General features: G+C 44.4%; 3 protein-coding genes across 7 annotated transcripts; all 3 read right to left on the minus strand.

Moving 5' to 3' along the window:
* Nucleotides 1-46116: 46116 nt before the first annotated feature.
* On the minus strand, nt 46117-47859 carry kcne4 (potassium voltage-gated channel, Isk-related family, member 4). The gene is made up of 2 exons (XM_085989455.1): nt 47665-47859; nt 46117-47391 (listed from the first exon to the last, which is right to left on the minus strand). The coding sequence occupies exon 2, from the start codon at nt 47349-47351 to the stop codon at nt 46905-46907; it is 447 nt and encodes a 148-aa protein (XP_085845581.1). The 5' UTR covers nt 47352-47391; nt 47665-47859; the 3' UTR covers nt 46117-46904.
* Nucleotides 47860-61107: 13248 nt separating this feature from the next.
* Nucleotides 61108-206753, minus strand: acsl3a (acyl-CoA synthetase long chain family member 3a). 5 transcript variants are annotated; one of them, XM_085990481.1, is made up of 16 exons: nt 206667-206753; nt 164746-165176; nt 156366-156419; nt 117239-117416; nt 103882-103991; nt 100077-100215; nt 97262-97412; nt 95941-96064; nt 95405-95476; nt 93247-93386; nt 89367-89539; nt 85262-85336; nt 81287-81478; nt 75686-75800; nt 74158-74315; nt 61108-63949 (listed from the first exon to the last, which is right to left on the minus strand). In XM_085990481.1, the coding sequence occupies exons 2-16, from the start codon at nt 165082-165084 to the stop codon at nt 63792-63794; spliced, it is 2178 nt and encodes a 725-aa protein (XP_085846607.1). In that variant the 5' UTR covers nt 165085-165176; nt 206667-206753; the 3' UTR covers nt 61108-63791. The 5 variants fall into 5 exon arrangements, with proteins under 5 accessions (XP_085846607.1, XP_085846605.1, XP_085846606.1 ...); XM_085990479.1 differs by lacking the exon at nt 206667-206753 and adding an exon at nt 201737-202370; XM_085990480.1 differs by lacking the exon at nt 206667-206753 and adding an exon at nt 201697-202370.
* A 17773-nt stretch (nt 206754-224526) lies between these two features.
* On the minus strand, nt 224527-257044 carry LOC147115856 (2-acylglycerol O-acyltransferase 1-like). Its single transcript, XM_085990484.1, has 8 exons — nt 256551-257044; nt 256284-256431; nt 255418-255425; nt 236162-236340; nt 232785-232989; nt 230538-230712; nt 228237-228436; nt 224527-225741 (listed from the first exon to the last, which is right to left on the minus strand). Exons 2-8 carry the CDS (start codon nt 256367-256369, stop codon nt 225587-225589), a joined length of 1008 nt encoding a protein of 335 aa, XP_085846610.1. The 5' UTR covers nt 256370-256431; nt 256551-257044; the 3' UTR covers nt 224527-225586.
* Nucleotides 257045-271641: the final 14597 nt, after the last annotated feature.

Consider the following 271641-nt stretch of genomic DNA (forward strand, 5'->3'; position numbering starts at 1 on the left):
TTCTCCCCTCTGCTCAAGTGGCAATTAATAAAAAGATTAATAGAGGTGCCTCTTGAGAGAGAGAGCAGAGAGAGACAAAGAGAGAGAGAGAGGGGGGTGGGAAGGAGGGAGGCCGCAAAGGCACGGTCGCCACTCAGGATGGTGGGTGGGTGGGTGCCGGCAGGGGTGCACTCTCCGATGGGAAATAAAGCCTCCGGTGGTATTCCTCTGGCAGGGGGAGAAGATGTCTTCACCTGGAAAAGCTGGAGATGCCCAGGCTCAGTCCTATACCAGGTCTTAACGATGTGTAATGGAATTAAAGACTTCACCTAGGCAGCTCCAGCTGTCCCAGGTCAGGCAATAGAAGGGGTGCTTATTAGTGGTGTGTGTGGCCTAGTTTTTAGCAAGAGCCACACACACACACACACACACACACACCCCTTGATGATCCAGCCCTTTTTTCTTCTTTTCTCCCCCCACCTAAAATACAAAGTCTTTGGGAGAGTGCACCAAATAACACCCACCTGTAGATGTTCAAGGATGATGTTGTTCTTCCCTCCTTCCAAACAGTTGGTGTTGGTTGATGTTTCTCTCCCTCCTCTCCCTCTCCTGGAATGGAGGCCAATTTGGGGAGGCAGTGATAGGAAAGGCCTCTCCCCTGGTTGGTGTTGTTGCTGGCCTCCTTTCTCCTTCTCCTCCTCTGTCCTCTCTCTCCAGGCACCTCAGATGTTGTGATGATGGTGGAGGTGGAGGTGGTGGTGGTCTTTCGTTCTCCTCCTCTTCCTGGTCAGGAGACCACCACTTTCCACTCTCCACTCTCCTGGTCTGGCTGCTCCTTCTCCTTGTGTGCTGCTGCACAGCCAGCAATGCTGAGAATGAGGTCTAACCGAGGGTAACTCTTTTCATTTCAACCAAAAAAAAACCAAATTGGACTGTAAACAAAAGTTCAACTAAAACTTAACAAATCAAATTAAAATTTGGTTTTCCGGGTTGATGATGCACTCCAGTCCCCGCGGCGCCCACCTGTCACGGAAATACTCAAGCGCACTGGTGGACACCGCGTGCTCCATCTCCAGGGCCACCCGGGCGCGAACATGGCCGCGGAAGAGAGGCAGGCAATCTGGCTGGACGACCCCCTCGACCGCCCGCTGCCTGGACCAATTGATGGCTCTCTTGGCCAGGCCCAGGAGCATTCCTAAGAGGAGGTCCTCCAACCTGCCCGCTCCCTTCCGCACTGGGTGACCGTAGATCAAGAGCGTGGGACTGAAGTGCAACCAAAAATCGAGGACCAGCCCCTTCAAGTAGTGAAAGAGGGGCTGCAACCTCCCACACTCGATATAAACGTGAAACACGGACTCCTCCAGGTCGCAAAAAATGCAGGCGGCCTGGGAGTCCGTGAACCTATTTAAAACCTTATTGCACGGGACCGCTCCGTGCAACACCCTCCAGGCCAAGTCCCCGATGGAACAAGGGAGGACTCCCGCGTAGAGAGCCATCCATTGGGGACCTCCGCCTCCGCCGGTCGGCAAGACGCCACGCCAAGGCGTGTCCGGACGGCAGACGAAGATGGCAAAGTGGAGAGTGTGCAGGAGCAGCCCGTACAGGAAACCCCTCCGTGCGGAATGAAAAGGCACAGAGGGTATTTCCTCGAGATGGCTCAAGTTGTGAGGCGCCGGTTCCCGAGGGGAGTTTCGGGGCCGGGCGCCGATAAGGAATTCCATCCGAATGGGGGTAAGCTCGGACGGGATCGCCCCACGTGCCTGAGCCGCCTCAATACACCTAGTGGAGTCGGGGCCCAGTGCCACTTTCACCGACTCGATGGCTTCGACCGCGAGCCGGACGTTGGCCCAGGACAGGCACCGCGCCAGCTCCTCTGGCGCCATCCAGCCCGCTCCTCCACCATCGAGCAGGTCCCCGACTCTGGTCACCTTGCCAGGCACAGCCCTGCCCTCCGTCAGCCGCCCGAACCCGCGGTCGTGGAGGTGCGGATTCCTGAGCAGCGGCTTCCGAAGGAGAGCCGCCGCTCCTGACGGGGGAGAGCTCCGCCTGGAAGTGACGTAGTTCCAAACCCATAGCAGTTCCTGATAGAAGACAGGCAGCTCCCGCAGGCCGGCACGCCTGCCGCCCACTTTCACAAACAGGAGCTGCATGTCGTAATTGAGGCCGTGCAGCTGGCGGAAGAAATACTTCGCCCGCGCACACCATCTCGGAGGATTCTCAACGTACAGGTATCTCTGCAGCGTCTGAAGACGGAAAGTCGCAGCCTGGGTGTGAAGGCACACCAGCGCCTGACCGCCCTCCCTAAGCGGGAGACACAGAACCGCGGCAGAGACCCAGTGCTTCCTTTTGTCCCAGAAGAAGTCGATGAGCTTCTTCTGCATCTTGGCGACAAACGCAGGGGGAGGGATCAAAGTGACCAGCTGGTTTTTGACCAGCGCTCGACCCCTGTAGGACAACACTCGGAGCAGTCCTGTCCAGCGTCCTAGGCGAGCGGTGACTTTGGCCTCCAGCTCTTGCTAGTTCGCCGGCCAGGCGTCCTCGGCAGGGCTAAAGTAGACTCCCAAATAGAGGAGGTGCATGGTGCTCCAGGCGAAAGGCCTGAACTCCTCCGGCAGGGAGTCCACCCGCCACTGACCCACCAGGAGTCCGGAACATTTCTCCCAGTTGATCTTGGCGGAGGATGCGTTCGAGTAAATCTGCTGGCATTCCCGCATCCTCCGCAAGTCAGCGGGATCCGTGACCATGAGGAGCACGTCATCGGCGTAAGCCGAGAGGACAACCTCCATGCCCGGCCCTTGCAGAGCCAATCCCGTCAACCTCTTCCGCAAGAGGCGCAGGAAAGGCTCCACGCAAACGGCGTATAACTGACCGGACATGGTGCATCCCTGATGCACCCCCCTCCCGAAGCGAAGGGGCGCCGTCAAGGACCAGTTAACTTTAATCAGACACTCCGTGGCGGCATACAAAAGTCGGATCCGGGCGACAAAATGCGTCCCGAACCCGAATGCGCGCAGAGTCCCGAAGAGATACTCATGATCCACCCTGTCGAACGCTTTCTCCTGATCCAGGAAAAGGAAGGCAATCGACAGACCAGCCCTCTGGGAGTGGTGGACCAGGTCCCGGACCAGATGGATGTTATCGTGGCTGGTCCGGCCCAGGACCATGTAGGACTGGTCGGGGTAGATCATGTGGGCCAGCACGGTGCCAAGGCGAGCAGACATGGCCCTGGCAAAGATTTTATAGTCCGTGCTGAGGAGGGAGACCGGGCGCCAGTTCTTAAGGAGGCGGAGATCGCCCTTCTTAGGCAGCAGGACAATGACCGCCCTGCACCAAGAGAGGGGCATCTCCCCGGTCGCCAAACTTTCCCCCAGGACCCGCGCGTAGTCGCCCCCCAAGACGTCCCAGAACACCCTGTGGAACTCCACGTTCAGCCCGTCCAGCCCCGGGGACTTTCCCATGGAGAGCTGGCGGAGGGCGCCGGTCAGCTCCGCCAGGCTTAGCGGAGCGTCCAGTTTTTCGGCGTCCTCCGGGCTGACCTTCAGCAGGTCCTCCCACAAAACTCTGCGCGCATCCTCGCTGGACGGATCCGGAGAGAACAGAGCCCCGTAATAGGTGCGGGTCTCCGCGCTGATTCCCTCCGGATCCAAGACCAGAGATCCGTCGTTGGCCAGCAGCCCTAAGAGCTGCGTACGGACCCCCCGTCTTTTTTCCAACAAGTAGAAGAAGGGGGAGCCGCGGTCCAGGTCCCGCAGGAGATGGATCCGCGACCTCACGTACGCGCCTCGGGACCCGACGAGCTGCAGGTCCTTCAGCGCGCCCTTCTTCTCTTCGTACACCTTCCGCAGGGCCGGGTCCTCGACGACCTGGCCGAGACGGGACTCCAGGTCGAGCACCTCCTTCTCCAACTGCCTGACCCGGGCCTCCCGCCTCTTGGTCGACCCCTTCGCGTACTCCTGACAGAAGAGACGGACGTGAGCCTTGCCCACGTCCCACCATAGCCTCAAAGAGGGGAAGCCCCCCGGCTTCCTTCTCCAGTCGGCCCAGAAACAACTAAACGAATCCCGGAACCGCGCGTCCTCCAGCAGCAGGTTGTCAAAATGCCAGTACGCGGACCCCCCCCGCGCGTGCAGCGGAGCGAGCACCGCCCACACCAGGTGGTGGTCCGTGCATGGCACCGGCCGCATGGAAGCCGCCGGAACGCAGGAGACGTACGCTCGGGAAATGTAGAGGCGGTTGATTCTGGACCTTCCTCCCGCAGACCTCACGCTAGTGAAGGCACTGGAGTCGGGGTGGAGATTTTGCCAGATGTCCACCAAGTCGAAGGACCCGACCAGGTCCCTCAACTTCTCCATCGCCGCCGGGCTTCGCGGGGGTCCCGAACGGTCCCTCGCCTCGAGGGTGCAGTTAAAATCCCCCCCGAGGATTACGCACTCGCCCGCGTTGACAGAGCCCAAAAGAGCGGACACTTCTTCGAAGAAGCGCACTTGCTGCGCACCGGTCTGAGGGGCGGACACGTTCACTAGATGGAGCGGCACGCCCCCCGGCGAACAGTGACCTGGAGCAAGCGGCCCAGCACGTGCTCCTTGACCCCCAAGATCTCCGGCTGAAAATGCGGGGCCAGCAAGATAGCCACCCCACTGGAATTGTTGGAGAGTTGACTCATGCTGACCCCTCCTTGCCACTCCAGGAGCCACGTGGCTTCGTCTCCCGGAACGGTGTGGGTTTCTTGCACGAAGCACGCCGCATACTTCCTGTCCCGAAGGACCGAGAAGTTATTGAATCTGCGGCGCGCCCCCCTGCTACCGTTGATGTTGAGGCTGGCTATGGTTATCTTCATGTCAGAAGCATAGTGCAACCTCTACCTACACCTAATGGGGGGAGGGAGCGCAGCCGCTGGTCAGACGCCACTTCCTCAGCAGCCCAGTGAGAAACGTTCTGAGCCAATGCAGCTCGAGCGGGTCCACGCCCTCGTCCGCGCCCATGATTTTAACGGCGGCGCGGACGGACACGATGAGCAGCGCCAGCTCCGACCACCTGTCGAGGGCCAGCCAGATCTTATTGTGCCGACCCTGGCACGTGGCCATAAAGCCCCGGAGTTCCCTTACGGGAATGAGGAGAGACTTGGCGAGGGGCACGAGGTCATCCAGCGCCTCGTCGACGATGGAGTCCAAATCGTCCTCCGTGCCCATCACCGAGTCCCCATCCACCTCCAGGGGGTCGTCACCAGCGGCCGACCCGTCCATCGCGCAGTGCACAGCGAATGGCTTGGCCGCACCAGCCGGCCCCGCCTCCGCCTGGATCCCACTCCCAGGATCGGCGGCAGAGGATTCCTCCCTGGGCTCCCCTAGGGGCGCCGGGCCAGAAGACGGTGGCAGGTCAGAGTCCCCCCCCCCGCCCCAGGCGCCAGAATGACCGGAGAAACCGGGGAGAAAACAATTCCCAGCTCCTCCAGTACGTCCGGCAACAGAGACGCAGCCAGGGGGCCATCCTCCTCCCCGCCACCAACCTCCGACCCAGCGGATGGGGTGTTTTGAATTAAAACCTCTACCGGGTCGAGCAGCCCCTGGGAGATGTCCGGGTCGCATTGGGCGAGCTCATTTTCCTCGAGCTCGCCCGACCCAGACCCCAGGCTGCCCGACCTGGCGAGGGGTAACGACACCGATAAAATTTCAATTTCCGCGAGTTGATCCGCGACCCCCCCCACGGGCAGGGTCTCATCCCCATCCCCGGGAGGCACGTGCCGGACAGACCCATCTGCCTCAGCCTCCCGAGGGACAGGCGACCCCTGCCGATCGCTGGTGATGATGACAGCGGGGGTGGGGGGGGCGCAGTACCCGCGGCGGGTGACGGCTCCCCCTGCTCGGAGGGACCTTCCTCCTTTTGGTCCTCCTCCTCTTCCAGGGGGTCGCACCTTCTTTTTAGCACGGAGGGAGCGAGGGAGACCTTCATGTCTGCAGAGGCCTCCTCCTCTGCTCCCTCCAGCAGAGCAGGTTTGTCGGGTTCCTTGGGCCTGAGCCCGGCCGCAGGTATTGGCGTTACCGCTACGGCGGTTGTGGCCACAGGCTCGGGCACGAGGCCCCTCCCACTCGCGTCTGCCCCGATTAACTCCGCGAGGAGCGCGGGTGTAAGGGTCGCAAGGGGCAAGGGCTGGCCCTCCACGGGGGGACCCGCCCTAAGGTGTTTAGTTTTTCGCCGCGCCTTCTTTCCGGCTGGACGCGCTCCCTCCCCTCCACCGGAGGCCTTGGTGGCATCGGCCCCCGACGTCGACCGCGCATCAGATGTTCCCGACGCGCGGGCAGATCTGGGGGAAGAAGCGGCGGCGGCGCCAGCCTCGGCCGCACGAGATGATCCGGCGGCCTTGGAGGCGGGGCAGTTTTTCCTGACGTGCCCCACCTCCTTGCAGGCGTGGCACCGCACACCGTCTGACGTCCAAAAGACGCGATAGGCGGTCCCCTCATGGAGGACGACGAATGCCCCGTCGGTGTCCTCCTCCCGCGCCAGCTGGATAAACAGCTGGCGTCGGAAGGAGAAGACGTGGTGAAGGCTGGCCTCCCGGAAGCCGAGCGGGATGGGTGTAATCCCCGACCTCACCTCCCCGAGTTGGCGTAAGTGGGGGAGGAGGAGCTCACCAGGAACAAAGGGCGGGACATTGGAAATAACGACCCTCTGCGCGGTGGCTCGAGGGGGTCCACTGGCAGGAAGGTCCCGCCCACGGTGAGCCCCTTGGCGACGGCCAGGGACACAGCCCGCTCCAACCCCAGGAAGAACACAGCCTTCCCGTACATTTTTGAGGCCGCTACAATGGCTGAGGGGCCGACAGCCCCAGCCATGGCTTTTACGCAGGCCTCAATCGTCATAGTGGGGTGAGTGTAGCTCTTCACCCCAAGCTTTTTGGTTATCAGTTTAAAAGGTGACGGGGCAGCAGAAGCAGTGGGAGCAGCTGTGGCTGTGGCTGCCACTCCCGCATACGCCCTGGCTGGCCCCGTCACCGGCGAAGATGCAGTCGCCATTATGGGGTGCTTTTATAAAGGGCTACACTCACCCCAAGTCACAGGCCTGAAGGTGTTAATGGCCTCAGGTATTTTTTGGTCCTCTATTGAGCAGAGGGAGCTGTTTAAAATGAAGGCACACCTCTCCCCTTATTGATTGAAATTGGGAGAGGGGCCTTCTCCCCTCTGCTCAATAGGCAATTAATCAATAAAGATGAAATTGATGTGCCTGAGAGAAAGAGGCAGAGAGAGACAAAGAGAGAGAGAGAGGGGGAGCGGGAAGGAGGGAGGCCGCAAAGGGTAGGGTTACCACTCAGGATGGTGGGTGGGTGGGTGTCGGCAGGGGTGCACTCTCTGATGGAAAAATTAAAGTCTTTGAAGGTGGTCTTCTGGCAGGGGGAGAAAGATGTCTTCGCCTGGGAAAGCTGGAGATGCCCCAGGCTCAGTCCTACACCAGGTCTTAACGATGTGTAATGGAATTAAAGACTTCACCTAGGCAGCTCCAGCTGTCCCAGGTCAGGCAATAGAAGGGGTGCTTATTAGTGGTGTGTGTGGCCTAGTTTTTAGCAAGAGCCACACACACACACACACCCACCCCTTGATGATCTGGCCCATTTTTCTTCTTTTCTCCCCCCACCTAAAATACAAAGTCTTTGGGAGAGTGCACCAAATAACACCCACCTGTAGATGTTCAAGGATGATGTTGTTCTTCCCTCCTTCCAAACAGTTGGTGTTGGTTGATGTTTCTCTCCCCTCTCTCCCTCTCCTGGAATGGAGGCCAATTTGGGGAGGCAGAGATAGGAAAGGCCTCTCCCCTGGTTGATGTTATTGCAGGCCTCCTTTCTCCTTCTCCTCCTCTGTCCTCTCTCTCCAGGAACCTCAGTTGTTGTGATGATGGTGGAGGTGGAGGTGGTGGTGGTCTTTCGTTCTCCTCCTCTTCCTGGTCAGGAGACCACCACTTTCCACTCTCCACTCTCCTGGTCTGGCTGCTCCTTCTCCTTGTGTGCTGCTGCACAGCCAGCAATGCTGAGAATGAGGTCTAACCGAGGGTAACTCTTTTGTTTGAACCAAAAAAAAAACAAATTGGACTTTAAACAGAAGTTCAACTAAAACTTAACAAATCAAATTATAATTTGGTTTTCCGGGTTGATGATGCACTCCAGTCCCCGCGGCGCCCACCGGTCGCGGAAATACTCAAGCGCACCGGCGGACACCGCATTCTCCATCTCCAGGGCCACCCGGACGCGAACATGGCCGCGGAAGAGAGGCAGGCAATCCGGCTGGACGACCCCCTCAACCGCCCGCTGCCTGGACCAATTGATGGCTTTTTTAGCCAGGCCCAGGAGCAGGCCCACAAGGAGGTCCCCCAACCTGACCGCTCCCCTCCGCACCGGGTGACAGTAAATCAAGAGCGTGGGACTGAAGTGCAACCAAAAATCGAGGAGCAGCCACTTCAAGTAGTGAAAGAGGGGCTGCAACCTCTCACACTCCATATAAACGTGAAACACAGACTCCTCCAGGCCGCAAAAAATGCAGGCGGCCTGGTAGTCCGTGAACCTACTTAAAACATTATTGCACGGGACCGCTCCGTGCAACACCCTCCACACCAAGTCCCCGATGGAACAAGGGCGGACTCCCGCGTAGAGAGCCCTCCATTGGGGACCTCCGCCTCCGCCGGTCAGCAAGACGCCATGCCAAGGCGTGTCCGGACGGTAGACGAAGATGGCAAAGTGGAGAGTGTGCAGGAGCAGCCCGTACAGGAAAACCCTCCACGCAGAATGAAAAGGCACAGAGGGTATTCCCTCGAGACGGCTCAAGTTGTGAGGCACCGGTTCCCGAGGGGAGTTTTGGGGCCGGGCGCCGATGAGGAATTCCGTCCGAACGGGGGTAAGCTCGGACGGGATCGCCCCACCTGCTTGAGCCGCCTTGATACACCTAGTGGAGTAGGGGCCCAGTGCCACTTTCACCGATTCGATGGCTTCGACCGCGAGCCGGACGTTGGCCCAGGACAGGTGCCGCACGAGCTCCTCCGGCGCCATCCAGCCCGCTCCTCCACCATCGAGCAGGTCCCCGACTCTGGTCACCTTGCCAGGCACAGCCCTGCCCTCCGCCAGCCGCCCGAACCCGCGGTCGTGGAGGTGCGGATTCCTGAGCAGCGGCTCCCGAAGGAGAGCCGCCGCTCCTGACGGGGGAGAGCTCCGCCTGGAAGCGACGTAGTTCCAAACCCATAGTAGTTCCTGGTAGAAAACAAGTAGCTCCCGCAGGCCGGCACGCCTGCCGCCCACTTTCACAAACAGGAGCTGCGTGTCGTAATTGAGGCCGTGCAGCTGGCGGAAGAAATACGTCGCCAGCGCACACCATCTCGGAGGATTCTCGACGTACAGGTATCTCTGCAGCGTCCGAAGACAGAAAGTCGCAGCCTCGGTGCGAAGGAACATGAGCGCCTGACTGCCCTCCCTAAGCGGGAGTCACAGAACCGCGGCAGAGACCCAGTGCTTCCTTTTGTCCCAGAAGAAGTCGATGAGCTTCTCCTGCATCTTGGCGACAAACGCAGGGGGAGGGATCAAAGTGACCAACCGGTACCACAACATGGCGGCCACCAGCTGGTTTATGACCAGCGCTCGACCCCTGTAGGACAACAGTCGGAGCAGTCCTGTCCAGTGTCCTAGGCAAGTGGTGACTTTGGCCTCCAGCTCTTGCCAGTTCGCCGGCCAGGCGTCCTCGGCAGGGCTAAGGTAGACTCCCAAATAGAGGAGGTGCGTGCTGCTCCAGGCGAAAGGCCTGAACTCCTCCGGTAGGGAGTCCACCCACCACTGACTGACCAGGAGTCCGGAACATTTCTCCCAGTTGATCTTGGCGGAGGATGCATCCGAGTAAATCTGCTGGCATTCCCGCATCCTCCGCAAGTCAGCGGGATCCATGACCGTGAGGAGCACGTCACCGGCATAAGCCGAGAGGACCACCTCCACACCCGGCCCTAGCAGAGCCAGTCCCGTCAACCTCTTCCGCAAGAGGCGCAGGAATGGCTCCACGCAAACGGCGTATAACTGACCGGACATGGGGCATCCCTGACGCACCCCCCTCCCGAAGCGAAGGGGCGCCATCAAGGACCCATTAACTTTAATCAGACACTCCGCGGCGGCGTACAGAAGTCGGATCCGGGCGACGAAATGCGTCCCGAACCCGAATGCGCGCAGAGTCCCAAAGAGATACTCGTGATCCACCCTGTCGAACGCCTTCTCCTGATCCAGGGAAAGGAAGGCGAACAACAGACCAGCCCTCTGGGAGTGGTGGACCAGGTCCCAGACCAGATGGATGTTATCGTGGATGGTCCGGCCCGGGACCGTGTAGGACTGGTCGGGGTGGATCATGTGGGCCAGCATGGTGCCAAGGCGAGCAGACATGGCCCTGGCAAAGATTTTATAGTCCGTGCTGAGGAGGGAGACCGGGCACCAATTCTTAAGGAGGCGGAGATCGCCCTTCTTAGGCAGCAGGACAATGCCGCCCTGCGCCAAGAGAGCGGCATCTCCCCGGTCACCAAACTTTCCCCCAGGACCCGCGCGTAGTTGCCCCCCAAGACATCACAGAACGCCCTGTGGAACTCCACGGTCAGCCCGTCCAGCCCCAGGGACTTTCCCCTAGAGAGCTGGCGGAGGGCGCCGGTCGGCTCCGCCAGGCTTAGCGGAGCGTCCCATTTTTCGGCGCCCTCCGGGCTGACCTTCGGCAGGTCCTCCCACAAAACTCTGCGCGCATCCTCGCTGGACGGATCCGGAGAGAACAGAGCCCCGTAGTAGGCGCGGGTCTCGGCGCTGATTCTCTCCAGATCCGAGACCAGAGATCCATCATCGGCCAGCAGCCCCAAGAGCTGCTTATGGACCCCCGGTCTTTTTTCCAGCGAGTAGAAGAAGGGGGAGCCGCGGTCCAGGTCCCGCAGGAGATGGATCCGCGACCTCACGCACGCGCCTCGGGACCCGACGAGCTGCAGGTCCTTCAACACGCCCTTCTTCTCTTCGTACACCTTCCGCAGGGCCGGGTCCTCGACGACCTGACCGAGACGGGACTCCAGGTCGAGCACCTCCTTCTCCAAACGCCTGACCCGGGCCTCCCGCCTCTTGGTCGACCCCTTCGCGTACTCCTGACAGAAGAGACGGACGTGAGCCTTGTTAAAATGCCAGTACACGGACAGCCCCCGCGCGCGCAGCGGAGCGAGCTCCGCCCACACCAGGTGGTGGTCCATGCACGGCACCGGCCGCATGGAAGCCGCCGGAACGCAGGAGACGTACGCCCGGGAAGTGTAGAGGCGGTCGATTCTGGACCTTCCTCCCCCAGACCTCACGCTAGTGAAGGCGCTGGAGTCGGGGTGGAGATTTCGCCAGACATCCACCAAGTTGAAGGACTCGACCAAGTCCCTTAACTTCTCGATCGCCGCCGGGCTTCGCGGGGGACCCGAACGGTCCCTCGCCTCGAGGGTGCAGTTAAAATCCCCCCCGAGGATGACGCACTCGCCCACGTCGACGGAGCCCAAAAGAGCGGACACTTCTGCGAAGAAGCGCACTTGCTGCGCACCGGTCTGAGGGGCGTACACATTCACTAGATGAAGCTGCACGCCCCCCAGGCGAACAGTGACCTGGAGCAAGCGGCCCGGCACGTGCTCCCTGACCCCCAAGATCACCGGCTGAAAATGCGGGGCCAGCAAGATAGCCACCCCGCTGGAATTGTTGGAGAGGTGACTCATGCTGACCCCTCCTTGCCACTCCAGGAGCCACGTGGCTTCATCTCCCAGAACGGTGTGGGTTTCTTGCAGGAAGCACACCGCATACTTCCCGTCCCGAAGGACCGAGAAGTTATTGAATCTGCGGCGCGCCTCCCTGCTGCCGTTGATGTTGAGGCTGGCTATGGTTATCTTCATGTCAGAAGCATAGTGCAACCTCTACCTACACCTAACGGGGGGGAGGAAGCGCAGCCGCTGGTCAGCCGCCACTTCCTCAGCAGCCCAGTGAGTAACGTTCTGATCCGACGCAGCTCGAGCGGGTTCACACCCTCGTCCGCGCCCATGATCTTAACGGCGGCGCAGACGGACACGATGAGCAGCGCCAGCTCCGACCACCTGTTAAGGGCCAGCCGGACCTTATTGCGCCGACCCAGGCACGTGGCCATAAAATCCCGGAGTTCCCTTACGGGAATGAGGGGAGACTCGGCAAGGGGCACGAGGTCATCCATCGCCTCATCGGCGCTGGAGTCCGAATCGCCCTCCGTGCCCATCACCGAGTCCCCATCCTCCTCCAGGGGGTCGTCACCAGCGGCCGACCCATCCGTCGCGCAGTGCGCAGCGAACGGCTCGGCCGCTCCAGCCAGCCCCGCCTCCGCCCGGATCCCACCCCCAGGATCGGCGGCAGAGGATTCCTCCCTGGGCTCCTCTAGGGGCGCTGGGCCAGAAGACGGCGGCGGTTCAGAGCTCCCCTCCGCCCCAGATGCCGGAACGACCGGAGAAACTGGGGAGAGAACAATTCCCAGCTCCTCCAGTACGTCCGGCACCAGAGACGCAGCCAGGGGGCCATCCTCCTCCCCGCCACCAACCTCCGACCCAGCGGATGGGGTGTTTTGAATTAAACCCTCTACCAGGTCGAGCAGCCCCTGGGAGATGTCTGGGTCGAATTGGGCGAGCTCATTTTCCTTGAGCTTGCCTGAGCCAGACCCCAGGCCGCCCGACCCGGCGAGGGGTAACGGCACCGATAAAATGTCAATAGCCGCGGGTTGTTCCGCGACCACCCCCCCACGGGCAGGGTCTCGTCCCCATCCCCGGGAGGCACGTGCCGGACAGACACATCTGCCTCAGCCTCCCGAGGGACAGGCGACCCATGCCGATCGCTGGTGATGACCACAGCGGTGGGGGGGGGCGCAGTATCCGCAGCAGGCGACGACTCCCCCTGCTCGGAGGGACCTTCCTCCTCCCGGTCCTCCTCCTCTTCCAGGGGGTCGCGCCTTCTTTTTAGCATGGAGGGAGCGAGGGAGACCTCCATGTCTGCAGAGGCCTCCTCCTCTGCTCCCTCCGGCGGAGCAGGTTTGTCGGGTTCCTCGGGCCCGAGCCCAGCCGCAGGTATTGGCGTTACCGCTACGGCGGTTGCGGCCACATGCTCGGGCACGAGGCCCCTCCCACTCGCGTCTGCCCCGATTAACTCCGCGAGGAGCGCGGGTGTAAGGGTCGCAAGGGGCAAGGGCTGGCCCTCAACGGGGGGACCTGCCCTAAGGTGTTTAGTTTTTCGCTGCTCCTTCTTTCCGGCCGGACGTGCTCCCTCCCCCCCGCCGTAGGCCTTGGTGGCATCGGCCCCCGACGTTGACCACGCATCAGATGTTCCCGACGCGCGGGCAGCTCCGGGGGGAGGAGCGGCAGCGGCGCCAGCCTTGGCCGCACGAGATGATCCGGCGGCCTTGGAAGCTGGGCAGTTTTTCCGGATGTGCCCCACCTCCTTGCAGGTGTGGCACCGCACACCGTCCGACGTCCAGAAGACACGATAGGTGGTCCCCTCGTGGTGGACGATGAACACCCCGTCGGTGTCCTCCTCCCGTGCCAGCTGGACGAACAGCTGGCGCCGGAAGGAGAAGACGTGGCGAAGGCTGGCTTCCCAGAATCCGAGCGGGATGGGCATGATCCCCGACCTCCCCTCCCCAAGTTGGCGCAAATGTGGGAGGAGGAGCTCACCAGGGACAGAGGGCGGGACATTTGAGGTGACAATTCTCTGCGCGGTGGCCTCGAGAGGATCCACCGGCAGGAAGGTCCCGCCCATGGTGAGCCCCTTGGCGACGGCCAGGGACACCGCCCGCTCCAACCCCAGGAAGAACACAGCCTTCCCGTACATTTTTGAGGCCGCTACGATGGCTGAGGGGCTGATAACCCCAGCCATGGCTTTAACGCAGGCCTCAAAATCATAGTGGGGTGAGTGTAGCTCTTCACCCCAAGCTTTTTTGTCATCAGTCTGAATGGTGACGGGGCAGCAGAAGCAGCGGGAGCAGCTGTGGCTGTGGCTGCCACTCCCGCATACGTCTTGGCTGGCCCCGTCACCGGCGAAGATGCAGTCGCCATTCTGGGGTGGTATTATAAAGGGCTACACTCACCCCAAGTCACAGGCCTGAAGGTGGAAATGGCCTCAGGTATTTTTTGGTCCTCTATTGAGCAGAGGGAGCTGTTTAAAATGAAGGCACACCTCTCCCCCTATTGACTGAGATTGGGAGAGGGGCCTTCTTCCCTCTGCTCAATAGACAATTAATTATTAGAGTGAATTGAGGTGCCTTAGAGAAAGAGGCAGAGAGAGACAAAGAGAGAGAGAGAGGGGGGGGGTGGGAAGGAGGGAGGCCGCAAGGGCAGGGTTGCCACTCAGGATGGTGGGTGGGTGGGTGTTGGCAGGGGTGCATTCTCCTGATGGAAATTCAAAGTCTTTGATGGTGGTGGTCTTCTGGCAGGGGGAGAAGATGTCTTCACCTGGGAAAGCTGGAGATGCCCCAGGCTCAGTCCCACACCAGGTCTTAATGATGTATTATGTGAATTGGGCTTCACCTAGGCAGCTCCAGCTGTCCCAGGCCAGGCAATAGAAGGGGTGCTTATTAGTGGTGTGTGTTGCCTAGTTTTTAGCAAGAGCCACACACACACAGACACCCCTTGATGTTCCGGCCTTGTTTCTTCTTTTTTCTCCCCACCTAAAATACAAAGTCTTTGGGAGAGTGCCCCAAATAACACCCACCTGTAGATATTCTGAAAGATGATATTCCTCCCTCCTTCCGAACAGTTGGTGTTGGTTGATGGTGGTTTCTCTCCCCGCTCTCCCTCTCCTGAAGTGGAGGCCAATTTGGGGAGGCAGTAATGGGAAAGGCCTCTCCCCTGGTTGATGTTGTTGCTGGCCTCCTTTCTCCTTCTCCTCCTCTGTCCTCTCTCTCCAGGCACCTCAGTTGTTGTGATGATGGTGGAGGTGGAGGTGGTGGTGGTCTTTCATTCTCCTCCTCTTCCTGGTCAGGAGACCACCACTTTCCACTCTCCACTCTCCTGGTCTGGCTGCTCCTTTTCCTTGTGTGCTACTGCACAGCCAGCAATGCTGAGAATGAGGTCTAACGGAGGGTAAAGTCAGACTGAAGTACAGAAGCCTGCTAGGGCCTTTTATACAGGGGTGGTCACTGCCGGTACTGCAGTATAAAATCAGTTCTTCTCTTAAAGGTACATACACAACAATTCCCCCCTTTTAGATAAACAGTACACAACATTCATTTAACAACTAAATAATAACTAATTATAATTACAATTTTCTCGGTACTATATAGTACATCAACTGAAATAATCATTTATAAGTTCAGTCTTTGAGGAGGCTTCCTAATCCTGACTGGATAGCGCCTTTCTCGAGTATCCTGTTCTTGCGGTGGAGTCGATTCTGGCTCATTGTCATTGGTTGGTTCGTCAGCTTCCAATACCACTGCTTCTGAGGTAGACGCAATCTGTACTTCGGGCTCATTACCAGGTGCACATGCTCGTGGTATAGGTTTGGCTTGTTCCTGTGACTCTAGAATCTGGTTAGCATGGTGTCTCATGATGCTCTCTCCAACGTCCACTGTGTACATTAGTGGTCCCTGCTGTGTGCATATCGTTCCTGGCTGCCATTTTTCTGTTCGGTAGTCGCGGGCCAAGACTGGTTGCCCTATCTTGAAGCTCCTGGTTGGCTTCTCGTTGATGTGCTGGAATTGCTTATCCTCAACATCTCGTCTTATGTTTGGTTTGAGCAAATCCAGGCGACATCTTAGCCTTCGGTTGAAGAACATTATGGCTGGAGCTTGGTTGGTGACTGCATGTGTCGCATTCCGGTAAGCAAACAAGAAATTATCTACCTTGTGTTGTAGTGGTATGTCGTCGTTATACATCGCCTTTATTGCCTTTTTAAAGGTCTGAACAAACCTCTCAGCCAATCCATTTGTGGCTGGATGATATGGGGCAGATGTGTAATGTTTCACTCCATTATTCCTCAGAAACCTCTGGAAATCCTCGGACACAAACTGTGGCCCATTGCCGGAGCAAATCTGTTCTGGCAAGCCATTCCTGGCGAAGATGGTCCGTAGGACTGCGATAGTTTTCTCCGTGGTGGTGGAGGACATTTTGATGACCTCTGGCCATTTCGAATGGGCACCCACGGCGATTAGAAACATTGAGTCCATAAATGGACCAGCAAAATCAATGTGTACCCGTTGCCATGGAGATGAGGGCCACTCCCATGGGTGTAGAGGGGCCTGTGGTGGTGCATTTTGGACTTTCTGGCATCCCGAGCAGCTCTTGGTCAGGTTCTCGATTTATTTATCGATTCCCGGCCACCACACATAAGCCCTGGCTAGGCTTTTCATTTTTACCCCTCCCAGATGACCTTCATGAAGCTCATTGAGCACTCGGTCTCTCAACTTGGGTGGAATTACCATTCGGGATCCACACATCAAGGTCCCCCGGCACACTGACAGCTGTTCTCTCCTTGGCGAGAATGCTGGCAACAGTGAGTCGCCATGTGCTGGCCATCCCTTCACCGTCAAATCATAGACCCGAGAGAGTGTCGGGTTATTTCGGGTTTCCTTCTCTATACTTGAGTTTGTAACAGGCAGACATTCGACTATGGTCGCATGGAATATCTCAACAGGGTCCACTGCAGGTGCTTCCTCTACCGTAGGCAACGGTAGGCGCGACAGCCCATCAGCGTTTCCATGCTGTTTCGTACCCTTGTACTCTATGTCGTACTGATGTGCCCCTAGAAAAAGTGACCATCTTTGCAGCCGTTGCACCGTCATCACCGGAACACCCTTCTTTGGATTAAAAATGGAGACCAGGGGCTGATGATCAGTCAGTAGGGTGAATTTCTGCCCGTGCAGATAGTGATTGAACTTCTTCACCCCTCACACCAGGCTGAGGGCCTCCCTGTCAGTCTGGGCGTAGTTACGCTCGGCTGTGGTTAACGAGCGTGACGCAAAGGCTATTGGCCTCTCTGAACCATCAAGGAATTTGTGTGACAGCACCGCTCCAATGCCGTAGGGAGACGCATCACATGCCAACCGAATTGGTAGTGTTGGGTTGTAGTGGGCCAATACTTCTTTTGAAGTGATTAGGCATTTACATTTCTGAAAGGCACGCTTACACTCATCACTCCATTTCCATGTTACTCCAGTTTGCAGCAGGGCATTCAGTGGGTGCAGAATTGTAGATAAATTCGGCAAGAACTTATGGTAGTAGTTCACCAGCCTGAGAAACGACCTCAGTTGCGACACATTTTCCGGTGCTGGAGCCTTGACTACAGCCTCAATCTTGTCTGGCGACTTATGCAACCCTTCCTCATCAATCATGTGGCCACAATACGAGATTTGTCTCCTGAAGAACTCACATTTGGGGCGGTTGGCTCGTAGCCCATATTCCTGCAATCTAGTGAGCACCTGCTCCAGGTTGGCAAGGTGTTCACTGTCATTTTCGCCCGTCACCAGGATGTCATCCAAATAACACTGGGTCCCTGGGATCCCTTGCAGGACTTGTTCCATTGCCCTCTGCCAAATAGCTGGGGCTGATGCTACCCCGAATACCAGTCAATTGTACTGGTAAAGGCCTTTGTGAGTGTTTATCGTGAGGTATTTCCTGGATGCTTCTTCCACCTCCATTTGTAGATACGCTTGGGCCAGGTCAATCTTCGTAAAGCGTTTCCCTCCAGATAGTGAGGCGAAAATATCTTCTATCCGTGGAAGTGGATATTGTACTGTGTGCAAGACTGGGTTCACAGTTACCTTGAAGTCCCCACAGATGCGAAACTTCTTCGGCTCCCCAGGCGTGCTGCTCAATGATTTCTTCATTAGAGGAACGATGGGTGTGGCCCACTCGCTCCAATCCACCTTGGACAGCACACCCGAACACTCCAGACTCTCCAGTTCTGCTTCGACGGCTGGGCGGATCGCATACGGCACCGGTCTGGCCTTAAAAATTTTTGGGTTTGCGTTATCCTCGTGTCCTTGTTGGAACACCTCTTTCGCGTCAGTTAGAATTTGTGACAGTCATCCAGGTGTGACGTCATCATCTTTTTTGTCAGTCACAGTTAGCGCCTGAATGGAATGCCAATCCAATTGTATTTTTCGGATCCATTCACATCCCAATAATGGTGGTCTTCCATCTTGTAGTATATATTGATACAGTTTCTGTGTTTCCTTGCCGTTATATTTAACTGGCACCCTTATTTTTCCTCTGGGGTAGACTTTTTGCCCCGTGTATGTCTTCAATACAATGGACGTCTCCTTTAAGGGTATGTGTGAGAATAGCCGCTCATAGTCTCGTTGATTCATGACAGTTAGGGCTGATCCTGTATCCAATTCCATCTTTACTTGAGACCCTGCTATCATGAGGGTGACCCAAATGGTTCGGTGATCCTCCTTTGCGATCACGTTGTGTAACTTTAGACAACTTAGTCTCCTGCTCCCGGAGTCGTTATCACTCTCCTGATCTTCCGAACTACTGTCTGTCATTTTTTTTTACTTTCTTGTACTTTTCCTTAGTAGTTCTTGTAGTGTTGGTTTTCTTTCCCGACATGCAGACTCTTGCTATATGTCCCATTTTCCCGCATTGCCTGCATACTTTGTCCTTAAACCAGCAGTCCTTCTGATCATGGGTTGTTCTGCCGCAGCAATAGCACTTTTCTGCTCCATACGCCATTTCGTTAGCGCTGTATTCTTGTGGTTTCTGTTGTATTTCCACAGCTCCCCGTGCTGCTGCTTCGTAGGATACTGCCACGCTGAAAGCCTGTTCTAGCGTCGGGTCCTTTTCCAAAAGTAGTCGTTTCTGGGTTCCTGCACTCTGGAGCCCGCAGACAAACTTATCCCGTAAAGTGCCTGCCAGTCCTGCTCTGAACTGGCAGTGCTTCGATAACTTGCGTAGTTCCGTAAGATAGTCAGCATTGTTCTCATCTTTGTGCTGGTTTCTTTTATGGAACTTGAATTTTTCTGCTATCAGCAGCGGTGTAGGGTTTAGGTGTTCCTGTAAGATATTAACAATCTCTTCAAAGCTTTTCTCCATTGGTTTAGCTGGGGTAATTAAATTCCGCAATAGTCCGTACGTTCTCGCGCCCATTATATTTAATAATACCGACGCCTTCTTTCCATTGGCCACCTCATTGGCATTGCAGTATACTTCAATTCTTTCCACATACGTGGTCCAGTCTTCTACCTTGTTGTCAAAAGCAGTGATACTGCCACTCTTCGGCATCTTGGGTGATTTAAAATGGCGCCTCCCGCCCTTTTTCTTCTTCCCCAATGGAATAAAATGGCGCCGGTATTATTAAATTTTTCTTCCCAATGGAATAAAATGGCGCCTCCCACGCTTTTCCTTCTTCCCCTTGCTGCCACGCTGCTCCTAGCGTTCTACAGGGTAATGGCGGCGACCCGCGGCTTCGGCGCGTCTCACTTTTCCTTCCCCTCGTTTATTTTCTCTCCGCTGCCCGGTTCTTGAGCACCAACCGCGCCCTGTGCGCTCCACCCTCTCTCTCTCTCTTTCCTCCCGGCGACGCTGCGCGGCCCCTTTTGCAGAGCCGCTCGATCGAGCTCGAGCCCGCCGCAGTCCGGAAGGGTCAGTGCACTACCTGCTACCAGCACGATTTGCTGGAACACCTTGACTGGGGAGCCAAGCCCAGCTCTCCACAGCCTCTCCCGCAATTCTCCGAACACCGATGGATCCTTGGGCGGTTGCCCGTGGTCGACGCCCGTTGCTCTGACTTCGACCTCCAAGAAACTTCTTCTCAGGGGAAAGATCCCCGTGAGGTGATGCAGTACTGCAGGTGAGTTCGAACTTGCTCGTCGCCACTGTAAAGTCTGCGCCTCAATAATACACGGACTGCGGGAGAACAATTAAACAGGTATTTTACTGAACAGAGGGTACTCTTTTATTTGGACCCAAAAAAACCAATTCGACTGTAAATAAACAAAAGTTCAACTAAAGCTTAACAAATCAAATTAAAATTTGGTTTTCCGTGTTGATGATGCACTGAAGTCCCCGCGGCGCCCACCGGTCGCGGAAATACTCAAGCGCACCGGCGGACACCGCGTGCTCCATCTCCAGGGCCACCCGGGCGCGAACATGGCCGCGGAAGAGATGCAGGCAATCCGGCTGGACGACCCCCTCGACCGCCCGCTGCCTGGACCAATTGATGGCTCTTTTAGCCAGGCCCAGGAGCAGGCCCACAAGGAGGTCCTCCAACCTGTCCGCTCCCCTCCGCACCGGGTGACCGTAGATCAAGAGCGTGGGACTGAAGTGCAACCAAAAATCGAGGAGCAGCCCCTTCAAGTAGTGAAAGAGGGGCTGCAACCTCTCACAATCCATATAAACGTGAAACACGGACTCCTCCAGGCCGCAAAAAATGCAGGCGGCCTGGGAGTCCGTGAACCTACTTAAAACCTTATTGCACGGGACTGCTCCGTGCAACACCCTCCAGGCCAAGTCCCCGATGGAACAAGGGAGGACTCCCGCGTAGAGAGCCCTCCATTGGGGACCTCCGCTACCGCCGGTCGGCAAAACGCCACGCCAAGGCGTGTCCGGACGGTAGACGAAGATGGCAAAGTGGAGTGTGTGCAGGAGCAGCCCGTACAGGAAACCCCTCCACGCGGAATGAAAAGGCACGGAGGGTATTTCCTCGAGACGGCTCAAGTTGTGAGGCGCCGGTTCCCGAGGGGAGTTTCGGGGCCGGGCGCCGATGAGGAATTCCCTCCGAACGGGGGTAAGCTCGGACGGGATCGCCCCACGTGCTTGAGCCGCCTCGATACACCTAGTGGAGTCGGGGCCCAGTGCCGCTTTTACCGATTCGATGGTTTCGAACGCGAGCTGGACGTTGGCCCAGGACAGGCGCCGCGCCAGCTCCTCCGGCGCCATCCAGCCCGCTCCTCCGCCATCGAGCAGGTCCCCGACTCTGGTCACCTTGCCAGCCACAGCCCTACCCTCCGCCAGCCGCCCGAACCCGTGTTCGTGGAGGTGCGGATTCCTGAGCAGCGGCTCCCGAAGGAGAGCCGCCGCTCCTGACGGGGGAGAGCTCCGCCTGGAAGCGACGTAGTTCCAAACCCATAGTAGTTCCTGGTAGAAGACAGGCAGCTCCCGCAGGCCGGCACGCCTGCTGCCCACTTTCGCAAACAGGAGCTGCGTGTCGTAATTGAGGCCATGCAGCTGGCGGAAGAAAAACGTCGCCAGCGCACACCATCTCGGAGGATTCTCGACGTACAGGTATCTCTGCAGCGTCTGAAGACGGAAAGTCGCAGCCTGGGTGCGAAGGCACACCAGCGCCTGACCGCCCTCCCTAAGCGGGAGACACAGAACCGCGGCAGAGACCCAGTGCTTCCTTTTGTCCCAGAAGAAGTCGATGAGCTTCTTCTGAATCTTGGCGACAAACGCAGGGGGAGGGATCAAAGTGACCAACCGGTACCACAACATGGCGGCCACCAGCTGGTTTATGACCAGCGCTCGACCCCTGTAGGACAACACTCGGAGCAGTCCTGTCCAGCGTCCTAGGCGAGCGGTGACTTTGGCCTCCAGCTCTTGCCAGTTCGCCGGCCAAGCGTCCTCGGCAGGGCTAAGGTAGACTCCCAAATAGAGGAGGTGCATGGTGCTCCAGGCGAAAGGCCTGAACTCCTCCGGCAGGGAGTCCACCCGCCACTGACCCACCAGGAGTCCGGAACATTTCTCCCAGTTGATCTTGGCGGAGGATGCGTCCGAGTAAATCTGCTGGCATTCCCGCATCCTCCGCAAGTCAGCGGGATCCGTGACCGTGAGGAGCACGTCATCGGCATAAGCCGAGAGGACCACCTCCACGCCCGGCCCTTGCAGAGCCAGTCCCGTCAACCTCTTCCGCAAGAGGCGCAGGAAAGGCTCCACGCAAATGGCATATAACTGACCGGACATGGGGCATCCCTGACGCACCCCCCTCCCGAAGCGAAGGGGCGTCGTCAAGGACCCGTTAACTTTAATCAGACACTCCGCGGCGGCGTACAGAAGTCGGATCCGGGTGACGAAATGCGTCCCGAACCCGAATGCGCGCAGAGTCCCGAAGAGATACTCATGATCCACCCTGTCGAACGCCTTCTCCTGATCCAGGGAAAGGAAGGCGACCGACAGACCAGCCCTCTGGGAGTGGTGGACCAGGTCCCGGACCAGATGGATGTTATCGTGGATGGTCCGGCCCGGGACCGTGTAGGACTGGTCGGGGTGGATCATGTGGGCCAGCACGGTGCCAAGGCGAGCAGACATGGCCCTGGCAAAGATTTTATAGTCCGTGCTGAGGAGCGAGACCGGGCGCCAGTTCTTAAGGAGGCGGAGATCGCCCTTCTTAGGCAGCAGAACAATGACCGCCCTGCGCCAAGAGAGGGGCATCTCCCCGGTCGCCAAACTTTCCCCCAGGACCCGTGCGTAGTCGCCCCCCAAGACATCCCAGAACGCCCTGTGGAACTCCACGGTCAGCCCGTCCAGCCCCGGGGACTTTCCCCTAGAGAGCTGGCGGAGGGCGCCGGTCAGCTCCGCCAGACTTAGCGGAGCGTCCAATTTTTCGGCGCCCTCCGGGCCAACCTTCGTCAGGTCCTCCTACAAAACTCTGCGCGCATCCTCGCTGGACGGATCCGGAGAGAACAGAGCCCCGTAATAGGCGCGGGTCTCCGCGCTGATTCCCTCCGGATCCGAGACCAGAGATCCGTCGTCGGCCAGCAGCCCCAAGAGCTGCTTACGGACCCCCCGTCTTTTTTCCAGCGAGTAGAAGAAGGGGGAGCCGCGGTCCAGGTCCCGCAGGAGCTGGATCCGCGACCTCACGTACGCGCCTCGGGACCCGACGAGCTGCAGGTCCTTCAGCGCGCCCTTCTTCTCTTCGTACACCTTCCGCAGGGCCGGGTCCTCGACGACCTGACCGAGACGGGACTCCAGGTCGAGCACCTCCTTCTCCAACCGCCCGACCCGGGCCTCCCGCCTCTTGGTCGACCCCTTCGCGTACTCCTGACAGAAGAGACGGATGTGAGCCTTGCCCACATCCCACCATAGCCTCAAGGAGGGGAAGCCCCCCTGCTTCCTTCTCCAGTCGGCCCAGAATCGACGAAACGAATCCCGGAACCGTGCGTCCTCCAGCAGCAGGTTGTTAAAATGCCAGTACACGGACCCCCCCCGCGCGCGCAGCGGAGCGAGCTCTGCCCACACCAGGTGGTGGTCCGTGCACGGCACCGGCCGCATGGAAGCTGCCGGAACGCAGGAGACGAACGCCCGGGAAATGTAGAGGCGGTCGATTCTGGACCTTCCTCCCCCAGACCTCACGCTAGTGAAGGCGCTGGAGTCGGGGTGGAGATTTCGCCAGACGTCCACCAAGTCGAAGGACCCAACCAGGTCCCTCAACTTCTCCATCGCCGCCGGGCTTCGCGGGGGACCCGAACGGTCCCTCGCCTCGAGGGTGCAGTTAAAATCCCCCCCGAGGATGACGCACTCGCCCACGTCGATGGAGCCCAAGAGAGCAGACACTTCTTCGAAGAAGCGCACTTGCTGCGCACTGGTCTGAGGGGCGTACACGTTCACTAGATGGAGCGGCACGCCCCCCAGGCGAACAGTGACATGGAGCAAGCGGCCCGGCACGTGCTCCTTGACCCCCAAGATCTCCGGCTGAAAATGCGGGGCCAGCAAGATAGCCACCCCGCTGGAATTGTTGGAGAGGTGACTCATGCTGACCCCTCCTTGCCACTCCAGGAGCCACGTGGCTTCATCTCCCGGAACGGTGTGGGTTTCTTGCAGGAAGCACACCGCATACTTCCCGTCCCGAAGGACCGAGAAGTTATTGAATCTGCGGCGCGCCTCCCTGCTGCCGTTGATGTTGAGGCTGGCTATGGTTATCTTCATGTCAGAAGCATAGTGCAACCTCTACCTACACCTAACGGGGCGAGGAAGCGCAGCCGCTGGTCCGCCGCCACTTCCTCAGCAGCCCAGTGAGAAACGTTGTGAGCCGACGCAGCTCGAGCGGGTTCACACCCTCGTCCGCGCCCAAGATCTTAACGGCGGCGCGGACGGATACGATGAGCATCGCCAGCTCCGACCACCTGTCGAGGGCCAGCCGGACCTTATTGCGCTGACCCAGGCACGTGGCCATAAAATCCCGGAGTTCCCTTACGGAAATGAGGGGAGACTCGGCAAGGGGCACGAGGTCATCCATCGCCACGTCGGCGCTGGAGTCCGAATCGTCCTCCGTGCCCATCACCGAGTCCCCATCCTCCTCCAGGGGGTCGTCACCAGCGGCTGACCCGTCCGCCGCGCAGTGCGAAGCGAACGACTCGGCCGCGCCAGCCAGCCCCGCCTCCGCCCGGATCCCACCCCCAGGATCGGCGGCAGAGGATTTCTCCCTGGGCTCCTCTAGGGGTGCCGGGCCAGAAGACGGTGGCGGTTCAGAGCTCCCCTCCGCCCCAGATGCCGGAACGACCGGAGAAACCGGGGAGAGAACAATTTCCAGCTCCTCCAGTACGTCCGGCACCAGAGACGCAGCCAGGGGGCCATCCTCCTCCCCGCCACCAACCTCCGACCCAGCGGACGGGGGGTTTTGAATTAAAAGCTCTACCAGGACGAGCATCCCCTGGGAGACGTCCGGGTCGCATTGGGCGAGCTCATTAACCTCGAGCTCGCCCGACCCAGCCCCCAGGCTGCCCGACCCGGCGAGGGGTAACGACACCGATAAAAGGTCAACTTCAATTACTGCCGCGGGTTGTTCCGCAACCCCCCCCATGGGCAGGGTCTCATCCCCATCCCCGGGAGGCACGTGCTGGACAGACACATCTGCCTCAGCCTCCCGAGGGACAGGCGACCCCTGCCGATCGTTGGTGATGACGACAGCGCTGGGGGGGCGGGGGGGCGCAGTACCCGCGGCGGGCGACGACTCCCCCTGCTCGGAGGGACCTTCCTCCTCCCGGTCCTCCTCCTCATCCAGGGGGTCGCGCCTTCTTTTTAGCACGGAGGGAGCGAGGGAGACCTCCATGTCTGCAAAGGCCTCCTCCTCGACTCCCTCCGGCGGAGCAGGTTTGTCGGGTTCCTCGGGCCCGAGCCCGGCCGCAGGTATTGGCATTACCGCTGCGGCGGTTGCGGCCACAGGCTCGGGCACGGGGCCCCTCCCGCTCACATCTGCCCTGATCAACTCCGCGAGGAGCGCGGGTGTAAGGGGCTCAAGGGGCAAGGGCTCACCATCCACGGGGGGACCTGCCCTAAGGTGCTTCTTTTTTCCCCGCGCCTTCTTTCCGGCCGGACACGCTCCCTCCCCCCCGCCGGAGGCCTTGGTGGCATCGGCCCCCGACGTCAACCGCGCATCAGACGTACTTGACGCGCGGGCAGATCCGGGGGGAAGGGCGGCGGCGGCGGCGCCAGCCTCGGCCGCACGAGATGATCCGGCGGCCTTGGAGGCAGGGCAGTTCCTCCTGATGTGCCCCACCTCCCTGCAGGCATGGCACCTCACACCGTCCGACGTCCAAAAGGCGCGGTAGGCGGTCCCCTCGTGGAGGACGACGAACGCCCCTTCAGTGTCCTCCTCCCGCGCCAGCTGGATAAACAGCTGGCGCTGGAAGGAGAAGACGTGGCGAAGGCTGGCCTCCCGGAAGCCGAGCGGGATGGGCGTGATCCCCGACCTCACCTCCCCAAGTTGTCGCAAATGGGGAAGGAGGAGCTCACCAGGGACAGAGGGCGGGACGTTGGAAATAATGATCCTCTGCGCGGTGGCCTCGAGAGGATCCACCGGCAGGAAGGTCCCGCCCACGGTTAGACCCTTGGCGACGGCCAGGGACACCGCCCGCTCCGACCCCAGGAAGAACACAGCCTTCCCGTACATTTTTGAGGCCGCTACGATGGCTGAGGGGCTGATAACCCCAGCCATGGCTTTAACGCAGGCCTCAAAATCATAGTGGGGTGAGTGTAGCTCTTCACCCCAAGCTTTTTTGTCATCAGTCTGAATGGTGACGGGGCAGCAGAAGCAGCGGGAGCAGCTGTGGCTGTGGCTGCCACTCCCGCATACGTCTTGGCTGGCCCCGTCACCGGCGAAGATGCAGTCGCCATTCTGGGGTGGTATTATAAAGGGCTACACTCACCCCAAGTCACAGGCCTGAAGGTGGAAATGGCCTCAGGTATTTTTTGGTCCTCTATTGAGCAGAGGGAGCTGTTTAAAATGAAGGCACACCTCTCCCCCTATTGACTGAGATTGGGAGAGGGGCCTTCTTCCCTCTGCTCAATAGACAATTAATTATTAGAGTGAATTGAGGTGCCTTAGAGAAAGAGGCAGAGAGAGACAAAGAGAGAGAGAGAGGGGGGTGGGAAGGAGGGAGGCCGCAAGGGCAGGGTTACCACTCAGGATGGTGGGTGGGTGGGTGTTGGCAGGGGTGCACTCTCCTGATGGAAATTCAAAGTCTTTGATGGTGGTGGTCTTCTGGCAGGGGGAGAAGATGTCTTCACCTGGGAAAGCTGGAGATGCCCCAGGCTCAGTCCCACACCAGGTCTTAATGATGTATTATGTGAATTGGGCTTCACCTAGGCAGCTCCAGCTGTCCCAGGCCAGGCAATAGAAGGGGTGCTTATTAGTGGTGTGTGTTGCCTAGTTTTTAGCAAGAGCCACACACACACACAGACACCCCTTGATGTTCCGGCCTTGTTTCTTCTTTTTTCTCCCCACCTAAAATACAAAGTCTTTGGGAGAGTGCCCCAAATAACACCCACCTGTAGATATTCTGAAAGATGATATTCCTCCCTCCTTCCGAACAGTTGGTGTTGGTTGATGGTGGTTTCTCTCCCCGCTCTCCCTCTCCTGAAGTGGAGGCCAATTTGGGGAGGCAGTAATGGGAAAGGCCTCTCCCCTGGTTGATGTTGTTGCTGGCCTCCTTTCTCCTTCTCCTCCTCTGTCCTCTCTCTCCAGGCACCTCAGTTGTTGTGATGATGGTGGAGGTGGAGGTGGTGGTGGTCTTTCGTTCTCCTCCTCTTCCTGGTCAGGAGACCACCACTTTCCACTCTCCACTCTCCTGGTCTGGCTGCTCCTTTTCCTTGTGTGCTACTGCACAGCCAGCAATGCTGAGAATGAGGTCTAACGGAGGGTAAAGTCAGACTGAAGTACAGAAGCCTGCTAGGGCCTTTTATACAGGGGTGGTCACTGCCGGTACTGCAGTATAAAATCAGTTCTTCTCTTAAAGGTACATACACAACAATTCCCCCCTTTTAGATAAACAGTACACAACATTCATTTAACAACTAAATAATAACTAATTATAATTACAATTTTCTCGGTACTATATAGTACATCAACTGAAATAATCATTTATAAGTTCAGTCTTTGAGGAGGCTTCCTAATCCTGACTGGATAGCGCCTTTCTCGAGTATCCTGTTCTTGCGGTGGAGTCGATTCTGGCTCATTGTCATTGGTTGGTTCGTCAGCTTCCAATACCACTGCTTCTGAGGTAGACGCAATCTGTACTTCGGGCTCATTACCAGGTGCACATGCTCGTGGTATAGGTTTGGCTTGTTCCTGTGACTCTAGAATCTGGTTAGCATGGTGTCTCATGATGCTCTCTCCAACGTCCACTGTGTACATTAGTGGTCCCTGCTGTGTGCATATCGTTCCTGGCTGCCATTTTTCTGTTCGGTAGTCGCGGGCCAAGACTGGTTGCCCTATCTTGAAGCTCCTGGTTGGCTTCTCGTTGATGTGCTGGAATTGCTTATCCTCAACATCTCGTCTTATGTTTGGTTTGAGCAAATCCAGGCGACATCTTAGCCTTCGGTTGAAGAACATTATGGCTGGAGCTTGGTTGGTGACTGCATGTGTCGCATTCCGGTAAGCAAACAAGAAATTATCTACCTTGTGTTGTAGTGGTATGTCGTCGTTATACATCGCCTTTATTGCCTTTTTAAAGGTCTGAACAAACCTCTCAGCCAATCCATTTGTGGCTGGATGATATGGGGCAGATGTGTAATGTTTCACTCCATTATTCCTCAGAAACCTCTGGAAATCCTCGGACACAAACTGTGGCCCATTGTCGGAGCAAATCTATTCTGGCAAGCCATTCCTGGCGAAGATGGTCCGTAGGACTGCGATAGTTTTCTCCGTGGTGGTGGAGGACATTTTGATGACCTCTGGTCATTTCGAATGGGCACCCACGGCGATTAGAAACATTGAGTCCATAAATGGACCAGCAAAATCAATGTGTACCCGTTGCCATGGAGATGAGGGCCACTCCCATGGGTGTAGAGGGGCCTGTGGTGGTGCATTTTGGACTTTCTGGCATCCCGAGCAGCTCTTGGTCAGGTCCTCGATTTATTTATCGATTCCCGGCCACCACACATAAGCCCTGGCTAGGCTTTTCATTTTTACCCCTCCCAGATGACCTTCATGAAGCTCATTGAGCACTCGGTCTCTCAACTTGGGTGGAATTACCATTCGGGATCCACACATCAAGGTCCCCCGGCACACTGACAGCTGTTCTCTCCTTGGCGAGAATGCTGGCAACAGTGAGTCGCCATGTGCTGGCCATCCCTTCACCGTCAAATCATAGACCCGAGAGAGTGTCGGGTTATTTCGGGTTTCCTTCTCTATACTTGAGTTTGTAACAGGCAGACATTCGACTATGGTCGCATGAAATATCTCAACAGGGTCCACTGCAGGTGCTTCCTCTACCGTAGGCAACGGTAGGTGCGACAGCCCATCAGCGTTTCCATGCTGTTTCGTACCCTTGTACTCTATGTCGTACTGATGTGCCCCTAGAAAAAGTGACCATCTTTGCAGCCGTTGCACCGTCATCACCGGAACACCCTTCTTTGGATTAAAAATGGAGACCAGGGGCTGATGATCAGTCAGTAGGGTGAATTTCTGCCCGTGCAGATAGTGATTGAACTTCTTCACCCCTCACACCAGGCTGAGGGCCTCCCTGTCAGTCTGGGCGTAGTTACGCTCGGCTGTGGTTAACGAGCGTGACGCAAAGGCTATTGGCCTCTCTGAACCATCAAGGAATTTGTGTGACAGCACCGCTCCAATGCCGTAGGGAGACGCATCACATGCCAACCGAATTGGTAGTGTTGGGTTGTAGTGGGCCAATACTTCTTTTGAAGTGATTAGGCATTTACATTTCTGAAAGGCACGCTTACACTCATCACTCCATTTCCATGTTACTCCAGTTTGCAGCAGGGCATTCAGTGGGTGCAGAATTGTAGATAAATTCGGCAAGAACTTATGGTAGTAGTTCACCAGCCTGAGAAACGACCTCAGTTGCGACACATTTTCCGGTGCTGGAGCCTTGACTACAGCCTCAATCTTGTCTGGCGACTTATGCAACCCTTCCTCATCAATCATGTGGCCACAATACGAGATTTGTCTCCTGAAGAACTCACATTTGGGGCGGTTGGCTTGTAGCCCATATTCCTGCAATCTCGTGAGCACCTGCTCCAGGTTGGCAAGGTGTTCACTGTCATTTTCGCCCGTCACCAGGATGTCATCCAAATAACACTGGGTCCCTGGGATCCCTTGCAGGACTTGTTCCATTGCCCTCTGCCAAATAGCTGGGGCTGATGCTACCCCGAATACCAGTCAATTGTACTGGTAAAGGCCTTTGTGAGTGTTTATCGTGAGGTATTTTCTGGATGCTTCTTCCACCTCCATTTGTAGATACGCTTGGGCCAGGTCAATCTTCGTAAAGCGTTTCCCTCCAGATAGTGAGGCGAAAATATCTTCTATCCGTGGAAGTGGATATTGTACTGTGTGCAAGACTGGGTTCACAGTTACCTTGAAGTCCCCACAGATGCGAAACTTCTCCGGCTCCCCAGGCGTGCTGCTCAATGATTTCTTCATTAGAGGAACGATGGGTGTGGCCCACTCGCTCCAATCCACCTTGGACAGCACACCCGAACACTCCAGACTCTCCAGTTCTGCTTCGACAGCTGGGCGGATCGCATACGGCACCGGTCTGGCCTTAAAAATTTTTGGGTTTGCGTTATCCTCGTGTCCTTGTTGGAACACCTCTTTCGCGTCAGTTAGAATTTGTGACAGTCATCCAGGTGTGACGTCATCATCTTTTTTGTCAGTCACAGTTAGCGCCTGAATGGAATGCCAATCCAATTGTATTTTTCGGATCCATTCACGTCCCAATAATGGTGGTCTTCCATCTTGTAGTATATATTGATACAGTTTCTGTGTTTCCTTGCCGTTATATTTAACTGGCACCCTTATTTTTCCTCTGGGGTAGACTTTTTGCCCCGTGTATGTCTTCAATACAATGGACGTCTCCTTTAAGGGTATGTGTGAGAATAGCCGCTCATAGTCTCGTTGATTCATGACAGTTAGGGCTGATCCTGTATCCAATTCCATCTTTACTTGAGACCCTGCTATCATGAGGGTGACCCAAATGGTTCGGTGATCCTCCTTTGCGATCACGTTGTGTAACTTTAGACAACTTAGTCTCCTGCTCCCGGAGTCGTTATCACTCTCCTGATCTTCCGAACTACTGTCTGTCATTTTTTTTTACTTTCTTGTACTTTTCCTTAGTAGTTCTTGTAGTGTTGGTTTTCTTTCCCGACATGCAGACTCTTGCTATATGTCCCATTTTCCCGCATTGCCTGCATACTTTGTCCTTAAACCAGCAGTCCTTCTGATCATGGGTTGTTCTGCCGCAGCGATAGCACTTTTCTGCTCCATACGCCATTTCGTTAGCGCTGTATTCTTGTGGTTTCTGTTGTATTTCCGCAGCTCCCCGTGCTGCTGCTTCGTAGGATACTGCCACGCTGAAAGCCTGTTCTAGCGTCGGGTCCTTTTCCAAAAGTAGTCGTTTCTGGGTTCCTGCACTCTGGAGCCCGCAGACAAACTTATCCCGTAAAGTGTCTGCCAGTCCTGCTCTGAACTGGCAGTGCTTCGATAACTTGCGTAGTTCCGTAAGATAGTCAGCATTGTTCTCATCTTTGTGCTGGTTTCTTTTATGGAACTTGAATTTTTCTGCTATCAGCAGCGGTGTAGGGTTTAGGTGTTCCTGTAAGATATTAACAATCTCTTCAAAGCTTTTCTCCATTGGTTTAGCTGGGGTAATTAAATTCCGCAATAGTCCGTACGTTCTCGCGCCCATTAAATTTAATAATACCGACGCCTTCTTTCCATTGGCCACCTCATTGGCATTGCAGTATACTTCAATTCTTTCCACATACGTGGTCCAGTCTTCTACCTTGTTGTCAAAAGCAGTGATACTGCCACTCTTCGGCATCTTGGGTGATTTAAAATGGCGCCTCCTGCCCTTTTTCTTCTTCCCCAATGGAATAAAATGGCGCCGGTATTATTAAATTTTTCTTCCCAATGGAATAAAATGGCGCCTCCCACGCTTTTCCTTCTTCCCCTTGCTGCCACGCTGCTCCTAGCGTTCTACAGGGTAATGGCGGCGACCCGCGGCTTCGGCGCGTCTCACTTTTCCTTCCCCTCGTTTATTTTCTCTCCGCTGCCCGGTTCTTGAGCACCAACCGCGCCCTGTGCGCTCCACCCTCTCTCTCTCTCTTTCCTCCCGGCGATGCTGCGCGGCCCCTTTTGCAGAGCCGCTCGATCGAGCTCGAGCCCGCCGCAGTCCGGAAGGGTCAGTGCACTACCTGCTACCAGCACGATTTGCTGGAACACCTTGACTGGGGAGCCAAGCCCAGCTCTCCACAGCCTCTCCCGCAATTCTCCGAACACCGATGGATCCTTGGGCGGTTGCCCGTGGTCGACGCCCGTTGCTCTGACTTCGACCTCCAAGAAACTTCTTCTCAGGGGAAAGATCCCCGTGAGTTGATGCAGTACTGCAGGTGAGTTCGAACTTGCTCGTCGCCACTGTAAAGTCTGCGCCTCAATAATACACGGACTGCGGGAGAACAATTAAACAGGTATTTTACTGAACAGAGGGTAACGTCAGACTGAAGTACAGAAGCCTGCTCGGGCCTTTTATACAGGGGTGGTCACTGCCGGTACTGCAGTATAAAATCAGTTCTTCTCTTAAAGGTACATACACAACACTTATTTGGCTGGTGATCCCCTTTTTATCTAATTTCTTCAGTAAAATTGTCTTGCTTATCCATGCTTCACCTGGCCTATGAATTGCTCTTGCTCTATTTCGTTCTCATCCATTGGGAAAACCAACATTCTCTTTTCTTCTCTTATCCTGTGACAAAGGATCTTTCTGGATTCATGTCCCCATGTTCATTTTCCCCAATATGTTCCTAGTACACTGGTATCAGCAGGGATGTATACCTCATTCACAAGCCTTTTTTTGTATGCCACCTTAAGTGAGGATTTTATTTGAAGTTTGTGTGAAATGATGAGAATTAGAAAATGCAGTTCTTCTTGCACTGTGATAAGGGAGACCACATTGCTCTCTTGAGTCAGCATAACCAGTTAGTGACTTTGGCACATGCTAAGTCAGAGAAAAGAGAGCAGCAATTTCCTTGAGCTGGTTAGTGTTATATTTGTAGTCTGACTTGTTAGAACACAAAAAGGAAAAATGCAATTCTGTCCAGCTAATGTACTTAGAAGAATCAGTGCTTTCCATTTTACCTATGTTTCTGTGATCAGTCTTAATGAGTTCGGGAAAATTGATGCAGTCTCAATAGCCCCTATTGTGAGCCTGTCAAGTAAACAGAAGAGTAAGTTTCATTTAAGAACAATGTCAGAATTTTTCTTATAAATTCTGAATTGAGCAAGATATTCTTCATATTAAAAAAAAAACAAGTTTTGTTTTTATGTTTTCCTCCAGCTGCTTGCTTATGTTGTGTAGTGGAAATGTTGCACATGTAGCATTTCTAGTGCGACCAAATGAAGAATATGGGGGCTAATTACAGAAAAGTGAATTTCTGTTCAAGAACAATTTAAGTTAAGGTTAGCTCTTTTCTTTGGAAAACATTACTTTCTTTTAAGAAGAGTTGGCCAGACAATTACATGGTGTTATAGATGTAGAGGATGGTAACTGTGAATGCTAAATAATTCCATATAATGATAGTGAGTAGAAATAAAATGTTGGAATTTCCTGCTTGGATGGAATCAGATATTCTTTTATTTAGACTCCATTGTACAGTATTAATGAAAGTAGTACATGGGTTGTATTGCATTTGAAAATAACACTGTACTTCCTCTTCCAGAATGCCTTAATTTATGTATCACCAATCCATTGTGATATTCAATGGCCCAGAATTTGTGGTCAGCGGCGAAGCGATGGCAATCACCGTTGACCTCGATGAAAGCTACCCACAAAGGTCTTGTAATCTCAGTGGCGAAAACTTTAGGTTTTTTGATGTCAAATTCATTGTAGCACTGCCAAAAGGGTATCACCAGTGCAGGGCAGCAGTCATGTCATCAAGCTGCCTAAGCAGACAATCACGTAGAAGAATTCTCACAGACAGCAAACCAAGAAATAAAAAGCACTGATTCAATTCATTTTTAAAACATTTTACAGAGAGCAAAATAAATATTGGGATATACATATGGGATTAAGGTAGAAGATGAAATATCATAAATTTTCCAAAAAAATTACAACTTTTTTAAAAATCTAGTCATTTTCTATCATAATGGAAAAATTTGACATTCCACAAACATAAAATTTGTTTTTCAGGGCCAGAATGGTTCTTCAGCAGTCAATACACTGGTAAAACCCCAGTTACACCTATTCCAACAAGACTTAACTTTTAATGGGGCGTTTAACAGCGCATTAGATCGGAAAAGCTTAAGTTTTCATCAGTTCAATTGATTTCACTGATTGCTGGCTATGGGGAGTCCCACAGCACAGCCTGTGGGGAGGGGGGGTGGGGTAGCAGGGAATGACTGACTGCAACTTCAGGATTTCTGCGGTTATCTGTGCATGTGTAAAATCTGAAGTTACAGTCAGTTTCAGAGGGATAATGATGGCAAACGCTGGCAGTTTGCTGCCATTACCACCACAAAATCCAGGCCATTGTATTTTAAATTATAGGATTGAAATAGCCACATCTAAATAATATATTGCAAGGCAAACTGGATTGTATCACGTATATTCATTTGTCAATAAAATGGAGCCCTGTGGCATGCAGTGGAAGTTTTCAGATAAAAAGCTTCATGTAACCTGACTTGAACATAACAGGGCAGATTATACATTAGTGCCAAGAGACCAGGATATCAGCCAGAAACTGCAGACACCAATACAGCAAGTCAGTCTTCCTATTTACTGTAGCCAATGAAGATAAATTAACAATTTGTATTTTACCTTCCTCTTTGCTTTTTTGATACATTTTCAATTTTCACATATTATTCCGACTCATTTCATGATTCACAGATAAGAGGTCATGTTGATTAATCCCAGTTAGAAAAATCACAGGCCCAGAAGAAAGAAATAATGATGTGAAAAATGCATGCCATTATTAATGTGTAAATTGGTCAGCAACTTGTGGTGAGGCAGAGATACCCCATGAATTATGAATCACCGCAAGCTGCTGGACAATTCCTGCTGCCCTGCCAATAGCATCGCAAAAACAACATCTCGCAGTTAACCAACGTGTGATTTTCATGAAGTTGCTGCATTTGCACATTTATTGCTCATTAAACTTGCCACCGAAAGTTAAGTCTAGTAATTCATAGCTTAAGTACCCTTTTTACAACATGTTAATTGTTATTGACTGCCAATCAACTTCTATGGCCCAGAAAGTTAACAATTAAAGTATGGACTCTCATTCATGCATGTAGTGAATTGTTGTTGGAGATTTTTAAAATGCCAAATTTACATTTTTAAAATGTTTTTCTTACTTTTCCTTTCTGTCTCTTTTCGCTCTCTTGCTTAATCCAATCTGTCTTTTATTCTTGTTATTTCTCTTTCTGTAACTGATTTCGCATTCTAATTCACCCTCCTTCTCAGTCCTTCCTCTGTTTATTTCTCAATCCTTAAATCACATTGGTTAAAGAGATACACCATTGGTCACATTGGCCGCGATTTTGTCAATGGCTGCGGGTTGGGAGCGGATCAGGTGGGTTCTAGCTTCCAGTTCCGCCCCCAACTGCATCCGGCCCACAGACATGATTTTACATTGATTGACTTTGTTAAGCCCGCCTTGCAGGCTTGCCGGCCAATTAAGAGGAAGCCAGTCAGATGACGTCATTTGATGACGCGTCATCTGCCGGTTTTCTTAAAGGGACCACGCACAATTTTTGTTTGACAGCTGATTTCTCAGTGTTTGACAGCATTGAGGTGCTGCAAACACTGACAATCACTGTACAAAGGTGAGCTCTTACACCCAGGCTCTCCAGGGACTCCCTCCTCAGGCTAGAACAGATGGCAGCTGCAGGTGAGGTGACAGAAGCGATCTCTCACTGGTGAAAGAGGTTCTCCCAATGAGGTGGAACTAGACATCGATTTCAAAACTTCTTACCTACAGAGAAGTGTAAATGCATTAAAAATGATTTCCCCACATTTTCTTACCTCAGAAACCCACCAGTGCACCATTGGATCCTTCACACCACTTCTGCAGCTGTCATCAATGCAGAAACATTACAGCAGACTCACAACACGCCACACTTACCTGGTGTGGTGTCCGGACGTCAAGAACCCCAAGTCAGAAGCGGCAAAATTGAAAAAGAGCCTGTTAACTACTATCAAGTGCCTGTTAACAGGCAGGTAAGTGGCTTTAATCCTATTCCTGCCGCAAGGTGTCGGGTCCATGCGCAACTCGGGGACCTGACACTTGGGAAAATTGTTTGGAGGAGGGTTGATGGCGGGATCAGAACCCGCCGTCAATCAAAATGATATTAACCCTTGACCCGCCTCCAAACCTGCCCTCTCAGTGACGATAAAATCGCGGCCATTGTTCACCAAAATCCCAGATGCCCTGTTGTCTTTGCCACACTGTTATCAGCTCGCACTTTCAGCAACTTACAGGTCAAATACATTTTGAGCTGAAAGGTGCAGGAACAAGTCTAATTAACAGAGCACGCCGTGAGATGCCCTGCTCCAGCAAATTCTGGGCCATAATGAAAATAATGAGAAATGCAGATAGGCAAAATATCTGCAGTTATTTACTAAAATGTTCAACTTTTTGGTATTTTCTCACATACAATATGAACATAAACTTTTATGAAATCTTTACATCAAAAACTATTGTAACATGAAAATAACTATTTTGTGAAAAGAACAATTTAGAGCATGCAAGGTTCAAATTCATTTTTCTTTAGTTATATCTCTAGAATGTAGTTTCTCTAATATTCCATCTTACATTTTCTTGTATTGTATCTAAAGTATAATATTGCCATGAAGCTAGTCACAGTGAAATGGCAGAACCCAGTCTAAACAGATCAGCTGACTGCTTGTCACTTAAATGCAAGTCTAGGTTCACTTGCCCTCCAAATAATACCTAGCATTATTCTCTCTGTCATCTCTATAGTGCCTTTAACGTAGTAAAACATGCTAAGGCGCTTCACAGGAACGTTATCAAACAAAATTTGACACTGAGCCACATAAGGAGACATTTGGACAGGTGGCCAAAAGCTTGGTCAAAGAGGTAAGTTTTAAAGGGTGTCTTAAAGGAGGAGAGAGAGGTAGAGAGGTTTAGGGAGGGAATTCCAGAGCTTAGGGCCTAGGCAGCTGAAGGCACAGCCGCCAATGGGGGAGCAATTAAAATCGGGGGAGTGCAGATATCTCGGAGGGTTGTGGGCCTGGAGGAGGTTACAGAGATAGGGAGGGGCGAGGCCATGGAGGGATTTGAAAACAAGGATGAGAATTTTAAAATTGAGGCATCGCTGGACCGGGAGCCAATGTAAGTCAGCGAGCACAGGTGATGGGTGAACGGAACTAGGCGTGAATTAGGGTATGGGCAGCAGAATTTTGGATGAGCTCAATTTATGGAGTGTGGAAGATGGGAGGCCGGCAGGAGAACATTGGAATCGTCAGGTCTGCAGGTAACAAAGGCATGGATGAGGGTTTCAGCAGCAGTTGAGCTGAGGCTGGGTCGGAGATGGGCGATGATACAGAGGTAGAAGTAGGCGGTCTTGATGATGTAACAGATAAGTGGTAAATATTCACTCACCAAATTTAGCACTCAAACTTTAACCAAAGGAAAATAATCCTAAAAGATAACAAATTTTGCCTAAGGTACAAACAAGGAGCTCCCGTCAGTAAGACAGGGAACAACTGCAACAGGCTACAAAGATGGAGCAAGAAAGCAAATAAAGTAATGATGAAAGGTTGGAGATGTAAAGATTAACACACTGACCTTACTTTATTAGTTTGTCTTGTAGCTCAAAGCTGGAAGTAAATCATGCTGTTTAAATTGTTAATGGAATTTTCCAGGGTTGCTTCTGCCCAAGCACATACCGAAGATTTGTTTTGTTCCTTTTTCAAATCTAGTCCCAATTGTTACAGCTATGATATTGGACATGACATACAGACAGTGAAATCAGGGCACTGCCATTTGAATTGGGGCATGGGAGATGTGAAGAGAGTTCCAGGCTATTTCATATTTGCTGACAAGCAAAATGATAGTTACAAGTGACAGCTGTTAACGAGAGTTTAGCAAGCTCAGTGTTTTACCCTTTTTCACTTTTTAACTGAACGGAGACACATTACAGTATTTTAAATGTGCAATGCAAGAGGCTTAAAACCAATTAAATGAAATCATTGGGGTTATTCTCACTACTGTCAGCTAGTACTGTAAGAACCAAGTGCAAAACTATTGAGAACTGACAGAACTGGAAACAGTAGAAGGCACTTGACATCTCAAAGTCTAGGTTCAGTTGCCCCCCAAAATATAATGCCTAGCATTATTCTCTCTGTAGCTCTAACTCCTAATTAATTTAACCCATTTACTCACCCTCAATACATAACATGATGCTGAAGCAAAACCTATTTGTAGTTGTATTGGAGTCAGGTGGTACTGTACATAAATACTTTTAAAAATGCTGTAAAATGATTCATAAGCACAAGTAACAGCATAAATCTGAGGGAAAGCTAAATAATTCTAATTAAGGTAGGCTGTATCTATTAGCTCAGTGCCCTGTGCCATCATGTTTCCTGGCTTGAAAGAAAGATAAGTTTGTAAATAGTTCAGAATTTATGTCATCAGGTATTCTTCTGCATGTGTATAGCTGCCCTGAGCCGTGTGACTGGCTTATTATGACTGGCTTTTTACAACCATGCGTAATAGCACACAGACACCTTTGTTACATAAGTTGCCTGCCAGGAAGTTGTAACAGTTGTGTTGGTGCCTCAACCAGAAACAGAACAACACAAGACCTTTGGGAGAGGAAAACATTATTTTACAAGTTATTACGCTTAAACTCAATTAACTAGTTTTGAAAAAAGAATGTATATCTATTCTTGAGCTAGATCTAATGCAATGATGTTGTTTCAGGTAATTTTTTTTATCATTTGATCATTTGTACCATAGAGTCAAGTAGTGACTTTCTGATCCTGGGCATGCCATCATAGGGAGGCACTGACTGAAAACTGAATCATTCCTCACACTGAGGGTATGAAAAGAATGGGATAGATAGAGGAATGGGAGCTGGTTGCTTCCATGTGTTTCATAGAATCATAGAAATTTACGGCACAGAAGGAGGCCATTTGGCCCATCATGTCTATGCCGGACGAAAAATAACTATCCAGCCTCATCACACTTTCCAGCTCTTGGTCCGTAGCCTTGTAGGTTAGGGCACTTCAAGTGCATATCGAGGTACTTTTTAAATGTGATGACAGTTTCTGCCTCTATCACCCTTTCAGGCAGGGAGTTCCAGACCCGCGGTGAAAAAAGTTCTCCTCAACTGCCCTCTAATCCTTCTAACCTGTTAGAGAATGATGCATGCTAAGGAGGGAGAGGGAATAAAGAGTGAGAGGAAAATCAGAAAAATGTCACTGGAAATGCCAAAATGGAACAACCTAGAAAGAAGCATCAAACCTGTTCAACCATTCTCAGTGTATGGGATATTTAAAAACTGTAGCCTACAATGGAAGTTTGCATTCAGTTTCCCTGAAAGAAAAGAAAGACTTGCATTTATATAGTGCTTTCCACAACCTCAGGATGCCCCAAAGTGCTTTACAGCATATTAAGTACTTTTTGAAGTGTAGTCTCTGTTGTAAGGTAGGAAATGTGACAGCCAATTTGCACACAGCAAGCTCCCACAAACAGCAAATTGATAATGACCTGATAATCTGTTTTAGTGATGTTAGTTGAAGGATAAATTTTGGCCAGGACACTGGGGTGAACTCCCCTGTTCTTCTTTAAAATATTGCCATGGGATCTTTTATGTCCACCCGAAAGAGCAGATGGGGCCTCAGTTTAACGTCTCATCTGAAAGATGGCACCTCTGACTGTGCTGCACTCCCTCAGTGCTGCACTAAAGTGTCAGCCTAGATTTTGTGCTCAAGTCTCTGAAGTGGGAATTGAACCCACAACCTTCATCTTCTTTAACAAGCTTCTAACGGCCAATTTATTACATCAGCTTTCTGGTGCCAGCTGGGAGACATCCTTCACTTGCTAGTTTTCACAAAATGCACTTAATCGTGTTTCAGGAGAAACTAGCTCATAATGCCCATGAAAGACAGGTGGCAGGAAGAAACATTACTGGTATCAAAGAGCTAATGCTGTTGCTAGTAACATCAAGAAAATATTTTCATCATTGCAGACATCAATGGAGCATGTGGCTATTACGGTAACCCATCTCAGAAGAGGCACATTATTTGCACATTAAGCAAGTAGTATCACTTTCATGTATAGAATTTCAAAGGGCTAACTATTGGATCAAGTGTAACATGAGTGACATCTATTGCACCCTGAACTTTGGAGAAAGTAGCAACATAATAAAACTGTATAGCCCTTTCATGCTGTCACATTGCATTCATCCCAAATTGTATGAATTCCCCAGTTCTCCTGAAGATTGTATCTGCGACCGGGTAAATGCATGGCCAGATTGCACCCTGGATGATGTTGCAAAGGTTCCCCCCCACCCCCTGTAACGCTTGAAAAGAGCCAATGGCAAACATATTGCGTATGGCAGTGACTTTGACAGCCATTGGAAGAGAGGTTCAGACTGATGATCTTGGCTGCAGGTTTCTTGCAGCAATTGGCAGAGTTCAGCTACTACAGCCTCTTTATTGAAATCCACTCTTCTCATGCAGTGCTCCTCACTCAGACCTTCATAAAAACTGCGTGGCCTACAGACTCTTTCTTAGAGGTAATATTGAGTGAGCTACATCATCCTAAGGTACTACCTCACGCTCTTTTTCTCCATGCAGTTTTCCTCCTCATCCTCCATTAATATGGCGAACAAAGCAATTTCCCCAGGGAAATCCGTGTTGATCGATAAGAAACCTTAATCTGAGTGGGAACCAAAACTGGCCCTAATAGGTCGTCAATTGGTCAGATGTAAGCCTATCTCTGTATATCACTAAAGCAAAAACAGTTCTCAAAAATACAACTCCTATGTTCAGACACAATCCTAAGTAGCTTCTCCAGACATTAAGCTGCAAACAAGAAGCATTTCCACCAGTATCAGCTTGTGCTGCCGACAGATTCACCTTTTTATCTCAGCAATGGTTGTACAAATTATGGGATTTCCGGCTCCCAACACTATCATTGCGATTTGCATAAATTTAAATGAGCTCCACTTGAAAGGGGGGGCGTGGTAGTGGTGCAGAGAAAACAGCTCCCAAGTTGGACTGGAAATGAGGCAGGAACCCAGCATAAAAGGGTCCCATCCCAATCTGCAGCCCACAAAGTGCTGTTGTGCCATTCTCATGATGATAAAACACTTCTAAATCAGGAGTAAATTCAGGGGCCCTGTTTCATATCAGGGTAAAGCAAACAATACAATGAATGTGTTTGTGTATGAATATTTAGCAAACTTACATACTACGTTTATCAACAACATAACAGAATCCAGACCACAAATGATAGTTAGCTGTTCACATCACTGAAGTCTATCATTACAAAAAAAGTGCACCTAGGAAAAACCTGCCTTTAAAAAATATTGAGCTGAATCTTCCGGGGTGGTAGCAGGCGCGATTGGTGGCAGGTCGGGTGGGAAAGTTTTATTTTACAGTGGGTCAGGAACCCACTGTGAACTCACTCCCACGTGCCTTTCCCAAGGGTGCGTCTGTCATCGTGGAGCCGACCTGACCTGCAGCGGCAAGGGACCCAATTGAAATCATTACAGGCACTTAAAAGCCTTTTTCCCCCTACTTTTTTAATTTCCCTGCATCGCCACGGGATTCACACAGTTCGGGAACCATGTCTGTCAACCTGAGGTGTGAGTTCCGTGGCCATTGCTCCAGCTGATTACTTGACAGCATGGAAAACAAACCAAATTTTAAAAAATGTTGATTATATCCTTTCTCCTGTACTCGAATCTTCTCGCTATGAAGGCCAGCATACCATTTGCCTTCTTAACCGCCTGCTGCACCTGCATGCTTACCTTCAGCGACTGGTGCACAAGGTCACCCAGGTCTCATTGCACTTCCTCTTTTCCCAATCTATTGCCCTTCAGATAATAATCTGTCTTCCTGTTTTTGCCACCAAAGTGGATAACCTCGCATTTATCCACATTATACTGCATCTGCCATGCAGCTGCCCAATCACCCAACCTGTCCAAATCATACTGGAGTTTTGCTGCATCCTCCTCGCAGCACACATGCCCACCCAGCTTTGTGTCATCTGCAAACTTAGAGATATTACATCTAGTTCCCTTGTCTAGATCATTAATATATGTTGTGAATAACTGGGGTCCTAGCACCGATCCCTGCGGTACCCCACTAGTCACTACCTTCCACTCAGAAAAAGACCCATTTATTCCAACTCTTTGCTTCCTGTCTGCCAACCAGTTTTCTATCCAAGTCAGTACCTTACCCCCAATCCCATGTGCTTTAACTTTGCACGCTAGTCTCTTATGCGGGACCTTATCGAAAGCCTTCTGAAAGTCCAAATACACCACATTCACTGGTTCTCCCTTATCTATTCTACCAGTTACATCCTCAAAAAATTCCAGTAGATTAGTCAAGCATGATTTACCTTTTGTAAATCCATGTTGACTTTGTCCGATCCTGTCACTGTTTTCCAAGTGTTCTGCTATTACATCTTTTATAATGGACTCTAGCATTTTCCCCACTACCAATGTCAGGCTTACCGGTCTATAATTCCCTGTTTTTTCTCTGCCACCTTTTTTAAATAGTGGAGTTACATTAGCTACCCTCCAATCCATGGGAACTGTTCCAAAGTCTATAGAATTTTGGAAGATGACCAGCAATGCATCTACTATTTCTAGGGCCACTTCCTTAAGTACCCTAGGATGTAGATTATCAGGCCCTGGGGATTTATCGGCCTTCAATCCCGTCAATTTCCCTAACACCATTTCCCTACAAATACTGATTTCATTCAGTTCCTCCCTCTCATTAGACCCTATGTTCCCCGACATCTCTGGGAGTTTATTTGTGTCCTCCTTTTTGAAGACAGAACCAAAATATGTATTTAATTGGTCTGCCTTGTCTTTGTTCCCCATTATAAATTCCCCTGATTCTGACTGCAAGGGACCTACGCTTGTCTTTACCAATCTTTGTCTCTTCACATATCTATAGAAGCTTTTATGTTCCCTGAAAGCTTAGTCTCATACTCTATTTCCCCCCTCTTAATTAATCCCTTTGTCCTCCTTTGCTGAACTTGCATAAGATTGTAAATCCACCCCTTTACAATTTCATTGAAAATCTGCTTAATTTTATGTCTTATCTATACACACACATCTTTTATTTGTACCAGTTACTGCTACAAAAGTCTATAGATTTGTGACTAAAGCACCAATCACTTCACAATTGATGTACATTTTAAATTATGTGCGTGATCATATTTGCAGATGAAGTCATATTACTTAATGATAATATTATTTAAATATTTCTTTGTCACTCATACAAAACTTTTATTATATTATTGTACAGTAAAGATTCAACGCCCACTATGTAAGATTAAGATTAAAATTTAATGTGGCCAGGGTCCCTTTAAAGAACCTGGCTTAAAACGCATCATGAATGACGTCACCAGACCTGCTCCATCTAATTTGGCTGGGTAATACACTGGGTGGGTTTAATAGGCCCCATTAAGGTATGTTCATTTTCTACAGCAGGATGGAGCTAGCAGCGGGGCCGTGACCCACCATGGACACCGGCTGCACCGGACCCGCCAAGGTAAGGAAAATTCTGGCCATTATTTTTCTATTAAAGTTACTTGCACAATATTTGACCAGATTAACGGGTTTATTTAAAACTCATGTGAAACAAGACTGCAGTGCTTTTCACTCCTGTACATGATTGGATGTTTTCAGCAGCCAATATGATGATCCTGAAACAAAGTGTTTGCAGCAACCTGTTCGAAGAACTCAACTTCCCCCAAACGCATGCTAATCCCCTTTAAAGACCCAAAGGATATGTTTTTTGTTTAGTGCATTGTGGAGTTTTACTTGGAGCTGGTGCACTTGGTCACTACCTTTGTCCCTTCCAACACAGCCATCTCTTCCTGCAGCAGCAGACACATGCGGATCATCAAGCGCTTGTTGGAATGGGCCAGGTGGGAAGCTTCACCCGCAATGCACTTGAAAATATTGTTCATAAATGAGTTCATGATGTTTTTGGCCTTGGAGGAGATGCCAGTGTCAGGGTGAACCTGCTTCCTCACTTTGTAGACATAGATCAAGTAACTCTCCTTCCTCGACCTTCTTCACTTCTTACCTCCCTTTGCTGTGACTTTACTCATGGTTTCCTTGGCCCCTTTCTTGAGTGCTGGTTTCTTTGCCTTGGGATTTTTCAGACACACCAAAAGCTATAATGAAAGTGTGTAAAGTTAAAGAAAGAGGGGGCTGAGATTCCATTTGTCTCCACTCGTTATGTCAGTTCAATCTGGGCGGAATTGGATGAACCAGCACAAAAGATCTGGGAATTTTAAATGTAAGTGAGTTATGCCCAAAAGCAGTTACACTCGTGTTTTCCATGATCTTTTACACTAGTTCAAGATTCAATTCGCCCAGGTCATGCCCCGCCCACTAAACTGGCCACACCCAGAGGTCAAAATTGCGAGCTTCCACCGATTGCTTTGGTTCAGGAAGGCTCTTCAAACTACGCTCATTTTCTTAGGCACACAGGCACCAGTAGGCACGCTATAAAAGTTTTTTCATATCAGAAAATATTTACTTTATTAATAAACTGACTAGTGTACACCAATGAAACTATTAAATGGTTCAGTATAGTTTTTTTAAGTCATTTTAAATCTGGTTACTCACAGGTGGAGGACTGGACACGCTGATTAAAAATGCTTATTTTTGGTGATGTAGCCATTTTCAGCTGTGTTAATAAAACTGTTCCAGGTTACCACTCTTAAATACATCAAGCAATACTTTTTAATGGAAAGAAAAAAAGAAACAATGACATTCTATTGCATTGCCCGAATGCACTGGTTCATGGAAAATAATGGCCCAGAACTTGCGGTCCTGATGACGATGACCTGGCAGCATTCGCCATCATTTCACCTTTGAACCTGACGGCAACTTCAAGATTTAGTGCATGTGCTGCCTAATGCGGAAATCCTGAAGTTGCGGTCTGTCATTGACTGCCCCTCCACAGGCTGCGATGTGGACCCCCAGAGCCAGCAAGCAGTGAAATCACTGATCTGATGAAGACATCCCCTTTTCCAAACAAATCTTCTCTTCTTAGGCAGTCCCTCAGAACCGAGGATGACTTGCTTCCACATTAAGAATGAGTTCTCAGGTGACTGATGAGTCCAATGCGGGACCTACAGTCTCTGTAACAGGTGGGGCAGACGGTGGTTGAAGGGGCGGGTGGGTGGGGTGCTTGGGTTGACGTGCGCTCCTTGCGCTCCTTGTGCTTGGTTTCCGCTTGCTTCCGGCAAAGAGACTCGAGGTGTTCGGCGCCTTCCCGGATGCTTCTCCCCCACTTTGTGCGGTCATGGGCCAGGGATTCCCAGGTGTCAGTGGGGATGTTGCACTTTTTCAAGGAGGCTTTGAGGGTGTCCTTGAAGCGTGTCCTCTGCCCACCTGGGGCTCTCTTGCCATGTCGGAGCTCCGAGTAGAGTGCTTGTGTTGGGAGTCTCGTATTGGGCATGCGGACGATGGGACCCATCCATCGGAGCTGATCGAGGATGTTAGAAACCCCATACAATGTTAGACCCATTCAAATGAGCTTTCACTGGGTTTTTAACACTGATCTGAGTAATAACTATTGCTAAACAAACGTTATGGTCTTGAAAAACTAATTTTAATTTTGCAGAGTTTTTAACATTTTTTAAAGACTCGGTTTTATTTTTTTTTCAGTTTGTTCATCTTTACCTTTTCCCCATGTGAGAGCCCCAATCTTTGTTTTGCTCTCCATTAACATTTTTAAAAAGTTAGAATCAAAGGAGCTTCTTCACTTCCTGATTCTCAGTCTGTGAGAATTCTGCATTGTGATTGGCTGCTTAGACAGCTTGTTGCCGTCATAGCAGCTTGCACTATGGGATTCCCCACTATACTATGTTGATTTCAACAGCATGTCAGAAAAAACTAACTTCTCGCCACAGAGATCGCAAGATTTTTGCAGGAAGCTTACTTCGGGGCCAGCGGCAAAAGCGTTTGCCGTCTTTACCCCTCTGAAACTGACCACAAATTCAGGATTTAATGTATGTGCATCTAAACATGGAAATCCTGAAGTTGCAGTCATTCACTGCTCCAACTCAGTGAAAAAGTGAGGATAAAAGCTGCTTTTTATATCCTGGTTTGCTGTCTGGGAGAATTCTTCAATGTGGTTGGCTGTTTAGACAGCTTGATGATGTCATGGCTGTATCGCTCTAGGAATCCCCTATGCTACATGTGGAGAAACCTCAAGTTTGATCTCTGGGCCAATAAATGTGGATATTCACAGGATTTGTCACGGCACATTGCGTCACACCAAATCGCTCATCCAGGCAACCAGGAACGCGACCCTTGCCTGATCTTCCACATCTTTATCCTGGGAATATCGAGACCAACTGGTTTGCGATTAGTGTATTCCGCAGGGCCACTGAACCTGGAACCTCCTGGGCTTTGCACCAAATGGGGCGGTGCATTTACTCCGAGATCATCGGGAATTCATTACATTTGGCTTTTACATTTTAAATAAACACAGACAAGTGATGGTCTTAAATTCAGATGATTTTAATCCAAATCAGTAATAAATATTTACAAACGTTTGACAGTTCAACCTATTTACATTATGTACAAATTAATTTACAATGAATAGAAGAGTTTATGGAAATTTTGACAGACTCCTATGTCAGTTTCATCTGGAAGGTTTTACAATTTTCAAGTGCTTCCAGGCTGATTGCCAATAAGATTTCGTAGCCGTTTCAAACAGTACTTTGCCGAATCCCCGCCTTAAACTTCACCCTTGAGTACAGCGTGTCCTTCGTCCGTTTTATACAGATGTACTGTTGTTTAGTCCCCGCTAATATATAGAGTATCCTACTTTTTCCTTTATTTTGCAGATAAAAGAGTATCATCTATAGATTACTCATTTAAAAGAAAAGAATCTACTATTTCCTAATCTAAAAATATTAACAAACTGTTAAATAGCAACTCACTGGTTGAGTTACGATGGAATGTGTTAATATGTATATTATACACCTAATATTATTGGTGATGACTGTGCAAATATGTTTGTAGATCTTGACTAATAAGAGTGTCAACGGATGTGCATCTTCCAAACTCTTTGGAAAGGAGATATTTGTACCAAAACACGAACCCACACATCTTTATGTGTGCGTGTGTGCAATGGGATTTGGACCTGAAGTGCTGACTAATTCAGGCAACTGGGTTTGGTCAACATCTGTCCAGTCCAGTCACAATCATGGAGTTTGCTCACCATCTGCCCATCTTACTGTGATTTTAACCATGCATTGCTTTCTGATAATTCCCCCTTTCAATTGTTTTAACAAGGGTTTTCAGTTGGTGGATGAGTGCTGCGCTCACTGCTGCCTGAGATGTCATTGAGCAGGCTTTCAGTTCCATCTACCTCCTCTTCTTCGACGGTAAGTTGGATGTCCTGTGCTGTCTCCGAGCTCACGCTGCTCTCCATGGAGCACATGGCGCAGGACAGAGCGGGCACCACGCTCTCTGGCAAGGCGCTGAACACCAATGGCATGTGCACCGATTTCAGCCTAGCCCACTCCCCTCTGTCATCATACAGGAACAGCGTGTCATCTTTCCGCTCGTGTCTCTTGGATTTGATGTAGCCCAGCACTATTCCCAGGAGGAAGACTCCATAGAAAGACATGACTATTAAAATGTACAGATACCCGTTGTCTTCGGAGTCACTTGCAGTCTTCGCCGTCTGAGTTGGTATTTCAGCGAAGTTGGTCTCGTTTGAATTATCCATCTTTGAGTTCTTAGACTGCTATTCCCTTCAGAGAATGAGGCTGGCACAGAAAGAATTAACAGGCATATCAGTCTAAATCATAAGTTAACGCACTTTAAACTGCATATAATGCTAAAAGCTATTGCAATGCTGAAAATGTCTGAGAGTACATATTTGCATTTTATATTTAAATTAATTAAACTATAACCCGGAATACTAGCAAACATTTATTTTTGCAATTTTGGTGAAAGTGAAGTGCAATAGTCTGTTCAGGAAAGTAATCAAACCTGCGGTATATTTTGTTTTAAAAAAATCACTTAAGGTATTTACTTACCACTGGTTATAAAAGGCGTCTCTAAAACTTCCAACAAATGATGGAGTTAGTTAAGAATTCATGGAGCTCCGTTTAGATCAGTCAGCTGTGCTCGGTAATCTGCCTCCGTTTACTGTCCGTGCAAACTGCAGACCTTTATATAGATTTCACTGTGCACCATCACGTGCTAAGGGAAGTTAACTTTGAGATGCAGATCTGGATCCACTTTACTGTCAGGTTTCGGGTCAGACGAACGCTTGACAAAAGCTGGAAAAAAAATTGGCAGCAAAGCCAACTCTATTTTGTGACGTCTGCTCTGTATGAACCCTGCTCGTAAATGAAGTTCAATAAGACACGAGAGAGAGAGCAAAAGTACTGACAATGAACAAACTTTCAATAGGTTCATTCTTTCCCCATATAACGATACAATGATAGAAAAGAGAGATAACAAGAAGCCGGCCATTGATAATACGACAGTCGTTCAGCTCGAATATTTGTCATAAGATTTTTAATTTCCATAAAATAACAAAATGTGTAAATGACAAATGAGAGAACTTTCACTAAACAGCAAAAGCAGCATGCTATAGACAGAGCTAAGTGATCCCACAATCAACGGATCAGATCAAAGCTCTGCAGTCCTGCCACAACCAGTCATGAATAGTGGTGGACAATTAAACAACTAACGAGAGGAAGAGGCTCCATGAATATCCCCATACTCAATGATGGCAGAGCCCAGCATGCGAGTGCAGAAGACAAGGCTGAAGCATTTGCAACCATCTTCAGCCACAAGTGCCAAGTGGATGATCCATATTGACCTCCTTCTGACCTCCCCACGATCGCAGAAATCAGTCTTCAGCCAATTCGATTCACTTCACGTGATAGCAAGATGCTATCGCTTAGCTCTGTCTATAGCATGCTGCAGATTGGAAAACCGCAAATGTAACGCCCCTATTTAAGAAAGGAGGGAGACAGAAAGCAGGAAACTATAGACCAGTTAGCCTAACATGTCATTGGGAAAATGTTGGAGTCCATTATTAAGGAAGTAGTAGCAGGACATTTAGAAAATCATAATACAGTCAAGCAGAGTCAGCATGGTTTTATGAAAGGGAAATCATGTTTGACAAATTTGCTGGAGTTATTTGAGGATGTAATGAACAGGGTGGATAAAAGGGAACCAGTAGATATAGTATATTTGGATTTCCAGAAGGCATTCGATAAGGTGCCACATAAAAGGTTACTGCACAAGATAAGAGCTCACGGGGTTGGGGGTAACATATTAACATGGATAGAGGATTGGCTAGCTAACAGAAAGCAGAGAGTTGGGATAAATGGGTCATTTTCCGGTTGGCAAACTGTAACTAGTGGGGTGCCACAGGGATCAGTGCTGGGGCCTCAACTATTTACAATCTATATTAATGACTTGGATGAAGGGCCCAAGTGTAATGTATCCAAATTTGCTGATGGCACAAAGATAGGTGAGAAAGCAAGTTGAAAAGGACACAAAGAATCTGCAAAGGTCTATAGACAGGTTAAGTGAATGGGCAAAAATTTGGCAGATGGAGTATAATGTGGGAAAATGTGAGGTTATCCACTTTGGTAGGAAAAATAAAAAAGCAAATTATTATTTAAATGGAGATTACAAAATGCTGCAGTACAAAGGGATCAGGGGGTCCTTGTACATGAAACACAAAAAGTTAGCATGCAGGTACAGCAACTAATTAGAAAGGCAAATGGAATGTTGGCCTTTATTGCAAGGGGGCTGGAGTATAAAAGTAGGGAAGTCCTGCTATAACTGTACAGAGTATTGGTGAGACTACACCTGGAGTACTGCATACAGTTTTGGTCTCCTTATTTAAGGAGGGATATACTTGCATTGGAGGCAGTTCAGAGAAGGCTCACTAAGTTGATTCCTGGGATGAAGGGGTTGTCTTAAGAAGAATGGTTGAGCAGGTTGGGCCCATACTCATTGGAGTTTAGAAGAATGAGAGGGGATCTTATTGAAACATATAAGATGCTGAGGGGGCTCGAGAAGGTAGATGCAGAGAGGATGTTTCCCCACATGGGGGAATCTAGAACTCGGGGCCATAGTTTCAGAATAAGGGGTCACCCATTTAAAACGGAGATGAGGAGGAATTTCTTCTCTCAGAGGGTCGTGAATCTTTGGAATTCTCCACCCCAGAGAGCTGTGGAGGTGGAGTCATTGAATATATTTAAGGTGGAGATAGACAGATTTTTGAATGATAAGGGAGTCAAGGGTTATAGGGAGCGGGCAGGGAAGTGGGGTTGAGGCCAAGATCAGATTAGCCATGATCTTATTGAATGGCGGAGCAGGCTCGAGGGGCCAGTGCTATCAAACAGCACTTACTCACCAATAACCTGCTCACCAATGCTCAGTATGGGTTCTGCCAGGACCACTCGGCTCCAGACCTCATTACAGCCTTGGTCCAAACATGGACAAAAGAGCAAATTCCAGAGGTGAAGTGACAGTGACTGCCCTTGACATCAAGGCAGCATTTGACCGAGTGTGGCATCAAGGAGCCCTAGCAAAATTGAAGTCAATGGGAATCAGGGGGAAAACTCTCCACTGGCTGGAGTCATACCTAGCACAAAGGGAGGTGGTTGTGGTTGTTGGAGGTCAATCATCTCAGCCCCAGGACATTGCTGCAGGAGTTCCTTGGGGCAGTTTCCTAGGCCCAACCATTTTCAGCTACTTCATCAATTACCGTCATTCCATCAGAAGTGGGAATGTTCGCTGATGATTGTACAGTTCCATTCGCAACTCCCCAGATAATGAAGCAGTCCATGCCCGCATACAGCAAGGCCTGGATGACATTCAGGCTTGGGCTGATAAGTGGCAAGTAACATTTGTGCCACACAAGTGCCAGGCAATAACTATCTCCAACAAGAGAGAGTCTAACCACCGCCCCTTGACATTCAACTGCATTACTATCATCGAATCCTCCACCTTTTTTATTCTTGGGGTCACAATTGACCAGAAACTTAACTGGATCAGCCATATAAATACTGTGGCTTCAAGAGCAGGTCAGAGGCTGGATATTCTGCAGCAAGTGTCTCACCTCCTGACTCCCCAAAGCCTTTCCACCAGCTACAAGGCACAAGTCAGGAGTGTGATGGAATACTCTTCACTTGCCTGGATGAGTGCAGCTCCAACAAGACTCAAGAAGTTCAACACCATCCAGGACAAAGCTTGTTTGATCAACACCCCATCCACCACCTTAAACATTCACTCCCTCCACCACCATCGCACCGTGGCTGCAGTGTGTACCATCTACAAGATGCACTGCAGCAACTCGCCAAGGCTTCTTTGACAGCACCTCCCAAACCTGCAAAATCTACCACCTAGAAGGACAAGGGCAGTAGGGGTATGGGAGCACCATCACCTGCAAGTTCCCCTCCAAGTTACACACCATCCTGACTTAGAAATATATCGCGGTTCCTTCCTTCATCGTCGCTAGGTCAAAATTCTGGAACTCCCTCCCTAACAGCACTGTGGGAGTACCTTCACCACAAGGACTGCAGCAGTTCAAAAAGGCACTCGCCACTACCCTCTCAAGGGAAATCAGGGATGGGCAATAAATGCTGGCCTTGCCAGTGACACCCACATCCCAGGAACAAATAAAAAAAGAACTTGTGCACAATCTTAATGTTTATTTCGTTTAAAAAAAAAATTACATTGTTTTATATATGGGTGCAGTTGTACACTTCAAAGAGCACACATTGACATGATGAGACTGTCGACAGGTTTGTCTATCGGTTTGGTAGTTTCACATCTTCCAGTATCAGGCTCCTGGCCATGTGAGGCTCGTTAATGCCCCTTCAGTGCAGTAGGCTGAGATCAATGCAACTAAAGCCAAGGGCGCCGATTAAAATCTGCAGCATTTACATCAGTGTGCTCTGGCTGTTTTTTTACGATGGGCAGAAAATCATCATTAGAAAATCTCCCAGTGTAGTTCTATTATCCAACGGTCAAACATAGTCATAAGGACCTTCTACCTACTAATTGTTTCTCCACCCCACCCCCATATAAAGATCTAAAGATGTTCATATCGCGCGAGTTTCCACAGAAATGTGCAACAAATGTTGTGATAATGCCACGGGCGCCACCCTAAAATGTGTTCAGTTAACAGCGCCGTGAGAGGCAATGGGAGGCTGCTAGAAACTGCATTCCAATTGCGTTCAAATGTCAAGTCGTTCTGGAAACAATTTTTATTATATTGTTCGGGTCCTGTTATTAATTCGGAGAGTGCTGCTTGTAAACTAAATCTTGGTCCAGAAACACGCAAGTAAATAAACTTAAACATCTCATTTGCACCGTATGCATCCGACGTGTGGAGCTACACATTTCAGTTAAAAGTTGTGCGTGTGTTGGGGAGGAGGGGAATGGGAGCGGCTTTTGGCTGATAATCTCGCTTCTTTAACACTGGAATTAACTGTTTGTGGTCAAAATCCAACAAAGTTGACGCTGCCGTAATCGAAAATCATAGATTGAACAGAAAATACACCGAGTCAAAATAAAATTATTTGAAAGAAAAGCAAGGTTGCCATTTATAAGTTTTAAGTTTCTATCCGTTTTCAAACTTCTACAGAAATTGCAGTTATTGTATACAGTTGCAAGGTTGTTGACCATTGTATTAATCTTTGGAATGGATTATCATCGTATGCATATTGCACACACTAGTCCATCACCTGGAGAACATCTTCCCTCTTTTATCTGTCTTTGTGTTGCTGTTTGTCTCCCTTTCGCCTTTTCTGCTTCTGCTTCTCTCTCCCTAACTTGTCTTTTTGCTTCTCTGTCTTTTCCCGTTTCCTTTTGGGTGGGAGATATGTCATGGTGTGGTGAGAACATAAGAAGTAGGAGCAGGAGTAGGCCATACTGCCCCTCGGGCCTGCTCCGCCATTCAATAGGATCATGGCTGATCCGAATCTAGACTCACATCCACTTCCCTGCCCTCTCCCCGTAACCCCTAATTCCCTTATCTGCTAGGAAACTGTCTATCTCCGTTTTAAATTTATTTAATGTTGCAGCTTCCACAGCTCTCTGGGGTAGCAAATTCCATAGATTTACTACCCTCTGAGTGAAGAAGTTTCTCCTCATCTCAGTTTTGAAAGGGCAGCCCCTTATTCTAAGATTATGCCCCCTAGTTCTAGTCTCACCCATCAGTGGAAACATCCTCCCCGCATCCACCCGATCAAACCCCCTCACAATCTTATATGTTTCAATAAGATCGCCTCTCATTCTTCTGAACTCCAATGAGTAGAGTCCCAACCTACTCAACCTTTCCTCATACGCCAACCCCCTCATCTCCGGAATCAACCGAGTGAACCTTCTCTGAACCGCCTCGAGAGCAAGTATATCTTTTCTTAAATATGGAAACCAAAACTGCACGCAGTATTCCAGGTGTGGCCTCACCAATACCCTGTATAACTGCAGCAAGACTTCCCTGTTTTTATACTCCATCCCCCTTGCAATAAAAGCCAAGATTCCATTGGCCTTCCTGATCACCTGCTGCACCTGCATACTAACTTTTTGTGTTTCATGCACCAGGACCCCCAGATCCCTTTGTACTGTAGCACTTTGCAGTTTCTCTCCATTTAGATAATAACTTGCTCTTTGATTTTTTCTGCCAAAGTGCATAACCTCACACTTTTCAACATTATATTGCATCTGCCAAATCTCTGCCCACTCACTTAGCCTGTCTATTATACTTTTGCAGGTTTTTTATGTCATCCTCACTCATTGCTTTCCCTCCCATCTTTGTATCGTCGGCAAACTTGGATATGTTGCACTCGGTCCCTTCCTCCAAATCGTTAATATAGATTGTAAAGAGTTGGGGTCCCAGCACTGACCCCTGCGGAACACCACTAGTTACTGATTGCCAGCCCGAGAATGAACCATTTATCCCAACTCTTTGTTTTCTGTTAGATAGCCAATCTTCCACCCATGCCAGTATATTACCCCCAATCCCGTGATTTCTTATCTTGATCAGTGAGGAAAGGAGCCACCAACAGCTGCAAATAGCATGGGGGGCTTATGGGGAAAATATAGCCTTCGGCAGCTCCCTTTCCAGCCCCTCTCCTAATCACCTATGCTTCCCCTCCCCCGCTCATCACGCTCAAACCCGTTCACCTTCCCACTACCACTTTGTGCGGTTGCCAACTCTGGTTGCACCTATTCCTGGAGGTTGGATCACATGACATTGCCCGCAGTTTGCAAACGTTGCTGCAGCGAGAAGCCTGCCTGTCTGGTTGAGCTGGTGTGGGCAGCTCTGTGTGCTCCAGCGTTCTGAGATTGGTGTGGTTGTTCATAAACCTTTCAGAACATAGAGTCATAGTCATAGAGTCATAACGGCACAGAAGGAGGCCATTTGGCCCATTGAATCCATGGCGGCTCTCTGTAGAGCAATCCAGTCAGTCCCATTCCCCGCTCTATCCCCGTAGCCCTGCAAGTTTATTTCTCTCAAGTGCCTATCCAGTCTCCCCTTGAAAACATTGCGTGTCTCTGTTTCCACCACTTCCGTCGGCAGCGAATTCCAGGTCATCACCACTCGCTGCGTAAAAAAGTTTTTCCTCACATCCCCCCTGTATCTCTTGCCAAAACCTTAAATCTGTGTCCCCTAGTCCTTGTACCATCAACTAGTGGGAACAGCCTTTCCCCGTCTAGCCTATCCAAACCCATCATAATCTTGTACACCTCTATCAAATCACCCCTCAACCTCTTTTGCTCTAATGAAAACAAATCCAGCTTCTCTAACCTGTCCTTGTAGCTAAGATCCCCCATCCCCGAACCATTCTGGTGTGCAGACAAGTGCAAAGGGAATGCACAGGAGGCTTCAGCCTGTCTCCCTGACCGCACCCTGGGAGAGTGGTCCAGCTGGAGAAGCTGATAGAGACCGCGAGGGGTGGGGCATGGAAGGATTTGAACACCAGAATGAGAATGTTAAGTTTAAGGTGTTGGGGGACTGGGAGTCAAGTTATGTCAGCGTGCACATGGGTGAGTGGGATTTAGAGCAGGATGGGATATGGGCGGCAATGTTTTGGGTGATCTGAAGTTTATGGAGACTGGGAGGCTTGTCAGGAGAGCACTGGAATAGTTAAGTCCGGTTGTCACAAAGGCATGGATGAGGGGATAATGCTCAGGATTGGGAACTCTGGCTGACTTTCCCCAAAACGATAGGGAGTATAAATGAAATAATACGGATAGATTGAAAAGTAATATAGAAATAAAGTATGTGATACTGCAAAAGATGGCAGGTAACAATCTGTAGAATCCATTGAACTTATAAGTTGGACCCAACAGTTACTGTATCAGATATATGTGAACAATACGAGATTGCAATTCAACTTTATAAGCGTTTTTCTAATTAACTTTAATATTTTACGCTAATTTACAGCCAATGGACAGAATTAACACGAATACACACTTTTGTTATTATCCCCCTCTCTCGTGTGGAGGGGGAAAGTAAATATACTGGGGTCGATTTTCCTTAAGCTGTCGGGAAGGAGGCGGGACTACGACTTTCAGGTTTTAGTCCCGCCTACATCGACGTCCGGCCAATCGACGCGATTTTCCCTTGATTGACCTTGTTGAGCCCGCCCAGCGGGTTCAGCAGGCCAATTAAGGGCCACCCGGCAACAGGTGATGTCACAGACTGAAATTTCATCTGTCAAGAGTTCTTGACAGATGAAATATCAGTGTTTCACAGCTGTTTGAAGCTGTCAAACACTGACAGTCTGACTTCTAACCTGAGTCCTTCTACGCAGACTCAGTTAGAACTGTCACCGGCACTGAAAGCTGTCACTTTTGACAGATCGCAGCCATTTTGCTTTCATTGGGCTGAGTGATGGACTCCCGAAACCTAGAGGATGAAAGGCTGTTAAGGTAAGTACAGGTAATTTAAACTTCTTTACACACTTTAGACACACCAAACACACTTACCTTTGCACTCATGCACCCATCACTCACCTGAACACCGACATCGGGACCCCACCAAGTCCTTCAGGCCCGCCTGCTCTAACCTGGCGTGGTTTGGAGCGGTCTGGAATCCCACAGGACACCCCTCAAAATAGGGATTAGGCTAAAAACTACCTGTTTACTGGCAGTTAATTGGCACTAATCCCTTCCCGCCTCCGGTCGGTGGGTCCCAGTGCTGGGCGGGTACCCGCCTCCTGTGAAACTTACTGGAGGCGGGTTTTGGGCGGGATGGTGTCGGGACCCCTGAATTCGGGATTCCCCCCCCCGGCGCCTGACGGCTCCAGGAAAATCTACCCCACTGAGTCGGGTTCTGTTGAAATAAACATCTAACTGAGTTGCAGGCATCCTTGCAAAAGTACAGGCAGTTTACAAAACTGAGCTTGGTCAGAGGGACTTTGGAACTGTTGATTGGTGGACACTGCTGCCAATGTTCTCCAGGTTTCAAGGATGTGTAAGGCTGGTCGGTTTTTTTTTCTAATAAGGTAAAACGAAGTCCCTGACGCACGTCTTTCTATTGTCTTGGAGCACAATACATTCCCCTATACAGCACTTTGCCAGACAACACATCACCTCTCACTGAACACCATGCGGAGAGTGTCTGCGGCCAGAGGGTGATTGCGCACTATCACATTCCCGCTTCCCAAAGACATGACTGTCTGGATTTACGAGAATCGTGAACAGTCATTTCCCCGAGCCCTACAGGGGCCGGGCCCCTCTCACCTCTGACAATCTTGGTGTACTTGTCACTTTGTTTGAAACACAGGAGATGGACTCCAGATGAACAGTTCACGCTGCAGGAAGACAGGCTGCACTCACTTCTTAAGAAACAGATGTAGATTGAAGCTCACATGCCTCGTACACACAAATGTGTCGGTGCCAAATAATCTCGAGGTCATCTCACCTCTCCAGCTTTACGGGGTTTAAGGATGACTACAACCGAAGAACATCTCATTTTTTCAATCTTAATTTTAAAGTTTAAAAAGACAAATACATCTTCTGATTAAGCCTCTGTGAAGCACCTTGGGAGATTTTTCTATGTTAAAGGTGCTATATAAATACAGGTCGTTGTTTCATGCTGACATTATCCTTGTATTATAGATGCACCCTTAAATTTAGTTGGCAGATGGAACTTGATGTAAACAGGTAATAAGTTACTAGTTTAGATATCATTTCTATTTCCCTACTTCCTTCCATTTTGTAAGTTCTCTTTCTCCCTGTTAAAGATTTCCTTCTGCTTCTCTTCCCACCAACCAGCTGGTGAACTGGTTCAAAGTACAGGAAGCAAATGTACCTTTCCAGCCATTTCGAGTGTTATATTTAAAGTGGATGTAACGACCATAAACATCGTAGACACCTACCTATGCTGTTCTAGAAGCAATTTTCGGCTGCAGAAAGAAAAATGCACACGGTAATTAAAACTTCTCTTCCCCTCCTTTTTCTGTTCACATTTCCCTTCCTCTTTTGCTTCTGAAGATGTTGACTCCTTGCTGGGATGTGACTATGGGTTCTGGGTGGCTTCTACTACTTCACCCAAGTGACTCTTCATGTGTGAGCAGAGACAATGAATGGCAGCAGGCTTTTTTGGCTGTGGAGGGAAGCATTACAACTGACCCAAATCATGTCCTCACCTGCTTGCACACATCTGCACTTCCAGCAAGGATCTCTGGGTAACAACTTGCAATTATATAGCACTATTAACATATCAAAAACATGTCCCAGGGTGTTTCACAGAGGCCAAAGGACAAAGAGGGGTAAGCAAAAGCTCGATTTTAAGGAGGGTCTTAAAGAAAGGGAGGTGAAGAGGCATAGAATTAATTTAAACATAGAAACATAGAGATAGGAACAGGAGTAGGCCATTCGGCCCTTCGAGCCTGCTCCGCCATTCAATGAGATCATGGCTGATCTTCATCTGAGATCTTAGCTGATCTTACCAGTTCAGTACCCCGTCCCCGCCTTTTCTCCGTAACCCTTAATCCCCTTAGCCTTCAGAAATATATCCAATTCTCTCTTGAAAATATTTATTGAATTAGCCTTCACAGCCCTCTGTGGCAGGGAATTCCACAGGCTCACCACTCTTTGAGTGAAGAAATTCTTCCTCATCTCTGTTTTAAATGATTTGCCCGCTATTTTTAGACTGTGGCCCCTGGTTCTGTGCTCCCCTGCCATTGGAAACATTCTCTCTGAATTCAGCCTGTCCAGGCCTGCCATAATTTTATATGTTTCGATGAGATCCCCTCTCAATCTTCTAAACTCCAGTGAGTACAAGCCCAAACTATTCAATCTCTCCTCGTAGGTCATTCCCGCCATTCCAGGTATCAGCCTGGTGAATCGCCGCTGCACTCTTTCCATGGCAAGAACATCCTTCCGCAGATGGGGCGACCAAAACTGTACACAATACTCCAGATGCGGTCTCACCAGCACCTTGTACAGCTGTAGTAAGGTATCCCTATTCCTATACTCGAACCCCCTTGATATGAAGGCCAACATACCATTTGCCTTCTTAATCGCCTGTTGCACCTGCATGCTCTCCTTCAGTGACTGGTGCACAAGAACACCCAGGTCCCTCTGCACTTCCCCATCTCCCAATCTATTGCCATTTAGATAATAATCTACCCTCCTGTTTTTACCCCCAAAGTGGATAACCTCGCATTTATCCACATTATAGTGCATCTGCCACGTATCCGCCCATTCCCCCAACCTGTCCAAATCGCACTGTAGCCTCCTGACATCCTCATCAGAGCCCACCCCTCCTCCTAGTTTAGTGTCGTCAGCGAATTTGGAAATATTGCATCCAATTCCCTGATCCAGATCATTTATATATATTGTGAACAGCTGGGGTCCCAGGACAGATCCTTGCGGCACCCCGCTGGTCACTGCCTGCCACTCCGAAAACGAGCCGTTTATTCCAACTCTCTGTTTTCTATCTGCCAGCCAGTTCTCTATCCACGTTAATACTTTGCCCCCAATCCCATGAGCCTTAATTTTGCATGATAATCTTTTGTGTGGAACCTTATCGAAGGCTTTCTGGAAGTCAAGGTACACCACATCCACTGGCTCTCCCCCATCTATTTTACCAGTTACTTCCTCAAAAAATTCCAGCAGATTAGTCAAACACGATTTACCCTTTGTAAATCCATGTTGACTCTGTCCGATCCTTTAGGGAGGGAATTCCAGAGCATAGCACTTAGGCTCTTGAAGACACTGCTGCCAATAATGGGGAGGAGAGAGGGAATACAGAAGATGTCAGAGTTGGAAGGGTGGCAAGTTTGGGCGGGGGTTTATAAGGCTGGAGGAGGTTACAGAGATATGGATGAGGTCATGAAGGATTTAAGCACATGGATGAGAATTTTTAATTTGAGGCCTTGGGGGACTAGGAAGCACTGTCGGCCAGTGAGGGGAAGAATGATCAGTAGTTGGTGTGGGATAGGGTACGGGAAGCAGAGTATTAGGTGAGCTGAATTTTATGGAGGGTGGAGGATGGGAGGTTGGCCAGGAGAGCACTGGAATAGTTGAGTCCAGAGGTCACAAAGGCAAGGATAAGGGAAAGGAATAATTATACAGCTTGTTTCATGACCTCAGGACATCCCATAGTGCTTTACAGTACTTTTTGAAATGTATTCACTGTTGTAATGTAGGGAAACATGGCAGTCAATTTGCACACAAGATTGCACAAACCAATGCAATAATGATGACAGCACCTCCGACAGTGCAGCACTCCCTCAGTACTGTACTGAAGTCAGCTCAGATTATGTGCTCACATCGCTGGAATGAGACTTGAACCCATGCCCTTCCGATTCAGAGGCAAGAGTGCTACCACTTAGCCAAAGCCAACATATAATGCTCAAGAGTAAATCATAATTAACCTTAATTGACTTTCCCCTCCAAAACCCAGGAGTGCAGAGGCCTATTATACTGTTGCTACCATCTGAGCACCATTGGCTGAGACCAGTTAACTCATTACAGTGATGGTCTTAAACCTGGGATTTTCTGGTCTCAGCTCAGCTGTTACTCGCTACCTTACTCCAGGGAGCTAACTCAGAAGCCAGTCTTGTAATTAAATTCTGTTAATTTGGTTATTTTGTCTGGAAAACTCCTCCAGGTGTCAGCGGATAGCAATGGGGTTCTGGAATATCTAAATGATCCATACCTCCTATCTTGTACTGCTGCGTAGTCTGTATAATCCTTCAGTTCTACCACAGGTGCTTTTAGATGCTATAAATGGGACTTGGTGCAGGATGGCATATGAGCAAAAGAATCTTGGATAAACTGGATTTTATGGAGTAAAGGCTGATGAGAGTTTTAAGGTAGTCAAATATTGGTGTGACAAAGGCAGGTATGAGGGTTTCAGTGATGGATGGGCTGAGGCAGGGCAGCATTGTAAAGATGGAAGCAAGCAGTCTTTGTGACGGAGATGATATAGGTTTGAAAGCTCCCCCTCCTTTAACCCCACCATTGGTGTCATAGCCTTCAACCACTTGGGTCCTAACCTCTGGAGATCCTTGGCTAAATCTTTGTGCATTCACTTTTATAAAGCTTCTCAAAATCCATGTGTTCAACCAAGCTTTTGTTCACCCCTAACCCTAACAATTCCTCATTTAGCTCAGCATCTATACTGCTGTAACCCACCTTGGGACATTTTTTGTTAAAGGCACTATATAAATGCAAGCCTTTGTTGATGTATAATGGCAGCATTACAGTAAAGCACTTTCACTTTTCATCTATACTACGGCTGTATCATCAGAACACAAGGTCCATTTAATATAGTTAAGTACACCATGGAGTACGTGATGTCAGCGGCATGGGAAGGGAGTTTATGGCAGGTGCTAAAGACAATACCATTGGTCTTCCCGGGGTTGAAGAAGGTAAGGCACATCCAAGGCTGCATTTCATATAAGCAGGCAGATAGCGCGGAGGCAGTCAATGGGCCAAGAAAGGTAGAGTGTCAGTGACATACATGTCAAAGCTGATCCTATGCTTGAGGAGGATGTTGCCAAGCGGCAGCATCTACCAGAGGAAGAGGATGGGGCCAAGAATAGATTCTTTGGAGGGGGGGGGGGGGGGGGTACTCGAGAAGTGATAAGTGTGGGGGTGGGAAGAAAAGCCATTGCTATATTTGCATAGATAGGAATTAAACCATGCGATGGCATTGTTGGGGCCTTTAGAACATGGCATAATTAGTAGAAGATGATGAAGGGTCTCTCCTTTGCATCAACAGTGCTTCTCTTTAGTTTTCCATATGTATTGGCATTCTGTATCTAAATTTCAATGGCAGGCCTGCATATTCTGGGCACTTGAATTATGGAAATATATCACAACCCGAAGAGCTCTTATAAATATAGACTCTCAGTAGCGGTGATTTATTTTAAAATGCAAGCTATTTAATGCTCAAACAGTTGCAGGTCTAGAATTACATCATAATAAAGTCAGAATTTCACCAACACACAAAAATTAGGGGAATACTTAAACAAAAATGGAAATCACAAATTACAGTTTTATTTTGCAACTGAAAACATATCCAAATACAAATAAATAATTGAATACATTTTGTAATGGCGGTTCATACAGATCTTCGCAGGAGGTCCAAAGAAAATTCCAGACTTTTGCTTTAAAATTCATTACATTAAATATTGAATTAAGATTACTGTACAGTTGACTATTCAAAAGAAACTTTCACCAAATTTACAGTCCTATAGGTATTTACAGATAGAAATGGACCATTAAATACCAACAAGATTTAATGTAGATGCCACACCAGAATTCCTTAAAATAAACAGTAGTCAAAATACATAGAGTAGAGCAAACTTTTACCATCCAAGTCAGTTTTATACACGTGTATGCACCTTTCTTGTATGTACATTTTAACCTTCCTTTCCCCTTCATCACAAGCTGACATTTAGAAAGTTTTTCTAATAGCCATGCACAAAACATAACAAATGCTCAAATTATTCACATGAAACGAACAAGTTCAAATGCATCCCCGCAGAATCAGACACCATGAAAATGAGTAACTTACAACTGTGTTTGCCATTACTGAGCTACTGAACCAATGCCCTCAGGACATGAAGTAACAACTTGGATTTACTTTCAAAAGCTGTTGTCATCCCCCTCTCAAAGTATCAGTGTGAACATGATTGCTTCTGTTGTTTAAAAACGTTCACAAATTATTTTCACAAATCAATTTACATGCATACCAAATACTAACCATTTTACTATTACAAGTACTAATAGTATATTTGGTGCAAACATACTTGTCAGTTATGAAGTTATAACTGATTTGCTAGTAGTAGAAAATTAACTGAAGAAAGCAGTATTCTTGGCAGTAAACAATATCTGAGAACCAAGAGGACAACCATCAGCGATCAGCTGAAGGGTTTCAATTTGTGCATTATTTTCAATATTCTGTCTTTCTGAAAATGTATTTTCCACTGTAAAAGTAGCTGTCTATACCATATCTGTAAACTTTAAAGAAATTTTAGAGCTGGTATTAGGTTTATCGTTTGTACAGGTCAAAAGCACTAAAATGGTGCATTCTGGAAAAAAGGTACAATACATCCCAGATATTTCATTAACCACTGTCTAATGTACATTGATAAATGTGCATGTTTTAGCATGTCCATTTTTAAAGCTGTAATATCCCATAGTTCTGCAATCAAAAGATAAAGGTGAAATGCTCAGGAAAAACAAGCATCTTTTCTGGCTGTTTCCCATAATGTATGAGCTTGCCTAAGCAATCCCCTGAATTCCACTTTTATCCCTTTGGCTCTTGCCAATCACAAAACAAAGGCCCGGAGCAAAGCAGAGTGTAGAAATCAGAACACAAATTTCTATTTTGAATATTCTGGATAGTGGAAGGAAGACCATTTGGAACGCTTCAGTAACTTGGAGGGAACATTAGCTTGACCTATGGTGCAAACATTTCCTTACAAATCAATGACAATCACACTGCAACAACTGTTTTTTGAATCTGTTCGTATAATATGGATTTTTTACACCCTCAATTGACAATATGAATTTCTAAACAATGCAGTTCCATTGTTGTGTTTTGTTACATTCAGACACACAAGCTTGGCTAAGGTGCAAAACTATCAGCCATTTCAGAAACCGTTCAACAGCAGTCTTACACATACAGCAGTTTTCTGCTTATTTCTTCATTAACTCTACCACCAATCTACTAATAGAACAAATACAATGCACAAAAAGATAAAAACAGGTTTAAATGTATGTGATTTATAAACTTTCTTCCATGTGTGATATACCTCAGTGCTAATTAAGTTTTTCCTCAAGACCATTTTATCCCCATTCTTTCCTGAAGACATTGACTACTTGCAGGGCTATGATTCCACAAGTGCTCGACAAATCCTGGTTTCTTACCCAAGTGGCCACAATCCATGTGTGAAACTTGGCAGAGAGTGTAGACAGGCTGTTTGAACAGGGATAGGGGGCATCATAGACAAGCTCAATCCTGTCCTCAGCCGACATCCACATATGAACATTTTCAGGGTTACTAGATAGCCATCAGGGGCTGCAGCCATGGTCGATTTTTCATTCCCAATTTAAGTGCCCGCACCACTACTCTGGATGAGATCAATTAACTCATCACAGGCCGGGGATTGAACCGGGGACCTTGCTGGTCTTTATGGCTCAACTAATCACTGGATAAATTGGTTGAACCATTAGAGAAGACACCTGCCAATGAAATTCAAACCTCTTGGATTGAACAAGCCCTGCACAGATCAAAACATGACTAATTTAAACATTGCACAAATGTATAATAAATAAACTACTGTTTCCACAATCGTGTGACAACAGCACTGTGTATTAGAGGCTCATGACATCATGTAGTTATGTATAATTAATTTGTTCTTCTAGTTCATTTGTTGAATAACATTTATTTATAAATAAAAACCAAAAAGAAACAAGTTACTTTTGCTTCAAATGGTTTAGTAATCCTGACCTGGATAAATGTTAATACCTACAATTAAAGAATATTCAGTTTCTGGTACAGGGTAACTTTGTTTTATACTGTGATGCTTTCGTTCAGATTAATTAATCCTATGGTATTAGATTTGAAAAACATTGCTGTATGTTTTGGTCTCAGTTGTAATTATGGTTCGAGTTCATTCCTATTTAAATGGGGCGGGGTAGAATGCAGGTATTATTTTCCTCCGTACATTCGTTCAATGTCCGCTTGGTAGTGGGTCTTGAGTTCCTTCCGTTTCAATTTGAAGGCATCAGTGACCAGGCCCATCTCCGGAGTCCAGGGCTCAGGACTCAGTCGAACTTTCAATGGAATTTCAAACTTCTCCAATCTTGCTGCAAACACAAACAAAACAAGCAGTTAATATATAAGAAAAGGAATGGATATAGATTTGAATGCATTTATTAGTTACATAGAATAACGTAGGAATTCCAACACAGAAACAGGAGCCGCTTGACCCAACTGGCCCGTGTTGGTATTTATCCTCCATGTGAGTGGTCCCAATTCCATGTGCCCACTTGTTTTTTTTGTTCCCATATCCCTTTAATCCTCTTTTTTTCAACCACCTATCTAACCTATCCTTAAATGTTGGCACTGGTAGTGCATTCCACAGCCTCACAACACTTTGTGTGAAGTTAGAATACAGTTTATACATTTAATCAACCTTCAGTTGTGCCTTACAAAAAAACCAATTTATGCTTTCCACCATATATCATTTCCCAATCAAGATGAGAACATCTCTTGCTCCCAGGCGGTTGCCATTTTTCAGCTAAGAAGTGATCAGAGTAAGACAGTTTGACTCAAACTCAGACTTCCCCATCAAGATATCATTAATAATCAGAGACAAGAGAGATCACTAATTGCCATGGATCTTATAAAATTCCACTTTTTGCAAAACAATCACAACTTTCAGAAATCAGATTTGCAGTACTCAAGATACAGGGATTACATTTTATTTACTTTCAACAGTACTATTCATCAAGAAACACCCATTCGAAGCACTCATTGACTAAATGGCTTTCAAAGTAAACTTCATGGACAGGATAAATATTGAAAGTTAACTGTGCTGCAGGCCTGGAGTGATACCAGAAAACAAAATCAATAAACATCTTTCACATTCCCACAAGTAGCATTTAAGTTTTAAACATTAAAGAAAATATATATACTAACAAAATGACTGCCAGCATACACAAAATGGCATCTGTAGTAAGAATTTATAAAGTAAGCAGCTTTTTTTTTTTCATCTTTGCTATTTTCAGGCCGAGATTTTCCTCTGTGGTGGGCCTTCCACTGGAAGTGTACTGGAGCAGAACACCCAACTACTAGTGTGGCACCTCTCAATTTTGCAGGGTCAGGCTGATGAAAAATATTCACAGTAAGCCCCCAGCACTATTAATCTTCCTTTTTGGAAGCCCACCTCTGGGTCATGGAGCGAAGAAAACACTTGCAACCAGTGATGCCCACAGAAGAAAATATATATAATTTAAACTTTTCACGTCAGCTACTACATTACACCAAAAATCATGAACCCCCCTTTTCAATGTTTTATAATAGTTGCCACAATATGCAAAGTAACTAGATACTAGTTACCTGCCTTTACTTTGCAATGATTAGTCAACTTGAAGCCTGAAAATGTTAATTTGTCATTCTTTTACTTCTGACTCAAAGGCGTATTTACCACTTGAAAGTGGGATATTTTTTATATTTTTATGAAACATGAGAAGCCATAATTTGCTGCAGCAGGGCATCTAACTACTTGAGAGAGAAAAAAAAGACAAAGAGGAAAAAAATTACTAAGTTTTTTTTTAAGTTGACATTTTTAAAATCTCCACCAATTAATACCTGAAGGAATGAAACTCCACACTTGTAATTGTTAATTTTCAGTGCCAGAGGGGTTCATCGGCAGTAATTAATACTTATCACGTCATGGAAAGGGTACTTAGACTGAAATGGACAAGACTTCAACTTTCTGTGGTGAGTTTAGTTCATATCTATCGGGACAAGTACAACAACTTCAGGCCGTTCAATGCATTTCAATGGTGAGGCAGACAGCGAGATGCCGTTTCCGCAAAGCTAACTGTGGACAGCAATTTTTGGATATTTGAGTTTAACCGCGCACCTGCCCCTCGCATGAAGTTGCTGTAGCATTTGTGCATAAATAATGGCGAGGGCCATTAGCCTCACCATTATTTTGACAGTAAATTATGACCCAGAAATTGTAAATTTAAAAACGTAGTGATACGTCTGTTAAGTCTGTGTGTTATATTGAGAATTACTACACAGACCACAAGAGTAAACTTTAACAGGTCTTTACTAGTCGAAGGTCAGGGCGGAACTGCCCAATAAATCATTACACAGCACTTATATACCGGTGTGGTCACCACCGGTATTACAGTATACAGCAGCCAAGATAAAGTACAGGTAGACTACCCTTTATCCGGACTTCCGAAAACCGAAACCCTCTAAAAACCGAAGGTTTTTTCGGTCAGCGTAAGTCGTGCGCACGACATGACCAGAGTGGCGCACGACTTACAGGCCTAGCCGGATAAGGGATAGTGTAGCATTTTTCCACACTTCTGAGAACCGAAATCGCTCAGCGTAAGTGTACCAGCCTTTTTCCTTACAAATAAACTATACTACAGTATTTATCCCTGTAACTACAGTATTTATAGTCGTTATTTATCCCACCCTTTCGGATAAGGGATATTGTATCCTTTATCCGCACCCCCGAAAACCGAATTACCTCTGAAAACCGAAGTGTTTTCGCGCACCTTCTGAAATCCGAAATTTTCCTAAAACCGAAACACGGCTGGTCCTGAGGTTTTCGGATAAAGGATAGTCTACCTGTAGTGCAACTCTTAAAATGGTTCTCTTAAAGGTGGAACGGTTACATACACCACAATCCTCCCTTTTTAGCTTAATATATATTCCCCATTAACATAAAATAACATATATACACAACTTCATGTACAACAGTTCACAGATTCAGTCTCTCTGGAGGCTTCCTGACTCGGTCCGGATAACGCCTCGGTGGTGTAGTAGTTTTCGGTGGTGTAGTAGGTTCTTTTGGCAAGGTCGATTCGGCTTGAATGCCAGTGTCGGGTTCACCTGATTCCAGTATCACCGGATCGGAGGTAGATACTATGGGTATCTCTGCTTCATCATTAGGCGTATAGAGTTGTGGAGTAGGTTGTCCCTTTTCGGATGACTCTATGATCTGGTCAACATGGCGCCTTATTATGCTTTCACCAATGTCCACGGTATACATCAGCGGTCCTAGTCGTGTGCAAATAGTTCCAGGCTGCCATTTCTCGGTACGGTAGTCCCGTGCCAAAACTTGTTGACTTATCTGGAAGGTTCTAGTTGGCCTTTCACTCATGCCTTGAAATTGCCGGTTCTCCACGTCCCTTCTGATGTTTGGCTTGATCAAATCCAGCCGGCATCTTAGTCTTCTATTGAAAAACATCATGGCGGGAGTTTGGTTTGTAACCGCATGTGTTGCATTCCTGTACGCCAACAAGAAGTTATCTACCTTATGTTGTAGATTTATGTCTTCATTACCCATGGCCTTTATGGCCTTCTTGAAGGCCTGGACAAACCTTTCAGCTAATCCATTGGTGGCGGGATGGTATGGGGCGGACGTGTAGTGCTTAACCCCATTGTTTTTTAAGAACTTCCTGAATTCTTCAGACACAAATTGCGGTCCATTATCAGAACAGATCTGTTCCGGCAGCCCATTCCTGGCAAATATGGTCCTTAATACTGTGATGGTTTTTTCCGTGGTGGTGGAGGACATCTTTATTACCTCCGGCCACTTGGAGTGTGCATCCACCACGATTAAGAACATTGAGTCCATAAATGGACCAGCAAAGTCGATATGTACCCTTTGCCATGGAGATGAGGGCCACTCCCATGGATGTAGAGGGGCTTGTGGTGGGGCGTTTTGGACCTTCTGGCATCCTAGACAGCTCTTGGTCATTTCTTCGATGTCTCCATCGATACCTGGCCACCACACAAACGCTCTGGCTAGGTTCTTCATTTTTACTCCACCCAGATGCCCCTCGTGAAGCTCCTTTAGCACTTTATGCTGGAGTTTGGGTGGAATCACCACTCTGGATCCACACATCAAAGTTCCTCGGCACACCGACAGCTGCTCTCTTCTTTGCGAGAATGCTGGCAACAGTGGTTCGGCATGTGCTGGCCATCCCTTCACCGTTAAATCGTAGACTCGTGAGAGAGTCGGGTCATTTCTCGTTTCCTTTTCGATGGTAGAATTTGTTACTGGTAGACATTCCACTATGGTTGAGTGGAACATCTCCACTGGGTCCACTGTAGGCGCCTCTTCTACCGTTGGCAGCGGTAGGCGCGATAAACCGTCAGCATTCCCAAGCTGTTTTGATCCTTTGTATTCTATGTCATATTGGTGTGCCCCTAGGAAAAGGGACCACCTCTGTAGCCTTTGCGCTGTCATAATGGAAACGCCCTTTTTAGGGTTGAATATGGATACCAACGGCTGGTGGTCTGTCAGCAGTGTAAACTTCTGGCCCTGCAGGTAATGGTTAAACTTCTTTACTCCCCACACCAGGCTGAGAGCCTCCCCATCTATCTGAGCATAGTTGCGCTCAGCGGAGGTCAATGATCTGGATGCAAATGCGACTGGCCTTTCCGAGCCATTTGGCAACTTGTGTGAGAGTACTGCTCCAATACCATAAGGAGAAGCATCACAAGCTAAACGGATAGGTAGCGTTGGGTTGAAGTGAGCCAACACTTCCTCTGAGGTGATCAATGCCTTGCTTTTGCGAAAGGCCTTCTTACAGTCCTCGCTCCACTTCCATGGTACTTCTTTCTGCAAAAGAGCATTCAGCGGGTGCAGCACCGTGGATAGATTTGGCAGAAACTTATGGTAATAGTTAATCAACCCTAGGAACGACCTCAACTGGGATACATTTTCCGGAGCGGGAGCCTTCACAACAGCTTCGATCTTGTCAGGTGACTTGTGCAGCCCCTCCTGGTCAATGACATGACCACAGTACGAGATCCGTTTCTGAAAGAACTCACATTTCTGGCGATTAACTCGAAGGCCATATTCCTTCAACCTGGTGAGCACCAGTTTCAAATTTGCAAGGTGTTCCTCATCGTCATCTCCTGTAATCAGGATATCGTCCAAGTAACATTGAGTGCTTGGAATTCCCTGTAATACCTGCTCCATGGCCCTCTGCCAAATTGCTGGAGCCGAAGCCACTCCAAAAACCAGTCTATTATATCGATACAAGCCTCTGTATCAGCAGATTTTGAGCTGGAAGTAAATGGTGTATTTAGCTTGAGGCAATGGCTGCCACATCCCTGAGATGAAAACGATTAGTCCCGCCCCCACACACACACACACACACCGATTGGCCAACCATCAGGGGACTGTACTGTAGGATTGGTCAATCGTGACGGCACAGGATTGGTCGAACCTTGACGTCAGTCAATCAATGCTAAGTAGCAGATAATGAGTTTAATTTTGAAGGTTTTTTGCATAAGTCGCGAACAATTTTCGTCCGGCCGAAAAATAAATACGCTTACGACCGTCCCGGAACCGTAAGCTTTCTTCGGAGGTAACGCACGCGTAGGTACGCTCTATAACTTTCGAGCGCATAGCCGGACAGACGCACACCCGAGGACAGACAGACAGATAGACAGACAGACACACAGATTTGTTTATATATATATATATATAATATATATATATATATATAGATATAGATTAGTAACGACAAACTAAAAAAACACATTTATTGTTCTGTGGAGATAGAAGGCATGAGGGAACATTTCAAGGAAGAGGTTAGTGCATTGTTACACAGTTTCTAGTTGCTGCCTCCAGTGAACCATTCTGGGGTATGAGAACCAGTTGGCTGGGGAATGGTGCCATTCCACAATGGGCCTTTAATAAAATACCGTTAACAGCCTAATTAGCAATCACTGCCAGTTTGAGGTAGTTATTCCAGATTTTACAGCATTTCAGCAATTAAAGCTTAAAAAAATTCCAATAGGACTAATTTGAAGAAATGACTTGCATTATATTGCATTAAGAGGACACCCCAAAGCACTTTACATCCAATGAATTAGTTTTGAAGTGCACTCACTTTTGCTATATAGACAAACATATCAGTTAAGTCCACAAAGATATGAAATAATTGATCAGCTAATCTGTTTTTGGTACTGTTGGTTGAGGGAAGAATATTGGCCAGAACATGAAGAACTCCCTGCTCTTCAGATAATTTAACATTTCATCCAAAAGAGGGCACCGCTGACAATGCAGCATCAATACCTCACTGATGTATTAGTCCAGATTATATGCTCAAATCTCCAGTGGGCCTAGAGCCCACAGCCACCTGACTCCGAGGGAAAAGTGCCATCAACTGAGCCAAATTAACACTCTCTTTGAACATGTACAGTGTTATCTACAATTGTGTTACCAAATAATGCAGTATTTTTTTTTTTCATTTTATGGGATGTGGGCATCGCTGGCAAGGCCAGCATTTATTGCCCATCCCTAAATCTTTGTATCACTGAATCTTATTGTTCCTGTGTTAGTTTATGAGGAAATTATTCCCTAAAATCTGTAAGATAGTCAACAATTTTTTTTACTATGTTCTGACATATCCATGAGTGGTGGATCATTAATTTGTAAGATTTTGAATCTTCAAGTACTTCTGGAATACGCTCTATGGAAATGCATTGGTCAAGATTTGATTGTGTGTGGAGGTGCTGAGTCAATTATTTATTGTGGACAGAACCCATATTTTAAAATAATTCAGACCTTCATTTCCCCATTCTCTCCAAATGAACATTCATATGCAAGTTCAGCATATTTTTCCCCAATTCAATTTGCCATATTTTCTAGGCACTGAAACCATTTGACATGTTCATATGATGGAAAATGTGATGTGCTTATTTTGAAAGCTCTAAAGTGCTTTTAGTAACCTATGGGTAAAAATCACAGCTTCCTTTTCCAATGGTTCACTTATCAATTACCCATATTATGAGTCAACTAACTACAATTGTGCTCTGATGTTGATAAACTTTTCTTTTTGTTACTGACAGAGTGGGGGAAGGGTGTAGCAGAACTAGATTTTTACTACCTGACAAGCTTTTGAAGTGCAACTTCACAGTCCAGTAGTTAGTTATGTGCAGCATACTACATTTAGTAGTGTGCAGAGCAAAATTAGAAAGGCATATTTGATGGACTACAAATCTCCAACTGAATACTGGCTTTTCCCTACAAGAATGCTTTGTGGCAACAAACCTAGTAGCAAATGTCATATCCAATGGCATTTTCTGGATCATGGGGTATACAAAGCACCTCAACTTCAATCTTAGAAAAGTTTGCATTTTTCCACCTCCTGTGGTCTCTACGTGAGATTGCCAACTGAATGTCAATTGGTACTAAACACCTCAGTATGCCGTAATTCACCCCAATGTTTGAATAAATGGCATAACGGCACAGAAAGAGGCCATTCGGCCCATTGAGTCCGTGCCGACTCTCTATAGAGCAATACAGTCAGTCCCATTCCCCCGCTCTATCCCTGTAGCCCTGCAAGTTTATTTCCCAGAAGTGCCTATCCAGTCTCCCCTTGAAAACATTGAGTGTCTCCGCTTCCACCACTTCAGTCGGCAGTGAATTCCAGGTCATCACCACTCGCTGCGTAAAAAAGTTTTTTCTCACATCCCCCCTGCATCTCTTGCCCAAAACCTTAAATCTGTGTCCCCTAGTCCTTGTACCATCAACTAGTGGGAACAGCCTTTCCCCATCCAGCCTATCTAAACCCGTCATAATCTTGTACACCTCTATCAAATCACCCCTCAACCGCCTTTGCTCTAATGAAAACAAATCCAGCTTCTCCAACCTGTCCTTGTAGCCAAGATCCCCCATTCCCAGAACCATTCTGGTAAATCTCCTCTGCACCTTTTCAAGGACATTCACATCCCTCCTAAAGTGTGGTGACCAGAACTGGACGCAATACTCCAGTTGTGGCCTAACCAGCGCTTTATAAAGGTTCAGCATAACTTCTCTACTTTTGTACTCAATACCTCTATTTATGAAACCCAAGATCTGTATGCTTTGTTAACCACTCTCTCAATGTGTCCTGCCACCTTCAGAGACCTATGCACATTAACTCCCAGGTTCCTCTGTCCCTGCACATTCTTTAAAACTGTGCCATTAAGTGTATATTGCCTCTCCCTGTTCCTTCTGCCAAAATGCATCACCTCACACTTCTCTGTATTAAATTCCATCTGCCACTTGTCTGCCCATTCTGCTAGCCTTTCTATGTCCTGTTGCAGTCGATTGGTATCGTCATCACTGTTTGCCACACCCCCAAGTTTGGTGTCATCAGCAAATTTAGAAATTCTACTCTGTATTCCAATATCCAGGTCATTTAGCAGTGGCCCTAGCACTGACCCTTGGGGAACACCACTGTCTACCATTCTCCAGTCTGAAGAACAGCCATTTACCACAACTCGCTGTTTTCTGTCCTTAAGCCAATTCCTTATCCAAGCTGCCACTAACCCACCTATTCCATGAGGCTTGATTTTGTTAACCAGCCTTCTATGTGGTACTTTATCAAACGCCTTCCGAAAATCCATGTAGACAACATCCATTACATTTCCTTCATCAATCCTCTCTGTTACCTCATCAAAAAATTCAATTAGATTAGTCAAACACGATCAGCCTTTTACAAATCCGTGTTGGCTCTCCTTAATTAGCTTAAACCTCTCCAAGTGCCCGCTAATTTTTTCCTTGATTATTGTTTCTAAAACTTTACCCACCACTGATGTTAAACTGACCAGCCTGTAGTTACAGGAAACTTTCAATTTACTGGCACCTAAATAACCGGAAATCTTGGTTAACCGGCAAAATTCAGGAGTAGGTTCAGGTAAGTTTTACTTCATATTCTACTTGCCTTCCTCGATCTGTTGCTGTGCAAGGGTGTGGCTGCAGCTGTTGCTAAGCTAGAGACGCTTGGAACTTGTGGCCATTGTTCTGAACCTGTTGCTAAGCAACAGGGTTTGTTGCTTTATACGGAGCTCTCAGCTCTCTGTATCTTTTACTATAGCTTTCGGTTATCCGGAATTTTTGATGAACCGGCACCACGTCGGTGCCGGATAAAAAAAAGTTTCCTGTACTAGGATTGTCCTTACACCTTTTCTTGAACAATGGTGTCACATTTGCCACTTTCCAATCCTCAGGCACCTCTTCCGCATCTAGGGAAGATTGGAAAATTATGGCAAGCCCTTCCGCTATCTCCTCCCCCAATTCCCTTAGCAACCTGGGATGCAAGCCATCTGGACCAGGCGACTTGTCCACTCTATGCATACCCAGCCTTTCTAGTACATCCTATCAATTTTCACCCGTTCCATTGCTTCTACCAATATTTTTTGTCAGCATCCACCTCCTTAGTAAACATCGATACAAAGTACTCATTGAGTATTCTAGCCTTACCCTGTGCCTCTAAGCATATATCACCTTCTTTGTCTCTAATAGGCCCCACCCTGCCTCTTACTGTTTACATGCCGGTAGAAGATTTTTGGGTTCCCTTTTATATTAACCGCCATTCTACTCTCATATTCTCTCTTTGCCAATCTTATTTTCATCTTCACATGCCCTCTCAACTTATTGTATTTGGTCTGGCTCTCCCTTGAAGAATTCACCTGACATGCATCATACACCCTCTTTTTCTGTTTCATCATCTTCTCTATCTCCCTAGTCATCCAAGGAGCCCTTGCTTTGGTTCCCTTACCCTTCTCTCTTGTTGGAATGTAACTAGCCTGTACTTGGAACATCTCCTCCTTAAAGATCACCCATTGTTCCGTTACAGTTTTTCCTGTCAGTCTTTGGTTCCATTTTACCCCGGCTAGATCCTTTCGCATCCCATTGAAGTTAGCCCTATTCCAGTTTAGAAGTTCCACTCTAGATTGTTCCTTGCTCCTCTCCATTGCTAATCTAAATCTTATGATACGATGATCACTTTTACTGATGTGCTTTGTATTTTAAAAAAAATCAAGTTGAAGACAACTATATGAATACCATATCACCATTCGTGTCTTCTGGAACTAGCCCACTCACTTAAATATTGTTTCACATTGTTGTCAGTTTCACACGCTGCTGTTTCTTGAAGTTTCTATTATCTTGAAAACTCTCTACATATGGTTCATCTTGAGTTAATGACCAAGAGCATTTGCTATTATCTAGTTGCCCTTACTGGTTTTGCCATCGCTTGTTTTTATCCCATATGTCTATTTTCTCCTCCATCTCTGTAGGAAAACATCAGAGTTCTGTTTGACAGAAGTCCCTGACAGATTGGCCGAGATCCTGAGCCCATTGAATGACAGACCTGAACCCACATCTACTACTTTTGAACTATAAGGGCCATATCAGTTGAAGCTGTAGATAGCCCTTTAATCAAATCAGCCATTTTGTAACATTATCTTTGTTTATTAAAGATTACATTTGGATTCGAGTCTCCAATGGAGCAATCGGTTTTTTATTCAAGCTCACCTATTGCAGCAGCATCAGTAATTTCTCTCAGCACCTCTTTCTCCATTTCTGGGTGGTTGCAAATCTCAGTCCAGCTTCCTGCTATACCCTTCTGTTGCGCCAGAGCTATTAGTTGCTTCTGATTGGGCACCACAAAACAGATGACATAAGACTGGTCACTGAAAAACAAAAACAAAATAAATCCGTTAGTCATGCTGCAGTTGATAAACCTTTAAAATAAACAAATTTAAATTAAATTTGAACAAACTTTACATAAAATTTATCATTCAAAAAAAAAATGGATCTCACATTACCAGTAGTTTCTGAACATATTTTACACCACACACCTAAGAGAGGTGAAGATATTTTTCAACATTTCCAGAAGTGTAATTGATACTCTAATGGTGTAGTATGAATGGAAAGTGTTAAAAAAGATCTAAGGAAGGCAATTACATTAAAATAAAATTGAAGTAACACATTACCCCATAATGTGTTGTATCAGGGCATCTAACAGCATCTGCCGTTAGTTAGACTTGCCCTTGCACATTTAGGTTTTTTAAATTTTTGTGTGGCATGTTGCTGAAAGTGTGAGCCGATAGCGTCACAGTGAGGGAAACAGGGCATCTGGGACCCGAGTGAACAGAGCAAGCAACTGTATCTCCTTAACCAATCAGATTGAAGGATTGTGAAATAAACAGCACAAGGACTGAGAAGGAAGTGCACGTGTGGGTGAATTTAATGCCAAATCAGGTAAGAAGAGAAATAGAGGGAAAGAAAGACTGTATTAAGAGATAGAGGAAAAAAAAGACAGAAGTAAATAAAAAATGTAATTAAAAAAAAACTCCAACAATTAAAACATGAAGAATGAGACTTCACTCTTGAAATAGTTAATTTTCAATATCAGAGGGGTTGACTGGCAGTAATTAACACATTGCATCGTTAAAAGGGTACTTAAGACTTGAAATAACTTTCTGTGGCACATTTAGTTAATATCTACTGCACAAGTACAGCAACTTCACACTGTTGAATGCATTTCAATGGTGAAGCAGATGAGGAGATGGTGTTTTCACGAAGTTGAAACATCTGGGACAGCAACTTTAGGATTTCCGCATTTAACCTCATATCTGCCCTCGCCTGAAGTTGCTGTATCATTTGCCTCAATGTTATTTTGAAAGCAAATTATGGTCCAATATTGCCAGAGTTATGGAGATATGGGGCAGAATTCCTCGATTTTATGCCAAGAAAATGCTCAGTTCCTGCGTGCTAAATAGAGGAAAAAGGGACAGAGATCCGCAATGCTCCCTTAGTACTGCCCTGGGGTTTCCCGCGAGAGGAGCAAGGAACACTTGCACCTGGAGGAAAGTTGGCCCCATTAAATCATCTTTCAGTGAGACAAATAAATAGAATCAACTCACCAAAATCTGGCATCCACATAATTAGCTTAAATTTATTTTCTAAACCTATATTCGAAGATCATTTGGGGGAAAACCGCAATCTCAGCATGCTGAGAATTTTACACAGTAAGCAGTGCATTTTGCATAGTTCTTACCTGCTTGCATAGGCACAGATATTATCTATTATTGGGCTGTTCTTCAAAGCAGACTCCACCTTTCCCAGGGCAACATATTCCCCAGCCTGCAGCTTCACGAGATCTTTCTTACGATCTACAAAATATATCATTGCAGTTATAATAGCAATTCTTGAAGTAGAAACATTCTGCAACAAAAGTTCATTAACACAATCTTGATCAACATCTGGTTTTACCCAAATCCAACCTGTATAAAACAACTGGATCTTCTCTGAGAATATTTTAATTTAAAGCTTGAAATATAAAAAGCTTGAAAACTTTTGGCTTTAAATTGCTCACTCCCTTTAAAATGGTTTATTTAAATATGTTAGCACAATGTTAGCAACTCGCCAAAGGCTTTTTCGGCAGCACCTCCCAAACCTATGACCTCTACCTAGAAGGACAAGGGCAAGGCACATGGGAACACCATTACCTCGAAGTTCCCGTCCAAGTCACACACTATCTGGACTAGGAAATATATCGGCGTTCCTTCATCGTCGCTGGGTCAAAATCCTGGAACTCAATCCCCAACAGCACTGTGGGAGTACCTTCACCACACACCTTCTCAAGGGCAATTAGGGATGGGCAATAAATGCTAGAAGTGATTATTTGCATGATGTTTTTTTGACTCCCACTGCGCATCTGTTTGGTACTACGCAAGCGCATTTGATCCGGTCACGCATGCACAGTACAAAATATGCGGAAGCCGGAAGTGGGGCCGAACCACGTTGCTGAGCCTGGAGCTGCTGCCATTGCTGCTCGAGCCTGAGCCTGCTACTAGCGCTTTTGGGTTATCTTTCAAAAATTAATGACTATACTAAAGTAGTCTTCAGGACTTTTGCCTAGAATATCGTTATTATCCACACAAACATTTTTTCAGCCTTGAGAAAGAGAGGAGATTGGGAAGGGGGGGGGGGGGGGCAGGAAGAGGGAGGGGAGCGAGAGAGAGGGGAGAGAGAGGGGGGGGGGGGAAGAGGGAGGGAGGGAGGGAGGGAGGGAGAGAGAGAGAGAGAGAGAGAGAGAGGTGAGAGGGGGAGGAAGTCAGGAACTTGGGGCGGGGGGAGGGGTGTAATGAGCACGGAGGGCACAGTGGGGATGGGGAAGAACATGATCCAGGTCTAAAGGCAGGGTGGATGAGAGCAAGAACGTGATCCAGATAATAAGACGGATCTTGTTCTTCCAACCCCACCCCCGTTATGCCCGCACCACGTTCTCCCTCTCCTCCCCCTAGAGCCGATTGATTTCTCTGATAGCTGTCACTATTCATTTCATACCCAATAAATCCGTGACCCACGTACAATGCCCCATCTATTGGGGGGGGGGGGGGGGGGGAAGGGGGTAGGTCAGGAACTTGTTGGGAGGAGGTGGTCAAGAACCCCAGAGGGTCGGGAAGGGAGGTCAGAAACTTGGGTGGTGGGGGCAGGAACTTGTTTGGGAGGTGGGAGAAAGTCTTAACCTGCGAGGGTGAGCCCTGTCTGTTTCAAGTGAGCTCTTCTGTTTGGAGTAGGCAGTCAGAATGGCTCAAATTACACTTTGCAAAGTAACTGAATACGTAGCCAGGGAGGATCTAATGACACATTCCAGAGAAACTGCTGGGTGTGTCTTGTCCTCCAAGCGGGCCAATCAGCAATCAGGTCTCGTCATCCAAGGGGACCAATCAGAACTTGTGTTGCGAATAGACATGTCCATAAATGCTGGCCTTGCCAGCGACACCCACATCCCGTGAATGAATTAAAAAAATTAATATATCAGAAATTGATGAAAGGTAATTATTTTGCTTGCCATTAAATTAATGAATTTCATCACATTTGGCACTTTGATCTGCAGTGTGGTGTAATAGCAAATTTTGAGTCGGCATTGTTAGTATGCCATTGATATAGAAGTTGTCTGAATGTATTTTTTTAAATTCAGAATAAAGGGAGTGGTGAAGGATACATATAGGACTTTTAGACAGAGTGGTTCTGTGTAAGTTCTCAGGACAAAGTTTTGAACAGCTCAGCAGAATCGCTGATCCCTCATCTCTTGCTGCAAGGTGTTGAGCTAGCCAATCATCTGCTGCTTTCTCTCCTTCCCCTTGGTTTTCCTCGTCCAATGTGGGCTGCTGTTGCTGCTGGTCATACAGTCCGACACACAGTTCTGGATGAGCAGAAATTTTCTCCAATTAAATATTGGGAAGACCAAAGCCATTGTCTTCGGTCGCCGCCACAAACTCTGTTCCCTAGCCACTGACTTCATTCCTCTCCCGAACATCTGTCTGCGGCTGAACCACAACCTTGGTGTCATATTTGACCCTGAAATGAGCTTCCGAACACATATCCACAACATAACAAAGACCGCCTTTTTCCACCTCCGTAACATCACCCGTCTCCGCCCTTGCCTCAGCTCATCCGCGGCTGAAACTCTCAGCCATGCCTTTGTTACCTCTAGACTTGACTATTCCAATGCACTCCTGGCTGGCCTCCCACATTCTACCCTACGTAAACGTGAGATCATACAAAACTCTGCTGCCCGTGTCCTAACTCGCACCAAGTCCCGTTCGCCCATCACGCCTGTGCTCGCTGACCTACATTGGCTCCCGGTTAAGCAGCGCCTTGATTTCAAAATTCTCATCCTTGTTTTCAAATCTCTCCAGTCTCGCCCCTCCCTATCTCTAATTTCCTCCAGACCCACAACCCCGCCCCCAGGAGATATCCAATTCTGCCCTTTTGGGCATCCTGGATTATAAATCGCTCAACCTTTGGTGGCCGTGCCTAAGCTCAGGAAATCCCTGCCTAAACCTCCCCGCCTCGCTACCTCTTTCCTCCTTTAAGACACTCCTTAAAACCTACCTCTTTGACCAAGCTTTTGGTCACCTGCCCTAATTTCTCGTTATGTGTCAAATTTTTTCATCTTATAATACTCCTGTGAAGCACCTTGGGACGTTTTACTATGTTAAAGGCACTATATAAATACAAGTTGTTGTTGCTTTCTGCCTTTTCCAACTACAGGCCTCTATAATGCGGTATTCAATTCAGCATAGTGCAGCAATAGAGGACACTCTCCTGGGGGCATATTGTAGAGAGCCTCTCGACCGGTCAAGACACCTGAATCTCTGCTTCAGAATTCTTATGGAGTGTCCTATAATGATCCTGGTGCCCCCCACACCCACGCCAGCTTTGGTTGTATCTGTGTTGCTCGGGCCTGATGGGGTTGCATAGGGGTGTCATTAGCCACATCTGTAGGAGTTATCTCGTCCCCAACAGCCATCTTGTCATGTTCCTCACAGGATCGAATATTGGAATGATGGTAACCTCTCAGGAAAAAATGCATTGTGGCAGCTCCCTGGGTATCTTGCAGAGACCAGCATGATGGTGTTCCTGTGATCTGCTGCTAGTTGTATATCTATTTACATAGCTTTCTCGCTCATGTTCTGGTGCCACTGTGTGCAGTTAATGATGCCCTGCACATGAGGGAAGCTGGGCACTGCTGCAAAGTCCCAAGCTCTCTCCTGTTGATTGCGGAGATCAATGAGGAAGGTGGTGTACTGCTCTGCCTGGCAAGCAGAGCATCCACGACCTGCTTAATGCAGCTGTGTACTACAGACTAGGATATACGGTTGATGTCCCCTGTAGCAGCCCAAAAGTATCCAGTAGCAAAGAAATTCAGGGCTGTGGCACTGGGAAAACATGACCCCCTTGTCCAGCAGGCAGCGGCACCTGTTGCAGGAAGCTCCAGCCATCTGCAACAGCCTGCCGGGAGAAGCGTACTCTTCTCCTGCAGATAGGTCCAAGACGGTAACTCTTGGTCTGTACACCAAGTGTGCTGGGTATGGTCACCTGTGAGCAACCCCCTCACCTGTTGTCTTCGGAGGCCCAGCTGCTGCTAGTGGTGGTGATTGTGGAGGCTGCTAATCCTTCTCCGAGCTTTCCTCCATCAGAATAAAGTAGCGATGATTGCACCCATTATAAGCTTAGTAATAAGAAATCTTACTCCGGGTGTAAGGCCAAAAAAAAGTGTGAAAGTAAGTGTCATAGAAGTCGATGGAACGGAAAGTCAGTGCGGTGTATAACAGGCGGCTGATCCGATATTGTCTGTTATACACCCCCGCCAAAGTTAAAAGTTCTGCCCTGCATCAAGGACTGGTGTTGTAAGCAGAATATGCATTTGTGAATTCAAAGCACTCAGTTTTCTGGTCATTAAAAACTGATCTTGAACATTTTTTAATACTGTAACAGATGCTGGCTGAAGAAAAGGTTACCACGTTGCAAGAGCATGATTCTTTGAATGTACTAACCTCATTGTTACTAGTGAACCTAAGTATCTTAGGAGAAATAGCTCTAGTAACATCCTTAACATTATTTCAATATTTCTTGGCTAGCTTCTTCATTTTCAGAGACTGAGTGGGCTTGGGAACAGAACTGATTTAAGTACTTTGGAAACATTAGCATTAGCCAGGAGGAATTGGTTAATCTCTTTGCAACACTGGAGACTTTTTTTCCTCGGAACTTCCCTGGAGGTGTTGGCATAAGTTGCAGGAGGCAAATATGTGGTCAAACGGAATGCAGGCAGAAGGGTCGTGCCTGGCAGTCATAGGAATGGCCTTTCTGCATGTCATGCTTATGAGATGTGCTTCTCTCTTGTTTCAAATTCAAATATTGGAATTAAAATGTCAATGGAATTCTTTAAAACACATTCCTTATCTCTCAGATCCAAGACATATATAGCACTAGAAAAGTTTAGGTTAACAAGTGATTGATTCAAATGACAGGAGACAATGGACTGAATATGCTAGGTTGGGTTGGGACAAGATGGGAAGTCAAGTGGGTCCTGGTTGAAAGGTCAAGTTCTATGCCTCCTGTGACCTTTCACTTGATGCCTTATATAACCCCTGGTCTGTACAGAAAACAGGGGGGGAAATGGCTTTCTACTGAAAGGGAGTACAATATATAAATACTGCTAACAATGGGTAGCGTACACACTTCCAGTAAAGCATAATATTTTTCACTAAAACCATTTTATGGTAAAAGTTTAAGTTTAATAGAGAAGGATAATGAATTAGGAAATTTGGATAACAAATCAAGATTGAATTAACTACATTTTCATAAAATGTTTGCAGCAGATGCAAATTGCCCATTACGCTTTGAGACTGTGTGTTCAAGTAAAACAGCTGCTCCAGATGTTTGCTGACTGATTGTTTAGTAACATAGACACAGCACAGAAAGAAAGTTTGACTAATTCCTGGGGGCAAATCTGAGAAGTTAAACATATGGCAATGCTTTAGTAGGAGCACTTCAATTTCTCATAAGGGCACAAGGATTTATACTAGTCAAATTTAGCATTTTTAGTTGTTGAAAAACACATTTTCCCAAGATTATATTGACTTGTAATTGGCAGAAATCCAAAGGAAAAAAACAGACTTTAAGGGCATCCATAAAAAATACCTTTTAAACAGAGCTTAAAAATAACCTTTTCACATATAAGCTTCTTTAATTTAACCCATCAATAAAATTATGGGCCACTGTAACTCAGTAGTTTTATCTTCAACAGAAACATGATGACTGAAGTTTACATGCTATATTATCTATGAGCTCTTCAGACACTAACCAATGACTTTAAGGCATCCATCATCTTGAAATTCGCCTATATCTCCAGTACAAAACCATGCCTGTCCATCCTTATCCACAAAATAATCTTCAAGTGTTTTGGATTTATTCTTGAAGTATCCTAGGGTAACATTTGGGCCGCCAATAATAATTTCTCCTCTAGCATGTGGCTTGTCATAAACTGTATATCCACCTGGTCAATGAAAAAAAGTGTACAGACTTTACTCTCAAAAAATGCATGCAAATTCTAGGCAATTTACTCTGAAGTCTTTAATAATAAATCTAATATATGTCACTTTGGTCCCTCTGTATTACATAATCATGCCAGGTCTTACAATATCCAACACAGCTGATAATTTTATTTCATGCCATATTACAGAGGCGAATAATGGGAGCAAAAATATATTAGCCCGATTTTAACCCAACATGCCTGGCGAGAACGCCAGATTTACCTCCTACCGGAGCTTTGAGTGTTATATTGGACAAGATGTAAATTGGGCGTCCAACCCAAACACGCCCCATTCTCGCTGGGTGAGTTAGGTTAACATTGGGGCTAGAATATTTTGCTGCAGTCAGACAGACAGAAACCAACAGAACCCATTCATACGGAGGAGGATATTACTGGTACAAACCAGGTCACATTTAGGAAATAGTAACAGATACAACTACTGTCTTACTTTATTACTGCCATTCTTTTGATCAAATCCAGGGATCCTTTTTGCAAATACACTGACGAGTTTAATAAGTTTAGGAATAAATTCAAGTCTATACAAGGTACCCACTGACAGGCACTCATTTTGGAGAACTGCATACATACAAGATCTGGCATTTTAAAATCTATCAAGGTTACCCTTTTCTTATTTCCAGTCAGAAAAATGGAAGATGTGGAATTTTAATAAAACAGATGCAAAGTTGGGATATGAACAAAATTATTACAATTAAAACATTTGGTATCAGCTTCTCACTGAAGGCCATTAAAATTACTGATGGATACATTCTCAGCCTAGGCTATCTTGTCTTTCCAGACAGTTGTAGACATAAACTGCACCTGGACATACAACTGCAAACAACTTCCTGCTGCTGAAAACTTAATTCAAGCTGCTTGGAATTGGTCATATGCTGCAAGATGTGAAGCAATATTACAGTTTTTTTTCAAATAAGTAGAATTGGAATGGAAGTGATGCTAGAAGAAGATAGATTGCAATAGATGCACGAAATGTGTAAAACATTTTAAATTAAACTGATTAATCATGCAATGTGCACATTTGTTCCATCCAAGTTCATATGGCATTATATTTTGAGACTGGGGGGCAGTTTTCATAAGATGCTCTAGGTCAGCTTCTCTCCTTCCCCAACTTCCCTTCTTGGCACCCATGTTAACTGATATCATTAAAAGTTCCCTCCCTTCAGGTACTGTTCCCCTCCGCTTCAAATCTGCCGTCACCACTCCCCTCCTCAAAAAATCCACCCTTGACCCCTCTGTCCTAGAAAACTACTGCCCCATCTCCAACCTCTCTTTCTTCTCCAAAGTCCTTGAATGTGTTGTCACCTCCCAAATCCGTGCCTATTTTCCCCATAATTCCATGTTTGAACACCTCCAATCAGGTTTCCACCCCGCTGCAGCACTAAAATGGCCCTCATCAAATGGCATCCTGTGACTGTGATCATGGTAAACTATCGCTCAACATCCTTCTCAACCTGTCTGCTTTAATACGGTTGATCACACCATCCTCCTCCAACGCCTCTCCCTCTGTTGTCGAGCTGGGTGGGACTGCCCTCACTTGCTTCCATTCCTATCTATCTAGTTGTAGTTAGCGAATCACCTACAATGGCTTCTCTTCCTGCTCCTGCGCGATTACCTCTATAGTCCCCATGGGTCTATATCAAAGGTCCTCTACCAACCTGCCCCCACCACACAGTACTGGCCCCCGATTATCAAAATCCATGACGAGGCCTTGGACAACGTGAACCACTTTCCATATATCGGGAGCCTACTGTCAACAAGGGCAGACGTCGATGACAAAGTCCAACACCACCTTCAGTGTGCCAGTGCAGCCTTCGGTCGCCTGAGAGAGAGTGTGTTTGAAGACCAGGACCTCAAACCCAGCACCAAGCTCATGGTCTACAGAGCAGTAGTGATACCCGCTCTCCTGTATGCCTCAGAGACATGGACCATGTACAGCAGGCACCTCAAAGCACTGGAGAGGTACCACCAACGCTGCCTCCGCAAGATCCTGCAAATCCATTGGCAGGATAGGCGCACCAACATCAGTGTTCTTGCTCAGGCCAACATCCCCAGCATCGAAGCTTTGAAAACGTTCGATCAGCTCCGATGGACGGGTCACATCGTCCGCATGCCCGATATGAGACTCCCAAAACAAGCGCTCTACTCGGAGCTCCGACACGACAAGAGAGCCCCAGGTGGGCAGAGGAAACGCTTCAAGGACACCCTCAAAGCCTCCTTGAAAAAGTGCAACATCCCCACCGACACCTGGGAATCCCTGGCCCAAGACTGCACCAAGTGGAGGAGAAGCATCCGGGAAGGCGCCACATACCTCGAGTCTCTTCGCCGGAAGCAAGCGGAAGCCAAGTGCAAGCAGCGCACGTCAACCCAAGCACCCCACCCACCCGCCCCTTCAACAACTGTCTGCCCCACCTGTGACAGAGACTGCAGGTCCCGCATTGGACTCAGTCACCTGAGAACTCATTTTTAATGTGGAAGCAAGCCATCCTCGGTTCCGAGGGACTGCCTAAGAAGAAGAGATCCGTGGCCGCCTCCTATTTTTCTACTTCACACTGCCCCTCAGCAACAATCATCAGAAAACACAATGTCAGGTTCCACATGTACGTTGATGACATCCAGCTCTACCTCACCACCTCTCTCAACCCCGCTGCTGGCTCTGATTTGTCACTCTGCTTGCCAGACATCCAGTATTGGATGAACAGAAATTTTCATAAATTAAGTATTGAGAAGACCGAAGCCACTATCTTCGGTCCCCACCACAAACACTGTTCCCTAGCCACTGGCTCCATTCCACTCCCTGGCCACTGTCTGAGGCTGAACCAGATTGTTTGTAACCTTGGCATCCTATTTGACCCTGAATTCCGCTTCTGACCCGATATCCCCTCCATCATCAAGACCACCTACTTCCATCACTGTAACATCGCCTGTCTCCGCCCTGCCTCAGCTCACCTGCTCCTATGCTTTTGTTACCTCTAGACTCGACAATTCAATGCTTTCCTGGCCAGCCTCCCACCTTGCACTTTCTGTAAACTTGACCTCATCAAAAACTCTGCTGCCCATATCCTAACTTGCACCAAGTCCTGGTCACACAGCACCCCTGCGCTCGCTGACCTACACTGGCTCCGAGTCTGGCAACGCCTTGATTTTAAAATCATCATTGTTTTCAACTCCCTCCATAGCATCGCCCCATCCACTCTCTGTAACCTCCTCCAGCCTTACAACCCTCCGAGATCTATGCGCTCCTCCAATTCTGGTCTCTTGCCTATCTCTGATTTTCTTCACTCCACCATTGGGGGAACGTGCCTTCGGCCGCCTTGGCCCCAAGCTCTGGAATTCCCTCCCTAAACCTCTCTACCTCATTTAAGTCGTTCCTTAAACGTACCTCTTTGACTAAGCTTTTGGTCACCTGTCCTAATAGCTCCTGATGTCATTCATTGGCAAATTTTGTTTGATAAATCGCTCTTGTGAAGTGCTTTGGGATGTTTTACTACATTAAAAGGTGCTACATAAATGCACATTCTTGTTATTGTTGTGTAGTAAAACATTATAATGCATAGCTGGAAGCAACTATAAATTAGTAGAGCTGTAAATATTACGATTCTTTCATGGAAGATTGTGCCATAATTAGACCCAAGATCAACTTAACAAATGTAACAAACCAAAATTAGATTTTATTTCTTACTGGACTGTATCAGCTGTATCCCTTCATTTGAAACAAGTAGCTTTGCTCACCTTCTTCCCAGTTTTTTAGAGTAATCTCACAGCAGGGCAGTGGAGCTCCCACGCGGCCAGTGGTGTAGTCAAACACTAAAATCAACAAAAGTTACTCGAGTGAAATCTTCTTTTAAAAATTGAAAAGACTAGATATTACAATACAGCTTTAAGACAATTAAATATAGACACGTTTGGCATGGTAACCAAATATCTATGAGGAACCTCTAACATATTAATGTGGCTCAGTCTGTATGTCCTCCCAATCTTCCTCCCCAATATTCTAAACTGTTGATGCAAGGGTCAGCCAAGGTAAAAAAAAACTACAAGGTGACTATAATGTCTTCATCAATATATGCTGTACAATCTTCAAGGTTTTACAACCTAATTTTTTGCTTAAAACCTATCCAAGTACATTAATAATTTTTTGCACGTCTAGATTCACATTGCAGATAGTTTTGATGTAAATGGTTATGACATTGGAATGAATTATTTCAAAGGTAAATGAACTACCAGCTTCTATGGTTAAATTTTTTTTAGATGAAAAGCTGCTTGTTGAATGTTTCGTGCTTGGGTTTAAAACTTTCACCTAGCTGATGTGATATTTATACAAAATGTGAACAAATTACTGCCAGGTTCCTGATGGAAGCAAACATTTTTAACAATGTCCAATTTGTTGCTTACATGAAGAATTTGCGAGGATAGTTCACAGTATAGTGATTAAATGTAAATTATACAAATTCTGAGTCAAAGAATAAATGACAAAACTTCATTCCTTTTTGGAATATTTAATCTTCATGTTGCGTTCTACTTTTCTGAAGTGTGTTCCTACAAAGCTATAACAGAAAACACATTTGTTCAACTTTTGGATACAGCATGCAGCCTTGCATAATTACTGATATTTCATTACCATTAACAACAAGAATGAAAACAGAATTGAGATTGTTTGGTTCCCACAGTAATACAGTTCCACTTACATCTCAAAAACTGTGACACTATTGCTCTTGGCATTAAATGTTTTGCCAAAATAAAAAGGAATACTTTAAAATACCACAGAACTGCAATGAAAAATACTGAACGAATGTTTTAATGGAAACACCCCTTTAGTGAACAAAATATATTGTTTATCCAGATGTTCCTAATTATGCAAATGTCATCAGCGTGAATAGACTAAATTCTTGCTCGAATAAAGGTTTTTCTTTAAATGCTCTCATTAACAGGTTTCTACTTTTGTAGTCATGAGAATCTTTGTGGGAATTGACAGACCATCAGACTGTATTGTAGGGAGCATGAGAGAGAGCAGCACACTGATCAGCTGTTCAGGGGAGTGGAAAAACCCTTTATATACAGTTCTCTTTATATATAGTTTCTTTTAAAATATTTTACTGAATTATATTCTTGAGCTGATGAAAAATTTGGAGAGAGAATGTAAGGAGAATTTTGTGTAAAAAAGGAATCGGAAGGCAGTAGCGGCACTTAAGAGATTACTGGAAGAAAATAACAAGAATACCAGGATTAGTGACAGAAGTACACTGATCAACTGTTCAGAGGAATAAAGACGATTCTTCTATATGACTCTCAAGATAGCTAACAGAAGGCTTGAAAAGAAGATCCCTATACAAGCGGCTCCTCCAGACAGCTGATCAATGTGCTCCTCGTTCCAGTGAAATCTTTTATTTTTTAATCGTTTATGGGATGTGGGCGTCGCTGGCAAGACCAGCATTTATTGCCCATCCCTAGTTGCCCTCGAGAAGGTGGTGATGAGCCGCCTTCTTGAACCGCTGCAATCCATGTGGTGAAGGTACTCCCACAGTGCTGTTAGGTAGGGAGTTCCAGGATTTTGACCCAGCTACGATGAAGGATCGGCGATATACTTCTAAGTCAGGATGGTGTGTGACTTGGAGGGGAACTTGGAGGTGGTGGTGTTCCCATGCGCCTGCTGCCCTTGTCCTTCTAGGTGGAAGAGGTCGCGGGTTTGCGAGGTGCTGCCGAAGAAGCCTTGGCGAGTTGCTGCAGTGCATCTTGTAGATGGTACACAGTGCAGCCACGGCACGCCGGTGGTGGAGGGAGTGAATGTTTAAGGTGGTGGATGGGATGCCAATCAAGCGGGCTGCTTTGTCCTGGATGGTATCGAGCTTCTTGAGCGTTGTTGGAGCTGCACTCATCCAGGCAAGTGGAGAGTATTCCATCACACTCCTGACTTGTGCCTTGTAGATGATGGAAAGGCTTTGGGGAGTCAGGAGGAGAGACACTCGCCGCAGAATATCTAGCCTCTGACCTGCTCTTGTTGCCACAGTATTTATGTGGCTGGTCCAGCTAAGTTTCTGGTCAATGGTGACCCCCAGGATGTTGATGGTAGGGGATACGATGATGGTAATGCCGTTGAATGTCAAGGAGTGGTGGTTAGACTCCCGCTTGTTGGAGATAGTCATTGCCTGACACTTCTGTGGCGTGAATGTTACCTGCCACTTATCAGCCCAAGCTTGAACGTCGTCCAGGTCTTGTTGCATGTGTGCATAGACTGCTTCATTATCTGAGGAGTTGTGAATGGCACTGAATCACTGTGCAGTCATCAGCAAACATCCCCATTTCTGACCTTATGTTGGAGGGAAGGTCATTGATGAAGCAGCTGAAGATGGTTGGGCCAAGGACACTGCCTTGAGGAACTCCTGCAACAATGTCCTGGGGCTGTGATGATTGACCTTCAACCACCACAACCATCTTCCTTTGTGCCAGGTATGACTCCAGCCAGCGGAGAGTTTCCCCCCTGATTCCCATTGACTTCAGTTTTACTAGGGCTCCTTGATGCCACACTCGGTCTTGGGCTTATACTCACTGGAGTTTAGAAGATTGAGAGTGGATCTCATCGAAACCTATAAAATTCTGTCAGGCCTGGACAGACTAGATGCAGGAAGGATGTTTCTGATGGCCGGGGAGTCCAGAACCAGGGGTCATAGTCTAAGGATAAGGGGCAAGCCATTTAGGACTGAAATGAGGAGGAATTTCTTCACCCAGAGAGTGGTGAACCTGTAGAATTCTCTGCCACAGAGGGCGGTGGAGGCCAGTTCATTAAGTATATTCAAGAAAGAGTTGGATATATTTCTTAAGGCTAAAGGGATCAAGGGATATGGGGAGAAGGCAGGGACAGGGTACTGAATTTGGATGATCAGCCATGATCTCATTGAATGGCAGAGCAGGCTCGAGGGGCCAAATGGCCTACTCCTGCTCCTATCTTCTATGTTTCTATGTTGATGTTAAGGGCAGTCACTCTCACCTCACCTCCGGAATTCAGCTCCTTTGTCCATGTTTGGACCAAGGCTGTGGTGAGGTCAGGAGCAGAGTGGTCTTGGCAGAACCCAAACTGGACATCAGTGAGCAAGTTATTGGTGAGTAAGTGTCTCTTGATATCTACTAATTCCCATTATCCACCGGGATAATCATTTTGTGAAATCGCTAAGAAACATATAAAGTCACGTGAGCTGCAAAGTCAATAATATTTTACACGCCATTTCTTTTTCTCTGCTGTTATTAGTGGAAATCCAACTAGATTATTAGCAATCTGCATGCATAAAATTAGATTTTCCAAGAATTAATTGCCATAATTAATCTGGAATAAATTAATTTGAATTTACAAAAGAGCCGACCTTAAGCAAAATGTCTGCATACCAATTCCAAAAAAGAATGTCAACAGATTAAATATGCATTTTTGTCACTCAGATATGCAAATATACTGAGTGTGCAAAAACAATGTCAAGATGATTTCATACTTATCGCCTTCAGTAATGTTTTACTTTATGTAGCGTGGCAAAGTATCATACTACACCAAACATATTAGCTACCGATGGATTGTTTATAGTTTTTACTAGCTTATCACTGCTTAGAGACAAATGTGAATCAACCATTAATGCCATAAATTGACATGCACCAAATATATTTGTCTTTGAATACAGAGAAAGATTTAACAAAGCAAAAGGCTTTTGTTTTCTTTCAACAGAAGATGCTTCTCTAGCTACCTTTTTCCAATTGAGCTTTGTTTTTAAGGTTTGAAAACACACATCCTAGATATGCTAAACACAAAACAGACAGCTGAAAGCAAAAAAAAAAAAATTCCCAGAAAATGACTAACCATCACTAATAGTCCCTGCTCCACAAGTCTCCGTTAATCCATATCCTTGTCCAACAGGGCAGCAGAAGCAGATGTTCATGAAAGTTTGTGTGGATGGTGACAACGGAGCACCCCCACACAGAATGAGCCGAGTGTTTCCTCCTAGTAATAAACGTATTTTCCGGAAGATCAACCTACGTAAGAAGAAAATAAAAATGCAAGAATTTATTTTTTCAATATCTGCTCGTCAATTTCAGGTTCAAAATTGTCAACCAACCAACAGCCAATCCCTATACAATTCAAATGATTTAGAAGCAATAATAAAATGGAATGGACTGGATGAAACAACTTTACTAGCAATAATAGGGAAACTACAACAATAGCAACTTGTACTGATATAGCACCTTTATTGTGGTGAAGCATCCCAGATGGGGAACAGATTCAAGAGTGTGGGAACGGGGGGGGGGGGGGAGCAGAAGGTGTTGTTGGTGAGTAGGCTTTAAGGATGATTTTGAAAGTGGGGGACAGATATAGCAAAATATAGGGGCTTAGGGAAGGCATTTTACTAGAGACTCTACTACCAATGGTAAAGCAGAGGATGGGGAAAACTCAGAGGAAATGGGCAGTAATGTAGGGCAGGAAGAAGCTACAAAGATAGGGATGAGCAAAGATGAAGATAAGGATATTGGAGTTGATGCACTGGGAGATGGATGGACAAAGGTAGTCAGCAAGGACCAGTGAATGAGAGAGAATCTGTAATGAGTTGGGAATTTATGTAGGGTGGAGCTCAGGAAGCAACTGAGAAAGGAATTGGAAGTGTCAAGTCTGGAGGTGATAGACACGGATCAGTATTTCAGTGGCATTGGGGTGACGTAGGGGCAGAGTTGAGATGTTTTGAAGGTGGAAGTAGGTAGTCTTAGACTAAATGCAAGCTTTGAAGCTCAGTTCAGAGTTGAGCAGAACACTAAGGGGTCGATTTTCAGTGTGCCGTGGAGTCGGGATTGGAGGCATGTGGGGGGTTAAATTCCCGAATTCAGGGGTCCCGACACCATCCCGCCTCCATGTAAGTTTCAAAGGAGGCGGGTACCCGCCCCGCACTGGGACCCGCCGACCCGAGGCGGGAAGGGATTAGTGCCAATTAACTGCCTGTTAACAGGTAGTTTTTAGCCTAATCCCTATTTTGAAGGTTGTCATGTGGGATTCCTGACGGCTCCAAACCACGCCAAGTTAGTTAGAGTCGTCGGGCCGTCGGGTTGAAGGACATGGAGGGGTCGAGATGTCAGTGTTCAGGTGAGTGATGGGTGCATGAGTGCAAAGGTAAGTGTGTTTGGTGTGTCTAAAGTGTGTAAAGATGTTTAAATTACCTGTACTTATTTACAGCCTTCCTTCCTCTAGGTTTCGGGAGTCCATCATTCAGCCGACACAGAAAGCAGAATGGCTGCGATCTGTCAAAAGTGACAGCCTGCAACTTTCAGTGCCGGTGAGATTTCCAACTGAGTCTGTATAGAAGGACTCAGTTAGAAGTAAGACTGTCAGTGTTTGACAGCTTCAAACAGCTGTGAAACACTGATATTTCATCTGTCAGCACGTCTTGACAGATGAAATTTCAGTTTGTGACGTCACCTGTTGCCAGGGGGCCCTTAATTGGCCTGCTGAACCCACTGGGCGGGCTCAACAAGGTCAGTCAAGTTAAAATCGCGTGGATTGGCCGCATCTCGATGGAGGCGGGACTACAACCTGAAAGTTGTAGTCCCGCCTCCTTCCCGACTTCTGAATGAAAATCCAGCCCTAAGCTTGTGCACCATTGGGTTACATTTGACAGAACAGCAGAGAGTAGAAAGATGGTACTGGGGCTAGGGGACTGAATTTGTCCTGGGGGGGGGGGGGGAGGCAAACAGGATGGCTTTGGTCTTGTCAATGTTGAACTGCAAAAGAATTCTGGCTCATTCGTAACATAATTTTATTGAAGATTTCAAAGCAAAGCATTGTGTTCTAAGTTACCATTGAAGTGAAACTGTAAATCAAATGACTGCACTCATTTATATGAAAATCTATTTTAAGTGTATAGCAACAAGGGTATTGTCACAGTTCAGACTTCTTTGGCCATTCTCATGAAAAGACTTGGACATAAGCAATTTTAATGTGCGTTTTGGGCAGAAGCTCGCCAGAAATGGAGTAGCTCCCCCAGATAGCCCCATTCAGGAATAGCCATCCATATGCAGATGAAAAGTGATTTAAATGTAGGTTGGGCAGTTATTTTGCACAGATCACAAACAATGGCCAATTTATTAGCAATGTCTGAACATTCAAAAAGACAGCCAGCACTTTGATGTTGACAAATAGTTTTGATCTCAGAATCAAGACAGACACCAGAAAATCAGCCAGGCAGCAGCAGCCTCAAGAAATGTACTCTGCCTTGGTCAGGGAGAGTGTGTGTTTTTAAGTAAAGGGCCCACTCAAATGGCCTAGCATATGCTTGTTCTTTATTTTTGAAATACTAAGTGAATAGATTGTACCAGGTGTCTCATACTCCGTGTTCTGTATGTTTTGCTTACTGTGCAATAAGGCAGCTTCTGAATTGGACTGAACATTCTCTCACTTAGTTAACTGTTAGCCCAGTCCACCTATGGAGAACCTGAAGGAGGATGTGTGCGTAAGACATGAAGATCAAGTCCTTGTCAATTTCCAGGGCCCTGCTGTGCACTAGCAGATACAAGGCAGCGCCAGTCATCTCCTGTATGAAACAGAGACAACCAGACTGCTTAAGGGAGCAGCTGACAGCACTGAATCGGAGTAGATATCTGCAGCATACCTGAATTCCTAACACTATTTTATTTGAAGTCCATGTTATTCATGTATTTTTAAAGAAATGAACCCCTTTCTCACCTTTGTAAGAAGTCAATGCAACATCTTGATCACTATTGCAACATGGTAATTGTATATGCTGTATTAACAGTCTAACATTTCCAGTGTTTTATTATTGTAAATACAAACAATATTTTTGCTAAATAAAGTACATAACATACTTTGTAGACTTTTGTTAAAGTAGAAGGAAATTCTTTCTGTTCCAAGTGTGCTTTTATATAAAGTAGGCATAAAGGTATATACAGTAATACTTGGTACTAAATATTTTTCAATGTTGTTTAAGGCCTCATGGAGATTGGCATTTTATACCTCTGCTTCACTCCAAAGCTGCTCTGGTAATGTAGGTTATATTTACAGTGGCTTCACTGATTTTAATGGAATATAAACTTCAGAATGGGCTGGCTGCTAATCTATATCTAGCTTGATTTAGAGCTGCCCAATCCGGTAGTAAAAAAAAACACTTCCACATAGCAACTGCTGCTTACTCAGCCTAAGGATGTTCCAGGTAGTTCTGAATCCACCACCAGGAGGATCTGAAGTGCGGGCTCTTAAAGTTAACAGAGGTAAACCCATATCATTTGAGTAACTCAGGAGGGAAACAGAATCATCAAATGTCAGTCTCCACTGAGGCAGAAAACATCTTGGCAAGTCAAGGAAATTGTGTGTTATTATATATCTTCAGACTTTAAGGAATATAGATGGGCGGGAAGGAATGACTATGAAAATGTATTTTCACCAGTCTTTATTTCTCATTTAAGTGCGTGAATCAATAGTGGAAAACCAATCGCACACTTAAGACTGCTTTGTATTTTAAAGAGTAAAAAAATCATTTTGAAGGAAATTTATAAAACTAATAACTACTGTTACTTTGACAGTAAGCAATTTTTTAAAGTTTTGAGACTTGGATTTTTAAAAAAACCATTTCCCCCCCAAATATAATGTCAATGAGACATAATCATTTTTACACATTAATTGTATACCTTCATACACTTGTTACTATAATGTAATTTAGCAGACTTGATTATCTATATCCTACCAATCACAGATAGGTGTGCTGTAACCTATCGACATCTGTTCCATTTTGTAGTTGTAGGCAACAACAAAGAGAGTCCGCTGTATACTACTCATGTCTTCTATTTTGGTTACGATATTCTTATAAATTCGATCCATAATTTCCTGTTGGCACATACAATGAAAAACAGTGACTTTATACCTTTTTATCTTTTTTGTAAGTTGTTCATTATATATTTTGATCTTTAGTATTTGACAAAACTGATTTTTTTTGGTAGAGATTGGTTCAGAATTCTTTAATTCAGCCAGAAGACATAAGGGCCAAGGCTTTCCCAGTCCCCTTCCATCTGCTTTTCAGCAGATCTGGGTGGACAGGATCTTGATTTAGAGCTGCCCAATCCGGTAGTAAAAATAAAACACTTCCATAGCAACTGCTGCTTACTCAGCCCAACAAGGATGTTCCAGGTAGTTCTGAATCTACCGCTCTCCCACATCCCCAGCTTCTTTTGCCCTTTTTCCAAGAGGGTAGACTTCGCACAGCTGCAAATCAGCCATGCTATACGCCCTGTTAGAACGCGGGACACCAGACTGCCTGTCTGACCCTGGCATCGGATTCAACAGTTGGCAGGGGCCTCAGAGGTTTCTTTGCAAAGGAACCTGTGCAATCACTCTGAGTGTGGTGGTGCACAGGCACCAGAACAGCAAGAAAAATTTCTTAAGAGGAATTTTTCAAGCAACTCAGAAGCTGCCTCTTCCTCTTAATTAAATAGCCTGTTACAACAAGGTTCACGCTCCAATCTGCTGCGACTGTCCAGCACAGATGGGATAGCCAACCTCCAGCATGCTAATGACCCAACGGCTAGAAATACCCCTGATGCAGACTGGCTTTTTATGGTAGATGGAATTCCAGCCCTTTTGGAGATGAGCTCCAATTGGAAAGGCTAGGCCATGGAGTTTTTAAAAACCCAGCTACTGTCAAAATCTATCTTTGAGCCTAATTTGATAGAAATGTTGCAAATACAATGCAGTCTGGTTTTCTAAATGAAAGCCTGGAACAAATCACATTCAACCAAGCACATACTGTATAATTTACTCAATTAAGGGTATGGCTGCTCATGCATTTTGAATCTGGTTGACAGCAAACCAACTAATCACCCCAAGAACTGTTCTCGGGGGTATTTAATAAGCTGAAGCTGTTCAACAAACTGAGCTGAGTCGAGTAGGTTAGAACCTTCTGAGAAGATAGGTTAGCCTAGTTAGCTCCCACAATTAGGAACTGGAAGAGAAAAATCCATATTAAAGTTAACTACAAATGAATAGCTTAACATAAATTGCAACCTTTTATTATTTTTTGTTCAAGGAAGTGATTATGTAATACCGAAGCTAAATTAAAAACAATTGCTGTTATATATTCACTCGCACATCTTTTGTTCAATAAAATTAAAAACAAGGTCTGATATTGTGATGTTTTATTGCTTTTTCAAGAAGAAAGTTCTTGTGGAGGTATCCAGTAGCCATTGTTGCTCCAGCACTATCTCCCAGCACCTGCTTTCCTGAGTTTGGCTTACTTTGTTCCCGCGCCTGGCAATAACATGTTCAGCTGGCAGGGCCCCCACACTGCTATTCTCTGCCTAAAATTCTCTGCCTTGCCAGCTCTCTCCGCACCTTCAAAAGCTTGCTCAAAACGAATCTCTGACCACCTTCATTAACTCTTCTCCCAATTTCTCATGTCTAATTAGCCACTCTGTGAAACACACCAACATTGCACTGTAACTCGAGTATGGGCCTGACCGGACACATGAATAAAGTGGAGACACTCCCTGGAAGATGCAGTCTCGCACTGCTTGGGTTTAACACCACATTCCAGTGCAGTGTCAAATTTGTTCCAAAAATGCATGGGGTTATCCTTGTACCCACGGGCACTCTTAAACATTAAAGTGTGGATACTGTGCAGAGCTCTGTCCTGAAGAGAACTGCAGTTCTACCCAGGCAGTATAAACAATATACTTCCCGACTAGAACTGATAGCGCAGTATTAATGCACTTTTAGAATTAAGCATAGAATTAAGCATTGTGCACTCGGGCAGTGCTTATAATGAAAACTCAACAAATATTATAAATATTTCTTGCAATGATTGGCTCTAGTACTTAACCCAACATGTCCAAATGTTAACAAAAACTTACCGGTACAGCTGCCAATAGTGTTGGTTTAAGTACGGTTGTATCACCTTTGCTTCCTTTCTTGATTTTGGCAGACTACAAAACAACAAAGAACTGTTACTTTATATAATAAAATAAACCAAATGCAAGTCTCCTCCTTCAAGAATACAATTCAAATGTGCTTTTTACCACTTGATTCAGAGGAGTATATTTTCACATTTAAAAATGCATGTTTAAGAATAAGTGTTTAGTCTTCAGTAATACACATTTTACAGAGTTAAAATATTAAAGCACCCCTCAAATTGAACACACAATGCTATTTCTCAAAGTATAAGTGAAAATTCAGCTATGTTTATGGAAGCAGAAATGTCAAGAGGCAAAAAAAGGGCTGCAAATCTATATTATTGTACGTAAACTAATTGGTAGGCTGTTTATGAAAAGGAAAACAAACAGACAGAGAAAACACATTGTTTAAAATGCAGATAGGTCTGTTAAATATTTTACCACCATGACCATTCTAAATGTGATTTTAAAAATGAATCTATTTGATTAACCTGTACCTGGTCTGCTAAAGTCTGAGGGGAGGAGTAGCCAATACAACAGCCGCAAGCCATACAAAGCGTTTCCGCACTCAGCTCCAGGACATGTGCTAGGGGTAGGTAACCAATGTAGGTGTCCTTTGGTCTTTAAAATAAATATAAAATCCAGATATGTATATTTTCAACAACTACACCAAGAATGGATCTTAGAAAAACAGTTACATTTAACAGAATTTGACACTTAATATCTTGGCTCAGTGGTAACACACTTGCCTCTCAGTCAGAAGGTTGCGAGTTCAAGCCCCACTGTAGAGACTAGAGCACATAATCTAGGCCAACACTTCAGTGCAGTGCGGAGGGAATGTTGCATGGTCAGAGGTGCTGATTTTCAGGCGAGATGTTAAACTGAGACCCCGTCCGACCTCTCCGGTGGACAGAACAAATCCCATGGCACTATTCCAAGAGGAGCGGGGGAGTTTTCCCGATGTCCTGGCCAATATTTATCCCTCAACCACCATCACTAAAACAGATTATCTGCACATTTGTCTCATCGCAGTTTGTGGGACCTTGTGGTGTACAATTTGGCTGCCACATTTACCTACATTACAACTGTGACTACACTTCAAAAGTACTTAATTGCCTGTAAAGTGCTTTGAGATATCCTGAAGTTGTGAAAGGAGCTATGTAAATGCAAGTTATTTTTCTTTCTTTCTAAAAAGAATAATTCCTTGCAATAAACAATCCTGTTTTCTTTTTAATAGCATTATATTTCAATAATAAAGACTACTTCTTTTAGCTCATCCATGAAGATTAGGCTTCTACCCTCAGTATTTGATTGTGGTTGAAGCAATGCAACTCGAGAGTGAGGATCTGGCCTGACTCTGGAGGGAAGAGATGCGAGATCCCCCGGGAGGATTTAGATTTACACCACTTGAATTTGACACCGCATGGAGTACTACTCAAATCAAGAATTTGCAGTTAATCTGATCTACTCTTCAGTCAAAAGCATTTAGATTGGAGCTATAAGAAACCTTTCTTGGTTAACCAAATGTGGAAGTACTAGAGCACATAGGATCCCAACGAGATAAAGATGTGGTGGGGTTATTTTATATCGACAGTACTTTCTAGGCTTTTCTTTCCTTTCTAGTGCCCAAGTTTCACCTGTGTAAATCTGTCTCCTATTACACTACTAAAGTCAATTAAAAGCCTAGGTCACACCACTGTACAAGTTGTACCCTAATAAAAAGTTAAAAATGCATGATGGTTATTTATATACATTTCACAATACTTTTCCAATGCAGGTCAATATAAACTTCCCTATTGGATCAGTAGTCATACATACCCCAAATCAGGAACTCTAGAACACATCCCTGCTATTCCAGCAATGAGGTTGCTGTGCGAGATCATCACTCCCTTTGGCAGACCTGTAGACCCGCTTGTGTACATAATTACTGCGATATCTAAAGATGTAGGTTTGGTCCGAACTCTATTCACTATGGTGGAAGAAATAACCAGTTCTTTAATTTATGAAAATAAGGATTTAAAAGGTGAATATACTGCAAGTAGTTTGTCCTGTTATTGGAGATACATCTTACATAACAAGCATTCTGCTTACTTTACTGATCACCATCTCACAGTGCCAAACACAGCTCATTCAGCAATTACTCTTGCTCACAAGTTTGCTTGTAGACAACTGGCAGTGTAGTGACAGGGACAGATAGAAATACTGTTAAGATGTTATTTTCAGACACTTTCACAACTTTGAAACCATCCATTTCCCCATGAAAATAATTACCCGTTTAAAGATTGCTTTAATAAAAATGAGAGGACACTCTCCTAAATGATACTTGCTGTTATTGACCAATTGCAGTGGACTAAATTTCATTTGAAGCTAAAAAAACTGGAGCACTGTTCAAAAAGCTGTAGTCAAATTGGACAATAAAGACCACAAGTGAAATCAAATCTCATTATTCTATATATGTAAAAGGAGGGGTTACTGATTAGGCTTTTAGCACTTCCATAAATGTGACATTGGTTATTTTTGTATTCATGAAAATGAGCAACGTCAGGCTAGGGAACAGAATACTTTTTTCCACTTTGCACAGCGAGTGTCAGCGTAGGCACCCCGGACTGATATTGCATGGTCAGATGTATGGTAAAGTTCTGTCAACTCTGCTTCAATGAGTCTTAGCCAACCTTGGAAGAACACCAGCCATCTTTATGTCCTGAGTGAGATTGCCAACTTAGATCCGCAGGCTCAAATTGGCACTATGGTCACCAACAACTAGATTAAAATTGTCCACCTCATTTTACATAGAACCGATACACCTAGGAAAGAAAAAAACTTCCTGTACATCAGCCTGGGCTGGATTTAAACAGGGTCCCAGAGATGAAGGGACAGCATGCTTAACTAGTAAAGTTTTACATTCTCACATATGTGCCTTGCAATAAAGAGACCTTGCTAGACATCTGCTTTAAAAAAACATGGCCTGGAACAAATGAAGCAAAATATTACCCAACTTGAAACAAAACTTAGAGCGATAGGATCTTTCTAAGAACAGCTGCACCAGAGTCCTATCCAGGCAAGCAGAAGGCACAGATACGTCATCACATCTAGAACCACAGTTATGTTATGTTACATATCATCCGTCTAAACTGTCACACAAAATGTACAGGCTATTCTTTAGACATTATTTTACAGGGATATGGCTCTCTGCAAATTAAGGGGCACAAAGCCATACAATTCATCTACTGTTTGTGATTAGCTGCAGATGTGCTAGGTCTCCACTAAATGGAGTTGTCCTTTATTCACATGCCCTTGAGACTTTCAGCAATGGATACACCATGAAAGAAAAACAAGGCATGGAAAGAATGATTTATAAAGCAGGAAAGCAAATGAAAAATTCATTCAACACATTTCTTTTTCTGAAATACAGTATACATTAATATGCAGTGAAAGTAAAAGTGCGCAAAATTCAGTTTTCTTATGATGTTTAGTGATCAAGAAAAACATTTCAGTTTTTAGTGTTATGGTTCTAATGTACTACAAAGTACAAAACCGCCAGACAAACTGTTCTCTGGCACATGGTCAAACTAACAGAATAATTCTTACTACAGCTTCCCACTGACAGAGAAAATATTCTCACACACGCTAGGCATTGATAGCCAGTACTTCTCATGATTGCCTTATATTACCAGTCAGCTGCTCAGTCAATGTATGGTGAATGGGTTACACCACAGTCTTTTTCACCTTTGGACTAGGGTTCAAATCCAGCTGAGACAAACCTCAATAAAAACTTCCTGTGTCTGCTAGCATAAAGACAAGAGGTTCTGAAGCCATTGTGCGGTCCCAATCTACTCCGCTGTTTCTGCAAGTCTTAAATTTAATTTGAGCCAGCATTAGTTAAACAGTCTCACTCAAAGAGGCCAAAAGCATAACAGGTGTGGGAAATCTTAAGTCGCACCTGTCATTCCTGCCTGAGTGAGAGAAATGCAAATGCCACACGTCACACTGATGCAACTGGGGGTGTTATGATCCTGTAATTGATGCACATTGTTGAAGCTGCTCTGCAAATGCACCTAAACTATGGTACAGTCTAGTTAGGAATGCCAGGCTAAGAATGTCAGAGAAGAAAAAAAAATCTATTCATCATCATAGAATCATAGTCCGTAGCCCTGCAGGTTAGAGCATCCCAAGTGCACATCCAAGTACTTTGCCCTTCCTTATCTTGACAAACCTTGTCCCTCTTCGCTAAATAAATTATGCATAGCAAGTCCAAATATTTAATTCTATTAACCAATTACCAACATATTCTATTGATAAAAAGAAAATTGTAAATGCTGGAAAGCTGAAATAAAGAAGGAAATATTGGAAACACACAGCAGGCCAGCATCTGAAAGAAAGAACATTTTAATATTTTGGGTGGAAACTCTTTCAGTACCTTAAGAGTTGTGAAAGGGCTCAAGCAGAAATGTTAAACTTGTCTTTTCTCTTTCAAAAGCTGTCAGGCCTGCATGTATTTCCAGCATTTTCTGCTTTTGTATTAGTTGGATACAAATGTAACCTCTGGATCAGTGTTATTCTGCATTTATTTACCTTGCACGGCAAGGTATATAAACACACACAAAATAAAGAGAAAAGAAAACAAAATACACACAGTTTTCGGGTTTTGCACCCAACGCTTCCACTGCTGCCATGTTGTGAACCATGATGCCACGTGGATATTCAGCCCATGCTGTTGGCTTATCATCTACAATTATGATATGCTGTAGTTTTGGAACATTAAGGAGGATTTCCTGTGAAACAGAAATGGGAAAGGATGAAAAGTCCAGGATGTATCCAGGCCCATTACTTCAAACAACTGTTGTGTTTATTTGGTGAAAAATGAATGCTTTTATTGCTATTGCCAAACTTAGGTAATATGGTGAGACAATCACAAAACTTCAAATGTTGAGGTTTATAGACAGATAGTGGAATATAAATCTACTGAAGTTCTGCCGAGGCTGTACAATGCACTAATCAAGCCATACTTGGAATACAATTTATAGTTCTGGTTGCCCAGCTACAGGAAACTTTCGATTTACCGGCACCTAAATAACCAGAAATCTCGGCTAACCGGCAAAATTCAGGAGTAGGTTCAGGTAACTTTTATTACTTGCCTTCCTCCATGTGTTGCTGTGCAAGGGTGTGGCTGCAGCTGTTGCTAAGCTACAGAGACGCTTGCAACTTGTGGACAATTGTACAGTGTTTGTTGCTTTATACGGAGCTCTCAGCTCCGTATCTTTTACTATAGCGTTCGGTTATCCGGAATATTTGATGAACCGGCACCACGTTGGTCCCGTCTGTGCCGGATAAAAAAAAGTTTCCTGTACAAGAGGGATGTGTAAGCATTGGAGAAACTGCTGTGTGCAAGAGGGTTGACCTATGAAGAAAGGTTAAAAACTCAGTGGGCCTGAATTTGCAGTCAGAGGCTTCCTGCGGGCAGATGCCTCTGAACTGCAATAAATCTGCGTGCCTACCTGATGGCCCTGGATCCACGGAGACTCCCACGCCTGGGGTTCTATGTGTAGACCTGCGAAAAGGCCCACGTATCCCAGGGATGCATGGGATCACATGGGCCAGTCCCAACCAATCAGAAAGAGGATTCCCATTATGTTTCTGGGGATTCCATTTACGTACGGAATCCCCAGAAGCTTTAGGAATCACCCAAAAAACACACGTACACAACCTTGAAATAAAAAAAATTACATGTTTAAAATTAATTAAAATACAATTTAATTAAACATTTAAAACAAAAATGTAATGTTTTGAAAAATAAATTTAAACATTTTTTATGGGGCCAAAAATAAACTTATTTGACAGGTTTTTGAATGTTAAAATGATTTCAAAGTTTTTATTTTACATTTATTTTCACCCTTGCGCTGGTAAAAGAAGGCCTTACACCTGCTTTTACCAGGTGTAAGAGTTTCATGTACAATCGCTGGGCAAGAGTTGGGCAAATAGCCCAACTCTCCGCCAGCGAATTCTCATTTCCCGGGGATGCGGAGGGTCTGTCAAGAAGATTCTTGATAGATCGCAAGTTCCGGGTTTTTGCGCATGCGAAAACCGGAACTTGCGGGGCACTTATGGCGCGTACATGGTCATAGGCCCCGGAAAATCCAGGCCAGTCTCTACAGACTAGGGAAAAGATGGTAAAGGGGAGAGCTTGTTAAAGGGTACAAAATAATCAATATGCTTTAGGTACGGAAAATCTTGAATATTATTCAAATAAGACAGGATAATCAGACCAGAGGCCAATAGCATAAACTAACAAAAACATTGGACCGTAATTTGCGGCCCCTACAGGTGTAAACACACCCGTAAGGGCCGCGCAAGTTACAGGTTTAGGCGAGTGCTGCGCATGCGCAAAAACCCAGAACTTGCGATCAGTCAAGAGGCTTCTTGACAGATCATCCACATCCCCGGGAAAATGGCATCCGCGGGCGAAGAGTTGGGCTATTTGCCCAACTTCTGCCCAGCAAATGCCCATGAAATTCTTACGCCGGGCAGGCATAAGGCCTGCTTTTACCAGCGTAAGTTTTAAAAAACAGAAAAATAAAATTATCAATAATTTATTCATTTAAAAGTTTATTTTAGCCCCATTAAAACATGTAAATTTATTTTCAAAAAATAAAATTGTTTTAAATATCTAATTAAATGCCATTTTAAATATATTGGCCCAGTAATTCGGGTCCCAACGCGCGAGTACGGACGGGGTACTCACGCGTGGGCCCATTGGAAGTGCTGGATTTCAGCATGCACAGCGCATGCGCGGAAAACCGGCATTTCCTCTCCTCTGAACCAAGGGGTTAAGAGGTGGTTCCCGTGCGACGTTTCAGGCAGCGCGGACGCGTTGAACTTCGGGTTTTTTTGACAGGTTTGTCAGTGCGTGAAGGCCTCCACTTTTTACGAATGAAAAAAGCAGACGTAAGGACTTAGTTTTAAAAAGATAAGTGGTCTAATAATTAAAGTTAGAATTTTTTTTTCCCACAGATTTATTATTTTTAAAGAATTTACAGTAAGGTAAGTGTATTTTTGGACCAGATTTCTTTAAAAAATTGGCAGAAATTTGAATAATTGTTTAAAATAGTTTTTTACAGTTATTAATAGTTCATTTAATTAGTGGGATGTTTTTTTAACTTTTATTTGAAGTTTAAGTACTGTTTTGGGCGCCCGTAGTTTTCATGAGTTTGACAGGTCTTATGTCTAACTCATGAATGGACTTTTGCAAACTCCCATTGGTTGCCCAGTGCTCACGTGATCCCAGCCGGCTCATCGCACTAAGTACGCCACTGGATCACACACGCACAGCGCGCTGGGAGCTGAACCGGGCCACAGACTGGAAAATCCACGCAGGCCCAGTCTTCAAATGTATGTGTAGGTCGGGGGCTTGCACCCGCGGGAAGCCCCCGACCCGAATTTCTGGGCCATGATTGTTTAAAAAAAATATTGATTTGATGTCTAGGTGTATTTTTTGGGGGTATTCCCATTCATACTTAATGGGATTCCATATGTATAGAAACCCCATAAGTATGAATGGGGATCCCCTTCTGTCATTCGTTGGTCCGGCCCACGTGATCCCAGGGGCGCTTGCGGGTGCCCGGAGAGGCCCAGGACCGTGAATCTCCGGACCTCCCGGACCACCAGGTAGGTGCGGATTTTATTTGTGGATTGGAGGCATTTCCCCATGGGAAGCTTCAAACTGCAAATTCAGGGCCATTATTTAGAACAGATGTCAATAAATGTCTGGAATAATCTGCCAGACAGTGTAGTAAAGATATACTTTAAAGACATTCAAAACACAGCTGGATGTTAGGCTGGGAGAATTAGAATACTAGATTTCAGTGGGCTGAATGGCCTCTCTCATCTTTGACTTTTCGTAGGTTCTTATGAGCAACAATAAACATCTAAACTATCCTGAATGAGGCAATAACTTGAGTGCAATTTTTAAAACAGATTCCAGATGCATACAGACACTGCACTAATTCAATTCAACTGACAAAACACGAGATTAACATTCACATTATGTCAAATTATGCTAAAAGCAGTTGATAAAAGCTTTGTCTATTTTCAGTTTTAATATTGGAGTGAGGTCATTTTCACAATCTTCACGCCAAAAAAGTGCAACATTTTATCTGATTATATTTTGAATAAGCTAAAGAACGAAAATTTGAGTTTCATGTTTCACGTTTGTGCTAGAGATCTTTAACCCTTGGACTACTGAGACATACTATTGAAGTATCCTAGTTTAACCATAAGTGTCCCCTCTCACCCAACTGTATATCAAAAGATCGTATAAAACTTTCCCGACCTTTTAAGTGATTTGTAAGTTACAGGAATGTTTAACCTCTTGCAGAGACACTGGAAAATTGGGAAACAAACAAAAAAAATTCTGCAATCAGCAATGGAATTCTGTGGCTTACCTTCAGCTTTGTTTGCAGAAGCTTCTTGCTTGTGATGATATGAGTGACTTCCGTTTCATTTAAACCATGTGCAATTGCTTGACCTCCCAAAGTTGCATACAGGGTAACAACTGGAAATTAAAACAATAACTGAACTTCAGTACAATTTCCACATAATGAATTCACTGTACCCCAATCAATAAACCTTCTGAAAAGGCAGAACAGAAGAACTTTCTAAATGCCAGTTTATGACCAAGTTATAGAGTGAATTTAAAAGTATTGCAAATTCTTTGTGGTTTGTGATCAGGATTTTAAAGGAAAAAAATCAACTAGGATAACTTGTCCTAAATGCCACAAAAATCTTTTGAAAGTACCTCCCAATTGACTTTTTTTTTTTTAAATATCCCCATCTCAAAGTTGCAACAGCAATTACCTACAAGAACAGTGCAAATTGTTAAAACCATTTTAATACAGCATACATTAAACTGCATTTTTCTCATCTTGACATTCTCTCTCACTCTCTCTGGCTAGCTGGTTTATATGTTGTTGAAATGAATCATAGAAACAGCACAGAAGGAAACCATTCGGCCCATCGTGCCTGTGCCGGTTCTTTGGTGTAGAACTATCCAATTAGTCCCACTCCCCTGCTCTTTCCCCATAGCCCTGTAAAAAAAAAATCCCTTCAAGTATTTATCCAATTCCCTTTTGAAAGTTACTATTGAATCTGCTTCCACCACCCATTCAGGCAGTGTATTCCAGATCACAACAACTCGCTGCGTACATAATCAGAGTTTCAAAGATAATGTATCCCTGCTGAGATCATGGAATCAACATTAGCCGTACACAAACATTTCTGGTCATAATGTCAAAAGCTGGGAGTCGACTAATTTCATAAAGGGCATTCAGTCAGTTAGTGGGTCAATGTATCCAGACAAGCTAAAGCATTTTGGAGGGGGGTTTCTTTTCTAAACATGAGGTCAGCCTTTAAGCACTATGAGAAAACTATGTCTGACAGCACCCATTTCCTGTTGCACAGTGTTAGATTCAGAGATAAATTATTGGAACTTTTATTTTGGCGGGTGCAAGATGCAGGAAAATGACCGTCTTCATTCCCACGAGCACTCACCACACAGTCCAATGACCTTTCTATCAGAAAACAATAGAGGAACATTTTAAACAGATTCAAAAAAAAAACTTACAATACAAAAAGATCGGTTATGAATATAGAGTAACATTTCATTGGATGGTGAAACAAATGATTTACCAATAAAAATGGAAAGTTTGTTTAAAATGATATATTTTTTGCAACTGCAGCATTAAGGAGTTAAAGAATTGTGTATTCTTCACAATTATGTATTGACGTCATGGAGAAAAACAGGAAGGAGGACTGAGCAGATGTAATTCACTGACACCATCATTGACCTAGATGTCATCAGCTCCAAGCCGAGGCAGCTAACACTTTCTCAGGCAAGGCTGGGTGGATACGTGTGTAAGCTCATGGCAAGTTTACTTGGAACAAATGTCAGATTGCAGGTCTGCTTGTATAATCAGCCTGGCTGGGGCCATTATAAGGCTGCAGTGCGCTTGGCAGTATTTGAAGCAGTATGCAGAGGAAAAACAGCTACAAATTTGCAACGTGACAAATGGCTGATCTCATGAAACCTTCGTCATGCTCCAATTTTTTTTTTTTTTTTTTAAAAACACAAATTTGTGATTTCCATTAAACTTTACAGCCATTTCTGGTGTATTATTCAACAATTGGTAAAGGGAATAGAAAATCATGAATTCTAATGCAACAAATTATATATTTTCAGCACCGAAGCTATGATCGGCTTTGCTACATTTAATAAGTTCCTTATTGGCTAAACATTTAAAAATGCCAGAGATTTAAGATTTAAAAAAAAGCTCAAACAAGATGAGAAGTAAAGTACATGCCACTGTAGATCTGATAATTTATTAAGTCAGACTTTACTAGCACAAAAAAAAACTTAAAACAGAATCTGCTTGGACTTTTGGAAGACACAGACACTAGAAGAGATCCTGGCAATTAATTTGTAATTCAATTAGATTGTAATATTCCATTATGCGATCACCATTATCCTTCAGGTTAAATGCCACAATATGCAATTACATATGAAGCTATTTTACCACAAGTTGTGCTCATTCTGCATCAAGGAGAACCTGTATTTACTGCCAACAGTAAGATTTGATTTCAAAAAGTAATGTATGTATGCATATATAGCTAGCATGGGAGAGCTGTGAATCCCTAACATTTCAATTCCACAGCTATGGTGATTATTAGAAAGCCTTCCAGCTCTACTTTTGTGGTTTATGACATCAACCAAGACTGAACTACAGACGTTGACTCTGTTACATATCGATTTTTTTAATGCATATTGAATAAATGACTACATTTTTGTGATCAAAATTGTGGATGTTGGCACTGGGTAATAGAACATCTGGTCACCCAGCATCTGCATTTTCAGCTTAAGAACAGCACTAACCAAATGCAACGTAAAGCTCCCTTCTACTCTGGTTCAACAATGTGCCGTAACTTTAGCCTCAGAAAACTATTACTCACCCAGTATGACAATTCCATTTATTATGTCAACCACACTTGTAATTGCTCCGATACTTTATATACAGTAATAACATGAATCGTAGATTTACACACAAATTTAGACAGATCCACCCTCCATTTTCCTGTCATTTCATCCAACTAGTTCAGACAGGGCTTTTTCTTGTAGAGAAAAAAACCATTGATTGAGCATGCCCCAGCTTTTCTGCAAGAGTGTTTCTTTAATCTTGTTAGCTTGCCTGCTATTAATAAACGCAATTTAAACTAAAAAAAGAAATATACACATATTATATATATGAAAAATTGGACATGTAGAAAGTTTTTGTAGTCAGTTGTTAAAACCAAATAATTTATGACATAGTGGACATTGGTTTCTGTATTCAAATCCAATCTAACACTCTTCTTTCACCAAAAGTAGGTCAATCTATTTGTTGAAAAATATAGACAAGTTTTATGCTATGGGATTTTATTTGACCAGGTCAAGCCATTTTATCTATTGAATTAAAAACAGAAAATGCTGGAAATACTCAGCAGGTCAGGCAGCATCTGTGGAGAGAGAAACAGAGTTAACGTTTCAGGTCGATGACCTTTTGTTTCTCTCTCCACAGATGCAGCCTGACCTGCTGAGTATTTCCAGCATTTTGTGTTTTGATTTCAGATTTCCAGCATCCGCAGTATTTTGCTTTTGTATTATCGATTTAATTGTTTGAATAATGTAATTGTAGTTTTAATGTTCAATGAAATTATATATAGATATATTTTCCTCTTGTTGACAGCTGTAAAGGTTATTACAGTTGCTAACATATCTCTGTGGTTTGCCAAGAACCAAGGTGTTGATGAGGGCAATGCAGTGTTCAAAATCATGAGGGGTCTAGACAGAGTAGATAGAGAGAAACTGTTCTCATTGGCAGAAGGGTCGAGAACCAGAGGACACAGATTTAAAGTGATTGGCAAAGGCAACATGAGGGAAAAAAAAACTTTATGCAGTGAGTGGTTATGATCTGGAATGCACTGCCCGAGAGGGTGGTGGAGGCAGATGCAATCATGGCTTTCAAAAGGGAATTGGATAAGCATCTGAAGGAAAAAAATTTACAGGGCTACGGGGAAAGGGCGGGGGAGTGCGACTAGCTGAAGTGCTCTTGCAGAGAGCCGGCACAGGCTTGACGGGCTGAATGTCCTCCTTCTGTGCTGTAACCATTCTATGATTCTATAAAAACAGCCCTGTCCAGCTCCACAAAATTCAAACAAGACAAATCAGCAAAGAAGAAATATAAGCACAGTATGAATGGGTTGCCTGGGCTTTGAGGGCATAATTAGCAGGGCCCAGGAATCAGATGTAGTCCTAGGGTCATAGGTTTGTTTTCACCATTCTTTTTGAATGTTAGTGTGTTTTTTTTTTACTTTCACAATTTGTGACATTGTCCGAATCCCCTTGATAGCACACATGGAACCATAGCACAGCAAGAAGCCGATGCCTTCAGAAAAGGGAGAGGAAATAGATCAGAGGCCTATACGATGGTTTTTATTTTAAAAGAGCTTTAAAAAATAGTAAATTTAAAGATTCCAGCACAACTTTATAAGCGCAAATTTCCCTAGTGAAACACAAACAATTACACTCAAAACAAGTGCGTTTGAGAAAGATGGGTCTCATCATGCAGCTGCAGCTCCCAGGCTGATGCAATTCCAAGACCGCAGACCTGGCAGAGAAAGAAACATTGCTTCCATTTGACTGGCTGGTAGAATAAGCTTTTAAGATAATTAGCACTGTATAAAATACTGCAGGTGTTATTTGGCGTGGGGAGAGGGGAGAGGGCAGAGGAAGTCTGGCGGAGTGGGGGGTGGAAGGAGGTTGTCCGGTCTCAGTTTCATCCCTTTTTAAAAAAAAAGCATGAAGCACACGGAAATGAAAGATTTATAACAGGATGTTGCACAATACAGTTACAATATATCCAGGGAGAAAGTGCAATTGTAATTTACCAAGACAACACCAGGGATGATGGGTCTGAGTTATGAGGAAAGGCTAAAAGGAACTAGGGCAAAAGCAAAATACTGCGGATGCTGGAAATCTGCATTAAAAACAGAAAATGCTGGAAATACTCAGGTCGGGCAGCATGTGTGGAGAGAGAAACAGAGTTAACGTTTCAGGTCGATGACCTTTCGTACGAATGAAAAAGAAAATATTGTAAATGAGGAAATTTGAAATGAAAATAGAAAATTGTGGAAATATCAGTATTTATAGGGAGGAACAGCAGGTTATGATGCTTCGGGTGTGAATCCTTCATCAGATCTCAGACTGAGGGGATTTCACAGAGGTGCTCAAAGTGACATGATGAGCATAGATTGATTTATGTACCAATAGAAATAAACTAAGACACAATGCCATGATCTCAAGATAAACAAAAAAGGTACATAAAAGGAGAGATTAGAAGAAGCTTTTTCAGCCAAAGTCAGTTCTGACGAAGGGTCATCGACCTGAAACGTTAACTCTGTTTCTCTCTCCACAGATGTTGCCTGGCCTGCTGAGGATTTCCAGCATTTTCTGTTTTTATTTCAGATTTCCAACATCTGCAGTATTTTGCTTTTGTTTTTATCAGAATGTCAAATGCTTTAACCACAGGTGGTGATTAATGTTAAAATCCATTGTCATTCAAAAAAAATCGATTGCGTCATTCAAAAAGTCACTGAATAATTATTTAGAGAATGTAAACGGGGATAAAGCAGCGAAATGGAACGGTGTGAAAATATCCCCAAGAGGGGCTTAAATTCAGCTCAGGGAAAAAGGTCTGAACGGCTGCCTCCTGTGGTAACATTTGTGTGCTGCAAAAACTAAATTATTAGATATCACTGAATTGTTAGGTTTGAACTTGAAGAACTTCAAAATAGTTTACAAAGGTCAGTGAAATGAAGGCAATAGATTGTGAAATGTTGGAATACCAGAGTCTTTTCAATATTTATATCATCACTACTTAAACAAACAATTCTAACAGGATTAAACTTATCATAGGTTGTACTGGTGTGTGCAGCACTAAAGAAAATAGCTGAATATATATGCCCTTTGACATGAATCTTGGTCATTCATGTGGAAATGACTTATGAAATGATACTGGGCAGCCTGCTGGTGGCGCTGTCCAGGGAGAGTATAAATACTCAGGCATGGGCCCAGCTTGCTCAGGACATTCTTTAACAGGAACTAGTGAAGGACACAACTAGATCTCCATGTTGAAAAACAGTTGATTAAAGCCTTGTAGTAGTTTTCTTATGTCACCCTTAATTTATAGAACTCAAGGCAGTGAATTGATAAAGAAAGCCTACAATTTAGCCAACTCGCTCTCAAATGGGGGACTTAATGTGACTATTTCCAGATACAAATATGAACTTGTCTTCCCAATGGCTCTGATGGTTAAGATACATAGTAACTTAGCCACACAGAGCAGGAAAAGCCCACATTCAGTCTCTGGTTTAGAACATAAGAAATATGAGCAGGAGTAGGCCATTTGGCCCTTCAAGCCTGCTCTGCCATTCAAGATCATGGCTGATCATCTACCTCATCTCCATTTTCCTGAACTATCCCCATATCCCTTGATTCCCTTAATATTCAAAAATCTATCGATCTCTGTCTTGAATATACTCAACAACTGAGCCTCCGCAGCCCCCTGGGGTAGAAAATTCCAAAGATTCACCACCCTCTGAAGAAATTTCTCCCCATTTCAGTCCTAAATGGCTGACCCCTTATTCTGAGATTATGACCCCTGGTTCTAGACTCCCCAGCGAGAGGAAACATCCTCCCTGCATCTACTCTGTCAAGCCCTGTAAGAATTTTGTATGTTTCAATGAGATCGCCTCTCATTCTTTTAAACTCTAGAGAATATAGGCCTAGTCTACTCAATCTCTCCTCATAGGACAATCCCCCCACCCCAAGAACCAGTCTGGTGAACCTTTGTTGCACTCACTCTATGGCAAGTATATCCTTCCTTAGGTAAGGAAACCAAAACTGTACACAATACTCCAGGTGTGGTCTCACCAGGGCCCTATATAATTGCAGCAAGACATCTTTACTCTTATACTCAAATCCTCTTGTAATAAAGGCCAACATACCATTTGTTTTCTTAATTGCTTGCTGTACCTGCATGTTAACTTTCAATGATTCGTGTACAAGGGCACCCAGGTCCCTCTGAACACCAACATTTCACAATCTCTCACCATTTAAAAAATACACTGCTTTTCTATTTTTCCAACCAAAGTGGATAACTTCACATTTCTCCACATTATATTCCATTTGCCATGTTCTTGCCCACTCACTTAGCCTGTCTATATCCCCTTGAAGCTACTTTGCATCTTCCTCACTTACATTTCCACCTAGCCTTGTATCATCAGCAAACTTGGATATCTTACATTTGGTTCCCTCATCCAAATCACAGATGTAGATTGTGAATAGCTGAGGCCCAAGCACTGATCCTTGCGGTACCTCGCTAGATACAGCCTGCCAACCCGAAAATGACCCATTTATTCCTATTCTCTCTTTTCTGTCCATTAACCAATCCTCAATCCATGCTAGTATATTACCTCCAATTCCACGAGCCCTAATTTTGCTCAATAACCTCTTGTGCGGCACCTTATCGAATGCCATCTGAAAATCCAAATACACCACATCCACTGGTTCCCCCTTATCTATTCTGCTAGTTACAACCTCAAAATTTGTCAAACACGATTTCCCTTTCATAAATCCGTGTTGACTCTGCCCAATCCTATTATTATTTTCTAAGTGCCCTGTTACCACGTCCTTAATAATAGATTCTAGCATTTTCCCTACTACTGCTGTCAGCTAACTGGTCTGTAGTTCCCGGTTTTCTCTCTCCATCCTTTCTTAAATAGTGGGGTTACATTTGCTACCTTCCAATCCGCAGGAACTGTTCTAGAATCTATGGAATTTTGGAAAATGACAACCAATGCATCCACTATCTCTATAGCCAACTCTTTCAAAACCCTAGGATGTAGGCCATCAGGCCCAGGGGATTTATTGGCTTTCAGTCCTATTAATTTCTCCAGTATTACTTTTTTACTAATACTAATATCTTTCAGTTCCTCATTCTCGCTAGACCATTGGCTGTCCTCTATTTCCGGGAAGTTTTTTGCATCTTCTTCCAAGAAGACAGACACAAAGGGCTGGATTTTGCCAGCGCTCAGAGGGTAAGTTTGGAGGCGGGTCAAAGGGTAAAATTGTTCTGATTGACAACAGGTTGCAATCCCGCTGTCAACCCGCCTCCAAACAATTTTCCCAAGTTTCGGGTCCCCGATCTGCGCATGGACCCGACACCTAGCGGCTGCAGGAGGATTAAAGCCAATTACCTGCCTATTAACAGGTAGTTGATAGGTTATTTTTTAATTTTGCCACTTCTGCCTCGAGTTTCCCGACGTCCGGACACCACGCCAGGTAAGTGTGGCGTGGTTTCCCGACGTCCGGATACCACGCCAGGTAAGTGTGGCGTGTTGAGAGTCTGCTGTAATGTTTCTGGATTGATGACAGCTGCAGAAGTGGTGTGAAGGATCCAATGGTGCACTGGTGAGTCTCAGAGGTAAGAACATGTTGGGAAATTTATTTTTAATGCATTTACACATTTCTTTAGGTAACAAGTTTTGAAATCCATGTCCAGTGCCACCTCATTGGGAGAACCTCTCTCAGCAGTGACAGTTCGCTTCTGTCACCTCACCTGCAGCTGCCATCTATTCCAGCCTATGAAGGGAGTCATTGGAGAGCCTGAGTGCAAGAGCTCACCTTTGTACAGTGGTTGTCAGTGTTTGCAGCACCTCAATACTGTCAAACACTGAGAAATCAGCTGTCAAAAAAAATTGTGCGTGGTCCCTTTAAGAAAACCGGCAGATGATGCTTCATCAAATGACGTCATCTGACCAGCTTCCTCTTAATTGGCTGGCAAGCCCGCAGGGCAGGCTTAACAAGGTCAATCAAGGGAAAATCACATCTGTGGGCCAGATGCAGTTGGGGGCGGGACTGAAAGCCGGAAACCACCTGACCCACATGCAACCCACCTCCATTGAAAAATTAGCGGCCAAAGTATTTGTTTAATTTCTTTGCCATTTCCTTATTCCCCATTATAATTTCTCCAGTCGCAGCCTGTAAGAGACCCACATTTACTTTTGCTAAACTTTTCCTTTTTACATACCTATATAGGAGCTTTTACAGTCTGTTTTTATGTCTCTCGGAAGTTTACTCTCATACACAATTTTCACTTTCTTTATCAATGTCTTGCTTCTCCTTTGCTGAATTCTAAAATCCTCCCAATCCTTAGGCTTACTACCCTTTTTGGCAGCATTATAAGCCTCTTCCTTTGATCTAATACTATCTTTAACTTCTCTTGTTAGCCATGGTCAGACCACTTTTCCTGTGAGGTTTTTGTGCCTTTAAAAGGAATGTATATTTGTTGTAAATTATGTATTAATTCTTCAAATGCTAGCCCTTGCTCGTCCAGTCATACCTTTTAATGTAGTTTCCCAATTTACCTTAAGACAACTCGCCCCTTATACCTACGTAGTTTGCTTTACTTAGATTTAACTAAGTCACTTTCAAACTCAACATAAAATTCTATATTATGGTCACTCTTCACTAAAGGCCCCTTTACTACAAGGTTATTAATTAACCCTTTCTCATGCCACAATACAACATCTAAAATAGCCTGTTCCTGTTGGTTCTTCAACATACTGATCTAGAAAACTATCTTGCATACATTGCATGAATTCATCCTCCACACTATTACTGCAAATTTGGTTTGCCCAGTCTATATGTAGATTAAAGCCCCCCATGATTCCTGTATTAAGCGCCTCTAATTTCCTGATTTATACTCTGCCCTACATTACAACTACTGTTTGGGGGCTTATAAAGAACTCCCACAAATGTTTTCTGCCCCTTGCTGTTTCTTAGCTCCACCCGAACTAATTCTACTTCTTGATTTTCAGAGCTAAGATCCTTTCTCTCTACTGTCTTTATCCCATCCTTTATCAGGGCTACCCCTCCTCCTTTTCCATTTTGCCTATCCCTTCTAAAAGTTATGTATCCTGGAATATGTAGTTCCCAACCTTGGCCACTTTGCAACCACATCTCCATTATGGCTATTAGATCAAACCTGTTCATTTCTAGCTGCGCTATTAATTCATCTATTTTGTTGCGAATGCTTTGCGCATTCAGATAGTGCCTTTAGGTTTGACTTATTTCTCTTTTTTCTTGATGTCACCTTAGTCACTGATGCCCTATTACCTTTGTTACTCTCTCTGTCCCTTCCTGACCCACTGTATATTTTTACCCAAAACTCTACTCTTCTCTAGAGCCTTGACATTTCTCTCGCTGCTTTTAAATTTACTCTTTCCTGAATCCTCCCGCCCCCCTTCATTAGTTTAAAGCCCGGTCTACTGCCCTAGTTATTCGGTTCACCAGGACACTGGTCCCAGCCCAGTTTAAGTGGCGCGCGTCCCAACGGAACAGCTCCCTCCTTCCCCAGTACTGGTGCCAGTGCCCCATGAACCAAAACCCTTTCCTCCCACACCACTCTAAGCCACGCATTTAAACCTCTAATCTGCTTGTCCCTATGCCAATTTGCACGTGGCTCAGGTAACAATCCAGATATTATTACCTTTGTTGAAGTTCTGCTTTTTAATTTGGATCCTAGCTCCTCAAACTCCCTCAGCAGAATCTAATTCCTAGTTCTACCTATGTTGGTGGTCCCTACGTGGACCATGACAACTGGATCCTTCCCCTCCTACTCCAAGTTCTTCTCCAGCTGCAAGGAGATGTCTTTAACCCTGGCACCGGGCAGGCAACACCACCTTCGGTACTCTCGATCACGGCTGCAGAGAACAGTATCTATCCCCCTGACTATACTGTCCTCTACCACAACTACATTCCCTTTCACTCCCCCACTTGAATGGCCTCCTGCACCATGGTCAGCTTGTTCATCCATCCTGCTGGCTTTTCCCTCATCCACACAGGCAGCAAGAACCTCATACCTGTTGGACAAGGGCAAAGGCTGAGGCTCCTCCAGTACTGCACCTGGGGTCCCCTTACCTGCCTGAGCTGCAGTCACACCGCCCTGTACCTGACCACTAACCAGACCTGTACCGCTACCTAACCTAAGGGGTGTGACTGCCTCCTGGATCAAAGTGTCCAGGTAACTCTCCTCTCCCCTGATGCCCCTCAATGTCTGCACCTCAGACTCCAGCTCAAAAACTCTGAGCTGAAGTTCTTCCACGTTTGCAGTAGGTGCCTGCATCTTGTTGTCTGGGATCACAATGCTTTCCACAAACTCCCACATGCTGCAGTTGCGGCACACCACCTGCACTGCCATCCCTACATGACCTTGATTTATTTAATTAAATTTGTAATTAGGTAACTTAGTTTACCGTGTAGTTTCCTGACTACTTACTTGATCTATATTACATAAGGGTACTGAAATTAAATATCTACCTGTAACACAAAGCACTACAAGTAGTGTAGGCAAAAATCAACAATTCCTTCCTTCTCTTCTCCAAATTCCCAACCAAAGCACTCTGTTCATGTCTACTCCGTTTAATCCCGCTCTGTGCTCTGCAGAAATGTTTACTTTTATACACTTGCAGCCTCACCCAATTTACAAGTGATGATTCAGCTCCCCTGCTCCTGTTGATTAGCGTCTATTCAAGTCAAGCACTTACACCTGACTGACAGTTAACTGCCACTGGCAGTCAGCTTCTGTTAACTATAGTTTTTAAAGTTTTAAATTTCTATGTTAAAATCAAAATCTTAAACTAAATTTCACTTTTTACAGCTTCTACTTACCCAACACTTACCAGAAATTCCCACTCTTTCCAAATTCCCAACCAAAGCATGGACATGCTGGGCCGAATGGCCTGTTTCTGTGCTGTAAATACTATGAAAAGCACTCTGTTCAAGTCCACTCCATTTAATCCCACTCTGTGCTGAGTTAGGTGCTGTCAGCCTGGACAACAGTAATGCAACTACAGCTGGCCTCATATCTCTTAGTTAAGGAGATGGAAATTAGCCAGAAGTCCCAATCCGCATTGTTATTCACCAATCCTGCTGGAAGTCCATGTCAGCTGAGGACAGTGCACAGCCTAACTGACACCTCCCCAAGTTGAACAGCCCATCAATATTCCCTGTCTAGGCTCACACATGAAGAATGGTTACTTTGCTTAGATACCACAAGGCAAATGACATCCATGGAACCATACTCCAGCATGAGGTGAAAGTTTTTACAGATTCAATGAACTGTAAAAAATATTTAATTTTTGTCTGCATGTTTAACCGAAGTCTAATAAAGTGCAACAAATATCTGGAAACCATGAATAAAAATCAACTTCAATTTTTTCCAAAATAATCTGCTTCCCCTCTGCTCATAGTGTATATTGTGAAGTTCACCTGAATTTTGAGTGCTCAATAAAAGCTGATTGTTTTGCAGCTGTATTCCATCCAAGACACCAAAAAGGTTATAATCTAATGATTTTATGGTAACTAAATTCAGCAGTGCCACTCTTATTATGACAACTACTTTTGTTTTAAAGTTTGTACTACAAAAATCTTAACGTTATGACTACTTGGTTAGGTTTGCCACTTTGAATTTGTCCTGTACCACTTTTACAATTTAATTCCCCACAAATAGCAGCCTTTTAGTACTGTGCACTATTATTTTAAAATAAACAAGTTCAGAAAATTTAGAAGTTGAGCAGAGAGCTCATTATTTTCTCACTGACACTATGCTTAGCCTAGTAATTTTTGATAGCAGCAACATATTTCTAAGGAAAAATGTAGCATTTTACACATTTGTCGTAAGCGGTATCAATACAGGAAACTCTTTTTTATCCGGCACCTACGGGACCAACGTGGTGCCGGTTCATCAAAAATTCCGGATAACAGAGCTATAGTAAAAGATACGGAAAGCCGAGAGCTCCGTATAAAGCAACAAACCCTGTTGCTTAGCAACAGGTGCAGAACAATGGCCACAAGTTCCAAGCGTCTCTGTAGCTTAGCAATAGCTGCAGCCACACCCTTGCACAGCAACAGATCGAGGAAGGCAAGTACAATATGAAGTAAAACTTACCTGAACCTACTCCTGAATTTTGCCGGTTAACCGAGATTTCCGGTTATTTAGGTGCCGGTAAATCGAGAGTTTCCTGTACTGCTGTAACTGAGGATACACTTACACTACAACTGTAATGTCAGCACAAACCCGGTTTGATTTGCAGTAACAGCAAAGTTGTACTGTACATTGGATTCAGAGCCTGCTTACTTTCTCCCCTCCAGAAAGCAGCAACTTATGCCATGGTACAGTTCAAAGGGCACCAGAAACCCCATTTATCCAAAATGGCACCTTGTTGTATGGGTATAGATGAAGTATCTGATCCTGGGGTTGGTCATCACAGCTCAGCATGATCTTGCTTTCACCCGACACCCTCACACTTGCACTTTCTAGCAGAGGTTACTGGATAGCAATCAGTAGAGATCAGGGCTCAAACTTCAAAACTTCATGGTCTGCTTGGTTTAGTACGATATCACACGATGCATTTACCCATAGAGCCATTGCATCAGGTCGAAATCAGATTATCACCAAATCAGAGTAACAGCCATCACAGCTCCCTTTATCCCTTCATTAATAAACAAAATGCAATCTTATCTACAGTTACATGACTATTTAGTATCTACCAGTTCTGCTCAAACTACTAATTAGACAAAATATACATAGTTAGTCCCTACTAAATAGGAACTTTGATATGAATACATTAATGTAAAGTTTTACTCACGGGGAAAGTTGTACATGAAGCAGGACTGTGCAGCTATCATCCATTCAGCTCTGGTTTCACAGAAAATGGCTATGTTGAATTTGGGTCGTTGGCCCAACATAGCCAGCCCACTACCAAAATGTGCAACTCGATGATAGACCTCGTCATAGGTAAGCCATTTGTAATTCCCAAGAATCAACTGGTTTGGACAAGAAAAAAAATAACTAATTATTAGATCATTTTAAACCACCAATATTGCAAATAGATAAAAGCATACACACATATATATGTATTTCATAGTATTTACAGCACAGAAACAGGCCATTCGGCCCAGCATGTCTATGCCAGTGTTTATGCTCGACACAAACCTCCTCCCATTTCATAGTCTTAAAGACCTCGATCAGGTCACCCCTCAGTCTTCTCTTTTCTGTAGAAAAAAGCCCCAGTCTGTTCAATCTATCCTGATAGGTATAACCTCTCCATTCTGGTATCATCCTAGTAAATCTTTCTTGTACTTTCTCCAGTGCCTCTTAATCCATTTTATAATATGAAGACCAGAACTGTGCACAGTACTCCAAGTGTAGTCTAACCAAAGTTCTATACAAGTTTAACATAACTTCTCTGCTTTTCAGTTCTATCCTGTTGAAATGAACCCTAATTTGGTGTTGTCCACAAATTTTGAAATGTTACTTCTGATTTCCAGAATCCAAATCATTTATGCAAATAGTGAACAGCAGTGGTCCCAGCACCGACCCTTGTGGAACACCACTTTCCACCTTCTGCCAGTCTGAATAACTAGCTTTAACCCCCTCTCTGTTTTCTGTTATGTATCCAGCTTGCTATTCATTCTGCTACTTGTTCCCTGATTCCACATGTTCTGACCTTAGTCATGAGTCTACAATGTGGTACCTTATAAGAACATAAGAAATAGGAGGAGTAGCCCATATGGTCCTTAGAGCATGTTCCGCCATTCAATAAGAGGATCATGGCTGATCTTCAACCTCAAATCAACTTTCCCGCCCAATCCACATATCTCTTAAGAGTCCAAAAATCTATCAATCTCAGCTTTGAATATACTCAACTACTGAGCGTCCACAGCCCTCTAGGATAGAGAATTCCAAACCCTCTGAGTGAAGAAATTTCTCCTCATCTCAGTCCTAAATGGCCGACCTCTTATCCGGAGTCCTATAACCCCTAGTTCTAGACTCTCCAGCCAGGGGAAACAGCCTTTCAGCATCTACCCGGTCAAACCCTCTCAGAATTGTATGTGTTTCAATGATATCACCTCTCGTTCTTCTAGTACTCCAGAGAGTACAGGCCCATTCTACTCAATCTCCTCATGGGACAACCCCCTCATCCCAGGAATCAATCTAGTGAACCTTCATTGCACCACCTCCAAAGCAAGTAGATCCTTCCTTTAAGTACAGAGACCAAAGCTTTACACAGTAATCGGTGTGGTCTTACCAAAGTCATTAATATAAATTGTAAACAGCTGAGGCCCCAGCACTGATCCTTGCGGCACCCCACAATTTACAGCCTGCCAACCTGAAAATAGCCCGCTTATTCCTACTCTTTGGTTTCTGTCCTTTAACCAATCCTCCAGTACAGTAATATATTACCCCCAACCCCATGAGCCTTTATCTTGTAACAACCAATCGGAGGCCTTTCTGAAATCCAAATATATTACATCTACTGCATTACTCTTATCTAACCTTTCTGTTACTTCTTCAAAGAATTCAATAAGGTTGGTCAAGCATGACCGTCCCTTTTTAAATCCATGTGACAACTCTTAAGTATATTTTCAGTTTCTAGATGTTTTTCTATTACATCTTTCCTATCACAGACATTAAGCTAATTGGTCTATAGTTCCTGGACTTGTTCTATCTCCCTTTTTAAATATAGGAAACACATTAGCTGTCTGCCAGTCCTCTGGCACAATTCCCTTTTCTAATACATTTTTATATAGCCAAATCATATTCTAATTTAGCTGCTCCACCTCCAATCAGACCAGTTTTGGCTAGGCACATAGTCTGATGCCAAGAGCTGCACTGCTCCAGTACAGCACTATAGTAGGCGCAACAACCTAAACACCAATGGCATCAAGACATCACAATTTCATATCCTGCATTCAAACCGTCCTAATTAAATGGAAAGTCTGACCCTCGTCCCCATCCCCCCGCTCCCCCATCTACGGCAGCACCGTAATGCCAGAAAGTAGATTTAGATGTACATGAAGCAGAAAATGTGAGGGGTGGGTGGACGACACAATTTCCGCAGTGGTTCTCTTACTCGTCTGTCATAAAAACATCCTTCCAGTGTTCCTGCCGCTCTTCCACAGAAATTACAGTAGATGAGCAGGAGATCCCACCCCCCGCCCCGCCTGTTTTCATTTTCTCTGAACCCAGAGAACCCCTGGGTATGTACAGGCACCTGATTCTTTGTACATGCATGTTTTTGTACATGTAGTGCTGGTTTAATTTTGAAATGAAGGCAGAATGCTGATGTGCTGGTTTGGAGTTCCCCCACACATCCTCCGGACCTGCCACATAAGTGAGATGGATCTTGCTAGATGATGATTTGTCCATAATGTATAATTTGACTAAAATTTGCCTGAATAATTTCAAGATTCAAACAGACTCCCCAGAGCTGATCTTAGCCGAGTTCCCAGCAGGAATGCTGGATGTGAGTGAATACTACATTTAGCACTCAGCTCTGAACCCGGGGAAGGAGCCCTTTTCAATCTACACCAAGATAAATCTTAAGAGATTTGTAAAATTACACAATGTACCATCTGAAGTAGTCAGAAAGGCTCTGAACCAACACATCATCTGATGCATCATCGCAGTGCAGCTACCATTGCCAATGTGAAAAGCTAAAACCTTGCACAATTCCTCGCATCCGTCATGATGAGGAGATGGAATTGCAAAAGATGAATGAACAGCTGCATTAAATCAGTTGCCCACTAGCTAATGTGATGTGAAAATTTTGCTGTTACTAAAACAGAAAGATCAGTGCTAAACCAATCAGCATAACTGACTTGCACTGATGTGTAAATGAACCAACAGATATTTAATAGAATTTGGTTTTGGCAAGGAAAATTTGATAATTATGTATGGATAATTGTTATAAACCATGGTTATTAAAATATATTCCACTGTGTTACTATGCAATACTAATTTTCAGTTTAATTAAAAATAAGAACATAAGAAATAGAAGCAGGAATAGGCCACTTGGCCCCTCGAGCCTGCTCTGCCATTCAATGGCCCAGAAATTCGGGTCCCCACGCACGAGTACGCACTGGGTACTCGCGCGTAGGCCCAACGAAAGTGCCGGTTTCGTACATGCACTGCGCATGCGCGGGAAACCGGAACTTCCGTTCCCTTGAAAGAAGGGATTGACAGGTGGAACATGTGCGCCGGAGAGGCAGCGTGTGCGCATCGAACTTACGTTTTTTCTGCAGGGTTCTCCGGGAGGGTAAGTCTCCAGGAGTTACACTTTTAAAAAGCAGGCGCAAGGTCTGCTTTTAACAAGGTAAGTGGTGAATTAATTAAAATTAAAACATTTTTTCCACAGGTTTATTATTTTTAAACACGTTAAAGGTAAGTTTATTTTTAGCCCTGTTAGAAAATGTAATTAATTTTTTCAAAATTATTGTTTAAAATAGTTATTTCATGTAATTTATAGTTATTTTATAAAAATGTGATGGTTTTTTAAAAAATTTATTTGAAGTTTTAGTTATGTTTTGGGGCTTATAGTATTTATAGGTTCGACAATGCTTCCTGTCAAATTTATGAATGAAGCATTCCCTGCTACCATTGGTTCTCCATGGCCCACGTGATCCCAGGGGACGCTCCAAACTAACTGCGCCCCTGGGATATGCAAGCACTGTGCGCCGGCAGTTGGAGGAGGCCCAGGATCGGAATACCATGCGGGCCCACAGCTCAACGGCCGGCGCGCAAGGTAAGTGCAGGTCAGAGGCTTGCACCCGCGGGCAGCCTCCGACCCGAATTTCTGGGCCAATAAGATCATGGCTGATCTAGGGCTCAAAGCCTCTTCCCAGCTCGCTCCCCATAACCCTTTACTCCCTTATCTTGCAAAAATTTGTCTATCTCTACTTTAAATGTATTTAATGACCCAGCCGCCACAGCTCTCTGGGGCAAAGAATGTCACAAATTTACGACGCGAGAAGAAATTCCTCCTCATCTCAGTTCTAAAGGGCGACCCTTTATTCTGAGACTGTGCCCCCGAGTTCTAGATTTCCCCATGAGAGGAAACATCCTCTCTGCATCTACCTTATCAAGCCCGCTCAGTATCTTATATGTTTCAATAAGATCACCTCTCATTCTTCTAAATTCCAATGCGTATAGGCCCAGCCTGCTCAACCTTTCCTCTTAATTCAAACCCCTCATCACTGGAATTAACCTAGTGAATCGTCTCTGAACTGCCTCCAATGCAAGTATATCCTTCCTTAAATAAGGAGACCAAAACTGTATGCAGTCCCCAAGGTGTGGTCTCACCAATATCTTGTACAGTTGTAGCAGGACATCCCTGCTTTTATACTCCAACCCCATTGAAATAAAGGCCAACATGCCATTTGCCTTTTTGATTACTTGCTGTACCTGCATGCTAGCTAGGTCCCTCTGAACTGTAGCATTTTGTAATCTCTCTCCATTTAAATAATAGTTTGCTTTTTTATTTTTCCTGCCAAAGTGGATAACCTTGTACTTTCCCACATTATACTCCATCTGCCAAATGTTTGCCCACTCACCTAGCCTATCTATATCCCATTGCAGATTATTTGAGTCCTCTGCACAACTTGCTCTCCCACCCATCTTTGTATCATCCGCAAACTTGGCTACATTACACCCGATCCCTTCATCCAAGTCATTGATGTAGATTGTAAATAGATGAGGCCCCATCACCGATCCCTGTGGCACCCCACTAATTACTGTTTGCCAACCAGAAAATGACCCATTTATCCCGACTCTCTGCTTTCTGTTAGTTAGCCAATTCCCTATCCATGCTAATATATTACCCCCAACTCCGTGAGCTCTTATTTTATGCAGTACCCTTTTATGTGGCACCTTATCGAATGCCATTTGGAAATCCAAATATACCACATCCACTGGCTTACCCTTGTCCACCCTGCTTGTTACATCCTCAAAGAACTCCAGCAAATTTGTTAAACATGATTTCCCTTTCCTAAAACCATGCTGACTCTGTTTGACTGCACTATGTTTTTCCAAATGCCCTAGTACTGCTTCCTTAATGAAGGACTCGTGTTTTCCCAACGACAGATGTTAGGCTAACTGGTCTATAGTTTCCTGCTTTCTGTCTCCCTCCTTTCTTAAATAGGGGTGTTACATTAGTGGTTTTCCAATCCGCTGCGACCTCTCCAGAGTCCAGGGAATTTTGGTATATTGCAACCAATGCATCCACGATCTCTGCAGCCACTTCCTGCAAGACCCTGGGATGCAGGTCATCTGGTTCAGGGGACTTGTCGTCTTTTAGTCCCATTATTTTACTGAGTACTATTTCCTTAGTGATAGGGATTGTCTTTAGTTCCCCACTCCCTGTGGCCCCTTGATTATCCATTATTGGGATGTTGATAGTGTCTTCTACAGTGAAGACAGATGCAAAATATTTGTTCAGAGTCTCTGCCATTTCCCCGTTCCCCATTATTAATTCCCCAGTCTCATCTTCTAAGGGACCAATGTTTACTTTAGCTACCCACTTCCTTTTTATATAACTGTAGAAGCTCTTCCTATCTGTTTTAATGTTTCTTGCCAGCTTACTCTCATAATTCATCTTCTCTCTTTATTTTTTTGTGTCATCTATTGGCTGGTTTTTAAAAATTTCCCAATCCTCTGGTCTCCCACCAATCTTGGCAACATTGTGTGCCTTCGTTTTCAATTTGATACCATCCTTTACTTCCTTAGTTAGCCACAGATGGTGCTCCCTTCTCTTAAAATCTTTCTTTCTCACTGGAATATATTTCTGTTGAGAGTTATGAAATATCTCCTTAAATGTCCGCCACTTCATTTCAACTTTCTTACCCTTTAATTTGTTTTTCCAGTCCACTTTAGCCAGTTCTGCCCTCATGCCATTATAATTGCCTTTGTTTAAGATCAGGGCACTGGTTTGGGATACAACTTTCTCACCCTCCAACTGAATTTGAAATTCAACCATGCTATGATCACTCTTTCCTAGAGGATCCTTTACTATGAGATCATTTATTAATTCTGTCTCATTACATAGTACCAGATCCAAGATAGCCTGCTCCCTGGTTGGTTCCATTACATACTGTTCTAGGAAAACATCCCGGATGCACTCTATGCACTCCTCCTCCAGGCTACCATGGCCAATTTGATTTGTCCAATCAATATGGAGATTAAATCACCCATGATTATTACCGTATCTTTTTTACAGGCCTCCATTATTCATTGATTTATACTCTGTCCAACAGCATTGCTACTGTTCAGGGGCCTGTAGACTATGCCCACCAGAGACTTTTTCCCCTTTATTATTTATTATCTCCACCCAAATCAATTCTACATCTTGATCTTCTGAGCCAATATCATTTCTCACCACTGCACTGATCCCATCTTTTACCAACAAAGCCACCCCACCTCCCTTTCCTTTCTTTCTATCCTTCCGAATTATCATATACCCTGGAATATTCAGTTCCCAGCGCTGGTTGCCTTGCAAGCACGTCTCTGTAATGGCGATCAGATCATATCCATTTGTATCTATTTGTGCCGTCAACTCATTTATCTTGTTACGAATAGAAACATAGAAGATAGGAGCAGGAGTAGGCCATCGGCCCCTCGAGCCTGTTCCGCCATCTAATGAGATCATGGCTGATCATTTAAATTCAGTACCCTGAACCGGTTTTCTCCCCATATCTCTTGATCCCTTTAGCCTTAAGAAATATATCTAACTCCTTCTTGAATATATTTAATGAATTGGCCTCAACTGCCTTCTGTGGTAGAGAATTCCACAGGTTCACCACTCTCTGGGTGAAGAAATTCCTCCTCATCTCTGTCCTAAATGGCTTACCCCTTATCCTGTGACCTCTGGTTCTGGACTCCGCCGCCATCGGGAACATCCTTCCTGCATCTAGTCTGTCTAGTCCTGTTAGAATTTTATAAGTTTCAATGAGATCCGCTCTTATTCTTCTAAACTCTAGTGAATATAAGTGTAATCGACCCAATCTCTCCTCGTACGTCATTCCTGCCATCCCAGGTATCAGTCTGGTGAATCTTCGCTGCACTCCCTCCATGGCAAGTACATCCTTCCTCAGATAAGGCGACCAAAACTGCACACAATACTCCAGGTGTGGTCTCATCAAGGCCCTGTACAACTGCAGCAAGACATCCTTGCTCCTGTACTCGAATCCTCTTGCTACGAAGGCCAACATACCATTTGCCTTCTTAACTGCCTGCTGCACCTGCATGCTTACCTTCAGCGACTGGTGCACAAAGACGCCCAGGTCTTGTTGCACTTCCCCTTTTCCCAATCTATTGCCATTCAGATAATAATCTGTCTTCCTGTTTTTGCCACCAAATTGGATAACCTCACATTTATGCACATTATACTGCATCTGCCATACATCTGCCCAATCATCCAACCTGTCCAAATCATACTGGAGTTTCTCTGCATCCTCCTCGAAGCACACACGCCCACCCAGCTTTGTGTCGTCTGCAAACTTGGGAGATATTGGCCCAGAAATTCAGGTCGGGGGCTTCCCGCGGGTGCAAGCCCCCGACCTGCACTTACCTAGCGCGCCGGCCGTTGAGCTATAGGGCCCCGTGGAATTCAGATCCGGGGCCTGGTCCAGCTGCCGGCGCGCAGCGCTTGCGTATCCCAGGGGCGCAGTTAGTTCGAAGTGTCCCCTGGGATCACGTGGGCCATGGGGAGCCAATCGGAGCAGGGAATGCTCCATTCATAAGTCTTGACAGGAAGTGCCGTCAAGACTTATAAATACTACGGCCCCAAAATAGCACTAAACCTTCAAATAATTTTTTTTTTAAATCACATTTTTTAAATAAACTGTAAATTACATGAAATAACTTTTAAAAACAATAATTTAAATTTTTGAAAAAAAAAAATTTTATATTCTAAAAGGGCTAAAAATAAACTTACCTTGCTTTAAAGTATTTAAAAATAATAAACTTGTGGAAAAAATGTTTTAATTTTAATTAATTCACCATTTACCTTGCAAAAAGCAGGCCTTACGCCTGCTTTTTACATTTCTAAATTCTGCAGGCTTACCCTCCCGGAAAAACCTGTAAAAAAAACCCTAAGTTTGATGCGCACGCGCAGCCTCCCCCGCGCACGCGTTCGACCTCTGAACCCTTTCGTTCAGAGGAACGGAAGTGCCGGTTTCCCGCGCATGCAGGAAACCAGCACTTCCATCGGGCCTACGGGCGAGTACCCCGTGCGTACTCTCCTGTGAAGACCCGAATTTCTGGGCCATTACATCTAGTTCCTTCGTCTAGATCATTTATATATATTGTGAATAGCTGGGGTCCTAGCACCGATCCCTGCGGTAACCCACTAGTCACTGCCTGCCACTCGAAAAAGACCTGTTTATTCCAACTCTTTGCTTCCTGTCTGCCAACCAGTTTTCGATCCAAGACAGTACCTTACCCCCAATCCCGTGTGCTTTAACTTTGCACGCTAATCTCTTATGCGGGACCTTATCTAAAGCCTTCTGAAAGTCCAAATACACCACATCCACTGGTTCTCCCTTATCTATTCTACTAGTTACATCCTCAAAAAATTCCAGATTAGTCAAGCATGATTTACCTTTTGTAAATCCATGTTGACTTTGTCCGATCTTGTCACTGTTTTCCAAGTGCTCTGCTATTACATCTTTTATAATGGACTCTAGCATTTTCCCCACTACAGATGTCAGGCTTACCGGTCTATAATTCCCCATTTTCTCTCTACCACTTTTTTTTTTTTTTTTTTTTTTATAAATAGTGGGGTTACATTAGCTATCCTCCAATCCATGGGAGCTGTTCCAGAGTCTATAGAATTTTGGAAGATGACCAGCAATGCATCTACTATTTCTACGGCCACTTCCTTAAGTACCCTAAGATGTAGATTATCAGGCTCTGGGGATTTATCGGCCTTCAATCCCATCAATTTCCCTAACACCATTTTCCTACAAATACTGATTTCATTCAATTCCTCCCTCTCATTAGACCCTATGTTTCCCGACATCTCTGGAAGGTTATTGGTGTCCTCCTTTGTGAAGACAGAACCAAAGTATGTATTTAATTGGTCTGCCATTTCTTTGTTCCCCATTATAAATTCCCCTGATTCTGATTGCAAGGGACCTATGCTTGACTTCACCAATCTACATGCATTCAGATATAGAGCTTTTAACTTTGTCTTTTTACCATTTTTCCTTGTTTTGGCCTTTTTTTCCTGTTACACTCTTATTTTTAAAAAATAACCAAGCAGAGAGAGTTATTTAGTAGATATAGTTGCATTATTTTAGTGAAAAGTGCCACTTTGATGAAGAGTGATCAATCTTGATAAGCTTAAGTGCTTAAAGGGAAAGTTTTGCAGAAGTCAGAAGTGTGTTTAAGAAGAGGTCTGTAAATGGTACTTTGTATTGACTCTGGAGGGTCAATGACAAGGCAGTTGGGAGTTTGAAAGTGCCGTTGTAAGTGACTCGGGAGAAGTTTTTTCCCAGGGCGGATGCAGAAGGAAGTGGGGAAGGGGGTTGTGAGTGGGGAGGGATACAAGGAAATGATAGAGATGGCCTTGTCTGTGAATGGGACAGGGAATAAATAGGCCACACAAGATGGCAAGGTCAAGATGGTGGCCGTGAATACGGGTAGGAGAGTTTATATGGAGGGAGAAGGTAAGGGAGGACAGGAGGGCAATGAACTCAGAGGACAGAGGGCAAAGTGAGTTAGGATGAGAGGTTGATATCACTAAGGATGAGAAGTTACACAGTGCAGAGGCTGAGAGAGGAAAACAGTGAGGACATTTCGGTGAGAAACTTGGGGTGGGCAGTAGAGAACAAGGATTTTAAAGGAGAGTTGAAAGGGTGAAACAAGGTGAGGTGCTCAAAGAGGAAGGTGCAAGAGTAGGAAGATAGGCATACAGAGAAATTTAGCAATAAGGGCAACACTGCAACCACGGTGGTTTGGGCGGGGGAGGTGGTGGAATGTATAGCCAGGTGGGGAGGCTTCAGTAAGCGGAAGGCGCCATCACCATGAGCCATTTCCATCATGATGTCAATTCAATCATCCACAATAAGATCATGGACGGCAAAGACCTTGTTCGCAAGTTCAGAATAGGTATATTAGGACATGTACTGCGCAATACATTATATGGGCCTCTGATTTACGATGACTGAATAAGTCACATTCTGTTTTATTACAAGGCATTAAGGTATTTAAAGTGTTTGAGATTAATTATTATATTTTCCTTTACCTATGTATTTAATTTCTACCCCTTAGCTGCAACAGCTTCACTTTTCTGCTTCTCCCCAGGGTAATTTAACCACTGACAGGACTTGTACTGCCAGACCCTAGAACCATCCCCTAACAATACCATGTTCTAAAACAGCTGCTAAACCCTAAACCCCCTCAGCTATTTCTGCTAAACACCACTATTTCTGTTCCGTTATTGTGTATGGTTTCAACGATTGAAAAATGGTTTGAACGCTATCGCTGCTGTTGGGAGGAATCCGAACAGAATACTGGACATAGATTATGGCAGAAAATACAACGGAGTGAACATTTATACAGTTAACCCAGTTTCTCAAAACTGATTATTTCCATCGCCGAATGCAATCCCTAATGCTCAAAAAAATATGCAAGATTGCAGCAAAGAGGAATCGGCCAGTGTATTAATTCAGCACATTGTTTCCAGTGGAATAAATTTCTTATTATACAGTGTACTGAATTCATCTCCAAAGAATGTTCTTATTTATGGAATGTGAAAACCTACATCTTTTTCATAAGTAATTTAAATCAAACTTAATCTGTGAATTAATAATTTAGTAAAAGACATCTGTAATACATAAACCAGCAGTGTAGATTTTGTTTATGTAACCAGTCACAAACTTGTAACTTGTATTTCACTTTATGCAGTTATGCATTAGTAAGATTGAAAGCATCATTTTACATGCTGGGATACTGTAGATTACGCCATCCGCATGTGCAGCTTTGGAAAATGTTTACCTTTGACGTTGCAAAATAAATGATTTTGTAATCTGCATAAAGTAAATGTTCTCAGTTATCTTCAGGAGCTGAGGTAAAGTATGATGCATCAGTGTTTTGTTGAAAAGGTTTTGCTGAGGCAAAGTTGAGCAAAAATTATACAGAGTAACCAAGTGCCTAAGAATCCTACTGCTCAGGTCTTTTGGTGCTACCCAATCTCCAAACTAAAGCATAATCTTATCATAATGTGACACCATCATGGTACATTGATCAAAATAACCCTTAGAAAACAGTGTATAACCACAGTTTTGGCTCTTTAGTCACTAGCCATTAGTCCTTTTTATTTTTAATTTGCAGTTATTCCTAAACGACTGAGGAACCCATATCACATAATATTTATGGGTTTGCAAAACAGGATGCAGAAAAATAAATACAGAAGTAAAATGCTAAAAACTTGTTCTCTGTCCTTGTTATTTCTTAGGAAGAGTGGAGTTCTTTATATACGTGCTAACCTATGTCTGCCTGGGGAACTCTGGAGACCGATTAAATAGCCCCCTAATCCTTTGTGAATTACCTCTACTACGCGTGCACGGAAGAGCTCATTCTCACTGGATTACCGGGCACTCTAAAGGGGATATGAAATGTCACAGGATTGACAATTGGTGCAAAACGGAGGCCAGGAACGCACAAATCCGCACAAAACTGTGCCCAAGAATGATGATATGCATTCACCCAATAAGTGCTGGAAATCACGCACCAAAACAAGGTTAACAGTCGTGCAATAGGCCCAGTGTGCTCTCGTCTAATGGAATATCAACACTGCCCTCTAGCGTCTAGAAAGATTAGAAACGTTGAACTACCAAATAATTCTGCCTCAAAAGCATACATCTATAAAAACGTAATGTTATGTTCAACATGTACTCAAACAATGAACGACGTCTAGCTCTTTATCTCTCGACTGTTATTTTGTCCCGCAGTTTGGATGCATCTTTTATCTTGTTGCTTAAGTCACGAACTACAAAAATTACGTTTTCAAAGTCTCATGTTCTTAACAGAGCAGAACACGCAGACACAAGGCTAATTGAAGAGAAATGCAGAATATTCATTTCACTTTACTACATGCATCAAGACAACCAAGCAAACTTCAGCTAAATTTCTTTTACAGGTTTCATAGAATCATAGAAATTTATGAAGGAGGCCATTCAGCCCATTGTGTCTGTGCCAACCAAAAAAGAGCTACCCAGCCTAATCCCACTTTCCAGCTCTTGGTCCTTACGGCACTTCAAGTGCATATCCAAGTACTTTTTAAATGCGATGGGGGTTTTTGCCTCTACCATCCTTTCAGGCAGTGAGTTCCAGACCCCCATCACCTTCTGGGTGAAAAAATTCTCCTCAACTCTCCTCTAATCTTTCTACCAATTACTTTAAATCTATGCCCCCTGGTTATTGACCTCTCTGCTAAGGGAAATTTCATATCCAGATGTACATCAACCACGCACTGACCATGCTTTATGGCATTCCTTTAGATAGGTTAGACATCCAGCAAATGTTGCCATTTTATGGTACTTGAAAGCAGAAGCTTATGCAAAATATCTGTCTAGATAAATTTTGTCATTTAGGTAAACTTTCCTAAAGCAGTTTAAACATCTTTCAATTTAGGTAACAGAGAAGAAGGTTTGATCCAGGATGCGTAATATTTTAAGCTGGCTGTCAAATACACATTTTTGGATAGTCTAAAATTACTTTAGTTAAACTGTGTGGACACATCTTTTTAAAGAAAGACTTGCATTTATATAACGGCTTTCAAAACCTCAGGAGCATCCCAAAGCGCTTTACAACCAATTAAGTACTTTTGAAGTATGGTCACTGACATAATGTAGGAAACACAGCAGACAATTCGTGCACAGCAAGCTCCCACAAAAAGCTATGAAATAAATTACTAGATAATCTGTCTTATGTGTTGGTTGAAGGATAAATGTCCACGACAATGGGAGAACTCCCCTGCTCTTTAAATAATGCGTGATCTTTTACGTCCACCTTAGAGGGTAGGCAGGGCCTCAGTTTAATGTCTCATCCGAAAACCAGCACCTCCGACAGCGCAGCACTCCCTCAGTACAGCACTGAAGTGTCAAGTCTAGATTGCATGCTCAAATCTCTGCTTTTCTTTAAATACAAATTATAAATCACTATTAACTTTAAAGCCTGAACAGTTATACTGAAACAGTAATATTTTTGTTTGCACGCAGGGTAAAATGTTCAAAAACTGTTTGATTACATAGTCTTTTTTATTCTTTTAAAAGACGTTCAACCTCAATGCACAATTAAGGTTTGCCATCATCCACGGGGGTGTAGTCATCCGAAGCGTACTGTCCCTTGTAAATATTTTACATCCCTGAAAGGCCATTTTGGTTAGGCAAGTTTCACTGTCCTGAACCACACCCTTGTTTATTTGATCAGAGAAAGAAACAAAGACCTCAAACAAAAAGTTGTCCTGGATATTACTGGGAGAAAATCCAAACTAACAGCCTCAAACAGCACTGGCTCAGGAAGAGAATCAAGTGGTACGTTTAGTGGAAGCTCTGGATATGGATGTTGAACTTATTTCAAAGATGGAGTAACATCGTATCTACTTTAATCTAACACTACTTCATTTCCTCAACTCCACCTACAAATAGTATAATTCCAAAGTAGTACTAAAATTGCAGGGACAATTGCTCAAGTCAGCTTAGAGCACAGCAGTGCTAAGCTTTCTAACCTCATTAAGACAATAATGCTTGGTGAAGGCATATAAATTATTCTTGTAGATCGCCTTGGAAAAACTCTGCACGTTAACTGATGAAGTGTTCACAGCACAGGTAGGATGAGCTTCAACTTTCCCTGTTGATTCCTACCCTGCCAGAGGATAATGCAAGGACATACATTTTACAATTTAATTTTCTAACTGCTATTCAGTTAATGGTTTGATCGAATGTTAATGTGGTTGAATTACTGCTCTGTCTCCATGCATTTGCAAAGGTTGTCAATGCTGGAGTATGGGTGCAGGGAGAGATGGATATGCCGCTGAAATGATTTGGAAAGAAGCAAAAGGATCACAATTATTTAACAAATTATTTAAGAATATTGGGAATGAATAAGAGTGGGATTAGACTAGGTTGCTCATGTAAAGAGAAAGACCAGGGGAAATTTGATGGGCTTATTATAGCCTACTTCGGTGCTGTAACATTCTAGGATTCTACATTTGTGATATGTGCCAGAGGACAGTAAAATACTTTTCAATTGGTTCTGGGAAATTTGAGCCAAATCAGAATTTGTTGTGGGACAGGCACTTCACATTTATAATGAAAACACATCACGACATATGTTGCCAACAAACATATTAGCAAATCTCTTTTGGCACTGCTCAAAGTAAGTCAAAGGATGTGCTGTTTTAGGTCAGGAACAATATACCATATGATGTATCAGTCTGTGTCCCTTTAAGGCTAATGAAAAGAAGTCACACAACGCCAGGTTATAGTCCAACAGTTTTATTTGAAATCACAAGCTTTCGGAGCGCTGCTCCTTCGTCAGGTGAAGTGGAGAGTTTAACTGTGGTTAAGTAAACACTGCAGCCAAGTAAACACAGTTAAGTTCACACAGATCTCAATGAGGAGACTAAGCATCCTGGCTCCTGTATTGTGTGTTCCTGGAGAGTTCCTTTGTTCTTTATAATTTTGTTTGAAATGTTACATAAAAAGTTGAATGTGATACGTGAACTGTGATAGAGAAGTGTGATAGATAGGAAATGAGTGCTAAAAAGTGAATCTCCTGTGGTGCTGCTCATAGTAATGTTAAAAGGTTGTGCTGTTTTATGAAGACCAGCAAACATGATGGCCCAGATTTTGTGGTGGGTATGACTGCATACTCAGAGAGCACGCCATCATACCGCCTTTGAAATACACTGCAAGTTCAGGATTTCTGCATGCGCTTGCGCACGCACTGAATCCCGAACTTGCAATCTGTCAAGGTACACCTCTACAGGTCATCCACACCATCGAGTAACTCACAATTGCTGGCAGAGAAGACTATTTGCCCTCCAACCGCCCAGCAATTAGACAAAACTCTTAGGGTTTCTGAAAGCAAGAGTAGGAGCCCATTTCACGCTGCAAAAGAAGACCTGCAGTTTAAAAAAAAATCACACTTTGCATTTCCCCGATACCAAGATAAACACAGGATAGCACCGTTTACAATCTTATCAATTAATTTTGATTGGAAATGCATTTTAAAATGATTAGTCCGCCCTTACATGTTTTCTTAACAATGATACAAAGCAATTTTAAAGAGTATATATATTTTGGCAGTTTACTTATATTTTCCCAAGAAATATTGGCAACTATATCTTTGTAAAGAGAAACATAATTAAACCTGCAATATGTGTGGCCCTTGACTTTTGCTGCAGCATGATTGGGTACAGCCCAAATAAATTATAACAATTCTTAAGTTCTCCATTATAAAATGTGTACCAAAACTATCTTTACTGAACTTGTGGAAATCAAATGATCGCTAATGACAATGTATAATCAAGCGTATTGATGAACATGTTACACCTGCAGAATTGTCACGTTAAAACAGCATCTATAACAAGGAAAATAGATTTATCCATTACCAGTCTAAATGAGGTCTGAATAATATATTTTAATCCTGAAAATTAACATTGCATATATGGCTGGGAATCTCTTTGAGGTTCAACATTACTTGTAGGAGTGTTAGACCTTTATTGACTATCTAACCAGGAAGTTGTATACATAGGGACTCATAAATTGAGAGTTTGGATGCAAAAAACAATGAAATACTGCAAGTCCAAATACCAATTTAATTAAAAGTTTTTAGAAGATTTTAAAATGCAATTTCAATGTAAAAGACGGAGAGAAATTTCTGTGGGCATGGCTTAGTTTTGACAGCTTTTGTGGGCGTGTCTTCCCTTGCGCATAGGCTGTACGCTGCGCTCCTGGCCTTCCTGATGTAATACGTGGAGCACAACTCTGCAGCGCTGAAGAGGAAGTCTCCGTTCCGGGCCTTCCACAAGTATGTATTCTTTTCGTAGGTCGGCGGCGTACTCCGGAGACTGCAATTTTTGGCCCAATATATTATTCTGCTGATGAAGTCTAGGTGTGTATCCATTTAAGGTTACAAAGGTATAATTGCTCTGCATTCTTGAAATGAACGCTCAGTTTAGGGAGAGGCCAGACTACAATTGAGAACCTTGGTTTTGCTTGATGGAAGGTCAAATAAGAAGCTGCAGACATTCTGGGTTTGGTATTAGGTGCGATACAGAAACTTGCAACAGCGGGTGATGTCTTGAATATGATGTTTGGAGTGCTGACATGCCATTATTATTACATTACTAGCAGATCATCTGTGGGGATTGCTCAGTGAGTTGGAGGTTAGGCTTTGTGCTACCTGAGCTTTGTGTTGCTATTTCTGTTTCTTCTGTCCTTTTAGATGGGAGGTTCTGGGTGGTGTGACGTGGTGGTACTGCGGGCTGCAGGCTGCATTTTCCAAAGGTGGCTGCGAGGTGCTATTTGAGGGAGGGATATAACCAGGGCTGGAGGCTAGTGGGTGGCTTTCAAGCTGCAGGTGAGAGGATATGAAATCCACGTTTTATTCAAACAGCAAATTCTGTTGTTTAAAAATAGTATTTGTAAAGCAGGAAAGTTGGGCAGGGTATGTCGTGGTAGTTGCACCCACCCAGCTCCAATGCGGTCATTAGAGCCGCTTTCTTGTACTCCTAGCGAGATTAGAGTGCCACTCCCCGCCTCCTGATTTAGCCATCGTAACTGGCGTATTTCACTTATCCCTGGTTACATGCCTTGAGCTGCGACTCAGTTTGGCCAGTCCAGCTGTTATTTTGCTCCTCCCCCAGTTACATGCTGTTGGCCGCTGCCCAGCCTTCGATTGTTTGCTACTTCTCGTAACCCCAGTCACCACTTCACATGCACCAAATTAAAATTAATGAGGGTTTTAGTAACTGTCAGGACCCATCACCCATAATAGATGCAACAGATTCCTTGTACTGTTCATGCTCCCATCAGCTGGTGGCTGTGTGCAAGGAGGCCGCCGACCCAGGACACGCAATGTGCAGCTCAGTGCCTGTAGGTTCGGACAATGTACGTCAGTTGGAGGCTCCATGCTCCTACCATCCTGGCCTCGACTCTATAGCTGTTGTCAATTCCCTGACAGCGGATTTCCTTCGGCTTGGGCTAATGTAACTTTGACGTCGCTCCCTACGACACTACCTCAGGTTAAAAAGGCAGAGGCTAAAAACCATGCAAGCAGCCATTTAACATAACACTTGACTATTTACCAGTGGTCTGGCCCCCTCACTCACAGCACTGGCCTCAGATTACTTGTCAAGAGTGACTGGTCACCCGCTCGGAGGAAATTATTGCAAAGCGCTACCTACCAGAATCACAATTATTAGCCCGTTACATACAATTATATTCAATGAAAACGAATTCAACAGCAATCCTCAACCATCCATTTCCTTTAATACTATTTGAATCAATAATTATTAATCTACAAGAAGAATTTTATTGCTAGCTGTTCCATTAAATTCAGTGTGCTTTTAATATTTATCCTGAGAGCTCTCCAATTTTCTATTTATAATTTAATTTTCAACTCAATTCTTTGAAAGAAACTTAAATCAGTGCCTTGTACATAAAAGTTTGTTTTATAAATAAACCCATCAAATTTTCTATAGAGTTGGCAACAATGTTGTCAGGAGTTAAATTTTTTGTTGCTTAATGCTGGTTTTATTTTGGTTGCTTGTGGCAAATACTGAAAGGAAAAGCTCAGTAGGAAGTAAAGAGCGTGACCTACTTAACTATTGTGAATACTTATACACTTTGTAAAGTCATTGCAATAGTTGAAGCATAACTATCCCAGCCCTCAATATTCACATCTGCTGCTTGCAAAAGATAATAGCCTGGATTTTGCGGTCAGTGGTGAACGAACTGCGCTAACGGTTCATTACATTTACACTTGCCCACAAACTTTCTATGGGCTATTGCAGTGGAAGTTACAGTAATTAGACTCTCCACTGGGAATCTGGAACCTGTGTGGCAAATAGTATAGATGCATTTAAGGGGAGATAAGCATATGAGGGAGAAGGGAATAGAGAGGGTTATGCTGATAGAGTTAGATGAGGAAGAATGAGAGGAGGCTCGAGTGGATCATAAATGCCGGCATGGACTGGTTGTGCCGAATGACCTGTTTCTGTGCTGTATATCCTACGTAACCAATCAGATTGGAAAATCATTACTGAGGTAGGCAGAGTTTGAAACAGGAAGTATAAGTTAGAATAGTTAATTCAATGTCAAAATCATGTACACAAAGCAAATTAATTCATGTGTTGTGGGCATCGTTGGCAAAGCCAGCATTTATTGCCCATCCCTAGTTGCCCTCAAGGTGGTGGTGGTAAGCTGCCTTCTTGAACCGCTGCAGTCCATGTGGTGAGGGTACTCCCACAGTGCTGTTAGGGAGGGAGTTCCAGGATTTTGACCCAGCGACGATGAAGGAACGGCAATATACGTCCACTTCAGGGTGATGTGTGACTTGGAGGTGGTGGTGTTCCCATGCACCTGCTGCCCTTGTCCTTCTAGGTGGTAGAGGTCGCAGGTTTGGGAGGTGCTGCAGAAGAAGCATTGGCGAATCACTGCAGTGCATCTTGTAGGTACACACGGCAGTCACGGTACGCCGGTGGTGGAGGGAGTGAATGTTTAAGGTGGTGGATGGGGTGCCAATCAAGCGGGCTGCTTTGTCCTAGATGGTGTCGAGCTTCTTGAGTGTTGTTGGAGCTATACTCATCCAGGCAAGTGGAGAGTATTCCATCACACTCCTGACTTGTGCCTTGTAATGGTGGAAAGGCTTTGGGGAGTCAGGTGGTGAGACACTCGCCACAGAATACCTAGCCTCTGACCTGCTCTTGTTGCCACAGTATTTGTGGCTAGTCCAGTTAAGTTTCTGGTCAATGGTGACCCCAGGATGTTGATGGCGGGGGCTTTGGTGATGGTAATGCCATTGAATGTCAAGGGGCGGTGGTTAGACTCTCACTTGTTGGAGATAGTCCTTGTGTGGCACAAATGTTACCTGCCACTCATCAGCCCAAGCCTGAATGTCGTCCAGGTCTTGTTGCATACGGGCATAGACTGCTTCATTATCTGAGGAGTTGCAAATGGCACTGAACACTGTGCAGTCATCAGCAAACATCCCCATTTCTGACTTTATGGTGGGGGAAGGTCATTGATGAAGCAGCTGAAAATGGTTGGGCCTAGCACACTGCCCCGAGGAACTCCTGCAGCGATGTCCTGGGATGATTGACCTCCAACCACCACAACCATCTTTCTTTTTGCTAGGTATGACTCCAGCCAGTGGAGAGTTTTCCCCCTGATTCCCATTGACTTCAGTTTTACTAGGGCTCCTTGATGCCACACTCGGTCAAATGCTGCCTTGATGTCAAGGGCAGTCACTCTCACCTCACCTCTAATTCAGCTCCACGTTTGGACCAAGGCTGTAATGCGGTCTGGAGCCGAGTGGTCCTGGTGGAACCCAAACTCGGCATCAGTGAGCAGGTTATTGGCGAGTAAGTGCCACTTGATAGCACTGTCAATGACACCTTCCATCACTTTGCCGATGATTGAGAGTAGACTGATGGTGCGGTAATTGGCCGGATTTTTGTGGACAGGACAAACCTGGGCAGTTTTCCACATTGTTGGATAGATGCCAGTGTTTGTAGCTGTACTGGAACAGCTTGGCTAGAGGTGCAGCTAGTTCTGGAGCACAAGTTTTCAGCACGACAGCCGGGACGTTGTCAGGGCCCATAGCCTTTGCTATATCCAGTGCGTTCAGCCGTTTCTTGATATCACGTGGAGTGAATCAAATTGGTTGAAGACTGGCTTCTGTGATGGTGGAGACCTCAGGAGGAGGCCGATATGGATCATCCACTCGGCACTTCTGGCTGAAGAGGGTTGAAAATGCTTCAGCCTTGTCTTTTGCACTCACGTGCTGGGCTTCACCATCATTGAGGATGGGGATATGCATGGAGCCTTCTCCTCCCGTTAGTTGTTTAATGGTCTACCAGCATTCACGACTGGATGTGGCAGGACTGCAGAGCTTTGATCTGATTTGTTGATTGTGGGATCGCTTCGCCCGGTCTATAACATGCTGCTTCCGCTTTTTAGCATGCATATAGTCCTGTGTTGCAGCTTCCCCAGATTGGCACCTTGTTTTTAGGCATGCCTGGTGCTGCTCCTGGCATGCTCTTCTACACTCCTTATTAAACCAGGGTTAGTCCAGTTCTGATGAAGGGTCCCAGACCTGAAACGTTAACTCTGTTTCTCTCTCCACAGATGCTGCCTGACCTGCTGAGTATTTCCAGCATTTTCTGTTGTTATTTCAGATTTCCAGCATCCGCAGTATCTGGCTTGATGAGGTTACAGATTGTGGTGGAATACAATTCTGCTGCTGTTGGTGGCCCACAGCACCTCATGGATGCCCAGTTTTGAGCTGCTAGATCTGTTCTGAATCTGTCCCATTTAGCATGGTACCACACAACACAATTGAGGGTGTCCTCAGTGTGAAGAAAGGACTTTGTCTCCACAATGGCTGTGTGGTGGTCACTGCTACCTATGCTGTCATGGACAGATGCATCTGCGACAGGTAGATTGGTGAGGACGAGGTCAAGTAGGTTTTTCCTTCAGGTTGGTTCTCTCACCCCCTATGTCCTTCAGGACTCGGCCAGTAGTGGTGCTACCGAGCCACTCGGTGGTGGACATTGAAGTCCCCCATCCATAGTACATTCCATGCCCTCGCTACTCTCCGTGCTTCTTCAAGTGGTGTTCAAGTACTGATTCATCAGCTGAGGGAGGGCGGCAGGAGGTTTCCTTGCCCATGCTTGACCAGAAGTCATGAGACTCGGAGTCAACGTTGAGGACTCCCAAGGCCACTCCTTCCTGACTGTAGAACACTGTGCCACCATCCCTGGTGGGTCTGTCCTGCCGGATGGTGATGGAGGAGTTTGGGTCATTGGCTGAATGGTATGATTCTGTTGCTTGGTAGGATTCTTTTGCTTGACTAGTCTGTGGGACAGCTCCCCAGATGCTGGTGAGGAGGACTTTGCTGGGTCACTGGGCTGGGTTGTCATGTCCATAGCCAGTGCAGAGGTCAATGCCAGGTGGTCAGTCTGGTTTTATTCTTATTATTGTTTCTTGTAGCATTTAGTTACAACTGAGTGGCTTGCTAGGCCATTTCAGAGGGCAGTGAAGAGTCAACCACATTGCTGTGGGTCTGGAGTCACACATAGGCCAGACCAGGTAAGGATGGTAGATTTCCTTTCCTAAAAAGGACATGAGTGAACCAGATGGGTTTTTACGACATTCCGATAGTTTCATGGTCACCATTACTGATAAAGGCTTTTTATTCCAGATTTATTTAATTTAACTGAATTTAAATTCCCCAACTGCCATGGTGGGATTTGAACTCACGTCTCTGGATCATTAGTCCAGGCCTCTGGATTACTAGTCCAGTAACATAACCACTATGCTACCGTTCCCGTAAATAAAGAGGGAAAAGAAAGATGGGTTGAGAGAGAGATCAGAGACACAGAAAGAAAAAGTATTAAATTTAAAAAAAACTCCAACAATTTAACTAAAATCTGAAGGAATGAGTTGCCACACTTCTAAAAGTTAATTTTCAGTGCTAGAGGTAGTTTGGCAGTAATTAAGACTCATCAAGCCGGTAAAAATTCACTTACATTTGATTGGGCAAGCCCAAACTTTTTCTGGTGCGTTTAGTGGGTAAGTACTGTAACTTCACGTGTTCCGTGTATCTGAATGCCAAGTCTCTCACTCAGCGAAACACTAGTATAGTGCAGCTTCTGGAAGAACAGGGCATCTGGGACAGCAGCTTCCCGATTTCTGCATTTAACTGCAAGTGCGGTCGCCGGAAGTTGCTGTTCGATTTACTCTTTAATAACGCTGAGCGCTGATAGCCTCATCGTTATTTTTACCGCAAAATCCAGGTCAGTGAAAATTGTCCCTACCAATTTGGACATCCCAGCCTACAAAACTCAGGAAAGCTGACAAACAGCTTCAAAAAAGCGGACATAGCGCCAAAAAACATGACAACTCAAAACACTTACAACTGAAAATAAGCCCTCAATAAAAGGTCTATGACCAAGGCCACTGCTTCAAGGCAATTGAATAAGCCAAGTTTCTTTTTATTACATTGAATTTCAGGATTTTCATTAGTGTTTTAGGATCACATTGTTAAATTCAGCTTTTTTTTGTGAAAACTGAAATCCTTACGTTTGCTAACAGGAATTTCAAAGCTTCTGAAGAACAAAAGGCCTTTGATGTGGACACCTTGCCATTGATTAGTAAGAGCTATTCACAACAGCCTGCTCAAAAATCACCCAAGAGGCAACAGAATCAGTTCACCCAGATGTGGTAAAAATGCACTGAACATGGCATATTCACAGCGCTTGGTTGAAAAAGTCACATCCAAGTATGGCATGGAGTTCAGTACACTGGGAGTTTGGACAGAGGGGGAAATAAGGTCCTAGGGTGTGAAGGTTACAGACTGCAAGCACTGAGGAAGGAGGGGACATGGTCTGGTAGCATTATGGGGAGGTGAGGAATCCCAGGGTTCCCCGAGGTCTGGAAGCAGTGACAAGAGGGTACCTAGGTTTAGACACTAGGAGGGGGCTCCCTGGGTCTGGTAGTACTTGGGCTGGGAGGCTCTGGGGTTTAAGAGCACCAAGGTGACTGCAGAGATCTGGCAGCATTTCAGCAAACATCAGTGAAATTAAAGCTTCAGGCTGGAATGTGGCTGACAGCTCAAGATCGCATAGAAACAGAAGAACATCTGACTCCCAGGAAAAGACATGTCTGGTATGGGGGAAGGGGTGGTAGGGGCAGGAAACAGGTTATTGCAGTCTCTCTCAGTCATCTCTGATTTACACTGTCTGACTCGGTCTTCCTTTTTCTGTTTCTACCTCTTGCTTGGTTTCTGTCCTTTTCACCAAAATTATCCCCAAAAATTGAATTACCTTACAAGCTTCAAGTTTTCCACTGAGTGTTCATTTGATAGGAAAGAGAAAATTTCCTAATGATACTTGAAGCCAAAATAAAAAGGGAAGAGGTTTTCACCAAGAAAAATACATTCTTTGTTTTAGCTAAATATAAATGACAGAAAGGACGATAGTTTGTGTATCTTGCTTTCTCCATGGTAAATTTTTTTAGCAGTTTCGGTAAGTTAAAATGTGTATTTTTGAATTGTTTGGAAGAAATGCTCTCACTGGATAAATAGCAATGCAAAATCATAGGCTCATGTGGAGCATTGACCAGTTGGGCCGGTTTCTGTGCTTGTAAATTCTATGTAAGAAAACGTGTTGATGTATGCTAGAAAAGAAAACACTGCACATACTTAGACTGTGGCATCTCCTGAAGCTAACAGACCGGTGGCATAGTGGTTAGCACTGTTGCCTCACAGCGCCAGGGACCAGGGTTCGAATCTGGCCTCGGGTGACTGTCTGTGTGGAGTTTGCACATTCTCCCCGTGTTTGCGTGGGTTTCCTCCGGGTGCTCCGGTTTCCTCCCACAGTCCAAAGATGTACGGGTTAGGTTGATTGGCTATGATAAATTGACCCTTAGTGTTAGGGGGATTAAATACGTGGGGTTACGGGGATAGGGTGGGATATGTGTTGGTGTAGGGGTTACGGGGATCGGGTGGGATATGTGTCGGTGCAGGCTCGATGGGCCGAAATGGCCTCCATCTGCACTGTGGGGTTTCTGTGATTCTGTGAATATAGCGAAGGATTTTGAGGTAAACATCTCAAACTATTAAAATACAGCTCAATGGGTAAAGTTAATAATGTTATTGCGAAATAATGTACATTTTCATGCTACAGGAAACTGTGCTATCTGGCACCGACAGGACCGAGCTGTTGCCGTTCCCTCAAAACTGCCGGACACACCAGCGTTAATGTTGAAGCATACGGAGCTTTTCATCTCCGTATCTGACAATAAACACTGTTGTTTAGCAACAGCTTCTAAACAGTCGGCCCATACCTTGGAAGCGTCTCTCTGAAGCTGTTGCTAAGCTACAGAGACTTTGCAGAGCCTGACTGTTGGAAAAAAAAGCCACGAGAAGAAAAAAAACCTAACAAAACAGCTCCTGATTTTTGGCGGTGGCTCGAGCTTGCCGAACATTTAGCCTCCGGATAACACAAAGTTTCCTGTACTATACTGTTGCATTTGGATTTGAGAAATGTCAGTTAGTGTGGAGGGGGGGGGGGGGGGGGGGGGGGGAGGAAAGCAGAGAAAGAGAGATTTGGATTTTCTTTGAGCAATTTGGTTGATTCATCATCTACTTTTTTATTCACAGGCACTCCTGATTGTTTCCATATATCCTTAGTAGTCTCTAGTTGGTTTCCTTGCTTTTGATGATGTTCCCTACCTCTTCAATTCTGATCAGCTCAAAGTAAAGCAGCAGCAAATCAAAGTGTGACAGAAAAAGCGGGACAAGAAAGTAATTGTTACACTAAAATGTGTGCACTATACAGAAAAAACTTTTAGGATAAAAATGTAATAGCCCTTCTGTGGCATTGATCACTGTGTGTCAGAGAATACACTGTTTCACGACATTTTAAACAGAATTATTTACAGATATCTTTCTTTGTTTCCCAAATGGAAAAGTCAAAGGAGTCTGCTCAGTATTTGTTCTGTTTATCAGGAGGTGGAAAATGAATTGACATTTTTTTTTCCTGTAAATGCCTTTGTTACTCCTAATTAGTTGCTATCAATGCAAAATTAAGAAATAGGAGCAGGAGTAGGCCATTCAGCCCCTCGAGCCTGCTCCGCCATTCAATAAGATCATGGTAAGATTGCAGCCAAAGTATGTTTAATTTCTCTGCCACTTCCTTATTCCCCATTATAATTTCTCCTGTGTCAGCCTGTAAGGGACCCACATTTACTTTTGCTAATCTTTTCCTTTTTGCATACCTATAGAAACTTTTGCAGTCTGTTTTTATATCTCTCACTAGTTTACTCTCATTCTATTTTCCCTTTCATTATCAATTTCTTGGTCCTCCTTTGCCGAATTCTAAAATCCTCAGGCTTACTGCTCTTTTTGGCAACATTATAAGCCTCTTCCTTTGATCTAATACTATCTTTAACTTCTCTTGTTAGCCACGGTTGGACCATTTTTCCTGTGGGGTTTTTGTGCCTTAAAGGAATGTATATTTGTTGTAAATTATGTATTAATTCTTTAAATGCTAGTCATTGCTTGTCTACCGTCATACCTTTTAATGTAGTTTCCCAATCTACCTTAGCCAACCTGCCCCTCATACCTACGTAGTTTGCTTTGCTTTTAAGACCCTAGTTTCAGATTTAACGAAATCACTTTCAAACTTAATATAAAATTCTATCATATTATGATCACTCTAATTAACCCTTTCTCATTGCACAATACTGGATCTAAAATAACCTGTTCCCTAGTTGGTTCCTCAACATACTGATCTAGAAAACTATCTTGTATACATTCCATGAATTTGCCCTCCACAGTATTACTGCAAATTTGGTTTGCCCAGTCTATATGTAGATTGAAGTCCCCCATGATTCCTGTATTACCCTTGTTACATGCGCCTCTAGTTTCCTGATTTATACTCTGCCCTACATTACAACTACTGTTTGTTTGGGAGCCTATAAACAGCTCCCACCAAAGTTTTCTGCCCCTTGCTGTTTCTTAGCTCCACCCAAACTGATTCTACTTCTTGATTTTCAGAGCTAAGATCCTTTTTCTCTACTGTCTTTATCCCATCCTTTATTATCAAGGCAACCCCTCCTTTTCCATTTTGCCTATCTCTTCTAAAAGTTAGGTATCCTGGAATATTTACAGGAAACTCTTTTTTATCCGGCACCGACGGGACCGGCGTGGTGCCGGTTTATCAAAAAGTCCGGATTACAGAGAGTTATAGTTAAAAGGTACGAGAACTCCGTACACAGCAACAAATCCAGGCTTCCCTGTTGCTTAGCAACAGCTGCAGGAACCCAGCCACAGACCAAGCGTCCCTGTTGCTTAGCAACAAGTGCAGAAACCCCCGATTACACAGCCAAGAATCAAGAAACGTCCACTAATATGAAGAAAAACTTAACTGAACCTACTCCTGAATTTTGCCGGTTAACCGAGATTTCCGGTTGTTTGGGTGCTGGTAAATTGAGAGTTTCCTGTAGTTCCCAACCTTGGTCACTTTGCAACCATGTACTGGCTATTAGATCAAACCTATTAATTTCTACCTCCGCTATTAATTCATCCATTTTGTTGCGAATGCTTCGCACAGATATAGTGCCTTTAGCTTTGACTTTTTTCTAGTTTTCCCTGATGTCACCTTAGTCACTGATGCCCTATTATCTTTGTTACTCTCTCTGTAGCTTCCTGACCCACTCTGCTTATTTTTACCCAAAACTCTGCTCTGCTCTAGAGGCTTGACATTTCTCTTGCTGCTTTTAAATTTACTCTTTCCTGAATCCTCCCCTCCCCACCCCAACCCTTCATTAGTTTAAAGCCCTGTCTACTGCCCTAGTTATTCGATTCGCCAGGACACTGGTTCCAGCCCGGTTTAAGTGGAGCCCGTCCCAATGGAACAGCTCCCTCTTTCCACAGTACTGGTGCCAGTGCCCCATGAAGCAAAACCCCTGCCTCCCACACCACTCTTTGAGCCACGCAGTTAACCTTCTAATCTGGTTATCCCTATGCCAACTGGCGCGTGGCTCAGGTAACAATCCAGAGATTATTACCTTTGAGGTTCTGCTTTTTAATTTGGACCTCAAACTTGCTCAGTAGAACCTCATTCCCAGTTCTACCTATGTCGTTGGTTCCTACATGGACCACGACAACTGGATCTTCCCCTTCCCACTCCAAAGTTCTTCTCCAGCCGCGAGGAGATCTCTTTAACCCTGGCACCGATCAGGCAACACAATCTTCGGAACTCCCGGTCACGGCTGCAGAGAACAGTATCTATCCCTCTGACTATACTGTCCCCAACCACAACTACATTCCTTTTCACTCCCCCCACTTGATTGGCCTCCTGTACCAAGGTGCCATGGTCAGCTTGCTCATCCATCCTGCAGGCTTTTCTCTCATCCACACAGGCAGCAAGAGGCTCATACCTGTTGGATAAGGACAAATGCCAAGGCTCCTCCAGCAAGTTACCTGGGGTCCCCTTACCTACCTGCGTTGCAGTTACACCCTCCTGTCCCTGACCACTAACCAGACCTGTACCACTACCTAACCTAAGGGGTGTGACTGCCTCCTGGATCAAAGTGTCCAGGTAAGTCCCCACTACAATGTCTGCACCTCAGACACCAGCTAATTCCTTAAATTCAAATTTTTCTAATTACAAATTATTTATATATTTTTTGTACTTAATAGGTTGATGTGCTAATTTATTATAGTCAATGTAAATTTCTCCCAACTAAATGGTTAATATGCAAATGTAACAAAGACATAAGAAAATTACATATTTCACAATATTCTGATTATGCTTACCCAAATAAATTGTAGATGAGTCGCTTCGTTAATGTTTTTACTTGAAGGCCTCAGCGTCTCTCAAAAGCCTGGGCTTCAAGCTCATATTTTGACCCAAGGCTATCACCATTAGCTTCCACTAATCTGAGGCAGACTCAAAGGGGTGTATCTCCTCATGGTATAATTCTGAGCCTTTCCAAATTATTTGAAAACAAGCTTCAGAATAAATTTTTCATGTAAACTGTATTAATTACTTTTTTTTTTACTTCAGAGAGTCAGCACAAGTCAGAAACAGCTCCAGGAGAAAGAGAAAGTGTGGGGGGAAAAAAGTGTGAGAGAGAGAGATAGAGGCTGATTTTGCAGGTGTGGCAAAAATAGGATTTATCTGCTAGCCCCTGAAGCACACTATCCAACACTGGCAGCTCACGGTGTGGGTTACACTGAACTTTGCAGTAGAAAACCCTCTACCTATTTTGAATAAACTACTGAGGTGTGAAAGGCTCGTTAGACAGCTTGGCCTGGAGTACACTTGGCTGGGGAGTTTGGGGAGTGTAAAGTCTGGGGAGTGCGGCATCGGCAGCGGGTGGAGGCGTAGCTGAGCGGCAGAGCGACTACAAGAGGCCCAGGTAGGCCCCAGTGCAGCATCGGCAGCGGGTGGAGGCGGAGCTGAGCGGCAGAGCGACTACAAGAGGCCCCAGAGGCTCAGGTAGGCCTCACCAATCTCCAATCTCAGGGAAGGAGAGAGGTAAAAAGTATTTAAGGTGTGACGTCACCACAAAGCGGGTAAGTGATTGGTTGGTAAGTATTTCTCCCTTTTTAAGCTTAAATCTCCTTGGTTTATATTTTCTAAGGTGTGATATTCACCATCTAGAATCGAGGCAGAGGGTATTTAAGAATAATATTAATAAATTTAATTAATTACATAGAATGGGAGATCAGGTGATGTGTTGCTGCTGCAATATGTGGGAGCTGGTGGACACCATTGATGCTCACGGTGATCACATTTGCAGTAAGTGTTGGCTGCTCGAGGAATTCCGGCTCCGTGTTGAAGAGCTGGAGTCCGAGCTTCAAACACTGAGACACATCAGGGAGGGGGAGAGTTACCTGGACTCTGTATCACGAGGTATTCACAACAATTAGATTAATTAATTCAGATGTAGTCCGTGGCCAGGGTCAGGATGGTGTGACTAGAAGTGAGGCAGGTACAGGGATCCAGGAGGTAGTGTTGGAGGAGCCGCAGCCCTTGCACTTGTCCAACAGGTTCGAGGCTCTTACTCCCCGTGAGGATGGGAACAGGGACTGCGGGGAGGATGAGCAACCTGGCGCGGGGGGCCATTCAAGTGGGGGGAGTTAAAAGAAATGTTGTAGTGGTAGGGGATAGTATCATTAGGGGGATAGATAGAGTTCTCTGCAGCCGAGAGCGAGAGTCCCGAAGGCTGTGTTGCCTGCCCGGTGCCAGGATTAAGGACATCTCCTCTGGACTGGAGAGAAACTTGGAGGGGGAGGATCCAGTTGTCGTGGTCCATGTTGGTACCAACGACATAGATAGGACAAGGAAGGAGGTTCTGCTGAGGGAGTTTGAGCAGCTAGGGGCCAAATTAAAAAGCAGAACCACAGGGGTAATAATCTCTGGATTATTACCTGAGCCACGAGCGAATTTGGCTAGGACAAATAAAATTAGAGAGTTAAATGCGTGGCTCAAAGACTGGTGTGGGAGAAATGGGTTTTGCTTCCTGGGACACTGGCACCAGTACTGGGGCAGGAGGGAGCTGTTCCATTGGGACGGGCTTCACTTGGCCAGTGCTGGGACTAGAGTCCTGGCGGATCATATAACTAGGGCTGTAGAGAGGGCTTTAAACTAACTAGTGGGGGGGGGGGGGGGGGGGGAGGTTCCTAGAGAGCAAATAATACAAATGACAACAGAGAAGGTCATAGACTTAGGTAGCAGTGGGGAAATTAAAAACCAGAGCATGTCAGGAAGGGGCAGAAGATATGGAGTAAAAGGTAAAGTAATAAAAAGGGCAAAAGCAGGAACTAAGAGTCACAAAACATCTTTGAAAGTTCTCTATCTGAATGCACGTAGCATTCGTAACAAAATAGATGAGTTAACGGCACAAATAACTACATATGGGTATGATCTTGTGGCCATTACAGAAACATGGCTGCAGGGTGACAATGCCTGGGAATTAAACATACCAGGTTATTTAACAATCAGGAAGGACAGGCAGGAAGGAAGGGGAGGTGGGGTGGCTATGTTAATAAAGGAAGGAATCACTGTAATACAGAGAAATGATATTGGGTCAAAAGATCAGGATAATGAAACAGTTTGGGTGGAGGTAAGGAATAATAAGGGGAAAAAAACACTAGTGGGCGTAGTCTATAGGCCTCCGAACTGTGGCAACGCTGTTGGACGGAGTATCAATCAGGAAATAGTTGAGGCTTGTAATAAGGGAACATCTATAATTATGGGGGATTTTAACTATCATATTAATTGGACAAATCAAATTGGGCAGGGCTGCCTTGAGGATGAGTTCATTGAGTGTATTAGGGATGGGTTTCTTGAGTAGTATGTAACTGAACCGACCAGGGGGCAGGCAACCTTAGATCTGGTCCTGTGTAACGAGACAGGATTAATTAAAAATGTCCTAGTTAAGGATCCCCTTGGAATGAGTGACCATAACATGGTTGAATTCCATATTCAATTAGAGGGTGAGAAGGTTGGATCTCAAACAAGCGTGCTAAGCTTGAATAAAGGAGACTATGAAGGTATGAGAGCGGAATTGAGTAGAGTGGATTGGGAAAATAGATTAAAGGGTAAGGCGATACATGATCAGTGGTGTACATTTAAGGAGTTATTTTACAACTTCCAAAAAATATATATTCCACTGAGAAGAAAAGGGTGTAAAAGAAAAGACAGCCATCCGTGGCTAAGTAAAGAAATTAAGGATAGTATTCAACTAAAAACCAAGGGCATATAAGGTAGCCAAATCTAGTGGGAGGATAGAGGATTGGGAAAACTTTAAAAGACAGCAAAAAATAACAAAAAGATTGATTAAGAAAAGGGAAGATAGATTATGAAAGTAAATTAGCAAAAAATATAAAAACAGATAGTAAGAGTTTTTATAGTTACAGGTAGACTATCCTTTATCCGAAAACCTCGGGACCAGCCGAGTTTCGGATAAAGGAGAATTTCGGATTTCGGAAGGTGGGTCGGCGGGGGTCCGCGGGGGGTCGTGCGCACGACTTACGCTGACGCTCAGCGTAAGTCAGTCGGGGTCGGCGGGGGCGGGGTACGCGGGTCGGCGGTTGTCGGGGCCGGCGGGGGGGGTCGGCGGTTGTCGGGGCCGGCAGTTGTCGGGGTCGGCGGGGTGGTCAGCGGTTGTCGCCGGCGGTTGTCGGGGCCGGCGGGGGGGTCGGCGGTTGTCGGGGCCGGCGGGGTCCGCGGGGGGGTCGGCGGTTGTCGGGGCCGGCGGGGGGTCGTGCGCACGACTTACCCTTTATCCGAACTTCCAAAACTGGAACCCTCTAAAAACCGAAGGTTTTTTCGTTCGTACGCACGACTTACGCTCAACGAAAAAACCTTCGGTTTTTAGAGGGTTTCGGTTTTCGGAAGTCCGGATAAAGGGTAGTCTACCTGTATATAAAAAGAAAAAGGGTGGCTAAAGTAAATGTTGGTCCCTTAGAGGATGAGACCGGGAAATTAATGGTGGGAAATATGGAGATGGCAAAAACACTGAATGAATATTTTACATCAGTCTTTACAGTAGAAGACACTAAGAATATCCCAACACTGGACAAACAGGGGGCTAAGGGGGGGGGGGGGGTGGTGGAAGGAGCTAAACACGATCAAAATCACTAAGGAAATGGTACTCGGTAAAATAATGGGACTCAAGGCGGATAAATCACCTGGACCTGATGGCTTACATCCTAGGGTCTTGAGGGAAGTGGCGGTAGGGATTGTGGATGCATTGGTAATAATTTTCCAAAACTCCCTGGACTCGGCAATGGTCCCGGCAGACTGGAAAACTGCTAATGTAACACCCTTATTTAAAAAAGGGCAGTAGACAGAAGGCTGGAAACTATAGACCGGTTAGCCTAACATCTGTGGTAGGTAAAATTTTGGAGTCCATTATTAAGGAGACAGTAACAGGACATTTGGATAATCATAATTTAATAGGACAAAGTCAGCATGGTTTTATGAAGGGGAAGTCATGTTTGACAAATTTGCTGGAGTTCTTTGAGGAAGTAACATATAGGGTGGATAAAGGGGAACCAGTGGACGTAGTGTATTTAGACTTCCAAAAGGCATTTGACAAGGTGCCACACAAAAGATTATTGCTTAAGATAAAAAATCACGGATTGGGGGTAATATTCTGGCATGGATAGAGGATTGGCTATCTAACAGAAGGCAGAGAGTTGGGATAAATGGTTCATTCTCAGACTGGCAATCAGTAACTAGTGATGTTCCGCAGGGGTCAGTGCTGGGTCTCCAACTCTTTACAATCTATATTAACGATTTGGAGGAGGGGACCGAGTGTAACATATTAAAGTTTGCAGATGATACTAAGATGGGAGGGAAAGTAGTGAGTGAGGAGGACGTAAAAAACCTGCAAGGGGACATAGACAGGCTAAGTAAGTGGGCAGAGATTTGGCAGATGGAATACAATACTGGAAAGTGTGAGGTTATGCACTTTGGCAGGAAAAATCGTAGAGCAAGTTATTATCTTAATGGCAAGAAACTGGAAAGTACTGAAGTACAAAGGGATCTGGGGGTCCTGGTGCACGAAACTCAAAAGGTTAATATGCAGGTGCAGCAAGTGATTAAGAAGGCCAATGGAATGTTGGCTTTCATTGCTAGGGGGATAGAATATAAAAATAGGGAGGTATTGCTTCAGTTGTACAAGGTATTGGTGAGACCGCACCTGGAATACTGCGTACAGTTTTGGTGTCCATACTTAAGAAAGGACATACTTGCTCTCGAGTCAGTACAAAGAAGGTTCACTCGGTTAATCCCGGGGATGAGGGGATGGACATATGAGGAGAGGTTGAGTAGATTGGGACTCTGCTCAGTGGAGTTCAGAAGAATGAGAGGCGATCTTATTGAAACATAAAAGATTGTGAAGGGGTTGGATCGGGTGGATGCGGGGAAGATGTTCCCGATGATGGGTGAAACTAGAACTAGGGGGCATAGTCTTAGAATAAGGGGCTGCTCTTTCAAAACTGAGATGAGGAGGAACTACTTCACTCAGAGGGTGGTAGGTCCATGGAATATGCTGCCCCAAAAAACTGTAGAAGCTACATCATTACATAAATTTAAAACAGAAATAGACAGTTTCTTAGAAGTAAAGGGAATTAAGGGTTACGGGGAGCGGGCAGGAATTTGGGCATGAGTCTAGGTTCGGATCGGTCATAGCCCTGTGGGTAGTGGAGCGGGCCCAGGGGCCGTGTAGCCTGATCCTGCTCCTATTTCGTGTGTCAAATTCTGTTAGATGCAGGAGATGGTTCCGTGATAGTGGATTGGCAGTTAGGATCAGATCAGCCATGATCTTATTGAATGGCGGAGCAGGCTCGAGGGGCCGATTGGCCTACTCCTGCTCCTATTTCTTATGTTCTTATGTTCTAAAGACAGCAGCTCTTAAAAGGCTACAGCTCACTGTTACAGGAACAGGAGTAGGCCATTCAGCCCCTCGAGCCTGTTCCACCATTCAATTAGATCATGGCTGCTCTGTATCTTAACTCCATTTACCTGCCTGGTTCCACATCCCTTAATACCCTTACCTAATAAAAATCTATCAATATCAGTTTTGAAATTTTCACCTGACTTAGCCTCAACAGCTTTTTGGGGGAGAGTTTTCCAGATTTCCACTGCTCTGTGTAAAAAAGTGCTTCCTGATTTCACCCCTAACTGGCCTAGCTCTAATTTTAAGGTTATGCCCCCTTGTTCTGGACTCCATCAGAGGAAATAGTTTCTCACTACCCTATCAAATCCTTTATTCATCTTAAACACCTCAATTAGATCACCCTTAATCTTCTATATTCAAGGGAATACAAGCCATATCTATACAACCGGTTATCATTTAATCCTTTTCGCCCTAGTATCATTCTAGTGAATCTGCACTGCACCCCCTCAAAGGCCAATATATCCTTCCTGAGGTGTGGTACCCAGAACTGAACGCAGTACTCCAGATGTGGTCTAACCAGAGCTTTATACACCTGCAACTACTTCCACCCCTTTGTATTCCAGTCACCTTGAGATAAAGGCTAACATTCCATTAGCCTTTTTAATTACTTTTTGGACATATCCACTAGCTTTTATTTTCTGTACATGGATCCCTAAATCTCTCCACTCCTCCGCAGTTCCTAGCTTTTCACCATTTAGAAAATACTCTCATCTATCTTGCTTAGTTCCAAAGATGATGATCTCACACTTCGCCACATTGAACTCCATCTGCCAGTTTTGCCCAGTAAGTAGTAGTAGTGATTGAAATGCAAACTAACTGTTCACAGTGGCACAGCAGAAACATGCAACAGTGCTTCTTTTGATGGAGTTGGAGGTCCTGCTCTAGGATGATGCACCAAAGGGCACCCTCCACTAAAAACTGGTGCAAGCTGTAATGTGAAAAGTTACTGCTCAAATCAGTCCCTTGTACTGAGCTGCAAATGAAGACGAGGTTAACTTTCATTTTTTGTGGGGCTCTTAAAAGTTGGCACAAACACAAGTTGGAAATCCTGCATTCTCTAGGCAGTACGATTTCAAGCACTATACAATCATTGCCCTTTTGCACATACTCTTTCATTGGAGAGGCACTTGCTGTCCTCTCGGAACGGGCAGCATACCCGAGACCCTGCCATCCACTCCGCCAATGTCATCATCAGTACCATATAGCTGGCTGGTTCGTTCAGACTGCCCCAGCCCATGCCAAGATGCTGCAGTCTGTAGCTGGGCCCTCAGTGCCTAGAGCTCCTCAAGGTCATCTACCATGGCTATCTGAAGTGTCCTCATTGGAAGCGCAGTAACTTTCCACCTCCCAAACTGTGGCCACTGGGTGTACACCTTGTAAGAGCACCAGGATAGATAATCAAACACAGACAGGCACAAGGGTGATTCTTAATTATTCCACTTAACGATTATTCAAATATGAAGTGAATAAAGTTTCTGTTTTCTAGTTTGGTACTATATGTCATCAGTTGCAGGCAGGACCCATGAGGTTGGACTGAAGGAAGGCAATCGAATTGTGGTAATATAGATAGTGATAAGGATTAGGGACTGTTCGTGTATTGCGGATGGGAGGTATAGTTCAAGTGAAGCGCTCTTCGATGAGTTGCTCAGAGCTTGAACATTGGCTAATAGCGCCACAAGTTGTTGGGCGAGATTATAACATGGCAAGTTAGGTGCTGGGCAGACCAGCGTAAGGCCCTTATTTAAATATTATAATGAACCTACAGAGCAGCCCAAATCGAATATGGCAGTTGGCGCATTTCCAAGCGTAGGACGGACATCATGTCATATTGGACCTTTAGGCTCCCATTTTATGCCTGAAAATGGGCATGGCCCGATGAAATTTCTAGGCCTTTGAGGCTGAATAAATGAGGAAAAAATCAAATATTTGCCTTATATACTCAATTTGCTACAACAATGATGCTTGACTATTACTGAATACTTACCAAAATTATGCATTTTATATTAAGCTTCTGGGTTAAAAATACCAGTTATTTTTCTTCTCGTTAATTTTCTCCCATTCTTTGCCTTTCTGAAAGCATTCATTGCTTGCTGTAGTATGGTTCCACACACATCAGGTAACCTCTAGTATCTCTAGTTTGTACAATACATGTTGAGTTTAAAGTGGTGGCTTATATTCAGTTGTTTATGCCTGTATTGGGCTCTTGCCAAAACCTTTTTGAAGTGACTGACAACACACAAACCCCCAACCATTCAATGTTAAATTATAGATATGACAATTTTTTTTTACCCTAGAGAGCATTTACTTGCAACTTATTTTAGTTTAACTTATTACTTACACCGGTTTTAAAAATGGGGGAATGATAAAATCATTACACGGTTTTATGAAACTTTCTAATGACCAGATTCCAAACTCAAACTGCAATTAGAGTACATTCAAAAATTTGCATCATAACCTTATGTAAATGTGCATCATGCTAGACTTGTGCACTTAATCTAGGCCAGCACTTCAACGCAGTATGGAGGAACTGCGGCATTTTCAAAAGTACTGTTTTTTCTGGTGGAGACTTAAACCGATGCCTCAACTGTGGTTCAGGGCAACATACAGGATCCCATGAAACTGGTCAAGAGCTGGGTATTCTGGCCAACATTCCTCCCTCAAAGTTCACCACCAAAAACAGATCAACTGGTCATTCATCTCATTTGCTTTTTTTGTGGGATTTTGCGGTGCCAGATTTGCCATCATAAAACAGTGACAGCACTTCAAATGTAATTCATTGGTTGTAAGCACTTTAGGATGTTCTGATGACATGATCACCATATCTATCTTGCCCTAGCTTGATTACATATGCACCAGTAATCGCAGAGAACAAAAATTACATTTGGAAAATACACATACTGCTGTGGTATTTGTGGGTTATACAGTCAGAACAATTGGATTGAATTTGTACACACCACTGGTCCTAGTCAATTGGTTTTAATTACACCTTGTTTTCTTTTTATATAATGTGGGAACTGGATTGAAAATAAGTATGAGCAGTCTGCCACATTAACCTTTAGAGCTGGGTTATAGTTGGTAAACAAATGATTAAAGTTAATTACAATATACAGTAGTAGTATCCCCTCCATCATTCTCCGGTTTCTGTTCATTTTCTCCCTTTGTGTCTCCTATGCCACATACAACATACTGTACAATGCTCCCAAACTGCTGCTCTCATTGTTCTTTAAGCTACCACTAGAAAGTATAAGAAAGTGGCCAGTGCTTACTTGTCTTTCAATTTTCCCCCTTCGTGTCCTTGGGATGCACCTTCTTCGACAGTCGAGCTTGGAATAGAATTTCTCGTACTGGGTATAAACCCACATCTTGCTACTGCATGGTACATCATGTCATGCTGCCAGTACAGTCCAAATATCAGGCAAAATATTCCCACTAAGTGAATACTGTACACTACATAGAATGAATTGAAGCCTGGGAAAATGCTGCATCAACACAACCACTGGTATGCATGTTTTTTTATACCGATTTATATATATCTGCACAAAACTTAAAATCCTGAATCCTAATAAATATTATAAATTGTATTGCTCAGAATACATCTTCAATTTCAGTATTGCTATAGTACAGTTAAATACTGTGTAAACTGTTCGAGGGAAATTAAAACAATATCTACACAAGTCACAAATGTTTGCTTCAAAATGTTTATTAATTGGTTTGTTATCCCATTTAAAGATTAGATTTTACTCTACTGAAATTAAAAGAACAATTATTCATTACTTCACTACATTAATCCAGTCCAAATCCTTTCTACTTGAGGTATAGAAAGTAGTTCTAGCCATAACACTTTAAAGAACCAGTTTTTCATACTATAAACCTACAAGCAATGCTTCCCTGAACTTTCAATGTACTGTACCAGAGATTGGACAGGCGTTTATGCCATCAGATCTTTACACAGTGAGCTCCTAGTTAGTTGAGCAGTGGAGGGAGATAGAGAGCAGAAGGGAAGTTTGGCAAAAAACAGAAGATAAGCCATTCAGCACCACTGTGCGCATTGCAGTCAAAAAGTGGTAGAGAGCAGCAATACGGTTATTGTCCCATCCTACTTATCAGGGAGAACAAGAAACTAAAAGGGTATACCTAATCTTGGAAATAAATGGTACTAGTAAAATGCGGAATTTCAACATTTGTAGCTCAGTGAAAATTATGTTTATAACAACACAATGTCATTTTTGTTCCCAATGCAATTATGAAGACTGCTTTATCCCAAGCTCAGTCAGCATTGTGATGTGAAGCAGGGTTTGCTCTCATTACACCCCTGTACTTAAAAGGGTTTGTATATGATTTCTGTACTGGCTAAGCCTGCAGTGTGGTCTCATTTACAAGCTTAGTTCTTAATTCTTGACTGAAAGCATTGTTCATGTGTGGGGAAATCTGGGAAGTTATATTACTAAAAAAGGGATTATCAAAAACATTCCATTTACTTTGTGTTACGTAACTCTAAGCCACTGGAAATAAATTAGAAAGTGAACTGGTCCAAAATATATAACCAGTACGCAGTTTGTATCATAGGGGACCCTGTGATTTACAATTTTATGCAATACTACATTTAAAAGAAAATTAACATAAAATGATCTTTTAAATTCCCCCGCACTATTCCATGAAATTGGGAGACAGGCAGACAAGTTACTGCTAGCTCTCTTCTAATGAAGCTCCTCATTCAGCCACTAGATAGTGCACAATATGACAACTTAATGGATGGTGAGCAAAATACTATGTAATAATTTGTCTAGGGGTTCGGAGGTGAAGAGAGGAGGGAAGTTTTCCTTGGGTTTCTCTCCTTCAATGTGGATGTGCAGCCTTTGCTTACCATTTCTCTCCCTTGGGATGGAGGAGATTTTCTCAGTGTGGGGAATATTGAGCACAATTCTTACCATTCTGTGCACAGGCAGGTTTTAGCTTTATTTATTGCACTGACAAGGACACTTCTTGTACACTTTTCTGTATAACACAACAGATTATTTCTATATACACCTATTACTCAGCTAAAGAAAAAAATCATTTGTGTATCTAGGATAATTTTTGCAAGGGTTACTAGTAGAAAGACACTGAAACAATGTTCAAACTTCAGCAACCACAATTAGCTTTACTAAAAGCACTATTAAACTTAGAAAGAATTTACATGTTACCTACAATAGAGAGTTTACCACACAAAAGTGATGGGGACTCAGAATGAGTGTGTCTTTAGGGCGGTAGGGATTTAAAAAAAAGTAATCTTAAAAATTGTAAATTAATAATGAATATTGTACTTGGTAACACAAGGTTTTCACTTAAACCCCTTACAACAAAGTACTGATAAAGGACTTCTCTGACATGCCTCATGGAGGACTGATAAAGCAAGCACAGCCCTATTACTGCTAAGCCCACAATACAGTATCATAAGGAGTTAGTAACAGACCTAAAGCGATAAGTTGCATACCTACATAGAGTTAAACTAGTCCTGAGAGAAATTCAAACACAATACTTCAAGCTGAGAATGCAGAAATGAGGACTCATATGCAATATCTGAGTAAATTAAGCAAGCGGACATATTATGGAACAAATGTATTCCTCATGCTATACTTACACCGACACTTGTGCTGTACAGATTAACTGAAATCACTACTTAGCCTAGTTTAAGAAATACCCAGAATATTCTAATAGGTTGTTTGCGATAGAACTTACTTTCTCTGCCACTATGACTTTGTCTTCTTCCTGCGCTGTCTCATCTGAAAAATTCTATAATGTGAAGGGTCAGAAAACAGTGGTAAAAGAAAGAAGTACCTGTCCTGCAGGACAGGAAACTTATATTTTTACCTTCTTCTACAAAAATATACCTGTCTTGTTTCAAAATATCTAATTTACATACTTAAACTAATAGCACTAAACTTTATTAATAGAACTGATGTTAACACACTGGAATGTGACAAAACGTATTACACAGTGGGAGAACATCAGAACTAGAATGACTTCTCCCTCTTAAGACCAGTCCTGTAAGGGAGCCATATGCAGGTACTTGGCAGCAATAGTGCCACACTAACATTGCATGAAAATTCACACTGGGAAACACAAATAGCAACATATTTTTGTTAATTTTGTATCTGCCCTTGAAGGCAATTTTGCTTATCCTAGACTTGGCTATTTTCTCTGTGGGACAAAATATTTGGCTTTTTTGAAATTACCTCAGTTGTGAGCTTTGCTGTCCAGAATAATTTAATATTAAGATGGGCTGTGAGTAGTAAATGGACATTAAACTGTTTAGAGCTGCAAAATGTGTTAGAGCATTAATGAAGTCAGTCACAAATTGCTAGAAAATGCTTTTGTTTTATGATTTTGCACTCTCCATGTAGCATGGAGTTGGAGACTTTTTGAACAGTTACACCAACCAATTTCTCTCACTTTATAGCAAATGATTACAAAGCACCAGTGAGCATGCTCTGAAATAAGTCAGCTCTTGCCCTCATGCAGAGAAATCCTGCTCACTGCAGTAAGACTAAGAGGGCAAAGGTAGCAAAACAGAAAATAAATTACCCCCCAAAATTATTCCATTTAATTTTATCACAGTAACTCAACAATTTTTTTAAGTTATAACTTTGGCTGGAGCTGCTTATTATGGTTAAATGATACCACTTGGATTAACCAAATTATCTTCTGTGTATGAAATACTGTCAAGATTACTTAGGTTAATCATTTAAACCAAACTGTAACTAAAAAAGTCAAATATGAAAGAAGGGAGCTATTTGGTACTGCGATGCATTCAGCATTTTATTTTAAATCGTTCATTACAAATATATATCCCTGCCATTAAAAATCTGATATATATGCCAACCAATATTGGAATTTGTGTACTGATATCCACTACCAAAAATATTTGCTGATGGTACTGTTTTAATCTATTAAATTCCTCTAGCATGTGTATTTGTTTCTTTAGAAGACTAAATTTGACTTTGGTATACAATCTCACTGAAATGGCAAGGCAGCAGTGAAAAGTAGATATTCAGTAAATGATAGAAACATCTGTTCCAACAATAGAATCACCTCAGAGAACTGAGAGACAGGTAGCATGAGAAAAAGATGAAACAGATTGGAACGAAATAAAATTATTTATTGGGATTTATTTTGGATTAATAGTTTTATAAAGCAAAGAGAGGAAAGTGAACAAAGAGAACAACTCCAGCACTACTAGAATGGTTAGTAGGACAGCATGTTTAAATTGAGTTGAAAAGCATTTTCTGATGTTCAGTTCAGATTAAGCGCCTCCAGACAAACTCTGAAAATGCTGAAATGCAAGTTAACTGCAATTACAGGACTACTACATCTGGAGAACACAGAGTGCCAATTAAAAAAATAAAAAATGAAAGTTTCTTCCACAGTACCAAAACTCACCTTGTTTTCAGTTACAAACTGATCCTAGAAGTGGGTTCATTTTGCAGGCAGCAAAATACACAATAGTAGAGGAGCAAAGCGGTCAAAATACCATTTAAAAACAAAACATTTTACCTCTTCTTTAAGGTCCCTCTACCCCTTCCCCTCTCACATCTCTTCGAGCTCAGAGGGCCATGAAGAAACAGCAAAACAATTGTTCATCCTCGGAGGACCCAACAGTTTTACAATCGATCTTTGGGCTCATTTCTCTTCTCACAAAATGGCAGGTGGCTGGTAGCAGGTGAGCTTAAGTAGGGAATCGTGTTGGGCAGCGGGAATGAGACAATTTAGTTACAATTCTTCAAAAGAAGATATACCATACATATCATTGAAAAGGTGTCTAATATATCCAGCAAGGGAGTGAAGCAAAAATAATTCACTAGGCCATCTGGTCCTGGTATAATGCATTAAATTTATAAAATCAGAGGCAGGATTATTAAAACAAATCCAGATCTAGGTCCAGAAAACAGGAGCACGTTATGCAAAGTTCACAATGCAAGATTAAGGACTAGTAAAAAGTAATCAACCTTTTCCTTTGTTCTTTACATATCATGGGTAATCCATACTATAGCTGAGGAAATAGTCTTCTAGGAGCTCAGTGAAATATGAATCCAGTTCAGACTCCAGACTGATCCAGCAAACCAGAAGTCTTCCTGAGCATAAATATTCTAGCAGTAAAAGATCATGCCAGTCAGGAGGTTAGCTTTTAAAATATTTGCCAAGCCAGTTCTCCGAGTGTCCATTGTTCGAGTGGAGTGAACTTAAGACATAAAAAAAAATTATGCAATAGACTACTATGGAATTCAAGAAGGTTTTCAAACCAAAGGTTCTATTAAAATAGAAAATAAATACTTGTGTCTTCCACCAAAGGCTTAATGTGAAAAATGTCCTAAATGGTGTGCTATTGAATTATACCGATGCAGATAGTCCGAGGTTTGTCCTTCAGTATGTGCCAAGTCAGCTGATCTCAGCTGGATGGTATTGGGATGCTACAGTTGGCCTCATTGCCCCTAGGCTGCAGAAGGAAACAGATGCAAACAACAGTATGGACACATAGAAATTGGTTGATTCGACTTCCAGTTGAACAGCTCACCAGGATTCAGTCTCCAGGTTCACACAAAAATGAAGAACTATTTGAATCTGAGGAAGATGGAGGGTTACAAGGAGAGACAGCAGGACAGTGGAATTAGTTTTAATAGATGTGATGGGATAAATGGTCTCCTTCTGTAGTTTTAAATGATAAAGTTCCCTACTCTTCTCACCAAGGTCAATGCTAATAGCAAAACTGTTTTATACAGTAACTATTTCACATCTTGTGCTTCCTTGTTCATTGATGTTTTTCACAGCAGACAGAATGTGTTTATCATAGCAGCACTACAGTGCCAACTAAACCACTTGCAATTCATGTTTATACAGCTTGAAAATTGTAGCTTTTATATGAAATGTGTCCAAAGTAACATGTCCAGAGAGTGGAACGTCCATATGTGGCTCTGCAGTTTTTCGGGGAGGCGGGTTGCGGGGGGGGGGGTGCGGTAGGGTAGGCAAGGCAGGATTCCATGGGAAACAGGACTAGACATCTGACACCAGATTAACTATCATTGTATTCCCACTGCAAAGTCAGAGTTCACATTCAATCTTTCTTGAGCAACAAGGCGTGCCTGGGAGACCATTGTGGCAACAAATTCAGAGAGTTGCATAGGGACAACGACGCTGGTTCTGATGTCAGTTCAAAGACTTTATAACAGAACTTCCTGTTAGCTTTGGATGAAAAAGATGGCTTTTAATATCCCTGCACCTTTAAAAGGAGACGCACTGGAACAGTTATCATTTGCAACTGTTCACTTTAATAGGAGCCCCTGGTGAGTATATATTAACCACCTACACAAAACTTGCTTTCTCAATTCTAGGTTACACGATGACCCAGTTCTTGAGGTAGATGTAGACCTTAAAGTCAGAGTTAGTTGAACAGACGGTCTCAATCTTAGTAATAAAGAAGTCCATGAACTCCTCACCCATTGTTGGGGCGGGGGGGGGGGAAAGAGAACGGGCAGGATTTTCATTGGGCCATGGAGGTGGGATTGGAGGCATGTGGGGGGTTAAAATCTCAAAATTGGGGGCCACGAACCCATCTCACCCCCAACCCACCTCCATGCCAGTTTCAAAGGAGGCGGATACCCGACCTGTGCTGGGACACGCCTCCCCGAGACAGGAAGGGGATTAGTGCCAATTAACTGCCTGTTAACTGGTAGTTAACAGGCAGTTTTTAAGCCTCATCCCTATTTTTATCCCTGAAGTGTGGGATTCCCAACGGCTCCAAACCATGCCAAGTTAGCGAGGCGGACCGTCGGGCTGAAGGGTTCGAGATGTCCAGTGTTCAGGTGAGTGATGGGTGCATGAGTGCAGAGGTAAGTGTGTTTGGTCTGTGTAAAGTGTTTAAAGAAGTTTTACTTACCTTTACAGCCTTCCTTCCTTCAGGTCTCGGGAGTCCCTCATCTCACAGACACAGAAAGCAGAATGGCCGCGAGCTGTCAAAATCTGCAGCATTCTGCTTTCTGTTCTGGAGAGATCTCTAAATCAGCCTGAGAGGAAGGAATTAACTTGGAGTACAGATTGTCAGTGTCTGACAGCTTCAAAGAGATGTCAAACACTGATATTTATCTGTCAAAAGCTCTTGACAAATGAAATGTCAATCGGTGACGTCACCTGTTGCCGGGTGACCCTTAATTAGCCTGCTGAGCTGGCTCAACAAGATCAATCAAGTGAAAATCACGTGGGTTGGCCACAACTCGGTGGAGGCGGGACCGCAACCCCAAAAGTTGTAGTCCCGCCTCCTACATGCCTCCAGTATCACGATCCAGCCCAAAGTGTTTTCCAGGGACGGTCGGAGGAAGTGCAGTTGAAAGAAGGTAGGGAGATGTGGGTGCTGGTGGTTACAAGGAAGTGGCCACGTCTGAGATAGAGACCATGGGAGTAGAGAAGCCATAGGAGATGGCTAGGTTAAGGGGGAAGTCATGATTACGGGTAGGAGAGTTTATTGGATAGAGAGGTTAAGGGAGGACAAGAGGTCAGTGAATTCAGAGGCAAGGGGGCAAGGAGAGCTGAGATAAAGATTGAAATAACTGAAGATGGCTCACTGTAGAGGCTGAGAGAGGAAAGGAAGGAGAATAACGCAGTGACAAACCTGGGGTGGGACTGGGGTGTTAGACAATAGTGATTTTAAAGGAAAGGTGAGGACAGAATAAGGTAAGATGTTCAAAAGGAGGAGAAATTACTAGAGGAGAAAGGAGACAGAGACCAAGGTGTAATTTGGTGATAAGAGTCACACCATCGCCATAGCAATTTAGGCAGGACAGGTGGTGGAAAGTATCGCCTGGCAGGAGGCTTCAGTAAGGGGGAAAGGTGTGAGTCAAGTTTCAGTCAAAGCCAGGATATCAATACAATCATCTACAATAAAATCATGGTTGGCAAGTGCCTTGTTCAGGAGTGAACAGACATGCTGAAGGTAATGCAGAGAGGGGCTGTGATTGTCAGTCTGCTGGCAGAGTCCAAGGATCCAGTGGTTGATTGGATGAGTGAGTCAGGAAGGAGTTTGGTGAGATTAGCCCCCAGCAGGTGCACTGGGTGGGAAGATCGGTAATAGAGGCGATTGCTGCTTGTAAGGAAGCAGCGATGGGTGCCTCGATGGACTCTTCGATAGAATGCCAAGAGACACACAAAGGGTAGTTGTGGGATTATCTGTGAGGGATTCAAGTAAGAAAGCAGAAGAATAGTGATGGGTTGGGGTAGGGATTGGGGCAGGCAAAGTACCCAAGTGGAGAGAAAAAAAAAAAAGGTGGCATGACTAGGTATCAGGAAAGGAAGCAGACAGGAGAAAAAGGACTCAAAATAGGCCAAGAGAAAAAAAAAGAGACTGAAGTAATAGGCTCAGGCCCAGAGAGTCAGCTAAAATACATACACGAATGGACAGAGGATTTCAGGTTACGTTGGTTTGGCAGAGGTTTGAAGAGACATGTCCTGGTCGCAAACACAGGACCTTCCCCCTTACTCCAGGTGCCTTGTATCAAATGGATCAAAAAATTGTTACACTCAGTACCTTAATGTTACAAATATCTAATTAACCAACTGTCAGCCCACAGGTGCAAAACTCCACCAAACACTATAGCACTTCACAAAGCAAGGCTCACAAACCCATAGAAGTCCTTTTTTAAGTGAATGTCCCTCTGTGGGTTTAAGTGGGTAAAGGTGCTGATCCTTAGTCTATCCCAATTCTCTGATGTTTACTGGGTAAAAGCACGTAAGTAGATTTTTAGTTCTCTCTCTGAAGCCCCACAAGTTCAGTGGGTTAAGCACTGAGCCATGCAGATCAGAATCATCCCAGCTTGATCCCAGAGTCAATGTTTCTCAAACAAGATGATGGTAGGAGACCTTACAATTGGTTTTAGTGACTCTGGGTTACAGAAGGTAAAAAAACAGCCATGGTTTCTGCACCTGATCACCATCAGATGGCCCCTATTGGAAACCGCATATTGGCTGAGGGTAGGATTGCTCAGCTGTGATCCCCTCCACAGTTGAATTACCTGCTGGCACTCAATGTCTAGGATCACACTTGGATGAGATACCAGAGTCCAATAAATCATACTGCAACATGAGTACTATCTTCACCAGTGGAGCTAGATCACTGCCTTCAAAAGTGATGAGCAGAGATGAGAAGGGAAAGAAAAGTTTCTTGTTCAGGGAACAATAGGAACTATACATATCCTTGCCTCAGTAAGTTATGCAAAACAAAAACAAATTGCCTTATCCTCTAAGAATCTGGGGTATGAATCGCCATAGTGGCCGCAACATGCAATTGAAAATGTCAAAATATTTGACAGGAACCAGGGGTCCAAATACCAAGTCCTATCCATCTTCCTCTCTCCACAGGGCAAGTAACATCTTCACTGCTGTGTGGTATTGAAGAATCTGAGCGATGCAGGTTTGCTATTCTTTCATATTAGAACTGCTAAACCAGAGGGAAAGTGAAGACCAAAATAGTCGAGGGTGTTGCAGCTACTTGCCTTTAGCATAATCTAGTGACATCTTGCATCTCCTCAAATGCTAAAAGTGCCTCCAAAAAGCTTAGTTTCCTCGTTTGTACCAGATATGGTCCAAGTCTACCCAAGACTTGAACATTGTGCTCATATCTGGGGAGGTTCTTCTAACACTTCTTGCAGACAGGAAACAGCTGTCTGTTAGTGGATCCCACCGTCATCTCTAGCCTCAAATCCATCAACTTGGTTTCTCAATAATTAAAATAACGACTTACATAGCCTGCATTTAATGACTGTTTCAAAAGATACAAGTTCCTGAGCTCCAAGGCATTATTCACGTTGAGATCCAGTGGATCTAGAGAGTCAACATCAAGGCACCTTGTATCAAAATGATTGAAGTTGTAAACTGATACTTGCTCCTCTTCATCCCATACACACACAAAAATAAGAGGGTAAGTTAACATGTACATCTATTTACAAGGCATTAGCAATCAGCAGCAAAACTGCTGTACTAGAACATTGGGCTGTTCAAAGATGACCTCATTTTATTCCTCACATCATAAAATCTGCGTAGTCCTTATGGATCTAAAAGTTGTTCTTTGTGTACCATGATGAAGAGCACTGAAGCAAGTCTGTTTACAAACCAGAACTAGATGACTGTATAAATGGCTTCGCAATATTAATCTTTGGTTTCTAGGTGTCTGCTGTTTCTGCCTCCAATGAGGAATAAAACTGAACCAAAGGCTTCCATGAAAATCACAGCAGAACATGTATGAAGGAAGGTTGAGCTAAAGACAGATAAATTGTCTGTTTATTTTCCAGCAGAAGCTTTGGAATTTTAAACTTGGTGTAAATGAAATACACAAACATTAACTTTATTACATTTAAAAGGAGCACTGCCAAAGCAGGGAGCATATGGTTTAATAGAAAGATTTGTCTTTCCAGAAAGACAAGGAGAAAGAGGCTGCTACAGATCAGGCCAAAAGCTTCTTAGAAGGGACAGGCATTAGTGCTTCCCCTGCTTGAATGAAAAGCCTTATCCTGAGGTATTCCTTGTGAAATATAAGTGAAAAATCACAGCAAAACTGCTGCCTTTATTTTGTGCAAATAATGCTCAATATAAACCAGTTTACATTTTCTCTGTTAAGACATTTGTTCTAAATTTTACTTAGTGAATATACTCTAGTAGTGCCTGCAAATGTTTTAAGAGAAGTTTCCAAAGGGGATTTATGTGGTGCTAGTAATACAAAGGGATTATTTATGAGGGGATTTAATTGGGCTGAATTACTCTCAAATACAATGAATAGTTCATAATATTTCCAACAGTATTATTTGTGCTTTGAAGCAAGTTAATTTTTTAATTTATTTACGCAAACCAGTTATTTTACATAAAGCCAACTGTCAATAGTTGCTTATTAGTTGCACTTTTAAGGCAAGAAACCATGAAATAACTTCCAACCAGCACTGTATCTTGTACAAATGCAAACACAAAATCATAATTGATTAATTAACCAAGAGTTAAACATAGATGTGCAAATCACCAATTGCCTGGGAAAAGATACCAGCTGGCATGACAATACCAAGATTGTAAAACAAAAAAAATCAATTACCTTTTTGAAGACCCTTCCACTTGGCTGAATCTCGTCTTCCTCGCTAAGAATTTCACGTGTTCCCAAGCAGTTCCTGTGTCTAAAGCCATCAGTGGCATACTGAAAAATTTTATCCAGGGTGTCGGCACCAGCATACAAACTTGCTAATAGACAATCCAAACTTTCCACACATCTGTATGGGCCAGCAGGATGGTTGCCAATTGATTTTGCTCTCACATTGGACCTACGCCGTGAACCCCCGAAGAGCTGAAATGGCAGAATAAATAACAGATTGCACGCCATGATCATAAATTGCAAAAATAATGAAAAGATAGGATTAACACCCTTCTTCAATTTCATTTTGCTTGGAGGTCTTGAAGCTTGCAATCAGAAGTCCAGAAATGTCTGTAAGCCTGTGAGGCTATTGGACTAACACTACTCCAGTTTTGTATCTGAAAGTGAAAAATGAAAGAAGTTACTACTACACCAAATTATCAATTACAGGAAACTTTGTGCTATCCGGCACTGACGGGACCGAGCTGTTGCCGTTCCCTCAAAACTGCCGGACACTCCAGCGCTAATGTTGAAACATACGGAGATTTTCAGCTCCGTGTGAATCAACAAACCCTGTTGCTTAGCAACAGCTTCTAAACAGTCGGCAAGCGTCTCTGGCTGAAGCTGTTGCTTAGCTACAGACCTTGCAGAGCTTGACTGTTGAGAAAAAAAAGCAATGAAAAGAAAAAAAACAGCTCCTGATTTTTGCCAGTGGCTCGAGCTTGCAGGACATTTAGCCTCCGGATAACACAAAGTTTCCTGTAACTGTATTAATCTAAAACCTTCTGTGAAACCAGTTTACATACTAATAACAACTTGTATTAATATAGCATCTTTAATATAGGAAAACATCCCAAGGCAGTTCACAGATGTATAGTCAGACAAAAATTGACACGGAGCCAAAGAAGGAGATATTAGGACACACAAAGCTTGGTCAAAGAAATAGGTTTTAAGGAGAGCCTTAAAGGACGAGAGAAAGCTGGAGAGGGTTAAGGAGGGAATTCCAAAACATCGGGCCTAGATGGCTGAAGGTGCAGCCGTCAATGGTGGGGCAAAGGGATATTCAGATGAACAAGAGACCAGAGTTGGAGAAGGTTTCGGAGATATAGAAGGTCAAGCCATGAAAGAGATTTGAACACAAGGGCGATAATTTTAAAATTAGTGGCACTTGCAGACCAGGACCCAATATAAGTCAACCACCACCGAGATAATGGGTGAGCGGGATTTTGAACAGGTTAGGATACGGGCAAGAGTTTAAGGAGGGTGGAGGATGGGAGGCTGGCTAGGAGAGCATTGCAATAGTGGAGTATGAAGACCTCTCCTGGTCCCTCAATACCTCCTCTCTGGTGAAGAAGGCCCAGCAGTGCCTATATTTCCTAAGGAGGCTGAAGGGATGTAGCCTGTCACCCCTGATCCTCTCTAACTTTTACCGCTGCACAATAGAGAGCATCCTGACGAACTGTATCATAGTATGGTATGGCAGCTGTAGCTACTATGACCGGAAAGCACTGCAGCGGGTAGTCAAAACTGCCCAACGCATTACCGGCACCCGGCTACCGACCATAGAGCACATATACCAGAAACGCTGTCTACGGAGATCACGGACCATCATCAAAGACCCTACCCACCCCAGCCACAGTCTGTTCGCCCTCCTGCCATCTGGGAGACGCTACAGATGCATTCGCACCCGAATGACCAGATTTAGGAACAGCTTCTTTCCCAGGGCTGTCATCCTACTGAACTCCACAAATAAACTCTAAAGCCTGCACATCTGCCAATGCACTTTATTATGGTTATGTTTTACAAGTCAAATGAATGTTGAATGTTTAAATGTCTTAATCTAAATGTACACTCTCTGGAGCCGCAAGCCTACATTTCGTTGTAGTGCACTTGTGCACTAACAATGACAATAAAGTTGATTATGATTATGATAAAAGCATGGTGCACTTTTAGCCAAATTAATGGAGGCATGGTAAATTTAAAATTTGCTGCATTCATTTTAAATGAAGGATCCTGGCGCCTAATTTTAGAAACATTGGAACAGGAATAGGCCATTCAGTTATATCATGGTGGACCTCCACTCCATTTATGTACTTTTGCTCGATATTCCTTGATATACTTAACTAACAAATATCTATCAATCTCAGTCTCGAAAATTTAAATTGACTCAGCATCCAGCGCCTTTTAGGGAAGAGGGTTCCAGATTTCCACTACCCTTTGCATGAATGGACATACACCTGAATGGCACAGTTCTAATTTTATTATGCTCTCTTGTTCTGGATTTCCCCCACCAGAGGAAATAGTTTCTCTGTATATACCCTATCGAATTCTGTTATCATTTTAAACACCTTAATTAGATCAGGCCTCAACCTTCTTAACTCAAGGGAATACAAGCTGAGGTTAGGCAACCTGCCCATTAATTTAACCCTTCTGGTGAATCTGCGCTGTACCTCCTTCAAGGCCAATATATCTTTCCCGAGGGTCGGTGCCCATACTGAATGGGCTCTGTACAACTGTAACATCACTTCCTCACTTTTTGAATTCCAATCCCGTTGAGATAAAGGCCTACATTCCATTAGCCTTTCCGATTACTTTTTGTACATGTGCACTAGCGTTTAGTGATTTGAGTAGATGGACACTGAAAACTCTCCTCCATTAGAATATTCAGATTTGTCTTTCGCATATCCAAAGTGGATGACCTCTCACTTCCACACATTGAACGCCATTTGCCATAGCTTTGCCTGCTTACTTAGTTTGTCTACATCCTTTTGTAACCTCCTGCTCGCATCCACACAACTTACTGTGCCTCTTAAAACTTAGCATCATCTGCAAACTTGGATGAAGTAATCGAGAGTATATCCAAGTCATTAACAAACATGATGAAAATCTGAGGCCCTTGTACAGATCCCTGGGAACACCACTTGTTACATCCTGCCAATCAGAGAACATTCCCTTAATTGCTCCTCTCTGTTTCATACCTCCCAACCAATTACTGACACCACATCACAAGGTTATCTCCAATTCATTCCGCTTTTATTTTTGCCTTATAATCTCTTGTGCGGAACCTTATCAAACGCCTTCTGGAACTCCAGAGAGAACATCCATAGACACCCCCTTATCCACCAAGCTAGTGGCCGCCTCAAATAAATTCAACTAGATTAGTCCGATATGACCTACGCTTCATAAATCCATGCTGACTCTCTGATTTGCTGATACTTGTCCAAGTGCTCGGTAATTCTATCTCTGGTGATAGATTCCAGTAACTTCCCCACAATGTTAAACTGGCAGGTAAGTAGTTATTTTTTTTCTCCCTCCCTTCTTAAATAATGAAGTGCATTTGCAATTTCCCAATTCAAAGACACAATTTTTGAATCTGGATGCATTAGAAAATTATAACTACAGGAAACTTTCTGGTATCCGGCACGGACGGGACTGACGTGTTGCCGGTTCATCAACAATTCCGGATAACCGAACGCTATAGTAAAAGATACGGAGCTCAGAGCTCCGTATAAAGCAACAAACCCTGTTGCTTCAACAGCTTCAAAACAATCAGCACAGCTTGCAAGCGTCTCTGTAACTTAGCAACAGCTTCAGCTACACCCTTGCACAGCAACAAATGGAGTAAAAAAAATAAAAAAAGTTATCTGAACCGACTCCTGAATTTTGCCGGTGGATAGTGTGTTCCGGTTAATCGAAAGTTTCCTGTATCTTATTTGCAGTTTCCTCACCCATTTCTTTTAATACAGAGGTGGAATCCATCAGATTCTAGAGATTTGTCTATCTTAAAGTGCCATTATTTGCTCCATTACCATTTTATAAACTTATATTAAATGCACTAAGTTCCACCCCTTGATTTATTTTCACATTGCCTTGTACTGCTGGTATTTTGTCACTCCACCATTGGCGGCTGTGCCTTCAGCTACCTAGGCCCTCTGGAATTCCTTCCCTAAACCTCGCTACTTTTTCTCCTCCTTTAAGACACTCTTTAAAACCTACCTTTTTGACCAAGCTTTTGGTCACCTGTTCAAATGTCTCCGTATGTGGCTCGGTGTCAAATTTTGTTTGATAACGTTCCTGTGAAGCACCTTCGGACGTTTTACTACATCAAAGATGCTATATAAATGCAAGTTGTTGCTTTTGTTGAAAACGGATACAGAGAACTCTTAGTGTGCCAATTCCTTATTATCCATTATAGTCTACATTCCCCATTACCACTCTTCATTTATTTATAAAAACTTTGGTTGTTAGTTTAATATTTCTTGCAAGTTTTTTCATATTCATTTTTGTGCCTTATTACTTTCTTTGTATCCTTTTGTTGCTTTGCATAGCTCTCCCAGTCCCCTGGATTTCCACTTTTTCTTGCATTTTCTTTTAGCTTGATACTGTCTCTTAACTAATTTGTTGACCGTGGTTGCTTATCTACACAAGTGGAGCCTTTGCCTTTTAAGGATATGTACTGCTTTTGTATATCAAATACTTCTTTGAATACATTGCACGGTTTATCTGTAGGTTTACCCATCAAAAGTTCAGCCCAGTTTACTGCGATCAATTAATTTCTCCTCCTTTCAAAGTTTGCCTTACTTAAATTTAAAACCTTGGTTTGTGACTCTCCCTTCTCCCTCTCAAGCTCAATCATATTATGGTCACATTTTGCAGGATGTTCCCTTAATTCTTGCAATTCTGGTTTGTTACTCATCACTAAATCCAGTATGGTGTATTTCCTTGTCGGTTTTAAGCATTTTGTTCAAGAAAACTGTTCTGAATACATTCTAGAAATTGTGCATCTCCCAGTCTATTAGAAAATTTAAATCTCCGGTTGTAACCACCTTCTTTGTGCTACTTGCTTCCATGATCTTCAGATGTATAGGTGATCATGTTTTCAGAATTCTTGAACCTATGATAGAAACGTAGAAGATAGGAGCAGGAGTAGGCCATTCGGCCCCTCGAGCCTGCTCCGCCATTCAATGCGATCATGGCTGATCATCCAAATTCAGTACCCGGTCCCTGCTTTCTCACCATACCCCTTGATCCCTTTAGCCTTAAGAAATATATCCAACTCCTTCTTGAATATATTTAATGTATTGGCCTCTACTGCCTTCTGTGGTAGAGAATTCCACAGGTTCACCACTCTCTGGGTGAAGAAATTCCTCCTCATTTCTGTCCTAAATGGCTTACCCCTTATCCTTAGACTGTGACCCCTGGTTCTGGACTCCCCCGCCATCGGGAACATCCTTCCTGCATCTAGTCTGTCCAGTACTGAGAATATAGAATGCAAAAATAAGGTAACAACTCGCTCCGCGTGGCCAAGGACCCTGCCAACCTAAAATGGAGGACCCTGTTAGCCTAAAATGGTGGTGCAATGTCGACATCGCTGAGTCACTTGCATATTGTGAGAGATGATCATGTTAATTCAAGAAACTGAAGGCAGCAGGAAGTAAAATGCTAATATGGCTGGCACCCACGATGTCACACCTTGCTGGTGGAACAATGTAGGGTGGAGTGCAAAGGGTATACTGACAAAAGGCGATCCGAAAACACATTACCATGCATTACCATAATGATTAGGTGATCGTGAAACCATTACCTGCATATTTTCTATATTATAAACCATTCAGTGAACTGTGACTTCTTTATTTCAAACTGCCAGGCCAGGACATCACTTTAAACTGTGTACATGCCTCGCTCGGGATTGGTGTAGAATGTACGATGTGTTAATGTCTTTTCAAAAGTAAAGTATAATAATGTGACCCACTGTATGAAAGATTGCTTGCTCTGGTGGAACCTGTCGAGACTCTGCTGGAGTCAGAACGGTGCTGTATCAGAGTAAGTCTCCCGGGACAACAGAATAAAACAACTGTTGAACTAAACCAGTATTCGACTCAGTGTTTGTACTGAACCAGATTGAGGACCAAAAAAATCCGTTTCAACATTTGGTGTCAGAAGTGGGATCTCAACGGACGATCACCGAGAATTCGCGAAATTAAGAGCCGAACTAGTTTTGGACGTGAGAGGAGGAAATGGGCCCCCGGAGTGAGTATGTTTAAATTTACCACTTCGGTTTTCCTCTGATCCGTAAGTCCGATAAAAGTTTTGCCACTCGCTAATTCTTGTGTGGTGTCCCGACGAGATCTGGGTCAATCTGGCGAATACTGTGTAAACTTAGGAAATAAGTATCCAAGTCGGGTAAAGCGCCGGCCTCGTATTTCACTTGGCCCGCTCAGGCTCCGATTGGACTAAAAAGTAGATAAGTGATTTTAAAGAAAGAGAAAAGGAATACTTGAAAGAAAGTAAAAAGAGAGAGTCGGGGACTCTAGAGCTATAGCAACTTGTACTCGGGGAGTGCAAGATAAGGGTCGTATAAATAGAATAATTAGGCTAAGAATACCTGTACCAGGTGGTGACAGAGGCTAAGAATACCTGTACCAGGCGGTGACAGAGGCTAAATTTACGATTTGAATAATTAGGCTAAGAATACCTGTACCAGGTGGTGACAGAGGCTAAGAATACCTGTACCAGGCGGTGACAGAGGCTAAAATTACTATTTGACTATAGACGACTCACTGTGTTTTTGTTAAGTCTAAGTATTGTAAGTATTGTAGTGTTGCGTTTCATTTTGTGTGCCGGTATCCGTGAAATATATAAGACACGTGCAAAAAGTAACTCGAATCCTGAAAAAAACCCTTAGTGTAAGAGAACCATGGGTAATTACCTAGACACAACAAGTGACGAGGGCAGTGCCTTACAAACCTTATGTGACCAATACCCGGACAAAGCCCAACAATTGAGACAACTCTCAGGGGGTTTAAATAAAAAGTTAGGCAGCGAACAATGGCCACTAGGGGGTCCCAAAAGCTTAGAAACGGTTAAACAAGCTCAAGAAGTGATTTGGAAAAAGAATATGGGAAGTAAGACTAAGAAACTAATTGGACTCTGGCGACAGTACTGCCAAGAAATTAAAGACAGTTCCCTATTAGCCAGCTGGCAAGAGAACGCTGTTAAGTTAGGAATAAAGCTAACTGAAGGAGGGAATCCTAAACCCATTGAAATACTTAAGAAAGAATGTGCACATGAGAAAAGGTCAAAATCTGAAATGGCGCCAGATAAAAAGGATAAAAATGAACTACGTAGTTCAATGGTTGGCCTTAGGTTGAAAGAGGGAGACGGAACAGATGAGGACTTAAACAATTGGACAATTAGAACTCCTACCGCGCCACCTCCTCAGCCACCCCAATATAATAACATTTATCCCGACCAACCTCTTACAAATCAGACTGGCTTGATCCCTATTACGTCCGTTACCAGTCCACCGACACCCTCCCTTACTGTCCCAAGTCACTCCCCAATCACGCCGATTTCTGATGTTTATATAGACCCTGTTGCTTGTCGAACCCGATCGAAAGATCCAACAAATCCCAAGAAAGACGTGAAACCGGGGAATACCCCTAGTCTGAATTGGCAGAAGAAGAAACGTAGACCCAGACAATTAGTACAACATAAACCAGCAAAAGCAGATGACACTGACTCATGTAGTGACCTTACTGATTCTGAAGACAACCTTTCACCCTTAAACAGTTCCGACTCAGAACCCAAAATTAGCCTTACTAAACCAAAATGAACGCCCAGAAATCTGCCGGTAAGAACAATGCCAAACCCGAATGCAGCGGCTGCCGCAGCCAACCCCACCATAGATGTATTTTTCCCTTGGAAACCTAATGAGATAATGGCTATCCTAACCGGTATGCCAGACAGGAAAAAGGCGCCGGCTAGGTTTGTGGACTTTCTTCGAACCACGATACAGGTGTACAATGCAGACTCCCGAGATCTATGGGCTTTGATTCAACAAGTTTTAACCCCTTCCGAACACACTAGATTTTTGGAACGCCTGACTCACCCCAATCATGCCGCTTTAGAGGCCGCCCACGCCCTCACAGCTGATAGGGAGCGACACATGTTTGCAGCACTCAATGCTACACTCCAAAAACCTATCAATATATCTAATGTCCTAGATACTAAGCCAAAGAAAGATGAGGGACCGGAGGAATTTTTGGAAAGATTCTGTGAGGTTTATCAGGGACAGTCGGGGGACACCAATTATCAAGGAGGAGCCAATTCACCCCAATTCTGCGCCATTCTGATGAACTGTCTCCTGGCTGCTGTGGCGACAGCCGTTAAAACCAATAATATGAACTGGGCAGAAAATACTCCAACTCAAATGGCTAGAGCCGTAAAGTATCATTGGAAAGAGGGTAAAGGAGGGGGGAACCAACCCCAGAAGACAGTCAAAACAGAATATGTCGTGAAGGAAGTCCCAATTCAACCACACACGATAGACAAGACAGGGTATCAGATGGAACCTCAATACTGTAACCTTGGAGGGGTAGACTCTCAGAATTATGGATATTACCCTCATCCAAACGGCTTCAATGCTACTGCATACGGCCAACCCTACGCCACTCCACAACAGAATTACGGAGGTAGAGGAAGGGGTAGAGGACAAGGACGGGGATACCAAGGTCAAAGACAAGGGCAGTGTTATAACTGTGGAAAGGATGGACATTGGGTCAGAGACTGCCCATCCTTAGCCTCTGGAGACCCACCTAGGAGAGGCATGGGAAGATGGAGAAGAAACGGAGGAGGACCTAGAGGCAGGGGAGGATATACCAATTTCTCCCAGAATAATCCATTCCCACAGAATTGACTAGCTAATCTAGTGACCAGCAGTTCACAGTCGGCCCAAGAACCCTTATTAATGTTGCAAATCCAGGATCAATGGTACCCCTTTTTAGTAGACACTGGAGCCGCCATGTCCTCTGTCCAATCGGACCTTAAACTTCCCCGATCCAACAAGACCCAGGAATTATCAGGCTTCCAAGGTCAAAGGACCAAGTATGCTATGTCAGAACCAGTTCAGGTGACCTACAAAAATCAATCTGCAACCCACCAATTTGTAATAACTACCGGCTTGGACTGCAATTTAATGGCCAGAGACTTACTATGTGCATTCCAACTCAAACTTGATTGTGGTGATGAAGTAATAGCAATAGGACATTGGGCAAATAAAAGGCAATGTTATGTTTCAACTACACCTCAATGGTGGTCACTCGACCTCAATGCATCCTCCTATCATGTGACACTGGCATATGATCGAAGTGGAAAGGATAGGACCCTTGAGGAGTATTTTAAAAATCAGGAAGGTACGGAATGGACAATCTACCTCAAGGCTGTAGTAACTGGACCTGAGGGAAAAGCAGAGTTTGTGCAGGTCCCCTTACACTTGTGGAAGCAGCCTTCGACAGTGGCCCCTCATATCACGCGGGAAGTTAACCAGTCTTTCCACGCCAAAGATTTGGGGCCCATGGTAAAACGAGCGATCGATCAGGCAAACCCTGAATGCCACCAGCCGCAACAGTTACCCGGAGGTCTGATGGTCCAATTTTACCAAAACCCTGAGCCTAGCCTGACAGTGGTGCACCGTCATGTAGGGAAAGATATACTGGAGTATGTGAATCCCCAGGTATGGGCCGTAAGACCCAACGCATGTAGGTCTAACCGGCATACAACCCATTGAGATCCCAGTGAAGGAAAATGTGACCTTGCCAACGGTACGACAATACCCTTTGAAGCAGCAAGCTATTCAGAGTATAGATAGACTCATTAAGGGATTGTTGGAGCAGGGAATTTTGGTAATATGCCAATCCAGTTGTAATACACCCATCCTAGCTGTTCCGAAAACTGGTAAGCCTGACCAGTATCGCCTAGTGCAGGATTTACGAACAATAAATGCAATTGTTCAGCCACTTCGTGCACTGGTACCTAATCCAGCACACATCTTGGCCTCGATACCTGCTGATGCTAAAGTTTTTGCGGTAGTCGACCTCCAGCATGCCTTTTTCTCCCTGCCACTGGCCGCTACTAGCCAATACCTTTTTGCCTTCACGTACAATGGCCAGCAGTATACGTGGACTCGATTACCCCAGGGCTTTGTGAATTCACCCACCCTGTTTTCGCGGTGCCTTCAACAGCAATTACAGACACTGACATTAAATCGTGGCTCTAATCTGATCCAGTATGTGGATGACCTTCTCATTGCCAGCCCTGATGAGCTAAGTAACAGAGAGGACACTATTCAGTTGTTGAACTATCTCTCAGAATTGGGATATGTGGTATCTCCAGCTAAAGTACTAGTGGCTAAGAAGACAGTTAAATTTCTTGGAGTTATGTTATCAGCAGAGAACCGCAGTCTGGAAACCAGTAGAATACAGCCAATATGCGAGACACCAGCCCCTAAAACGGCCAAACAAGTCAGACAGTGGCTGGGAATGGTTAATTATTGTCGACAGTGGATACCTAATATTGCAGTATTAACCAAACATCTGACTCCCTACACGGCTAAAGAGGGAGAGTTTGAGCTGGAACTAGAGGCACAGCAGGCATTTGAGGAATTAAAACAGGATCTGGTCCAAGCACCAGCCCTGGGACGACCCCTGTACGATAGACCATTCCAGTTATACTGCACAGTAATGAACGATTGCTCAACAGCAGTCCTGACCCAGAAGCATGGAGATAAGCATCGACCGGTAGCTTATTATTCATCAAAAATGGATCCGGTAGCTTTAGGACATCCCTATTGCACCCAGATCCTTACAGCCGTCTACAACAGTCTACAGTCAGCCGCTAACATGACACTTCAACAGGATATTACTGTGTATAGCTGTCACTCAGTCACTGCGTTACTGGGGCAATTGCAGACCCAACACCTGACTACCGCCAGGCAAAATAAGTATGAAATATACTTACTGAACAATCCTAGGCTTACATTTAAACACTGTAGCACTATCAACCCTGCCAGTTTCATTGCAAACCCGCCTTCCGAGAGTGATGAACCAAGCCATGATTGCTTACACCTCATTAAGGATGATACCTCAGTCCGACCTGATTTGTTTGACACTCCTATTACGGATCCCGGTATTACCATGTATACGGATGGCAGTTCTTCAATTGATGACATGGGAAAACGAATTTCTGGTTATGCAATTGTAAATCAGGAAGGTGTCACCTTAGAATCAGCAGCCTTTGAATCCCCTTTTTCTGCCCAGCAAGCCGAACTGTTTGCACTCATACGAGCTTGTACTTTGGGAGAAGGATTACGAATCAATGTATATACAAACTCTAGATATGCCTTTAGAGTAGTTCACGACTTTGGACAATTGTGGAAAAATAGAGGATTTCTAACCTCCTCGGGCAGTCCGATCTCACACCGTCAGTTAGTTTCAGACCTCCTGCAAGCCCTTTTACTCCCCAAACAGATAGCTGTGATTAAATGCTCTGCCCATACCACTGGCCAAAACCCAGTAGATATAGAGGCGGCCAAAATTGCTTCTAGGAGTCACCAAATGATTGTGCCCCGAATTATGAGGCAGACTAAAAATTCCAACAAGAATCAGTCTACCTCGGAAAAACTAATGCCAACCATCCAAGAGGTGATTAAGTTGCAGGAGGACGCTCCTAATAGTGATAAGCATTTGTGGGGAGAATTGGGATGTGTATATAACCCTTTATCAAAACTCTGGACTACTCCCGCGGAACAGGCTTGCATGTCTGATGAGCTAGCTGTTTGGGTTATTGAATGTGTACACTTTGCAACTCATTGTGGTGCCAGGGCAGTGAGTGATGTGCTTCTAAGTACTTGGTGGCATCCAAGGCTTCAAGCAATAGCACAGAACATTAGCGATCGATGCCTGACTTGTCAACAACACAACCCTGGAAAGGGAGTGTCTTGCGAATGGGGAAAAACCCCTTTACCGGAGGGTCCCTTTGAGACCCTGCAAATGGACTACATTGAGTTGGAAAGATGTCAGTGTTACAAATACGTACTTGTCATTGTAGATGTATTTAGTAAATGGATCGAGGCATATCCAACCACAGACAATAAAGCCTCTACTGTTGTTAAGGTATTGCTGAGAGAGATCATACCTCGGTATGGTATTCCAACTCGGTTAAGTTCTGACAACGGTCCTCACTTCACTGCCGAAGTGAACAAGGAACTTTGTAGCCAGTTGAACATTCATCAGCAATTGCATTGTGCTTATCGACCACAGGCTGCAGGACTTGTCGAAAGAACCAATCAGACTCTGAAGAACAAACTTGCTAAACTGGTAGCCGAAACCGGCTTAACCTGGTTGAAATTGCTTCCTGTGGCTCTCTTTCAGATCCGCACCACACCCGCGGGTAAAGCACGACTTACCCCTGCTGAGATTATCTATGGTAAACCACTCAAGACTCCCTGGAACCAAAATGCTGCTACAACGGTGCATTTTCACCATATGACTGAAGAAATGACGACCTATGTCTTGGCTCTTACTAAGGTTTTACGTGGGCTGCATTCACAAGTCCGTGCTGCATATGGTGAACTTCCTGACTTATCTGGTTCTCTAAAAATTGAACCAGGTTCGTATGTGATGGTTAAGAACTGGACTCGTAAAAGTCTAGATCCAAGGTGGGAAGGTCCATATCAGGTCTTACTAACAACCCCGACTGCAGCTAAGGTCGAGGGAAGAAGCGCATGGGTGCATTTCCACCACTGTAAATTGATTGGAGAAACCAATCAAAAGGGGGGAGATAATCAGTAGATTTCAGTACAGTATAGAGTAGATTTTACGAACAATCATTAATTTTATTTTAATTGATAAGAGACTACAGAACTCATGCTCGGCCTTGATAAAGGTGACTGCAGTTTTACGAGGTCTGGTGTTGTGTTTGGATTGTTTTGGCCTGCCAAAATCCTACTTTTATTATACGATTTTTAATTTTTAATTTTTAAAATTTTAGCTTTAAGTTCTTAACTTTGGATCTTGTGTAAGCAGTTTGTTTTCCAGATTAATAACTAATAAGTCGCATTGATTGATCACGGAGGATCAAGATGAGGACCTTATTACTGCTTCTGAGCGTTATCCTGCTCGCGGGCGGGGCGGCGTTCAATCAACTGAAGAAATGCAAGAAAATCACACCTGGAAAAACCGTCCACCTGTGCCGAAGAGATATTCTCCAGTACAAAGACAAGAATCTTAAAGCTTTCGGATCCTGGAACGTGACTAAATGGGAATTCTGTAATGGACTATTAAAACAGGAACATCGGGAAGTACATTTGGACAATAGAAACAGATGGGGTTTGCCATGCTGGCACCAAAAATGTACTTGTAGGACCAACAAAGAAAAGGGAAAGGAATCATGGATGATGTATAATGGAGGATGTTACAGAGAGGCATTAGTTAAAGAACCATGGTTGCAGGAAAGGGATCCACCAAGATGCTTAGGGTTTAGAAAGAAAAGGGAAGTTAGGAGAAAGAGGGAATTACATATCAACACCTTTTTGTACATGTCCTATGAATACGCCAAAAGCTGTAACTTAACAAACTGTTGGGTCTGTAGCCATATACCAATCCACTCCAGAGGGGGAATCCCTCTTAGACCCATACCATTGAATATAATTCAAATGGCTGAGTGGGTAGTTAGTAGAAACAATACGAGCAGTAGTACTAATGGTAAGGACACCCAGAGCAGAAACCGGGAGGAACAAAGAGTACAGTTCAGGAGTGCCGGATATCCCTTAAACATGTTTGAAGGATGGTACAAACCCATGCATAATACAAGCAAAAAGCCACCGTACCTTATCCTCACAAACACAACTGGGGTAGGAAGACCCGTTGGGGCGATATGTTGGATAAGGAATGTAAGCAAGGGAGAAGAGGGGAATCTGGAAGCATAATTGGACAATCCTCAAACAAGGTTCACCCTTAGAGGTTTGGTGGTTTAACACAACTGGTTTAACAAACCTCACTAGTGGGGGGAAATGGAACGAAAGCACAAGGAGTAACGGCGAGTCTGGCTTTTCCACATTTACAACGAATATGAACCTAACTGCGGGACCTATTTTATTTGCGGACATAAGGCATACCCATGGCTTCCACGAAATTGGACTGGGTCCTGCTATTTGGGATATGTAGTACCATACATTCACCACTTGAATAAGATTGGGGAACACCACGAATTTAAGAAATACAGGACTAAAAGAGAGCTAGGAGCTTTTCAAAGATTTTTTGGCATAATAAACCCTCCCTATGGAATAATGAATTTGATGGATGAAACAAGGAATTTGGCAAGGCTACTAGAGATAGTTGCCAATGACACTGAGGAAGCTCTAGCAAACATGAGTGCCGAAATGGTAGCCATTAGAACAGTTACCCTCCAGAATCGAATGGCCTTAGATTACCTCCTTGCTGCAAAAGGAGGAACCTGTGCCTTGATAGGAAGTGAGTGCTGTACTTATATCCCTGATAGTTCGGAAAACATAACCAACATTGTCAAACATATCCGGGATGCAGTAAGCCAGTATAAGAAACCTAAGCCGGGGGATGGCTGGTTTGATTGGATCAGTGGAGGATGGCTAGGATCAATGGGACAGACTCTGCTACATGGGCTGGTGGTGGTACTTGCCGTTATTATGTGCATTTTTCTAGTTTTCACGCTGATTAAGTGTGGCTGCAATAGATTAGGAGCAACTGTAATTCCAAGTCAATTGGTACAAAGGAAATCAGCATCAGAGGAAATTGAACTACCAAGTATAGAGGGTGAAGCGAGTGAGATGTTAAAGGAGCAAGTCGAGAAGGAATTAATGGAGGAGGAGTATAATAGACTCAATAAAGTAGAGATGAACCAGTAGGATGAAGCCCAGAATCACAGGGTACCTTAGATGGTTATCATGGAATGATAAAAGGGGGGAATGAGAATATAGAATGCAAAAATAAGGTAACAACTCGCTCCGCATGGCCAAGGACCCTGCCAACCTAAAATGGAGGACCCTGTTAGCCTAAAATGGTGGTGCAATGTCGACATCGCTGAGTCACTTGCATATTGTGAGAGATGATCATGTTAATTCAAGAAACTGAAGGCAGCAGGAAGTAAAATGCTAATATGGCTGGCACCCACGATGTCACACCTTGCTGGTGGAACAATGTAGGGTGGAGTGCAAAGGGTATACTGACAATAGGCGATCCGAAAACACATTACCATGCATTACCATAATGATTAGGTGATCGTGAAACCATTACCTGCATATTTTCTATATTATAAACCATTCAGTGAACTGTGACTTCTTTATTTCAAACTGCCAGGCCATCACTTTAAACTGTGTACATGCCTCGCTCGGGATTGGTGTAGAATGTACGATGTGTTAATGTCTTTTCAAAAGTAAAGTATAATAATGTGACCCACTGTATGAAAGATTGCTTCCTCTGGTGGAACCTGTCGAGACTCTGCTGGAGTCAGAACGGTGCTGTATCAGAGTAAGTCTCCCGGGACAACAGAATAAAACAACTGTTGAACTAAACCAGTATTCGACTCAGTGTTTGTACTGAACCAGATTGAGGACCAAAAAAATCCGTTTCAACAGTACCGTCAGAATTTTATAAGTTTCAATGAGATCCCCTCTCATTCTTCTAAACTCCAGCGAGTACAAGCCCAAGCATCCCAATCTCTCCTCATACGTCATTCCTGCCATCCCAGGTATCAGCCTGGTGAATCTTCGCTGAACTCCTTCCATGGCAAGAACATCCTTCCTCAGATAAGGCGACAAAAACTGCACACAATACTCAAGGTGCGGTCTCACCAAGGCCCTGTACAACTGCAGCAAGACATCCTTGTTCCTGTACTCAAACCCTCTCACTACGAAGGCCAACATACCATTTGCCTTCTTAACCGCCTGCTGCACCTGCATGCTTACCTTCAGCGACTGGTGCACAAGGACACCCAGGTCTCATTGCATGTCCCCTTCTCCCAATCTATTGACATTCAGATAATAATCTGCCTTCCTGTTTTTGCCACCAAAGTGGATAACGTCACATTTATCCACGTTATATTGCATCTGCTATGCTTTTGCCCAATCACTCAACCTGTCCAAATCATCCTGGAGTTTCTCAGCATCCTCCTCACAGCACACACGCTCACCCAGCTTTGTGTCGTCTGCAAATTTGGAGATATTACATCTAGTTCCCTTGTCTAGATCATGAATATATATTGTGAATAGCTGGGGTCCAAGGACCGATCCCTGCGGTACCCCACTAGTCACTGCCTGCCACTCGGAAAAAGACCCATTTATTCCAACTCTGCTTTCTGTCTGCCAACCAGTTCTCTATCCAAGTCAATACCTTGCCCCCAATCCCATGTGCCTTAACTTTACATGCTAATCTCTTATGCGGGACCTTATCAAAAGCCTTCTGAAAGTCCAAATACACCACATCCACTGGTTCTCCCTTATCTATTTTACCAGTTACATCCTCAAAAAATTCCAGTAGATTAGTCAAGCACGATTTACCTTTTGTAAATCCATGTTGACTTTGTCCGATCCTGTCACTGTTTTCCAAGTGCTCTGCTATTACATCTTTTATAATGGACTCTAGCATTTTCCCCCACTACCGATGTCAGACTTACCGGTCTGTAATTCCCCGTTTTCTCTCTACCACCTTTTTTGAATAGTGGGGTAACATTAGCTACCCTCCAATCCATGGGTACTGTTCCAGATTCCATCGAATGCTGGAAGATGATCAGCAAAGCATCAACTATTTCTAGGGCCACTTCCTTAAGTACCCTAGGATGTAGATTATCAGGCCCTGGGGATTTATCGGCCTTCAGTCCCATCAATTTCCCTAACAGCATTCCCCTACAAATACTGATTTCTTTCAGTTCCACCCTTTCATCAGTCCCTATGTTCCCCGGCATCTCTGGGAGGTTATTTGTGTCCTCCTTTGTGAAGACAGAACCAAAATATGTATTTAGTTGGTCTGCCATTTCTTTGTTCCCCCATTATAAATTCCCCTGATTCTGACTGCAAGGGACCTACGCTTGACTTCACCAATCGTTTTCTCTTCACATATCTATAAAAGCTTTTACAGTCAGTTTTTATGTTCCCTGCAAGCTTACTCTCATATTCTATTTTCCCTTTCTTAATTAATCCCTTTGTCCTCCTTTGTTGAATCCTAAACTGCTCCCAATCCTCAGGTTTACTGCTTTTTCTGGCCAATTTATATGTCCTCTCCTTGGATCTTATGTTTTATTGTTGCATCTATATGCAGTACAGATCATCTATATGCATGGTCTTTGTCATTCTTCAAATGAAATATTCTTCATATAATGCAACGTATAAAGTTTATCAACATGGGACACGACGTTCCTATGTGACACTGGCAACATTACAAAAGAGCCTATCTCCCCCACCTCGCCCCCCCACAATGTGACAAAGTAGGCTCTCCCAAGATGATACTTGGTTCTCCCTTCCTAGAGAAGGCAGAAAATTGAATAACTATAAAGAATATTGTATTTCAATTATTCCATGAGAAAGGGGCAGAGATATTGACAGTGATTTTGGTACACATTTAAGGCATCCTGTAATAATTATCTATCTTACTCAGCGACATCCTCCACATATTGCAGAAGTCTGACAAGGTAGTACCCAAGACAAGAGTAGCTTTCTTGACCTACAAGAAACACTCTGGTCAAAAAAGATTTGGCAAACTGTACATCTTTGTTGAATGAGAAAACCAAATAGTGTTTGGTGAACATATAGGGATTGCGCCAAATACTGCAAGCACCTCCTTGACTTCTTTGAGGACATTACAAATGGATAGCGGAATATTTTTATAATTAAAATTTGAATTTTCAGAAAGATCATTTAAAAAAAAAGGCTACTGACTAAACTAAAAAAAAGAAATCAAGGGTCAAACATGGGTAAAATAGGTAACAGAGTACTTGCGAGAGGTGTAGTATCAGATGTGGTGGAATATTGTGTGGAGTGCTGCACAAGTCAGTACAGGAAACTTTGTGCTATCCGGAGGTCAGGAATCCGGCATTCTTGAGCTACCGGCAAAACTGCGCTCTGAAAACCGCACCTCAGTAACCGGCAATGTTGCCGGTTACGAGTCCGAGTCTCCAACGGTTGCCGAGTTCGTCAGTGGGGGTAGTTCTCCAAACTGCCACTACTCGGCCTCTTGGTGCTATCGAAGTCGGAACACCTCAGAAACCCTGCATGTGGAGTCTCACTCTCCCATGCTGCCGGATAGCCTCTTCTGATCAGTCATTTTTCAGGGTTCCAGTACTGTGTTTCTCCAACGTTGTTACAACTCATTGGGTTGAATTATGGAAATCCCAAAAGATCATCCAACCAAAAGGAAGAGAGTGGTGTTAACTTTAAAGCAGAAAATCGATATATGTAAACGACTAGAATTGGGAGCGAAGCGTGCGCACATTATGAATGAATTCAAAATCGGTTCGTCAACAATGTATGACATCAAAGCGCAGAAGGATAAGCTGCTCAAGTTTTATGCAAGCTCGGAGACACCTAATAGTGTAGAGAAACGGCACACGCTTCATAAGCCTAAGCCTGAAGAGCTGGATACTGTGCTTTATGAGTGGTTTTGTCTGAAGCGTTCAGAGGGTGTTCCGATTTCCGGACCCATGCTAATCGAGAAAGGGAAGGATTTCTATGCAAAGATGGAGCTCACCGAGAAGTGTGCTTTCTCTGATGGATGGCTATCATGCTTCAAGGCACGGCACGGGATACGACGACTCGATGTTTCCAGGGAGAAGAAATCAGCTGATCACGACGCCGCAGAAGAATACTGCGAATATTTCAATCAGATTGTGAAGCAACATAATTTGTCGCCAGCACAGATATACAATGCCGATGAAACTGGCTTATTTTGGAGGTGTTTGCCAGAATCAACACTTGCTGGGGCTAGTGAGGCTAATGCTGCAGGTTACAAGAAAAATAAGGATCGTGTAACCGTGCGCGAACGCTGCTGGATCACACCGGGTTAAACTTCTCGTCATTGGGAAGTATAAAAATCCCCGTGCATTTAAGAATGTGAGGCACTTACCTGTTGAGTACAAAGCTCAAACAAATGCTTGGATGGATAAGGAAATCTTTTCAAATTGGTTCCATCATACTTTTGTTCCATCTGTGAGGGGACATTTCCGTAGAATAGGGAAACCTGAAGATAGCAAATGCATTTTATTGCTTGATAATTGTAGAGCCCATCCGCATAAATCAAAGTTGGTTTCGGGAAATATTGTCACCATTTATTTGCCACCAAATGTAACTTCTCTCATACAACCCATGGACCAGGGCATTATCCAAAATCTGAAGTGTCATTACAAGAAAGACTTCCTACGTAGACTGATAAACCAAGATGACAATACAGGTATACAAGCATTTCAGAAGGCATACAATCTTAAAGATGCCATCTTTAATGTTGCATGTTCCTGGAAATTGGTGAAAGGTCACACTTTGAGACAAGCCTGGTGCAAATTGTTGCCTTCTGTAATGTTTGCTGAAGGTTCTTCTTCAGAGGAGGAATTTCATGGGTTCAATCTTTGTCCGCGGAAGACTGCAGTAATGGAAATGGCTGACATGGTGAATGATGTAGGCCCAGCAAACCCTCTACATCACCTCAGTGAATGTGATATTCAGCAGTGGGTTGATGCAGATAGAGAAGTTGCTGTTGTGCATTCGCTATGTGATGATGAAGTAATGGATAATGTTTTGAATCCAAAGAAAAAAAAGGAAAGTGTGATGGAAACTGATGAGGATGAGATTTATGAAGTGAGAAAGGTTTCTTGGGCTAAAGCTGCAGAATATTTTGAAAGATTACTTATATTTGCTGAAAGCCATTCTTGCTATTCTGCCCAAGAAGTTATGCAGCTCCATGTTCTGCATTCAAACTTTCTACAAAAAAGGCAAGCGTCCACGAAGCAAGCAGACATCCGGGACATGTTTAAGAAACCTTCCAAAAGAGTTGGAGCAGTGGAAGTGCCTGAAGAATCTGTTGAAGTGCATGATCCTGATGACCCAGCTGGCGTGGATATTCCTGATGAAATAGTGGTCTTGGAATAAGTGTACAGTCAACCACCGTACAGTACTTTATACTGTACAGTCGTTTAAGTTTTGGTGCACTGCACAGTCGTTTATAAGATTTGTTTTACAGTACTGTTAACAGTAAAACAAAACTTATAAACGACTTAAGTTAATAACGAGTTATGGATTACCATCAACTGGCAGTACTGTACTTAATCAAGTATCTTTCACCATCCATTTAACACAACATTCTGTAGGTGAGTACAGTACCCAATTACTGTATATTGCACATTTCTTGATTTTTAAATTTTTCTTTGTTAAATATAGCCTGGGTAGATAACCCGCTCAGGCATCCGGAGCTTTTAAAAAAATCGGCAGTAGCTCGGTCCTGTCGGTGCCGGATAGCACAAAGTTTCCTGTACTTGTTTCTTATCTACACTGGATGTCGAAACTAGTGTTGTCTACAAATGTCACAACTGAAGTAGGGAGCTGTAGTGATAGAGGATGCAGTTAACATTTTGTGGGAGGATTTAGATCAGGTATGTAATTAGGCAGGCAAATGGCAAATGAAATCCAATACCAACAATGTGTAATACTGCATAGCAGTAGAAAAATAAGCAACACAGGTTTCCAATGATAGGAATAGAATTAGCAGAAACTCTGAAATGAATGTGCAGACTTGTTACTTATCAACAAGACAGTGTGGAAAAACAAATCTGTAGCCAGAACAGTGGAGTTGATGTCTACAGAGATCATACTGAGATTTTATTATACACTGATCAAACCACACTTCAAGTACTGTGTACAATTTTGGTCACCACACTTTAGAGGGACATATGTGCATTGGAGAAAGTGCAGAGTAAAACAACAAGAATGATCACAAGTGCAACAGGGATGAGCAATGGAGAAATAGTAGACAATGTTAAGGGGGACCTTGTCAAGGTATATAAAGTATTAAAAGGTATGTAGGTAAGTTGAGCCTGAATATTACTTCAAGGCAAGTCAGACTGGTAGGATAAGAGGACATAAATTTAAATTATTGAAAAAGAAATTTGAAATTAATGTTAGAAAGTAGCTTTACCAAAAAGGTGATAAAGGAAGGGTAGGAAAAGTTAAAGAGATGGGTGTGGTGAGTTGAATGGCCTATTTCTGTGCTATAATTTCTATAATAAAAATTTGGAATAACCTACTAGCTATGGTAGCAGAGTCAAAGACATTAAGGGCACTCAAAATGCAATTGGATGCTAGGCTAACCAAGTTACAGAACTAGATGGACATGCATTGATAAGCGTCATAACTTTTTCTTATGCGCTGCTAACTAAACTTTCACATTAGCCAATGATGCAGCTAGTGATAACCTTTCACCTTTCCTGATATTACGTTTGTAGCTTTTAAATATCATTTACCTAATAAACCCCAAAATTCAATTCTCTACCCCACCCAAAAAGACAAATGGCAAGATTCCACTAATTTCTGGTTTAACCAAAAACTCTCAATTGTTGATTTGAAGAGCTATAAATAGCACTCCAATTTGATGAAAAAGCAAGGACACCCACAATGAACACCGTGTAATTATCAAGAGGATGGCTTGAAGAGACAGATAATAATAGCCCTAATGTAAGTCCCATACCCCGACTGATTTTCCAGCAGGGTTTATTGGCTGCACAAGTCAGCACCTTCCCTATAGTAGGAGAAGCATCAGTCTAAACAGCTAACCACATTTCAATTATTTAAACATTAGGGGCTAAATTTATTAACATAATTTCATGAACTGCTAATTTAAAAGAGCAAGTGGACACAGCACATGCCAGATATAGAGATTGATATATTTTTACTGCAGCAAACTATACATGATTAGATCCATTAATTGATCATTTGCACTTCAGATCTGAAATGTTCATCATTGAACAAATGAACTTGCATTTATACAGTGCCTATCATATCATTAGGATGTCCCAAAGCACTTCACAGCCAATGAAGTACTTTTTGAAGTAGTCAACTGTTGTAATGTAGAGAGGCACAGAAGCCAGTTTGTACACAGCAAGGTTTCTTAAACAGCAATGAGATAAATTACCATATAACTGGGGGGGGGGGGATGTTGGTGGTGTTGGTTGAGGGACAGATGTTGGCAACAAGACTGGCAGAACCCCCCAACTCTTTTCTAAATAGTGGCATGGGATTTTTTATGTCTACTTAAGGGGGAAGATGGGACTTTGGTTTCAAGTCTCAAGTTCTGGGACCTGAGACTACTATAGGAAATAAGTTTAAATCCATACTGGAATAAATTATAAAAGTGAGGTGTCTTTGAACAAAAAAAAGTATTCACGTCTCTGTTGCCCACTTGATTGGTACAAATATCTAATATTCTCTTTGTTCAGCCTCATTATATCCCTTAAATTAGCAACCAGCCAAATTCTGCATTTCTAACAGGAGAGGCAGTTTAATGAGGACTTTTCGTATAGCTAAAGGATACTTCTTTAAGCCGAAACAATGCCAGAGAGCCTCACGAATGTATAACGACATCATTTGTTATTTCATTACCCCTGGTACTCACTGAACAACCAAAGGCATCCAATTTGACTTATTAACGTTTTCAACTTCTGAAAAGTAGAGTCCTTATAGGGATCCAGCCTCTAATTCGATAATTATTTATAACCATCTATTTTAGAGCTAACCAGTTTACAATTGAAGACAACCTCATGCGATTGTTTCTAAACTGGCTGTCTGTCGATTTAAGTTCTAGAGATAGAGATAAACACCTTTAAATCGGTCTGCAACTGCCGCCGGACACAGCACCGCCGCCACGCGTCCGCTAGAGGCGTTTTACACCCAACATGATCTCAATAAATGTCTACGTACATTGTCAATTTTATTTAAACCTCACACATTTACTGCAAATAATCCCCAGCAATGTTCATAAATCATGCCAATACACTTCCAGGTTATCAAAAAATAACTTCAGGGCTGTTTTAGAGGGAGACGGGAGAAACTACATTTACTCCAAATGAATACTTAAAAACTACCTTGGGGTAAAGCCAGGTCGATCTTGTATTTTCAGTTCGTGTCCCTTATATTGAGTGGAAAAACCACGAGCAGGAGGGGCTTGATTGGTAACTATAGTAACAGCAAATCAACGCTCAGATTGTTTATTACAGCCGTCAGAACCTCAGCTCCTGCACACATGGCTGCACTGACGTGGACCTCCAACATCGCAGGTAAAGTTCCTGCTAACTCAAGACAACGGGAGTGGCAACTATTTATTTATACTTAGAGAATCAGAGTAACTTTTATTCCCCACTTCTTAGTTAAACAGTAATTAGCTACAGTAGGCGGAATAAAGTGTCTCAAGATAAAGGTAACTGCAAATATGTATATCGGGTGGTACATTTTCCCGCTATTTATATAGCCTGCTGGCCCCTACATCATAATTGTCGTCTTTTGGACCTACATCATGCAGTACGATTAAATACACCCACAACAAAGGAATAAGCAGCACAAATGGACATCAAACTTGAAGTATCTTATTTAGCCGAGTTCTAATAGTAGATGACTAAAAAAAAAATCTGCATTTTTAATCTGAAGTGAGAATAGTAAATGTTGGTATTGAAACAGAGAAGATAGGAGCAGGAGTAGGCCATTCGGCCCTTCGAGCCTGCTCCGCCATTCAATGAGATCATGGCTGATCATCCAAATTCAGTACCCTGTCCCTGCCTTCTCCCCATATCCCTTTAGCCTTAAGAAATATATCCAACTCTTTTTTGAATATATTTAATGAACTGGCCTCCACCGCCCACTGTGGCAGAGAATTCCACAGGTTCACCACACTCTGGGTGAAGAAATTCCTCCTCATTTCAGTCCTAAATGGCTTACCCCTTATCCTTAGACTATGACCCCTGGTTCTGGATTCCCCGGCCATCATAAACATCCTTCCTGCATCTAGTCTGTCCAGGCCTGACAGAATTTTATAAGTTTCAATGAGATCCCCTCTCAATCTTCTAAACTCCAGCGAGTATAAGCCCAATCGACACAATCTCTCCTCATACGTCATTCCTGCCATCCCAGGTATCAGCCTGGTGAATCATCGCTGCACTCCTTCCATGGCAAGAACGTCCTTCCTCAGGCAAGGTGACCAAAACTGCACACAATACTCAAGGTGCGGTCTCACCAAGGCCCTGTACAACTGTAGCAAGACATCCTTGTTCCTGTACTCGAACCCTCTTGCTACGAAGGCCAACATACCATTTGCCTTCTTAACCGCCTGCTGCACCTGCATGCTTACCTTCAGCGACTGGTGCACAAGAACACCCAGGTCTCTTTGCACTTCCCCTTCTCCCAATCTATTGCCATTCAAATAATAATCTGCCTTCCTGTTTTTGCCACCAAAGTGGATAACCTCACATTTATCCACATTATAGTGCATTTGCCATGTTTCTGCCCAATCACCCAATCTGTCCAAATCGTACTGGAGTTTCACGACATCCTCCTCACAGCTTACCCTCCCACCCAGCTTTGTGTCGTCTGCAAATTTGGAGATATTACATCCAATTCCCTCGTCCAGATCATTAATATATATTGTGAACAGCTGGGGTCCGAGGACCGATCCTTGCGGTACCCCACTAGTCACTGCCTGCCACTCGGAAAACGACCCGTTTATTCCAACTCTTTGCTTTCTGTCCGCCAACCAGTTCTCTATCCAAGTCAATACCTTGCCCCCAATCCCATGTGCCTTAATTTTGCACGCTAATCTCTTATGTGGGACCTTATCGAAAGCCTTCTGAAAGTCCAAATACACCACATCCACAGGTTCTCCCTTATCTATTTTACCAGTTACATCCTCAAAAAATTTCAGTAGTCAAGCATGATTTACCTTTTGTAAATCCATGTTGACTTTGTCCGATCCTGTCACTGCTTACCAAGTGCTCTGCTATTACATCTTTTATAATAGATTCTAGCATTTTCCCCACTACCGATGTCAGGCTTACCGGTCTATAATTCCCAGCTTTTTCTCGACCACCTTTTTTGAATAGTGGGGTAACATTAGCTACCCTCCAATCCATGGGTACTGTTCCAGAGTCTATCGAGTTCTGGAAGATGACCAGCAATGCATCTACTATTTCTAGGGCCACTTCCTTAAGTACCCTGGGATGTAGATTATCAGGCCCTGGGGATTTATCGGCCTTTAGTCCCATCAATTTTCCTAACACCATTTCCCTACAAATAATGATTTCTTTCAGTTCCACCCTTTCATCAGCCCCTATGTTCCCCGGCATCTCTGGGAGGTTATTTGTGTCCTCCTTTGTGAAGACAGAACCAAAGTATGAATTTAGTTGGTTTGCCATTTCTTTGTTTCCCATTATAAATTCCCCTGATTCTGACTGCAAGGGACCTACGCTTGACTTCACCAATCTTTTTCTCTTCACATATCTATAAAAGCTTTTACAGTCAGTTTTTATGTTCCCTGCTAGCTTACTCTCATATTCTATTTTCCCTTTCTTAATTAATCCCTTTGTCCTCCTTTGTTGAATCCTAAACTGCTCCCAATCCTCAGGATTATTGCTTTTTCTGGCCAATGTATATGTCGTCTCCTTGGATCTTATGCTATCCCTAATTTCCCTTGTTAGCCACAGTTGAGTCACCTTTTTTGTTTTATTTTTATGCCAAACTGGGATGAACAAATTCTGTAGCTCATCCATTCGGTCTTTGAATGTTTGCCATTGCCTATCCACCGTCAACCCTTTGAGTGCCATTCTCCAATCAATCCTACCCAACTCGCTCCTCAGACCATCGTAGTTTCCTTTATTTAAATTGAGGACCCTAGTCTCCGAGTCAACTACTTCATTCTCCATCTTAAGAATTCGATCATATTATGATCGCTCAGACCCAAGGGGCCTCGTACAACAAGATTGCTAATTAATCCTTTGTCGTTACATAATACCCAGTCTAAGATGGCCTGATCTCTGGTTGGTTCCTCGACATATTGGTCCAGGAAACCATCCCGTAAACACTCCAGGGATTCCTCCTCCACAGTATTGTTACTAATTTGGTTGGCCCAATCTATATGTAGATTAAAGTCACCCATGATGACTGCTGTGCCCTTATTAAGGATTTGGGTGTTCTTGTACACGGATCATAGAACATTAACATGCAGGTACAGTAAGCAATTAGGAAGGCAAATAGTATGTTAGCCTTTATTGCAAGGGGGTTGCAATACAAGTGTAAGGAAGTCTTGCTGCAATTATATAGGGCATTGGTGAGACCACACCTGGAGTACTGTGTACAGTTTTGGTCTCCTTACCCAAGGAAGGATATACTTGCTTTAGAGGAGGTGTAACAAAGGTTCACCAGATTGATTCCTGGGATGAGAGAGCTGTCTTATGAGGAGAGATTGAGTAGAATGGGCCTATATTCTTTGGAGTTTAGAAGAATGAGAGGTGATCTAATTGAAACATATACAATTCTGAGAGGTCTTGACAGGGTAGATGCTGAGAGGCTGTTTCCCCTGGCAAGAGAATCTAGAACTAAAGGTCATAGTCTCAGGATAGGGGGTGAGGGGGGTCAGCCATTTCGGACTGAGAGGAGGAGAAATGTCTTCACTCTGAGGGTGGTGAATCTTTGGAATTCTCTACACCAGAAGGCTATGGATGCTCAGTCGTTTAGTATATTCAAGACAGATAATCAATAGATTTTTGGGCACTAAGGGAATCAAGGAATATGGTGCTAGGGCGGGAAAGTGGAGTTGATGCAGAAGATCAGCCATGATCTTATTGAATGGCCGAGCAGGCTCGAAGGGCCAAATGGCCTACTGCTCCTATTTCTTATGTTCTTATTATAGAAATAGCAATCCAGTTTCTCTATTCAGAGGAATATAAACCTTGAAATTTAATTTTCTTGACTTGTGTCACCTCAATCCAATAATTTATAGTTTACCAAGTCAGCTGGTACTCAAGTATTTCCTTTTTATAAAAAAAGGATTTTGAGAATGAAAGGTCCTCAATTTATCAATAGGAATTTGTTATCGTTCAAACCTACTCAGAAGCAGTAATTACACTGCATTCTTATGCAAGATTGCAGTACTTGGGTAACAAATAACATGGTATATGTAAAAATTCACAGGATTTATTCGGATGTTGCCAAATTACTTTCCTTAAAACACTATATATAGCTGAACTTTTAAAAAATCCCTCCTCTTTAAAAATACTGCTAATGAGACAGTGTTCCCATATGCTAGAAGGTCTTGAAGATACTCCAGAACTCCAGATACTTTAACCTCAATTACCATAGGGCACAGACAGAAACATCTTGTTTCTTTACTTATCCTTAGCTGCCTGCATCTCCTCTTTGCTAAAGCAATGATTAGTTTTATAGACTTGCACAAAAAAATTGATATAAGGCTCTTTTATGTTTTAACACCAACTAAAATAATTGGAGTCTTGTTTTTAAACAAAGTTGAACTGTAAATTATTAGTTTGCTATCAAGCTTAGCACAAATGTAATGGCAAAAAGAAAATTATGCTCCAAGTCTGCAACAGCTATACTAATCTCCCCAACATTAGATGAAATTTGCTTGAAAAATCGACAATGGCAAAAAGGCTTATACGGTCAGTGTTTAAATATTATTGCATTTTGTAATATTTGCTTCAATGATTAAATATTTGGACACAGAAGGCTGGCATGCTGCAAGCTATCCTATGGAAGCTATTCCAGTATGTTGAAGGCAGATGTCTATTGTATAGCTGAAGGGAAAAAGCTCAGAGACTTGAGAGGCAGTGACTGGAAGTTGTTACCTGGAGGCTAGGTTTCAAAACAAACTCATAACAAAGGTTTGGTACTTGCCATATTTGAGTTGCAAAGAGACAGCAGTTTTATGACGTTGTGCTCTTCACCATACCACTCGTGAGGAGGTCCTGGTACCTGTTGTACACCTAATGAGAGCTCAAACCCACACCTATCAGCTGTCTAATGAGCAACGAGTGATTATCTCCAGAGAGGGGGTAGGGAGGAAGAAAGGTAGGAACCTCGAGCCTTTAGGGGAGCCACAAGGTGTGCTGTTGCAGCCTTCGCAGATGCAATCAACACAGAATCACTGATTTGACATGAACTTCAACTTTTTACGCACTATTTTCACCAATGAAAATGTTAAGCCTTGTTAAATCAGGACGCCACAAAACCCCTATAAATGGTGACAAATTCAAAGTGACATTGGAATAGAGGAAATCTACGCTCTGGAACCCACTAAATCTTTGTGGGCGGCTTTTTGCAAGGTCAGCGGCGAGCACCATCCCTTTGCCACTGACCACAAAATCCAGGCTGTTGATTGCTATAAGGTACACACTATAAGTTGAGTTGATAAGAATCCCAAGTATAGTTTTATGAAGCAGTTTGATCATCATTACTACTACTACTAGCTATAACCCATCAATCTCCTATGAATGCACCCTTTTCAAAAATATACATTACCTGTCAATTTATGGGGGAGATTATGGAAAGTGTGATGGCCGAACAAAATATCAACTTATCAATGTTATGAAAACCAAGATTGATAAAATATGGTATAGTTTTGACGGAGTTTGATATGAAAGCTGCTGAATTCTTAATTTAATCCAACATACATTGTCAGAAGACATGACCTGAAAATTAGCCAACTGAATTGAACAGATGAAAACTCTTGCTTGTTGATTTGTGAAATCAGATTAAATTTATCTTTTTTTTTAAAAAAAAGGAATTTGGCAAATATGTCATAGGAATGTGCTGGGGAGGAGATGTATAAGCTTACATTTTTTGTAAAATAATGAAATGTTGACCCCCGAATGACATGAACAAAACCCTAGTTTATAGTATGTCTTTGTTAGCTCTAGGCTTGACTATTCCAACACACTCCTGGCCAGCCTCCCACGTTCTACCCTCTGTAAACTTGAGGTCATCCAATACCCTGCCGCCCGTGGCCTAACTTGCACCAAGTCCCATTCACCCATCACCCTGTGCTTGCTGACCTACATTGGCTCCCAGTTAGGCAACGCCTCAATTTTAAAACTCTTATCCTTGTTTTCAAATCCATCCATGGCCTCGCCCCTCTCTATCTCTAATCTCTTCCAGCCCTGCAACCCTCCGAAATATCGGCAGTCCTCCAAGTCTGGCCTTTTGAGCATCCCCGATTTAATCACTCCACCATTGGTGGCCGTGCCTTCAGCTGCCCAGGACCTAAGCTCTGGAATTCCCTCCCTAAACCTCTCCACCTCTCTTTCCTCCTTTAAGACGCTCCTTAAAACCTACCTCTTTGACTAAGCTTTGGTCATCTGCCCGAATATTTCATGTGGCTCATTGTCAAATTTTGTTTGATAACGCTCCTCTGAAGCGCCTTGAAATGTTTTACTAAGTTAAAGGCACGATATAAATACAAGTTGTGGTGGTGTTACAGTAGGACACTAAAAATATCCCAACACTGGACAAACGGGGCTATAGGGGAGGAGGAACTAAACACGATTAAAATCACTAAGGAGATGGTACTCGGTAAGATAATGGGACTAAAGGCGGATAAATCCCCTGGACCTGATGACTTACATCCTAGGGTCTTGAGAGAAGTAGCGGTAGGGATTGCGGATGCATTGGTGGTAATTTTCCAAAACTCCCTGGATTCAGGAAAGGTCCCGGCAGATTGGAAAACTGCTAATGTAACGCCCTTATTTAAAAAGGGAGGTAGACAAAAGGCTGGAAACTATAGACCAGTTAGCCTAACATCTGTGGTTGGTAAAATGTTGGAGTCCATTATTAAGGAAGCAGTAACAGGACATTTGGATAAGCATAATTTAATCGGACAGAGTCAGCATGGTTTTATGAAGGGGAAGTCATGTTTGACAAATTTGCTCGAATTCTTTGAGGACGTAACAAACAGGGTGGATAAAGGGGACCCAGTGGATGTGGTGTATTTGGACTTCCAAAAGGCATTTGACAAGGTGCCACACAAAAGATTACTGCACAAGATAAAAAATCACGGGATTGGAGGTAATATACTGGCATGGGTGGAAGATTGGCTATCTAACAGAAAACAGAGAGTTGGGATAAATGGTTCATTCTCGGGTTGGCAATCTGTGACTAGTGGTGTTCCGCAGGGGTCAGTGCTGGGACCCCAACTCTTTACAATCTATATTAACGATTTGGAGGAGGGGACCAAGTGCAACATATCCAAGTTTGCCGACGATACAAAGATGGGAGGGAAAGCAGTGAGTGAGGAGGACATAAAAAACCTGCAAAAGGACATAGACAGGCTAAGTGAGTGGGCAGAAATTTGGCAGATGGAATATAATGTTGGAAAGTGTGAGGTTATGCACTTTGGCAGAAAAAATCAAAGAGCAAGTTATTATCTAAATGGAGAGAAACTGCAAAGTGCTACAGTACAAAGGGATCTGGGGGTCCTGGTGCATGAAACACAGAAAGTTAGTACGCAGGTACAGCAGGTGATCAGGAAGGCCAATGGAATCTTGGCTTTTATTGCAAGGGGGATGGAGTATAAAAGTAGGGAAGTCTTGCTTCAGTTATACAGGGTACTGGTGAGGCCACACCTGGAATACTGCGTGCAGTTTTGGTTTCCATATTTAAGATTATACTTGCTCTCGAGGCAGTTCAGAGAAGGTTCACTCGGTTGATTCCGGAGATGAGGGGGTTGACTTATGAGGAAAGGTTGAGTAGGTTGGGCCTCTACTTATTGGAATTCAGAAGAATGAGAGGCGGTCTTATCGAAACATAAGATTGTGAGGGGGCTTGATCGGGTGGATGCGGGGAGGATGTTTCCACTGATGGGTGAGACTAGAACTAGGGGGCATAATCTTAGAATAAGGGGCTGTCCTTTCGAAACTGAGATGAGGAGAAACTTCTTCACTCAGAGGGTAGTAAATCTATGGAATTTGCTACCTCAGAGCTGTGGAAGCTGCGACATTGAATAAATTTAAAACGGAGATAGACAGTTTCCTAGCTGATAAGGGAATTAGGGGTTACGGGGAGCGGGCAGGGAAGTGGACGTGAGTCTAGGTTCGGATCAGCCATGATCCTATTGAATGGCGGAGCAGGCCCGAGGGGCCGTATGGCCTACTCCTGCTCCTACTTCTTATGTTCTTATGTGTTGTTGTTGTAGTAGTTTCATACCCCTCGAGATGGTGTTTAATCCATTAAGAATGCAACTGCAGAAATCACGGCCATGGATAAACAAGATGATATGGAATAATACAGGGAGAGATCCACGAAAATAGAGGGAAGGAAAGTTAAATGGATACCTGCAACTTCTTTGCAAGAAGCAAAATAAGTAATTGTGCAAGAACTTAAAACAAAGTTAAAATGTCTGAAAATATTTTCTTCTTTTAATCAAACAAAATTTAGATTAAAAAGATGATTTTCAATTCAGGTAGAGGAAAATGGGGGACCAGATATGTTTTCAAAGTGATCAGAATAGGTCAGTATTAGCTGGTAAGTTCTTACAGCATTTCTGACCGTGCAGTGCTGATGGAGCGTCCACTATAGAAGACACAATTTTGTTCCAACAATTCATTCATACAACCACACTATCTAAATCATATATCGCATTCTGTAACACACTATCTAAATCATATATCGCATTCTGTAATACAAACACTAGTTTCAGCTTCCTGTTTGATGGGATGTGTCTTATACCACGTTATCACCAGTATTTTAAATATGGTACTGTTCCCGTTATATCTCTGTCCATTCAGCTGACAGTATAAACTTTGAAGGCTGTCACATTTTTGGGTGTGCATGCTAGTTGTTTTGGGTCTAGCATCAATGGCCACTCCCGTAACCAGATCAAGATAGAGCGATAAAGTGACAAAAGAACCAATATTACAATTTGTTCACTTTTTATTAAACTCACAATTCATAGAATCTAATTGTTGCAGAATCTCTCTTGCCAAACTGTAACTGTAAACAACTATGCCTACTCTTAGACGACTTAGAGGCAACCTGATAGAGGTATGTAATGAAAGGGCTGGATTCAGTGCCTATTGATTGATGATTTTTTCCAGTTTGACAGATTGGAGAGGACCAGGATACATGCATTTAAACTATGCAGAAGTAGGAACAGGCAAGATGTTAGGCGGCTCATTTTTCCCCCAGAGAGTTGCGAGCCTCTGTAATGCTTGCTGGCTTGTGTGGTGTGTGCGGACTCTATGCACGCCTTTAAGAGGGAGCTGGGGCAGAGATCGGATCATATAAAAGGTAAGTGGATTAACAGTTAACATACACATGGTCAATGTGATCTCCTGGACTGGCTGTGATCGCCAGAGGGGATCAGAGCGGAAATATCCAGATTTATTTTTTCCCTTATTGGCCCTGGGTTTTTTTTCCTGTTTTTTTGCCTCTCCCAGGAGATTACAATGGCTGCAGGGGGTAGGGGTAGGAAGTGTATAGTCATGATGCTTCAGCAGGCTTGATGGACCAGCTGATCTTTTCCTGTTTGTCATTTTTGTATGTTCATAAATGACTTCCTGTAAAATCGTGCACATATAATTTGCAGAAATAATATGTATGGGCTGATCCGAGAAGAAATAAGATTATATCTGGGTAGTTAATTAGATAAAATGAGACATAAATAAAGACCGACAAAAAGAACAATGATAAGAAGAAGGAATGAAGAAAGCAAGTATATACAAACAGTCTAAACAAGCAACTCCATTGGTGAATGCCATGATTTGTGTTTCATTACCCACTTTCTCATGGAAAGGACTTGAAGATGATCTATGTTAAGATGTGTATCTTTGGCTTCCCAGGACAGCCCCATGCCAAGTTGTGAATTGGTAGGCAGACGAATGGTAACTATAATACAAACTTAGAAGATCTCTGAGACCCACACAATGGACAGGTGGTTAGCCATGCCTGGTTATTCAGAAGGATACTTTTCCCCCTGAGTGTTAAAAACCTTTTTTGATCTCTTTGGGGTCTGTGAGAAATGCTTTTAAAAATCAAAACAGACACTAAGTGGGACTCGAGCAGCAGAAGGCTGTGAAGGGAGAAAACCACTGCCCGATGTGGTATAACAGGATAGAGAGATAGATAACCCACTAGCAGTCATTTTTTTTTGTAACTGCATGCAAACAAAAGTCACTGATTTTATCAAGCAGTTCTCATTGATGTCCTTGTTCTATGTGGTTTACATACTGTGGAATAAAGCAGCTTATGATTGGAACCAAACTTCACTTCACCCAGTGTTAATGCAGTCTGCCTTTGAAGAGATTGAAGGAGTACAAGTGCATAAGATATGAAAATCCAATCTAGATCACAAAGGAGGTTCATTGTTGCATTCCTGGGTCCCATTACCACACAAGTAGATATAGGGCAGTGAAACTCAATTTCCATAAAAGTAGGTGCTCAATCCGTTTAAGGGAGTGATCCAACACCACTGAACCCAAGAAAATATCTACAGTAGTCCCAAATTTGTAACGGTGATCTTCCTGTTTAACACTCATTCTGGATAGTTCTATTTCTTCTCTCATCTCTGTGCCTACATGTGAAGTATTACACATCTCTCAAAAAACAGAGCAAAAGCCAACCTCACCATCCATTTAAATACTATCATGGTACAGCTAATCTACAACTGCTTGTACATTTCTGTTTTATGCTACAGGGCAAAGTGTAATACAACCTTCTGGATTTCTCCTGTATTATTCCAATAGTGCATATTTAAAAATTATGTTTGTAGTACTTGTTTCCAGTCTCTCTTCTTGAGGCTTTTACCAGTGTGAGTATTTAATTTTCCATTTTAAAAAAAAATTCCAGTCTTGTTATTTCCAACTCCATACAGCATGCTTTTTGAAGAAAGTCATATTATATATTAAAAATGGCGAGTGGCCTCATCCCTCTCCATCTCTGTAACCTTCTCCAACCCTCCAACTCCCCTCCGCCCGCCCGCACTCTCTGTTCCTCGGACTCTAGCCTCGTGCACCGCCCCCTCCCCCTTCATCTGAATAATTGGTTCCTTCAGCCACCTAGGCCCCTGCCCAAGCTCCTTCTCCTTAAACCCACCTCTTCAACCAAGTTTTTGGTCACTCCTCCTAATATCAACATCTTTGACTCGGTATTCATTTTTTCCTTACAATGCCTGTGAAGCACCCTGGGACATTTTTTCTGCATTAAAGGCAATTTATAAATGCAAGTTGTCATTGGTCTCAAGATTTCAATAGGTACTGCGCTTGTAGGTACCACTGTAAACATAACATTACACAACAGTACAAGGGGCAGCAGCCAACATTAGATGACCACCGCAAATTGAACCGTAACAATCCTCAAGTACTGCTTTTTAAAATATATATATAAAATATTTTAAAATCATGTTTACGGCCTCTCAGGAACCGGTAGAGCGAACAGACAGCAACATAGGAGGTCTGACTTTTGAGCAACATGAAATGTGAGAAAGTGAAAGCAGGCCTATCAGAGTACATCTATGAAGATTGTAAAAGTGGACAGCTGAGCATTCATGACAACTGTGTTCCAAAAACACTACTCTGGCTCTCAATAAATCATAAGGACAGACCGTTGTGAAGCAGAAGACTGTACACATGCAAAGCACAATAACTGGGCCAGAGATGAACATTAGAAAAGCCAATGAATTGGAATGGGAGCCAGCAAAATGCAGCACAACACCTGAGGCATTAAACTCAACCCTCTCCAACAATTTCCCTCCAATGAGCAGAAATTGTGTCCAACTCTAACCCCACCCCAAGCAAATATCACAACCCCTGTCCCCTTCTGTGCAAAAATTGAGCCAACACTTCCACCCTCGCTGAAGAAGTAATCATGACTCAATCTCCACTAAGTATAAATCCTGGGTCAGACAACAAACCCACTGCTAGCACCCAATTCCACCAGGCAGCAATTTCAGGATCACATGATAACCCACAGTCAGCTCACCCGTCAAGCTCCCCCACCACATACACAAAATCCCCCAGCGGCTGCTCAGAGCAGAATAGCCCTGATTGACAAAAAAAATTGTCCCCCCCCTGTCCTCCATGCAGAAATTCTAGGATCAGACCACAAATCCACATTCAACAATCACCCACCCCGCTCCCCTCCGAGCATAAAAACCTGGAGCAGATCTCCACCCACCTTGGCGGCCTGCTCCCATGATGAGTAGAGGGGGCATAATGCTCACCCCTTAGCAATGACTTCCCCCCACAATTCCCTACACAGCATAAATAGTAACTATACACCAACCCACATTATATTTTGCTAGGTTTCTTTTTCTCCCCAACACAGATGTACCCCTCTTTTCTTCATCAACTCATTTCAGTCCCAATCTAGAATGTATTGAGCAGATTCTCCTCAATTATAAATTTCACTAGCTTTTAGCTAGAGCATCTTTTTCACCATGGGGTGGGGTGGGGTGGGGGACAGGAAGAGTAAAAAAGCTAGTCGTGATCCTGCTCCATACAAGTGCACTTCCTGTCACATTAAATGTAAAAATAGAAAATGGCACAGACCAGACTATTCTGCTTTCCTTTTGCTTTAAAAAGCATGGCTACAGAGGAAAACTAAACAGGAGAAAATAGAGTTTTCATTTTAAAACATTTAAAATAAATTGTATATTAAGGTGTTCATAAGAAATAGGAGTAGGCCATTCGGCCCCTCGAGCCTACTCCATCAACATGGGGCTCTACAATTACCTACAGTGGCCCTAGGCTGGGAAGATGGAAAGAAGATCAGCCAATCATCACTATCCAGTGACCCCTGCTGAAAAACGTCAGAGTATCAGGTGAGGATAGGCTATGGCTCAGCTGCGATTACCCCTGTAAATTAACAGTTTAGTAACACACTGTCTAGTGCAAGTTCCTAATAGTGTGCACCCATGGAACTATACCTCAGCAGGAGTCCATGCTTCAGGGAAATAAATGATAAAATATGTGCCTTCCTAAACAAATTCAACAGCTATAGGTTAATACATAATTCCAATCTGTTGGCAATCACAATAAATAATTGTTCATTTTATGCTGACAAAGACATACATTTAACTTTATATTTAAATTCAACATAGTGTTATACTCAAAAACACCAATAATGCCATATGGCCAACTGGGAATGACAGGTACAGTAGTGTAGTAATGATGTTACTGGACTAGTAATCCAGAGGCCTCAAGTATTAATCTAGAGAACATGAGTTAAAATCTCACCATGGTAGTTTGAGGATTTGAATTCAGTTTTAAAAATTCTGGAAATACTAGCTGGTATCAGGTTTTTTTAAGTGGCCACAAAGCTGTTGGATTGTTATAAAAACCCAACAGGTTTGTTAATGTCCTTTAGGAAAGGAAACCTGCCATCTTTGCCCGGTAGACCTATATGTGACTCCAGACCCACACCAACTCTTAACTGCCTTCTGATGTATTCTAAAAAAAACTTCAAGGATCTGGCATGCCACCACTATCTCGGGGCAATTCAGGATGGTGATAATCCTGCCTTGCCAGCAACAACCACATCTTGAGAATATTTTAAAAAACTGAATCATGAGCACTAGACTTTAAAAAAAAAAAATTATATACAGTATATTGCAAAATTATCCAATTTATGACATAAGAAACCCTTTACTTCACTCGCTGTGATTAGTTACATAGCCCAGGAAAAATTAACCGATTTCTCACTGCGAGTTGGTAATTTTATTACATTTAATAATAGTGCAGAGAAACTGACGATTCCTATTTTATTCCTCTCGCCCAGCTAAAATAGATCCTGGAGGCGGCGGTGGTCTCATACGACATCACAGATTTTACTTCTGGGTTAACATCCGCAAAATAAAACCCTTTCCTGACCACACTAGTCCCCAGGAAGTTACTCACACTCTGCCAGGTAACCAGAAGCAGGCACTTCAAATCACTACTGACATGGTGGCCTGTAGGACAAGTAATCGTTGACTCTCCCCAGCAACCGGCGGGGGCGACGATTGGAAAGCCTGAACTGGACCAACTTAGGGTGACCTACTCGCAACCACGACCTCAGCTCCTGGAAGGGTGGGGGGGGACGATATTTACCGTTGAAGCGCAGACTGAGGGCGAATCAGCGAACACTCACCCGTTGCCCTGCTCCCCCGGAACTGCCCCGCGACCGCGCTCCCACTCATCAAATCCCGCAATTTCCCGCAGCGGCGCGAGCCTGGCGGCCTCAAGTCGCGCGCCTGCGCCGTGAGGCCCCCCAAACTAACGCCGGTGACGTTAGCGACCCGGCGATTGGAGGAGGCGGGATCAGGTGAGCGTCCTTAGCTGCAGGAGGCGGCTGGGCGAGCGACCTCCAGCTCCGCATCGCGGGTTTGTTGGGGGATGGGGGTGCTCTTTCTTTTTCCAGACGCTGTGGACGAGGCCCGGTCGGTCTGAGGCATCCTGTTGGCACGGAGGAGGAAACGACACAGCAGCGCTTCTTTAACTCGTACAGGCCAAGCCTGGAAAAACTGGTCCCAAGAGAAACAACAGCTGGCACAGTCCCAGAAAGCGGATCACTCAAGGAAGTCAATGACATGTGAAAACAAGTGGTTAGCTAGGCTTTGCAACTTAACCTGCTATACGCAACATTCCTACACTTGTTTTAGATTTTAAAACTTAAATACATGCAGAGAGAAAGCCAAATGTTGAAGGCACAATAAATTTTTGGCTCGACTTCACACCCACGCATCTCATTTTTTAGTGCGCAGAGGGGCAAACAGATCGTAGGTCCTCCTTGTGGGTCTGTCAAAAAGGGTTGACTGGGGAGGAAGGGTACTGATCTTCCAAGGCCCAGTGTCCGCCCAGCTGACCTTTAAACGAGAGCATATTGTGTTAACCGGTTCGATTGAAGCTTTCCACAATCACTGGACACTCATCAATAATTAAAACTGGATCCTGATCAAACACTTTATGCACGCATTCTTAAATGACTGAGCCACTTTTATAAGTGGTGCCCTCTTGAGGGAGACACTTTGTAGTGGTTTATGTCCTGGTGGCTTTGGGCTCATACCCAATGCCATTCTATTGGCCCAGACTAAATGGTTCTGGGAATCCCCTACAGTTATGCTCCCGCCCAAGTCCTGTTGCTAGTTACAGAATCTAGGCTGCTTCATACTGAGGTACTGCAGTTTTTGTGAGAATTTTCATTTACTGTATGAAGTGGCCAGAATCCCACTCATTATTGGCAGGACTCGAGTAAAGAAAGTAAGAACATGCATTTATTTAGCATCTTTCATAACCTCAATATATCCCAAAGCACTTCACAGCCAGTTACTTTTGAAGTGTAGTCACTGTTGTATTGTCAGGTAGGGATGGGAAGAGGGGCCCAGTCCATGCTGGTTTTTGTCATACATGTGCTGACTGGACAAAAGAACCCACTCATTCTGGATGAACAAGTGATCTAGACTAGAGGGAGACCTGTATGCACTGTTTCCATCTGATTGAATTACTAACATTACAGTGGTATCAATCTCTACAGGCAACTAATTCCCAACCCTTTCCATGTAAGCATTAGTTTACATTCATTACTATAAGATCTATTTATGTTAGATTGTATTATACTATACCTTTATATTATATTGATGATTATTTAAGTTGAGTAGTCGAGCATAGCCCAGCAGGAGGGCTGAAGAGGAAATGGGGTAAGCAGCGGATCAAGAGCCGTGCTCGTGTCCTGAAGCAACAGGCAGAGTGTCAATGCGGGCCCTCGTAGATGGGCTGAATAGGGAGGAGGGTAGGCCAGCCAATCGAAAATGGCTGAATAATGGAGAGAAGGGCCAAGGAGCAGGAACTGTGCTACAGGGCTTAAAAATCAGTGCATACTGAGCTGAAAGAGTGGGAGAAGAAATAGAGTGAGGGGCCAGGCAGGAGCTGTCATACTTGGCTAAAAGCAGGAAGAGTGGGGCCATGCTTGTTACTGGAAAGACCAGGGAAAGGTGGTGTGGAACTTAGCAGATAGTCTGAAAAGGGAGCAGGATAGGCTGGCCCAGCGGGGATGGTAAAAGGAGGGGGGAGGGCAGAATCCTTTTTTTTTTTTAAAACATAGAGGGAAGAAATATAACATCTTTCTATATAATAATCTTACAACTGCACACGTCATGTCAATTTTTTAATTATAAATTCCTATGTTCACATTTAGAATGTAAACTTGTAATGCTGTAACTATACCTTCCTACCAGCAGTGGCATTGTAGTGCCTCAGTTTGGTATCTCCCAACTCTGTACTGCAGAGAAACTTATGCTTCAACCAACTTTACTCTGCTTCTCAAATTGCTGTATATTTTGCAATTAAACTATAAATATTAATATAAAAAGAATTTATAAAAATAAGGATAGAAAATATGATTTTAAAGTGCAACTGAATTGTGCCTTGGTTCATTTATCCCCTGCTATCTAATCTCATTCCATCTGAAGTGTGAACTTGGTTTTGTCTCCCTGTGTGCAATGCCATGGGAGATTGACTAGTTAATACATAAAATATTAAACTTAAAACTTTAATATGAACTTACCTATGAGGAAAATTCAGAAAAAAACAAGCTGGCAGCAGAGCTGGGACAGACAGCTCACAAATTTGATTCACATGGTCATCAGCAGGGGTTGCAAAGATAGGGTGGAGCGAGGTCATGAAGAGATTTGTAAATGAGGGCAAAGGTTTTGAATTCAATGCATTGCAGGATGGGGAGGACAAAATGATGACTAAGAGGGAGAAGTTGTGGGCAGCAAAGTTTTGGGTGAGTTGTAGTTTGTGTTGGGCAGCTGGGGATGGTAATAGGTGGTGCTACAGTCCTCTTTGGCTAAGGAAGAGAAAATCAGTTCCTGTTTCTGACTTCAACTCAAGACCTTGCAAGAAATGGATGTTTGTGGATGTCATGTGAGGACAGGATTAGGGTTGACTAATGCCTTGTGTGGTTGAATAGCCAGCTTGTACATGAAGAATGGGAGGTAATGGAGGGTGCCAGTGGAACACTGAATAAATTGGCACTTTTAGGAGAGGAGGGATTTTAAAAAGTCTAGGGAAATTACTGTCTCGCTTATCTAGATTTTCAGTACTCCCTGGCAAATAAGCACTAATGTTACAGTATTAAAGTTACTCCAAACAGTGGAATAATATAAACCATATGGTTCCAGGGATGAGGGATTACAGATACCTGGATAAAAACTGGAGAAGCTCCTTAGAGCAGAAAAGGCTATGAGGAGATTTGATAGAGGTGTTTAAAGTCATGAAGGGTTTAGATAGAGTAAATAAAGAGAAACTGTTTCCAATGGCTGAAGGGTTGATAAAACCAAAGGGCACAGATTTAAAGTGATTGGAAAAAGAACCAGAGGCGACATGAGGAAACATTTTTTTTACACAACGAGTGGTTAGGATTTGGAATGCGCTTCCGGATAGGGTGGCGGATACAGATTCAATAGTAGTCTTCAAAAGGGAATTGAATAAATACTTGCAGGAGAAAAAATTTGTAGGGATATGGGGAAAGAGCGGAGGAGTGGAACTAACTGGATTGCTCTTCGAACGAGCTGGCACAGACTCGATGGACCGAATGGCCTCCTCCTGTGCTGTACTATTCTATTCTATGATGCTATGATCTATATATCCAAAACAGTTTTAATAAAAACAAAAACTTCAATTTTGCATTCCCTGTCATTCCTATTTTTCCTCTTTTCCTGAATTTGTGTTTTTAACTTAAATATTGCTTTTATTTTAATGGGGTGAATTTTCATGTGACTGCTTCCACTGGGTGGGAGGCAGGTGGAGCGAGTCCTCTCAATGCAAGCCGTAAGCAGTCGGGCTTCATTACTATTCCATTGGCAACCTGCACACACATTTGGAAATGAGAGGATCGACAATCCAGCAACTGCACTGCGGAGCCCAGCTGGTCCAGGTAAAGGGAGGGGAGGCGATCTCGGTTCAGGGCTACAGTAGGTTGGACATGGGATGGGGGGCGGCACAAAAATCATTGATAAACCTGTATTTTTAAAAACATTTTTTGGAGCGGTCTTCACTGGTCCCGTTTAAAGACCATTGGTTAGACCGCTCATTGCCAAGTACCAATGGGCAGAGCTTGCATGGCGGGAACGAGGCAATTAAGTTCTACACAGCTGTTTCAATTGTGCTACCAGCCCCATTCCCACCAGTGGAGTGGATGAAAATCAGCTCGTTTGTAATTAATTATTCCTAACAAAATATTCTGTTTAAAATCTTTTACTTAACTTCATTGTTCACCTGGCTCATGTTATCCATTTTCACTCGGTTTCTGGAGTTGAAAACTGGCTTAAAAAACATTCTTAAAAGTTGAACTAAAACCCAGATGTGCAAGATAGACATGCTGGGCTGGTCATAGGTGCAACGACATTTATAATAAGGTGTTTTTGTGTCAATGTCCAAAAGAGACTGCTAATGAATATCCATACAATAGGCAGTGTTAACCAACTTGCACAATCGTGATGGGTGGTAGAATCCTTAAGCCCCTGTAGGTGATAGCAGACCCCAAAGATAGGGAAACTTGCAAAGAAAGTATACATACTCTGAATTAAATCTTGTACTTCTTGAATACAACAGGGGAATCAGGTCAAGAACTACAGTGGGAAATGTCCAGGAACAGGCTATCAGGCTAGGAAAAGTGGCTTGGAAGGGAGACATTTTTATTTTAAAATGTATTTAAAAGCAATGCTATTTATAATAGGAGAAGTATATTTAAAAAAATATATAAATACATAGTTAGAGATGGAGCTGTAAGCAAGAAGACATGCTACAGGATCAGCCCATGCCCCGCAGGATCAGCAGCCTGGTATTACAGGGAGGGGGATATGACTTACATTTTAACATTAAATTGGGACTCCCTATTGGAGCACCATCTACAGGTGTAACATGGAAGTGACATGGGGAGAGTTATAACTGTGGCTACGTTAGCATGAGAATTCCCCATAGGAGTTTTACATAGCAGTTTCCAATTGCTATGTGACATGGTGGAATCCCACCACCTTGATATGGAGCACGGCCCCAGCGTCCGGCTCCAGCCTGCTCACCTGGGCTTCAGCGACTCCGTAGCCAACCTCCTGCTCATATGCACACACACAATTCGAGCATCCAATGTGCTGCCTCTGCTTATTTTATCTTGGTAGGGAGCGATGGGTGTAGGGAAACTTGCATTTAGGAAGATAAAAACATGCAGTATAGATTTTTATTTTTGCTTATTTCACATTGGAAGGCCAAAGAAAGCTACTGAGAAAGGTTATGAGATTCGTGCCATTTTTTATTTATTTTTACATCATAGCAGGTACCCATCATGGGACCGGTAGCCATAGGAAAACAAGGCTTCTAAATTCAACATCGTTGCGCCTATTTCACAGGCATAAAATGGACGCAACAGTAGAATGACTCATTCACGAACAACTAGGTCACTACTAAATTTGTTAAAGGCGCCACTTCCCATTCTCCTCCCCAGCCCCGCCCCGCCCCCTTCCCATTCTCTTCCCCCATCCCATTCTCTTCCCACCCTCTCCCCCCATTCTCCTCCTCTTTCCCATTCTCCTCCTCCTTCCTTCCCATTCTCCTCCTCCCCCTTCCCATTCTCCTCCTCCCCATTCTCCTTCTCCCCCTTCCCATTCTCCTTCTCCCCCTTCCCATTCTCTTCCCCCTCTTCCCATTCTCTTTCCCCCTCTTCCCATTCTCTTCCATCCCTTCCCATTCTCTTCCCCCCCCCTCTTCCCATTCTCTTCCCCCCTCTTCCCATTCTCTTCCCCCTTCCTGTTCTCTTTCCACTCTCTCCTCCCATTCTCCTCCTCCCCCTTTCCCATTCTCCTCCTCCCTCCTTCCCATTCTCCTCCTCCCCTTCCCATTCTCATTCTCCCCCTCTTCCCATTCTCATTCTCCCCCTCTTCCCATTCTCTTCCCCCTTCCCATTCTCTTCCCCCTTCCCATTCTCTTCCCCCTTCCCATTCTCTTCCCCCTTCCCCCTTCCCATTCTCTTCCCCCTTCCTATTTTCTTCCCACCCGCTCCTCCCATTCTCCTCCCCTTTCCCATTCTCCTCCCCTTTCCCATTCTCCCCCTTCCCATTCTCTTCCCCCTCCCCATTCTCTTCCCCCCTTCCCATTCTCTTTCCCCCTCTTCCCATTCTCTTCCCCCTCTTCCCATTCTCTCTTCCCATTCTCTTCCCCCTCTTCCCATTCTCTCTTCCCATTCTCTTCCCCCTCTTCCCATTCCCTTCACCCTTCCCATTCTCTTCCCCTCTTCCCATTCCCTTCCCCCCTCTTCCCATTCTCTTCCCCCTCTTCCCATTCTCTTCCCCCTTCCCATTCTCTTCCACCCCCTCTGCCCCTTCTCCTCCCCTCTTCCCATTCTCCTCCTCCCCCTTCCCATTCTCCTCTGCCCCTTCCCATTCTCCTCTGCCGCTTCCCATTCTCCTCTGCCCCTTCCCATTCTCCTCCCCCCTTCCCATTCTCTTCCCCCTTCCCATTCTCTTCCCCCTTCCCATTCTCCTCCCCCTTCCCATTCTCCTCCCCTTCTTCCCATTCTCCTCCCCCCTTCCCATTCTCCTCCCCCCTTCCCATTCTCCTCCCCCCTTCCCATTCTCCTCCCCCCTTCCCATTCTCCTCCCCCTTCCCATTCTCCTCCCCCTTCCCATTCTCTTCCCCCCTTCCCATTCTCCTCCCCCCTTCCCATTCTCCTCCCCCCTTCCCATTCTCCTCCCCCCTTCCCATTCTCCTCCCCCTTCCCATTCTCCTCCCCCCTTCCCATTCTCCTCCCCCCTTCCCATTCTCCTCCCCCCTTCCCATTCTCCTCCCCCTTCTCATTCTCCTGCCCCTCTTCCCATTCACCTCCCCTTCTTCCCATTCTCCTCCCCCCTTCCCATTCTCCTCCTCCCCTTCCCATTCTCCTCCTCCCCTTCTCATTCTCCTCCCCTTCCCATTCCCCTCCCCTCTTCCCATTCTCCTCCACTCTTTCTATTCTCCTCCCCCTCTTTCTATTCTCCTCCCCCTCTTCCCATTCTCCTCCCCTTCCCATTCTCCTCCCCCTCTTCCCATTCTCCTTCCCCTCTTCCCATTCAACTCCTCCCCTTCCCATTCTCCTCCTCCCCTTCACATTCTCCTCCTCCCCCTTCCCATTTTCCTCCTCCCCCTTCCCATTCTCCTCCTCCCCTTCCCATTCTCCTCCTCCCCTATCCCATTCTCCTCCTCCACCCCTTCCCATTCTACTTTTCCCCTTTCCCATTCTCCTCCTCCCCCACCTCTTCCCATTCTCCTACTCCACCGCCCCTTCCCATTCTCCTCCTCCACCACCCCTTCCCATTCTCCTCCTCCCCCTTCCCATTCTCCTCCCCTTCCCATTCTCCTCTTCCCCTTCCCATTCTCGTCTTCCCCTTCCCATTCTCCTCCTCCCCCGCCGCTTCCCATTCTCCTCCTCCCCCGCCCCTTCCCATTTTCCTACTCCATCCCCCCTCCCCATTCTGCTCCTCCACCCCTTCCCATTTTCCTCCCCCTTCCCATTCTCCTCCTCCCTGATTCCCATTCTCCTCCTCCCCTTCCCATTCTCCTCCTCCCCTTCCCATTCTCCTTCTCCTCCCTCCCTTCCTATTCTCCTCCCCCTTCCCATTTTGCTCCTCCGCTTTCCCATTCTCCTCTTCCCCTTCCCATCCTCCACTTCCCCCTTCCCATTCTCCTCTTCCACCCCTTCCCATTCTCCTCTTCCCCCTTCCCCTTCTCCTCTTCGCCCACCCCTTCCCATTCTCCTACTTCCCCGCCCCTTCCCATTCTCCTCCTCTACCGCCCCTTCCCATTCTCCTCCCCCTTCCCATTCTCCTACTCCAGCCCTTCCCATTCTCCTCTTCCCCTTCCCATTCTCTTCCCCTTCCCATTCTCCTCCTCCTCCGCCCCTTCCCATTCTCCTCCTCCCCCGCCCCTTCCCATTCTCCTCCCTCTCTTCCCATTCTCCTCCCCCTTCCCATTTTGCTCCTCTGCTTTCCCATTCTCCTCTTCCCTTTCCCATCCTCCACTTCCCCCTTCCCATCCTCCACTTCCCCCTTCCCATTCTCCTCCTCCATCCCTTCCCATTCTCCTCTTCCCCTTCTCCTCCTCCCCCACCCCTTCCCATTCTCCTGCTCCCCCGCCCCTTCCCATTCTGCTCCTCCACCGCCCCTTCCCATTCTCCTCCTCCCCCCTTCCCATTCTCCTCCTCCGCTTTCCCTTTCTCCTCTTCCCCCTTCCCATTGTCCTCCTCCACCGCCCCTTCCCATTCTCCTCCTCCCCCCTTCCCATTCTCCTCCTCCGCTTTCCCATTCTCCTCTTCCCCCTTCCCATTGTCCTCCTCCCCGCCCCTTCCCATTCTCCTCCTCCACCCACCCTTCCCATTCTGCTCCTCCACCCCTTCCCATTCTGCTCCTCCACCCCCACCCCTTCCCATTCTCCTCCTCCACTCCCCCCCTTCCCATTCTCCTCCTCCACTCCCCCCCTTCCCATTTTCCTCCTCCACACCCCTCTTCCCATTCTGGTCCCCCACCCCCCTTCCCATTCTGCTCCTCCACCCCCCCCTTCCCATTCTCCTCCTCCACTCCCCCCTTCCCATTTTCCTCCTCCACCCCCCTTCCCATGCTGCTCCTCCACCCCCCCTTCCCATTCTCCTCTGCCACCCCCCTTCCCATTCTCCTCCTCCACTCTCCCCCTTCCCATTTTCCTCCTCCACCCCCCTTCCCATTCTGCTCCTCCACCCCCTTCCCATTCTGCTCCTCCACCCCCCTTCCCATTCTCCTCCGCCACCCCCTTCCCATTCTCCTCCTCCACTGCCCCCCTTCCCATTTTCCTCCTCCACCCCCTCTTCCCATTCTGTTCCCCCACCCCCCCTTCCCATTCTGCTCCCCCACCCCCCCTTCCCATTCTGCTCCTCCACCCCCCTTCCCATTCTCCTCCGCCATCCCCCGTTCCCATTCTCCTCCTCCCGCCCGCCCTCCCCACTTACCTGAGGCCTGCTGCTAGTGAGGCAAGCAGCCCAAATCAGTTCACAGGGGCGAGCTGCCTCTGAAGGTACGACAGGTGCTGGCAGCTCATCCCAACTATTACAGTGATGCTCGAGAACCAATTTCGGACAGTCCTTTAGCCTGGTTCAGGCACAAAATGGGTCATGACAAATTTAGCCCCCATTGATTTTTACCATCTGCTAATTGAGCTAAACTGGAACAATGGCTGTCAGTCTTAATTTAAATTTTCTGCACTAAATTTATCTTTGGACTAAAATCCTCTGTAATTAAAATCACACCCTAAAATTGAAATTTGTTTATCAAATAATTATTTAGCATTTATTTTATGTAAATTACAAATAATGAGTTGCCTTTCTGTTTTAATTACAATTTTAGGGAACAAGGATAGTATTCATCAATGGTGTTGGCCTTGTTTTCTGCTTGTGAGGCTGGCGTACCTACCGTTGCTAACAGTTTACTTTTCACTTTAGACCTGCATCTGCAGGCTTTTTCTGCTTTTTTTCTTGTTTTTCCCATTTTCTCACCTTTTTTCTTTTAAGCAGGTTGCAGATCATTTCAATATACAGTATTCCTCTCTGTGATTAATGTATTTGTCCCCCCCTCCTTTTTACGGATGTACTAAAATGCTTGTTTATCTTTTAAGTTTTCAGTTCTGAAGAGTTCTACTCAAAATGTTAACTTCTCATTTCTCTCTACAGATGCTAACTAACCTGCTGTGTATTTCCAGCATTTTCTGCTTTTACATGCAGCAGATCATCAGATATATTGGTGATTTACTGTAGCATTTTATTCACTCAAACTCTGTGACATGAATCAGTCATTCATGAAAGAAAGACTTATGAAATAATACTGAGCGGCCTACAGGTGGCGCTGTCCAGGGAGAGTATAAATACTCGGGCACGGACCCAGCTTGTGCAGGACATTCTTAACCAGAACTAGTGAAGGACACAACTAGACCTCCATGCTGTAAAACAGTTGATTAAAGCTTTGTTTAAAGCTTAGACCAAGTGCCTAGTAGTTTTCTTACATCACTCTGGATAATATTTTGAATGTGGAAACTCAGAAACTGGGTAACACATGGTATCTTAATGCAAAGGTGAAATAGAGGACAAGAAGTGAAGCAAATTCATAATGACTAAACATTAATGCAAAGCTGTAGATACTTCCCCAAACTGCCATGTGCCCTGAAAAAAACACACATAATGTGAAATTTCAGCTATTTGTAACAGACTGCAATCAATTGACACAATGTTAATATGTACTTCAAATACATTTAGAATAATTATGCTGCTAGTTTTTTAAAAACATTATTGGTAGTCTGTTGACAAACTCTTTTTTGTTTTAATTTCAAATTTTAGGATAATCAGAAACAACAACAACTTGTATTTATATAGCGCTTTTAACATAGTAAAACGTCCCAAGGCTTCACAGGAATATTATAAGACAAAAAATTTGACACCGAGCCACATAAGGAGAAATTAGGGCAGGTGACTAAAAGCTTGGTCAAAGAGGTAGGTTTTAAGAACCATCTTAAAGGAGGAAAGAGAGGCGGAGAAATTTAGGGAGGGAATTCCAGAGCTTAGGGCCTAGGCAACAGAAGGCATGGTCACCAATTGTTGAGCGATTATAATCAGGGATGCTCAAGGGGGCAGAATTAGAGAAAAAGATAAATATTTTCAATTCATTTTTTTTCTAGTGGACAGGCAACCAACAAACTTTGCCTACTAACACTGACACCGGGGATCCCATAGCTAGAAATGTAAAACAGAATGAAACAGAAGATAATCCCATAGGCTCAATTAATTTGTTACAATATTACTATATACTATTACCTGACCACATAGTTCATATAGCAAACACTCGCATGTTATGCAGTTGGGACCTCCAGCTCCAAAAATATCATCACCTGACCATGAGATATACCGCTTATACAATAGTTATTCTTTAAGCTTTTTGTTTAAGATCGTGAAAAGTTTTAAACAAAGCGTAATTATACCAGAGTTGCACATGAATGCTTTGTGTTACATTTATAATGCCGACATATCCCCTAGACCTGGTGGCCTACATCCTAGGGTTTTAAAAAAGGTGGCTACAGAGATAGTGGATACATTGGTTTTGATCTTCCAGAATTCTCTAGATTCTAGAACAGTCCCCATGGATTGGAAGGTAGAAAATGTAATCCCGCTGTTCAAGAAAGGAGGGAGAGAGAAAACAGGAAACTATAGGCCAGTTAGCCTGACATCAGTAGTAAGGAAAATGCTATAATCCACTATTAAGGACATGGTAACAGGGCACTTGGAAAATCACAATATGATTAGGCAGATTCAACACAGTTTTATGAAAGAGAAATCATGTTTGACAAATCTATTCAGAGTTTTTTGTTGGTGTAACTAGCAGGGTAGATAAGGGGAACCAATGGAAGTAATATATTTGGATTTTGAAAAGTCATTCGATAAGGTGCCACACAAGAGGTTGTTACACAACATTAGGGCTCATGGGATTGGAGGTAATATATTAGCATGGATTAAGGATTGGTTAACGGACAGAAAACAGAACATAAGAATAAACAGATCATGTTCAGGATGGCAGGATGTAACTAGTGGAGTGCTGCAAGGATCAGTGCTTGGCCTCAGCTATTTACAAACTATATTAATGACTTAGATGAGGGAACTGAGTGTAATATATCCAAGTTTGCTGATGATACAAAGCTAGGTGGGAAAGTAAGCTATGAGGGGGGATGTAAAGAGGCTTTTCTTTTATTCATTTATGGGATGTGGGCATCACTGGCAAGGCCAGCATTTATTGCCCATCCGTAATTGCCATTGAGAAGGTGGTGGTGAGCTACCTTCTTGAACCGCTGCAGTCCATGTGGTGAAGGCACTCCCACAGTGCTGTTAGGTAGGGAGTTCCAGGATTTTGACCCAGCGACGATGAAGGATCGGTGATATACGTCTAAGTCAGGATGGTGTGTGACTTGGAGGGGAGCTTGGAGGTGGTGGTGTTCCCATGCACCTGCTGCCCTTGTCCTTCTAGGTGGAAGAGGTCGCGGGTTTGGGAGGTGCTACCGAAGAAACCTTGGCGAGTTGCTGCAGTGCATCTTCTAGATGGTACGCACTGCAGCCATGGTACGCCGGTGGTGGAGGGAGTGAATGTTTAAGGTGGTGGATGGGGTGTCAATCAAGCAGGCTTTGTCCTAGATGGTGTCGAACTTCTTGAGTGTTGTTGGAGCTGCACTCACCCAGGCAAGTGGAGTGTATTCCATCACACTCCTTACTTGTGCCTTGTAGATGGTAGAAAGACTTTGGGGAGTTAGGAGGTGAGACACTCACTACAGAATACCTAGCCTCTGACCTGCTCTTGTTGCCACAGTATTTATGTGGCTGGTCCAGTTAAGTTTCTGGTCAATGGTGACCCCCAGGATGCTGATGGTGGGGGATTCGGCAATGTTAATGCCGTTGAATGTCAAGGGGCGGTGGTTAGACTCTCGCTTGTTGGAGATAGTCATTGCCTGGCACTTCTATGGCGCAAATGTTACCTGCCACTTATCAGCCTAAGCCTGAATGTTGTCATGGTCTTGTTGCATGCGGGCATGGACTGCCTCATTATCTGGGGAGTTGCGAATGGAACTGAACACTGTGCAGTCATCAGTGAACATCCCCATTTCTGACCTTATGTTGGATGGAAGGTCATTGATGAAGCAGCTGAAGATGGTTGGGCCTAGGACACTGCCATTAGGAACTCCTGCAGCAATGTCCTGGGGCTGTGATGATTGACCTTCAATCACCACAACCGTCTTCCTTTGTGCTAGGTATGACTTCAGCCAGTGGAGTGTTTACCCCCCCCCCCGATTCCCATTCACTTCAATTTTACCAGGGCTCCTTGAGGCCACATTCAGTTCAATGCTGCCTTGATGTCAAGGGCAGTCACTCTCCTCTCACCTCTGGAATTCAACTCCTTTGTCTATGTTTGGACCAAGGCTGTAATGAGGTCGGCAGCTGAGTGGTCTTGGCAGAACCCAAACTGGGCATCAGTGAGCAGGTTATTGGTGAGTAAGTGCCACTTGATAGCACAGTCGATGACACCTTCCATCACTTTGCTGATGATTGAAGTAGACTCATGGGGTGGTAATTGGCCAGATTGGGTTTCTCCTGCTTTTTGTGGACAGGACATATCTGGGCAGTTTTCCACATTGTCGGATAGATGCCAGTGTTGTAGTTGTACTGGAACAGCTTTGCTAGAAGCTGCAAAGGGATATAGAGTGGTTAAGTGATTGGGCAAGAAGGTGGCAGATGGAGTATAATGTGGGGAAGTGTGAAATTATCCACTTTGGTAGGAAGAATGGAAAAAAGAATATTTTTTAAAGGGTAAGATACTAGTGAAAGGGGGAAAGAAGATGCATTAAAGTTAGCGAAGAGTGGGGGTGCATGTTGGGGACTTGGCTCTATACAAAAAGGGTCAGGAGAGACAATGCATAGCATACCTCACATAATCGCGTAACTGGGCTGGCTACAAGGTACAATCAAAAACTTAGAAATGCAAATGTTGCAAGACAAAGGGGATGCCCAAGATGTGTAAACAAATGCAGATAAGAGCTAAAATGATGTCATAACGCAGAACATTCTAGAAGGCAGGCGAGAACAATGTATAGCACATCAAACTGTATGTATAAATATCTACTAACTGCTGTAACAATTCGGAGAAGCTTGACGAAGGCGGAAGCAGGCTGCCTCCCCACTGGTGGCCACCCCATTGCTGTGAATAAAGGCTGTTTGGACCCTCTACCTCGGACTTGTGTTGAGTGATTTGAAATTACTCCACAACAATTGGCGTAGTCGGCAGGATCTCGCAGCGGACAGCAGACACCAGCAGACAGAAGCATGTCAACTGTGTGAGTACGTTTAAAATTATCACACATAGTTAGGAGAAAGTAGAAGTCTGCTACGTGTCGGCTGCCCGAGAGATCCAAATCTGCAGGTCTGAATGAGATTCCATGCAGCCAACGGATCACAACCCCAGGTGAAACAACTCGACTCTTACTAATACTGTGTTATCTAGATTGAATCAGTAATGTAGCATAACGGTGCGAGGTCAGTGTAAGTTGCAAGTATCCGGGTCACTCGGGAGAGTTTTGGAAAAAGAGAGATACCTCTGACAACAAATAGCCATGGGGGAATGTTATCTTGATTGAATCGGTATAAGTTGCAAGTATCTGTCTCACTCAGGAAGAGTCTTGAAAAAAAAGGGAAGATACCTCTGACAACACATAGAGTAACGTTGCGAAAGTCGGTATAAGTTGCAAGTATCTGTCTCACTCGGGAAGAGTCTTGGGAAAAAAAGGGAAGCTGCCTCTGACAACAAGTAACCATGGGGGATAGAGAGATGGATTGGGGACCAGAAGGGTCCCTGACTGAATATGTGGCCAAAAAGAATAAGAAAAAGAATAAGCCAGAATGCTAGCAAGTAATTGGGATCCCAACGCTGCCCTCGCCAAACAAAGAAAATGGTGGGAAGGCGAAAAGAGAAGGCAGTGATAATAATAACCCGATCATATTGCGAATAAAGTAAGAGAACTAATGAATTCATAATAGCCCAGAAAAAGGAAAAATAATAAGGATGTCGAAGGATTAGTACGAGCAAAAATGCCAGAAGATAAATGGGAGTAACACAGAACAAAGGAGACTCGGCTAGTGAATATGGGGAAAGGAAATTCCAGAGCTTCCAAGCACATTCAGGAATAGTGGCAGGCCCTACCCGAGACAATATAGCCTTTCTAAAAATGTTTGAGGAAGGGTTCGCCCCACGGTGGACAGGACCCTATGAAGTGATAATGACCAGTGATACGTGTGCATGTGTGGATATGAATGATAAAGGATGGTGGAAACACTGGTCCCAGCTTTAAAAATATTGTGCATAAGAAACTGTTTTAATAGATGGCCACTAACTCTTGGTGATGGCCAAGACCACATTATGTTCCCACAGGTAAACCACCACGATGGAGTTACTACTGTACTGATATTTGCCGTAGCTTTAACTTTAACCGGCAACACAGAGGGAGGCACGGGCACACGCTGGCGTAACAACGGGATGCTCGAACACCAAACACCAATGTGCATTCCCTGCACAGAGAGGAAACCGGTCTGCCTCGAGGGCTGGAAAGAGACCGAATGCTAGCGGTTGGCCTGCTGGAAGAAGGGTGATACCATACTTCACCCGAAAAACCTGAAAACGAGCAGACACCCTGCAGGGGTGGAGCAGGAGAAAATCCGTGGTGAAAGGTCTGCAAGCCAAACAGAACAACCACCCCAGCGCCTACAGCATCATCTACAACAAAACCAACGACATTACAAACTACAGCCACCACGCCAAAACCCTTGGCATGTCCAGAGGCACCCCCAGCACCAAAAGGAGGACTGTTATTAGTGGACAATGGCAGAATATTATATGATAAAGTGCTCCATGAGCTTGCACCGGTGGTATTGAATTTGTCAACAATATATCCCCCAGCGTGGTGTAGCCCACCAGCCCAGCGGTTGTATAAAAAAAAAACTGATATAAAATGTTATAGACCAAGCTACCCAGGCATCGGGAATGCAAAGAAGGAGGTTTAGAAGGAAAAGAAGTGTGCTAGGAGATGTGGGAGCAGTATTTAACACAGGGACATCACTAGTTAATGCCTTAGACATCGTGGCAGTAGATAGGGAACTCGAAAGTCCAAGTGAAAAACTGAAACAGGTATTGAAGCAGACAAACACTGAGGCTCAACAAGAGAGTCAGCTAGATACTCACATGGTGGAAACTCTATTGGGAATTACCCATATCCTAGAAGCCCACGCAAAAACCACTAACCGTCTAATAAATGCCATTGAGTATAATGAAGGGATAACTAGGGCGGAAATGTTGTGTCACACTTATGGGTCATGGATAACAGGCCAAGTCCATGCCAACATGAACCAGTTACATCAGGGGGAGGTCCCCAGCTGGATAAGCAACAAGAAATTGAAAGACTTGGCCAGTAGCTCAGGCAACATGACGGCATGTCAATTACGAAGCCTGATCCGAGTATATCCTATGAAAACATTGTAAAGTGCCTGCACCCAGTAGGGGCTGGAGAACAGGCACAATGTGGATTCAATAAGACTACAAATTGTACTGTAGAAATCACACAGGCCCGATACGAGCCAACTTGTGTTGAGGGGAGGGGAATACTGTGTGAGCTCAAAAAGAAACAGTACAGTTATGGGCCTCTTATGTGCCTAATGGACAATGCAAGCTTCTGCTTCTACCCCCGAACTCCTGTGACAATTGGGCACCAGCATTTAGTGGCAATATCTAAGAGACCACAAGTATCCCTCAATGCCATGGAAAACATTAAAGGGGAATTGCGAAATGACATAATACCTGAAGGACCTAAAATCCTAGAACTCCCAGAGCACTTAACTGAGATTAACCACAAACCAAACAATATGGTTAAGTACCACAAGTTACAGTGGGAAATCAAGAAAACTGAGAGGGAGATCAAAAACTTGGACAACGCTCCATGGTATGAAACAATCTGGAATTGGGGCCTAAATGTGCAGGTACACCCTTGGATAAGAATAGTATCACACATAAGGTATGCCTACAAGTGATAGCCATGATATACCTGTTATTAAACTGCTGTCGCAAATGTAGAAAGCAAAAGGTAGAGAGACTAGTAAGAGCCATGAAAAAGGTGGAAAGTGGGGAACTTGAGAATCTATATCAGTTGTAAGTACCCGTATGGCCACCTTGGGCCAGCGTGGCCAAGGGCCAAAAGGGGGTATTGAAGGAGGGAAAGAAGATGCATAAAAGTTAGCATAGAGTGGGGGTGCTTGTTGGGGATTTGGCTCTATACAAGAATGGCCAGGAGAGGCCGTGCATAGCATTACCTCACATAATTGCGTAACTGGGCTGGCTACAAGGTACAATCAAAAACATAGAAATGCAAGTGTTGCAAGACAAAGGGGATGCTCAAGATGTGTAACTGCCCTAGAAACCAGATGGCCTAACAATATCCCAAGGACATTAAGTAGATCAGGAAGCAGACACGAAGTCAACAATTCTTGGGACTAGGACAAAGGGCCAGTAAACAAATGCTGATAAGAGTTAAAATGATGTCATAATGCAGAACATTCTAGAAGGTAGGCGGGAACAATGTAGGTGGAAGCAGGCTGTCTCCCCACCGGTGGCCGCCCCACCGCTGCGAATAAAGGCTGTTTGGACCCTTGACCTCGGACTTGTGTTGAGTGATTTGAAAATACTCCACAACACTAGTAAATGTTGGTATTCAGAGATATTTGGGGGCCCTTGTACGCGAATCACTGAAAGGTAACATGCAGGTACAGCAAGCAATTAGGAAGGCAAATTGTATGTTAGCCTTTATTGCAAGGGGGTTGCAGTATATAAGAGTAAGGAAGTCTTGCTGCAATTATATAGGGCTTTGGTGAGACCACACCTGCAGTATTGTGTACAGTTTTAATCTCTTTACCGAAGGAAGGATATACTTGCCTTAGAGAGGGGTGCAACAAATGTTCACTAGATTGATTCCTGGGATGAGGGGGCTGTTCTATGAGGAGAGATTAAATAGAATGGGCCAATATTCTCTGGAGTTTAGAAGAATGAGAGGAGATCTCATTGAAACGTATAAAATTCTTAAAGGGCTTGACCGGCTAGATGCTGAGAGGCTGTTTCCCCTGGTTAGAGAGTCTAGAACTAAGTGTCATAGTCTCAGGATAAGGGGTCGGCCATTTAGGACTGAGATGAGAAATTTCTTCACTCAGAGGTTTGTGAGTCTTGGAATTCTCTACCCCAGAGGACTGTGGATGCTTAGTCGATGAGTATATTCAAGACTGAAATTGATAGATCTTTTGGCGCTAAGGGAATCAAAGGATATGGGGATAGGGCAGGCAAGTGGAGTTGATTATTGAATGGCGGAACAGGCTTGAGGGGCCGTATGGCCTACTCCTGCTCCTATTTCTTATGTTCTTAGAAGCTGCTTTTAGAGCAAAGTAAACACACAGAATCAAGTTAACTTTAAAACTTGTACTATTCCATATCTATGGAAAGCAAATCTGTGTACATACATACTTAAACACATATAGAGAGCTCTGCTCACCAACCTCTGTTTGCTAACAACATTTCTGTTGGAAAAAAAATGAGTACAATTGTATCTTTTTATAGTTGATCCAGTAGATTCCATGGACTCTTTTAAAATGTAAAGTTTAAAAAGTTGGCTTTGCATTAGTTCCAGCTATCCTGTGATTTATGTGAAGCTGAAGCTATTCCCAGAGATGGCCTCTCACCCAACATTAAATGCTCAACGGATGGTGGAACTGCTGCAGCTATAGTACAATGTATGTTGTGTTAGGTGAGTGAAGGGCCCAAATATTAATTACAGAGGATGGAGGAGTCCAACTCGATCGCTGGTGGATTGGTGGCCGAGGGAATTAAGAGAATGCCTGCCATGGAGGGAGTGGCTGCCTCCATGGAGCTTCAAGCAAGGCTCTCGAATGAGTCCGTGTAGCCCATGACCACGGCCGTGCAGACTTTGGATGCCAACTTGTCTGCCATCTTACACTGGGTGTCAGGTACCTTATCCATGACCTTACAACACATAACTGATCTTCACCAAACTGGTCTGCAGCAGAGTGGTAGGAATGATGTGGCACTGATGATGGTGAAAGGAGACATGGAAGTTAAACGTTCTGCCCAGTGTGTGTGTGCTGGGTGAGTAGGGGAGGAGGGGGAAAATACATACGTTTTTTCTCTGGGGTTAACTTGTTTACTGGAGATCAAGTTGTAACTTAATAGCAATTTCCAAAAGAATGTTGAAAGTAATTCCTTGAATCTGAGATACTCTCAGACAAGAAATAGCCATTTGCACATGCACACATAAAAGCATTCAGTACATACATGCACAAAATACACATTACTACAGAAAATATTCATAACCATTGTGCAAGCAGGCTGATAGTCATGCCCCAGAACATAGCCTGGTGATTACTTGTGCAATGTACCTCTTCTGGTACATATACCAGTTCTCAGAAATCACCCACATCACAATAATTTATTGGGAGGACCTGGAAAATAACATGTTGCAAACATCTGACAAGACTTTTCCAGCCAGGGTCCTTTAATAATGTCATGTTGGTATTTTGAAGATTGCCTGCTTGTAGAGGCCACTAAAAGCTAGCAGATGTATGGACTTGACTCCTTCACAAATGCTTATTTAGAACAAAACAAGCCAATTTCCAGTTATTTCTGATCACATGATGATCCTAAAGTAAAATATTCAATATCCTAACAAAATGTAGTATGAATACCATTTACTTTACTGTATTCACAACACCATAATATTATGTTAAATGTCTTCTGAAGTCAGAGCAAAGAAATGTTAAGAGTGACCTGAATTGACTCCATACCAGTCATGTCTAGTATTTCTCTACCAGGTCATTCATGATATATTTGTAAAGAGCTATTTCATTTTTTTCTTATCTTACAGAACCCAACAATGTTTTATTGGATAATGCCAAAATTCTGTCACCTCTAGTCACACCATAAAATGCAAAATATTGTCTCAAAAGTAAAAATAATGTATGGTGTTTTGAACAAAATTTAAACTTGATTTTGTAGTTGAATTAGAGTGCTCCATCTTTAACCTTTGAGACCATTGTAAACCCATTTGGGGAGATTTTGACTTTTGGCCGGCCGACTGCCTGTTCTGGTGGCAAAGAGGCCCCAGTGGTTTTGAGGCCTAGGTATCATTTGAATCCGATTGATGAGCTGCGATGCCAAATGGGCGTCCCGAGGAAGCGCGCTGGTTTTGGGCCACTGGACTGTTAGCTGGCCGTAACTCCAGCAGCAGCTACAGTTAGGTCCTGGGGGAGGTAAGACCAAGGGGGGGGGGGGGGGTGGAGAGCACAGGTCGGTAGCATACCACAGTATTTTTATGGGTCTTGGAGGTGAACTCCAGCTCCTTCCTCCTGGTCCTACAAAAATAATGTGAAACCTTTTCAGAGCCTCTTCAGCTCTAAGTGCACAGCACACACTTCTACCAGTTCTCTTTTAAAATGGCAATCCGGGTCATGGGACCCGGATTTGCATACTAAAAGAGGCCTACCACCTGAAACAGGGAGGCGCTTTGGCTGCCCACCGGTAGGCCCCTGTGAAAACCATTGGTGCCAATGGAGCTATAAGTCTACTGACTCCATTTTGAGGTTGTTACCACCGATTTCAGAAGGTTAAAATTGATCCCATTGTCTTCAGTGAAAGTGGAGAATAAGTACAAGAGGACAGTTACTCCTACAGAAATAAGAAGTGTAATATCCAGAAAAGTTAATCTAATGAAAATGTACTATCTCCTTTCATTAATAACCAGTTTCAGTCTCGTCACATCTACAGTTCACTGCACCAACCTTTTAAGCTACTGGAGTGGTGATGCCAGCTTGTAACATTGATAACAAATTTAAATACACTCGCCACTCTCCTGTGGCATTGCATATGGGGAGTCCAGATCAAGTGTAATCTTCATGTGAAGCAGGATTAGAGACTGGGGATAATTGGATCAGGGCATATAAATGGGAGATCTTTAACAAGAAATGATACATAGATATTATAAAATATAGGCATATTCAGTCACCATTCTAAAGTCATACATTCTGTCCTTATTTTTATATACTTTTATATTACTACTAGTAACTCTGATGGCATTGCACACGGAGTCAAGACCAAGTGTAATCTTCAGGTGAAGTGGGGTTAGGAGGTGGGAGATAATTGGGCTAGGGTATACAGATGCAACTTATTCCTCATCTTAATATCATGCATTCTGTCCTTATTTTTATATAATTCTTTTATTTTATAAGCTAACTGTAGTGTATGTACCCGTTTACCTTTAAGGGAACTATTGAATGTAACCGTTCGCCTTTAAGAGCACTATTTTAGGTGTGGCACTATTTGTTGGCTCATGTATACTGTAATACCGATAGTGACCACACCAGTATATAAGGGCTGGGATATGTTAACTAGGGCAGATTCGCCCGAACCTCTGAATAGTAAAGACCTGTTTTATTTGTTAATCTTGGAGTCTGTGTATTATTTGCAATACAACCCACAGACTTAACACTAACAAAGTTTATAGCAATTTGGTTAACAGAGAAATAGAGTTGGTTGGGGCATCTGAACTTTGCTGCAGAAGAGGCTGAGGACATGAGAGATGCAAAACTGGGCTGTTACAGTGCCACCACTGGTGGGAGGGTATAATTACACTGACAAGTTTACAACAGCAGTTTCCGTTATAAATGTGGACATAGAGGAATTTATAATGGGAAACGTTGACGCAAAATGTGACAGCATGAAGTAACGTTTTATACACAGGAAGTGCATGCAGACATAAGATATCCTTGGGTGATGTGAGGGATGAAAAAATAGGACAAGAGACTTGAATAACTGGGGCTGTAGTATTGGAGCTGGAGCAGAGACAGTTAGGGGAAAATCTACTGGATAGTGAATTGATTTCAAGGGGGCAGAAATTTAGGATTAATACTAAAAGTATAAAGGGGAGATTCGTTTTTTGCATGTTGAGTTATTAGAATATGGATTGAAACACCACAGGTGCTCATTGAATAGTCAAGATGGAAAGAGCAGAAAACTGAAACTTCTGATGTGGAGCTAACATTAGTATAATGGGCTGAATGACCTCCTACGGGGCTGAAGTTTATTTTATTCTACAATATACTGCAGACTTGAAAACAAAATGATGAAAATCACCCACAATGCACATAAAGTCCCCATCGCTTAAATTGCGTTTGTGTAAACGCAATTTGCCCACTATACGCGATAGCCAATATAATGCGGTAGCATTAGTAAAATTAAAAATCACACTGCTCAAAAGTACTGTCTTCTAAAAGCCCAAAGCAGAAAAGATTGAGTTATTGCTCCTTCCTCGTACTAATGTATCTCCAAGCCATATACTGTAGTATTTATGCCAGTATAGACTACATGGTTTTAATTCCACTCAGTGAACCACATTAAATAATAAACATGAAACTGCCCTGGTCAATTTCAAAGTTCCTGCATCACTCCTGCCGTGTTTGTGGATGTCTTTCAAAAATTAACACTTAATAAGGGGTGATTTAAATGCAATGAAACAGTGCTACAGGGCGAATGAGGGTGGAAGGTAGGTGTCTGAACAGCTGCTTGAACTGTCCGGTATAGCCTGCCTACTTTATACGGTTTAAGCGGTGCCTTTGTAATTGACAGCTATGGTACTGGCAAATAGTTAATGCCATTTGCCTGAGATAGGCGGCTGTCCGGGATCAACGAGGACGGTGTAAGTGGTGGGGACTGTACACAATAATGTAGTACAAGCATACTGTACAATTCTTTGATTTTTAGCAAATCGAGATTTTAGCATGATAGTGCTTTTGGGTCTTTATATCCTTTACGTGGCAGATTTTTGATGTTCTACTTATTTGACAGTTACATAGCCACCCTTAATTTGCTGGCAGTGGCCTTGAAGATGCAGCACATTCTGCCACAATGGTAGCCTCTAATATTTTGTGACGGTGGGAATATCAAAAGGAGTCCAACTAAACACTTGCTTTAAACTGGTTTAGTGAATAGTTTATTTTTAAATAGTGTGCCTTTGGCAGAGTATGCATTTTGCAATTTAGTTAAACAAATGAAAAAAATCAACTTCCTCTCACAGTAACGAGACTATTAGTCACCACATGGAAGAGCTGACTAAGATATGAACAAGTAACCTAGAGGGTATACCTAAATTCCAATGACCTTTGAATTCATAATTATTAGCTAGATAAAGTACTTGAACTTGTCAAGCTTTTTTGATAGCAGAATAGAGGAAAATGCTGTAGAACAAAGAAATAAATCTGAGTAGGAATAATTTAAACTTTTTTTGGTTTATTTAAAAAGAAAACACACTGTAGAGCTATTAAATTAGATGGATTCAGATTTACTTTGATTACAGGACTGAACCGCATTGGGCATTTTACAGAAATAGTTAATGCCCTTAGAAGAAAAATCAAAATTAGCAATATAAACGTAATAGCAGCATTAAAGATGTATTGCTTTCCTTACATAGTTATTTTAAACTTATAATTCTTCAGATGTCAATGATACTTTTCTATGTTCTCATTCCCTCTCCCCCACCAATTTTTTGGAACTAGCTAATTTTACTTAAAAAACACAAACAAATAAACATGAGTCATTAATACTAATATGACTCTTTTAAAAAAACATAAGCCAGATCTTTGGATTGTAATTTCCAGAGGTAAAAAGGTTGCAGTCAGAGACTACAATATACGCATATATATTATTTTATTGAGGCATTTTAATGGTTGTATTATAAGTAAGGGTTGCTTGGTAAAAATGTGGACTTTTTTGCAATTGTTAAACCATTTGTGGTATTTACAGTCATGTGGTAAATGTTTTGATCTATTTTCCTGTTTGTACCTCGGGGGATTTTGAAGAGGCACTTTGATAACAATAAGTACTTCTCTATGAATTACAGGTAACATTTTTGGGAAATCTGATTTTAAAATAATTCCATTATACAAGGCTCTCTGGAAAAGCTTTTTTAATCTCCATTTCAGCTGATGGAGTGGTGCAAGTAGTAGGCTCACTTAGCACATGCCCAATTTGATAGGGTTGATCTTATCAAAGGATATCTCTTTTACTACTATTTGTGAAGTGCAGTTCATCAAATGCTCTGCATACACAGACATTACACCAATGCTTCCACATCAATGTTTATCAGCTGAAGTAGAACTGTTTAAATGCCATAGACCAACTCTGCAAATGGGATAATAAAAAAGGGTCGTAAAAATTAAACAATTATCTAGGATTCATCTACAGCTAAGTACTTATCACCCCAAAGTCAAAATTACCCCCTACAGTGCGATTATATTTTGTGTATGAATTCAGGTGCTCAAAGGTAAAAATCAACTGAAAAGGAGATGGCCTCTTTCTGGAATTCCATACTGAGCTTTGTGTTCTTCAAATAATTTATTTAATGCCTCAATATACTTTCTGTGTAATGCTTCAATCTCTTGGTTTGAAGGGGTGTGGTTTTGCTGCACAATGATTGGTTTTCCCACTGTAAAACAAAAGCAACAGAGCATTACTCATGAGCAGTAATTCACGTACTGTCATTTGCCTCATTCTTCCATTAGTCAGCAATTTTCAGAAGAATGCCATCTTCTCTAGGAGTATGAGAATTATTGTAACATTAAGGAAGTTTTGCTTATTATTCTGAAACCTCTTGAATCTAATGTTAAAATAATGATAGAAGCTTTGATATTCTGCAATTGAGAGATTATTTATGGTTCTGAATTCAAACAAAGGCATAGTACTGAAAAATTGAAAAATACTGATTTTTGTTCTGAAAGTGATTAATCTAGAAGCCGACTGCAATTTTCTGCTGCTGTTAAGCATTACTTTAGGCAGTTACAGCAGCATAAATAAAGTTCCAGATGCTATTGAAGGGGCTAGTCGATGGATCAATGGATAAAGCAAGTATGCCATTTTGAGGCTTGAGCCTCATTTACATGTGGCTGGTTAGCTGCGAGTGCTAAACTGGTGCCCAGTGGTAGCTCGCCAGTTGGGAAGGACGGGAAATTGGCTGGCTTGTAGATGGAGCAGACCAACGGTCAGAGCCAGGGGTGGGGGGAGGCGATGTCGAGGGGGTCCTTGCACGGGCCAGGGTCTTTTTGTGGGTTCAGGAAGAGCACTTCTGCTCCTCCTAGCCCTACAAAAGTGGAAGTTTAAAAAAAAGCTTTGTTTTCTACATGTCCTCCAGTGGTACCTTTAATGACTGCTGGCTAGGCTGCTCAACAGCAGTGCAAATGTATGTCATAGGATTCCGATTTCCATATTACAAGTACCATCCTGCCTGAAAAAGGCGGGTGCTCACCTCAGGTCCCTACCCAAGATGGCAGCAGTTGGAGCACCATCATAAATGGGGTGTTAAGTGACCTGACGCTGCTTACAGGCCACTTTCCCTCCCACCTCCACCCCCGGTTTATGCCAGGCAGGGGTACTTAAATTCAGTCCCGAATAGTGCAGGACTGTGAAGAACTTATCCTCTTGGCTTCAACACCATCCAGGACAAAGCAGCCCGCTTGATTGGCACCCCATCCACCACCTTAAGCATTCACTCCCTCCACCACCGGCGTACCGTGGCTGCAGTGTGTACCATCTATGAGATGCACTGCAGCAACTCGCCAAGGCATCTTCGTTAGCACCTCCCAAACCCACAACCTCTTCCACCTAGAAGGACAAGGGCAGCAGGCGCATGGGAACATCACCACCTCCAAGTTCCCCTCCAGTTCACATACCATCCTGACTTAGAAGTATATCGCCGATCCTTTATCGTCACTGGGTCAAAATTCTGGAAATCCCTACCTAACAGCACTGTGTGAGTACCTTCACCATGCAGACTGCAGCAGTTCAAGAAGGTGGCTCACCACCACCATCTCAACTGCAATTAGGGATGGGCAATAAATGCTGGCCTTGCCAGCGATGCCCACATCCCAAAAATGAATAAAAAAAAAGTTGATACATGTGTGTATCAAGGAGACCAGTGACAAAAGGGGCAAGAAAAAGAGTTAAAAAAAATCAAGTCCTTTGTAGATTTTACAGAGTAGCAATGGAAGGCCTGGATACAGTTATTCTCTAGGATGGAGATGATGGCCCAGGTTTTGCTGGAGCAGTTCATTTGATTTTTTCCCCTCACCCTTCAGCTCAAAAAAATTTTGCCCTACAAGTTGCTGGAAGTGCGTGCTGCTAATGGCATGTTGAGGGCATCAGGGCATCTGGGACCTTGGTGAACGAGGAGACCAACAGACTATCTCCTTAAGCAATGAGATTTAAGGATTGAGAAAGAAACAGGAATGACAGAGAAGGAAATAGAGTGAATTTGAGTCAAATCAGGTGCAGAAAGAAAAATAAAGAGTAGGAAAGAATGATTGGATTGTGAGAGAGCGAAAAAAGGGACAGAAAGGAAAAGTAAGGAAAACATTTAAAAAAAAGTAAATATCTGACAACAATTTACTACTGTAGGAATGAGTCTCTGCAGTTTCAATTATTATCTTTCTGGGCTGGAGATATTGAAAAACATTTCATGAAGCTCATGGAGAGGTTGAGGGCAAGCTGAAGTTTTCGCAAGGCTAACTGGAGTGAATCATCCAGCAACTTGTGGCAATTCGCAAAACTTCTATTGGGTAATGTTTTTGTGGTGAAGTAAACCAGCGAAGTCTAGAAGTGAATCCCAGCCTTCACTGACATTCAAACACACTTAGCCACATTAGGCCAATGAAAAGCATTTCATTGAAAATTGCACAATAATCCCTCGTATTGGCAGCAGTGATATAACCACTCCCACTCCACAGAGCACATCTGGTTAGGCATTTCCTAAGTAGCACAGATCATGACCATCAAAGGCTGTGTCCAAGGCCATCCCACTCCCAGTGAAGAAGGTAATGTGTACTGAGGCAACTTGATTAACTGGCAACATTAGTGTGTAATGTATGCAGATAAAACTGTTTTATCACCGTTTTTCAGGTTGTGACAATATTTTCTGATTTTTCCTACCTATAGTATAAATAGGTTTCCTGTATGGTAGCAGCCCAAAACTGTACTGGAAGACACCCCTGGCATGAAACAGTGGCAGTGCAAGCCCCACGATCTTCTGTAATCGCTCCTGCATTGCCCGAAGAATTGACCCTTTGGGATTGTTTAGCTGATTAAAGAGTTCATTTTCCCCAAAAGAAAAGACTGGGACCAGGTGTGCCCTAAAGAGAGATGAGAATTAATGTACATGCATAAATTCAGGTTTCATTATTTGAAGTTTTACCTAATACAGCAGAATGAACAACATAAGGTTGAGCGGTTAAATCTGGCTCTCTTGATTGTTTTATCCAATGACAGTGTTACAAATTTGGGTCTTGCCTTAGATTATCTCTTGGGTTCAGTCACATAATTAGTCCCTGCACCTTACATTCACAAGTGTGCCTGAACTGCCAAATATCTAACTATACAATAGTACAACTCAGGGACATAATGATAGGATGGACCCCTTATGGTCTGAACTGGATATTTGTTTCCTTTACACAATTCCATGTGTGCATCTCCAATCTTTTAAATGGTAGACCGAGAAAACATTGGATAAGATAAGGCCAGAAGAAAATCTTAATCTGTTTATTTCTCAGGCAGCAAGTATACATACAAAGCAAGAGTTATAGACACACTCACTTATTTCAATCAGCACAACTTACCTTCATGTAACAATATAAAATAAAACAATGAAAATGCTATACTTCCCCACATTAGTGAGGCATCTTGCTTAACAAGCAAAATAACTTTGAATTAATTTTTTTGCATTCTACCATTAGCAAAATATCCACCTAGCATCTTACTGATTAAAAACGAGACTGTGAGTGTATGTTTTTGTCCCTATTTTTATCTCCCTGTTTTGGCAACCAGAGGGGAGACTATATTAAAAAAAATACAATGTAGCTCTTTTTAAAACCATCTTTCTGTGGAAAAAGGGTTAAAAAAAAATCCCGAAATGTGACAAGGAGGTATAAATTTGTTTTTATTTGGAAGATTACTTTTCTGGTCCCTTCTAAAAATGATTAGATACTCATGATCTCATTTTTTAAATTTTTAACATTTTGGCATTGACATTAAAAGTACAACTTGCTAAAAGGAATAAAATTAATCGTGTTAATTTAACACATAATTGGTATACAACCTGGATTGTGGCATCAAGTGAAGCAGCGTGGAGGGGGTGGTTAGAGGAAGCATTGCCCAGAGTTGCTCTCATGTGATTCCCAAGTGCTGGGGCAAGAACAGCATTGATTGAGGCTTGGAAGCAGCTCACCTGCTTGTCCTTTTACTGGGGAATGCTGCTTTAAAATAAAAGAATCTACAGTTTTCTAAGTCATTTATGCCACTTCAATCCATAATAATGTTTATAGATACACTCATGCTGTCACTTGTACAACTTAAGTAAGCTTCTGAATGTTATTTAAGGTTAATTATAATTGAAATAATAAAAAAGAGCATCAACCTACCCCCATTTACTTCTACTATTTAAATTTCTTATGTGTGAAGTTTTCCCAGTACTCTGCCTCCCGCTCTACCCCACTCTTCCATTATGGGCTTATTTAGCTACATTACCATTTCCCCCCTATAGCTGTTGATGGAAAGTGTGAAGTATCAATCTGGCTGCCAAATTATGCAGTGCAGCTTTACATTCTGAAACAGGAATTTTTCTGAGTATATTTTAGTAATAATTGAGAAGTGTTAACAGTAGATACAGGTTGTAATAGCATTAGCCAAGTGACATAGTACTTTACTGAAAAACAGTTCACTATATGAGGAAGAACCCAATCTGAAGTAAAAGTAAGCCATAGATGTCAGAGGATTCCTGGTTTGATTTCTCAGTCGAGATAGCTGATCTCAGCTGGGGCAACAGTTAAGATGCTATAATTAGTTTCAGTGTCCTTAGATTAGGAAAGAGCGGCGGAAGAACGTCAGCACCTGTTCCCGCTCCTGATTTCTAATCAGTGACACCTGCTGGAAATTATATGTGTATTAACGTTGGATGCAAGCAGGATTCCACTTGGCTGTGATCCCCCACACATCCCTACCATCATAATTTACTGTCTAGGCACACAAGTGAAGAATTATCACTCGGTCAAGGTACTGGAGGGCTACCTTTGGAATCATATTTTAGCAAGAGACAACACCTTAAGAACAGGAGGGAAGGAAATTGGTGTCACAAACAGTTAACTATCCACTTACTGAGTTATAAAAGTCCTGTACATGCATCAACAGGGATAATATTTTTAAAAGGACAATATTTTTCCATACAGAATGTCTACATACCCACATTTTATAGCCAATTTAATAAATCCTTTCCTGTTAAGGGTTCTCAAAGTTAGTGCTCCAGGTCTTGCATCTAAAGATTCCTCAGCACCACCTATCACAATGACAGCCACATTACCACCTCCCTTCCTGCTTAGAATGTGAGAAGCACTGCTCTTCACAGATGAGACTAGACCTATAACAAAATAGAAATACATGCTTGCTGTTTATTGAGGGTGAATAAAAGAAACAGTCTCCATTATAAGTATGGAGAGTTCCTAAAGAGCAGATCTATAATAAAAGCAATCTACAAATGATACAATGATACAAAATGCATTCATTTAAGTGTTTGTGGGGTAGAGTTTCTGCTTGTTTCCATTATTTTTGCACCCAGACTCCAGCACAATCTGGGAGGAATCGACTGAACCAGTGCGAAAGGTGGAGGAATTTAAAACGCAGGTGAATTATACCCAAAACCACTTACATTCACATTCATACGCTCCTGTTTTCTGCAATCTTTTACACTGGTTCAAGATTCAATTCATCCGAATCAAGCCCCACCCACAAAACTGGCCATACCCCAGGTCAAAATTGAACGGTTCCGCTCGTTCGAGGAGGCTCTTCAAATTGCGCTCATTTTCTTAGGTGCACAGGCACTAGTAGGCGCGTTTTAAAAGTTTTTTCATAACAAAAAGTGTTTAATTTACTATGAAACTGACTAATCTATACCAATGAAACTATTAAATGCTTCAGTTTAGTTTTTTAAAGTTATTTTCAGTGATTTTTAAATCAATTTACTCACTGGTGGAGGACCCTTATTGAAAATGCTTATTTTTGGTGATAAAGCCATTTTCAGCCGTATTAATAAAACTGCACCAGGTTACCACTCTTAAATACATCAAGGAATACTTTTTAAATGGAAAGAAAAAAAATAAACAATTACATTCTATTACACTGCCCGATTGCGCTGGTTTATGGAAGATTTCACATTTGTGATTATGCAAATTAATTTTAGCAGAAACTTGAATCATAACTTAACCAGAGCAATTTCAAGCGCATTTTGGGTGCAATTTCCCAGACTTTCTGCAATGGCAAGATTGTCGACGTACACTGTGGCCCCAATATTGGCGGGGAGGCGATGTAACGACCGGCTAACCCAGAAGTACAGGTTTCCCAGAGCTCCTGCCGAATTTAACGGCAGGGCCTGATTTAAATTTTTGGACTGCGTTTCCCAGCTGGCAGCCAGCCAGATTGAGAGGTAGGCTGGCTGGACGTTAGGTGGGACAGTTGCGGCACCAGGCCACAGCCGGGGAGCAGAGAGGAGGAAGAGAGGGAGAAATTGTGAGTTGAGGGGGCCGTGGATAGATTGCGGGCTGGATAGATCGGGGGAGGGGGCCATGGAGAGATTGGTTGGGGGGGGAGCATGGATTGATCGCTGGGAGAGGGGGTTCCGATCACGTGGAGTGGGAAACAGGTTTATTTGGAGGGCCGGGGGAGCACTCCTACTACTCCTGGCCCACAAGCAGTGCTGTAAAGGCACTTACCTGTTGGATCCAGCCTTTCTCACCTCCTTTCAGCTGCCAGATTTCCCGACCCTTGGGAAACCCGGCCTGCAGGCGTTAAATGTAAAACACAGCTAATTTTTGAACCTCATTGAAATATTTAAATTAGGGACCCACCTCTGGAGAGCTGGTTAGTTGCCCACCCCGCAACCTGCCTCCATTAAAACCGGAAGTGGGTTGGAAGTTGGAAGCTGGTTGGGGTTGGGTTTCCCATTTTTGAATTTTTAACCCCCCGCCCGTCCTGTGGGGTTAAAATTACCCCCTGTAGTTCTCACCATGTAGCGTGCCATTGTTAACTTGCTCCAAACTTTGCTGGTTTTCTAATTCAAATATGCCATAGCGAGCACAGCGGCAAATCAGGCCTTCAGTGCCAATCTAAGGGCTGATGACACATTCACCATATGGAGCCCCAGGAAAGTTAAAGGGAATGGAAGTGAACTTCTTAAATAAACTTTAATCTACAATTATTTTAAGCTGTAGTGTCCCTTTTCAAGTTTCAATTGTCAGTTTGCTCTATCTGATTTATGAATTCAGGCCACTTCAAGTTGCTACATTATTAATTTAGGAATAAAATATCCACTCACTTTTATTTTTGCGGATTACAAGGGCATAAAATGAGATAAGCAAGCTAACTGAAAATGTTTAACTTATTGAAAAGTCCTGGGTTTGAATGAGACTGGAGATAACAAATCATATAAACCATTACCTGCACACATGATGTAATCCCTGTAAAAAGGAATCTTGAACCAGAATGGCAGTATGCACAGATATGACGTCAAACCGGGAAACAATTTCCGAAAGCCTGTAGCCTCACTGCCAAAGTTTCCAAAAGCTCCAGCCACAAGCACCCCATGCGGATGAAATCCAAACAGATAATTGTACTGTGGATCCAAATCAGTTGTTTTCTTCAGCTTGTAATGGAGAGAAATCAGAATCAATTCAATATCTGAGTTATGTCCCAAATTCCAACCTCTTATGCCAGAAATACCACACTTTTACCCCAGAAAGATTACGGAATTTCTAGTCATGAGTACCCAAAGTAGAAACGTATGCCATTACTCTACACTGATAGCCCTCATGTTGAAAAATAAATCACAAAAAAATACCTGTTACAGTGTTACCCCTAGATCACCACAGGAGAGGTGAATGGAAATGACAATAAATTAGGGCCACACATTAAAGGGAGTCCCATGATCAGCAATCTTTTTTTTTAAGTTACAAAAAATCCTTAACCATTAGTATAGCAAGTTGTTGATGAGACAAGCAAATTGATGGGGACCATAATCTAAATCACAAGACCCTTTTTTCCAGTCCCTATTCGTTGATTGTTAATTTTTTTAATTGGGACTATTAATGACATCTGGGATAGGTGAGGATATTTTTTAGATGCTAGAACAGATTACTTTTTAAAAAAATCAAAATTAATAATTGCTAGTGCCAATAAGCAAGGCCACTGATTTGTGGTTTTATGTAAAACTGGATGGAATTGTGAAACACAATCCCTAAAGCACCAGTGAAAATTCAGAATATCCTGTAATCGTATGTAAAATAAATGAAATTCAATTTACTCAAGTCATCATAAACCAGTAGGCCTAAAAGCACTGGTAAAAATCACAGGATCGCACACAATGAACAGAATTTGCCTAGTGGACATGTCAGTGAGTAACAATTAACAGATCTGAACATTAAATCCCACAGGTCTGAGCTCTCTGCCACAAGCAAAGAAGAAAAGCTTGTTTTTTTTTCAATCACGTAAGATTTGTTAAAATTTGAATAATTCAAGCATTACCCAGGAAGCTGAAGGTTCTTTCATCACCCCAGTAAATGGTCCCATATGCCAGTTCCTTGCATAGTGTGATTAAAAACCAAGATTTAAATGCACCATTTTCCAGAGGCGAATTTGACTAAAACGGATTTCAAAATTACCTTAAAATAAAACTGATCCAATCGTCCACCAGGGTTTCTTGTTTTGAGTTTGAAATACCCCCTCTCCATTGCATTTAAAATTCCAGTGCCAAAGAAAATACCTTTCAAATAACTACTTGGTTGTTTCCACAACTCAAACATTTTGCAAAGTCCAGATATGCTGTAAATGTAAATAGGATTTTTGTCTAGTTCCAGATTACAGTGTCAAGGAGTGGGTGGATGTAAGAATGAAAGAATTGGCATGACACCAACATTGAACCAGGCCTTCCATTTCCTGGAATAGAATTTAAAGGAATACCCCAGAAAGTGATTTTATCTTCCAATAACAAACTTGTATTTGAAAAAAATTCTAAATTGCTTTTAAAAGCTGTTATCAGGCACTAATGGGCCTCCTGATAAGCATAGTCATTGTGATCCTGTCCAAGGTGCAATGCTGAAAACTGAAGACTTCCTTCTTAATGGCCCAAAACAGTACAGCAGCAAAGAATATATGGCATCTACTGCCTCACATTATTACAGACCCCCATGCTACCAGCGAAGGGCAACATTTGTAGCCATCACATAGCAACCACAAGCAGAGGGGCATACAAAACCTACTAATCTGGTCACATAAAAGCCTCTGGTATGCATGGTCATATTGCTTCACCTGAAGCTTACTTGGCACTGAACTACTGCCACAGGGCTTCAAGAAAAAGAAAAGAAGAAACACTAGCTTCTGCCCAACCCATAAAACAGAAATTTTCAGTGGAAAGGTTTTACCTGCATTATCCTGAGTTTCATGACCTACATACCAGTCACACCCCAACGGTATGTAAACCACATAAGGTGACCAACCTGTCCTCCTTCCTTGACTACAGAAAGAGAATTATGAAACGACTGTGTTCACGTATTCCTCCTTAAGCATTAATTAAGTATCAAATGTCAGCGATAGTCACTCAAAAACAAAGTTTTCTTTGTTCAGGTCAAGACTGTTTTATTTTAAACAGTGAAGGATGTAGACAAGTTCAATGACCGGAATTAAAAAAAAAAAAAATTTCTTCATAATTTTCTTGCAGCGCATATATCACTAATTTGTTCATGGTATGATTGTTATATGAATTTAAGGAAAGTAAGGGTTAGTCCAGCTCTAATTTTCTAATATATTTCATGATTTTTTTTCTATACGGGTTAACAGTGCGAGGCTGCCTGATAAAGAAGTCTGCTGACAGTTAACATAATTGTAACAAGAAATTGATCTTTTTTTCCCCACAGAGTACAGGAACACTTATTTTACGAAGCACTCTAACCAGAAATCTGGGCAAGTACAGACAAAACTAATTTTGTGGCTCACAATTAAAACAATTTGGTTGTTTCCAAATTAGTCAGTGTGTCATTAGCAAGAGGTTGATACTTCTTTAACATCAAAATGCTTAGTATAAAATTTTGATGACCAAAATGTGAACTTCAAGTCTTTTATACATCTCTAACTTGATGTCACTTTTTATTGAAAATAACTTTTAGGATTAGCCTGTCTCACAAGCACAGCACAAACTAGTGGGTCTATTTGAATCACCATCGGGCTTTGGGCAGGAGGGATAGGACGAGTGCATAACGCACTCGCAGGCCTAAGTTTGAGGCCCAGGGTATTTTAAGTCCCAGGCCTCATCTGCATGCCTCCAGATAGCTGCCCGCCTGAAATGGGGGGAGAGCAGCATCTGGCTGGCAGGTGGAAGTGGAGGTTTGGATGGTCGAACGCCACCGGCAGGTAAGTCAGGAGGAGGGAATTTCAGGACGGCCTCATTGGTTTTCCTTGCAAGGCCCAGAGGAACACTTCTGCTCCTCCTGGCCCCACAATGGAAAGATTTCCACTTACCTTGGAAGGTTATTTTATCCTCCCGATAACTGCCAACCTGGCAGGAAAGCTGCTGTGGCTTCCCCGCTCAAGCCTCAGCTAAAATGCAACTGGGATTTCACTGACGTAATGAGACCCCAATTTGCATAAATTTATGAGGTTCCTGTCTGCTTTGGGCAGGTGCCTCAGTCACCGAGCTGCAGTTAGAATGGCGGCCAATGGGATTCCAGCAGGAATGAGGCAGGTTGTCTGAACACTCTTCATCTTTCAAGTAAAAGTCAGTCCCACAGTCAATGAAAGGTTAATTCCAAAGAACACTGACTCACATGAATAGGAAAGTAGTCCCGGAAGTAACTCCAGATAGTCCAGTTTCTGACCCATTCTGACCTTCTTCCACCCTGATTTGGTGTCTCCCAATCAAGGTACAACCAAACAGTATAAACAGCAGCAATGTACCAGTATCCAGCAAAGATGAGAAACATAAAGATAGCCAGGCAGCATTGAGCTGTAAAGAGAGAAAGTTGTAACCAAACTGTAATTAATTCATGTTTGTCTCAGCCATAATATGAGATACATATGTCATGCTGACCTTCATGCACAATGCCAGTTGGACTTTATTTTTAATGGTTAGGATTCCAAAATACACAACACAGTTGCTCAATATTTCTGTTATAAAGAAAGAACTTGAATTTATATAGCGCCTTTCAGAACCTCAGATTGTCCCAAATCGCTTTGCAGCCAATGAAGTACTTTTGAAGTGTAGTCACTGTTGTTATTTAGGAAACACGGGAGTCAATTTGCGCACAGCAGGGTTCCGTGAACATCAATGTGATAATGATCAGATAATCTGTTTTAGCGTTGTTGTTTGCAGGTTAATTATTGGCCAGGACACTGGGGATAACTCCCCTGCTCTTCTTCAAAATAGTGCCAAGGGATCTTTTACATTCACCCAAGAGGGCAGATGAGGCCTCGGTTTAATGTCCCATCTGAAAGACAGCACCTCCGACAGTGCAGCACTCCCTCAGTACTGCACTAGTGTCAGCTTAGATTTTGTAATGATCAATGGCCTTGATTTGAGCTTCTTTAGTTTTACAAACAAAAATATACAAATAAGCTAATAGCTGTTACCAAATATGCATTTTAGGTAAGAAAATGGAGTAAGAAAGTAACACTTAAGCACTTTGCAATAAAAAGTGTCAAGTACAAGTTTGAAACTAATAATGTAGATACGTAGTGTATTATTGATAAATATTCTTCATATGCAACCCACATGTTTGCTTAAAGACTATTGTGTGAATCCCAGTGAGCCTGTCTCTATTTATAATTGCTTTCCAGCTGGATCTAACATTTATCAAATGCCAATGTAGTTAAATTTCAAGTAAAACAAAAGCCCTGAGCTTCCATGGGGTTTCTGCTGGTCTCTTGCTGTGACTCTAGGAGGAGTCTGGCATAGCCCCCTGAAAACTGATGGAGGTGATACACTACATTATGAGGATAGACGTGTAATACCATGTATTGTTAAATATATTTTTATACTGGTAAGGTGGACCAGTGACCCTTTAATACCATAAAGTCTAGTTGTTAAGTAAACAGAACCTCAGATTATTTAGAGTGTAACTGTTGTTTATCCAGGGAACTTTGTAAATTGGAAAGTTCTGATCAGTTTTGGACGGAGAAACATGCAGAATTTTAAGATTGCTTTGCATCTATAACAAACAATATAGTCTATGTTCAATGACATATCTTTTTAATATTACTAGTGGATCGTGCAGGGAAAGTTGAGAATGCATAATTTTAAAAGGACAATAGCATTTTACCATGTGAAGTATTTCACTGTCCAACGTGTAGAATTTTCTTTCGATTTAAATTTACAGGTGTGCTCTTTGATTCATTTAAATTTCTGATATTCGTTCTGCCCAAGCAATCCAGTGTGCCTAGGCATAGACTCAGGAAAATCTCCCCTATTCTGTTTTACCAAAATAATTATTGACATAAAAAACATGATTCAAAAATCATGACATGGGAAATAGGCCTTCTGATATATTACTAGTAAATTATCTGTGGTATTGCAGACTGGGAGTCATGGCCAAGCATATTCTTCAGATAAAGCAGAGTTGGAGGGCAGGGGTAATTGGATCAGGGCACACATATATAGGTCAGTTCCTATTTTAAAGCCATAATTTCTGTAATTGTTTTCATATAATACTTTGAGTTTATAACATAGTTAAGTAGCAAAACAAGGGTCAAAGATGTCACTGAGCAGCTGCAGAACATTCTGAGGGGGGAGGGTGAACAGCCAGAGGTTGAGGTCCATATTGGTACCAATGACACAGGTAGAAAGAGGGATGAGGTCCTGCAGGCAGATTTTAGGGAGCTAGGAATGAGATTAATAAGCAGAACCTCAAAGGTAGTAATCTCCGGATTACTCCCAGTGCCACGCGCTAGTGAGTACAGAAATAGGAGGATAGAGCAGATGAACGTGTGGCTGGAGAGGTGGTGTAGGAGGGAGGGCTTTAGATTTCTGAGGCATTGGGACCAGTTCTGGGGGAGGTGGGACATAAGAACATAAGAAATAGGAGCAGGAGTAGGCCATACGGCCCCTCGGGCCTGCTCCGCCATTCAATAGGATCATGGCTGATCTGAATCTAGACTCACGTCCACTTCCCTGCCCTCTCCCCGTAGCCCCTAATTCCCTTATCTGCTAGGAAAATGTCTATCTCCATTTTAAATTTATTTAATGTTGCAGCTTCCACAGCTCTCTGGGGTAGCAAATTCCATAGATTTACTACCCTCTGAGTGAAGAAGTTTCTCCTCATCTCAGTTTTGAAAGGGCAGCCCCTTATTCTAAGATTATGCCCCCTAGTTCTAGTCTCACCCATCAGTGGAAACATCCTCACCGCATCCACCCGATCAAGCCCCCTCACAATCTTATATGTTTCGATAAGATCGCCACTCATTCTTCTGAACTCCAATGAGTAGAGTCCCAACCTACTCAACCTTTCCTCATACGTCAACCCCCTCATCTCTGGAATCAACCGAGTGAACCTTCTCTGAACCGCCTCGAGAGCAAGTCTATCTTTTCTTAAATATGGAAACCAAAACTGCACGCAGTATTCCAGATGTGGGCTCACCAATACCCTGTATAACTGCAGCAAGACTTCCCTGTTTTTATACTCCATCCCCCTTGCAATAAAAGCCAAGATTCCATTGGCCTTCCTGATCACCTGCTGCACCTGCATACTAACTTTTTGTGTTTCATGCACCAGGACCCCCAGATCCCTTTGTACTGTAGCACTTTGCAGTTTCTCTCCATTTAGATAATAACTTGCTCTTTGATTTTTTCTGCCAAAGTGCATAACCTCACACTTTCCAACATTATATTGCATCTGCCAAATCTCTGCCCACTCACTTAGCCTGTCTATGTCCTTTTGCAGGTTTTTTATGTCCTCCTCACTCACTGCTTTCCCTCCCATCTTTGTATCATCGGCAAACTTGGATATGTTGCACTCGGTCCCTTCCTCCAAATCGTTAATATAGATTGTAAAGAGTTGGGGTCCCAGCACTGACCCCTGCGGAACACCACTAGTTACTGATTGCCAGCCCGAGAATGAACCATTTATCCCAACTCTTTGTTTTCTGTTAGATAGCCAATCTTCCACCCATGCCAGTATATTACCCCAATCCTGTGATTTTTTATCTTGATCAGTAATCTTTTGTGTGGAACCTTGTCAAATGCCTTTTGGAAGTCCAAATACACCACATCCACTGGTTTCACTTTATCCACCCTGTATGTTACATCCTCAAAGAATTCGAGCAAATTTGTCAAACATGACTTCCCCTTCGTAAAACCATGCTGACTCTGTCCTATTAAATTATGTTTATCCAAATGCTCTGTTACTGTTTCCTTAATAATGGACTCCAACATTTTGCCAACCACAGATGTTAGGCTAACTGGTCTATAGTTTCCAGCTTTTTGTCTACTTCCCTTCTTAAATAAGGGTGTTACATTAGCAGTTTTCCAATCTGCCGGGACCTTTCCTGAGTCCAGGGAGTTCTGGAAAATTATCACCAATGCATCCACAATCCCTACCGCCACTTCTCTCAAGACCCTAGGATGTAGGCCATCAGGTCCAGGGGATTTATCCGCCTTAAGTCCCATTATTTTACTGAGTACCATCTCCTTAGTGATTTTAATCGTGTTTAGCTCCTCCCCCCCCCATTGCCCCCTGTTTGTCCAGTGTTGGGATATTTTTAGTGTCCTCTACTGTAAAGACTGATACAAAATATTTGATCAGCGTCTTTGCCATCTCCATGTTCCCCACCACTAGTTTCCCGGTCCCATCCTCTAAGGGACCAACGTTCACTTTAGTCACCCTTTTTCTTTTTATATAGCTGTAGAAACTCTTGCTATCTGTTTTTATATTTTTTGCTAGTTTACTTTCATAATCTATCTTCCCTTTCTTAATTAATCTTTTAGTTATTGTTTGCTGGCATTTAAATGCTTCCCAATCTTCTATCCTCCCACTAGATTTGGCTAATTTATATGCCCTTGTTTTCAGTCGAATACTTTCCTTTATTGGCCCAGTAATTCCTGTCACAACGCGTGAGTACGGACAGGGTACTCATGCGTGTGCCAGGAGGAATTGCCGGTTTTCAGCATGCACAGCGCATGCGCTGAAAACCGGCATTTCCTGTCCTCTGACCCAAGGGGTTAAGAGGCTGAACGCATGCGCGGTATTGGGCAGCACGTGCGACTTGGATTTCCTGTATTTTTACAGATTTGCGCATGTGTAAAGGGCTCCGGTTTTTACGCATTGAAAAACCACACGTAAGTATTTAGTTTTACAGGTAAGTGGTCTATTAGTACAATTTAGAATTTTTTTTTCCACAGGTTTATTATTTTTAAAGAATCTACAGTAAGGTAAGTTTAGTTTTAGACCCTATTTTTTTAAAATTTATTTTTTTAATATTTATTTTTTTCAAAAATTTGATTAATTGTTTAAAATAGTTTTTTAAAGTTATTCATAGTTAATTTAATTATTGGGATGCTTTTTAAAATTTTATTTAAAGTTTAAGTAGTGTTTTGGGGTGCCGTACTTTTCATGAGTTTGACAGTCTTTACTATCAAACTTATGAATGAAGTTTCCCCTCCCCTGATTGGCTGAACAGTGCTCACCTGATCCCAGCCGGCACATCGCACTAACTACGCCGCTGGGTCAGGTTAGCACAGCGCGCCGACATCAGAACCGGGCCAGTGACAGGAAATCCACTGTGGGCCAGGTTTCAGATGTCGGCGCGCCGGGTAAGTGCACATCGGGGGCTTGCACGCGCGGCAAGCCCCCGACAGGAATTACTGGGCCATTACTTTACTAAGCCACGGATGGCTGTCTTTTCTTTTACTCCCCTTTTTCCTCAGTGGAATATATTTATCTTGAAAGATGTGAAATATCTCCTTGAATGTAGACCACTGCTCTTGTACCGTCTTACACTTTAATCTGTTTTCCCAGTCCACTTTAGTCAATTCTACTCTCATACCTTCATAGTCTCCTTTATTTAAGCTTAGTACGCTGGTTTGAGATCCAACTCTCTCACCCTCAAACTGAATTTGGAATTCAACCATATTATGGTCACTCATTCCAAGGGGATCCTTTACTAGGACATTTTTTTATTAATCTTGTCTCATTACACAGGATCAGATCTAAGATTGCCTGCCCCCTGGTTGGTTCAGTTACATGCTGCTCAAGGAACCCGTCCCTAATACACTCTATGAACTCTTCCTCAATGCTGCCATACCCAATTTGATTAGTCCAGTCAATATGAAAGTTAAAATCCCCCATGATTATATCTGTTCCCTTATTACAAGCCCCAACTATTTCCTGATTTATACTCCGACCAACAGAGTTGCAACTGTTAGGAGGCCTATAGACTATGCCCACTAGTAACTTTTTCCCCTTATTATTCCTTATCTCCACCCAAACTGTTTCACTATCCTGATCCTTTGACCCAATACCATTTCTGACTATTGCAGTGATTCCATCCTTGATTAACATTGCAACCCCACCTCCCTTTCCTTCCTGTCTGTCCTTCCTAATTGTCAAATACCCTTGTATGTTTAGTTCCCAGTCATGATTATCTTGCAGCCATGTTTCCATAATGGCCACCAGATCATACCCATGTGTAGTTATTTGCACCGTCAACTCATAAATTTTGTTACGAATGCTGTGTGCATTCAGATAAAGAACTTTCAAATATGTTTTCTGACAATTTATTCCTGCTTTTACCCCTTTTACTACTTTACCTTTATCATTATATACATTCTGTCCCTTCCTGACACGCTCTGGTTTTTAATTCCCCTACTGCTACCTTGCTCTATTGAATTCTCCGCTGTCATTTTTATTTTTCGCTCTCTTAAAACCTCCCCCCCACTAATTAGTTTAAAGCCCTCTCTACAGTCCTAGTTATTCGATTCGCCAGGATTCTAGTCCCAGCACTGGCCAAGTGAAGTCCGTCGCAACGGAACAGCTCTCTCCTGTCCCAGTACTGATGCCAGTGTCCCAGGAAGCAAAACCCATTTCTCCCACACCAGTCTTTGAGCCACGCATTTAACTCTCTAATTTTATTTACCCTAGCCAAATTTGCACGTGGCTCAGGTAGTAATCCAGAGATTATTACCCTTGTGGTTCTGCTTCTTAATTTGGCCCCTAGCTGCTCAAACTCCCTCAGCAGAACCTCCTTCCTTGTCCTATCTATATCGTTGGTACCAACATGGACCACGACAACTGGATCCTCCCCCTCCCACTCCAAGTTTCTCTCCAGCCCAGAGGAGATGTCCTTAACCCTGGCACCGGGCAGGCAACACAGCCTTCGGGACTCTCGCTCTCAGCTGCAAAGAACTCTATCTATCCCCCTAACGATACTATCCCCTACCACTATAACATTTCTTTTAACTCCCCCCACTTGAATGGCCCCCCGCTCCACGGTGCTGTGGCCAGGTTGCTCATCCTCCCCGCAGTCCCTGTTCCCATCCTCACAGGGAGTAAGAGCCTCAAACCTGTTGGACAAGAGCAAGGGCTGCGGCTCCTCCAACACTACCTCCTGGATCCCCGTACCTGCCTCACTTCTAGTCACACCATCCTGACCCTGGCCACGGACTACATCTGAATTAATTAATCTAATTGGTGTGACTACCTCCTAATACACAGAGTCCAGGTAACTCTCCCCCTCCCTGATGTGTCTCAGTGTTTGAAGCTCGGACTCCAGCTCTTCAACACGGAGCCGGAATTCCTCGAGCAGCCAACACTTACTGCAAATGTGATCACCGTGAGCATCAATGGTGTCCACCAGCTCCCACATATTGCAGCAGCAACACATCACCTGATCTCCCATTCTATGTAATTAATTAAATTTATTAATATTATTTTTAAATACCCTCTGCCCCGATTCTAAATGATGAATATCGCACCTTAGAAACTATAAACCACAGAGTTTAAGCTTAAAAAAGAGAGAAATACTTACCAACCAATCACTTACCCGCTTTCTGGTGACATCACACTTGGATTACTTTTTACCTCTCTCCTTCCCTCCGAGTTCCGAGTTCGGAGACTGGTAGGCCTTACCTGGTCTCTGGGGCCTTTTATAGCCCCGCTCTGCCGCTCGAGATTCCCGCCGACGCTGTGAGGCCTTACCTGGTCTCTGGGGCCTTTTATAGCCCCACTCTGCTGCTCGAGTTTCCCGCCGACGCTGTTAGGCCTTACCTGGTCTCTGGGGCCTTTTATAGCCCCGCTCTGCCGCTCGAGTTTCCCGCTGACGCTGTATAAGCTGGATGGGTTGCACCTCAACAGGGCCGGGACCAATATCCTCATGGGGTGGTTTGCTAGTGCTGTTGGGGAGGGTTTAAACTAGCTTGGCAGGGGGATGGGAACCTTAGAGTAGATTCAGAAGGGAAAGAAGCAAAGCTGGAAATGGAAGGCAGTAAATTAGTAAGTGAGTTTGTAACGCAGAGGAAACAAAGGCTAGAAAATAGACAACAAAGGGGTTTGTCAGTGCTTAATGGTATATACTTCAATGCAAGGAGTCTAGTGAATAAGGCAGATGAGCTGGTGGCACAGATAGACATGAAGTATGATATCATAGCTATTACTGAAACATGGCTGAAAGAAGGGCAGGAATGGCAGCTCAACATTCCTAGTTACAGGATTTTCAGACGAGATAGAAAGGGGGATATAAAAGGGGGGGGTCGCAATATTAGTTAAAGAAACAATTACAACTGTGAGGAGGGATGATATGTTAGAAGGATTATCAAATGAGGCCAAATGGGTTGAACTGAAGAACAAAAAAGGGGCAATTGCACTGCTGGGAGTGTACAATAGACCCCCAAATAGTGAAAGGGAGATAGAAGAGCAAATATGCAGGCAAATATCTGAGAAGTGCAAAAACAATAGGGCAGTAATAGATGGAGGTTTCAACTACCCTAACATTAACTAGGATAGAATCAGTGTAAAAGGTATAGGGGGCACAGAATTCTTAAAATGCATACAGGAGAACTTTTTTAGCCAGTGCGTAGCAAGCCCAACAAGAGAGGGGGCAGTTCTGGGCTTAGTTTTAGGGAATGAAGCTGGACAGGTGGAAGGGATATCAGTGGAAGAGCATAATTCAGTTAGATTTAGCATAGTTATGGAAAAGGACAAAGATAGATCAGAATTCAAAGTTCTCGATTGGGGAAAGGCCAATTTTACTAAGCTGAGATGTGATTTAGCAAAAGTGGACTGGAAACAGCAACTTGAAGATAAATCAGTGGCAGAGCAGTGGGAGGCACTCAAGGAGGAGATAGTGAGGGTTCAGAATGTGAGAATACTGGGAAAGTCTCCACTTCAGATTCACTTACTAACTAACCTGAATTATAATCAATTCATACTATTATTAATTGTAGATTAAGGATTTCATTATGTAATTGTTACACTTCTAATCATACTTGTAAACCTGTTGTGACAGGTAGCCCTGGTTTAGGAGGTAAGATGGAGGAAAACTAAAGGCTCATGGGTCCTTCTTGACCAAAATTTTAAAAGGCCATTTCAGCATTTCTCATAAAAGGACTGCTGCCTGTAAAACAACAAGGCCAGCTTGGCAAGATTCCTGAGACCCTGATAAGGGACAAAGGCTAAGTCATAGCGAAGCCATAACAAAGTCATAACTGTTCACTTCCCAGACAAGATAAATGACGGACAAGGACATCATGTCTTGTTTGAATTAGACACTGCTAAGGAGTGGAACACAGATGGTGTCAGGAGGAGGAGGGGGTCATGGGGGTGAAGGCCTGGCCTAGACAGCCGGATCAGTGAGTATGTGGCATCCCTGTAATTGGGTAGTGAAATTCAGGTGTAAGTCCATGATTGGGTTAACTGGTCCCCATAGACTTTGCTGTGAAGAAGAGGTATAAGAAGGGGGTCTCTTAGACACAAGAGTTGTAGAGGTTTTCGGCTGAAAGCTTGGGATCATCCAACAGACGGGCCAAGAAGGGACGGACTGGTGGAGGAACCACACGTGTCTCACCGACCGGATGAAAGAGCCTGGAGGCATGGGCCGGTGGGGGGTGGACTCATGGAGATCGCAACCTTTCTACCCAGGGCATAACGGGTAATATAACACTTGATTGCACCTTGTTAACGACTGCTCAGATACTGTAATGTATCAAGTCTCGCTTACACTGAATAATGTATAATCACTGTCACCAATATGGGTCAAGTCGAATCTTTCGGAACTTAAGAGTGAAAGGGTTAATTGGCCAGAACCCAGAAGCTCTACAAGAACAAATATGTTCCCTCAAATAAAAAGAGTGGGACTCCCAAATCTAGAGCCCCCTGGATGTCAAGGGACATACAGGGTAGGATAAGGCAAAAAAAGGAAGCTTATGTCAGATACTGAGAGCTAAATACTGCAGAAAGCCAAGAGGAGTATAGAAAATGCAGGAGTGAAAGTAAAAAGGAAATTAGGAAAGCAAAGGGAGGGCAGGAAAAGAAATTGGCAAGTAAAATCAAGGAAAATCCAAAGATGTTTTATAAATACATAAAGAGCAAGAGGATAACTAAAGAAAGAGTAGGGCCTATTAGAGACCAAAAAGGAAACTTGTGTGTGGAGGCGGAAGATGTGGGTATGGTTCTTAATGAATACCTTGCGTCTCTCTTCACAAAAGAGAGTAATGATGCAGACATTATAGTTAAGGAGGAGTGTGAAATATTACATGAGATAAACATAGTGAGAGAGGAAGTATTAAGGGGTTTAGCATCTTTGAAAGTAGATAAATCGCCAGGCCCGGATGAAATGTATCCCAGGCTGTTGAGAGATGCAAGGGAGGAAATAGCGGAGGCTCTGACCATCATTTTACAATCCTCTCTGGCTACAGGTGTGGTGCCAGAGGATTGGAGGACTGCTAACATTGTACCGTTGTTTGAAAAGGGAGAAAGGGATTGACTGAATAATTGCAGGCCAGTCAGCCTAACCTTGGTGGTGGGCAAATTGTTGGAAAAAATTCCGAGGGTCAGTATAATTTGTCATTTAGAAAGGCACGGATTAATCAAGGACAGTCAGCATAGATTTGTTAAGGGAAGGTCGTGTCTGACTAACTAACTTGAATTTTTTGAGAAGGTAACGAGGAGGGTTGATGAGGGTAGTGTGTTTGATGTAGTCGACATGGATTTTAGCAAGGCTTTTGACAAGATCCCACATGGCAGACTGGTCAGAAAAGTAAAAACCCATGGGATCCAAAGGAAAGTGGCAAGTTGGATCCAAAATTGGCTCAGTGGCAGGATGCAAAGGGTAATGGTCAACAGATGTTTTTGTGACTGGATAGCTGTTTCCAGTGGGGTTCCGCAGGGCTCAGTACTAGGTCCCTTGCTTTTTGTGGTATACATCAATGATTTAGATTTCAATGAAGAGGGCATGATTAAGAAGTTTACAGATGATACAAAAATTGGTCGTGTGGTTAATAGTAAGGAAGAAAGCTGTAGACTGCAGGAAGATATCAATGGACTGGTCAGGTAGGCAGAAAGGTGGCAAATGGAATTCAATCCAGAGGAGTGTGAGGTAATGCATTTGGGGAGGGCTAACAAGGCAGAGGAATACACAATAAATGGTAGGATACAGAGATGTGAGCCGGCAGAGAGCCGGCACGGACTCGATGGGCTGAATGGCCTCATTCTATGCCGTTATGACTCTATGGGCTGGATTTTCAATGGGCCGTGGAGGCATGATTGGAGGCGTGATTGGAGGTGTGTGGGGGGTTAAAATCGCGAAAACTGGCGGGCGGGACCCCCCCCCGCCTGGTTCCCGACTCCAAGCAACTTTAACTCAGTCATGTCTAATGGTCCCGACTCCGTCCCGCCTCCAACAGGCGGGATAGGTCATTAAGGCCCTTAACAAGCACTAAATAGCCTCTATAATCCTATTTTGAAAGGCCCTTGCGAATTTAACCCTTTTCCCACGTGAAACACGCCTGGCGGGATCACTATTGGATTGCTGACTATCAGCTGCAGTTCAACCATTAAAGAGGAGATTTGATCAGCCATCATTTGCAGGTGGCAGGACTTTGTTATCTCAGGTCTGGGGGAACTTTTAGAAGGCATAACCACAGCTGTGGAAGTTTGGAGCCTGACACCCATCTCCAGTGTGACCTCCTGGGAAACCCTTCTCTCCACCCTCACTGAGCGCTTCCTCAACTGAGGCATCTACCAGAAGCATGGGAGCCATTTATTTCCTTCCCTTCTGGGCATTAGATGAGCTCGAGCACCAGCCATGGCACCAGCAGAACCAGGAACAACAGCAGCAGCAGTAACAGGAGCGCCAGGCTGCTGCTCACCCACCTGAAGCTGCACAGGCCAGAAGGGGCCAGTGCTTGGAAGCCCGTCGGCGCAGGAGATACCCCCGAAACAGGGTCTACAGACACAGGGTCAGCTACCTCAACATGTCTGAGCAGCAGTGCCAAAGGCAGCTCCGACTTTCGCGAGAGGTAGTGAGTGACATCTGCGCAATGCTGCAACAATACCTGCAGCCCAGAGGACCAGGTGGACAAGCCTTACCAGTGGCCGTCAAAGTCACCACAACACTCAACTTTTTTGCCTCAGGCTCATTCCAGGGATCAGCAGCAGACATCAGCGGCATCTCCCAGGCGGCCGCACACACTTGCATCACGCAGGTAACTGATGCCCTCTTTGCCATCGCGCACAATCACATCCATTTCACCAAGGATCGAGCAAGTGTCACGGCGCGAGCGGTTGGATTAGCTAATCTGGCAGGCTTTCCAAGGGTGCAGGGCGTCGTTGGCTGCACACATGTGGCCCTTAAGGCACCCCATCGCAATCCAGGTATTTTTGTCAACCGCAAGGGCTTCCACTCCCTTAACGTTCAGCTGGTGTGTGACCACAAGAAGGAAATTTTGCATGTTTGTGCCATGTACCCTGGCAGTTGCCATGACTCCTTCATACTGCGCCAGTCTAGTGTGCCTCCGCTATTCAGTTCGCCAGACCAACTTAACGGATGGCTACTTGGAGACAAGGCCTATCCCCTGAGGACGTGGCTAATGATGCCGTTAAGGAGCCCATCCAACGAAGCTGAGGAGAGCTACAACTCCAGCCACATGTCCACCAGAGCCATAATCGAGCAAACCATTGGTTTGCTGAAGATGCGCTTCAGATGCCTGGATAGATCCGGTGGAGCCCTGCAGTACTCAGCAGCCAGGGTCTCCAGAATCATCGTGGTTTGCTGTGCACTTCACAACATGGCACAGCGTCATGGCTTGCAGATTCCTGAGGACCAAGTGGCTCCTCACATACCCTCCTCAGATGAGGAGGAGGAGTAGGAGTGCAAAAATGCACATCCTGCAGAGGCCCATCAACCAGCGGCAGCATTACGCGAGAACATTGCTGCCCGGGATGCAAGGAATGCACTCATCTTGGCCAGATTTGCCTAGCCTAGCTGATCAAGCACTTTTGCCTCGCAGCTTCTTGCCTGAGCATCGACAATGGCCAAGCCCCTGCTGATTCCTAGCTATTTGACCAGCATACTGACAGTTGCAAGTAATCCTAAGCCCTCAATGTGAAAGTCCCATTCGCGAAGACACACGCCACAACTGCAACAGTTGCCATCTGAATTTTTATGTACAGGAACCAACTGATGGCATTTTTACAATAAACACAACATTTCACCCAAGTGACTACCCTTGTGACTATTTGTGCAGAATTTTTCTCTTACACATGCTCCTATGTGGTGCCTCCCCTGTGGCTTCAGCAGATGTGGAGGCCCCTTGCTCACTTTGCTGCTGCTCCTGTCTCAACACCTTTGGCGGGCGTCCTCTGAGGTTGCGAGCCTGTGAGGGCTCGTCAACAGTCTGCTGCTCCTGCGGCTGTGCAGGGGCTGAGATGCCTATCTCACTTGGGTGTGGACTCCGGTGGGGCTCTGACCGAGGGCTCTGCAGTGGTATGGAAGTGTGAGCGCTTGGAGAGGAGCCCCCACTTCCTTGATGTCTGCCACCAACTTCCCTCTCATGGGTCAGGTCCCCCTCAGCGCCTGCAAGTGGCTGGAGAGCACCTTGCTGCACATCAGGGGGGCCATGGGGACCCGTATCTGCAATGGCAGTCCTACTCAGAAGGACTTCCATGAAGGTCTGATTTCTCAGTTCAATAGATGACCATTGCTCCTCCAGAGATGTTATTCTATTATGAACACTCACCATGTTTTCAGCACTCTGGCAACTTATCTCCTCCATGGCTGAAGCCATCCTCTCATCTACCGTTGCCATCCATTCGAGGGAGGTTGCCATCCTTTCCGTCGTGATGCGTTCATGCGCCAATGACTCCACAAAGGCTCTGCTCATGGTCGCTATGGACTCCTCCATTCGCTCCAGACTCGCAGCGACCCTGGAGACAAAACCTGCCAGAGAGTCCTGCATCTGTTCCTGGAGTTCCAGCACCGCTGATCTTATGGATAGAACCAGAGGCAGAGGATCGACATGCAGCTGAGCCGAGCTGGCAGAGTCCTGCGCCCTCCGACTAGGACTCTCCACTGCTGTCCCTGTCTCCACAATCTGCTGATGCTCACTTGTGAGCTGTGATACACCAGGTGACAACACTACTCTATGTCCCGAAGGTCCCTCCGAGGTGTGAGTGTCTGCGCTGGTGCTGGGTGCGCTGAATTCTGGTGACGCTGCGCCCTCAGAGGTTGCAGCTTCCTCTGAGAAGTCTGGCTGCTCAGCCTGTTCTTCCTGGCTAGTGGGGACGGATGCTTGCGATGGTCTTGTGGGGGAGTAAAGGAAAGAGTCAGAGATGTGATGCCAAGGTTACATGCACATTGAATATTGCAGATGCTCATAAGTCCATCTGTTAGAGATTTAAAATCATTATCAGCGACTCATGCAATGCCAATGAGAGAGATGGGAAACTTTTCTGTCACCAGCTTGCTGTGTTGCACCCGTCTGTCCATCCCCCACTTGCGCATCCTCCTCTACTTCCACAATTTCCAGGACCGCCTCCTCCCAGGGGGTCAGGTGGGCTAATGAGGCTGTCCCTCCTCCTGTCCTCGCTCGCACTCTTTTATTGTGAGCTCTCTTTTCCTGCAATGAGGGAGACAAGTGGAGGTTGAGTGAGAATGAAGGAGTGAGTGTAGAGATTCCATAGCATCGATACTTAGAAGGAGACAAAGATGGAGTGAGGTGGCAAGACCAAGGGCCCTCCCTGTGTGTTGTCAGTTGTTTGCATAGCATCACAGTGATAGGGAGTGTGAGGGCTGCATAGCCGAATAGTTATGTGAATGCGACCATAGGGAGAAAGGGAATGGGTAAGGGTGCATGGATGTCAGTGTCAAGTGGGATTTGGAGGAAGAGATTGCTGAAGCTGAGTGCTGGAGAGGAAAGGCAATGGGGATCAGATTGAGGGTGTTGGGAAAATCATACTCACTTTTCCAGTGCGGAGAAGGTCATAAAATCTCTTGCGGCATTGTATCCAGGTTCTGCGGGTGACTCCCAAGGAGTTGAGCTCCTCAGCCACCTGCATCCACACTGCCTTGGTCTGCTTGGGAGGCCTCTTCCTTCCTGTAGAAGGGAAGAGCACCTCCCTGTTTGCTGTAGCCCCATCTACTAATGCTGGCAGGGCCACCTCGACAAAACGAGGAGCTGATCTGGGTCTCCCGCTAGTCATCTTTCCTGCAGGTCTCTCACACTCCACAGGCAAAAAGCTTGGCAGTCTGCAGAAGAAGCAAGGCTTGCTGTAGACCTTAAATGCAGCAGCAATGATGATGTCATCGGAGGCGACTTTCAGTCAGGAAAACCCCATTTGCAAGGGTTCCCACACGTTGGAAATCAATTGGACAATTAAGTTAAAATTGCATCAATCTCCCACATCCATTTAGATTCGGGTGGATAACACGAAATGCGGATAACACAACACCATCCCGCATCTGAGTTAAAATCCAGCCCTATGACTTTACGTGTAGAGGAACAGAGGGACCTTGGAGTGCATGTCCACAGATCCCTGAAGGTAGCAGGACAGATAGATAAGGTGGTTAACATAAGATAAGAACATAAGAATTAGGAGTAGGCCATACAGCCCTTCGAGCCTGCTCCACCATTCAATAAGATCATGGCTGATCTTTGACCTCAACTCCACTTTCCCACCCAATCCCCATATCCCTTGATTCCTCTAGAGTCCAAAAATTTATCTATCTCAGCCTTGAATATACTCAACGACTGAGCATCCACTGCACTTTGGGGCAGAGAATTCCCAAGATTCACAACCCTATGAGTGAAGAAATTCCTCCTCATCTCAGTCTTAAAAGGCCGGCCCCTTATCCTGAGACTATGCCCCCTAGTTCTAGACTCTCCAATCAGGGGAACAATCTTTCAGCATTTATCCTGTCAATCCCCCTCAGAATCTTATACGTTTCAATGAGATCACCTCTCATTCTTCTAAACTCCAGAAAGTATAGACCCAATCTACTCAATAAGAAGGCATGCGGGATACTTTCCTTTATTAGCCGAGGCATAGAATATAAGAGCAGGGAGGTTATGCTTGAACTGTATAAAACACTAGTTAGGTCACAGCTAGAGTACTGTGTACAGTTCTGCTCACCACATTACAGGAAAGATGTGATTGCACTAGAGAGGGTACAGAGGAGATTTGCAAGGATGTTGCCAGGACTGGAGAATCTTAGATACGAGGGAAGATTGGATAGGCTGGGGTTGTTTTCTTTGGAACAGAGGAGGCTGAGGGGAGACTTGATTGAGGTGTATAAAATTATGAGGGGCCTAGATAGAGTGGATCGGAAGGACCTATTTCCCTTAGCAGAGAGGTCAATAACCAGGGGGCATAGATTTAAAGTAATTGGTAGAAGGATTAGAAGGGAATTGAGGAGAACTTTTTTCACCCAGAGGGTGGTGGGGGCCTAGAACTCACTGCCTGAAAGGGTGGTAGAGGCAGAAACCCTCATCACATTTAAAAAGTGCTTGGATGTGCACTTGGGGTGCTGTAACCTACAGGGCTACGGACCAAGAGCTGGAAAGTGGGATTAGGCTGGATAGCTCTTTTTCGGCCGGCACAGACACAATGGGTTGAATGGCCTCCTTCTGTGCCGTCAATTTCTATGATTCTATGAAAATGTATGACAATTTGACAGTGGGGAATAAAAAGAAAACTTGGGGGTTGTAGCTCCATCCCTGCTCCCATTGGCTGATCGAAAAAAATAATCTGTCCTATAGATTATCCCCCATCCCTGTCAGTTGGCTGGCAAAAAAGATAGTAGAACTTTGGCCCATGTCCCAGAGAGGAAACAAAATAAGAGATTAGAAAAGCTAATGGGAGGTATTAACAAAGACTGACAGATCACATAAAGAGAAATAGTAAAGAATGCTATCAACATATATAAAACACAACAGAATAATTAAAGAAAGGGTAGGAATGATTAGAGATGAGAAAGGGAATCTTCTTATAGAGGTTGAAGGAATGGCAGAGATAGTAAATGAGCAGTGACATGAATCAGTCATTCATGAAAGAAAGACTTATGAAATAATACTGAGCGGCCTGCGGGTGGCGCTGTCCAGGGAGAGTATAAATACTCGGGCATGGGCCCAGCTTGCGCAGGACATTCTTAACAGGAACTAGTGAAGGACACAACTAGACCTCCATGTTGTAAAACAGTTGATTAAAGCTTTGTTTAACGCTTAGACCAAGTGTCTAGTAGTTTTCTTACGTCAAGCAGTTTGTCTCTGTTTTCACAGAAGAGTTTGCTAATAGGAATGGAAAGGTACAAGAGCCAATGAAATCATCCTGAAGTCACATGCAGTCTTCTTCACAGTTATCCATGCTCTTTATTTATGTTGATTGCAAATTTTGATATTGTGCCCGCTATACCCAACTCCAGGCCATTTATATATATTGAGAACAGCAATGGTTAGTAATGGTTCCAGCACTGAACCCCTGGGGGATGCCACAGTCTCAAAAGAAATTAACCATTATTAATCCTTTACTATTTCCCTTTATGTTATCTGCCAGTTTTTGTTCATACCTCTTAATCTTTCTAATCTTTTTTGCTTCCCCTCTATATTTTCTATACTCACCTTGATTTTCTTTTGTATTATTAGCCCTTGATTTGTCATATGCCACCTTTTATGTGTCTCATTCGCATTTGACGGAGTGTGGCATAAAGGACCCCTCGTAAAACTGAAGTCAATGGGAATCAGGGGGAAAACTCGCCACTGGCTGGAGTCATACCTAGCACAAAGGAAGATGGTTGTGGTGGTTGGAGGTCAATCATCACAGCCCCAAGACATCGCTGCAGGAGTTCCTCAGGGCAGTGTCCTAGGCCCAAACTTCTTCAGCTGCTTCATCAATGACCTTCCCTCCATCATAAGATCAGAAGTGGAGATGTTAGCTTATGACTGCACAGTGTTCAGTGCCATTCACAACTCCTCAGATAATGAAGCAGTCCATGCCCGCATGCATAGATACATAGATACATAGAAGATAGGAGCAGGAGTAGGCCATTCGGCACTTCGAGCCTGCTCCGCCATTCAATGAGATCATGGCTGATCATCCAAATTCAGTACCCGGTCCCTGCCTTCTCCCCATATCCCTTGATCCCTTTAGCCTTAAGAAATATATCCAACTCTTTCTTGAATATACTTAATGAACTGGCCTCCACCGTCCTCTGTGGCAGAGAATTCCACAGGTTCACCACTCTCTGGGTGAAGAAATTCCTCCTCATTTCAGTCCTAAATGGCTTACCCCTTATCCTTAGACTATGACCCCTGGTTCTGGACTCCCCGGCCATCAGAAACATCCTTCCTGCATCTAGTCTGTCCAGGCCTGACAGATCTTTATAGGTTTCGATGAGATCCCCTCTCAATCTTCTAAACTCCAGTGAGTATAAGCCCAATTGACACAATCTCTCCTCATATGTCATTCCTGCCATCCCAGTTATCAGCCTGGTGAATCTTCGCTGCACTCCTTCCATGGCAAGAACATCCTTCCTCAGGTAAGGCGACCAAAACTGCACACAATACTCAAGGTGTGGTCTCACCAAGGCCCTGTACAACTGCAGCAAGACATCCTTGTTCTTGTACTCGAACCCTCTTGCTACGAAGGCCAACATACCATTTGCCTTCTTAACCGCCTGCTGTACCTGCATGCTTACCTTCAGCGACTGGTGTACAAGAACACCCAGCAGCAAGTACTATACAACATTCAGGCTTGGGCTGATAAGTGGCAGATAACATTCGCACCACAAAAGTGCCAGGCAATGACTATCTCCAACAAGCGAGAGTCTAACCACCACCCCTTGACATTCAACAGCATTACCATCACTGAATCCCCCACCATCAACATCCTGGGGGATCACCATTGACCAGACACTTAACTGGATCAGCCACATAAATACTGTGGCTACAAGAGCAGGTCAGAGGCTGGGTATTTTGCGGTGAGTGTCTCACCTCCCGACTCCCCAAAGCCTTTCCAACATCTACAAGGCACAAGTCAGGAGTGTGCTGGAATACTTTCCAGTTGCCTGGATGAGTGCAGCTCCAACAACACTCAAGAAGCTTGATACCATCCAGGACAAAGCAGCCCGCTTGATCAGCAGCCCATCCACCAGCTTAAACATTCACTCCCTCCACCACTGGCATACTGTGGCTGCAGTGTGTACCATCTACAAGATGCACTGCAGCAACTCGCCAAGGCTTCTTCGACAGCACCTCCCAAATCCATTACATCTACCACCTAGAAGGACAAGGGCAGCAGGCGCATGGGAACACTATCACCTACAAGTTCCCCTCCAAGTTACACATGATCCTGACTTGGAAATATATCACCATTCCTTCATCATCGCTGGGTCAAAATCCTGGAACTCCCTAACAGCACTGTGGGAGTATCTTCACCACAAGGACTGCAGCGGTTCAAGAAGGCAGCTCACCACCACCTTCTCAAGGGCAATTAGAGATGGGCAATAAATGCTGGCCTTGCCAGCAAAGCCCAAATCCCAGGAACCAATAAAAAAAATTCCAATGCTTTCCAGGCTGATCTCCCATCCTCCATAAACTTCAGCTCACCCAAAACTCTGCAGCCCGCATTCTAAGTCATACTAAGTCTCACTCACCCATCACCCTTGTGCTCACTAACCTCCAAATATAAGATTCTTATTATCCTCATGGTCAAATCCCTTCATGGCCTTCACCCTCTCTATCTTTGTAACCTCCTCCAGTCTTACATCCCTCCGAGAACTCTGGCCTGTTTTGCATCCGCCACTCCCTCCACCCCCACTATGCCCAAGCTGTGGAATTTCCTCCTTAAACCGCTCTGCCTTTCGCCTCTCTCCTCCTTTAAGACGCTCCTTGAAACCTATGGCTTTGACCAAGCTTTAATCACCCCTTCAAATATCTTTCTTCCCCTTGTTCGGTGTGAAATTTAACTCTTTGGAACGTTTTTCTACGTTGAAGGCATATATAATTGCAGGTTGTTGTTAAAATATTGATCATTTCAAGGAAATATTTGACCACCCTTCTGAAGATTTAAATTGAACATCATTATGCAAATAAATGTTATTTCCAGCAACAATCTTGCTCAGGCTATTTAGATGGTATCACCAGAAAGCAACGTAAAAATAGTATATTTGGAACTATCCACTTCCCTCACTGTTTGTCAACCGTTTTAAATCAACACCCACTAATTTGTGGAACAATTAAGGAGTTGCGTAAAGGTAGCAAATGTTCACTTCATTTGCTCTTCATTGAATCTTCTTGTGCGCAAATTGGCATACCGTAACTGCATTTTCAAACCTCTGTGAATATGAAGCGTTTGGAAGTCCTGAGAACGTGATGAGGTGCTGTATATATCCACATTTCTTTCTTCCGACCGAAAAAAATAATTCTTTGTAGAACATTCCGCAATTAAATGTGCAAAAATTACCCAAGAGAACAAAAAAGTAAAGATCCATTGGAGTACTGTAAACGTTTGAATCCTTCGCCTCACAGGGATGTTAATGGGTGCAAACTCGATCTTCATGTCAACAGCTGCTCACTCCAACTGGGAACTCCTTGGAATTACCGCAAGTCACTTTCACAGATCTGAAAGGCAGTTAGTACTATACATAAAATAACGTTTGCCCACTCGCGCAGAGGTTGAATGCACTGCAGCCAACATCAACTTCCTATCATTTCAACTTGTTACAACACATGTCGGTTACCTAGCTCTCGTGTAGTTCCGTTGAATTCTCTCGATCGAAACTTGTCTGTAAAAAGAGTCGTTTAAAAAAAATGCAGCACGCTTTCGAACCGAATGTCTTTATCTTACCCCAATCGTGTCTTCCAGTTTTTGATTGCAGGGCTCTGTGAACCCGATTACTGCTCGGATTGTTAGAAGATCTGAGAAGTGGGAGAAGTTATTTTGCTGAAGTTTTAATATCCCCTGACCAGAACAACTGGCTTTATTTGAGAAACGTGGCGTGCCTTAGCTCCAAGGGAAGGGAGATTCTGGAAGGACCAACAGGGGGAGCCAAACTGTCCATTTCCAAAATACAATTAAAAACAACAACTGCAAATGCTCGAAATCTGAAAACAAAAACAAAAGCATAAGACAAGGAAAGGCAAAGCAGATGAGTTAATATCTGTGGAGAGAATTGATGAGTTAAGACGTCGGCTGTTCTGATGAAGGGTGGGTTACACCTGAAACGTTAACTTGTCCCTTCTCCCCACCGATGTTGACAGACCTGCTGAGTGTTTCCAGCATTTTCCCATTTTGCTCCCAGAATACACCGACTACTGAGGAATACAGCTGTGACCCACAACAGAAAGGTTCACTCAGATTTTTGGTGACATATATGAGTTTATATGTTGTGTGTGTCTGGAGGGGCGGAGTGCTGCAGCAGCGGTTGAAGATAAAAAGTCCCTTTATATCTGTTGCAAAGGGTTTTTTGGCTGCAACTATTACTTGTTCATTTTCACCCTTTTTATTGGTTTATAATTTTATATTTGGAAAGTTAGCGACGACAGGGTTGTGATCAATCGCCAACAGGTTGGACAGTATTTTGGACATTCCAATCATAGCTTTGGAGGAAATAACAACAGAAAATGCTGGAAAAACTCAGCAAGTCAGGCAACATCCGTGGAGAGAAATTTGAGTTGACGTTTCGGGTTTGACCCTTCTTCAAAACTGGAGAGAAAAGGAACTAGATCGAAGGCAGGGCTGCGATCGGACAAAAGAATAAAAGAACCAAAAGAAGTGAAAGAGATTAGAAGCTAGACGAGATGGTAATGGGCTGTGATTAGGTGTAAAGTGTACTGGCAGGGCAAAAGATAGCTGCCAGGTGTGAGAGAGAAACAAAAGGAAAGGGGGGGGGGGAAAGGAAAGGAGTGGAAAAATATAAGTGAAAATGAAATAGGGGCCGAGGTTATGATCTGAAATTGTTGAACTCGATATTGAGACCGGAAGGCTGCAGACTGCCTAATCGGAAGATGAGGTGCTGTTCCTCGAGTTTACGTTGAGCTTCCGTGGAACAGTACAAGAGGCCAAGGACGGTGAGGTCTGAGTGGGAATGGAGCGGTGAATTGAAATGACAGGCGACCGGAAGCTCGGGGTCACCCTTACGGACTGAACGGAGGTGTTCCGCAAAGCGGTCACCCAATCTGCGTTTGGTCTCCCCAATGTAGAGGAGACCGCATCGTGAGCAGCGAATACAGTATACTAGATTGCGAGAAGTACAAGTAAATCGCTGTTTCACCTGGAAGGGGTGTTTGGGGCCCTGGACAGTGGGGAGGGGGGAGGTATGGGGGCAGGTGTTACATCTCCTCCGCTTGCACGGGAAGGTGCCAGGCGAAGGGGAAGGGCTGTTTGGGGTGATAGAGGAGTGGACTAGGGTGTCTCGGAGAGAGCGGTCCCTGCGGAATGCTGAAAGGGGAGGGGAGGGGAAGATACGTTTGGTGGTGGGATCACTTTGGAGGTAGCGGAAATGCCGGAGGATGATCCGTTGAATGTGGAGGCTGGTGGGGTGAAAGGTGAGGACAAGGGGAACCCTATCGTGGTTCCGGGAGGGAGGGGCAGGGGTGAGGGCAGAGGTGCGGGAGATAGAACTGACACGGTCGAGGGCAGTGTCAACCACGGTAGAGGGGAATCCTCGGTTGCGGAGACCAAACGCAGATTGGGTGACCGCTTTGCGGAACACCTCCGTTCAGTCCGTAAGGGTGACCCCGAGCTTCCGGTCGCCTGTCATTTCAATTCACCGCTCCATTCCCACTCGGACCTCACCGTCCTTGGCCTCTTGTACTGTTCCACGGAAGCTCAACGTAAACTCGAGGAACAGCACCTCATCTTCCGATTAGGCAGTCTGCAGCCTTCCGGTCTCAATATCGAGTTCAACAATTTCAGATCATAACCTCGGCCCCTATTTCATTTTCACTTATATTTTTCCACTCCTTTCCTTTCCCCCCCCCCCCCTTTCCTTTTGTTTCTCTCTCACACCTGGCAGCTATCTTTTGCCCTGCCAGTACACTTTACACCTAATCACAGCCCATTACCATCTCGTCTAGCTTCTAATCTCTTTCACTTCTTTTGGTTCTTTTATTCTTTTGTCCAATCGCAGCCCTGCCTTCGATCTAGTTCCTTTTCTCTCCAGTTTTGAAGAAGGGTCAAACCCGAAACGTCAACTCAAATTTCTCTCCACGGATGTTGCCTGACTTGCTGAGTTTTTCCAGCATTTTCTGTTGTTATTTCGGATTTCCAACATCTGCAGTATTTTGCTATCATAGCTTTGGAGGAGCCTGGAGCATAAACAGCTGACATTGCCCGACGACAATGCTATTTAAAAAGCAAAATGGGTTCCCACGATAACTTGATGGAGAAAGGTGGTACTATCATAGAATAGTACAGCACAGAAGGAGGCCATTTGGCCCATCAAGTCTGCGCCGGCTCTTTCGAAGAGCAATCCAGTTAGCCCCACTCCCCCACTCTTTCCCCCATCCCTGCAATTTTTCTCCTTCAAGTATTTATTCAATTCCCTTTTCAAGGCTACTATTGAATCTGTTTCCACCACCCTATCAGGCGTGCATTCCAAATCCGAACCACTCGTGTAAAAAAAGTTATTCCTCATGTTGCCTCTGGTTCTTCTGCCAATCACCTTAAAACTGCCCTTTGGTTAACGACCCTTCAGCCATTGGAAACAGTTTCTCTTTATTTACTCTATCGAAACCCTTCATGAGGCATACAAACCAGGAAGGTTCAATCTGTGATTTGTCATATCATTTTGTGTGTGTTGATATATCCTAAAGGTGGTGCTGTTTTATAGTTAGATTTTCGACAGTTTGATTTAATTCAATGAAACCTACTAATGACAATCTAAAAAATGAATTCCACAATTCAGGTTCTCCTAATAACTCTGAATGCAGCCAGCACGTTTCCTTTTCCTACCTTTGCACGACACCTCTGGAGTCAACAACAACAACACGGATTTATATAGCATCTTTAACATAGAAACATAGAAACATAGAAGATAGGAGCAGGAGTAGGCCATTCGGCCCCTCGAGCCTGCTCCGCCATTCAATGAGATCATGGCTGATCATCCAAATTCAGTACCCTGTCCCTGCTTTCTCCCCATATCCCTTGATCCCTTTAGCCTTAAGAAATATATCCAACTCTTTTTTGAATATATTTAATGAACTGGCCTCCACCGCCCTCTGTGACAGAGAATTCCACAGGTTCACCACTCTCTGGGTGAAGAAATTCCTCCTCATCTCAGTCCTAAATGGCTTACCCCTTATCCTTAGACTATGACCCCTGGTTCTGGACTCCCCGGCCATCGGAAACATCCTTCCTGCATCTAGTCTGTCCAGGCCTGACAGAATTTTATAGGTTTCGATGAGATCCCCTCTCAATCTTCTAAACTCCAGTGAGTATAAGCCCTATCGACACAATCTCTCCTCATACGTCATTCCTGCCATCCCAGGTATCAGCCTGGTGAATCTTCGCTGCACTCCTTCCATGGCAAGAACGTCCTTCCTATGTCCCAAGGTGCCTCACAGGAGTGTAATCAGACAAAAATTGACACTGATATAAAGAAGGAGACATTAGGACAGGTGTCCAAAAGCTTGGTCAAAGGGATAGGTTTTAAGGAACATCTCAAAGGAGGAGAGAGAAGTGGAGATGTGGAGAGGTTTAACAAGGGAATTCCAGAGCTTAGGGTCTAGGCAGCTGAAGGCATGGCCACCAATAATGAGGCAAAGAAAGTTGGGACCAAAATTGAAGGAATGCAGAGTTCTTGGAGGGTTGTAGGGATGGAGGATGTTACAGTGATAGGGAGGAGTGAGGCCACGGAGATTTGAACACAATGATGAGTATTTTAAAATTGAGACATCGCCAGAAATGTTCCACCTAATTATTTTTTGGGTGTGCTGTCCCTTTGACGGGCTGCGCAGCCCATTTAAAATTTCACATTGGAAAAGCTGGTTCCAGGGTGCGCGGGACCATCAGACAACTGCACGGCTTCGTGACCATGCAGCTTAAAGAGAATGTTGGTTGCCGGACCGGGAGCCAATGTAGGTCAGCGAGCACAGAGCTAATGGGTGAACGGGACTTGGTGCAAGTTAGGATATGGGCAGCAGAGTTTCAGAGGAGCTCAAGTTTATGGAGGGTGGAAGATGAGAGGCCGGCCAGGAGAAAATTGGAATAGTCGAATCTGGGGGTAATAAAAGCATGGATGAGGGTTTCAGCAGCAGATGGGCTGAGGCAAGGGCGGAGACGGGCGATATTGCAGAGGTGGAAGTAGTCTGTCTTGGTGATGGAAAGGATATGGGGTCTGAAGCTCAGCTCAGGTTCAATTAGGAGGCTGAGGTTGCGAACAGTCTGCTTCAGCCTGAAACAGTGGCGAGGGAGGGGATGGAATTTTTGGCTAGGAAACAGTTTGTGGCGGGGGCCAAAGTCAATGGCTTCAGTCTTTCTAATGTGTAACTGGAGGAAATTTCTGCTCCTCCAGTCCTGGATGTTGGACAAGCAACCTGACAACACAGGGGCAGAGGTGGTGGTGAAGTAGAGCTGGGTCTACCAGAGCACTTTACAGAAAGCTGGGCATCTAATCTAATGTTAGAATAAGGTTCTATTATTTTGCACTTCTAGACATTACTTTTCTTTCTTTAAATAGCAACTTCATCACATGCAGAACCTGCTTTCACTCAGGAAATGTGCTAATTATAAATGCAAAGACATAAAAAACAGATGGGATTCAGTAACTACAGTATGTTTACAGCTAAATAAGATAGGTATGCAAGAATGTACAGGACTAACTGGTCTTAAAGTCACAAAAGTACCATTCTATATCTCTTATATCGCTCAATCAATTCTTTCAACAAAAAACTGTCTGGGTTCCTCTTACGTCTGCCGACATTATCCACCTAAACTGTCTCTCTGGGCAGTTTGTTTCGCACATTCATCACCTTCTGCAAGAAACAGTTAAATCTATTTTTCTTTCCATCCAAAAAAATCTACAATTGACCTTGTTGAAGTCAAGGAATGTCAGCCAAACATATGAAAATGTGCTATGTAAAAATAAAAATGTTTTTTCCACTAATAGGGATAAAGGATTATAAATGACAACGTGTTTACAGTTGACTATTCTATTCTTCTTCTTCTTAGGCAGTCCCTCGCAAACCGAGGACGACTTGCTTCCACATTAAAAATGAGTTCTCAGGTGACTGATGAGTCCAATGCAGGACCTACAGTCTCTGTCACAGGTGGGACAGATGGTGGTTGAAGGGGCGGGGGGGCGGGGTGCTTGGGTTGACGTGTGCTCCTTGCGCTTGGCTTCTGCTTGTTCCCAATGAAGAGACTCGAGGTGTTCGGATGCTTCTCCTCCACTTTGTGTGATCTTGGGCCAGGGATTCCCAGGTGTTGGTGGGGATGTTGCACTTTTTCAAGGAGGCTTTGAGGGTGTCCTTGAAGTGTTTCCTCTGCTCACCTGGGGCTCTCTTGCCATGTTGGAGCTCCGAATAGAGCACTTGTTTTGGGAGTCTCGTATCGGGCATGCAGATGATGTGACTCATCCATCGGAGCTGATCGAGTGTGGTCAAAGTTTCGATGCTGGGGATGTTGGCCTGAGCAAGAACACTGACGTTGGTGCGCCTATCCTGCCAATGGATTTGCAGGATCTTGCGGAGGCAGTGTTGGTGATACCTCTCCAGTGCTTTGAGGTGCCTGCTGTACATGGTCCATGTCTCTGAGGCATACAGCAGGGCGGGTATCACTGCTGCTCTGTAGACCATGAGCTTAGTGCCAGGTTTGAGGTCCTGGTCTTCAAACACTCTCTTCCTCAGGTGACCGAAGGCTGCACTGGCACACTGATGGTGATGTTGGACTTCGTCATCGACGTCTGCCCTTGTTGACAGTAGGCTCCCGAGGTACGGAAAGTGGTCCACGTTGTCCAAGGTCTTGCCATGGATTTTGATAATCGGGGGCAGTACTGTGTGGTGGGGGCAGGTTGGTAGAGGACCTTTGTCTTATGGATGTTTAGTGTAAGGTCCATGCTCTCGTATGCTTCGGTGGAGGTGTTGACGATGGTTTGGAGTTCGACCTCTGAGTGGGCGCAGACGCAAGCGTCGTCTGCATACTGTAATTCAACGGCAGAGGATGGGACGACCTTGGATCTGGGCTGGAGGCGACGGAGGTTGAACAGTTTCCTGTGTGTTCTATAAATTTGCTCCACTCCAGCGGGGAGCTTATTGAGGGTGAGATGGAGCATTGCAGCAAGGAAGACCAAAACTCTGTCTTCGACGCAAGTGTCCTCAACTCCATCCCACAGCATGTTACCCGCCACCATCTCAGCACAACCCCAGCCCGGCATGAGGTTGAAAAGGCCATCCGACAACTGAAGAACAACAAGGCCTCAGGAGCAGATGGAATTCCTGCCGAGGTACTAAAGCATGGCAGAGAAGCACTACTGGCGCGAATTCATGAACTAATTTCTCTTATCTGGAAGGAGGAAAGCATGCCAGGGGATCTCAGAGATGCTGTAATTGTGACCATCTTCAAGAAAGGTGACAAGTCCGATTGCGGTAATTACAGAGGAGTTTCCCTGCTGTCTGCCACAGGGAAAGTCATTGCAAGAATCCTCCTCAACGCCTTCTCCCAGTGGCTGAAGAGCTCCTCCCAGAGTCGCAATGCGGATTCCGCCCACTAAGGGGCACAATGGACATGATCTTCACCGTGCATCAATTACAAGAGAAATGCAGGGAACAGCAGCAACTGCTGTACATGGCTTTCTTTGATCTCACAAAGGCCTTTGACACTGTCAACTGTGAGGGATTATGGAGTGTCCTCCTCAAATTCAGCTGCCCTCAAAAGTTTGTCACCATCCTCCACCTGCTTCACGACGACATGCAAGCCGTGATCCTGACCAGTGGTTCCACCACAGACCCAATTCACGCACGGACTGGGGTCAAGCAAGGCTGTGTCATCGCACCAACACTCTTCTCGATCTTCCTTGCTGCAATGCTCCATCTCACTATTCTATTGTACTGTAGCTAACAACTGCCAGACATGAACCCCCAAAATATGACAAATTGCCTTTTGTGCAATGTATTGTATCGTAATGTCAGTGTAAGCATGCTAGCAACTTTTTTTTTAGAATATGTTAAGCAATGCATTTGCCCTTGTAACTGAGAAATTTGGGGTATTTACTAAATGTACATCTTCTTTCCTCTGTCAGATTATATATGAGTGGCTTATGTTAAAAAGAAAGAAATAACTTGCATTTATATAGCACCTTTCACAATCTTGGGACATCCTAAAGTGTTTTACAGCCAATGAAGTACTTTTGAAGTGTAGTCGCTATTATAATTTAGGAAACACGACAGCCAATTTACGCACAGCAAGATCCCACAAACAGCAATGTGATAATGACCAGATAACCTATTTAGTGATATTGGTTGAGGGATAAATATTGGCCAAGACACCAGGGAGAAGTCCCCTGCTCTTCTTCAAAATAGTGCCATGGGATCTTTTACGTCCCCGAGAGGTTTAACATCTCATCATAAAGATGGCACCTCCAACAGTGCAGCACTCCCTCAGTAGTGCATGGGGTTTTACTTTGGATTATGGGTTCATGTCTCTGGTGTGGGACTTGAACATACAGCCTTCTGACTCAGTATATCACCAATAAGCATCAATATATAATTATGGACTGGAGGTGGATCATCTCTTGATATTTCAATACATTCTGCCACTTTGAAAGATCTTGCTTTTGTTTGTGAATGTTGTGCTTATCAGTGCTGGTGAATGGAACACTTTCCAATTTGAACACCCAGTGTCAGTATGATGAACTCCAAGCATGGTTGGAGCGGAGTAAAGCCTCTGCTATCCTCTGTGTTTCCTTGCTTCAGATTGGTGTCTGTGATACATGAAGCTCTATGTCGTATGACAAATTAAAAACACAATTGTTTTGTTTAGTCATTTTCTCACAAATCAAATTCTTCTGCATTTTGTGTTTTCTCTTCTGTGCACCATTCAAATGACAGTTTAAAAAAAATGAATCTAGACAATACCTGTACCCACAAAGAGCACAGCGATCTAGACAAGGCAAAAACAAAACACAGGAAAACTTTTAAATATTCCTCACAAAAGCTACAGCAGTCTAAAAAAAAGATAAGGCAGAGCCTGAGGCAGATACAATTTGAGCAGCACCTACTATTCAGAGCGAGCCTCCTTGCCCCTGGAATGCACCTTCTCCCCTGGAATAGCATAATACTGGTTGACGAGTCGGATGAATGGATGGATACAGCAACCAACCATAGTTGTGCCTTTTGGTAATAGCTTTCCCCAGCACAGGTCGAGAATCAAGAGCAGGTGAATTTATCCACGAAGCAACCAGGGATGGTGATAGCTTTCTCTTTACCAATACCAATATATTAGGCTGGATTTTGCTGCGAAAATAACGGTGAGGCTAACAGCGTTCACCATTATTTATGTGCAAAGCAGACAGCAACTTCTGGAGAGCAGAGATATGCAGTTAAACACAAAAATCCGTAAATTGCCGTCCAAGATGCGCTGACTCCTCCGTAAGCTGCGCGAAAATGGCATCTTAACATCTGACCCCTTATTCAAAAATATTGAACAGCGTGAAGTTCCTGTACTAATGTCATAGATACGGACTAAGCACGCCACAAAAAGTTAGGGCTTGTCTATTCCAATCTAAGTACCCTTTTAACAGTGTGGTCAGTCTTAATTACTGCCAAACAACCTCTTTGGCACTGAAAATTAACTTTTACAAGTGCGGAGTCTCATTCGTTCAGTTTTTAATTTATTGTTGGAGATTTTTTAGATCGGCAGCAGAGGCAGTCGCACAGGATAAAAAGCGTGGCGCCCGAGGCAGCGGACTGAAAGGAATCAGCAGCAGAGGCGGCAGCACAGGATAAAGAGTGCGGGCCCGAGGACAGCGGACTGAATGGAATCGGCAGCAGAGGCGGCAGCACAGGATAAAGAGCGCGGGGCCCAAGGACAGCGGACTGAATGGAATCGGCAGCAGAGGCGGCAGCTCAGGATAAAGAGCGCGGGGCCCAAGGAGAGCGGACTGAATGGAATCGGCAGCAGAGGCGGCAGCACAGGATAAAGAGTGCGAGGCCTGAGGCAGCAGACTGAATGGAATCGGCAGCAGAGGCGGCAACACAGGATAAAGAGCACAGGGCCCAAGGACAGTGGACTGAATGGAATCGGTAGCAGAGGGGGCAGCTCAGGATAAAGAGCGCGGGGCCCAAGGACAGCGGACTGAATGGAATCGGCAGCAGAGGCGGCAGCTCAGGATAAAGAGTACGGGATCCGAGGACAGAGAACTGAAAGGAATCGGCAGCAGAGGGGGCAGCTCAGGATAAAGAGCGCGGGGCCTGAGGCAGCAGACTGAAAGGAATCGGCAGCAGAAGCAGCACAGGATAAAGAGTGCGGAGCCCGAGGACAGTGGACTGAATGGAATCGGCAGCAGAGGGGGCAGCACAGGATAAAGAGCGTGGGGCCTGAGGCAGCAGACTGAAAGGAATCGGCAGCAGAAGCAGCACAGGATAAAGAGCGCGGGGCCCGAGGACAGCGGACTGAATGGAATCGGCAGCAGAGGCGGCAGCTCAGGATAAAGAGCGCGGGGCCACCGGATTCCAAAAGAACAGCAAAAACCAGGAGTGACGTCACAGGACTGCAGGTAGGTGATTGGTGGGCGAGTATTAGTGTTTTATTCTCTCTAACGTAACCAGATAAACAAATTAATATAACTATAAATAATCGTGTGAATAAAGACTGAGAGCGAGAGAAACAGCCGGAGATAAAGGTAGGCCCGACTTTTAAGACTCTTAGGGGAAAAATTTGGTTGGTTTGCACCTCCCATTAGCGCGGGCGCTAATGGGGCGCAAAACAACTAGCGCCCGAGCGTGGCGATGTTTGCGCCACTCGCGAAATTGACTAGAGTTTTTGCGGTGGCGCAAATGTTTACCGCCTCGATTCCCTGCGCCCGCAGATCGTGACGCCCTGGTGGTGCCCAGGACTGGAAATTGAGTGGCACCCCCCTCCTTTCCGCCTGGCGCAAGCAACGACAGGGAGACTGGAACGTTTCCCAGTCAGTGTGGGATGGGGGGGCGCTATTTAAAGGCACCCTCTTCCTGGCTTTTTCTGTGGTAGACATTTTTGCACCACTCATTCTGACAGAGAGATTCTGAGAGAGAGATAGAGAGACTTCTGCATAGAGTCAATGCTGTGTGAAATAGTTTCGGCTACTGAGCATCACTTTGCAGGTACTTTTGGATTTGACCTTCATTACTTTGATTGCCAAGAAACTATGGGGGCTGCACTGATTCGGGGTGTCATCCTATGCCTGCAGAATCGGAGGCAACAGAGATGCAGAGAGAGAATGGCAATCATGGCCAGATGGAGGAGGGCCAACAGGCCCCTAAACAGGAGACCTAATCCTCCCAGGGTATTCTGGGAACAATTCTCCTACATTAATTTGTCTGAGGAGCAGTGTTTGCGTAGGCTGCGCTTCAGCAAGGAGGTGGTCACTGAGCTCTGCCATCTGTTGCAGCCAGATCTGCAGCCTCAACTGAGGACCAGGACGTCTCTGTCGGTGGCAGTGAAGGTCACAGTGAATTTTTATGCCACTGGCTCCTTTCAAGCAGCTACTGGGGACATCACCAATATCTCCCAGTTCACGGTCCATTGCTGTATCTGTCAGGTCACAAATGCCCTCTATAAAAGGAGACGCCAGTACATCTCTTTCCCGATGACCCGGGCCAAACAGCATGAACACGCATTGGGCTTTGCGAGGATAGCGGGCTTCCCCATGGTGTAGGGCACCATTGACTGCATGCATGTGGCATTGTGAGCACCGCATGAGAATGCAGAAGTTTTCAGAAACCGCAAGGGGTTCTGTAATGTCCGTGTGTAATTGAGACACGGGCTGCAGAAGTTGGTTATAACAGGTGTTTACTGAATGGAGACAAAACTGGAACTACTATACAAAGTTACTTCACAGGCTTATATACAGGGGTGGTCACTACTGGTACTGCAGTATACAGGGGCTGCAGAATATAGTTCCTTCTTCAAGGTACATACACCACAATTCCTCCCCTTTTAGCTAAACAGTACATAACATTCGATTAACAATCAAATAACATATTTACAATTACAGTTGCTATATACATTAGCCGAAGTTAATCAATTATAAATTCAGTCTTTGAGGAGGCTTCCTGATTCTGTCCGGATACCGCCTCTTTGGGGTATCAGGTTCTTCTGGCAAAGTTGATTCGGGGTCAACGTCGTTGTTTGGTTCGTCTGCTTCCAATATCACCGATTCTGAGGTAGATGCAATTGGTCACATCACCAGGTGTATAGGATCGTGGTGTAGATTTGACGTTTTCCAGTGACTCTAGAATCTGGTCAGCATGGCGTCTTACAATGCTCTCTCCAACGTCCACGGTATATATTAGAGGTCCTTGCCGTGTGCAGATTGTTCCTGGCTGCCATTTCTCTGTGCGGTAGTCCAGGGCCAAAACTGGTTGACCTATCTTGAAACTCCTGGTTGGCCTTTCATTCATATTCTGAAACTGCCTGCTATCCACCTTGTGTTGTAGGGGTATGTCTTCATTACACATTGCCTTGATAGCCTTCTTGAATGTTTGAACGAACCTCTCAGCCAATCCATTGGTGGCTGGATGATATGGGGCGGATGTGTAATGCTTAACACCATTGTTCTTTAAGAACCTCCGGAATTCTTCAGACACAAACTGTGGTCCATTGTCGGAGCAAATCTGTTCAGGCAGCCCATTTCTGGCGAATATGGTTCGTAAGACTGTGATAGTTTTTTCTGTGGTGGTTGAGGACATTTTTATTACCTCTGGCCACTTTGAATGTGCATCCACCGCAATTAAAAACATTGAGTCCATAAATGGACCAGCAAAATCAATGTGTACCCTTTGCCATGGAGATGAGGGCCACTCCCATGGATGTAGAGGGGCTTGTGGTGGGGCGTTTTGGACCTTCTGGCATCCTGTACAGCTCTTGGTCATCTCTTCGATTTCTCTATCTATTCCCGGCCACCACACAAACGCTCTGGCTAAGTTCTTCATTTTTACCCCTCCCAGATGACCCGCATGAAGCTCATTGAGCACTCTATCCTTCAATTTGGGTGGAATTACTACTCTGGATCCACACATCAAGGTTCCTTGGCACACTGACAGCTGTTCTCTTCTCGGCGAGAATGCTGGCAACAGTGGTTCGCCATGTGCTGGCCATCCCTTCACCGTTAAATCATAGACCCTGGAGAGTGTCGGGTCATTTCGTGTTTCCTTTTCTATGTTTGCATTCGTCACAGGTAGACATTCGACTATGGTTGAGTGGAATATCTCCACAGGATCCACTGCAGGTGCTTCTTCCACCATCGGCAACGGTAGGCGCGACAATCCATCAGCATTCCCATGCTGTTTAGTTCCTTTGTACTCGATGTCATATTGGTGTGCCCCTAGGAAAAGGGACCACCTCTGTAGCCGTTGTGCTGTCATTATTGGGACGCCCTTCTTAGGGTTGAAAATGGAGACAAGAGGTTGATGATCAGTTAGTAGAGTAAATTTCTGTCCGTGCAGGTAGTGATTGAACTTCTTCACCCCCCACACCAGGCTGAGGGTCTCTCTGTCAATCTGGGCGTAGTTACGCTCAGCTGCAGTTAACGAGCGTGACGCAAAAGCTATCGGCCTCTCTGAACCATCAAGGGATTTATGTGACAGTACCGCTCCAACGCCCTAGGGAGACGCATCACACGCCAGTCTTATCGGTAGTGATGGGTTGTAGTGAGCCAATACTTCTCTTGAAGTGATCAGGCCGTTACACTTCTGAAAGGCCCGCTTACATTCATCGCTCCATTTCCATGCTACTCCAGTTTGTAGCAGGGCGTTCAGTGGGTGCAGAATTGTGGACAAATTCGGCAAAAACTTATGGTAGTAATTCACCAATCCGAGGAATGACCTCAGTTGCGACACATTTTCAGGCGCTGGAGCCTTAACTACCGCTTCAATTTTGTCAGGGGACTTATGTAACCCCTCTTCATCAATCACGTGGCCACAATACGATATTTTTATCTTAAAAAACTTGCACTTGGGGTGATTGGCTCATAGCCCATGTTCTCTTAGTCTAGTGAGCACCTGCTCTAGGTTGGCAAGGTGTTCACTGTCATTTTCACCTGTCACTAGGATGTCGTCCAAGTAACACTGAGTCCCCGGAATCCCTTGCAGGACTTGTTCCATCGCTCTTTGCCATATAGCCGGAGCTGATGCAACTCCGAATACCAGTCGATTATACTGGTAAAGACCTTTGTGAGTGTTTATCGTGAGATATTTCCTAGAGGATTCTTCAACCTCCATCTGCAAATATGCTTGCGCTAGGTCAATTTTTGTAAAACGTTTCCCTCCAGATAGTGAGGCGAAAATATCTTCTATCCTCGGAAGAGGATACTGTACTGTGTGAAGGACTGGGTTCACAGTCACCTTGAAGTCCCCACAGATGCGAACCTTCCTTGGCTCCTCAGACTTATTGTTTAACGTTTTCTTCATGACAGGAACGATGGGTGTCACCCACTCGCTCCAGTCTACCTTAGTTAACATGCCTGCATTCTCCAGATTCTCCAGCTCTGCCTCGATGGCTGGGCGAATTGCATACGGTACCGGTCTTGCCTTGAAAAACTTGGGAATTGCATTCTCTTCTATTTTTATCGAGGCGGTTACGCCTTTAAGAGTTCCCAGTTCTTGTTGAAATACCTCTTTAGCGTTAGCCAAGATTTTTGACAATTGTCCAGGTGTGACGTCGTCATCCTTTTTACCAGCCACAGTCAGTGCCTGAATGGAGTGCCAGTCTAAACTTATCTTTCTGATCCATTCACGTCCCAATAACGGTGGTCCACCATCTTGCAGTATGTACAGATACAATTTCTGTATTTCCTTGCCGTTGTATTCGACAGGCACCCTTATTTTCCCTCTGGGGTATACTTTCTGCCCCGTATATGTCTTCAAGACAATGGATGTGTCTTTCAAGGGTATGTGTGAGAATAGCCGCTCGTAGTCTCGTCGATTCATGGCAGTCAGGGCTGATCCTGTATCCAATTCCATTTTGACTTGGGACCCTGCTATCGTGGGGATGACCCAAATGGTTCGGTGATCCTCTGTAGTTTGAGACAGCTTAGTCTCTTGTTCCCAGATTCACTATCGCTCTTCTGGTCTTCGGAACTACTGTCCGTCATCTTTTGTACTTTCCTGTACTTTTCCTTAGTAGTCTTTTTGTTGTCGTTAGTCTTCTTCCCAGACCTGCAAACTCGTGCAATGAGTCCCATCTTTCCGCATTGCCTGCACGTTTTGTCCTTAGACCAGCAGTCCTTCTGGTCATGGGTTGTTCTGCCGCAGCGATAACATTTTTCAAATCCCCGTGTCATTTCATGGGTGCCGTATTCCTGTGGCTTTTGCTGTATTTCCGCAGTTCCCCTTGCTGCTGCTTCGTACGATACTGCCACGCTGAAAGCCTCATCTAGCGTCAGCTCTTTCTCTGAGAGTAACCTCTTCTGGGTTCCTTCACTCAGGAGTCCACAGACAAATTTGTCCCACAGGGTATCTGCCAGTCCTGCTCCGAACTGGCAGTGCTTTGATAGCTTGCGTAGTTCCGTAAGGCAATCAGCATTGCTCTCATCTTTATGCTGATTTCTCTTGTGGAATTTAAATCTTTCTGCTATCAGCAGTGGTGTAGGAATTAGGTGTTCCTGTAGGATATGAACAATTTCGTTAAAACTC

The sequence above is a fragment of the Somniosus microcephalus genome, chromosome 6 (genome assembly GCF_052327205.1).
Source record: "Somniosus microcephalus isolate GS21.2 chromosome 6, FLI_Smic_1.0, whole genome shotgun sequence".
Taxonomy (NCBI): Eukaryota; Metazoa; Chordata; class Chondrichthyes; order Squaliformes; family Somniosidae; genus Somniosus; species Somniosus microcephalus.

Excerpts from the sequence above, each read along its gene's own strand:
- acsl3a (XM_085990481.1), bottom strand. The coding sequence starts at position 165,084 with ATGAAATTGAAGAAGGGTGTTAATCCTATCTTTTCATTATTTTTGCAA. Across the intron at positions 117,417-156,365 it reads AAGTCATAGTGGCAGAGAAA|TTGATTCTTGGGAATTACAA; the intron begins GTAAGTTCTATC and ends TGTCCAAACCAG. Across the intron at positions 95,477-95,940 it reads CTCAGACTTTAGCAGACCAG|TCTGCCAAAATCAAGAAAGG; the intron begins GTACAGGTTAAT and ends GTTGTTTTGTAG.
- LOC147115856 (XM_085990484.1), bottom strand. The coding sequence starts at position 256,369 with ATGAAGATCGAGTTTGCACCCATTAACATCCCTGTGAGGCGAAGGATT. Across the intron at positions 228,437-230,537 it reads AAATTGGCTATAAAATGTGG|GGCACACCTGGTCCCAGTCT; the intron begins GTATGTAGACAT and ends ATCTCTCTTTAG. Across the intron at positions 225,742-228,236 it reads GAAACCTATTTATACTATAG|TGGGAAAACCAATCATTGTG; the intron begins GTAGGAAAAATC and ends TTTGTTTTACAG.
- kcne4 (XM_085989455.1), bottom strand. The coding sequence starts at position 47,351 with ATGGATAATTCAAACGAGACCAACTTCGCTGAAATACCAACTCAGACG.